General features: G+C 44.9%; 1 protein-coding gene across 1 annotated transcript; it reads right to left on the minus strand.

Moving 5' to 3' along the window:
* Window positions 1–57,713: 57,713 nt before the first annotated feature.
* On the minus strand, window positions 57,714–189,277 carry LOC146866921 (sulfotransferase 1 family member D1-like). The gene is made up of 8 exons (XM_085614678.1): window positions 189,052–189,277; window positions 157,311–157,459; window positions 156,885–157,010; window positions 154,776–154,873; window positions 78,344–78,470; window positions 70,452–70,546; window positions 59,494–59,674; window positions 57,714–57,935 (listed from the first exon to the last, which is right to left on the minus strand). The coding sequence occupies exons 2-8, from the start codon at window positions 157,456–157,458 to the stop codon at window positions 57,823–57,825; spliced, it is 888 nt and encodes a 295-aa protein (XP_085470804.1). The 5' UTR covers window position 157,459; window positions 189,052–189,277; the 3' UTR covers window positions 57,714–57,822.
* Window positions 189,278–288,358: the final 99,081 nt, after the last annotated feature.

The raw sequence follows: 288,358 nt of genomic DNA on the forward strand, positions 1-288,358 counted from the left end.
AAAAATTGGCGCCACCACTGCTTTTTTCCACGATGATGGAATACGTCCTACAATTACTGCTTTGAAAACATTGAGTAACAGTGGGGCCCATATTTGTGGGTTGCTTTTAAATAGGTCCACGGGCACACCATCTGGCCCTGGGGCTTTTAGGGGAATACCCTTTCTCAGTACCTCCTCTACTTCACTTAATGAAAGTGATGTACTAAGCTGTTGTGCGGTTTGTGTATTGACAGTTATTTCCTCCTCACGCTCGCTTAGTGAGACACTCTTTGGGTTGAATATGTTAGTGAAGTGGTTCTCCCAGGCCACCCCAGTTATGTTAGTTTCCATGGCCCTTTTCTCATTTGTGAAGAGTCGGCGATTTAGCACCTCCCAGAAACTCCTAGAGTCCTTCAGGGCACTTGTTCTTTTGAGATCATCCCAAGCCTGTCTTCTCAATTCATCCTTTCTCTGATCAATTACCTTTTTATAGGTCTGCCTGGCTGCCTTTATCATATCCCTATCACGGGGGACTGTATGTAATTCCTTCTTCAGTTTTTTTTGTGCTGCAGAACACTCGGTGTTAAACCATCTTATTTCAGGGAGACTACCTTTTCTCGCTGGTCTAAGGAAACTCTTGGCCACGTCATCAGCAAACTCTTGGCCATGTCATCGTCCTCCCAGGTTAATATCTTCTATTGGCAGTAAATACTCTCTAAAATCCAGTTTGATGGTGCCTAAACATATACTCTACTACCTAATTCATGGCGGGGAGGAGCGAAAAGGCAATTAACAAGTGCCACCGGTATTTGCTTCATTTCCAGCAAAAGTTCATGATAATTAAGGATAGATGACTCTAACAATGGGATGCAGTCCTTATTTAGGTATCCATCTTCCTGTATTACTACAAGTAAAAAGTTGGTTGCTCATGCCTTCTGCCTATTTTCGCAATTCCAGAGGCACAGGGCTTAAGAGGGGATGCCAAATGTGACCAGTTACCTTGCTCTGTATGATTTCGACCATGCTACTGATTACGTTTCCCGGGAACGCAGTCACTGGGAACGCTCTCTGCTTTTCCGCTTTAGGTCAGACACTACGAAATATCTCCTCTGTTTTCCTATAGGGTTTGTGCATAGTCTCGAAACAAAACTATGTCCCTGTGATGATGTATCAGGTCAATCAATGTTTCACTTCACATTTTTTTGTAAATTTTATATAAGATACACCAGACTGTTTTAATTTCTCTTTATAAAAAGTATTGCTAGGATTATCTTAATCAGTGTAGACCTGCTTTTAGATTTTTATTGCTTCTTAACAATGAAGAAACTATTGCTTTTGTTGGGTCGTTTTTAAAATTTGCAGTTCAAGCTTGTAGATCCATGTTAAATTACGTTTTCACAATTGACCTATTAATACTAGGACATGTCTCATTGCCTTTTCACAGATAACTATCTGAGCACTGCATGGTTTCCACTCTGTGTTTGTCTCACAATACGTGATGATCAGCTGGGTTTTCAGCTGTAATTTGCACTTTTATATTTTATTCACTTATGTACTGTATTTTTATACTGATTGCTTGGTATAATGCTTTTATGGTTGCAGCAAAGCTCTCTAATGAAGTTTAATCATTGAATTGAATTGAGTGTGGAAGCAGGAGGTGGAGAATGCATTTACTTGGCCGGTCACAGTGAGTTAGTTGTTGATTACTATTCTGAAGTTCTGTACATGGGTCGCTTTGAGGGGTATATGTCTGAGTTCAGCTGCCCACCAGGTGGAGTCCCAGAGCAAGTTATATTTGCCAAATATTATTACTTCAGTCTTGTCTGTGTTGAGCTTTAGGCAATTGGCTTCACCCATCAGGTGACTTTGGTCATGCAGGCAGAGAAATTGGTCCAAGTGTTTGGCATCTTGTCGGAGAGGGAGAGTATGAGCTGGGTGTCATCAGGGTAGGATATGATGTTGATTCTGTAGGTGCAGATGATGTTGGCAAGTGAGGTCATATAGGTGTTGAACACGGTGGGCCTCAGCAAGGATCCTTGTGAAACTCTGGAGATGGAGCACCTAATGACAAGGTCGGAGATTTATTCCTGACAAGGGCCACCCTCGAAAAAATTGCTGATTTATTTACTCATTTGTATGGCGCAGCGAATCATCCCCAGAGGGATCTCTTGGCACCTGAGAGAGGGACACCACATGGGCAGTAGAGTTTAAAACAGCCAGGTTTTGAGTAGCTTCTTGAACCTATCTTGACCTTTCTGATTCTCTGAGTTCAGAGTAGAGAGCGATTTCTAGATCTTAACTGCCGCGTTGGTCGGTACAATACAAGTTTTTTCTTCAAGTAAGCAGGGCCGAACCCCTGTAGATTATAAAGACCGTACATAACAATTTAAAGATGATTTCCTGATCGGTAGCCAGTGCAGTTGATGTAGGAGAGGAGCAGAGGGCGTATGTGCTGGCTTATTCAGGGCTAGGCGAGCTGCCGTGTTTTGGACCACCTGCAGTTTTGATGCCAGGTCTTCCCTTATTCCCACAAGCAGGGAGTTGCCATAGTCTAGTCGACTGAGCAAAAGCGACTGAATCAGAGACGTCCTGGATGCAAGAGGGATCGACAGGAATATCTTCCTAAGCATCCTCATTGTTCCAAAGCAGGCGCCCGAGAATGATTTAACATGTTCTTCCATCGACAGTTTATTGTCGATTCTGATGCCTAGCTTTACCCCTGAAAAGGGCCAGAGTAAATTCCTTTCCAAAGTTAACATCCCCAAAATTCGTAGGGGTGTTAAAAAAGAAACAAGCTTCAGGTGAAGCTAATATATTTCACCTTTGGGACCTACTAACTGTGCCAGTGCGTTTAGGGGTGCTTTACAACATTGGCAAGATGCTGTGCCGTATGACTAGAAAAAAAACATAATGTCATGACTGCAGTGGTGGCGTCAATTTGTAGAAGCCATTGGATAAGAAGCAGTCAAATGATAGTGACAATAAAAGCAAGCAATGTTAAGCAAATTTTGCATTAACATTTTCCGTATTGTCCCATAAATACAAATATTGTATGACAGTTTGGTGGGTTCAGTTTCCACTCAGAACCCTCTCCACAACTTCAAATACCATCAATCCAGGTTGTAATGTGCATTTTTTAATTAGCCATTATTTATGTCAATGTGTTTAGTTACTGGGAATGAAGTGGGCTTGGGCAGGGGAGAATTCACTTTCATACCAGAAAACCTTTTAAATTAATGCAATAAGTTGATCACACTCTGCCTAGATCAGTGAGAGCACCTTGTTTGTTATATCTGAGTTGGGTAATAGGAAGGTAAAAAGAAACCTGTGATTTACAGTGTTATGAAACATGAATTCAGCTTTGACAAATGCTTTATAAATACGTTAGATGTATAAGAATGACTGAAGGGGCCAAAAATGGCACTTTTCCTAGATGCAAGGTTAGCATTGGACAAAGCATTCAGCACATAAGGAAAAGGCCAAGTTTAAGATAACAAAAATTGGTGAATGCGTGACTTCAGGAACTAGATCACTCTCTAGTTGAGTCCTCCCAAACGTTTTAAAACCAAAATCCATTGTTTTGAACAACTAACTTTCGCACCCACCTCGCTTTGTTAGACAAGAGTCGGTGATTTTTTTTAGTAACTAAAGCATTGTGTGGTAGTGCACTGTCATTTACAGACAGCACGTTTTCCATTGAAATGGACACTAAATTTGCACTAACATACAGTTTTACAAACAAAACTATATGCCAAACAAATGATAATGTGTGGGAATCGGGTTTCTGCCAATATTTATCATATGTGTATCACTAAGAACAGTGTCTTGATTTGTTTTGATCCAATTAAATCTTTGTTTCCATCAGACTTCAGAATTACAAAAAATGTGCTTCATTTTTGTTGTGTACAGTTCATAACTGGACATTTTACCTCTGTATTTGAAGCACAGCAAATGTGACATGATAATATAGGATTTTAAAGGCATCTCTATTGCTTGGACTTTTGCAACTCACCAACAATTGAGTCGCGGAGCACAGTTTGGGAAACAGTGCTCTAGCCCACTTCATATCCCTCTCAAGACTGCTTCCTCCCTCACGTCTCGTCCCATGTCCCACCGGTCGCAGGTTCTTGGTTGCGCCTACCTTGCTTACAGCAGCCCCTGGAGCAGAGGGGCGCCTGCTAACAGGCCTCTGTCACTGTCAGCAGACCAGCCATCTGGGCACACCCTCCATTATGGTCACCCTAAACCAGGGCTGGGACTCCCCCAAGAGTTTGAAGCTAAGCTGATGAGGACGACAAAGGGGGGCAAAAACAGGTTTGAGCTCATTTGCTGTGACAGGGTAGGCCCCCTTTGAAGCTCAGGGAGAGGCTAAGCACAATACCCAGCATCATGCTCAAGGAAGAACATCATCTCTCCACACCCAAGCCTTTTATCCACTGTCTGCAAGCAAGCCACATCTTGCCACAGGGGAGCCATTCACTAGTCATGTGACACTTGACAATGGTAGAAAGTGGCATTTGGCTTAGGCAGGAACATGACAACTTTCTAAAAGTGCAAAAAGAACAGATGATGGACAGAATGCTGAACAAATCAAACATTCACCCACCCCCCCCCTAGTCACAGATCTGGGTTAAATTTATTGGTTTTTTTGCTTGTAAAGCCATTCCAGTTTAGACCCAGCCATGCTTGAATCTGGTGGCATAGCGAGCACGGGACCCACGTCTGGGCATGCCCCTACCACTTAGGGTGACAATTGCAAAAAGAACAGAATATGGATGGAATGCTTCACAAATCAAACATTCACCCCCAGTCACAGATCTGGGTTAAATCCATCATTTTTTTGCTTTCATGGCATAAAACCAGAACTGTGACTGGGGTGAATATTTGATTTGTTCAGCATTCCGTCCATCATCTGTGCTTTTAACTTTCTAAAAGTGTCATTTCCAAAGCAGTAATATAACATGTGACTTTACCATTAAGTTGGATTTTAAATTACTATTAAAATAAGTCCTTGACCAAGAGGCCCCCGGCAGTGTCGGCCTGGAAAGAACACATGGATTGGTGCATGTTCCGAGAGAAAGTGGTGTATGTGGCGCGGGGTAAGCCTGGGGCGTGGCTGAAGGTGTGGGGCCCCTGGAACGCCTACCGCGGGGGTATTTGCGAGCCGCCATTGTTGCCTCCCGCTTCACCAGCTCCGTCCCCCTAGATGACCCCCTCCCCCAATCCCGGGCACAGTGTTTTCCCAGTCCCGGACCTATTTCCCTTCCCCTCCTTCGATTTTAGTGTAGGGTTGGGGTCCCCCCATTTGAGGAGCATATGTTGTCACTCTTGTTCTCGGGTTGCCTTGCGGGTGTGGTTTTATGTTGTTAGTGTTGTATAAAACGAAACCGTATTGTGGGCTCAGAGTCATGTGGCCCACGTTGTTGATACCTCCTGCTAGCGTCTCTGTAACGCCAAGTGCCTTATTGTATATATGTCACTAATTGCTGTCACTTTAGCGGCCGGCCGGAAGGTTGTAGGCCCATGCCTGTATATATTCGAGATTGTAATAAACGGTTTCAAAAAAAAAAAAAAAAAATAAGTCCTTGAATCATTTTTGTAGCTGCTACCAAACCAAAATTCGGCATTATAGTTGTCATAATGTAAACCAGTGTTTTACTACGGAAAGGCTAGCCTTGTCACGTGATACACGACTCAGGACATTTTTCACTGTCACAACATGTAAAACATTAAATATACATGCCCTACTTTCTAAATACCATGCACCATGGCCGAGGGGTTTTAATGGACTCACTTTGTGGTGACTTATACCTAATCTAAAGGAAGGTTTAGGCCTGGCAAGCTGTTTATTTTTCCAGGTCGAAATGGCAGTTTAAAACTGCACACAGAGGCTGCAGGGGAAGGCCTGTACACATGCTTTACCATGCTACTGTTGTGGGTGGCACAACGAGTGCTGCAGCCCATTTGTAGCATGTAATGTACAGGCAGTATGTACATGTATTACCATATATTGAGAACTTAAAAGTTAATATAAATATGTCAAATTAGGTGCATGCCATTTATACTATGTTTAGAAGGAGGATCACAAACACTTTCCCTTTGGTTGTCAGGGGTAACATGCTCAGTCCTAGGATCAGCAAAAACTGATTTAGCAAAAGAAAGGCAAAAATATAGGGTGACCCTGCAGTGAGGGCAAATCTCCAACAGCAACCCTACACTTCTACTAGAGAGAGCCGCAGTAAGTCAAGAGATAAGACTGTTACTTCAGCCGAGGTGTGTTATGATCCCTGGGATTAGGTTTTCCTGCTCAGATATGTGGAATAACATTGAATAACTCAGTTAAAACTAGTATAGAGGCTTTTATGTTTGCAGGTTACCACCAGGATTATTGCGTGTGGTAATTTGTCATGGTTTTGCATAACTCAAAATCTTCAGGGTGGGTTGAAATGGCATGTTACTCTGCCCATGTGCATAAATGGCATATGCCATGGCATAACACCAGTATTCCGGGTGTTACGTTTATGCAGTAAATTACAGTCACATTGAAGAAGCATCTGCCTATGGGAGGGCTGTGTCCCTGTGTGAACAGGCTCTTCCTTGCACCCTGTGAGGCAATGAACAGTGTTTTTAATATGTCCATATTGCTGGGATTTGTTGGCACTCGAATGCGGCCTATGCACTGTAGTAACAATTGTGCAAATACAAACCCTGTTTAGGAGAATGAGCATGTGTGCACATGCAGATCTGCTGTGGAGGCCGGTGTTTTACTGGGAACAGCACGCACATGTGCAAGCACTGCTGTGCTGCAGCTGCACGGCCCCACTGGTGCAGTCGCTGCGCAGGCTGCGGGCCCTGCACGAGAGGCTGCTTTTTGTTTCGGAAACAACCCCATTAGAAGGATGTGTGCTTCTGTTTTTTACTGGCGAGCCCTTTCCCTTCAGATGCGGAGAGATTGGTCCCTGCACCGCAGTCCACTTATCACTTTGTAATGACCTAGGACACCCCCAGCTGCACCCCCCTCCCATGACTTTGTGATGACTTACAACACCCCCAGCTGCACCCCCCTCCCATGACTTACAACACCCCCAGCTGCACCCCCTCCCATGACTTTGTGACAGTGCGTGTGCCTGTGCGAGTGTGCGTGCGGTCGCCTGTGCGTGCGTCAATTTACAAAACCAGATTGACTGCTTTTGAACCTTGGCTGTCAAACTTGATCGTGTAAAAATGAGCAGCCCGCGCTGTCTAGGCTAGCCCTGTAAATTACCGGTCAATAAAACCCGGTGCAACCGGAACAATTGAATCCAAAGTGTGCGTTCGTTACAAGAAAACGGGATTCATTCTGAAAATCTAAATCAGAATGCACGGTAAATGGTTAATAGGATTGTATAAATAAACCTGTAATTTACAGCGCTATGAAGCGTGACTCCGGCGGCGACTAATGCTTTATAAATACGTTACATTTATAAGAATAAAAGGAGGAGCCAAGAATGCCATTGTCGATATGCAAAGCTAGCCATGGACAAAGCATTCAGCACACGAGGAAATGGCCGAGTTTAAGATAACAGAAATAGCTGAATGGGGGACTCCAATAACTCGATCACTCTGTAGCCCAGAGCTGCCCAAACTTTTTGAAACCACATCCCAATTTTTTGAACGGCTAACTTTCGCGACCCTTTAAGACCCACGTACCTTTAATAGACATGAGTTGGGAAATATTTTCACCTAACTAAAGTATCCTGTGGTGGTGCAGTCATTTATAGACAGCACATTTAATTGACATGGCTACTAAATTTGCAAAGACGTACAGTTTAACAGACAAAACTATATTCTGCACAAATTATAATGTCTGGCAATCGGGTTTCTGTGAATATTTATCATTCCTGCATCACCAAGTAAAGTTAAAGTGTCTTGATTTGTTTTGACCCTATTCAAATCTTTGTTTCCATCACATGTGCTTCATTCTTGCTCTCCTAACTGCTGAATGTGCACCGTTCATTTACAGGTAGTTTCATTTTGTTGTGTTGCAAACTGGCCCCTTACATCCACCCCTGTAGGAAGACTTAACTAATAATTGACTTTACTTTTCTTTCTCTGACAGCAAATTGAAAGGCGTTTGTAAACACCAAGCCCCATTTAAAAAAAAAAAAAATGGCAGATGACATAACCTGACATTTGACCTCTGTCTTTGAAGCATTCTGAAAATCTTAAATCACGGAATTGCAGAGGCAGCATTGTACTAAGGAGTATAAAAAATACCCCCAGATGTACATGGATACGACATTGCATCATCATCGTGCGCTTCTCAATGGACATGGAACCCTCTGGGGGCCTGCGATGTTCAGATGGGGGTACTTTATGCTGTATATTTGTGTGACGGCCACGGGTACAGAGAAGAGACAGGCCAGTCCGTGGGGTGTGCGCCAGATAAAGGACCAATAGAGGCATTTTGTAAAATACATTGTGCGGGGGCACAGTAGCACAACATACTTATAGACCCACGAAACAGCAAACTCTGCAACGCAAGCGCTAACTGAACAAGCCAAACATTATTCATTTTAAAATTAGAACTATTGTATTAGGAGTATTTTTACCATAAATACCGGAGAGGCGCATACACATTAAACAGGAAAATCGGCACAACGACGTCTATTTTTTAAAATGTATTATCATGCTTATTAAATAACAAAATAATACAATAACAATAATTATTATAATAATACATTTCAACAATAACAGCAAGATATCTAATCACACAGATTACAATGTTACGATCAATACTAAGATGCTGCTGCTAATACTACTGGTACTACTAACAATAACACTTATTATGCCATCAGTACTAATAATAACACTTATTTTGCCATCAGTACTAACAATAACACTTATTATGCCATCAGTACTAACAATAACACTTATTTTGCCATCAGTACTAACAATAACACTTATTATGCCATCAGTACTAATAATAACACTTATTTTGCCATCAGTACTAACAATAACACTTATTATGCCATCAGTACTAATAATAACACTTATTTTGCCATCAGTACTAACAATAACACTTATTATGCCATCAGTACTAACAATAACACTTATTTTGCCATCAGTACTAACAATAACACTTATTTTGCCATCAGTACTAACAATAACACTTATTATGCCATCAGTACTAACAATAACACTTATTATGCCATCAGTACTAATAATAACACTTATTTTGCCATCAGTACTAACAATAACACTTATTATGCCATCAGTACTAACAATAACACTTATTTTGCCATCAGTACTAACAATAACACTTATTATGCCATCAGTACTAATAATAACACTTATTTTGCCATCAGTACTAACAATAACACTTATTTTGCCATCAGTACTAACAATAACACTTATTTTGCCATCAGTACTAATAATAACACTTATTTTGCCATCAGTATTAATAATAACACTTATTATGCCATCAGTACTAATAATAACACTTATTTTGCCATCAGTACTAATAATAACACGTATTTTGCCATCAGTATTAATAATAACACTTATTATGCCATCAGTACAAATAATAACACTTTTTATGCCATCAGTACTAATAATAACACTTATTTTGCCATCAGTATTAATAATTACACTTATTATGCCATCAGTACTAATAATAACACTTATTTTCCCATCAGTATTAATAATAACACTTATTATGCCATCAGTACTAATAATAACACTTATTATGCCATCAGTACTAATAATAACACTTATTTTGCCATCAGTATTAATAATAACACTTATTATGCCATCAGTACTAATAATAACACTTATTTTGCCATCAGTATTAATAATAACACTTATTATGCCATCAGTACTAATAATAACACTTGTTATGCCATCAGTACTAATAATAACACTTATTTTGCCATCGGTATTAATAGTAACACTTATTATGCCATCAGTACTAATAGTAACACTTTTTATGCCATCAGTACTAATAATAACACTTATTTTGCCATCAGTATTAATAATAACACTTATTTTGCAATCAGTATTAATAATAACACTTATTTTGCCATCAGTACTAATAATAGTGAGTCTAATGTCATTATTAAGGATGATTCTAATAATCCTATAAATAGTATTACAATAATAACATCAACAAGATTAAGTATAAGAAAAGAACAGCAACATCATTATTATTTTTAATATTAATATTGCTGTTGTTACCCTAGTCATTATTATAATTATTATTGTCATTATTATTGTTATTATCATCATTATTATTATTGTTATAATTATTCTGGTTAATAATATTGTTATTATTGTTATCATTATTATTAATATTGCTGTTGTTGTTATCCCAATTATTGTTGTTATTATTATTGCTGTTTCCTTAGCAGCTATTATTGTTATTAGTATTATCATGATTATTATTGCTGTGTTGTTGTTACTATTATTGTTATTAGTATGAATGCTACTAATAATAATACTCAGATGAAGACAGGAAAGAATATAGTGATAAAGACCCGCAGGGCTGTACGAATAGTGGAAGAGCGCTATCCCGCAGGCCTGCTGGCTGTGAGGGTCAGTGAGGAGTAGGGGAGGGTGAGAGCAGCGCCCTGAGTCCGGGGGTCGCCGGTAGCGCCTGGCCGGTGACAGGAGGAAAGGACCGTCGTAGCACACCCAGACTGCAGTTCGGCGCAGGCTGATATAGTTTCATTTGGCATCAGTATAGCGCTGTCCGCTGCCACGAACCCCAAAGCGCTTGTAAAGGCCGCAATCCTGAAGCAGGCCCCTTGTTGTGCGGCAGAGCCTCTCACAGGGCTGGGCCCAGCCACCGAGCTGCCTCCGCCGAGCTCACTGAAGCCCGCAGCGCTGTCCGGGGTCACTTCACCGACGAGAAAGTCTTTCCTGTGCAGCCCGAATCCCGCACCAGGACTCTGACCCGCGCTTAGCACGGGTTTAACAAGGGTCTTCCCGAAACGGCTGGAAGTGTGCTCAAGGGTCGCTGGCACCTATGTGCCCGTCTTCGCCACTTTTGATTACATGGACGGTTCAGCGGCCCAGCGCCGATGGCACCCGATGAGCGAATGCGCCAAAAAATGTTTTTTATTCATCAAGCATTTTAATTGGCAAGAAAGGGCTCTTCTTAAATTGTTAATTGTATCAGCACGTTGAAAAGACCTTTCCGCTTCAATCACTCCCTCTCTTCCTTGATGCGCAGCATTTCAGTTTGCCTGCATTTCTGGCTCAAAAAACAAAAGATGGGTAATTGTTTTTTTTTCTTCGATGAAGAAAAAATATTTTTCTAAATATCTTCTTTCGTCCTAAGAAATTATATGGTTGGTTCTTTTCTTTATTTTGCCGCTCGACACATACTTTATGAAGCCAAGCATATTTAAAATATTTTCGCAAAGCAAGTACAGTAGAAAATAAGTCCGGTGTTTGGTCTCCTTGGTTTCTGAGCTGGGGCATGACTCGCCGAATACCAGAGCGCCGGTGTGCAGATACAATGCCAAGCGGGGTTTGTCCGGGTGTTTGACGCTCATTTAGTGAAGTGTGATCTTCTGAGCCTTAGACAATCTTTGTATAGCGCCGCATAATTCTGTCCCATGGCCTTTGGGCACTTTTGCTTGCCCCTGATATGCAGATTGTAGTCTGCTGGCTCAGGGTGCGGTATAGCCCGAGGATTCTATATGGGTTCCCGTGTTGCGATCTTACACCAAATGTGCTTGAGTGATCAGTGGAATTAATGCTTCACTAATAGTGCACGCACTAATGTTTCTCTATCCTGTGTGCGTGTTTGTTAGTGTTTTAAAAGCGCCAAGTGCTTGTCCCAGGGTCTTCTGTCCAAGCGCTGTGTCTTTCTCTCTGCCACGATGTGTTGTGCCAGTATCTCCTGTGCCAGTGTGTGTGTCGGTGTCACCTGTCCCAGTGCACCGTGTCAGTGCCCCCTGCCCTAGTGTGCATGTCAGTGTCTCCCTGTCTCAGGGCCCATCGATGTCTCTCTTTGCGAGTGTGTCTGTTGGTGTCTCTGTCACTAGTGCAAGGGTCAGTGTCTCTCTGTCGCTGTGATCTCCCCTCCTAGTGTGTTCAGTGTCTCCATCTGTCAGTGCACCATTGTGCGTGTCAGTGTCTCTCTGTCGCTGTGATCTCCCCTCCTAGTGTGTTCAGTGTCTCCATCTGTCAGTGCACCATTGTGCGTGTCAGTGTCTCTCTGTCGCAGTGATCTCCCCGCCTAGTGTGTTCAGTGTCTCCATCTGTCAGTGCACCATTGTGCGTGTCAGTGTCTCTCTGTCGCTGTGATCTCCCCTCCTAGTGTGTTTCAGCGTATCCATCTATCAGTGCACCATTGTGCGTGTCAGTGTCTCTCTGTGGCAGTGATCTCCCCTCCTAGCGTGTTCAGTGTCTCCATCTGTCAGTGCACCATTGTGCGTGTCAGTGTCTCTCTGTCGCTGTGATCTCCCCTCCTAGTGTGTTTCAGCGTATCCATCTATCAGTGCACCATTGTGCGTGTCAGTGTCTCTCTGTGGCAGTGATCTCCCCTCCTAGCGTGTTCAGTGTCTCCATCTGTCAGTGCACCATTGTGCGTGTCAGTGTCTCTCTGTCGCTGTGATCTCCCCTCCTAGTGTGCTCAGTGTCTCCATCTATCAGTGCACCATTGTGCGTGTCAGTGTCTCTCTGTCGCTGTGATCTCCCCTCCTAGTGTGCTCAGTGTCTCCATCTATCAGTGCACCATTGTGCGTGTCAGTGTCTCTCTGTCGCTGTGATCTCCCCTCCTAGTGTGTTTCAGCGTATCCATCTATCAGTGCACCATTGTGCGTGTCAGTCTCTCTCTTTCACTATCTCCTGCGTCAGTGTGTTTGTCAGTGTCTCCTGTCCCAGTGCAGCGCGTCACTGCATTGTGCATGCCAATGTCTCAGGGCCCATTGCGACGTCTCTCTTTCCGAGTGTGGCTGTTGGTGTCTTTGTCACTAGTGCAAGGGACTCTCTCTCCCCAGTGCGCTGCTGTGTGAGTCTCCGTGCACCAGTGAGTGCCACTGTCTCTGCGAGTAGGAGCACGTCAGTGTCTGTCTCACAAGCATGCCAATGTCTCCTGTCCCAGAGTGGGGGAGGGCTTCTCCCTGCCCCATTGTACTTTGTTAGTGTTTCCTGTCCTGTTGCATTGTCAGTGTCATAAACAACCTGAGTTATCAGGTAAAAAGAACCTAGCCTACGAGAGAGAGAGGTGTCAGAAACCTATTAGATTCTGAGATCCACCAAAAAGAGAGAAAGACATTTTTTTTTTCTTTCTTGAGTCCCCTCACTCACCAGGGTTTCCCCACGGTGACATGCTTCATCATTGGGGTCCTCTCAGTCCTCTACGGACTGAGGCGTGCTGCGACTTGCGAATTACGTAGGAGCACTAAAAGTACAAATTATGTGTAGTGCAGGAAAAAGTGTAGTGGAGTGGGGTGTGGTGAATGTTTAAAATAATTAGCTATTGGGCCAAATAATTGTATTCTTGCTCCTAGCTAATAAGATTTAAAACGGGGTAATATGCTAAAGGCCCTAACTATAATGGGGTAGGTGTACCTAGCATACATAATTTGTACTTTTAGTGCTCCTACGTAAATCGCAAGTCGCAGCACGCCTCAGTCCGTAGAGGACTGAGAGGACCCCAATGATGAAGCATGTCACCGTGGGGAAACCCTGGTGAGTGAGGGGACTCAAGAATTTTTTTTTTTTTTCTTTCTCTCTTTTTGGTGGATCTCAGAATCTAATAGGTTTCTGACACCTCTCTCTCTCTTAGGCTAGGTTCTTTTTACCTGATAACTCAGGTTGTTTATGATATATATACTGTTGGAGGGTGAACCTAGTCTTTAACCTCTACTTCCCCCCATTTTTTGATAAGCATTGTCAGTGTCCCCTACTCTGGCGAGCAAGTCAGTGTCTGCTTGTCCCAGTGCACTGCGCCAGTGTCGCGTGTCCTAGTGTGCACGTCAGTGTCTCCTGCGCCGGTCCATGTGTCAGCGTCTCTTTTCCCACTGCAGTGTCCCTGTTTATCAGCGTCACCTGTACCGGTGCCTACGTCTCTGACTCCTGTCCCGGCAGAAACAATAGTATTATTTGCACTTGTATAGCGCTTCAGACCCCATCGTGGGACGCCGAAGCGCATTATCGGACACATCACGCGGGAGTGCTTGGTTGAAAGGGTCTTCGCTGCCCTTGTTGTGCGCCTTTGTGGGAAACGTTTTGGTGCCGTGCGTGAGTGACCGGAGATGCGATTTTTTTTTATTGTGCATCATGTGAGCGCCTCCCGTGCCAGTGCGCAGTGATCCTTGATCCACTGCACCATGTCAGTGTCCACTGGCTCCGTGAACGTCAGTGTCTCTCTGTCCCGGCAAACCCAGGGGTGTAACATCCATTGGTGCAGCAGGTGCAGTGGCACTGCGAACTAGGGGCCTGTAGTTCACAGATCACACGGCAGTCTGGGGCGTCTCTTCCTGCAGTCGGACCCATGACACCGAGGCTGCTCCCCTGGGGCAGCCAGTGTCTCCTCTCACAGGCAGGTACCCTGAGGCTTCACTGTTTTAAGGTACCTCTCAGTTTCTTCCCGTCCTAGTAAGGCGGGGCCGACATCGGACACACCGCATGTATGGCGGTCCTGCCGGCCCCCGATGATCACACAGGGGCGGGCCTGTTGCGCGCATGGGTGACGCGACAGGAGCGTCCCGCCAATCGTTGGTCTCTACGTTGTTGGGGCGTGACCCGGAAGTGATTGTAATCACTTCCGGGGCACGCATCTCAGCATGGCTAGGCCGGTTAGAACCGGCCTGGCGCGAATAGAATTTTGGAATAAAAGGCTGGGGAGCGGCGGAGGCTACCTCTTTGCTCGCCGCTCCCACAGCCTGCCCCTTAAGGACAACAGCCTCGCTAGGGCCCACTGCGCATGCGCACTCCGGTTGGAGGGCGGGCATAAGGGCGTACGGGGGCGACCTGGGGGGGAAGTACCCTCACGGTAAATGGGCCCCCTGTGCATGCGCACTCCGTTTGGAGTGCGGGCATAATTTGATAAGGATCTGGCACTAGTTAATGACCTTGCCGTAGGCTCAAAATAGGGATACGCAGAAAATGAAATGTTATTGTTATGATTATTGATTATGTAATGTTTAGATTCGGATAGGAATATCTTTGTATTAGAGATATGTTAAGGTTTGGAAAATTACACCTGTACCTATCCAAGTAATCAATGTAATGGTTTTCTGCGTATTGTTTAAATATTATAATTAAAATTGTTGATTTAATTTTATGTTAATAAATACGGCCGGGGGTTTACGACTCCCTAATCCAAAAATTAAATCCCTTGTTTGAGGCGTGTTACTGTCTTAGTATTGATAAGGGAGGAGGGGGTCTCGGCTGTACCTGCCCATATGGTTTGTCTCCTGTCCCTGCGCACTCATCAGGTGCTCCTTACCCAGTGTAAAGCAGTGTCTCTGTCGTGACACGCTGTCAGCCTTCCCTGTCGAAGTGTGCAGTCTCCATATCCACTGTAATGTGTCAGAGCTGCTGTTAAATCGTGCTGTGTGTCTCCTGCCTCAGTGTGCGGCGTCGGTGTCTCCTGCCCCAGTGTGCCATGTCAGTGTCTCCTGCCCCAGTGTGCCATGTCAGTGTTTCCTGCCTCAGTGCGCTGTATCAGTGTCTCCTGCCTCAGTGCGCTATATCAGTATCTCCTGCCATAGTGTACCATATCAGTGTCTCCTGCCTCAATGGCTGGGCCAAATTCGTATCCTAGTGTGCTGTCTTTTCTATCCCAGGGGCGCAGGGTCATGACTGATTTACATATGGCTGGGTCCAAACTGGGGTGTCACAGTGAGCAAAAGAAAGATGGGTTAAACCCAGCTCTCTTGACTGGGGGTGAGTGGTTGCAAAGTTTTAGCACTCCGCCCATCATCTTGTTGTGGTTGCTATGGTTGCCCTAAGTGCACCGGGCAGTAGCGGTCCATGGAGGGAGTTTTCCATATTCCGGTGTTTACATTTCCCCACCCTGCCCCTTCCACGCCCCGCCTCTCTGCCCCACCGAACTCCCTCCACGGATCACTACTGGCACCGGGTATGCCCAGGCGTAGGTCCCTTGCTCACTGTGCCACTGGATTCAAGCTAGCCTGGCTGATGAGCGGTGATAACCCCGAAACCGGACCCAGGATGCTTGTTTCTGGTTCAGGGAGGACCAGGCCTAGCAGTTCGGGCTGGACTGTTCCCATGAGGAGCAAGGTCAAGACTGATTTGCATATGGCTGGGTGGGAACTGGGGTGGTATGGAGAGCAAAGGAACTATGGATTTAACCCAGATCTCTTGACTGGGGGAGAGTATTTGAAAAGTTTCAGCACTTCATCCATCATCTAGTTGTGTTTGCCTCTTCCAGTGTTCTGTCAGTGTCTTCTGCTTCAGTGTGCTGTATCAGTGTCTCCTGCCTCAGTGACTGTTTCAGTGTCTCCTGCCTCAGTGCGATGTTGCAGTGTCTCCTGCTTCATTTTGTTGCATCAATGTCTCCTGCCTAAGTGTTTTATATTAGCGTCTCCTGTCAGCGTGTTGCCCCAGTGTTTCCTGCCTCACCCTGTCCTAGTAAGCTTCTGATTGTCTCCATGCTCCAGTGCGCACATGTGTCTCCCTCTTGCAGTGAAATAACACTGAAACCAGGTATTTCTCACCACAGAAGTACATTGATTATTAAAACATGTCCGTTTTTTAGCGGATGGTATCACAGAATGCTTGTGGTAGTTTGTGTGATTGGGTCCTAGTGTGCTTGTCTGCGTCTCTTATCTGTGTATCTCTTTCGTGTGTGCGAGAGCTGAGCATATAGTGTTTCTGTCCATGTATATGGGTGTTTGAGTGTGTGCCTGTTGTGTGTGTGTGGTTGTATGATGGGGTAAAAAAAACGTAAGCAACGATTGTTAAAATGTAATTAAAGACTTCTGAGATTTTCCACTTGTACCGTTACAAATGTTTTCTTTTTTTTTATTTTTGTTGCTTTTTTAAGCATGAAGGGCTCTTTTTCAGCTGTTTTCGAAAGCAGTGCGAATATATGATTCATCAGACTCCGGGGCCGGCGCTGGAAGGAAAAGAGGACGAGTGCCCGGGCAACACGCCCTAAATAGGCCCCATCTACTCCTCCGCGCTCCAGCACCGGCACTGCCCAGAAATGACGTCACAAACCTCTCCCCCGGAAGCAATCCTCGCCGGTCATGGAGGCCAATCTGGCCACCAGGAAGTACGGGGGTGTGGCCGGGATCCCCAGGTTCCGTGCCGTAATGGCGCGCTTCTAAGAGTCCGCGCTCTTCCATTGTGGTTAAAAGGCTCTCTTGAGCCAACAAGCTGACCTGGGATGCACCTGTGTGCCCGCGGAGTGGTACTGTGACCTGTGAAGACTTGGGCAGTATTTCAGCAACCCCAGGTGATGTTTCTCTACTCTCTACTGCTTCTGCTCTCTACTGATGAAGGGCTAAATCCAGAAACACCTGTCTAGAGATAACTGCACTACCTGCAATAAATGTACAGGTGAACTTTGGTGAAAAGCTACAGCAACTTTGAAGTAAGTGTACTGCATTTACCAGAATGCAATGGGGTGAACTGCGCTTGGATGAAAGGCAGTGTGCTCCCTCTCCCTTTGTGTTATAGCAATACAATACGGAAAAATATGAACAATATCCCTCATGTTAGTAATGCTATTAAAATTAGAGCAGTGGTAATAACATTATTGCAATGCAGTAGTAAAATACAAATGATGTTTGCAACATAGTTATGGATATGAACAGTAAGAGGAACATGATCACTAGCAGTAGTCGCGATAAACATACTGATTCATACTAGCAGTAGTCACAATAAACATACATGTGCATACTAGCAGTAGTCGCGATGAACGTACAGGTGCATACTTGCAGTAGTCATGATAAATGTACAGGGGCACACTAGCAGTAGTCGCGATAAATGTACAGGTGCATATTAGCAGTAGTTGCAATAAGCGTACATTTGCATACTAGTAGCAGTCGTGATAAACATACAGGTTCATACTAGCAGTAGTCGCGATAAACATACTGATGCATACTAGCAGTAGTCGTGATAAACGTACAGATGCATACTAGCAGTAGTCATGATAAATGTACAGATGCATACTAGCAGTAGTTGCAATAAATGTACAGGTGCATACTAGCAGTAGTTGCAATAAACATACATGTGCATACTAGCAGTAGTAGCAATGACCATACTGATGCATACTAGCAGTAGTCATGATAAATGTACAGGTGAACACTAACAATAGTTGCGATAAATGTACAGGTGCATACTAGCAGCAGTCGTGATAAACATACTGATGCGTACTAGCAGTAGTCGTGATAAACGTACAGATGCATACTAGCAGTAGTCATGATAAATGTACAGGTGAACACTAGCAGTAGTTGCGATAAATGTACAGGTTCATACTAGCAGCAGTTGTGATAAACATACTGATGCATACTAGCAGTAGTCGTGATAAACGTACATGCACATACTAGCAGTAGTCGCGATAAACATACTGATGGATTCTAGCAGTAGTCGTGATATACGTACAGATGCATACTAGCAGTAGTCATGATAAATGTACAGGTGAACACTAGCAGTAGTTGCGATAAACACAGAGACGTTTTAATGCATGGGCAAAGTGGGCTCTGGCCCCAGCCTTTCAGGAGGCCCCTGATGGAGCCAGCTCTGTTCTTGCCCTATGGACCTTGAATAATTCTTAAACAGTATGTTGTAAATAGCATTTTCTTTTAATTTATTTTTAATGTGGGCGTTGTGTGAGAGTCTATTATCGATATTTTGCAGATAAATCTTGTGTTTATGTTTCATACCACATCCATGATAAAAGTTTCTTTTAGATCAAAACAGCACCTATAATATGAAAAATGGGAGGGGGTCGCAGATATTATTTGCATCAATATTAGTGAGCTGCCGCTGTGTTACAGTATTGTAACACTCGTCACTACCCCTCAGTATTGGATGTAAACACATTAGAATGTGGACGATGGTGCCTGTGCACTGTCAGAGACCTGACCACAGAGGGCATGAAAGAGCTGAAACCGGATCATAAAATGAAAGTGTTCCGAACGTGGGGTCCCAAAATACGTTTGGCTCAGGGCCCCCCAAACCCTTAAAACATCCCAGGATAAACGTACAGATGCATAGTCCTGATAAGCACATCAATAGAAGGAAAGGCGACAATATAAGCAACGCAACCATGGCTGTGTCTACGGGGCTGCAGGAGGGTCAATTTATTTCTCTGTGTTTGTTTTCCTGCTTGTTCGAGTGCCTGCGGGGCAGGGGGCGGGGAGCAGCGGCGGGGAGCGTGTGTAGGTGGACGGGAGAGCGACGGAGGCAGGACTGCTGCGGATCCTTCCTCGCTCTGTGTGTGGCTGCAGCACGAGCCCGTGTGCAGGGTATCAGCCCTCTCGAACTGTGAAAAACACACACGCTCATCCCATATATAATATACCCTGTTTCTCCCTCCAGTCTTTATTCTGGGGGTTCCTGTCAGGAGCTGTTTCCTGTTACGAGTGAGTCCGCCTCTGCCTAGAGCCTAGAGCTCAGGAGTTCCTTCCAGACGAGTAACACACCATGTGCTTCGTTCATCAGGATACATTTTAAAACAAGAGACAAACCGAAAGGCGCTACTCAAAGAGGCCATTTATTCTCGGCCACTGCACAACACAGAACCAGGACAGCTGCGGGGTCAGAATGTGTACTGCACGATAGACACGTCGTGAAGATATAACTGCGTCATTCCAGACACAGACCTACCCATCTCTCTCTCTCTATATATATATCTATCTATCTCTCTCTCTCTCTCTCGCTCTATCTCGCTCTCTATCTATCTGTCTTTCTATCTACCTACCTATCTACACATCTATCTGTCTTTCTATGATTTTTCTGCTTTTTAAAAATAGTTTCTGCACTTTCTATTTTTGGATTCCTCTCTAAGTGCACTGTAAACACTTCGAAATGTAGGGTAATCCCACCTGCACTTCTACCAATAATAACGCAAGTAATACTGCAGATCGCCCTTATGCCTTTTACTGACGTTTTTAATACACCATATATCATAATCATTTATTATAATAAAAATGCTCCCCTATCAATGTACTAAATTATTCACTATTATAGACATCATTTGTTCTATAAGCAGAAAACGGCAGTATTCTCGTAATTACATTGTATATATTTGATTGCATGCCATGGGCTATGTGCTCACCCAGGCGTGTACAGACGCGTAGCTGTACGTTTCTGGATTGTACACATTTAACAAATGTAGGACGTTATACCGAATAAATGCCCGAAGCCTCCTTAGGTCTCCCGGGGTGACCCAAACCCGAAATTCCTTTCTGCCTTTACGGGGAAGGCTTTCCACAGGAGCAGGCTAGAGCGCCTTCGGGGCTTCTCAGCGCACGTTTTGTGAATAGATGCAGCGAGTACAAGGAACAAACTCGCCAGAGCGCCCTTCTCCCGCTCTGCTTTTCGTACTCCGGGTTTATCAGGATGAAAGTCCGACGGCGGAAGCCCGGAGCCGCTTCGGTTCTGTGTAGGGTGCGCGATGAATGTTTCCCGAGTCCGCCTCCATTTAACTCACTCTGACAGGGCAATATTGGATAACACAGCGAGTTAAACACGAACGGTGGCGGACGTCCTGGCTGCCGAAGCATCAGGGTTCCAACCCTCGGAGACGGGGACGGAGTGGCAGAGATCCCCCTCCACACCTCCGAGACAGAGTCTTTCAGGCGCCTGTTTCCTCTCCGCTATACAACCGGAATCTCTTGATATACCTTCTCAGAAGAAACACAACTCTACAAAGGGAATTCGACAAATAACTGATCAATAAAATACAAATGCATTTAAAACACCAACCTTGTATCTTAAAAGGGGACCGAGTCCGAAAGGCTGAGGAAGGTGTCAGAGACGCTCCTTTTTGTCGGTTTAATCCCTGCCTGATGCTGAGGCTGAAGTCCAACAACGCCTGACGCATTTGTTAAACGAACCTTGATTGAATGTGAGTTATATTTAATTTAATTTGCAGTGTATTGGTTTAATTAAAGTGACTGCCGGAAGAGAAGGGCGCGCGCACACACGGCGTGTGCGCCTAAACTGGTCTCTGCCCTCGCGGTCCTGTCATCTCCTTTTAGGATGTTACCTCTGGGTTTTTCTCTACACCGATCGATGCCTCGAGGCGCCTTCTCTACCTTACATTTGGCGCCAGTCCTCACCCTGTTTTACAAATATTACGATTGCTGCAATTTATATCACACTCTACTGTCTTTACTTCAGTACACATTTTAGGAAAATATAATGTGTATGTCTTCTGTAAAGCGCTTTAGAACCTTTGGATAATGTCCACCGCTATATGAAAATGCACACATACATACACTAATAAACAACTCGCGCTATTTAATAATGCCTAAATAAACATACAACATGCCCAGCAAACAGGTACATCACAGAAGAACGGGGCAAAGCAAGGCAAAGCCCGGACTAGCGCCCTGACACCGCTCGGCGTGTATCGTACGCTACAAGTGACTTAAAGACGAACAACCATTCATAAGATGATTGTGCGTGTGACCGTGGATGCTTCGTAACAGCAATCTATGATGTTTGATTTTACGCCCATATTTTTATAGAATACTTTTCTTTATTTAATTATTTCTGACGGAATCTGAATCTACTTGCTGCTATTGGACGAGGCTATTCTTTATAAATTGCATAAAACTGAGCTCTCTATTTCAGTGCGTGCGTTTACTCCACACGTGTATCAGAGGTTCCACTGGGGACGAACTGTGCATATCTGCCAGTCAGACCCCCTCCGTCTGCTTTGTGTGTGTCAGTTTTTGACTTGATTAGTGTATTCTGGGTGTGCATTAAGTGCACTTGTGCATTTTTGCTGGGCCCGAATCTGTACTTGCGCTCCTTATGCGCGCGCGTCTCAGTACACTTTTATTTGTGTGCACGCATCGGAGTGCGCATTGTGTAAGTTATTGATTGAATTAAGGGCAACCCTTCATGAGCGTCACACCAATGACGGCTCCTTTCAAAAAGAGCAGACAATTTTATCGCAGTTCCGCGTATTCTGTTTTTCGTTTGGTTATCGTTTCTGCGTTCGTTAGGGTTTTTAATACCGTATACGTTGTGTGCTAGCTGCAGGGCCCGGATGACGAGTTACAGCAGCGGCAGCCTTCTCTGTAAAGCGCACATTGCAAACTCACACGGCTTTCTGATGCAAAGGCGAAATGAAGTGAATATTAAGAGCGTGTGTGTGTGTTGGGGTGGTGGTGGGGGTGGGGGGGGGGCTAACATTCTTCAGATGTGTATGTAAAATGCCAAGGAAGGGAAGACTGTGGGCTCTGTACCCAGCCAATTATTGGCCGCTCTGCTGCGACATTATTGTTGCTGTTATCATTAAATCGCCTGTTCACAGATGTCTCGAAGTCGACCTGACGGATGAGGGTTTATCGCGGGCTACGGGTACATTAAATAAAGCAACATCTGCAGATCCCTACAGCTGTCGGCGATTCGTGGAAGCAATTAATTGGAGGGAAAAAAAACCCTCTGTTCTCCGAAACTTTCCACCGCTGTCCTCTGGCTGCTACTGGAGGAGAGGCCAGATTTCGAGCCGTCCAAGAGTTCCCAGAAGCGAACATTTCTGCCCTCGTCAAGGTCTGAAGAGCCAGGACATCTTGGGACATTTCAATACAAGATATTTCCAAATACAAACAAAATAACTAATTTATTAGCAGAGCAGTCCGGCTTGGAACTTGGAAGCCCTTTCTTCAGGCGATTCTTCAGAAATAACTAAGGTCTCTCGCTCTTGAGACCCCAGGGCCCTATTCAAAATGGTGCCGTACACCGTAGATTTACATACTCACCTGTAAATCTACTCCTGCACCGAGATGTAACTCTATGGGGCATATTCTCAAGGAGGCATCGCAGAGTTAACGGCATTTTTGCGCAGCCAAAGTTTTAATAAATCCATCGCCCCATTAACAAGCGCGTGCAAACTGCCGATACCACCAGTTTCCCGTGATAGCATGCTCAAAACCCATCGCCACGGATGACCCCGGCAGCTATCGCTAATGAGATGCAGAGTAGGCGTTCCTGAGCAAAAAGTCGCGACAATACCACTCCACGACACTCTCAATGACCTGCCTGACATGCGATAAGAACACAAAACAGGCGATAAGGCGCGTTAGCAGCAGGAAATTAACACCTGCTCTGACCTGGTGCAAAGTTGGAAGACAACCGGCTGCAGCCCAAGGAGCACAGCCCATAGCCAAGCATGAAGAACAACAGATGCCCCCCAAGCAACTGAACATGCAGCCCGGAGCACCAAGAGGGCAACAACACGTACCCCCAGCCCCAGACCCCACCCCCCCCTCCCTCCTGACATGGAGAATGCACATAAACCCCACAAAACCTTGACCCAAACAAATCGCCTGAAGTCGCACAACCACAACACCTAACAGACAGGTGTGGCCACAACAATTGAAACACACATCCACATCATATAACCAAAACAAAACCTTTATTACAGATGAAACAAATAAAAACAACCATGAAGAGGCACTGCATGTCTTCTCCGGCCATTCCGTAAGTCACAGCCTGCAAGACAGAAAGACAGATAAGAAGATGTGTCATGCGCCCATCAAAGAACAGAGAGGGAGAGCGACAGAGAGAGAGAGAGAGAGGGAGAGAAAAAAGAGAGGGAGAGAGAAAGAGAGAGGGAGAGAGAAAAGAGAGGGAGAGAGAGGGAGATAGAAAGAGAGAGGGAGAGAGAAAAGAGAGGAGAGAGAGGGAGAGAGGGAGAGAGAGAGGGAGAGAGGGAGATAAAAAGGGAGAGGGAGAGAGGGAGAGAGGGAGAGGGGGAGATAGAAAGAGAGGGAGATAGATAGAGGGAGATAGAAAGAGAGAGGGAGAGAGGGAGATAGAAAGAAAGAGGGAGAGTGAGAGAGGGAGATAGAAAGAGAGAGGGAGAGAGAAAAGAGAGGGAGAGATAGAGAGAGAGGGAGATAGAACGAGAGAGGAAGAGAGAAAAGAGAGGGAGAGAGAGGGACAGAGGGAGATAGAAACAGAGAATGCCGACACTGCGTAACCAGGCCCCACTGCTCACCTGCAGCCACCGGTGTGTCTCCAACCACGTGCTGGCACACACTGCAGTCCCCCAGGTCACTCATCTGAAACAGTTGCCAGAGACGTGAATGGCAGAGTCCATAAAGTAGCACATGCCATCACCGCTTACCCACCCCTGCGCACAAAGGCTGCTGCACCCCAGCCCCTCCCGCCGCCCAGCGGAGACTGCCTGCCCCTGTGCGACCAGGCCTCACTGCTCACCTTCTGCCACCGGCGTGTCTGCAAGAGGGCCCACCACGTGCCGATTGGATCTCCAAGCCTGTGGGCCGCGACCATGGCACCCTCCACATCATGCAGTACGCACCGCGGCCCACCAGGTCACACACATGATTCTGGGTCTTGATTTCGCAATGGCAGAGAACACATCAGTGCACAGGGCATCATCGCAGGCTGCACACCCGCTCAGCCCAATAGGTGCCACTAACTCTGTGAACTGTAAGGCGACACCATGTGGCGGAAGGCACGCACTGCCCGCTGGCTCAGGCCTACACAGCGGTCCAGCAGGGCTCACACCAATGCCACCATTCCGGAACGCCCGGACGGTGCATCATCGCAGGTTGCATACCTGCTCAGCACTTTAGGTGCCCTAGCTCAGTGCACCGCAAGACACCTGTAGGAGAGTAGGATCTGCACTTATGTTGCCCCCACTTTTTTCTGATGTTTACACTGGTTTCTGGCCATAGTCTGGCTGGGTCCCTGCTAATCAGGGCCCCAGCCTCTCTATTCTCTCTAAACAACTTGGAGTGCATATTAGATGCACTAGTGATTGGATACTGTAGTACCTTATGAGCCCCTATTATATGGTACCTTAGGTACCAAGGGCATAGGTACTCCTCAGGCCTACCAGGGGCTGAAGCATGTATTATGCCACCCCTGGGAAGCAGACTAAATCTGACACCACAGGCCTGCTACTGCAGCCTGGGTGAGGTAGTGTTAGCACTCCTCAATGAGGTATAGGTTCCCTATATCTAACCTTACACACACATATAAACCTATCAGTCACCCCCAAGGCAGGCCCCATCAATCCTGAGGGCAGGGTGCTTGGTTTCCATGTGAGGGGGTGCCTCTGCCTGAACAGGGCCCCTCTGCAGCTCTCAGAGTCCATTCTCTGTAGCTGTTTGTGGATGCGGTTAAACCATATACTCTTAAGTGCATTATAACCTAGTGGTAAATGCTAACTTTGGGATGGCTGCATCAAAATATGTCGTGTTTGGTGTCAAACGCTTTGGAATCATACCCCCACACCAGTAACTGGTGTGGGAGTATGATCCCACCCTTCTAGAGGGATAGACATGTACCCACTGTGGAAACACAGTAGAATCCTGACGAGCCCTGGCATCACAAAATGGATGCCACCAGTCACAGCCACTGGGCTGCCCTCCTGCTGCTGACCGAAACTCGCAGTGGAGGAGGCCCAACAATAGGCATCCTGTCACAGGGAGGTGTGGTCACCTCCCAGACAGGGTTTAGTGTATTGGGGCTGGGTGGGTGCACTCCTAGAGTGCTTTGAAGTCCTGCACTGGGGGAGCAGTAGGCTCCTCTGTGCATATGACAGCTCAAACCGGTTCAGGGGCTACCAGCCCCTGCCCTGGCGTAAAACTGGACAAAGGGAAGTGGGTGTAGCCACTCACTCCCCTGACCCTCCCATAGGAGTGGTCATAGAGCTAGTCCCTCCCTTCCTTGTAGTATAAGTTAGGGAACCCTTGCCATTGCAAACTAGATATCCCTGGATGACGCTCTGGAAGACTGAAGGATCTCCATTGGAGTCAAGGAGTGACTCCCCTGCTTGGCAGGCACCAAAACTTTGCATCAATGGTCGCAAAATTTCCCGCTCCCGCCAGAGTCCGAAGTCCCTATAGCCCCAAAAGTAGATTTCCTGACTTCTCCAAGGCCATCGTGAGTTCCCAGTGAAGCTGAGACAAGTGGACCCCACGAGTGACGAGGAACAGCAATACCCAGGTAACGTGCACTATTGTCAAGTGCAACCCCTTCAAGACGTTCCTCGAACTTGTGCTTTGGACCACATATTGTCCAAGCCTCCAGCAGGATTTTCTCCCGAAGTTCAGAGGCCTACCTTGTCCCGAGTAACCGTGGACTCCTGGTGAGTGAATCCTTCTGAGGCGTCTTTGCGATCCCTTGCCGGTTGGCTTGTGGGTCCCCAGAAGACTTTTCTACAGAACCAAAGGGCCCCCCTGGTTGCTCCAGGCCTGCCCTGACTTAACCTTGCTGGGTGAGTCCCTCAGACCTTGCTGGTTTGCACCGCTGACTTTCTTCACTTTCCACAAGACTTGCTGTTGCCAAGACTTGTTGGCTCCATTCCGGTTGCCGTCACCTCAGTAAGCTGCAAACTTTGTGGGACATGCCAAATCCAGATCCTGGTTGTTGTCGACACCTCCTGGACCTCGTGGCTGAAGAGTCAAGACACCCGTGATCACCTGAAATCACCCGACGACTGTGGGCATCCAGCTTCCTTGCCCCGGGTCACTGCCAAGTGACTTTGAACACTCTCCCTTCTGCTTTCAGGTCTTCTTTCTTCTGAATCCAGCCTTGGATTCCACCGGACACTTCTCCTGTCTTCACAAGCAGCAAGTCTTCTTTGGCTCCCATTGAAAACGACGCCGTGACCCAACACCAAAAGACACCTATGCACCCGGCTTCCCTGGGTGAGGTAACTCCATCACTACGGTGCTCCTGTGGGTGTGGGCTCTAGAACTACTTACTCTGTAAGTGACTTGCTTGTAGACTCTCCCGAAGTATCCTAAAACTTTAAAATTCCAACCGCGACTTGCTCCATTGAAGTCTATTGGGATCCGCGACTGTGTTCTCACACTGCATGCGTCTCCCGTGGGTCCTTTACTTACCTGCCTTGGGTGGATTAGTGAGGCCCCAGCGCTTCTGAAGGCCCTAGGCCTTGTCTCTTCCCAAGTCGATATTCCTAAACCTTTTTTTTAGTATATGATCTGGTACGCCCCTGGGCCCCAGCCATATTTGTGCTTAACTTGTTGTGAAATGTTGATTTGTGCATATGTCCTTGACTTCTAATCTCATAAAGAGATTAGCAGAGAGTTGTTAGTAATAAATACATATATATATATACCTGTGTGGTGTCCTTTCATTTGGTAATTCAAGAGATTATAAGTTAAAACAAGCTGCTTTACATTCCTCTAAAGACTTAGCCTGAAGGCTGCTCTCCACAGCTACCACTAGGATAGCTTTCTTAAAAAGGTTGTCTTAAACTTATGTACCATAAGAGTCGAATTGTACTGGTGCAAGGTGGACACTTTAACTAGTGACCAGCATATACCAGGCCAACTTCTCACAACACCGTCCCGTGGCGGTGTGCCTGCCGCAGTGCATCTGGTGCCACCAAGTCTGTGCACCGCTAGCCATGGACCCTTTATGATGGAGTCCCGTGGTGTGGACGCCATCATGTCACCAGCAGCACTGGGCAATATGACGTGGCAGGGCCCTAGGCCCTCATGCATAAAGGATACTCACACGGAGACACCTATTTGGAGAGTGGAAATGGCATCCAGCACGTGCGCTAGGCACTTTTTATTGGCACAGTCCCATGTCCTGTGATGCCAGTGCCGAATGGGTGTGGTGTGGGTGTGAACCAGCCGTGAGGGAGTGGCTGTGGCATGTGGACAACTAGACCTGTGAGCAGCAGATCCCTACAGGGAAGACCTGGGGCATGGAGCGTTGTCGTCCACCCCGTGAGCGTGAGCGGGGTGGACTGGCCTGGCGTATGCCAGTCCAGCGTAGGTGTGTGAACAATGACCCCGGGGCTGTGTGCGTGCTTCCGTTCTGGCCTGGACAAGGAAGTAACAAATGCGTGTTTCCCTGTTCTAGTGTTGGTGCCACCCGGCACGCAATCGGCAATGCGTCACCCTGTGACCCAAGTCCCACAACATAAGCAACATGGACGTAAGGTGCAATTAATGACCCTACATGCCTTCATGCCTCCACACCTGCAAGATCATAGACATGACACATCATTGTGAAAATGAATGTTTAATGCACATTCAATGGAGTGTTGTATGCGGAGCAGTACAGGGCCATGCAAAGCCCACCTTGCAGCATCAGCCCGTGGCGGGCCGTCCAGAGTCCTTCTGTGAATGACATGTTCCTCAGTAGTGGAGGAGTTCAGTCCGCAGTCTGATATCTGTGTCATGGGTGACCAGACAGAATATGCGGAGCGCCCCATTAGTTTTGAAAATTTCGCGAGGATTCGTCAACCGGCGCCAAAGTTATTCAAAATAGAATTTTCAGATTTCCTATGGAAACTCGGTCCTAACTATAACTATCTACTGGCGACCGCCAGTAGATAATATACATATATACATATATATATTAAAATATTTTCAATAATTCAATTTAATTTAACATTATTTCCTATTATTTTAAGTTCCTACCTCCATTATTTTCTATGGACAGGATTGCACTACCAGGGGTTGGCTATGTGTGGTGATAGGGTTACTACTGTTTTTTATAGTAGTAACCTACATTTGTAAGACAGGCTCTACTCTCTTTTTCATAAGGTGGAGACAAATAAGATACAATTTTCGACAGTGGCGTAGCTAGGGGGGTGGTCTGCCCCGGGTGGCACAAGTTTTGGGGGTGGCAGCCTCACTATGGTCTTACCTGCCGTTTCGGGGCAGCAAAAACACCCCCCTCCTCAATGCATTTGCTGCAGGTCGGCAAACTGAAATATCTCTCGCCAGCACCCCCACCGCTCTTCACTGTGGCCGCGGGGCGGCAAACACAGGGACCACTGATCACTTATAGTAGTCTTTAAAGGAAATGCCACTATAGGGACATATAAGCTTGCACTTACATGTCCACACCTTTGATATAATGGCTCTGCCTCCTGGACTCAGAAGGCATTCCTTAGGGGGGGCTGGCATATATTAAAAATTGTGCATTGACTTTGCCACACATGGTGAGGGCAAAGTAGAGTCCAAGCAGTTTGCATTGTTACTGCAGGGCTGCTGTCAACAGCTTACCTGGGTCACTCAGGCTAGCACAAACAGTGCTCCAGGCCCTGGTGACCCTTTTAACACCCATACCCTGTGTACCATTGATACATATACTGGTGACTAATAAGGAGGTTAAAGTTCTTGCCAATCTGGGTTGTCAATTCACATGTATCAGTTTGAGGGAGAGAGCACTGGCACTGAAGCCTGGGCAGCAGGCTCCAATTCACTTACAGGGTCATAACCATCAGCACTGGAGCGCAAAAAAGTGTGTGTGGGGGGGGTAACCACACAAAAAGGGCACTTTCCTACACAGGGTTCCTGCACCAAGGGATATTGGGGACACATTACATAGGAACTAGCAACAAAAAGTGGAGAACGATTGAGAAGGAAGTGGTGTTGTGTAGTGTGGTGGGCACTTTCCCAGAACCCCCTTTGAGTAATTTTGTTTGCCTCCATGGAAGAGTTCAGATTAATCCACAAACTGTCTACCCTGTGCGGTGCATCAGTCAACTATGCCATTGAGCCAGGATGCGGCTCAATGTGCTGTGCATCCGTGGACCAGGTCTTGCCTAAGCTTTTGTCTTTTGGAACAGGAGCATCCAGGTAACCACAGATACTGAGTCTTTCCTTAGGTTGTTTCCAGTTCATCCAGCAGACATCCATCCTCTAGTTCTTCCTTTTTCTTTGATAGAGGAATGCGGATGTGTTGCTTGTAGTCATGCACGTATTTTGAGCATTTCAGCATATTCCTTAAATGGGTATTCAGGTAAGAAGCAGGGATCTATGGGGTCATTCACTATCTCAGGTACTTCATTTCTAGGGGCTCACATGCTCCCAACCATTACGCCAAGTCCCTCAAAATTGTCACTAGTGTCATGCAGTGAATGGGGCTTTCATTAGCAAAGAAAAGTACAGGTCGCACAAACTTTTTACTGTTATTAGGATTAGAGAGTTACACGGTATAAGGTGTATGTTACATACCACAGGACAAAGCGCTCCAATTTAAATTGGCTGTGAAAAATGCATATGCAAGGAAGGTGACACTGCATGAGTTTTAAGTTTTGATGGAGCAGCATAACCTTGCTGTGTGAGTGATCGATGTCGGTCGCCACTTCTCAAAGTCCATTACTCTAGCGATATCTTGTCTGTGTAGTGTTGCCGGGTCATGGGCCACATCATTGTTAAGATCCGCACTGGGGGAAACGTCAGAGGATCCCATTTGCACATGAGAACGGCACAGGCTAGCGTACGCCATACGTAATAAACAAAGGTCCCGGGACACCGGGCGTGGCCAGTTATGAGACGACCACTACTACGTCTCAGTGTTGGTGCCATCCCTGGTGTGCGTGTTGGGGGCCCGCCTAAAACACTACATTAGTAACGAGGGAGCCACGGTGTCTACATGTGCCCTCCCTCGTTCTCCCTACCTCTTGCAGTCTCTCGCAGAGACCCGACGCACCGCCTCCACTGCGCCGATAGGTCCACCACCGCAAGCCCTCAACCCAGTCTCATGACCTTGGAGAAACTCTGTCTACTGCAGCTGTACACCATCCCTCAGCATCATGGCGTCAGTCCCCCCAGTAGAGCCTTTTACAATCATGGGGCCACCCCCCTCCCTAGCTGCTCGATGGAAAGCGTGGGTTGAATGTCTGGAGACATACTTTGAAGCCATCGAAGTCCCAGCTGACTGCAGACGCCCCATGATTCTTCATTTATGAGGAACCGACACCCACAAAATATCAAAGTCCGTAGTCGAAGCAGGTCCTCCGCGGAACTACGCCACTCTGAGGGATGCCATCACTGCGCACTTTGAGCCCTACGTCAACCCTGATTATGAATGGTTCCTTCTATGCCAAGCCCGACAGCTGCCCGATGAATCAGTAGATGTCCTCCATGCGTGGTTGAGGGAGCTGGCAGTCCAGTCTGGACGGTTCCCATGGGGCACAGGGTCAGGATTGATTTGCATATGGCTGGGTCCAAACTGGGGTGGCGTAGTGGGCAAAAAAACGATGGATTTAACCCAGATCTTTTGACTGGGGGAGAATGTTTGCATTGTCAGCATTCCGTCCATCATTTGTTTGCTGTAACACTTTTCACCCTAAGTGGGATGGGTATGCCCAGACGTGGGCCCCTTGATCACTGTGCCACTGGATTCAAGCTAGCCTGGCTGAAGAAGGGTGACATACCCTGAAACTGGTCCCAGGATGCTTGTTTCCGGTCCAGGGAGGACCCGGACTGGCAGTTCGGTCTGGACTGTTCCCATGGGGCACAGGGTCAGGACTGATTTGCAGATGGCTGGGTCCAAACTGAGGTGGCGTAGTGGGCAGAAGAACGATGGATTTAACCCAGTTATTTTGACTGGGGGAGAATGTTTGCATTGTCAGCATTCCGTCCATCATTTGTTTGGCGTAACAGCACCTACACCCTGATGAAGATGACGAGGTCAGGGCCCAGTTCATTCAAGGGTGTGCCTCCTCAAAGTTGCGAGAGCATATCCTGCAAAAGCCCAACATGTCTATGAGAGACATTCTAACATTAGGACATTCTAAAGAGGTTTCCAAGGTCCGAGCGGCCCACATGGACCCACACTCCCATACTCCCATCAAGGAAGAACCAGTTAGCAACATAGAAAAAAACACGCAGAGGTAAGCCAAAATCCACCAAACTAAATTCAAACACTACCAAACAAGGACCGCAGAGTCGTACGTGCGGATGATGCAGTGGCCCATATCCCCTCACTGGAGTTTGTCCCGCCCATGGTAAAATGTGCAGCACATGTGGCAAGCAAAACCACTTCTCCAAAGTCTTCCGCTCTTCGCAGGGACGACAGCCCAGGGAACCACAGAAGATAGTGCATGAAATAGAACCACACTCAGACGACATGTCAGCGATCGATATGGATGAAGACGACACATGGGTCGTCCACATAGTGAGGACACTAGATACCTACAGAGCCACCTACAAAACCGCCCCATGTGGAGAATCAGAGTGCAGAACCACCCCATCTCTGCTCTCATAGACACAGGCGCCACAATCAGTCTCATGGCCGCGGATGCCTACCACAGCTTACCTAACCCACTGGTACTCCGAAACACCAATGTGCAGGTATACGCCTTTGGGAACCGCTCACTGCTGCGACTTTGCGGCGTGTTTCAGGCAGACCTATCTCATGACTCCACACACTGAAGAGCAAATGTCTACGTATCACAAGAGGGTTTCGGATTTCTACTCAGTTGCCGCATGGCTCAAGACCGTGACCTCATACAATTTGCCTTTGACATGCACACGCATGATCTGTTGCAGGACTTCACGCAGCTGTTCGAGGGAATCGGGTGTTTAAAGGGCCCAGCCACCCAACTGCACATTGACAAATAGGTTGCCCCTCTGGCCTTCAGACATCGAAGGATTGCTTTCCACCTCCGACCCAAAGTAGAAGCTGAACTGAAGCTATTAGAGAAAGCCAGTATCATTGAGCCAGTATGTGGCCCCACCCTATGGGTATCCCCCATTGTGGTGGCGAAGAAACCCAAGCAGCCTGATGCCGTCCGCTTCTGTATCGAAATGAGAGTCTCGAACCAAGTGATCAAGTGGGAATGCCACCTCACACTGACTGTAGACGACATCATCTGTGAACTATCAGGCTCCAAATGGTTCTCTAAAATGTACCTCGGATCCGGCTACCATCAAATACCACTACACCCAGACTCCCATTCCATTACCACTTTCTCGACTCACGCAGGACTCTGGAGATACACAAGGCTAAATTTCGGCATCTCCACCACTGCTGAAGTCTTCCAGAACATCGTAACGGTGTTGGTGTCATCCTTGGTGTGCGTCAGGGGCCCGCCTAAAACACCACAGTCTGCATGAAAATTACCACAAAACCCCATCTGTGTGTACAGACATTGGGGGCATGGAAGCAGTTGCTTGAAGAGTTCAATGACAGTGTTTATGATCCTTTCCTGGGGTATCCTGTAATGGAATGGGACGGTTTAACAATGCAGCTGGCAGTGTTGGCTTTTGGGGCAATTGTAGGGAAAAATGTTATAGACAAGTGTGGTCAGTGGGATGATTTGTCACTGTGATGGTTACTAATGTAACTTTTCTGGAATTATTCCCAATTTTAGTGGCACTGCACTTGTGGGCAGATCAGTTTTTTGATATTTTGGTAAGATAGTATATTGGTGGTGCAGTCTATTAATCTTCATTATGCCAAGTGCATAATAGTACTTCGGTTACTAAAGCAGTTAGTCTTCTTGTATTTGAAGAATAGTGTTCTTTTTTGTAATGACCTTATTAGAATTTCTTGAAGTATAGAATACCAGCACCAGTTCAAAACTAGTTGACATTCAACACATCTTATTGCTGGCATAAGAGTATTTTTAAAGAGAATTTATATATGTGCCACGCACCCTGGTAAGAGTGTCCAAAAAATCTGAGTCACCCAGTCCTAATTTAAGTTTAAACATTCTAGCCAGAGCAAGGCATAGGGGACCTAAGTCAGAACAACTCTTGTACGTCATGGCCTGTGTAAACCCAAAGAATTATACGCAGAAGGAGGAAACAGATGGAGGGTGAAACTAGAGGGAGGATACAGATTGTGGAGATGTATAAGAACAAGATCTTCCAGACTGTCATATAAGGTATGACTATAACACAAGGCTCCCCCAGTATGTGTACAAACATCACCACTTTCAAAACCAGTCATGTGTAAATCCGTATGTATTCATAAAGGCAAACACAGTCACCCCCTGCATTAAACATCATTCAGAACTTCACATCGTTTCTTCTTACCTAGAAGTATTGAACGTAAACCTTAACAATCACAATGTCTTACGCCGGGTGAAAACGCGTAGGACTGCCTCTAATATTGGGGGTGGGTTAATAAACTCCTGAAATACTCATATTCAAACACACAATCTTGAAGGGCCTACAGGCAGAGACCACTAACCACAAACAACCATATTTCAATCACTCCAAAGAGATTCAACTGATGATCTGTGATTAGGCAATGACACAACCATTACTATCAAACCAGCAGACAAAGGAGGCACCATTGTTCTACTACGTATAAAGACTACAGACAAGAGTACCTGAGACCATTAGATATGACATACTACCAGAAGATTCAAAAGGATCCTGCAGAAAGACTGCAGGACTCTATCAAGAGGATGCTGATCACTGCTTTAGACCAGTCAAGGATCACTAAACCTGAAGTTAAATCGCTAACCCCAAAATTCTATACTTCTACATCCTTCCTAAAATACACAAAGCCCAACTTCCGTCTCCTGACAGACCCCCTGTCTACGGCATATGATCCGTTCTAGAATCCTTGTCACGATTTACAGAGTGGTTCCTACAACTATTAGTGATCACGTACCATCTCACTTGAAGGATAAAAAAGTCATACTATGCCTCCTAGACACACTAGAATTGGCCCTATAAGCATTTCCTTATGAGTCTTGATGTAGAATCACTATACACATATATCTATACCACAGGAAGATGCTTTAAGAAATGTAAGAAAGACTGTAAGAAATTGGATTGTAATTTGGGCTGGGTGACTACCCACCACCTCTACGAATAATCACAACCCTTGTCAGGGTGATTCCCCAAAGTCACTAAATTAACCTGTCGCCTGGTGGCTATGGCACAGAGCAGATAGACTCATCTTAGGGCAATATGTAAAGAATGTATGCAGTGCCAAAACAGAAATAAAGTAGAAATGCAAAACAATACTAATGCCAAACTGAATGAGAAAAATATATTTAACATTTGATAAACAAAATAACACCAAAATGAGGAAAAGCCAATAAGGAGAACTGGAGATAGTGTCATGATCCTTCCATCCTGCCATCAGGTGGCAGTAATTGAAGACCTTCTTTGAGCCTCCTTCCATCGTGAACACTATTTTGGGACCTGTGCTGCCCGTCCGTGCTCCTTCACATACTTTACAAATCCGGTTGGAAATCAGAACCACTTCAAACTCCATTACAGGATTTCCTTATCAACTCCTAAGGCATTATAGTACTTGTTTACCATACCCAAGTGTGAGAGCTGGAGAGTGTAGGAGAGTAGGATCTGCTTCTTATGGTTACGCCCACTTTTTGCTGATGTATCATTGTTTTCGACTTAGACTGACTGGGATACTGCTATTCAGGACCTCAGTTTAGCTGCTTTCTCCTCTAAATTGATTGCATGTACTTTAGGTACGCTCCAGATTGGATTCTGGGGTACCCTTATAAGTCCCTGGTATATGGTAAACCATGTACCCAGGGCATAGGTACCCCAGAGGCCTCCCAGGGGCTGCAGCATGTATTATACCACCCCTGAGAGACCATTCAAAATGGCACCACAGGTCTGCTACTGCAGCCTGTGTAAGGCGGTGCATGCACCCCTTACTTAGATATAAGGTTACCTATATCTATTCTTAAGCTCTGCTAATATAAACCTATTAATCACCCCCATGGCAGGCCTTATCAATCCTAAAGGCAGGGTGCTGGGCTTTATGTGAGAGGGTGCCCCTGCATGAGCAGAGCCCCTCTGCAGCCTTCGGAACCTATTTTACGGGGTTGTCTGTGATGCAGCCAACCATATATATTTAAGTGCATTATAACCTCGCGGTAAATGCTAACTTTAAAACAGCTGCTTAGAAACATGTCGTGTTTGGTATCAAACACCTTGGAATCATACCTCCACACCAGTAACTGGTGTGGGAGGTATGATTCTACCCTTCTAGGACCACTACTGTGGGTCACCGGTCTACCCGGTACCAGCTTTCTCGACCTAGGCATCACAAAATGGATGCTGCCAGCCACAGACACGAGTCTGCCCTCTTGCTGCTGAGCTGAGCTCGAGCGGGGAAGGCTTGACAATATGTTTCCTGTCACAGGGAGGTGTGACCACCTCCCAGACAGGATTTAGTGTATTGGGGCTGGGTGGGTGCACTCTGAGAGTGCCTGAAAGTCATCACTGGGGGCACATTTGGTGTCCCTGTGATTTGTCCAGCTCAAATCGGTTGCTTTGGCCATTTGCTACTGCTCTGGTGCGAAACTGGACAAAGGACATGGGTGTAACCACCCCTCTGTTGTGACCCTCCCATAGGTGGGCGCCCAGAGTTTGTCCAACCCCTTCCTTGGGTATAAAGTAGGAACCTTGACTACAGGACTTTAGATTTTACCTGGACTAAACTCTGCAAGCAGAAACCAAGTAGTTCGACGATCTACACTTCACTGGACAACAGAAGAATCCACCTTGGAGTAAAGGAGTTACTCCCCTGCTGAAACAGGCACCTTAACGCATCTGACTGGTTTACATCTCCCGAGCTCCTGAGAACTCCGAAGATTTCTGCAACACAGGAGGTGGGTTCCCGAGTGTCCCTGAGGTTGATCTGACCTCTCAGCAATTCTGAGACCAGTATCCCTCGTGGGGACCGTGCAACCTGAACCCCTGTGCACTGTGTACTTTTGCAGCAGCATATGCTTTTTGGCAATCCCTGAGGCTGTGCTTTGAGCTACTTGTAGTCCTAACCACGAACAGTATTTCCACCAAGGATTTTCGGCCTACACCCCATGAGTGTTCCGTGGGCTGGTATTTAGTGATTCAGCTCAAGGTTCCTTTGCGATGCCTGGTCCGTTGGCCTGTGGGTCCCTGTGAAGGTAACTTTGACTTTCCTTGGGCTTCCCTGGTTGTTCCAGATGTGCCCTGACTCTCCATTGCTTGGAGAGTCCCCAGGACCTTGCTGGTCCTCACCGTAGCCTGCTTCCTCTGCCGCTTGTTTTGCCGTTGCCAAGGCTTGTTGGTGTTCAATCCGGACACTGACCCCCCCCCCAGCACTCGACATTCTTCATGGGACAGCTCACCTCCAGACTTTGGTCATCGTCGATGTCTCCTGGTCCCTGTGGCTGCAGAGTCAAGCATCCAGTCTTCTCACCTGAAGCACCCGACATCGGTGGGCATTCGTCTACCGAGCCCCTGGTCACCCTGAAGTGATCCAGACTCTGTCCCCTCTGCCTTCAGGTTCTTCTCACCTCGGATCCAGGCTTAGATTCCCCGGACACTTTTCATCTTCCCAGCAGCAGCACTTCTTCACATCACGCCATTGAAAACGACGAGGGTTTCCGACACCACTTGACCCCTATGCACCCGGCTCCTCTGGAATAGGTAACACGGGTACCTCAGTACTCACAAGGGTGCTGGCCTTAGAACCTTCAATGTTCCAAAGGATTTGCTTGAAGTCCTCTCTGAAGTGTCCCTAAACTGTAATTTTCCAACCGCGACTTTCCCATAGAGTTGTAATGAGCTCGTGTCTGTGTTCTCACACTGCACCCGTCCTCCGTGGGTCCCCTGTGTAACTACTTGGGTGGTTCCTTTGGGTCCCAGCGATTCTACGTGTTCTAGGCACTGTGTCTAGTGAAGTCGTTGTTGTTATACTATTTTCTTAGTATATGGTTCGGTCTCCCCCTGGAGCCTGCTGTGTATTTTGCTATTTACTATCGTTCTATTGATTCAGTATTGTGTATCTGGTGCTCTAATCTCATAAAGAGGTTAGTAGAGAGTGTTTAGTAATAAATACATATATTTTATATATCTCTTGTGTGGTTCTCCTTTCATTTGGTCATTCAGGAGGTTCTGATCTGGTAAAACAAGCTGCTTTACATTCCTTTGAGACTTAGCCTGAAGGCTGCTCTCCACAGCTACCACTAGGATATCTTTCTATAAAGGTTGTCTTTAACCTAATCATAAGGGTTGTTTGGACTGGTACAAGGAGCCCACTTTAATTAGTGGACAGCCAATACCAGACCAACTTCTTACAGAGAGGTGCCTTTTGGTGAATATGATTATACTTTGAACTTGGTTATCATTTCAAGCATGCCCAAAACAAGACCCAACCCTTGTTCTACTCAAGAGTTTCTTTATTCCCATTGGTTGCTTCCCTGAACTTCAATTCATTCCTTCAGGCAGAGAGCTGCTCTTATCAGCACTGTGCTGCCACTAGCTCACTCCTGTTCTGAGTTCCAAACCCCCGTTGGCTGTGAGCTGGGAGGAGGGATTTAAGCCTGGCTTCTGCATTCAGAATTCATACTTCAGCTGCCTTTACTGGGAGCTCCTGATTTCTTCTCCAGTTACCTGCACTGTTGACTCCTTAAAAACCCGAGAGGAGTCCTAATTCCTGCTACTTTTGCAGTGTTCCGCTTTCCTGTGGCTGGCCAGTGCAGCATTGTGCTTTATGTGCTTTCCTTGCTTCATAGTCTTATCTTTCTTTCTGCCTTTCCTTTCCAGTCTAGAATCCTGTTTTTTGTGTTTTCCCTGTTAGACTTCTGGTCACATATTTGCTGAGTTGGCAGTGGTTCCCTTTGTTTCCTTGTTTTTATTTACTTTTTGACCCTGTTCTGAATTCCTGTGTTTATTCCATTTACCAGCAGGGCATTACTTGTTCCAGTGTTGGGTACATTCTTGAACTACTTGTTCTGAATCCTAGTTCCAGTTTCCCTGTACCAACAGGCAGCAGTCAAAGTACATTAAAGAAATGTAAGGGAACTATGATGCTGTACACAATGGGGTGGGGTCAGAGGCGTGGCAAAAAAACACCAAAATATTCAGTAACTTTTTTCGGTCTTTCACCTTCAGGTATGTACATATAAAATATTACACAGCTTAAATGTAAAATAAATGCAAGTTAAGTTAATCGGGGGAATGCACTATCGTTCTTTATGAACCATCTATTAGTTAATGCACTGCAGAAGTCTGTGTCTATTACCAAAGAGCCACAGAATGGAATCCTAGTTGGAGCAGTGGAGAATGGCAAGGAGCATACCACAGGCCCTTCAAAGCCCCTGCTGTGCAGGAGCCTGTGCTACGACCCTTTAAAAGCACACACCTCACAGCTCAGCTGGTAACTCCTGTCTAAAACCACTCAAAAATAATAACTCTGTATCATTAGAAAGCGTCAAGTGACTCCAATAATTAAGGCTAATACCGGCTTCAGAGCTTCCTTTACATTTGCAGATTGACCCATTGTGCACATTTACATGTCTTTCGGGAAAGCAGGCACTCTGGCAAGAAGACTTGTTTAGCTGTCTACCTGTCTTCAGTTTCACAGCACAGGAGACTCCCTGCCTTACACTTCAGCTGAAGTATTTAAGCTCTTGGAATTAACCATCCCGGGAACTGTTTCCCTCAAATTAATAAAGCGTGGGCACGTGGTGCCCCTCCAATCCCACTCACTTCAATCCCTGCCAACAGGGCATTACTTGTTCCAGTGCCCCTTAGGTACAGTGTGCTCTTTATCACAGAATTCCTGTTCTTGATTTCTAAAGCCCTGTTAATAGTTAATTGTTTTGGTTTTCTCCCTGTTTTATCTGTCTTGTATTCTGGTTATTCTTTCCACTCACTTTTTTTTGTTTCATTCCAAATTTAGTCCACTGTCTGTTGCAGTCCATATCAATTTACAGTGTGATTTCTGGTTTAGTCTCTTTTCTGATCAAGTAAGGGAAAGACTTCTGTTGTTGTGCCCAGCTCCTTAGGAGTCTTACCTGTCTCAGTGTTGTGGTCAGTCTCGGTCCACCTTGCACTGAGTACATCAGACTCTATTACAGCAGGCCCAACCATGACTTTTATGTATGACTGTTGTTAATAGCAATCTGCTGGTGTCAGTTCGGAAGGCATTCCCTAAGCTACTAAAAGACCTCTTGTCATATACCAGTACATTCCTTACTTTGATCCTATCTTGTTCTTGTCTGTCTCTTGTCTCTCTCCTTGGCCCTGCTTATAGCTGTCTCATTTCCTCTGTAATTCTATGTCCATAGTCACACAGAGTAGTCTTGTATTTACCTTGCCCCGTCAGCTTGCTAAGTCTTACCTCAGAAATCACCGTCCCTGCCTTCGCTCCCTGATAGATGTTAATTTTTTAAGTTTTAAGTAGAAAATAGTGCCAAAAAGCACAAAACACCAGTGAAAGTAAATAGTCGTAGTAGATCAGGACATAGGCACAGCTTGAGGCTGGCCATGATGAAGCGTGAGTCAGATATATCAATCAGGTTCATCCTGGTCAAAAATTGTGCCCTCTGACTTAGTCCTTTAAGTCCCAATCTACAACAGGAGTACACTTCTAAAGAACCCAGGGGAGGTGAATAGAAACTCACAGGGTGTCAGGCAGAGGCCAACAGAAGGGTACAGGTTCAGTTGCCACTGGTCAGTTGGGCAGCAGCAGATAAAACCTCTTGTAGCTTGTTGTATCCTTGTAGCTTGAAGAGGAGGTCAGCTTTAAGGCCATTGGTGTATAATTCGTTGTCCTGGGTACAAGAAGGAGCAGATCCAATTCTTCAGGCCCCCTTGCATATATGGCATACAGCAGGGAAGCATAACATGGAGCAATGTGCAAAGTATTTATGCACTACCAAAACAGTAATAAAGTCAAAATGCAAAAACAATAAAAACACCAAACAAAATTAGGACAATGGATCAAAGGTTCAGAAGCAAAGTCACACCAAAATGACAAAAATCCAATAGGGACCTAGGTGCAATTTGAGGCTGACTCTATGGAGCGTGTGTCAGATACACCACCAGGTTTGCCTTGATCAAAGAATTTACCTTCTGACTTAGCCCACTAAGTCAAAATCCACCAGGGAAGTACACTTCTAAAGTCCCTAGGACCTCTAGGGAGATACTTAGAGACTCACAGGTGTTAAGTAGAGGCCAACAGCAGGGTCCACTCCAGTCCAGGTCCAGTTGCCACTGATCATCTGGGCATTAGCAGGAAAGGCCTCTTGTAGCTTGTTGTATCCCTGTAGCTTGGACAAGAGGTCAGCTTCATGACCATTGGAGTCCACTTCTTTGTCCTGGGTACAAGAAGGAGCAGGTCCAGCCCTTCAGGGTTCATCTCAGGTTACAGGCAGCAGGTCCAGTACTCTTCTGATCTTCTGCAGTTCCATAAAATGTCCCAAAGTGGGTGCCTGGACATCCTACACTTGTGCGTGCCACAAGCTGGTTGATGGGAATGACTCCTGAGCACCGTAACTGATGGGCTAAAAGTTCCCGGGGCAAACCCTGCCTAAAGGCAGTTTCAAGATAGCAAAAGTCTCCAGCCACACTAAACGGGATCTGAGGGCTGGGTGTGTGTTTATGGGGATGTGTCCTATAGTAATCCTACATCTAACACCAAAATCCTGTTGGAAGCAGCCACTATATCCCCAACAAAGACACAGGCAGATATCTGATAGGGGGGAAAACAGGGGTTTCCACTTGGCATCCTGTGTCCTTCCTTTCAAGTATGCCGTATGCCCCCAGAACATGTGTAAACCCAGTAGACCTGTCAAGCAGGATTTGACACTACAGCAGGATTTGATATTGTAATGTCAAAAAAGGTAGGCACTACTGAGCTCAAAGGAGTATTCACTACCTATTAAGGTCGATCTGTCAATCACAGTGGCCTATTGTGTAGCTACTGGGAGGAGTTTTACACCTCATTCATACCTATTCAAATGCCAATTTCTGAATGTAAGAAGTTGGAGAGTGAATGCAAATTAGCCTCCAGGAACTTCAGGCAGGGAAAGGGTAACTTTCTAAAAGTTACTTTCCCCTAATATGTATTAAATATGACATGCCATTTTATTGGATTTTTAATACCTATTAGAATAAGGTGTTTAAATATTTTTATAGCTAGTTTCATTCCAGAGTTAGAGTACTAGGATTTTAAACTGTACTTTTTTTCTACATAGGAAAGCTATGCCTGCCACAGTGAAAAATAGCTTTTGGATGTTAATCACTGTAAGGACATGTTAACATTACATTTCTACATTTCCTACTTTTAAACACCATTCACCCTCCTTTGTGGGCTCCAAGGTCTCCATAGAGGTGAATTAGTGAAATTTTGACTTGTCAAAAGGGTTCATTTTGACAGGTTGAGTTGCAGTTTTTACACCGATACAGTCAGGCTACAATGTTAAGCCCAAAGTCATATTTGCACTGCTACTGTAGTAGATGGTACAATAGGTGCTGCAGTCCACCAACGTCCTGGCCCTGGGTACATCTTGTATGATAAACTATGGTCTTACAGGTAAGTTAAATATGCCATTTAGGACTATGCCAATTTGACTTGGTTTCAAGGGGGAGCACAGGCACTTTACTACTGGTTAGTAGGAGTACAATGCACTGAGTTCTAAAACCAGTAAAAATCTAGGGTCCAGCAATAGGCGAAAAATCCGGTTGACTATGCAGAAAAGGTGGATATCCTACAAGGACTATTAAACATCTCCTGAAATCCTCTGCTACAGTGTACATCACTCTGGCCAATTTCATCATTGAATGTGCCAGTCTGGCTTTATCAGATAATTTCTTCAACTTTGAGGGACTTCTATGGGTGGTACTTTTGCCCCAAGAACGGTGAACCTTTATATACACAATTTTGAAGTCACCCACATCTCCTCAAGTGACCCGTTCACAGACAAATTAAATTACGGAAACACTATATTGATGATATCCTCATAATCTGGCAGGGGAATGAGGAAAGCATTTCTACTTTATGATCTGATTGAATGATTTGAATCCACATCATAGATTTACTGGACAATATAGCACCAAGAGCCTCCTTTTTCAAAACACTGTCATCTGACTGTCGGCTGGCCTGCCATGTAGGTTCACAGGAAACCCAAAGGCAGGAACTCCTGACTACAGCATGACAGCTATCACCCTAGAAAGCTAAAAGAGAACCTTTCTGTAGGACAAATTCTACACCTGCATATAAACTGGTAGGATTTACAATTTTTTATGAAACATGCAGACATTCTCACTAACTGTGTACAACAACGTTCCTATGTCGTGCAATTGATACTGCATGCTAGGTAGAGAGCAAAGAAAAATAATTGTCAAGCCCTTCTGTAGACTCATCCCAAACATTCCAAAGAGAGATTAATGTGTCAACAGATATTCAAATTTTTCAGAAACTCTGAAGAATCTAATTTAAAACTCTGCACATTCTTAACATTGGCTCATTTTCTTTGGTTAAACTTTTATTTGCATTCGAACCTAAACCCTGAATGCTGACCGCTTTCAATTTAATGCCCACCCTGTGCCTCCATTAGCGTCTCCTCTATTGCATGGAAGTATTTCGGGCAAGGACACAGGTATCAGAAGTATGTGGCTCCTGGAAAATAAATGTGCAACTCCGATCATGCCGGATAAAGCAATAATTGTAATTTTCGGATGCCCGACTGAACCCTTGACCATCACACAGCATCCACTCTGATAACACCCATGAAAAACCTCATGAGCTCCCCTACAGAAAGGTAGTATCTCACACAAGGATTGTGAAGACTGCTGCCAGGAGGGGCCCGGTAATGAAGCATGCCCATAAGGGTGGATGAGGGCTTTTCATCCTTTATCTACCAGTACATGATTTGGTTTCCCAGAGCTACTATAGTGTTCCTACTATATATGGGAATTGGTTCCATGTCTTGTGTGATGACCACTGAGGTGTGTTTCTCCTGTTATGGGATGCAGAGCTTAGCAGTGTGATAAATGAAGGAGTGTGAGAGAGAGGCGCACAGTTTATAGTTTCCAGTAAGCTAGAGGCTATGAACAGCTCTGCAGGTCCTGTGTTGATATTTTGTGTGATCATAGTCCACTTAGCTGGATACTGCACTGGATTGTCCATTCTGTGAATATTTTGTTTCAAGTTCATGGTTCTGAGCACACATAGGTTGGAGGGGAAAATGGTTGAAGGATCTGCTGGGATGGACCTCCCGTATCTTAATCTCATTACTTAATGTCCAGCAGCATGTGGCAGATCTTTTCAGTTATTCCATGCCTGTTCAAATGATGAAAGGTGATTTATTGCTGCTTACTCGTACTGTCCTAGCTGGTGTGTATGACCCATAGCAGTTTTGTCTTGTGTGACTGTAAGGGTGTCAAGCAGTATAAGGGAATGATTTGCAGCCTGCATGAACTACAACTCAACTGCCTGACCACAGAGTGTTATTGTATTAGTGTGAGTCAGGAGGGTTATGTATTGCATTGTTCTGTAATTGCACTTATATAGCCCCAACTATCTCTTACAAGGTGTTCTGGTGTTTATGCCAGGCAGCAAACTGCTCTGGAACTCAAGGTTGGTGTCTTTTTCTGTGGTTATTTTTAGATATTATGATGTTATTGGCATTAGTCCTGTGCTCTTAAGAAAACCACTCCTAGCATTTACTCCTGTTTCTATGTGGTAGATTAGATGAACACGATTTAGGCATGGTCTTTAGTGGGGGGAGTTGTAAGTGAATTCATGCAAATTGTTGGCACTATCAGTAGATGAGCAACAGGAGATTAAGGGCCTTATTCTAAGTACAGCGGTCCAAGAACCACCATACTCATGGGGGCAGTCCGACCACTGTCAGCAGTGCGGGTCCGCCCACCATATTTCGAGTGTGACGGTTGGACCGCCACAGGTCCTCCGCCGGGATCCTGGATCCTGCGGTGGTGGCACAGCAGAAAAGGGCAGGAATTTGGTGGTGCTGCTGCAGCACCGCTGAGCATAGTGTGAGATGCATTTCCACCAGCCCTTTCTTGGCGGTGAACCTGCCATGAAAAGGGTGGCAGAGATTAAACTAACAAGGCCCCCTGCTGCTTCTGGGCATGGGGTGCTTGCGGGGGGCTGGAATTGCAACCCATTCGTGCATGTTGTGGCATGCATGACATGGTGCATGCAGCACCGTGCAGGAATGTGCTACAGGTGCTGTCACAGCGGTGGTCTGCTGTTAATGCTCTCCTATGAGCCTAACACAGCCGTCGCCGTGAGACCGCCACAGCACTGCCCATCTTCCCTGGATTCAACTCAGAATACTGCGGACAGGTGCACACCGGGCTTTGACAGTCCTCCTACCAGTGCAGCGGTGGCGGTGCTGCAGGAGGATCGCCAAACTCGTAATAAGGCCCTACGTATTGTTGTTTTTCAGGAGAATGACTTTGAAAGGATTGGCTGTGATCTTTGAAAAGAATTGTGGGTCATTTTGTTAATTGGAGTAGGCTGTGCTCAGAAAGAGGAGGCATGCAGAGGATAGAAATAAGGAGAAGTTCATTTGGAAGAAAAAGGAGTGGCATTTATGTCAAGGTCAATTTTCATAGGAATACAAAGGAGGCTTTTTTGAGATTGCATGGAACAATCTGAGGATGCATAACAGGTATCAAAATTACTTACAATGAGAATATCTCAATCTGGATGAAAAGAATGAAGCAAAAGACAAGCAAGCAAGCCACATATATTCTGAAGAATTCAGAAAACGTGTACAGTAAGTTAGCCTTAAATTTGGAGGTTCTTAAGCTGTCCGTGTAAAAAACTTGGTTCTCAAGAACTGCAAAAAAGAATTTTCCATAGGTAAAATATTTTGATGTTAAGACTACTCTGAAAGTCAGAATCAAAACATGAGAAGTAGTCTAGACCAATTTTTACTCTCTAATGTTTCCGACATTTGTTGTGAATACAGTGAACCAGTATGTAGATCTAGAGACAAGAGGAACAACATTCAAACTGCTACTGAATTAAACAGTAGACGATGCTTTGAAGAATATGCCTAGATATGAATGGCCTGGCATAAGACTAAAGAGGGAATCTCAGGAGTAACATTAAACATATTATTTGCACAAACTGTAGTAAGTGAATTAGAATAACATACCAGAGAAATAAAAATGTTAACTGATTCCAGACTGACTGAGAGCACTGGAATCGGGTCATATATTGTGTGGTGGTGCGGTTAGCATGACAGCGTAGCCACTGATCCAGGCAAACGCACAGGAAAACTGAGGTAAGGCATCACATGAAGTGGCATAGCGGTGTCGGGGGGGGGGGGGCGTGGGGAGGGTGGTGAGAAAGCATGGGGGAAGCTGTAAACTCTGCATGCTGGGCATGTCAAACGCAGTAGGCGAAATCAGATGACTGGTCTGAATCAAAGGAGCTGATGGGGAATGAACTGGTCATGTTTCCAAATTGCATGTTATTAATATGAAATTAATAATCAGAAAATAGCTTCTGCCTGCTGCCATAGTATATATCACAAATAATTCTGAGCTTAAAAATGTTATATTAGGTTAAGTGCATTAGAGTTCATGTTTTTCCTTCTGTTTTAATAACCTGCTACTTTCTACAGAAAAACATCAAAACAGTGGCAAGGAGATGTGGCATGTAATAGAAAAATAATTCTGATACAGATAATGGCACACTCCAGAAAAGGTGCAAAAAAATAGTATGCCACAGATTCACAATCAGTACTTCATGCTCTGCGTATTTACACTGTTTGCTTGTTTGTCTGCTATTTAGTTCAAGATAGCTCAGTGTGTTAAAGCACCCAAGAAATAAATATTTAAGAAATATACTGAAAAACGTTTTAAAAGCATAGTACGGTTAGACTTGGACCTCTTCAGCATGCAGGCATTGATAAATTGTATTTTAGGTTCGCCAAGAAACTAGGACAAAAGCTCCCTAAAGAAATGATTATGCACTATAATAGTAAGCGCCTCTCTGCTGGCACATACAAGGCTGGTGTGTGGGGGCAGACGTCTGTGAAGATCCTAGAGTCGGTGGAGAAGACGTTTTTATATAGGTTACTAGGGATTTCAAAATCTACCCCAAGTCTTATATTCTACAGCGACTTGGGCATAGGTTTTCTGGAAGATTTGGTAGGTTTTGGCCCCTATTCTGCTGTGGATCAAAATTTGGTCTACACCTGAATTGTGTTTTAGCAGGAGAATTGTGGAGGACTGTCTGAGTCAAAGTTATAGCTAGTCATCTCATGGATCAAATATGTCAAGAACATCTTTCAAGACATGGGATTGAGCAGCCTCTTTGAAAGCACGGATGATACCAGCTCACGTTTTAAGGAGCTGGGCAAGAAAAGGTGGTTTGCACATAAAAAAAAGGCCAAGTTTATGAAAGCACTTGAGTGGGTCGCGGTTCCATCTTATTTGCCACTCTCAACCACCCATAGCATGGACCCATATGTCATTTGGTTAAAGGCGCCCAAACTCAGAATTTATCTTACGCAGCTAAGAGTTAACATGGTACATTGTCCAGGGGCCTTTCCTGTTACGGGCACCTGGTTTGCTTCACTACCGTGTGCCCATGCAGTGGGGTGTCTTGTCAGTCAGCTAAGCACTGTATGCTATTTTGCACACTGTACTCCTCTTTTAGATTATGGTTCTGATGTAAGTAATGACGTCAGGGACACGATGGTCGTTTACAGGTAAGCAGGTGTGGATTTATTCGGATATCAGCAAAACAGCAACCTCTCTCCAGCTGGCCAGACACATAACTGCCAAGCATGGAATACAGCTTAATAGATAAACACTCTGAGAACACCCTAAAGCTTCTAGAGTGATAGGAGGGGAGAGGACACAAAGGAAGGGCTACCATAACAGACAGATAAGTATTTACAACAGGTTCCTTCTCTACATTCGAAGCGGAGGATCTGTTAAGACACATAAAGGGGGTTTGAAGTCCCTTCAATGCCTTGAGTCCCCAATGACATGTTTTTCAGTCCTGAACTTTAAGACTCACGCTCAGAAACTAAGGAAGAAATATGCATCGTGGACTTAGTACGCGGACTGATTTATCCTGTGTTTGCTGGGGTATAGATGCATGAGGCACTAACTGAATTGCAATGATATTTTGATATCTGAGCAAGACCTGTTTTGCAGGGCTGCTTCCATAACTATTCTCTTGAGAGCTTAACTTATACTGAGCATTATTGCGATTTTATTTTTTATTTGATTTTATTGTATTGTGATTTCTTATATGTGATTTCAATGTGATTTTATGGTCATATATACAACCAAAAAAAGATTATGATGATGAATAACCTGCTACTTTCTACAGAAAAATATCAAAATCGTGGAAGGAGATGTGACGAAATAAAAAATACATTCTGATACAGGTAATGGCACACTCCAGAAATCGTGCAAAAAAATGAACATTATGCCACAGATGTACAATCAGTACTCCATGATCTGCTTTTTTACACTGCTTGTTTTTTGACTGCTACTTAGTTAAAATTGTTCAGTGTTACAGTTTTAGTTACATGCAATGCTTTACTTTATTGTTATATCTTGCTTTGAACTTTTTTCAAATGACATTTATATTGTTTCCAATCCCCCCCCCCTTTTTTCCCCCTTTTCTTTTTATTCTAGGGTACAGTGTTTATTGTAACCTGTATATTTTTTATCCCTTATTATATATAATATGGTTACTTCTGTCCTCTTAATGTATTTTTGATTGCATATTGTAATATCTTTGTGGTTTCAATAAACTCAAACTTAAAAAAAAAAAAAAAAAGTTCAGTGGGTTAAAGCACCCAAGAAATAAATATTTAAGAAATGTACTGAAAACTGTTTTAAAAGCATAGCACAGTTCGACTGGACGTCTTCACTATGCAGGAGTTGATAAATTGTATTGTACTGCAACATGTGTATAATGCTTACTATGCCTATGTTGGGTGCTGAAGCTATTACACACATTTGAAAACCAGCGACACCGCATGGGGAGTGTGGTTGAGAGCCTGTTGCTTTGCTTTTGATCCTATATGAGAAGTATTTTCATGTTAAGCTCGGTGACCACCGTGGTGTGGCTAGCATGGTAAGAGAAGCAGCACCTGGCGGTGCGACGAGTGAGGGTATATGACAGATTGACAAGCAGAAGGGCTAGTCAGCTGACCCACAGGGCCAGTGGAGTGCTGTGTGCCCATACACCAAAAAAAGGCGCAATTCGAGAAGGCCCAGTAATGCATACAGCGACCTGTGCGAGGCAGACAGGCTGCAAAAGGATACCAAAAGGGCAAAAAGGGGAATTAGCGATGAAAGCAGTGGCCATGCATAATTTTATTTTATTTATATATTTTTAAAAGGCAAGGACACTCTATTGCAGGAAAGATAGATCCCATGTAGGAAGGATGTGGAAAAGCATGCAGGGCTGGCACCCTGAGCAGAAACTGCACAAATGTTAAAAGGGCCATATTCCACCTACCGCTACTAGGGGCTACTAGGCTGAAGAAAGGCAACATTTTGAGGAGGGGTTCATGCCCCAATTCCCTCTCAGGCTCTCAAAGGCAGAGGAGCACCAGTTGGGTAAGCTTTGGGTTGTAGCTCAGACCCCAGCTAGCTGGGCACACTGCACATGCGAGGGTGAGTAACAAAGCACTTGGTAGGTTCCTGCCCTGACAGCGCAAGAGTGAGTCAACTTGCCTTGTGTTACCCTGCTGTCCTCACCCCTATATTCGCTTCTCCTTTCTAGTTCACATAACAAGGCATCCTAATGATAGTCTAGAATTTCCTTTCAGTACAACTTCCACTTTCACTAGTAGTGAGAAAAGACATTTCAGGGTAAAAATGTGGTGAAGGGAGACTTTCCCAGCTCCCATTATTTCGGCTTGGACAGCAGCATGGCACCCTTTTGGTTGTTCTCAATTTGTGAATTCTTAGCCCAGTTCATCTCTGAGCTCCACGAATCTCAGGGGGATATTTTCCAAAACGAGTTATTCTTTAAAGCTATATATACCCCATTTGCATTTCTTAAGAAGGGCTGATGCAAGGATTATACAGGAGCACATGCGTGTGATAAAGCTGCTGTTTACCTATTGTACCTGGACACAAAATGGCACCGAGTATCCATCCCCACTATGCGTATTTGGCCCTTGCTTGTTTGCTGATGCGGCCGCTTTAGTGTTTTGTTGCTGGCTGAATGTGTATTATTAGTGACTATAATTTTGTTTTTAGACTACACTGTTCATTCACGGCAGCTCAAGTCGGCGGGCGGATCCTGTTTCCTGCTCTGGATTCAAAGCCTTGCCTTCAATAATGGGTGCAATCAGCACACGGATTGTTGTATTCGAGCCTTGCAATTCTAGGTAATTGGTGACTGTCAGGTGCTCTCACTTCGCTGACTCTCAAACACTCACACACACACACACCCGCCCGCCCGCCCGCACGCACACACACACACGCACGCACGCACACACACGCCCGGCCGCACGCACGCACGCACGCACACCCTGAAAGATTTGAGGATGTGCTGAACCATGGCTTCCATGTAGGTGTACACAAGCACACAGTACCAACGGAGTCGGTCAAATGATTTATAAAAATAGTTGTGGGGTTTGGCAGAACCTTTATTTTTTTTTCAGAAAGGTGCAATATTGTGTCATTTAGAACGGTGTGCAAACTGAATATCGAATCCAAGATATCGAGGCATGCTGCTTCGAGGGTGGGAATAGTCAATCTATAATTCCTTGTATGAATTTAGCTTTCGATATTTTGTTCATCGATATTCTGGCCACTGTATTCTTCAATGTCAATATGTTCTTGGGCTCGATGTTCAGTAATACAACTATTTAGATCACTTAAGTACCAGAACATTGGCAACAACAAATTAATTTTAGTTACATTTGTTTGCACTGTTTGATTGGCAGCAGCATTCCCCCCTAATCACCCTTCTTCTCCTACTCCTTCTGAGCCCAATTCCCTCCCAGGTTCTGGTTCAAGTTGTAGGAAACCAACGGCAATAAGAGGGCCCTGTATACTAAATGGGGGGAGTCGACCAGGGGAACTAGAAACTAACCAACACAAAACACAACTCAGCTTTCCCCGCACTCCTTTTACAAAAGTGCATAGATCTCAAGAATAAATATATCCAACTGCATCCATGTTGACCCAAAAACATCATATGCTGTCCTGTTAATCAGACACAAAAACGTTTTTTTTTATTGATTATCATAAACATATTGTCTTTCAGGTCACTTTTTTTCTTTAAGATATGATTTTTTTATTGTTCTGGACATCATTGTAAAACATTCACCCATTGATCTGAACCCACTCCCTTATTTATTTGCACACAATAAAGGATAACAAGCATTAGCAATAATTCTGGCTTGCATTTTGAGTCCTGACTAATTCATTTTAAAACGCCTGCAGTAAGGAAAAAACACCACAAAACCCAAAATAATTGTTTTCTGTATACAGTGCATCTATGAACTAAACAATGTAATGTGTGATGATTCAGTGTGATTTTGCAGTGAAAATGGTCCCTCATGCATTGCAAAGCAAGAACTCCAACATGATGAGGTAGGAAGGAAATAGTCCTGTGGCTGGAGCCAAAACCTACTCTATGTATGTTTAAAATATTGATTACAGAAGGGGGGGGGCGTGGCTTGATGCCCGCGGAAGATGGCGGACGCGCTGTGAGCTCCGGCAACCGGCACCTCTTCTGCTCGTCGTGTGCCTTCCCTGAGCCGCATTCATCGGAGAAAATGATGTCCCGCTCATCATACTCCACTTGTTCGCGCATGGGGTAAGGCAATTCTGCCCCAGCGCGTATTTTTAGTGATTTCTCGGGACCAATTTGGCCGCCTCAGAAGCGGTTGCCATTTTGTTAAATACTCGTCCCGCATCCTGCTTGCTCCCGCTTCAACCAATTATGCAGTGGTGAGCTTTTTCTCTTCAGTTTTTGGCCTCACATGTTTTTCCTGCGTATGGTATGCCATGGTTAACTGCACGATGTTTACCTCTTCTTTTTTTCCCACCCACTTTTGGCACTAATTCTCTTCAAATGCAGTTTTGTCTCATCCTGGCATCATATACTGCTGATTTCTGGGATATTTGAATCCGGATTGGCGTGTTTGCCTCTCTGCTCCTCATAAATTATTGGCTGGTTGTCTCTGCTCCCCTATTTTTTCCTCTTCTTTTGTCCTCTTGGCTTTTTAACTGTGGTTGGATTACCTTCACCACTCGGATTTTCTGCATACTTATCTTTGACGCAGTACATGGGACGTTTGTGGAAATTCTCCTCTTCATCTGCAGCTCCATCACTTAAATATATTAAAAACTCAAAACTTTTTACTAAACTTGCCTTAATGGAATCTGCCCTATCTGCTTCCAAAAGATCTACTGTTCCTTCTCAACAACAGTTGTTCTCTCCTGCTATTCCTGAAAAAGCTAACACTAAGCATCTTAAAATAAAAGACACTCCCTCCCCAGCAAGGTCACCTTCTCCAGTCTCTATGGACTTCCTTTTGGAGGAGATATGGTCGTTGAAACCGTTTATGGAAGAGACTAACTCCAAACTTCAGTTTCTAACTGACAGATGGTCCCACCTTGATGAATGTCTCGTCGTAGTTGAGCAGAGTGTCTCTTCCTTTCAAGCGATAGATTCCAAGGTACTTAATCTTCAGTCACAGGTGTCATTCTTGCATAAGCAGGTCGAGAATTTAGAAAATAGAAACCGTAGAAATAACTTACGTATTTATGGACTTCCTGAGAACACGGAGGGAACAGACCCTTTCTCCTTCTTCGTCTCTTTTTTGCCTAAGCTGTTGGACATGCCTGCTGAACCAGCTCTGAATATTCAGCGTGCTCATAGACTGGGCCGCCAACCTGCTGTTCCATCTTCCCCTACTTCTACTTGTCCAAGAGGAATCATCTTGTACTTTTTGGAATATACAGACCTTCTCAAAGTTTTAACAGCTTACAAGAAGTTGTCACGTGTTACATGGTTAGGTCACACATTGTTTTTCTCCCAAGACTATGCCAAAAGTACTGCAGATCATCGCAGAGACTTTCTAAAGATGCGTCCAGAATTACGAGATCTTAGAGCTAGATATGGTCTCTTCCACCCTTGCCTGTTCAAGGTTACGTACAACAATAGAGCCACCACCTATGAAGACCCTCTTAAACTGAAGAGTTTTCTCAATTCATGCAAAACTGATCATATGGACACTTCGGCTGCTTCTTCCTCGCATTGTGGCTGATTCTTTTTCAATTGTTTAGTGTTGCTCTTTTCTTGATTTTTTATGTTTGCTGTTAACTTGTTTTCTGTTTCAGCTTAAGATGATTTTGACTTTTTTTTATGCCCTGACTTTTGTACTTAAAATATAGTGTCTTCATTGATTTAATGTGCTTTTGTATTTTAATCACATTTTTTCTTTCTTTTAGGTATCCTCGTTCTTTGTTCAACTATTGTCTTGCACTGTGTATATTCCAGTCCTTTATGTGCCTCCCTCTGTGAGATCCAGTTGTGCCGCCCTTCCATGTGGTTTCAGCCTCCCCTCCCTATCGTATTTGGATCTTTATAGGTATGTGTCCTTCATTTTTTATTCCCTTGTCCTTTTTCCTATATCTTTTTTCTCCCCTGCCCTTGTTTCCTTCTTCCTCTCCCTTTCCAATTTGTTATTATTATTGGTACTTTCTATTTTCCACTGACTCATTACGTTCTCTTGTTATCTTCTTTGTTCTCTTCTCAAGATGTATGTTTTATCTCTCACTTTTCCTCTTCCTATTTCCTTTTCAGGCTACCATTTCATTTTTGAGAATTATTTTCTCCTTTTTCTTTCTGTTCTCTATGCCTTCCCTTCTCCTCTCTTTTTTCACTATTTTTCTATATTCTTCTTCTAATTTCCTATTCCTAACTATATTCTCTTTTTTTCTTACTGATTTTATGTCTACAGTTACTCATTTTACTTCTTTCAGTATTAACTCTTTATTATATTGTATAATTCTTTGTTTAAATAATGTTATAGCATTTTCGCTGTACAAAATTTTATGTTTACTTCTTCAAAAAGTTGATTTTTTACCTGGTAGGTCTGTATTTGTAATTTACATTAGTTTTTAGATGACACTCAATATTATTACCTGGAATATCCGTGGTTTACATTCCCCGTTAAAAGACAGCGTGTCTTATCGCATCTGTCCAAACTGAATGTTGACATCGCCATGATTCAAGAAACCCACCTCAATCAATCGGAGTCCCTCAAGTTAAAAAGAGATTAGGTTGGGGATGTTTTCTTCTCTCCTGGTGATGGCAAACGCAATGGAGTCAATACCTATTTCATAAGTCCTTACATGTTAAACTTGTCTCTCAGGAAATGGACGACGTGGGTAGTTGGTTACTCGCTGATATATTGGTTGGAAAGACTCCTCTTACCCTATTTAACGTCTATGCCCCAACTACTCGTGACTGTTCATTTTGGTCTCACCTTGCGGAAAAACTAATGCAACTTCCCCATGAAAATTTGATTGTAGCAGGTGACGGTAACCAAGTTGTTGATCCTTTCATAGATCGCAATTCTACCTCTACGTTTGCCTCTTCCAAGTCCCACAAATCATTCCTGCATACCCATCAACAACGACGTTTATTGATGCATGGAGGCTCTGTAACCCTACCTTAAGGGAATACACTTTCTTTTCTCCAGTACACCACACACAATCTCGCATCGACCATCTTTTCATAACTCATTCCCTTTCTCAATCTTTACTCTCTTCGGATATTGGTTCTATCCTAATTTCTGACACAAATCCTCCACTCCTAGATGCTGGCGCTTTAATAATTCATTGTAACTGGACACTGTTTTTACCTCCTCTTTCCTTTCTTTCTCACACAAATTCTTCTCTCTTAACAATTCAGAGAATATCCACTTTTGGGTTGTTTGGGATACTTACAAAGCGGCTGCCCATGATTTAATCAATTATGTTTCTAAAAAACGTCATGCCTCTTGGAAATCTGCTACCGACCTTTTTACCAAAATAAAATCCTTGGAACATGAATACTATACTTCCAAGTCACAAGCTTGTCTTAACACTCTTATAGCTGCCAAACTTAAATTTAATAAAGATTCTACCGATAGCACTTCCCTCTACCTTCTCAAATCCAGTGCTAAGTTTTATGGAGGTAATAATAAATCAGGTAAGCTCTTGGCAAATTACCTTAAAGTAAAGACAAACAAATTCAACATAGACTCCATCCTGGATGCTCAACAATCACCTAAATTTAAAGATTCCGAAATTCTTCAGGAGTTTCATTTATTCTATCAGGCACTATATACTCCCGAAACTACACCTTCGGAAGATTCCATTAACAATTATCTCTCCTCCATTATTAAATCCCCTACACCCGGTTTAGATTTTCAGTCCCTGGAACTAGACGTCTCAGTGAAGTAGTTACTTGCTGCTTTATGTTTACTTAAGAAAGATAAGGCTCCGGGTCCTGATGGATTCAAGGTTGAATTTTTCTCGCATCTTTCTCATTTTCTTATTTCCAAGTTGCACAAACTTCTAACTTGCTTCCTAAAAATTGGTTCAGCCTCAGGTTCTTTTTTGGAGGCTCTCATTTGCTTGATTCCTAAAGATAATAAGGATCCCCATTTTTGTAAAAATTATAGGCCAATATCTTTGGTAAACATTGACTATAACATTTTTTCCAAATCTTTGGCGCTGCGTTTAGAATACTTCCTTCCTGATCTTTTAGGTAAAGAACAATCGAGCTTTGTAAAGGGCCGCATCCTTACTGATAATACTCGTCTGTTTTTTGATATTTTGCCGAAATCTTCCCACTCTTCAGATTCCTTGGCAGCAATAGCATTAGATGCGGAAAAGTCATTTCTATATTCAAATCCTAAAGCTGCCGTCTTTGTTAATGGTCTTACCTCCTCTTATTTTAATTTAGGTAGGGGCGTCTGTCAAGGTGGTCTTTTATCCCCCTTTTTATTTAATCTGGCTTTAGAACCGTTCCTCTGTAAACTCCGTCAAAATTCTGATTTTCATGGGTTCAATCATGGTGATTCACAGATCAGATTGGCAGCATACGCTGATGACATTTTATTGTTTATGTCCAATCCTTCCTCTTCTCTTCCCGCATTTTTATCTGAAACTCAAACCTACTCCTGTGTTTCTGGTTACAAGTTGAATAATGATAAGTGTGAAATCCTACCCCTAACAAAATTTGCTTTCAAGGAAGACTTCAAAATTATGAATCTTTCTTGGACTACCACCCATATCAAATATTTAGGTATCTACTTTTCTTCCTCCCTTATTTCCTCAATTTCTATCACTCTAGATAAATGTTGTTCAAATATTTCCTCACTCATTGATAAATGGCACCCCTTTTATCTCTCCTGGTGGAGGAGGTTAGACACTATTAAGATGATGTTATCCCCAATTGTTCTATTTACCATTTCTAATATTCCTGGCAATATACCTCTTAAATATTTTAAAAAGATCAACTCTTTGCTTTCTTCTTTTCTTTGGAAACTGCTAGATCCATTTTCACTAGATACCTCCTCCACTCTCAACTCACTCCTTCAGTCTTCCATTTGGCACAATCGTCGTATTTTGATTAATGGTAAACCCATTTATTGGAAGTTATGGAGGCAAAATAGGTCTTCTGTGGGTTCACCAACTTTATCAAAATAATGCTGTTATGTCTTTTCCCCAAGCTCAACTTAAGTTTAATCTCCCCTCCTCCTTTTCCAATAAATATCTCCTGCTGCAATTAGCTTTGACTTCAGCTGTTCAAGACGCAGTTCCTGAAATAACTACCCCGTTGACTCCTTCCATTAGTTCTCCCACGTTTTTGCGTTCTGGCCCCAAAGCCTCAGCAATTTACAAGCATTTACGTACATTGACTCACATCAGAAATAAAAACAAGATTGAACTAGATTGGGAGCAAGGCCTTCAGACCTCCTGACCTATTCCAGTCTGGAATAATATTTGGCTAAAAATCAAGAAGACATCTAGAGCCGCTAATGCCACACAGACACTTTTTTTCACTTACAATAGACTGCTTCTCTCTACTTCTTTTTTACACAAAATTAATGCTGAATCTCCTGATACCTGCTGGTCCTGTTCTTCTCCAAATGCAGATCTAAAACATCAACTTTTTTCCTGCCCTTTTGTCCAACTTTTTTGGAAGAAGGTTTGGAAACAAATCACTAACATTTTTCATCATCCAACTCCCTTTTCTTTTGCCAATATTATTTTGGGATCCCTCTCTGAAAATTGGCGAGGTTGCCCCCTACCCTTACATATTTTAGATTTACTGTTAGGCACAGCTTTTCAACAAATTACCAAGCATTGAAAGACTCTGTCTGACTTATCCTTTCAGGCTTGGTGGTACGCTCTATGCTATAACCATAGGTTGGATACTGCTTATGTCTTCCCAGTCTCCCTTGCCCCCAAACGCTAATTTTTATGGTCACCAGTTATAGACTTTATTGATTGTAATGCCAAACTTTCTTTTTCACGCAAAGTCTCTGACCAAGAGGTATCGAAAACCCCCCTGATATTCCTATTTGTTCTTATACTTCATATTGTTCATATTGTTATATCCGTTGTATTTCACTCAACTTTATGACATATCACCAGACCTATGCTTATTTACTTGACTTCCGTTTGTATATTGATATTTAATTTTTGGGTATGTTAGTTTAAGATTCCTGGAAATGTATCTTATTTGTACCAATATCCAATTTCCCCTTCCTTTTCCCCTTCCTTTCATTTTTCAATAAACTTTACATTTTTCAAACTAAAAAAAAATTGATTACAGAAAATAAGATAGACATCTGCACTGTCAGGGCAGATGTGAAAAGGAAATTAAAATATTAGTTTGGTAATTTTCTACAGCAGTGAATCGGAGGCCTAGCACCCTTAACTCAAAAATGAAATTTATCTACTAATGTTTTTCTTATGCGAAAAGAAAATCTAATTTGCCATAATGTTGATAAATACCCGGGTAAAGGTGAAGAAATGTATAAGAGGTAAATGGGGGCAACTAGGAGGGAGATTAGACATGTGATCATTTGAGAAATGTTGTATTCTTCTTTCGGATTTAGGCAAAAAATATTACAGGTCCCTGAATCAATATCTAGTCAAAATATGGTTGGGGGAGTGCTGCATGTAGCACTCATATCTCTGTCCGGAATCGCAGCGTGCTCCCTGCCATTTTCCTCTCATAATCTTCATCAAACGTCTCATTCTGGGCAACCGTGAACATGTTCTTCCAGTCTCCGGTAATCCCTGTGTGGAAAGACAGAGTCAATGGACAATACAATGTTACTTTGTAAACCCTGTTCCAAAGGCTTTTGCAGTACTTTTTCATTGCTCTACCGGGTAGGACTGGGACAGAAAATAGGCTCAGGCATCAAAATAAAAGTGTCACCTATTAGGGAATCAGATAGATAAAAGAATGGCCCACATTTACAGGTCAGGGCAGATCAGGACTTATACAGATGGGTTGCATAGGTGTTTTGCTAGTAGGTATGGGAGACTGCATGCACCTGAGCTTGCAGCAGGCAATGTTTGTGGTAATATCAGGGAAATCAACAGTAAATACCAGTCCACCAGACCATAAACCAGGCTCACAAACAGCAAAGAAAAATAAACTGTCCACACACTGACTCGTTAGATCAGCCCTTAAGGCACTGCCGGATCATCTAATAGGCCAGTCGAAGCATCCTCTAAGAGCAACCATAAACTCGCAATAAGTGTTGTGGTGTTGTAGATGCACTCCATAAGCAGGAGCAGCTCTCCACCTAAACATGGGACATACCTAGAGAACATTTTATATTATGAAAGTAAATTCCCACAATCCTTCTGTAACACAGCCCACGCCTACTTTCCGTTTTGGTTTGTATGCACTGCATACATCTAATGCACCAGTACATCACACATATGGTCTTAGTGGTGCATGGATTCCAGTTATGCGTTCAATTAAGTTATTTGACATGGCTTCCTCATATACTTGGTGACAGGAGAGGCAATTAAGTCATACTCATATGTTATTCTAGGACAATGGGGGTTCACTAGAATAACCACTTTTTGGCCATTCTTCTGGGTATGCTACCAGACTATTGCCTGATGTAAATATTGCATAGTAAATATATTTTGCAGAAATATCATCTCATTGAGTTTAGATGTTCTAATATTATCTATCTCCAATGGGGCTATATTTTTGTAAACGATATTTAGGACACAATATTTACAGCATGAAATAATATTGAAATGATATTCTGACATATAACCTCTTTCTGTGTTGTTCAAAGTTCCAGATAGTTAAATTAAAAGGCGTTATGGGCTGAATTGGGAAATACTAGGTTTCAGAGAAACCACAAATCCCATTTTTCCCATAGACTTATCAACTGCTAGAAACAGGTGGAATGGGCAGGAATGAGGAAAAACTGGTGAGAATAAGCTCAGAAACACCTGTTGTTATTCATCATTTCGGTTTGACTACCTCAGAATGGCCCTGTATGCCGACATCCCAGAATTACTGATAACCGTGGGCCAGTGCATCTAGGTGCAAATATACCAATCCCAGGCTGTAGCGAAACTTATATTTGGGCCCTAAAAGATCTCTGCTATTTGGGTAGTAGAGACTTAACTGGCAGGCAATAGAAGCGCTAAATGACTCTTCTCCTGAGGATTCATTTTCCGATAGGTTAGTGGCACCAAGGAAAATGAATCATAGCCACAGAGACTAGAAAGTCGAACGGAAGAAGTCTATTTTGTGTACCATGTGTTTTCCATCTATTTTGTCCTGCTGCTTGAGGTTAGCTTAGGCTTTGAATCCTCTTACCTTTTCTCATGAAAGGAGACACATTTTGGTCCATGAGCACGTCCGGTACTGCTCTATAGTTTGCCATGGGGTTGCTCTTCATCTCTTGGAAGGATGTGTGGTGCAAAATCTTCTCCAGAACTTCATCTGAGACTTCACGCTCCAGGAAGCGCAGCACCTTCAGGACCTCATGTCTTGGATCCTGAGAAGCAGACACGGAAAATTTGTTATTCAGCAAAGCAGGCTAAAATATTACTGGGAGATAAATCACCAGAAACTATCTGGACCATTTTAGGTGTAATATGGGAACAATGCATCCTATTTTGCTTGTTCTGATCCAGCATTTTTCGTATTCAGCTTAATTCGAAAACAAAACGGACTACAGTTTTGATATGACATAAAGACTTTAAATCGAGGTACACTAAAATAATAAACCACGGATTTCTATTTTAACGTGCATACATCATTTGTATGTCTGATTGCTCATTTAAAGTGTTCTAGATGTACATTTTTTGCTAATTATTATATTGCTTGTACAGTATTAAAAAAATTCTTCTCCTAATGAAATCCACTAACGTAGCCAGATGTTTAATCTTAGTGAGATCACGACGACAAACGGTGATATTTACACATGATATGAATGGATTGCGCCAGTCAACATAAGTTTGACACATGGTTCATAACATTTACAAGGGCGATTGGCAGGGATATCTTAAGGATTTTGGGGGCCCGGGCCAAACGTAGTTTGGAGGCCCCTGTTGGAAACATCTTGATTTATGATCCAATTTAATCTCTTTTAAGCCCTCTTTGGCCAGGTCACTGACAGTGGCCAGGCACATTAGTCCAAATTCTAAATGTGTTTACATCTAATATTCAGGGATAGTGACCTGTGTTTTCAATATTGTAACACAACAGCAGCTAATTTATATTACTGCAAATAATCTCTGTGACACCCATTTCTCATATGTGATGTCCTGTTTTAATCTATAAGAACCTTTTTTTATGGATTTTGCATGAAACATAAAGACATTTCTCTGCAAAATGCCTGTAAGAGACTCTCACACATTACCCACATTAAAAATGAATTATAGGAAAGCAGTATTTAAAACACACTGTTTAAAGAATTATTCAAGGTCATTAGGGCATGACTCTGCAGAATAGATGGCTTTGTAAGGGAGCCCTCTTAAAGGGTGGGGCCCTGGGCCAGAGCCCACTTTGCCCATGCCTTAAAACATCTCTGGTGCCGATTGGTGGGGAACAGCTGCAGCGGGCAAGCAGCCTATCTGACGGCCAACTGTACAGTCAGCTGGTAACTGCCACTTCACCCAATGGGAACAAGAAGTCCCACATTAACAAAGTGTAAAGATAGACGATCAAAAGTTTCAATCACAAAAAACACATCCACTAGCCACTAAATCATGTGTTTATATGTAGTCTCTTCTGCCCCTCTCAAACACAGACATATTCGTACAATGGGAGAATACGACTTGAATTATGCACAAAGAGTGAATGGTGTTCCACCAACCATTTAGCTAATCTTTTAGAATTGGAAAACTGTGTCTCCTGTAAAATGAATGTTACCCTCATATAAGGATCTAAGGATTTTCCAAAATCAATATTGGCTGCTCATGAAGCAGTGTTAGGTCATGACAATGCAGATGAACTGCTATTCTGCATAGCTGGCAAGTCACCTTAATGGGTGGAGCTATCAGCTGGCTTATTAGCCAACAGAAACTTTGCATTCTGGGGGATTGTAGTTTATCTGTAGGACCTTGCCTATGAGGAAGTTGGCTAAAAAGCAAGAAATAGATTAAAGTGTCGCTCTTCCTGCTAAATCTTTCCCCTTACCTTAAGAAGAAGTGGGGAAGGAAGCCTTGGAACAACATATTTGCCACTACTTAAAAAATAATTAGCTGGGAAATAATCATTAATTGTAAATTTAGTCCATTCTAGGCTTTGATAACTGCTTCTGACTTTGTGGCAAAATCTGCACCACCAAAAAGACAACGATGTCAATGTGTGGCCAGGCATGCAGCTAGTCTTTTTTAAATATGACACCCTATTTGCATGCAAGCGTACAATGCTGGCATTCATAACCAAATTATTTATTGGTCACAAAATGAGCTGAAAAGGAAGTGCACCACTACTCTAGTTCTGTGGTCTGAGAGAGATTTGGGACTTGGGCAGCAGTCGGCGCACATGGTGTGTAGAACACACACAGCATGCATTTTAGGACATCCTCATTACTCATTCCACATCCCTACTTTTTATCCATCATTTCTTCTTTTCTCCCATCATCCCTACTTTTCATCCCTACTTCTCATCAATACTTCTCACCCATCATCCCTACTTCTCAATCCAATCCAAATCAAATCTTTATTCAACACTTAAAAATCTCATAAAAGTTTACATTGATAAAATACGTGTATATATAGGACAAATCCAATAAAATGTCAAAATATTTTAAAACTACATCTCATTAAAATTTTAAAAAACGAAGCAATAGAAACTGGTGAATAAAGCTGAAAGGATCTGTTTTAAAAGTTTGCTGTTCATTGCGGTTTCTTATTTTCAAGGCACCCTTAATAAAATTCAATATTCCAGTGCATATCTTGAAAGAGGATAGCCTTTGTAAAAATTTCAAAGCGGCCAAATCATTTTTAAAACCAGCTTGGTGCAGTAAAAGTTTTAGGCAAACAGATCCTGGGCTTACATACAGGGGACAAAACAGGATAAAGTGAAATGTGCATTGTTTTGATACATAATTCCAATGACATGGTGGCAAATCGAGGTTCCAGGTGCATTGAATGGGGAAGGCCACTTTAAAATGAATAAGATTAAGTCTAAAAAGGGTTAAACGCAAATTATTAAAAGGGTTTTCAATCCAGCACAGGTATGGTTCAAGGCTTTTAACTGTCACACTGGGGATATAAGCTTTCACAGTCTTCACTTTCAACATCTTACATAATCTTTAGTTGACATAAAATTCTTGAATGCGCAACTTCACTGTGTCTTTTGCATGGCTGTTAATTAATGATTATTCAGTGATCATTTCTTGGAGGCCTAAATTATCAAAGCATGTTTTTATATATGTCAGCCATGGTATCTTGGACATGTTTTGGTGATACAAACAATCAGATAAACACTTTCTTATCAAACCTTCCTCAGTATTTAGCCAACATTTCAACCAAAGCAAAGGTGACACCAATTCTATTTGGTCCTCTAAAAATGACAGGCCCACTTCTTCATGACAGAAATGTGCTTCATTTTGTGGGACCGCCAGCAGCCTGTGTATGAAGCTGTTTTCAATACACCCATATTCCCGTCCCATAAATAACAGCTGAGATGCATTTTGTTTTAAATAAAGTAATCATCTCTAGCAATGGTGTTTGTATCCTTGAAAAATGGAAAATGGATTCTATATTTCTTCCCATTTTTGGGGTTTTCATTTGAATATGTGCCTTCCAGCTTCAGTTAGAACTAAAAGTAATCCCCAGGGAATTAAAAACTTTGGCCTTACTGGGCGTGGTGCCCCCATGCTAAAAAATCTGGATTTCATGTTTGAGGGTCCACATGTCTTTGTATAGGGTTTATTTTAAGACCTTGTCTCTCCATAAACTCGGTAAAATAACCAAGCAGTTTCTAGAAGCTTATGGGTGTGTGGGCAAGCAGAACCGCATCATCAGCGTATAAGAGTATGGGCAGTGAACGGTCACCTATCCTTGGTACATCTACTGTAGATTTTGATAGATGTTCTGCTATACCATTTATGTAAATCAAGAATAAAAAAGGGGCTAAAATGCAGCCTTGTTGTAAACCTCTGAGATTCCGTTAATTGGGTTAGTTCTCAATGGGGGCCAAAGAGCATCCCTACTTCTTACAATCATCCCTACTTCTCTTCAATGATCCCTGCTTCTCATCCCTACTTCTCTGCCATCATACCTAATTCTCAGCTATAATCCCTACCTCTCACACATCATTCTTACTTCCCATCCCTACTTCTTATCCATCACCCCTACTTCTCATCCATAGTCCATACTTCCCATCCATCATACCTCATCCCTACTTCTCATCCAACATCCCTACTTCTCATTTCTACTTCCATTCATCTTCCTTACTTTAAATGCATCATCCGTTATCCCTACGTCTCACCCATCATTCATGATCCCTACTTCTCATTCATCATCCCTACCTATCATACATCTTCCTTACTTCTCATCCATCATCCATACTTTTCATCCATCACTCATCATCCCAATCACTTATCCCTACCTTTCATGGATCATCCATCATCCCTACTTCTCATCCATCATCCCTACGTGTCATCCCTACTTCTCATACATCATTCTCCATCCCTACTTCTCATTCCTCATCCTCATCTGATGGTTTGGAAAAGAAAAGGGGCCTAGCTTTGTCCATATTTCAACACTTGGAGATGGGGGCATACAGGTCATGATAACATTTGTCTGGTTTCAGTTTGATATTGTAACAAAGAAAATGTTTTAAATCAACTCTTGGAGATGGTAATAAAGTTTATCACAAACCCTTTTAGTTTCAGATTTATTTGTAACAAAGGAAATGTTTTCGTTTTAGGCTGTCTTTAGCTCCGAGAGCTGTGTTTTTTCTTTCCTTGCAGTTTGCACATATAATGGGCTGCGTAGGAAACCAGGAAGAGCAAGGCCTGGACGGAGTTGTTACATATGAAACTGTAACCAGAAATCTTTTCCCAATGAACTCTATAGCCCTCTCTCCAAGAGCAGATTTATGGCCCAGGTGGAAGGACCTTTGTCTTCCCCAAACCATTAGAGCTTTCCACGGAGGCCTGTGTAAACAGAAAATCACTTACTTAAGTACAATGAGAAGCTTTACAACTTTGGAGTCACTGGAAGCAAACACCATTTGTGTGTCACATCCTCTGTCCTCAACAGACATGTGCAATGAGAAGGCAGTTTTTTTCCACAGCTAGACCAATAGAATGCAGCCCTCTCTTAAGTCTGATTGGCTGGTACCAACCAATCAGTGTGAAGGTGTGTTTCACAACATTGAAAGTGTGATGGTATGACTGAGCGACGGGGAGCCCGTCATTGCTGTCAGCACTTTGCACTTTTTTGGGGGGACCACACCCCCACCAGGCATTGCGGCAGGCACTGCCCACGTCCTTCCTTCGCACAAGGAGGCGCTCAAAAGTTGCTTGGGGCTCTCACTGCACGGGAACCCGTCATTGATGCCTGCACTTTGCACTTTCTTGGGGGACCACAGCCCCCAACAGGTATTCCGGCAGGCATCGCCCACGTCTTTCCTTTGCGCCAGAAGGCGCTCAAAAGCTTCTCGGGGCTGCCGCGGCATGGGACGTGTGCGGTGTGCCAGGGCAGCGCCCTGACAAATCTGGGCCAAGGGCGGGCCCGTTTGCATCCGTCAGTGACTGGCAGAGGCTGGGCTGGGCCACCCCTCTTTCGTCCATCCTATAACCACACGGGTAAGCATAAACAACCCTGCAGTTCTGATCTGGGAAAATCCAAAGCTAAAATTCCCTGGAATTCTGTGTCTAATATTTCGTACCTAACTGCAGCTGTAGGAGCATTAACACAAGAAATCAAAAACGCGGAGGAACATTTGGAACTGAGGGCTGAACATTTAGTGTTGAGTGTACCACCAGCTGACCCTCCTTTGATCGTAATCCCATGTGAGGCTCCCGGAACCCCACGAACCGGGTTGTCTTGGCACAGGGTTCGCAGGATCCGCTACAGGGGTCCCAGACAGTGGAGCGAGGAAATCTGGACGTGGCTGCTTTACCTCCACTGCATTTGATTGTGACCTCAGTCGACCTCAGGATCCCCACATTTAAAGGGAGAGGCCTGAACTTCATAATTGACTACATCTTCATTTCCCCAGGTCTGCTAACTCAGGTGGTTTCCTATGATGTGCTGTGGTCACACTTTAGTGATCAGAACCCTATCCACCTTATATTGGGTTGGGGTATGGGACTAGTGGGTAAACCTAGAGAAATCTCCATTGGTAAATGTCTAAAGCTAACAGACCAGGGACGTAGGCTGAAATGGAGCAAGGTAGTCCCGGGCCTTTTTCTCCAAGATCTATGGGATATCATTAATGAGGATATTGTGGTTTGTCTTGACTATACCAAGATGGGGGTAGAAACCCACTTAGCCTTTGAAAGGATTTGTGAACAGTAACTAGAGGTCTCATGCACCCTATAAGAAACCGCAAGGAAATAGGCGAGAGGTGGTTCGATTGCAAATGCACCAAAGCCCACCAAAATATTTTTTTGCCTTAAAACAAGTACCTCAAGATAAACACCAAATAGCGGCACTTAGAAAGATATATAAGCATGTCCTAGAAAGCCGCAAAACTGAAATAAAACAAGAAACCTGGAATGATTAACTTTCGGTGGATGTGCTTAAGAACAGCGCTAGGTTCTGGGAGATTGTAAATAAACCATTTTTTAATGGAATTAGTAACTTCCCGTTGGAATGTATTATAACTTAGGATCAATGGTTCACTCATTTTAAACTCACATATGATGACCAGGAAGACGTGGGAACCCCTAGTCCCCCTTCACCAAGTATGGGTACATACATTCTGTTTTTTAATGAAGACGAAATAGGGTTGGCAATCGTGCAGATGTCTAGTAATAAGGCCCCGTGCCGGATGGTGTTCCGGCTGATCTATATAAAATGAATGAGACTCAATGGGCAAAAATTTTAACCAATGTTTTTAATGCTGTAAGTCAGCATGTTTTCTCGAAGTCTTGGTCCCAATCTATTATTATACCGATATTTAAAAAGGGCCAGAGAGATGATCCGCGATGTTACAGGCCCATATCCCTGATTGATTCCGCAGTGAAGGTATTAGGGAGATATATTTTTAGCAAACTAACAGAATTGTTGGAAGAGTGTGGTGTACTGTCAAATTTTCGGTATGGTTTTAGGAAGGGAAGGCGCACAATCAATCAGTGCTTAAACCTGCAGTTGTTAGTTGGGAAATACACAGCCGCCAAGCCCGGGACATTACATCTGGCCTTTATGGACCTGTCCTCGGCATTCGATCGAGTCAATAGATCGAAATTATGGGTTTTACTAATTGACATGGCAATGGGCAGTTGTATAGTTAATTTTTTGGCAGCACTGCATAGGGATCTCTCTGCGAGGGTGAAATTTGTCCAGAGGGGTAACTGTACTGAGCATTTTCGTAATGGAAGAGGTGTAAGACAGGGTTGCATTTTAGCTCCCCTTCTTTTCACTTTATACATAAACATCCTTGACACCTTGCTGTGCTCAGCCAGCCAAGATATCCCTCGAGCGGGGGTTCGGTCAATCCCAGCTCTTTTATACACAGATGATGCAGTTCTACTAGCACGCACAGCAGTGGGGCTCCAGAGTCTTCTGGACTCTTTTGCGGATTTCATGATATCCCTGGATTTAAGTGTTAATATTTCTAAATTGCACACTATGGTCTTGGGCCAGAGACCCAAAAAGTTTAAAATATTCCGCTGCAAAGGAACTGTAATAACAAGGGTGACCTTATTTACATACTTAGGGGTACTGTTTGATGAGAGGGGATCTTGGGTACAGCAAAAGAAAGCAAAAAGCATGCCATGGTAAGATCAAAAGTAGCTCTCCTTGGTTTTGCACAGAGACTTGGGGCTAAGCCAATTGAAGCTATGCTCAATATTTACTGATCTGAGGGCCATATGCATGAACACATTTTCCCATAGACACAGAATGGGGAAAACCCATTGATGCATCTGGCCCTAAATGTATTGCCATCACTAAGTATGCAAAAACAACAGTTGATGGATAGAATGCAGATCAATGTCATACATTCACCCCAGTACAGAGATATGGGCCTAAATCCATCATTTCTTTGCTCACCATGCCATTTCAGTTTGAACCCAGCCATATGCAAATCAGTCTTGACCCTGTGCCTCATGGGAACAGTCCAGCCCGAACTGCCAAGCCAGGTCCTCCCTGAGTATGGGTCTGAAATCTGGTGCTAGAAGGCAGTAGAGGAATTACAAATAGTGGAAAACAAGTTTTTCAGTGACTTACTCTTGGTTCTGCAATCCACTCCCTCATATATTATTCACCAAGAATTAGGCACTGGCTTTGTTTCTGACCTCATAGGACCAATCGTAAGCTGGATAATTATCTGGATTAATCCAGAATTGACGATAATTCAAGAGATTGCCCGAGATTGTCTATCCTTGGATAGAGCCAGTTGCATCCTGTGGTTACAGTATGTAAAGACCGTAACAGAGAAATTAGGGCGTCCCGATCTCTTTGAGTCTCCAAACAATATCAGGGAAGAGGATCTACCCTAGGTTAAAAAACATTTTTTAAACATGATGTACACTGAGAGAGAGGCAAATGAGATAATGAAACCCATGGTACAAGCCTATCTTTTGCTGAAAACATCTCCATTGATAGAACCATATTTGAAAGTTGTAAAAAAGCCATATCACCGCTTTCTATTAACCAGATTCAGATTTCATCTTTTGCTCTATATCTTGGCCGAACCACAGGGTTGGAGAAAAGTGAAAGATTTAGGACCTTGTACATTTGATAACTTCTCCACCCAAGACACCATGCAATTTATCATGTTTTGTGACCACTTTCATGAAATTCGCGGAAAGGTTTTAGTGCCTATTTTAAAGGGATAAGGTTTTATTCAGGTACGGCCTGCATTAGTGTGCCTACAGATGCTGAATAACACATGGGAGAATTTTTATAATGCCAGTTTTTTAGTTGCTGGTGTTAGGGAAAGGAAAAGAAGGCCCATCATGCCAAGTCATGTTGCAGCTCTTTTATAATCATGACGATCTGCGTTTTACAGGAATGCCGCTTTAAATGATGTTTGAATGTTTGATTGTCCCTTATGCCCTACAGAAATCTCAAAGACATCTTGCATAGATAGTTTTATTGATTAAATCTAAAGGCCGAAGTCCGTCTTTAATGAACTCTATGAAGCTGGAGATGAAATGCTTTTATGGTGCCTAAGATTATTTTAATATGTCTTTTATATATGTTTTTATGTTGTTGTATATGAGGGATGTTGTGTACTTTTGTGGGGTTTATTAACCGAATAAAGTGGATTTGACTGACTGAGGGATGATTAATGATAAGAAGGGATGATAGATGAGAAGTAGGGATGAGAAGTAGGGATGATGGATGATAAGTAGGGATGAGAAGGATGTGTCTTAGAAGAGAAGTAGCGCTGAGAACTAAGAATGATGGCTGGGAAGCAAGGATGATGGGTGGGAAGTAGGGATTATGGAAGAAAAGTAGGGATGATGCATGAGAAGTAGGAATGAGAAGCAGGGATTATGGATGAGAATTAGGGATGATGGATGAGAAGTAGGAATGATAAATGAGAAGTTGGAATAAGAAGCAGGGATGAGAAGTAGGGATGATGGATAAGAAGCAGGCATGGTGGATGAGAAGTAGGTGTAAGAAGCAGGGGTGAGGGATGGGAAGTAGGGATGATAAAAGAGAAGTAGGAATGAGAAGCAGGGATTATGGATGAGAATTAGGGATGATGGATGAGAAGTAGGAATGATGAATGAGAAGTTGGAATAAGAAGCAGGGATGAGAAGTAGGAATGATAGATGAGAAGCAGGGATGAGAAGTAGGGATGATGGCTCAGAAGCAGGCATGGTGGATGAGAAGTAGGTGTAAGAAGCAGGGATGATGGATGAGAAGTAGGAATGATGAATGAGAAGTTGGAATAAGAAGCAGGGATGAGAAGTAGGGATGATGGATGAGAAGCAGGGATGAGAAGTAGGGATGATGGCTGAGAAGCAGGCATGGTGGATGAGAAGTAGGTGTAAGAAGCAGGGGTGAGGGATGGGAAGTAGGGATGATAAAAGAGAAGTAGGGATGATGGATAACAAGTAGGCGTGATGGAGGAGAAGTAGGCATGAGAATCAAGGATGAGGGACGAGAATTAGGGATGGTGGAACAGAAGTAGGGATAATTGATGCGGTGTAGGGATAAGAAGTAGGGAAGATGGATGAGAAGTAGAGATGGTGGATGAGAAATACGGATGATGGATGAGAAATAGGGATAAGAAGAAGGGATGAGAAGTGAGGACGTCCTGAAATGGATGCTGTAAGAACAGCAGCCGCCTGCCTTCCCCCTCTTAATCTTCTCAGCCCTTAATCTTCATCTCCAGCCGTTGGATGCAGCACAATGGGATCGGCACCTGAGCGCCACCAGCATCAGGAGAGAGTGTACCATCCAGCAGGGACCAGGGCCTATAACAGGTCCTACTGAGGAAATGATGTAACACATTTCATCAGGTGCTACAGGTAGCACTTTCGCTTGATGCATCCGATTGAGACAGACAGACCGGACTTTAGTGGGAGGAAGTGTTTGTAGGTATAAAGAGAACAGCTACAACAATGCTAATTTACAAGGCAGTTTACAAAGGTATGTTCCATGTGGCAGGCTCACAAGGATGCAAGTGGGCATAAAAATATGTAAAAGATTCTATGAGGGGGAGTAAAAGACTTTATAGCAGATCTCAGTTAGGAGCATCTATGGAACCAAGCTCTGAATTGCCTCCAGAGAGGATGAAAGTTGACTTGGTGGGCATTTATTTTTTCCTACGGGTTGGAATTTAAGGTCATGTCATGCTGGCTCGTATATTCATCATAAGCAGAGTGGGAGTGACTGGATGGACAATTCAGATTGAGTTCCATAAATGACTGGAGCAAGATCTGACAGATGCCAAGCTCGTTCCATTTTTCAGTTGCACAAGGGCTGTTGTTGGGAAATATCACAATTTCTAGTAGATCAGACTTCCACTGTTCATGAGTTTCTTTCATGGCACCAAAACCATGCTCTAATATAGTGAAATAGTCTCCCTTATTTCCTTGAATGAGTCAGAAAACCTCTGCATTAAAATCTCACTGGTGTCATAAGTTGGATTCAAGATGTCAGCTTCTATCCTGCAGCACTCACCTCCTTCATATCCTCATAGAACAGGTAGAGTATAGGGTGGTCGCGGGCCTTCTCCCACCAGCCTTTCACATGGTCGTACCAGGAGCCACATGCCACTAGGTTTTAAGGGGAGGTGACCGTTAGAAAATTAACAACGCAATCAGTAGCACAAACAAAGCATACAATAAGAATACAAGACAGTGACAACAAATCATAATTACATTTGGGGTGAAGATAAAACACAATAAAGAATGTAACAAAGGCAGACCAGGGTTTAGGGAATTTGGCAAAACACCCAACTGGCTAGCACTTCCAACAGCCTTGAAGGACTGAGTGCTCCTTTTATTCATACTAATGTTAGACCGTAAGTGGCATAGTAGAGAATATGATCTAATTCTGCACTTGTAAGTTTAAGGCGGTTGTAAATACACCTTCTAGGCAATGCCCTCTGTAAAGAATCTGAACACACCCCCTACCCATGTAACAGCGGCCCCAGGAGTAACTCGCCATTCAGGATACTGATCATAAGGGGCAGGAAGAGACAAGCTGGAACTATTATGGTAAAGTGGCAGCACAAATCAGGCAAAGCCAAAGAAGAAGCAAGAAGCACGGGAATGTAAGCAGACAAGACATATGCAAATATAACGTAAGGTAGAAGTGCTCTTAAGGGGTAACATTATGATTCCACAGGTCCTTGAATATGACAACAACTAGCCCGACATCTATGATGTTTTTATTGGCCCCGATTCACAGAACTAACTTAAGACCAAATCCTAAACTTACTTCCATTTTGGTATTCACAGAATGCACTTACTACTTCTGGTATTCACAGAATGCACTTACTACTTTTGTCATTCACAGAATGAACTTACTACTTTTGCTATTCACAGAATGGACTTACGACTACTAACTTTACGTCCGCACTCGGGCCGGAATTTCCGCCCCCGAAGCGGAGATTCCGCATCTGGAGCGGGACGTCCGCTCTCGGGACGGAAGCTCCGCTCCTGGGCCGGAAGCTCTGATTCCGGGGCAGAATACACATACTGTGGCCATTGATCATTTGAGCCAAGGGTAAACATCTGTCCAAGTACCTACCATCCCCCACCATGCATCAGCTGACACACTACAGCCAATCCCAGCCAACAGCTCCAGTTTGCCATGATGTTGCAAGTGCCTACCATCCCCCACCACACTCCAGCTGAAGCCAATTAACACTAATTGACCAGCACCAAAAAACATTTAAAAGCAGCACACATTGAAGGAACAGATTTGGCCACAGAGAGTTTGTGTTCACAACGCTGACACTGCCAGAGAATAATTGAGCTATTGAGGAGGAAGAAGAATTTCACTGCAGAGGAGACCAACATGCTTGTGGAGGTTATAGTGAGGCACCACAAACGCCTATATGGACACCCACCCTACTGCACCAGTGGCACACAGAAGGCAGCCCTATGGCAGCAATTAGCCACTGCTGTCAGAGCATTGGGGGAGGAGAGGTGCACAGTCCAGGACATCAAGAAAAAGTGGCAGGATGAAAGGCAGAGGGTGAAGGAGAAGTACTCCCGGATCGAATTAAACAGGATCTTCCCTGCTGCATACTCTGGACCCCGCATCCGTCTCACCCCACTGGAGGAGGATATCCTTACCACAATACACCCCCACTTGGTCCATGGGCTACCTGTTAGTGACGTCCGCTACATGGTACCAGGTAAGCGGGATGAAAAGAAAAAGTGCATGAAAAGATTGTCTGTGTTGCACTGTCATTGTGAGTAAGGAAGTTGTCCAAAGTGTATATAAAAATTATAGTCAGAGACTCATGTGTCACCCTCGGTATGTAGCACCACAAGTCCCACAATCCTTTGCAATGGAAATGGCAAATCCCTCCCCCACTTTTGAAAACATGGGCACTGTACTGTTGCCGTATTACACAACCCTGCTAAGTAGCAATTGACAAACATCAGCAGGGATGCGTCAGTAACAATACGACACGCTATTCAACTCTTGCGCAACCGCGGATGCGTCACATTTACAATGCGGTGCACTGTGGCGCAGAGATAGACAGATGTGTGTTGCATCTGATGGCATTAGGGGTGTGCTTTGCTGGAGTAGTGTCGCAAGTGTGACGCAACTCCAACAATGTCCATGGACCGCCTATACCTAACGTTCTGTGCCACTCTTTACGTGTGCTTTAAGCAGGCCTAAGGTTGCGTAGCAGCAGCCTATGAAAAGTGACTCCAGGAAATCTCGTTGATTACACTTCATCACTTTTACGAGGCATATCCCAAAGAAACGCCCACCCTGCCTACATCACAGCTGACGCAGGTTTAATGTTGCGCAGGGCTTCACAACGTGACGCATCCCCATAGATGCATCCCGTTGTGAATACGTTGAAATGTGTCACCTGTATTACACCACCGCTGTGTCACAGAAGTGACGCAATGGCGGTGTAAATGTTTTCCAAGGGGCTTGTAAACCTGCCACAAATTATCCGAGAAGTAAATCCCCCTGTGCCAGCCTAAATCACAAAGCAGAAGTTGAGAGAATCATCAGATCAAAATAGACATACACCTATTCTGCTGATCATTTCCCACCCTGCCACGCCATTACATCCCCAACGCACCACTGCTCCTACCTGCCCAGTCTGCGGCAGTACTGCACAACACTGTTAGCATGCAGAAGAAATAGGGAAATCCATGAAAAGTTCCACAAGCACATTTCCCATTTGGTTACTTTTCTCTCTTCTCACCCATTGACACATTCAGCCACAGCACAGACAATTGCAGTAGCAGAGGTCCCTGCATCTACTGGGAGGAATCGATATCGTAAAGAGAAAGGCATACCACCCTCACCAACTGGTAAGTTAAACTGGACAGGAGATGGTCAAAATGCATACATTGTCAGGAGTGACAGAGGGACATATAGTGCCCATATTTGAAAGTCAACCAGAGATGACAAAATAGCTGCATTACTATTGGAGTTGTCAATGGATATCCACCTTTAGCAAATGATATTTGTGAACAGCGAAAGACAAAATATAACATGTCTTGGCTCATCATACCTTTGTAATTGTGAAACATGACATGTTTTTCACCAACAGTCCCAGACCTGGGAATCCAATCCTGTAATCGAGTACCACAACTAGTCAAAAGGGTGTCCCCACTATGTTATAATAGTGTCTGTAGACCTAATCAAGAAATCCAATTTGCACAAATATGGTAATGATGAACAAGAAGTGAGATACCAGGGTCAGTAGTATTGACAATGCATCCACTGTCCAACTTCGAATGTTTCCAATATAGATTAAATGCCCAGTCCACACAGCTGGTCATGTACCCCTTACATTGGCTGGCTTTTTTGTTGGCCATCAACAAAACACGATAGTGGACCTCACCTCAGGATTCGTAGACATGTCATTGTGATATAGGTTGCATCTAGGTAGTGGGCCCATTCTAAGTTACATGTGGGATCACTCATGATATTAAATATAACACACTTCTGCAACGCTGGTGCCCACAACTGCTTGTGCTCATCCTTTGTGCCAGAAATTTAGTGCATCACATGTGGCTGCAGAAATGTAAAGTTGTAAAACACACTTATCATTGTAGGTACAACGAGGTCCTCCCAGAATCAAAGATACACACTGACTTCTGCTACAAGGTTGGCTGTGACATCTGTTCAGGGACCACACACTGTTCCGGTGCTGGGCCAAGGGAAGTAAACCCAAGAATAAATCAGGCTGAATGCTCATTCAATGTGCCTTTCAGCTCCACCGTATGTTTTATGTGTTTACAACACTGTTGTCCTGCATCACAATATGCTCACATATGGCATTTGAACCCATGCAAGATCAGACCCTGGTGGCTAATGAAAGAATGACACAAAATGTATACCAAGTGAGTCCAGAATGGACATACAATAGTACAATGTGTCATATGAAGTGACCAAAACACAACAGGCTTGCAATTCAATGATAGGAAAAAATCACTAGCAAAATATATATGGTTAAATCATAATGAAAATAGCATGGCTGAGGCCAACACTGATGCCAGTTGTGTACCTTTGAGATGGATGTAGGGGCTCCTAAGGTGAATCTTCATGCAGTCACACCTGCAAAATAACTTGGCTGAAGAGCAACACGCTAATCCAGTGCAGGCGGAAGGCATCAAAGCTTCTCAGCCTATTCACAATGTGTGAGCATAACCAAATGTTACATTCTGCTTGCCTCCTCTCCTACCGTATTCACATGTATAGGTGAGTATTTGACATAGGAGGTTTGGATGTCTGCTGTACAAGACACCAATCGTTGTCAGCTAAGTAGTACCATGCTGTTGGAAATAGAGTATGCAAAGAGAGGACACTCAAAGGATGGACATAAGAATTCTGTGTTCTCTCATTCAAAAATGAGCTGTGTGACTTCATGCGTAGAGAAGCACAAATGAGCAACATCATGTCCCTGACTATTGCACATCTCACACATGAACCCCTTTCTGACTAGTCAACAGACAACATTACACTCCGGAAAAATGTAAGTCTTAAGGGCAAAGGTGAAATCAGTGTAATGTGAAGGAGTCCGGGTCATTTATCCCCTTCCTTGAAATATCAGTAACCTTCCCATATAAGTTTGTCTGTTGATGTGTCATCTTATTGATGTCAGTGCTGCGTGGAGGTAACGGCTGGCAAATGCTGCATGTGAGCATGTGCCCACATGTAAAGTCCATGAGGTAAACATGCTGCACATTGTCCTGGATTACCCGCAAATGATTATTGAGAATGACATGTTGGCTCAGAGCTACCATCTGTTGTACAAAAATATGGACATGTATGTCTCATCACAGCTGCTGACAGGATGACACCACAACAGCGGACACCATCCCGGGGACTGCATGACATCCTGGCTGCAGCAGTGAAACCCTGGCGCACCTGTCCTTCAGGTAATTCTGGCATGAGGTGTGTCTGTTGATGTGTCATCTTATTGATGTCAGTGCTGTGTGGAGGTAACGGCTGGCAAATGCTGCATGTGAGCATGTGCCCACATGTAAAGTCCATGAGGTAAACATGCTGCACATTGTCCTTGATTACCCACAATTGGTTATTGAGAATGACATGTTGGCTCAGAGCTACAATCTGTTGTACAAAAATATGGACATGTATGTCTCATCACAGCTGCTGATAGGATGACACCACAGCAGCAGACACCATCCCGGGGACTGCATTACATCCTGTCTGCAGCAGTGAAACCCTGGCACACCTGTCCTTCAGGTAATTCTGGCATGAGGTGTTTCACAGGCTTAGATTCCTAAGCCATGACAGAGATCAAGATCCCCCTCTGCATGGAATCAGCAGTTGTTGTTTACAAAGTGAAATACAAATCAGGAGTGTCATGTGCCTGTTTGTCAATTAGTGATGCAGATCATTAAGAATGTTGTCACTTCCCTCTACAGCTGCTGGATCAGGGACAGCTATGTCTACAACAGCTATGAGGAGACAGGTCCAACAGGTGACACAAGGGGGCAATGCGAAGGGACAGAAAGTTGTGGCTGGAGCTGGTGAGTTTACTTGTATCATGCACATCTCTGTGTAACACCTCAGTGCTGTGGTGTGAGCTGTCATTTGTGGTGGTACCCTAAACAGGTCACATGATCCTCATCTGTTGATGCAAAGTGCAGTTAATACAACCCTTGTGTTGCACCACATGTAATCCCAGGTCAACCACTAATACAGTTGCAACCTCTGTGTTCCAGGGGATGCTGAGGATGAGGATGACAGACCTATGACCAGTGCGAGCCGACGGAGAATCAGAAGGGAGAATCCCCTGATCCTCCAAGCAGTTATGTCGGCAGCAAGTATTGCTCAAGAGGAGGAGGATGAATTTCCTGAGGACGTCGACTTAGTGGATGATGAGGACTACATGTCCATCCACTCAGGGGATGACGATACTGATGCCAATGAGAGCTATCGTGCCAGATTGCCAAAATCTGTCAGGGCATCACATCCTCCGCCAAGCAACGTTCGTCAGCCTCCTCCCAAGCAAAGTATTGCCTGTCCCCAGCATTGAGCAAACCAGCCACAGCTCCCATGCATCCCAACACAGACATCACTACCTCACAGCCCTCATGTCCAGGACCGACATAGTGGTTCCCCTACCCGCTCTTCCCTATACATTGTATCCCTGCCATCCTCTCCACCATCTGGGGGAAGTACCAGCCCTGTTGTGGTGCAGGTATCCCCTGGGCACCATTCACCTGCCCACAGGCTCCCACCTGCCACCCCCACCCCTGCTGTTGGACCTGCTCGTCCCATCCATGGCAGACACCTGCAGAGAGGGCCTGGACCTGGCTATGATGGCCAGTGGGAGCAGGACTTCTTCCAACAGCAGACATATGTGAGGCAGGACATTCGTGCCATAGGGGCTACCCTGTCCGACATGTCTGAGTCCCTGCAGGACATGGTCCAATTCCCTCAGGTGGTGGACAGGCTGAGCCAAGTTTTGGATAGGATGGATAGAACTTGGCAGGACATGTCCAGGAATATGAGAGACATGATATCCATCCAAAGGGAAGAGAGTGCCATGCCTTGGACATGAAGATGACGGAGGGCATGCTGAAAGTGATCCATAGTCTCCCTTCACGGTCAACGCAGGGAGGGGAGCCATCATATCTGCCTACAGGACAGCACATCCACACACCTGTACCACCAACTGCACAGCACCACAGCAAAGGTACACATCCACACCGGCAGCCTGATCAGGCACTCCCACCACCAACACCTGCACAGGCACTGCCACCACCTGCACAACCACCACCAATCCCTGTACAGGCACTGCCACCACCTGGCTGCCCCTGGATTTTCATGTTAACCACCAAAGGTTTTCAAAGAGGAAAGTTTTTTTTCAGTTTTTAGGTTCCTTACATAAACAAGGGCATTTAAAAAATAATAAGGTATAAGACTGGCTCGGTAGTAGCCTTCTGAGTCACCCTGGAGCCTACACACTACATTGTCAAAACCTGCCATCTGATCCTAAATACAAGAGTGTGCCTGTCACCTCCAGGAGTCGCTCGTGTTGATGTGGGACATGATGGGACCTTTTCAGGTGAGTTCAGCTGCCTCCATATGCTAAAAGAGGAATATGGAAAATGCAATTGACAGAGCTCTGTAGGGGATTTCAACTCTCACCGTCCATGCCCTGTAGTGAGAGATATGGAAAACAGGAAGGTGATGCTGGATACACCTGCCACATTGGTGATGGTGGCCATCTAATTATTACATCATTAGTCATCTAACAGCATGAGGGAAGCACACTGGCAGCAGCAGAAGAGGTCAGACTATGGCATATGGGCAGTACATAAACAACAGTGGAAAAGGTCACCCTGCAGCACGTGCCCTGTATGAGAACAGTAACGGTAGGGTCAAAAGGCAGAGAGATGCATTGACTAGTATTATATGCTCACTCCAGCAAAACGTGTTAGGTTTTTCCTATGGCATATAGTTATTTCAAGGGTGGCACGGTGGTAGGCAGACGTTTATCACACACGGGCAGTATCTGTGTGTGAATAGAAGGGGTCAGGCTGCTATAGTGTATTGGCATGTAGGCAACAGTGGCGGTGTCAGCTGGTAGCGCATGGGTGGTACATGGGCTGGTGAGGGTAGAGGCAGCCAGAAGCACGATTAGTAAATGGCGGAAGTGATGGGGAAGGTCTGTAATACATAAGCAGTAAAGGAAGGCTTGCATTACATATTCAGTCCTTTCTCATGCGTGGAAAGGGATGTTAGTCTATACCAAGTGTTCAGTTTACGACAACATAGTCAAAATGTGCTTCCTTACTATACTGCTGGTGACAGTAAATGCTAACATCAATAGATTCTATGTGCGTACGCTAAGATCCTTCCACTCAGTCCCCTGCTTAGCTTCTCACCATCTCCAGCTATAAACTTTTCCAGGTACTCTGGCCATGTGCCAGGCTCTGGATTCCGCTTCGCCATCTTGTAGAAATGGAAGTAGGACACAGCTGAATCCTTAGCGTTGCGCGCCACATAGATTATCTACGGCATTTTGAGAGAGGAGAAGAATATAAGGTTAGGAGCACTTTGAAAAATTCTTCAGTACATTAGTAGAAGCCAGAAAATTACAAAACCATACATTTCTTCCTAAATTCTGAAGCTGCCCTATGTCGACATTAAAGACTCCCTCTGACCCACCTCCCCTTCCTTAGTAGTTATCTTTTTTTGGCCCTTATTTACTCCAGGTTGCAGGTCTTCGTGGGTTAATTATATATGGAAAAATTATCAACTGGGCGAGCAGGATCCCTATCCTTTAGATTAATCCATATTTAAAGTAACATTTGTCTAATTTGAATTATCTTCCCTTGCCAGTGTTGTTTTTTTGTCCTCCTCCAAGTGTAATATGTTGCACACTTTTCCCATTGTTTGATAAGGTTACAGGTCACAGGCTTTGATGCATGTTATCATGGTCCTTGCGTGTGCCCTGAATGGATCCCAGTGCAGGACAGAAGTACTAGGGCTACAAAATTCTAGCGCTCAATAATGTGGGATTTTTAGCTTAAATTCTTGGTAACAGAAATTGTATATGCTAAATTATCGCATATTTTTGCTGCTCATGTATCTATAGCTAGAGATGAATTTTACCAATCTCTCCAGCATCCCACAGTACTTAGAGATCTATTTGCAAGTTGACCTTGTGGAAGTTCCATGCTGGTGGCATTAAAAAGATACAATGCAGTAGCGCATGTATGCTTCCTAATCAACTAAAAATAGTATTTTCTTTCATCATACGAAGCAGCAGGAGGGCAGACGTGTGAGGGCTCCCCCTTGCTTAATAGACTCTAGAGCATGAAAATGGAATAAAACATAAAACACCATAAAATTGGTATGGGCAAGCAGGCTGACTGATTGCTGGGGAGAGATACTGAAAACCGGGGATCTGATTTCAGGCCTACGGGATGCAAATATGTAGCTGCAAGCCAGTTAAATGTAATACAATTAGGAATTTTTATTAAAGGTTAGGGATGTGCTATGAACAATGTTTGGAGCGTATTTGCAGTTCACTCGTTGCATTTAGTTGCTGAGGTGCTTACTATTTTAATGATAATTCTTACACATCTACTTTACTTGAGAATAACCCATAACAAATTCTAACTCAATATAAAATGTCTAATATGAGTGCCTACTTATTGTGGCGTTGAGGGCGTGGCTTTGTGACATCACCTTCATATGTAAGAATTTCTCCGACAAGTTTCTCTGACTTTAAAAACCCTAATACACAAGGGCATAACTTGCGGGAAAGGTGAGAGCAGGGCAGTAGTCATACAAATAAAATACCCCCCACTTTGAACCAATGTCTCAAGTATCTCTGAGTGAGAGAGTGAGGCACATGATTTAAACAGTCCTTCAGGGAGGTGCTCCTTCTGACGTAATTCTGAAATTTTAAAATGTCTTTCTTTCCTTCTCCCTAACTTTCTTTCTGTCTTGTTCCATTTTGCTTTAGATCCTTTTTTATTTTTCTATACTTTCCATTCATTAACTCATCCATCAATCTATCTATCCACCCTTTCGTCCTTTTCATCCATGCATCCGTTCTTATCTCCATCTTTGTTGTATCCACCCTTCCTTCTCTCCATCTTTCTGTCTTTTTCCTTCTTCCATTTTTGATCCATCCATCTATTCCATCCATCCATCTGCCCTGCGCAACCTTGAGTCACGTTTCATCCTTCTAGCCATCACCAAATTCCCAGATGGCCTTAACCAGTATGAGGAATTGTATTCCCATTTGTAGATTTCAAATGTTCACACATACCATTACCTAGGTGGCCCACTCATACCCCACATCTTCCTTTCTCTTTTTAGCTTTTAACCACCCTTTTCTCTGTACTGAATCAGCAGACGCAATGTGTTTGGTTAGTGGGAAGTCTCTTCTGATTGAGTATATTAACTTGTATGTATATACAATAAGTATGTTGCTAATGACATTATGTTTCTTTGATTTTTCCAGGCGAGTGTAGCAAAGAATCACCTGTGAACCACACGTTCATGCTAGAAATATGCGCACTGGAGTCATTGGCGGACCCTCCCCTCTTGCTCCAAGTCACTTTTCTGTGCATGCCCTATACTATACCTCCACTTTCACAAGTTACAAAGTGCTGACGAACAGCCTATGTACTTGATGTTAATCTGGTTCCACGGGGACAATCAATCTACTACACATGTTGCTTGTTAATACCCAACAATCTCTATCACTATGGGCACTAGACACAGTACCCCATCATAGAAACACAATGTACCAACACAACATTTGCAACACCGAGCAACACCTCAATGGTGTTGCCTCACTACACCGATTTACCACTGACTTAGCCACCTTTACGAATGTTCACTTTTGCAGAATTGAAGCACTGCACAGTAATTTAAATAACTGCTGTGTCTGCCTTTTCTTTGGTTTTAAAATTATGATTTATGTACCTTAACATTTATTTTCTTTATGTCTATGAATTTAAATGTGCACGTAGCTTTAAAATGACTTGTAATGGGGGCAGAGGTCATGTGACCAAGACCACAGACGTAGTCGAAACGCGTCGTCCTTTTCTGCTATTTGTAAAATAAATCTACCTGCAAATTGATCGTGTGGGCTTGAGCAAATCTTTGACCAGATTTCCATTCCCTTGGAAATATAAATATATATGAGCATCATGAGAAAGAACTGGCATCTAATTCGTGAAGATCCGGTGATTGGTTGCCTTATGCCCTCAAATCCTCCAATCAGCTTCCGTAAGTCCAGAAGCATGGGGAATATGTTAACTGACAATAGCCAAGAGAGTTTTAAAAAACAGACGTGGCTACCTACAAGAAAAAGTTTTTTTAAATGCTCATCCTGCAAGGCCTGCCAGTTTGGTACAAACACTAAAACATACTGCACGGCTTTTTCAGAAATTCCAAGGGAAATTAAGCAACATCTGACGTGCAAATTAGATTTTTGTCTCTATGTGTTACAATGTGATTGTCCCTTAAAAGACATAGGCAGCACCAAACTGGCAGTCCACAAACGAATCTTGCAGCATATTAGAGCTATTGTCAACAAGGACCAGAATTACCCTGTAGCCAGACACTTTGAAAAAGTGCACGAGAGTAACCCCAAATGTCTTAGGTACTTTGCAATTGAATCAGTTCCCCAGAAGCGAAGGGGTGGTAAGAGAGAGGCCACCTTACGTCGCCTGGAAACACAGTATATATTAGAGTTTGATTCCAAATGGCCGGGGGGTCTCAATGCAACAGAAGACCTTTACACTTTTTTATGAGTCTAAACATTGTGTCTGGCAACAATATATTGATACAGGGTGCTTTTCCCTCCCTGGGAATGTCACGTATCCATAACTTTAGGACTCATAAACTGAGAAAAATCCTAATTTTAAGACTTTCGGTATTCACAGAAGGCATTTAGGAGTCCTAAAGTTAGGACTCCTAACTTCTGTGAATACCGAAGTGAGTAAGTGTCTTCTGTGAATACCAAAATGAGTAAGTGCCTTCTGTGAATACGAAAATGGTAGTAAGTTTAGGATTTTGTCTTAAATTAGTTCTGTGAATCGGGCCCCCTGGATTCAAGGGGACTTAATCCCCAACTTAAAAAGTGCCGCGTATTCCTCTTATATCTTCTAAGATGTCTCTAACTTCTATTTCTGTAATATTTGGGGGGTGGTTGTGTTCTTTTACCTCTTATTACCACATTTTCAGTTGTAGTTGCCCTCACATAACATGCATTTGACTAATATTTAGTACATTTCCAGTTCATGGATTCTGTTGATGCACTTTCTTGGCTGTAGGTGAAGCCCATATAATTTAATAATTGTTTCCCTTTCTGTGAAGTTATATATTTAGGCCCTAATTAGGATGTCGGTCGGAAGGCCTCTGACATCCTTAGTTTGAATTCCGACCACCGTATTATGATTATGGTGTTCGGAATTCAAACCAGCCAGTCAATCCGGCTGGTTTCCGACAAGCTCAAGAAGCCCGACAGCCAGTCGCAACCACAACATAATCCCTTACAGGCGTCGTTTCTGCAGTCGGGATTATGATGTCGATTTCCGATAGGCTTTCCATGTCGGGCTTTTCGACTAGGAAATCCTGTCGGAAATCGACTTTGGGAGCCCCTAGCAGGTCCCTCCTGCTTCTGCAGCCTCCGGTTTGAGACCGAGGAGACACCTATGGTGCCCCCTTGTAAATCCCTGCACTTTGTGCCACACAGTGCAGGGATTGACAATGACTCCCATTTCTCAGTGGGAGCTTGTGCTGCGGCCAGTTTCCGACCGCCTCACAAGCTCCCATAGGTAAATGGGAGCCTGCGACCACACCGTGTGCGGTCGAGTTGTAACTGCAGTGTCGGACTGCAGACCCGAGGTCGGTCGGTTACAAAACTGCAGGGATGTTGGTCGGAGGAAACAGGTGTCTACAAATAGTTTCACAGTTTCAGTGGCATTCTAGTTAGTTGGACATTTCACTTGTACAATACCAATGAAATTCCCCTGTTATAGTTTGTTCAGCTAACTATAACTCGCGCCCCCGCAATGCACTGCTGATGACGTCACATATTACATCACTCATGACATGGTTAGTGACATCACTGATGACATCACTGATGACATCTCAAATGACATCACTGATGACATCATCCAGTGACTGTGTGTTTCTGTAAAGTTTAAATATGTTTAATATATATAGGGAAAGGCGTATTGAAGAATGAGTGGGTGTATAAGTGTCTGAATGTATGATTTAGTAGGTGCTTGACTGAGTCTATAAGTGAGTGATTAAACGTATCTTACTGAATGCATGGGTTAGTGACTAAACTGTGTGAATGTCTGTATCTGTCTGTCTGTTGGTGTGTAAGCGGCTGCATGGGTTTGTGAATAGCTACATGAGTGTCTATATGAGTTATTGATTGGTTGTCTGAGTATCTGTATGGGCACCTGAGTGTTTGAGTGAGTGGGGTGTGTGTGACTCTGTGCATAGATGTGTGAGTGGGTGATTCACTGGGTGCATGGTTTCAAGAGTGCATCTGTGATGGACTGTATGGGTGTGTGTTAGTGAGTGTATGTATATCTCAGTGGTACATGTGTGAGTAACTACATATGTGAAAGGCAGTATATATGTGGCTTTCTTAATGGAAGTTCTTGCCTTAGCATAACTGTTTTTACAATGGAGGACTATGTCAGTAATTTCCATTGGTTGCTGGACACTGGGATACTTGTCGACTCTCACGCTACTCTTCGTTTGATTTTTCTCTTTCACTTTAACAGCACTGACCAGTTAGAAACTTGGTTACATAGACTACTCTATGGTATACACCCAAACGGACGCTCGACAGTTACCGGCTTTTTACCTAGTTAGGTGAGTTGAGACTAATACGGCTTCAATTCATGATCCTTTCAAGTTACTGTTTAATTTTTGATGCACTAACTAGTGTGCTGCTTTTATTCTATAGACTAAATTCTGGGTCCAGCCGCTTTCGTCATACTACCCTCTCTTGACGTATGCTTATATATTGTTAAAACTCGGTAAGCGACTTCTCTTTGCTCTTGGTCTATTTTTGAACACATCATTCCCGTATTCCGTGCTTTAGTTTTTCTGATCTGGGATTACACACTTATCCTTTTTCGAATTACGTTCCCTAGACACAATGGTGACTTCTTAGTAAATTGGGCTGTCACTTACGTGCTGTGCCGCTTCATGCTTTTCCTCTGTTTTTCACAGCCCCTTTGGGTCTTTCTGCACTCTTTTTTTGTTCCCCCATCACATGATTTGTGGTTGCACAACCATTCGATGTATACTTATGGTTTTTTACAATGTTTGTATTTGTATGATCTCTTAACAGCCTTGAAAAAGCCCATGTTTGGGCGAAACGCGTTGGCTGCGGATTTGGTCGCACTGAATTTTGGAATAAAACAATACAAGCAAATATTCAACTGCTGTGTGGACTCGACATTTAGTTGTTTATTTTGAAACCAGTTAACACTTTTGTTTTGTGTTGCCTCTCATACTTGTGGATATATGCGTGGTAGAGTATTTAAATGGCTATAAGTGAGAGTGTGTGATTGTGAGAGTGGCTGTATGGATGAGTGTGTGCTTGTATCAGTGATTGTATAAGAGCATACAAATGTGCCAGTATTTGTATGAGTAAGTGAGGTGATGTGTGTATAACTGTATAGGTGAGTAAATGGGAGTGTGATTAATTATTTGCATGACTGACTATGTGTGAGAGTACCTCAATGGATGAGTGGCGGTGTGTGAGTGTCTATTTAGGTGTATGAGTGCATATGATAGTCCTGTACTGAATGACCGTAAGTATGAGTGATTGTACGGGTGAGTGAGTGGATGTGTGTATAGCCGTAAGAATCAGTGAGTGGGTATGTAGTTATTGGTGTTGGAGCGTCTATGGGTTTGAGAATGGCAGTCTGTAATTTAGACTGGGCGTATCAAAAGTTATATTAGGGTGTGAGAAGGTGCATGAAATTATCTCATGGTTGATGTCATCAGTGATGTCATGAGTGATGTGATTTGAGATGCCATCAGTGATATCACTGACCATGTCATGAGTGATGTAATATGTAAAAGGCATCAGCAGTGTATTACGGGTTATAGTTAGCTGAACTAACTATAACGGGGGAATTTCACTGGTTTTGTACGAGTGAAATGTCCAACTAACTATAACGCCCTGAAACCTATGGTTTTTTCAGTAAATTTCTAAGGTTTTTTACATGCTAATTTCTAACTATAACATGCCTGAAACCTATGTTTTTTTCAGTGAATTTCAAAGGTTTTTTAAATGCTAATTTCTAACTTTAACGTACCTGAAACCTATGGTTATTTTAGTGAATTTCTACGGTTTTTTAAATTCTAGTTTCTAACTATGCCTACAGAGGTAGGACATGTGAAGAAAGAAGAAAAAACACACAGAAAGAAGCAAAAGAAATGCAGAAAGAAGCAACAGAAGTCTACAAAGACAAAGAAAAGTGCAGGAAGAAGCAAGACGTGCAGAAAGAACCAACAGAGGAGCAGAAAGAGGACTTGTTGCAAAATCATCCTGTTCCCACAACTTTTTCAGACGGATACTGGTGGTAACTGACTGACTAACCAGGCCTAGAGCCAGTGCTATCCAAAATACACTAAGAATACAGTGAAAACACCTTAATACACTAGGGAACACTATGCATTGGGGTACCCCTGTGATTAGCATGACCTCCTCTGTAAGGCCCTAGAACATAATAGGGCAGGGGAATTAAAACTACCTCTTAAGTCAGAGGAGCAGACATATGTTACTTTAACTAGTAGTCCCGTTTGCCGAGTGGTGGAGAAAGGGTGCTGGGCGTCCAACCAACGCTCAGGAATTCCACTGCGTAGGACTTACAGGAGGTACCAGGTGGGATTCTTGGCCCCCAAACTCCCTCAGGACTAAATTGGACTTCATCACCAATCCTGTAGTTTGCCACGAGGCACATTTGCAGAGTGGTAGAGAAAGGGGGCCATGGCCTCCGAAGACGTCTTAGCAATCCCACTGTGTGGAACTTACTGGAGGTAACAAGAGGGGTAGTTGGCCCCCAAGGACAACCTTGGGGGCCAACTTCCCAAACTATTACCTCCAGTCAGTCCCACACAGCAGCATTGGTAAATACTCGTACCAGGCCACGCCCACTTTGCCTACCACTCTACAAACGCGCTCCCTGGCATGCTCTTGGATGGGGATTGAAGTCCCCTTCACTGCTGGGGGTCCTTTAGGGGCCAATTAGCCTACCCTTTACCTCCAGTAAGCCCCACGCAGTGGGATTGGTGAGAGATAGACAAAGGCCATGCCCCTTTCTCCACCACTCTGCAAGGCAAAATCTTGAAAGTCATACTACCCAAAGTCCTCATGCATGTAACAGGCCAACTACCACCTATCCCCCCCTTAAAGCGCTTAATTGCATGCACTAAAAAAGCCACCAGCAATACCCCACCTGCCTTCAGAACATACCAAGGCATAGATATACCTGGACATTTAAAATTAACACGTAATGTGGTACCATTCTTTTTACATGAGCAATTTAAATAATGAAAAATAATATTCATTTTCTCCGAAGCAAGCAACTTAATGAAACTTACCCAGTGCCAAACCTAGATGATGAATGGGACCTTTAAAATGTGTCCCAAACCATTCATTCAAATATACATCATACATGATGAATATGCTTTACTACCAAACAAAGAAAGCAGCACCTGCTATGAACAACTAAATATCATAAAGGATCATACAAATAACTACTACCCTCATAAAATAATCGACAACTTTGAACAAGCTATTATTTAAACAATTCAAAAAATATATCCCTATACAGTCATACAAGGCTGTTACTACCACTTTAATCAAAGTATATGGAGACACCACCAAAAATGTACACCAAGGGGCCTATTAGAATGTTGGGCGTATCGCCACCGCCCGCTTAGCGGTGGCGATCCGCCCGACATTCTCCTCCGCCCGCATGCCATTTCCCCCCGACCATGTTAGTATGGCGGGCAGACCCCGGCAGACGGAAAGACCGTCTGCCAATTTTCTGCCGGTCACACAGGTGACCGGGCGGAAAAGGGGCCTGATATGGTGGCGGTGTCTGCTAGACACCGCCATCCATATTAGGATGGCAGCGGGAAGCGTTGCCGCCATGGAAAAGCATGCGGTTGCCTCAGTTGGGGGCCTGTTGCGTGTCCCCAGGATGTTGGGGGAGGTGAGGGGGGCACATGGGGGTACCCCCCTGCATGTGCATGGACGTCATGGCAGGCACCGAGCGGTGCCTGCCATGTTGTGCATGCAAATGCGTACATGCCTTTTTTGTATTGCGGCGGGTGCTGCTGACAGCACCGCCTGCCGCAATAAAAAAATGCTGGATGCGTCCGCCAGTGTGGCGGGCGCATCTTAAGTGTTCATGCTGGACCACCGCAAAGGCGGGCAGACTTCATCATAATAGACCCCTAAGGGTATGATTATGACTTTGGAGGTGTGGGAGCGGGCTGCCATGCCACCGCCCACTCCCACTTCACCAAAGCCGACCACAGACCACCCGCCAGACTACAAGTTGTAATCTGGGTAAGTGGTCCTGCAGCGGCAGGCACACAGAGCTGCCTTTCAAAGGCACATAGGAGAGCCTTAGAAAGGCAGTGCTGTGGGCCTGCCACAGCGTGTTCCAGCATGGCATGGACAGTAAAGTCCATGCTGTGCTGGCACTGTGAGTACATACAGACAGGGGGGCAGACCATGTGCCCCCTGCATGCACCCTTAGGCCCTGAGGATTCCTCCCCACCAGCATTGTTCATGGCATGAGAGCCAACATGATGCTGCTGGTGGTGAGGAAACTCGTAATATGCTTGGGAGTGATGCAGCGTCACTGCCAAGCATATTGCGGCCTCAAGACCGCCACACCAGGGATCACGGATCCCTGGCAGCTGCAGCGGTCCCATGGAGGTTCGACCACTGCACTCATAATATGGTGGTTGGGCCCCTGGTGTGGCGGTCCCCGACTGCCATCGCACCTCCACCGCGACTACGGCAGGCCTTATCTGTAGAACACTCGAAAAAAAGTGAATTTGCTTTTGAAATAAAAAAAAAGGATAGCACTAGCCTACCTCCCTGTCCCAGAGGTAGTCCACCACTATAGCTTACTAATAGAAAGTCCTTTGTACCAATAAGATGAAGACAAACTTAGTCCCCTAATGGAATATTTCGAAGATACATGGGCTGGCAGACTGCATCGGTCAAGACACAGTCGCCAAGCCAAGTATCAGATACCATGGTGAAATGTCTATAACAGCACCTTGGCACAGGAAGCCAAAACAAACAACACAGTGGAAGGGTGCCCCAATGCCTACCAATCCACACTAGGCAGAATTAACCCGACATTATAGAAATGTATCAAAGCAAAAAGAACAAAGCTACAGGAATTAAGAATAGAGCAATCCGTTACTGAAATTGTCCCTAAACTAAGCAACAAACTAAAAGAATGTACGACATGCTACAACTTAAAGTCAAACTCTTCATAAATAACAAGGACTACATTACTTAAAACTGATAGCCTAAAGCATATGATAAATTAACACCATATTTCACCACCCACACAAAATAAATAAAAAATAAAAAAATTACAATTTTGTAGCTGCAGACCTTTTTCTAATACCACACAATAAAAAATAGGAATCCACAAAATGATAAAAATCCGAAAGAAAATGCAAACATATGAACAATTCCATCGAAATCCCTCGAAGCAATAAAAAAATTCTAGGTTCCATAAAATTTTTTTAAAAGTATTTTAAAAAGAACCACTCCAGGAAAATTGAAAAAAGGAAATCTGAGTAAAATCCATCGGTTTTCATAAACCAAAACTGAATTCCTTAAAAAAAACTGAAATTCCAAAACTATAGAAATAATTCAGGAACAAAAATCCGTAAAACAACATTAAAAACCCACCCACATAACAGATCACAGTCCCAAATATACTAATACACAACACTTAATCATCAAAATATATATAACATCACATAAGGTAGCATAGCACATTCATACATTTACATCACAATTTCAAAAAATGCAAAACACTATCTAAAACACATCTGAATGTGCAAAACACATTGAATTACACTATACCTAAATATAATGCTAGCAGTAAAAAAAGAGTGACCGTCTAAAAAAAAAAGTATCTCCCCATAGAAATCAATGGGAAATATAGAAACATTTTTTAATAAATGTTAAAAAAGTGTAATACATGTTTTAATATGTTAAACTTGTCAAACAATGTTGTAAAAAGGTTTATAAAATTTGTAAAGTATCAATTAAATAGTATAAAATGTATATAATTATTTAACATGTACTAATTAAAATGTTGCAATATTGTTAAATGTATTTTAAAAAGTTTCTAAATTTATTAAAAAAGTAATACATTTAAAAAAATGTTAAACCTGTAAAAAAAGTTACAAAAATGTTAAATAAACTTCTAAATTGTATATTAAAGAAAAGTATAAAATATATACAAATATTTATTATATATTATTGAAAAAAAGCTACAATAATTTTAAAAATGTAATTAAAATGTTAATAAATAAATAAAAATTGTAAGTAATGAAAAAGAACAATTGCAAACATACATTATACAAATATATTTCAAACGATGTATTTCTAGTTCTTCACAATAAAAAATTAACAATGGGCTTTGGGGGGCAGCCAACTGCAGGGAAGTGTGCCCCCCCCCCGGGGATCAGGGACACGGTGTAGCCCCGGCTACATCGGCTTCTTTTGGACTAATTTTGGGCTCCTTTTGGGCTTTAAACCCATTATAAAACCAGCCATTTTATATGGCTGATCACCATTTTGTAGGTGGCCGTCAGTGCTTAGTTAGTAGCATTTTATTGCGTTTTTCAAGTGCGAGTATGGCGCAAGTAATGAGAAGTGTTATGGAGGCCGCATGGATCTACTCACCTTGGGCACAAGGGTCATGGCGCGCCCGGCGAGGCTTGCACGGGCGGTGTGGTGGCAGCGGTCCTAGCTTGCTAGCCCCCACGTCGTGGCAACAGTGTGCAGGTAAGAGGTTGGGGCCGCTCGGACATGTGGCTCACACACTGGGAAAGGCACAGCACGTCGACCTGCATTGACATTTATGGGTGGGGAGCAAAGCGGTGCCAGGCTCGGCCGGGACAGCATGGGAAGGCCGAGTGCACTGAAAGTGACACGATGCTTCCAAAACCAGAAGCTCTCTCTGCAGGGGAGTGTAGTGAAGGGAGGTGGGGAAGAAGCCCTTTACTGGTGTGAGGGAAGAGGGAGGGGAGCCTGGAGGTGATGAGCTGTCTGCCACATGGCAGCAGCCGAGGGGGAGGTGGGAAAAGTCAGACAGGGATCCAGCAGTTTTTGGGAGCCAGACGGAACAGAGAAGCAGGGGGCTGAAGGAGGAGTGGTAAAATGGCCCCCCAGTGTCACTATCTACAGGGAGGGTGGCTAAAGAGGGCCCCCAGAGCTCTGCAGGGTCTCTGGAGTGAAGAAAAGGGGCGGGGGCAGGGTAAAAAGAAGGAGAATAGTAAGTAGCAGGGAGCGAGTAGGGAACATTTACCAGGGAAGGGGTACAACAACATGTGGGTTCTGCGTCAGCCTTAATAGCAGCAGCCATACAGTGGAGTGATGAGGAGGGCCTGGGGGATGAGGAGGGGTAGGGTCGAATGGTAGAGGGGACGGTGGGGTGAAGTCCCCGGTGAAGTCTTACGCCCGGCACTGTTCAAATGAGGGGGGGCACCAGTGAGGAGGGGCAGCCATTCAGTGGGGGTAGGTGGGGGCAGGTGGCTTGTGGAAATGGGTGGCAGAGACAGGACAAGGAGCAGAGTAGAGAGGCTAGTTGGGACAGGATACAGGGGTGAGTTGGATTTGGGTGGCGGGTCAAGGTGAGAGCAGGCTGGAGAGGGACCATAATAGCAGCACACCGGACCTGCCTTTTCTTTTTCAGGGACAGCGTCAGATCGGACATGCGGACTCGGGAGAGTCTTATGTGGCTCACAGACCCTGAAGAGAAGAGATGGCAGGGTCTACGGTGGCCAGCTGGATAGCGACGTGGGACGACAACAACACTGCCACACAAAGGTCTGGGGTGGCCTCAGTAGTGCAACAGCCGGGACTGGTGACTGAGGCCCCTTGCACAGTGAGCACTGGTGACAAATGGCGTCCGTTGAGGGTCGATACAAGAGGGCTCACCATGGCACCCTGTCCTCCATCAGAGACTGATACATGGAGTGCAACCTAGGGTGAACGACACGTATGACAGGCAGGCCATGGGGCCAGAGGAGCTAGATGAGGAAAATGAACAACTGGATTATGATGAAACAAGCTTAAAGGAAGGGGAGGTAGTGGATTATGCCCAGGAAGTTGATGAAAGGTGGTGGGCAAGAGGTGCTCAGAGGGGCTCACATAATGCACTTGTTCGTTACAGGAGTGTCACGAAGGAAAAGGGACACATCGGCTGGAATCAGCTGGTGGAGCCCCTTTACAACTGGTTGGGCGGCCGGATTCACGGAGGAGGCCGACCATGATGCCAGGTAAGGGTGCTGGTGGAAAAGGGGGCAGCACACTACAACAAAGCAAGGTTCTGTGTGGGTGAATGCTGGGGGTGACGAAGATAGTGGGTACGTCCATTTGCGAAAAGGACGGTACGTAAAGAATGCAGGGGTAGGCAAGGAGGGGCAAGTTGATAATTCCAAAGCGGGGTGGGCAAGGTACCGATGGAGGGTCAGGAACCGAAAATGTCGGACACAACAGCAATGGGAGGGCAGGAAAAGCTGCAGGGGAAAGAGGAGGAACAAAAGAAAGAATATGGAAGGGGGAGTATGTGGAGATGCCGAGGCTCCCCCACAGAGAATTGTAGGTCCAAGGAGGGGTCAAAAGAGGTGGAAGTTGAATTGTCTAGAAGGCCTAGGGTGCCGACGACAATAGAGAACTGGGCGGCGGCCTTTCTCATTTTTGCAAGTGCATATTGGTGCATCCGGTGCGGTGTGTATCCCTCTTTAAATACATTGTAATTTTAATTGTAATTGCACTTATATAAGTTATTTTTTGGCATGTATCACGCTACTCCGGAACCCAGAAAGGAGTAGTGGGGAATTAGTATAGTGAAATATGAAACTAATTTGAGTGGTGGACATGTTAGTCTGTTATTTGGACTGAAACAGGATAGTTGAGAGATAGAAGAGGGAAGAATTTATATAGCGCTTGCAACCCCTGATGAGGTTTTGAAGTGCTTTTCAGCAGGTAGCACACTACTGGGGAACCCAAACAGGATTAGTGGGGAATTAGTATCGGGGAATATAAAATTAATTTAAGCACTGGTCATGTGAATTTGTTATTTGTATTGAAAAAAGATAGTGGAGAAATAGAGTGAAGGGTTTGCATTTATAGATAGTGCTTGCTACCGTGAGGAGATTTTGAAGCGCTTTTCGGTGGGTGAGACCCTACTCTGGAACCCAAACAGGATTAGTGGGGAATTAGTATAGGGAAATATGAAATTAATTTGAGTGGTGGACATTTTAGTGTGTTATTTGGATTGAAAAGGTACAGTGGAGGGATAGAAGAGGTAAGGGTCTAGAATTTTTTTATTTTTGGAGTTCATAGCAGTAGGAGGAGTTTTGGGATGAGTAAATGGGAAATGGAGGGGTACGAGTCAGAGGGAAGGGTTTAGAAAGACTTGTTTGGGGATCGGAATAGTAAAGATGATGCAAGGAGGGGTAGAGGAGGGAAGAGTCTAGAAATGGTTACTTGGGGGATCATAGTGGTGGAATGGGGCTTGGGCTGAGTGAGAGAGTGAAGGTAGAGGATATTTCAAGAGAGGTATAGGTTGAGATTTAGGGTAGTGCATTGGAGAGAGTAGTAAAATGAGGTTTGAGATGAGTCAGAGTGGAGGTAAAAGATATATTAAGAGAAGTATAGGATGAGATATAGGGTAGTGCATTGGAGATGCTAAATTTGAAGCAAAGTAATAAATATAAAGATACATAAGTGCATGGAAGGTATATATGTATAAGGAAGGTAATATATGTAGATGTGAGTTGTATTTAATAAACTCAGAGTGTTGCTGTACTTTAAGTTCATTTTTAGTTTTTTTGTAATTCAATAGTGAAGCAATTGTAGATAAATAGTTATAATAAAAGATTTACTTATTTATGTAGTCGCCTATATGCATGTTAAACATAGGATAATATAACTATAAGCAATACGTATATTTGTTAAGCAGAACTAATGAATATCTATATATTTAAAACATAATTATTATACACGTTTATACAAAGCAATATACATATGTAGGTCCATATATAGTCCAAATAAATGCTTATATACAGAGGGATATGCTGTATATTTATGTTTGGGTATGGTGGTTATGTGGAGAAGAGCCACTCTTGCTGGTGTGGCAGCAGAGGTAGTTAGAAGGATATTCTGGAAGATATGTGGTGGACACGGGTAAGAAGGGCTGTTGGCAGGCCTGCTTGCTTTGAGCAGGTTCATAAATTCCTCATGTGAAATTTGTTGGAAGGAATGGAGAGGCTGGGCTAGCCTACTCTTATATTGCTGTTTTGGAAAAGGCCGGTGCTGGTGTTTTTTCTTTGTTTTAAATAAGAGTCCAACGTGTCCGCTTTGGTCACGTAATGTTTTGCCAGTTTGTCTGTAAAATCTTGAGTAATGGGATGAGCTCCTTCTAGCCAATTTGGTAAAAGAAATTCAGTGAGAATTTTATAGAATTCTTTATTTGCACATTTAGAATTTTGAACTCTGTCTGAATAGTATCTTTTTTTAGCTTTTTTGATAGCTGACTTTTATAAACTGTTAAGTTTCTGTAGGTTTGTCTTGATTGCAGGTTGTTTTGAGCCTGGTGCGTTGTAGCTTTTTAGTTTGCTTTTTCATCTCTTTCTGCTCTGTATTTCTCCAAGGTGCCTGTTTTCTTTTGTTCTGTTGCGTCATTCTTAGTGGTATTAGGATATCAGAAGCTTCCTTTAGCCACTCGTATAGGTTTTGAACAGAATTAATTTTGTCTAGATCTGTACTGGATGTTAGCAGTGTTTCCAAGTGTTCAAAATTGAGTTTGTTCCACAGGTGGATGCATGTAAGGTGGTTTTAGGTGTGTTGCTTTATGTTGGAAAGGAAGCAAATGGTGGTCTGACCTTGTAACTTGAGTCATTGTTTGAAAGGTAACTAGTTCTGTATTTGCAAAAATAACATCTAGGATGTGTCCAGTGATGTGTGTGGGTTTGTGGACGATCTGATGTAGGTTCAGTACATCTAGGTCAGTGATGATTGTTTTTGAATGGGGCATATCGGGTTTGTGAAACCAAATGTTTAGGTCACCCAGAATGCATAGGTTGGAGAGTAGTGTTATAAGGTTTGAAACTGTGTCTAGAAGTGTGTCTGGGAATGTTGCATTGCTAGGTTGAGGTCTGTAAAAGAGCAGGAAGTTACAGGAGGAAGATTGTGTAGGGTTGCATCTGGTGAAGAAGGCCTCACAGCCTTGTATGGAGATGTCGTCAGGTTTACTGATATTTGATGTTCTTAATTATATCCGCAAATAATGGGGCCAGTGACGTTCGGCAAGACGACATACACAGCGAGTAGGATACCATTGGTGAATAGCCCTTTCAGCTGTACCCCACCCAAGGGGGGGGATCCTGGGCCAAGGCACAGGGAGGAACAATGAGGACGTGCTGGGACTTCAATAGAGGCTAGTGTACTAGAGACTACTGCAAGTTCAGGCATGAATGCTCGAAGTGATCGGGATAACATTTGCTGGTCCAGTGTTATGGGGTGGGAGGATACGTACAGGGTACACAGGCAGGACAGTGGAATCAGTACCAAGGGAGCTATAATGGACAGCAGAGTAACCCAGTGGAGGGAAACTGGGAAGGACGGGGCACATGGCAATATGGACAAAGGCTCATATGCCAGTGAAGCGTGACTGGCTTAACGAGTGGGTGAAAGGATATCATGACAGACAGGATGCAAAGTTGTTGAGTGATGGTTTCCGGAAGGGGTTTTGTTTGGGGTACAAGAGCCTCAGAATCATATGATGGGCTGATAATTTGAAATCTATGGCAACATATAAACAAGTTGTAAGGGAGAAGTAGACAAAAGAAGTGCCAGATGGCAGAATGGTGGGACCATTTGACCAATGGCCTCTGCCCAATTTGATTGTGTCACCGATTGGGATAGTGCTGAAAAAAGAACAGGGGCGATTTTGGCTCATACAGCACTTGTCATGACCAAAGAGGAACTCGGTTAATTACTTTATCCCAGATGAGATGATGTTGGTTTCATATTCTTCAGTGGATGGGGCTATGGCATTGGAGCAGGTTGGAAGGGGCACACTCACGGTGAAGTGTAACATTAAGTCAGCCTTCCGACTGTTGCCAGTTCATCAGGAGGATTTTTAGTTGCTAGGCATACAGTTTGAAGGCCAATGGTATGCGGATAAGGCATTACCCATGGGCTGTGTGATATCTGTGCACTGTTTGAGCGGTTCAGCTCCTTCCTACAGTGGGTTTTTACATCACACATGGGAAAGAGGACTATAACGCACTATCTGGATGATTTATTTTTGTGGGGGCTGCCCGGTTCTGCGGCCTGTCAACATTATTTGTCAAGTTTTCAAGAGCTCATGGGCAACATTGGGGTACAGCTGGCTCTGGAATAAACTATGGGGCCAACAACTGTGCTTTCATTTCTGGGTATCAAACTGGATTCTGTTTCTATGGAAGCGCGCCTCCTGGTGGAAAAGAAGATGCGAATGCAACTGTTATTGTGTGTAATGCTGGACAAACCAAAGGTGACAGTCAAGGAGGTGCAGGTCCTGATGGGACATTTGAACTTTGTGTGAAGAGTAGTCAGGACGGGTGTGAGAAGTTGGCCTGGCATATGCTGTCCACTAGTTATAGGGGACACCTGGCACCAGCCCAAATAGACTCTTAAGGTGATAGGTTAAAAGACAACCTTTAAAGAAAGCTATCCTAGTGGTAGCTGTGGAGAGTAGCCTTCAGGCTAAGTCTTGAAGGAGTGTTAAGCTTATTGTTTTACCATGGATAACCTCTTGAATGACCAAATGAAAGAGTAGTCCACACAGGCATATATTCAAAATATATGTATTTATTCTAAGAACAAATCCCACTAGTCTCTTGTGAGGCTGGAGGCAAAGATACAATTCAATAAAGCATTTCTAATAACAATAAATAGCACTGGAATCACAGGGCCCCAGGGGGGACCAAACCATATATTAAAAAAGTGGTATAAGAACCACAACAGTTCTGCAGACAGTGCCTAGGGCACTTAGGATCGCTGGCCCCTTACGAAACCACTCAAGGAATTGAGGAAGGGGACCCACGGGAAGCGTGTGCAGTGTTTAAACCACAGTCGGGATCCCTATTAAACCCTATCGGAAATGTCGCGGTTTGAAATTGCAAGAATCTGGACACTTCTAGCAGGAGTTCAAGTTCAGGAGTTTAGAGTTAAGTTCTTGGAGGGCCCACACCCACGATAGTACCGAGGTACCACTGTTATCTGCCCCAGGGAAGCCGGGTGCATAGGTCATTTTCGGTGTCGGGTCGATGTCTCGTTTTCAATGGAAAAAAGGGGAAGAACTGCTGCTGGCGTGAAGCGTCGTCGATGTCGTGCAGATTGACAATGTAGATCTTGAAGGGAAGGACCTGAAAGCAGAGGGAACAAAGTCTGGGTCACTAGCCAGTGACCAGGGGCCTTAGGAGAAAGAGCCCTTCAATGTCGGGTGTTTTCAGGTTGAAGACAGGTAGCTTGGATCAGCAGCCACGAAGTCCAGGAGGCTTCAAGGAAGGGCCAGCTGCTGGAGAGCAACTGTCCCATAAAGGATGAAGGCTGCTGCGGTGTTAGTGTCCGGATTGGATCCACTAAGCCTTGGCAACCGCAACCCATGCAAGGATCTAGAAACAGCTAAGGTGCAGACCCACGAGTTCTGAGTGAGATCTCCAGTGATGAGACTATAGAGCAGGCCTGGAGCAACCAGGGGAGCTCTTGGAAGTGAAGATTGACCTCCTCTAGGGCCCACCAGTCGAGAGACAAGAGACTGTGGGAGGCAGCAATTTGGAGTGTGTAAAGATGTGCCCATGGGTCGTCGGAGCAGGCTGGAGTATCGTCCTTTGGCACAGGTGATGCTGAGCGGTTGGCTCAATGATGGGCCAAAGCACAACTTCCCTACTCATCGGGTTTGTGTGCTGTGCAAGAGGTGGCCGGTGTCCTGGGGTATTGGGTATCTCGGCACCCAGTGGGTCCACGGTGCTCAGATTTGCTGTGCACACTCACTGGCCTCTGGGACGCTTGGAAACCCACCTCAGGGTAGGCAGAAGTCATCGTTGTCCGTAGGAGCAGCGGAGTTCCAACTGGGTCACTTACAGTGTTTCAGGTGCCAGCCAAGCAGCGGGGTAACTCCTTTACCCCAAGGGAGATTTCTTCATTCAGCTGAGCGGCAGCTCGTTGAAGTTTCAAGTCTTTGAAGCAAAGTTCTCCTCCAAGATTAATCTGAGGCTCTGGGGACCCTGCACCCACCTTTATCCAGGGATTAGGGGAGTGTCTGAATCAGAGCCCACCAATGGGAGTTCAGGCGGGAAAGGGTGGCTACACCCTCTCCCCTTTGTGTGTTTCCCGCCGGGGCAGGGGACAGGATGCCCCTGAACCGGTCTGAGCCGGTGTATGCAGAAGTAGGCACTGGAGAAGCCTACGTGCAAGTTTGAAAGACATCCTAAGGTGCACCCACCCAGTTCCAATCCACATAGTCTGTCTGGGGAGGTGGGGACACCTCCCTGCAACAAGATCCCTATTGTCCAGCTGCCGTGGCTGGAGTTCTGCCCAGCAACAGGCAGCCAGAATCGTGTGGGTGGCGGGTAGCATCCATTTTGTCCTACTTGTGCTCTTTTAAATTGGTGTCTAAAATCTGCCGCTTTTACCATATCACCCCTCTAGCAGGGGGGAATCATGCCTCACTCCCATGGCTGGATTGGGGGTATGATTCCACGATGTTTGACACCAAGCATGACATGGTTCTGTGCAGCCACTCTCAAGTTATCACGCTATCGCGATTACTTATAATGCGGTTAAGAGTATATGGTATGGCTGCACTACAAACAACCTCGCAATAGTTTTAACGAAGGTTGCAGAGGGGCCCTACTCAGGTAGGGGTTCCCCCTCACACATATCTCGGCACCCTGCCTTGTAGGATTAGCAAGGCCTGCCTTAGGGGTGACCTATGAGGATATATGTGTTGTATTTAAGTGGGATACAGGATACCTATATCCCTGTAAGGGGTACAAGCACCACCTTACCCAGACTACAGTAGTGGTCTGGTGGTGTCAGGTTGTATGGCTGTCCCAGGGGTGGCACAATAAGTGCTGCAGCCCCTGGTAGGCCTCTGAGGGACCCATGCCCTGGGTACCTAGGGTACCATCTACAAGGGGCTCACAGGGTGTCATCAGTATCCAATTGTTATGTACCTATAGTACTCACATCAGTTTAGAGAGGAAACAGATAGGCTGGGGATCTGGATAGCACAGCCACAGCCTGGCTAGAGTAAAAAAACAGTCAAAACATCAGCAAAAAATTGGGGGCAACTATGCAGTCGATGCCACTCTCCTACAACGGGTAGCACGTTTTGTAAGTGCCTGGGCATATCTTTGGCAGGACTGTCCTTGCCCCATCATCATATGCGTTATACGCGGGCACAAGAGAGGACCTGCGCATGCGGTGCAGGTTCCTGGACGATTTCAATGGGATACCAATGGTCTAGCCAAACGAATGTCAGTGGGACATGCAGATATACTCAGACGTCTCTTCTGGCAGGGTAGTTGGTGCACAGAAGAGTGGCCGGCACTGTCGAAGAAAGGGGGTAGGAGCATTGCTTTTCTGGAATTCTTCCCATTATTTGTGACAGTGATGCTATGGGGGCAGGAGTTGCACACAAAAAACTTTTATTCAGAGTAGATAATATGTCAGTCGTACATGTAGTGACCAGGCAGTCAGCGAGAGGTGAACAGGTACTTAAGCTACTGAGTGTTTTCTTGATGTGGTGTTTGAAGCATGATGTTGCCTTCAGAGCAAAGCATGTGCCAGGGGTGGACAATGACATTCTGGATGCTTTGTCTTGTTCACAGTGGTAGAGGTTCCATGGGATGGCCACGGGGCAGACAAAGACAGGACGATGATACCAGCAAACATGTGGAGCACAGCAGAGAGAAGAAGCTGCAGTTGGTGGTAGGGTTGCTGTCTGTATCCACCAGAAAAGCAAATGCTCTGGCCCGGAAAGAGTTTCAAGCGAGGGAGGCTAAGTGGAGGTCAGAGCAGTGGGGCAGGGAAGAGGATGTAGTACAGTGCAAAGAAAAGGGGGAATGTTTTTTTTATTCAGCTCTCATGTCCTGGAGGTTTTTCGGGGCCTTTCGGGTTTCAGAACTGCTGGGTAGGAAAGGTATTCCATGGTTGGACTGGGGAGAAGTGGAAAGCCAGGAGGGCAGGCTGGAACTGTGCATTCGACAATCCAAGACGGACCAGAGAGTGCAGGGGAAGAGAATGAGGCTTCAGGTTTTTCCAGCCCAGGATGTGTGTACAGTACAGTGGGGAGCAAAGTGGTGGGAGGTTAGCGGGGCATCAAGGGGGGGAAGACTTTTGTCACGTGGACAGGTCCAGGTTGACTACTCATCAGCTTCTGTGGGTCATGCAAAGAATATTGGAAAGCATGGGGAAAAACCTGGGAGACTTCGGGACACATTCTTTTAGGATTGATGGGGCCACAGAGGCAGCCCAGAGGGGCTAGGGCACGGAAAGGATTATGGCACTGGGCGTTGCTTCTGGCAATATGTAGGTGGGGAAGAGGAGGGGGGTTTGGTTTATGAATGGTGTATACTGCGTATCATGCATTTGTGTTCTTTTCAGGGGCGGTAGCTGGGCTGGAAGCAATTGATTTGTCGATATGGATCATGGGACATTCATTTATTAAATTTGCCAAAAGTGATGAAATCTTGTAGGGTCAAGGCTGTAACCTCGGGCAGGAGGAGCAGCTTTTTACAGTGAAGTGGCATGGAAAAGGTGGTATTAGATGGCGAGAACTTTTACATTGCTTGAATCTGCTCCTGTGGAGGCACATATGTTGTGACATTCTGGTGTTGTATTTAGGTGAAAATGATTTAGTGGTATGTAAAGTCCTTTAAAGGAGGTGGGATGGTAGGCCTTTTCTGAGTGATGGTGGACAGATCAGTTGCCCATTATATAACAGCCCAATTTATAGGGCTAATCACCATTTTCTAGGTGACACGGTGGCCTTCAGTGCTTAGTTAGTAGCATTTTTTCCCACCCACCCTTCCCAAGGAAAGACCAGTTTCTGTGTTAGTTAAAAGGGGGAGGGGTATTTGGAAGAGTTTTAGGCAGTTTTGGTTGAACACAGGTGCGAAAAAAAGGGGATTTAGTACTTGGTTGTCGCTTGGACCAGGTGCAGGCTATGGGCATTTCAGTTGCCATGGTTATACATTAAGATGATGGTTGTGAACATAGGGGAAGCAGGACAGTGGGGGGTTGGTAATAAAGCTAAACCTGGAGGAAGGAAAGGAAAAGTTAAGTGTTAGGATACTTAGATAAAAATTAAGTAGGTTAAAGTGTTTATCGATGTAAAGGTTGATAGCCAATGTCACGGTAGGAGTTACAGTTGCAAGATAAGGATGTCAAGGCGGGTGGACAATTCAGAGGTTGGGGGTAGGGGGAATTAAGTGAAGTACTGTATAGTGAGGTCTAGTTTTGTGAGGCAAAGCCCCAGGGTGAATTTTAGGTGATTTGCACCTGTCTTCAATAAAGCAGCCTTTTTTACATAAGAAGCTAGTATGTGGTCTGGAGTGGCTAAAGGAATGCAGTGTTCAAGGACCTGGGGGCCATATCATGATGGCATCTGTAGGCTCAGTGCAGAGTAGAGTGCCTGTTTTTATGCTTCTGCAGTGCATAAAGTGAATTCATTTAACCCAATATTTCTCAGAGTTAGCGTGCTTTTTTGGACAGCACAGCTCAGAAACAGAAAGAGGCAAGCCCTGCCCAGCAAACGCCTCCTCCACATGTGGATTCAAGAGTTCTTGGTAAACCTGCTCAGTATGTCCTCCGGAGACATTCCCAGCTCTGGCAGAATTAGGCTACTATTCATCTCCTTTGCTATGACGCAGATGGACTGTGTCATCTTCCAAAGTGTGTAGAGTGATGAAGTGGAGGAGGCAGGAAAGTGTGAAATGGCTAAAGGAATACAGTGCAAGGACCTGGGGCCATATCATGATGGTATCTGTTGGCTCAGTGCAGGGTACAGCGCCTGTTTTTATGCTCTTGCAGTGTGTAAAGTTAATTAATTTAACCTGGAATTTCTCTGAGTGGGTGCCACTTTTTAGACAGCAGAGTTCAGAAGCAGAGAGATGCAAGCCCTAACTCGGAGACATATGAGGTTAAAAGAATTAAGTTTCCACACTGCAAGAGTCCGGCTCTGTGCTGAGGCAGCAAAAACTATCATAATAGGCACCTGAAGAAGAGCTAGAATTGGTTTCCCATTTAGCAGTAGTCGGAAGCAGATGTGCATCTGCAAAATTTCTCTGACCCATTACCTGCCACAGATGGAAAAAGTGGAAGGCAGCAAGCAGGCCTGTTGTTACCTAACCACACCACCAAACAGGTAGCTCTTCTTCCTGGACCACATATTTCTGGCTCAGGAAGAGCCACATGAAATGCACAAAGCGATTAAAATCCTTCCATTCCTTCATTTCCCAAGTGGGTATTATTTTCACTATGCATGTAATTGGCAAAAAAAAGTATTTTGCCATTTTGCAATTCACCACTTGTTTGCCCATCTGTAGGCCTGGGCATAGCAGCCCCAGCATCAGCTGCAAACTTTATTTGATACTAAGCAGAAAGACAGAGAAAACACAACCAGACACCTGGGGCATATTTATGAGCCCCTTGTGCCTCTGTAGTATCACTGTTTGTGACGTTCCAGTGATGAAAACCACAAAATCACATTTAAGAGGCCACGCAAAGCCACTTTGCATAGCTTTCAATGGCCTCATAGATATGGAGTAAGGCAAGCCAGAGAAAATTGCTGTGTTGCCTTACTAGGGAGTTGTTCCATGGGTGTTGCGGTGGATGTTCCCATGCAACACCCATGGATTTTGACGCTTCCCCAGATTTATAAGACCATGCAAACCTGGGGAAGTGCCAAAACGTTACGGCTTCCTGGGGAGTTGGAACTAGGAAAAAATAACTTTATATTTTTTTTTATTGATATTTATGCAAAATACATACATAGCATCAATAACTGCATGTACCAATTTAACACTGTAAACAACCAGTGGCCATGTTTTACATCAGTACATACAGTCTCAGATTTCTTGAGCAGAAGGTGCAATGCAAATTTATTTAAAAAATCATTGATATACAATAGCACTATGCATCATAATTGGATCTCGCTCATTTGATCATAGGTTTTGGAGCAGCGGCTCCCAAATGTCTTGTGGTCTGGAAGTAGTGGGAAGCTCTTCCGCATATACTGCTGGGGTGTCGCGACAGTACACATATCTTTTATCCATTGGTCGAGGGAGAGACTCGCCTTACTTTTCCAAGTCAATGCTACCCTTCTCTTGGCTAGTAATAGTGCTTTTTCACCAGTCTACTCACATCTCCCTTCAAGAACGGCACCAGGTGTAGCAGGCACACCTGAGGAGAGCAGTTGAGCTCAGTATGGGTCATTTCCTGTAGTGCAGTAATAACAGTGGACCAGAACGCTGCCACCTTTCCGCATCCCCATGCCAGAAGTCTGCACCTGCGCGGCCACACCTTTTACAGTTGTCACTGTCTCTAAGACCGTATTCAAACAACTTATGTGGTGAGTAATACACCTGGTGCAGGTACCTGAAAAGAATGATACACAAGTTGCCATTGGATGTGAGTGCGTTGGTGATCTGGCAACAATACTCCCAGTCCTTCTGTGTAATCTGCAGATCTAATTTCGTGTTCCACAGTTCCATACGCTTGTTATTAGGTGGTAAGGTTTCTTCTCTGGCATCTCTACATAGCCTAGTTACCGTCTTATGTCTTGCGTGGTTAGTAAGTAAGACATGCAGAGACTGTAGTGTAGGAGGTTCAGCAGAAATGTGGGATAGTGTGCCTGTAGCGCTTTCTTAAATCTATGAATGGTGAAGATAAATAATGGTGTTTGATTTTGCACATAGTTTAAGTCTTCCGTCGTTAGAAATGTGCCATTAATAAATACTTCTTGCCAATACCAGCTTGTTTCAGGGTGCGCATGACTCCCTTTTGGTGTGTTACTGATGTCCCTGCATGATATGCCAGAAGCAGAAGTGGCGAGTAGAGAGGCAGTTTTGCCACCCTACGGTCAAGCGCTTGCCAGGCAGTGATGGTGGTGTCTATTGAATTAATTTCATATTTGGGAGTGCCCCTATGCGTCTGAGTTAGTATGGAGCTCAGGGGGATAGGATGTGCATCACGTGTGGGATGAAGCCATGAGTATTATACCAATAGTGAGCGTATTGAGCTTGAGCTCAGAGGTAATATAAATATATATCAGGTACAGTAAAGCACCCTTTTTTTAAATCAAGAGTGAGGGTCAGCAAACTCACTCGAGCTTGCTTACCACCCCATATCAGTTTCAATAGTAAAGATCTTACATTCTTAAAGAAAACAGTGGGCAGTTGTATAGGGATGTTACTGAAAAGGTAAAGGAGCTTTGGCAGCACAACCATTTTTATGAGGGCCATGCGGTCCACTAGTGACAAGGGCAGACGTATCCATCTGTCCACTTGCTGCTCTAGGTGTGTGCAGGCTGTACCATAATTGTCTCGAATAACTATCTCGGGATCCCTATGAACCCACACCCCAAGGTATTTGACGGGCTCTGCTGACCATATTCATGGAAATTCCAGTTTGTGAGAAGTGGTGGACTCAGTCAACGGTACCACCACTGATTTAGACCAGTTTATGGTGAGGCCTGAAAATCGCCTAAAACGTTTATACTCTCTGAGAATTGACTCCATATATGTCATCTGCATAGAGTGATATACTCAAGAGGCGGTGGGCAAACCATAATGCTACTGCTCTGTGTCGCAGCCTGATGACACAAGCCAGTGGCTCTAGCGTAATCGCAAACAGGAGTGGTGACAGGGGAAAACCCTGTCTGGTCCCTCTACGTATTTGTATGGGGTCAGAGGTAACGCCTTCCACGCGTACTCTAGGTGTGGGGTCTGTATACAACAGTCATATCCAGGTGATGAAGGGTACAGGGAACTCCATCTGATGAAGAATATTAAAGAGGTATCCCCACGCTATGGAGTCAAAGGCTTTGGCTGCATCAAGCATCACAGCTGCTGCCTGTAGATCCGGGTCAAGAATGTGATCCATCAGGAGGAGCCTAGCGCGCATCCAAGATGGTCGCGTGAGCACAGGGCTCCCCGGACCCTCGCTGCTCCTCGGAATCTATCCTGACAATATCCTGATTTGGTTTATGGAATCTGGGAGATGACCACCGGCTGAGCACGTATCTCTTTTCAGAAATTTAATCGGACCCGGGAATCCTGTGTTATCGTTGTTTGAACTTTTGGGACCCACCCGACGGAGGTGCCCGGGGCGAAGGTGAACCGTGGAGCCGTGTCGCAATTGAACAACAACGGCTGCGGCGCGGTGCCAGGGGCCGCTCGGCCACTTTCGGTTTCACTTTCAGACCTCAGGGGGCTGGCCGGTGGAGCGCTTGAGGTGGCGGGGTGTTTCCTTGACCTCTGCACAAGGCTTTGTCTCCACCTGCCACTAGAGTGCCTATCGCCTTGGGTCCCCCCGCACCGCCATATTGTGGCCTCGGGTGAGGCGCTGGTTTCCAGGGCCGGTCTCCCAGCTGCTTTTGATCGGCGGTCCCCCTCGGGGTCCGTGGCCGCATGGGGGGCAAGGGGGGCCCCGAGGGGCGTAAGACTAAGGCCTCCCTCCGTGGAGGATCGGTCCAGACCAACAACATGGACCGCTACACTCAGGGCAGAGGCTCTCCTGGAACGGCCGGTCCCCCCTCAGACGCCGCCGGTGGTGGCACATCCGTCTCTTCGGAACTTTCCCTACAGGACATCATGGGCGCCATTGATGGCATCAGGGAGACCATCGCCACGCAATACGAGGCCCTGGCCCGCAAGATCGATACGGTGGCGATTGATGTCACCTTAATACGGGCGGACCTCTCCAAAACAAACGAGAGGGTTCAAACTCTCGATGCGCGGACCTCCACCCTGGGTGCGCATGTGTCGGACCTGCAGGCCGCGCTTGGCGACATCAAGGTGGTCAATGATCAGATGGCCCGGCGGCTGGAGGACTTCGAGGGACGGGCCCGACGCAACAACATCCGTGTCATCGGCGTACCAGAGTCCTCCGACGACCGCCCGGTTGACCTCCTGGTCGAGGAACTCATCCTCCAACAGCTGACCCCTGCGGGCTTGAGTACATTTTTTGCCGTTGAACGGGCTCATCGAGTTCCGGGCGGGCGGCCACGGCCGGGGGCCCCCCCGAGGCCTATTGTGGCCAAACTGTTTTACTACAGAGACCGGGATGCGATTCTGCAGGCCTCACGGGTCCATGGCCCGGTTCGACATGAGAACTCATCCATTAACTTTTATCCGGACTTTACTCAACTTGTCCAGAAACAGCGGATGGGATTCCAGGGGGTGAAACGTCGTCTTCGTGAGCTGGGCCTAAAGTACTCTATGCTCTACCCTGCCAAACTCCGAGTGGAACATGAGGATCGGACTGCCTTCTTTGACTCTCCTGTGGCCGTGAGTGACTGGTTGGACTCGCTGCCGGACAGAGGTGGCCGTCCCGGGCCCTCTGCAGGTGCCAACGGTGACGGGTCCCCTTTGGAGTGACTCTTGGTCCTTGATTTTGCCAATTTGCACTGCTCAGCTGGGTTGTACTTCTTTGGTTCAGTGTGTTTTGCTAGGACCTGTATGGGGGCGGGCGGGGACGGGTCCCTTTCCTCCTCCGGGGTCTTTTTGTAGACTGGGGTTCGTTGGGCGACAGGCACACTGCAATTTGGGGGGGTTTTTTGGCCCGCAGGGGTGCAGGGTGGGGGGAGTTGGGTGTTGGGGGGGGGTGGGGGGGAAGGAGGGGTTGTTTTGTAGTGTGGTTTTTGTTTGCAGGGCGAGGTATTGATTTTCTTCCACCTTTGGGACTTGTGCTACTTGCGGGGGGACCTTTGATCTATTGGAGGGGATGGGGGGGGACGGGTTGAAGCTGATGTCATGGAACGTCAATGGGTTGGGGGACCGTATCAAACGGGGTGTAGTTCTGCAGTATTTGCGTCGTCTGACTCCTGATGTGGTGTTTATCCAGGAGACGCATCTGGTTGGTAATGTCTGCCATGCAATGAACAGGGGGGGATACCGCCTCGTGGCTCACTCTGGTTTCACAACTGGCTCCAGGGGGGTGGGCATTCTCCTGCGATCCTCACTTCCGTTGGAGATCACGAGGGTAGTCTCAGATGACAGAGGGCGTTATGTTTGTCTGACTGGGAGGTGGGAGGGGCATCCCCTTGCCCTGGTCTCAATTTACGTCCCCCCGGGCCTCCAGAACTCCACCTTCGCGGACTTGGGTCGAATGCTGCTTGAACTTCCGGATGGCCTTTTGCTTATGGGCGGGGATTTTAATTCGGTGGTTTCGGGTGACCTGGATCGTCACCCACCCAGGGCCCTCCCCGCTGCCCAGGCTTGGCTAGGTGGTCTGTTGGAGACCTTCGGCCTGGTGGATAGTTGGCGATTAATGCATCCGACCCAATGTCAATACACCTTTCACTCTGGGGCACATGGGAGTCTTTCTAGGTTAGATTATTTCCTTATGCCCGCGGCGCAGACGGGTCGAATTCGAGAGGTCAGGCACCTGGCGAGGGGTATCTCTGATCATTCCCCGCTGTGGCTTCTCTTTGACACCGAGTCGCGGTCTGCAGGGCGGATCGCTCCCATTAACCCGTGGTACCTGCGAGACCCTACGACTCGCGAGAGTCTGGTTAAGGCTATGGACCAATACTTTCTTGAAAACGAGGGGTCGGTGTTGTCTGCAATGTCCCTGTGGGAAGCCTTTAAAACCGTAATCCGCGGACACGCCCTCTCCCAGATAGTGGTGGCTAAGAAGCTCAAGAGTGAGGCGGTGGTGAAGCTGGAGACTGACATCTCGGGGCTGGAGTCGGCCTTGGAGGTGGGTGTCACTCCGGACGGGCTCCATGCCCTCAGCCTGAAACAGTTTGAATACAGATCTCTTGTCACTGACGCTGCCAAAACTATGTATAGGGAGCAGCAGGGTCGGTTGTATGATGCCGGGGACAAGGCGGGAAAGCTGATTGCGTGGCTGGACAAGAAGGAGAGAGTGAATCGTGTGGTCCCGGAGTTGCGTGTCTCGGATGGAGTGTGTGTGACTGAGCCTGGTGAGATTGTGGAATGTTTTGCCGACCACCTCCGGACCGTGTACTCCCCGGTGACTGATAGGGATGAGGAAGATTCTCGCCTTCTACTGAGGGACATTGCTTTGCCTGGCCTTTCTGCCGAGGACCGTGAGCAGCTGGACGCTCCCTTGTCGGTAGATGAAATCGCGACTGCGATTCGGTCCCTTCGCTCGGGCAAGGCCATGGGTCCCAACGGTCTACCTATCGAATTATATAAGTTGCGCCCGGATAAACTAGCGCCCTTCCTCCGTCGTATGTTTCAGGAGTCCCTTGAGGCCGGTTCCCTTCCGGTCGACCAGCGACTGGCCACGATAGTCGTGATCCCCAAGGAAGGTAAGCAGCGGGACCGCTGTGCCTCTTACAGGCCTATCTCACTGCTAAATGCAGAGCCTAAAATCCTGGCTAAAGTCCTTGCCAATCGTTTGTTGAGCGTCATCTGCGATCTGATTCATCCTGATCAATGCGGCTTCATCCCACATCGCAACACCGCCCTCAACTTGCGGCGTCTCCATGGCGCCCTCGCCAGGGCAGAGTACCTCTCCGAACCGGCCGTGCTGGTTTCTTTAGATGCCACGATGGCCTTTGACACCATCGAGTGGCCATTCCTCTGGGCTGTCTTGACCAAATTCGGCTTTGGGGAGGGATTTCTTGGCTGGGTGAAGCTTCTCTACACGGGACCCATGGCTCAGGTGGTGGTTAATGGGCGGGTCTCTCGGCCCTTCGCTCTCGGTAGGGGTACGAGGCAGGGGTGCCCGTTGTCCCCTCTGCTCTTTGCTCTCGCCCTGGAGCCACTCGCCGCTTGGCTCCGCTGGGAGCCCTCGATCAGGGGGATCCGGTGGGCCCCGGGCTTTGAGGATCGGGTCTCGTTATATGCTGACGATATCCTCCTGTATCTTACCTCGCCGCGGCAGTCGCTTAACGTTCTCTTCGATGTTCTGACTTCCTACGGGAGAAATTCGGGTCTCACGATTAACTGGTCTAAATCCTGTGTCTATCCTATCTCCGGTGGCCCCCCTCTCCTGCCGCCTCGGCTTCCGATTCAAATATCTCTGTCCGGCTTTAAATACCTGGGGATACACATCTCGTTGGACCCGGTGGCTCGCTATGAGCACAATCTCCTGCTTCCACTTCGGCGTTTGAGGGAAGACACGGCTCGGTGGTGTAGGCTGCCCCTGTCCCCACTGGGTCGGGCCGCATTGTTTAAAATGATGTCCCTTCCCAGGTTCCTCTATGCACTTCAGAACTCCTTCGACATCATTCCAGTGGCCTACTTTCGGGAAGTGGAGAGCCTGCAGAGGAGACTGGTGTGGGACGGACGGGCGCGTATCGCCCTGGCCAAACTCACTCTCCCCTGGTACGACGGGGGCATCGCGCTTCCCGACATTCGCAGGTATTATTGGGCCTCACAGCTATCAGCCATTAACCATGCCACGTATGCGCCTGGCTTGAACCCGGCGTATGAGATGGATAAATTCCTGCTTCCCGGCGGTAACTATAACAGGGCGCTTTACTCCCGCTCGGCTGGACGGACCCTGACGGGCCCCACTAAGATCGCGGTACGGATTTGGAAGGCGGCCAATGTAGCCATGGGCTGGAGTGAGCGACTAACATGCGCTACTCCTTTATTTGCCTCCGACCGACTGGGAAGCCTCTGGACAACGAAGGGGTTTGACCGTTGGGACACGATTGGCATCAGTAGAGTGGGAGACTTATGGATGAAGGGCGCGGTTAAGACCTTCGCGGCGCTCCAGAGCGAATACGAACTCACGGAAAAGGAGTTCTTCCGATACGCCCAGGTTCGGCACGTCCTGCTCTCTGTCTTTGGGGAGGGGACCAAGATCCCTGCCTCTTCGCCCCTCGAGGACCGCATACTTGATGGTCATGTCCCCGACAGTACTATCTCCTTAATCTATAAAAAACTTATTAATAATCGGGCTGACCTATTGGTGCGCCTTCGGGAGACGTGGACGGGGGACGGGGTGGAATTAGACGACGAGGACTGGCAGTCCGCACTATCGTCCCCCAAGGAAGTTGCCATTCCAGCCCGTCTCCGCCTGGTCCAGCTAAAGATTCTCCACCGGGTGTATGTGACGGGCCCCCGTTTGGTCTCGATGGGATTCTCGGAAGATGGGCTCTGCAAGCGGGGGTGTGGGCTCAGTGCCACCTTTCTCCATATCCTTTGGGAGTGCCGGGAGGTGGCGGAATACTGGCGTCGGGTTCATGGGGTCATGGGACAAGTCACCGGGGTGGCACTGCTGCCGGAGGTGCGTCGCTGTGTCTTGAATGTGTGGGAGCCCAATGATTATAACGCGGCGCAGACTCGGTGGGCGGCCCTGGGCTACATGATTGCCAAGAGGGATATAGCGCAGCTTTGGGGCTCCCAGCGGCCACCCACCGTGTCAGTATGGAAGGAGAACATGGACTGGTGTATGTTCAGGGAGAAGACTGTATATGTGGCCCGCGGTAAACCCGGGGCATGGGGTAGAATTTGGGGGCAATGGAACGTGTATCGTGGGGGTATCTGTACGCCCCCCCTAGTGGACACCGATATTGCCCTATCCCCCTGACCCTTGATGGTTCCTTGCAACTGATTGTAATAATCGAATATAGATGTTCCTCTCCCGTTACCCCCCCGATCTTTCAGTACTCCCTCCTGTGGATAGCTAATTGAAGGTTTGGAGTAAAGTCCCCCGGATGTAGCCTGACCCACGCTTTTTGCCCTTATGCCTCGCCTTTTGTTTTTTGTTGTTATTTATGTTAAATGTATGTCTCCTGCTTCTTTCGAGCTATCCTGAGCCATTTACGGGGCTGGGCCCCAGGGGTCGCCTACTGCCTTAACTAATGTACGATCCTTTCTGAATCTAGCGGCCGGCCCTGGTGGTTGTAGGCCCATGCTTGTAACTGATTTATTGTTTCAATAAAAATTTAAAAAAAAAAAAAAAAAAAAAAAAAAAAGAATGTGATCCATAGCAAATATCGTTCGCAGATTATGCGAAGTGGATCTTTCAGGAATAAATCTGGATTGATCAGGCAGAACGAGATTGGGCATTAAGGGTTTAAGTCTAGTCGTTACATTTTGGCGAATAGCTTCGCATCAATGTTTATAAGCGACATCGGTCGGTACAAGTCGCAGCTGGAGGATGGTTTACCCTTTTTAAGCAAGGTAATGATTAGCGCCGCCCTAAGAGTTGGCGGTAGCCTGCCCTCCTTGTGTGCTTCCGCATACATTTCGAGTAAATAGGGTGTCAGTTCTTCCACGAATTCCTTATAAAACTCGCAAGTGAGTCGATCTGGACCTGGAGCTTTTTTGTTAGGAAGAGTTTTAAACACTGTCCGGATGTCTTCTGCTGTGATCGGCTGACACAGGTATTCTCGTTGTCATTTGACAACCACGCAAGGGCAATGTCCTACAAATAATCATCTAGCTCTGCAGCAGATGATCCGATCTGTGAAGTGTACATAGCTGCATAGGCCTCTCTGAACTGTGTGACAATATCTCTCGTGGTGTAATGGTGTGATGTGTCTATCTTCTCTGGCTTTTATCTTGTCCGTTAGAGTGTGTCCCGGTCTGCCACCCTCCTCATATGCACGGGCAACATGTCTTCTGGACCGGTACCGCATTTCATCATCCGCCAGGGCATTATATTCTAGTAGTGATTCTTTTATTTGTGCCACAAGTGATGTACTAGGGAAACCCTCATATTCCCTTTCCAGTCGGAGCAAGGTATGTTCAATTGTGGTTACGCGGTCACGGATATCTTTCAGTATCCCCGCTGTCGTGCTAATGCATGTGCCACGAATCGTGGCTTTAAATGCTTCCCATAAGATTGCAGCGCTGTCCACAGACCCTTTACTCTACGTGAAGTATTGGGCTATGGCTTCACGAATAGTGTGTGTGTAGAGCGGGTCCAGCAACGACTCGGAGCAAAACCGTCAGGTAAACTGCTGGCCAACAGTTTGTGGTATGCGTAATGTAAGCCTGACTGAGTTATGATCGGAGTGTTCTCGGCAGCCCCTCTGCGTCTGAGACCCAGGTTGCCGCATTTTGGCTCATGAGCCAGTAGTCCAGTCGTGACCAACTACCATGCACAGTTAAAATATGCGTCTCCTCAAGTGTGTCCGGGTGTCTCAGGCGCCATATGTCTGTCAAATAGAGCTCTTCCATACCTTCTTTAATGGCTTTGGCCGCCCTGGGTGCCTGTCCTCCCATCCCACTTAACTTATCCTTACTGGGGTCCAAATGGTTATTGAGATCACCTCCCCATTTTATCGTAGCTGCTGGCCAGCCCCTCAGTATCGCCAATATCTTTTTGTGACAACCAGGATCTTCTACGTTCGGACCGCAAACGTTCACCAGAGTGACCAATTCTCCCGCTATCTTACCGTGCGTTATGGCATATTGGCCTGCAGTATCCGTGCAACTTTTGATCATAGTAAATGGAAGCGTTTTCTTCATGAGCGTGAGCACCCCCCTAGTGTATGAGGAATATGAGGAAACCTGTCTATAGCAAGCCCATTGGGACCCGATGTGTGCCTCACTATGGCTTGACAGATGTGTTTCTTGGATGAGGGCGATTTTAACCTCATGTCTATCCAAATATACCAAGACCTGACGTATTTTTTTGGGTGAGTTAAGCCCACGTATATTCCAAGTTAAGCAAACAATTTTTTCACTATCTATATGCGACATTTGAGAAGGCCTTACAACATGCACAGTTACATAGCATTGTGTAGTTCTTTCCTGCATAGCGATGGAAATCTGATCAGCTAGTAGCCACATGAACATAACCCTTAAGTCCACACTCCCCCTCTCACCCCCACCCACTTCAGCGACCCCAACATGTTAAAGCCATCCCGAACCCCCCAAAACATTACCCAAAGGTAAAACAGAGCAGCACGCAGCTATGGGGATCTCCCACTGGGGAACGCTGGAGTGCAACTATTTTCCCAGGTTGTACGGGAGGTGGACGGAGAATAAAAATAAAACAACTGTTCCCACACACATGACATCATAGAGAGAAATAAGATAAGCAACAATAGTCATAGAGGGCAGGGTCATAGAGGGCAGGGTAATAGAGGACAGGGTCATAGAGGGCAGGGTCATGGAGGGCAGGGTCATGGAGGGCAGGGTCATGGAGGGCAGGGTCATGGAGGGCAGGGTCATAGATGGCAGGCTCATAGAGTGTTGCAGAGTAGAGTGGTGCAGAGAGCATTTATGTAGAGTACAGTGGTGCAGAGTAGAATAGAGTGGCATAGAGCGCAGTGGCATAGAGTAGATTGTTGTAGATTATAATGGCGTAAAGTGCAGTGCTGCAAAGTAGTTGACGTAGGTGCAGTGATGTAGGGTCCATTGTTTTTTAGTAAAGTGGTGTAGAGTGCATTGGCTTAGAGTGCAGTGGTTTCGAGTGCAGTTACATAGCATTGACTGCAGTGGCGTAGAGTGGAGTAGAGTATAGTGGCATAGATTTCAGTCACACAGATTGTTTCAGAGTACAGTGAAGGAGTGGAGTGGTGTAGGGTAGTGTTGAGTGGTGCAGGGTATAGTGGAGTTTTATAGAGTAGTGGTCTAGAGTGAATTAGCATAGAGTGCAGTTTTGCAATGTGGAGTGGTGCCAGTGGTCGAAGTGGGGACAAAAAAGTAGGGGAACTGTGGGCGGAGCATCAGGAGGTGGGAATAACAGAGGATTTGTTCAGTGGGCGGAGTCAGAGGTGTGGCTAAAAAGAGCAAAACATACCCATTTTTAGTATGTTTGGCATTTCACTGACCAGTTACAGCTTATAATGTTATTTAATACAATCAATGGATACACGTTTATTTGAGGTTTAATATATGAGTTAATGATATTAAAATACATTTACAATGTGGGATACATTTTCCATCACAGAATGTCACAAATACGCTTAGATGTGGAACCAGACACCATTTGTCTACGACCAATGCAGTTTCTTTCATCAGCACTTCTCCATTTCTGAAAATAAAATTTGGGTTTAAATTCTATGACAGGAGGCCCGACGTGTTGGGAAGCACTGTTGATTACATCATTCTGAGCCCCTCGGTCAATGTAAAATTGTAGTCCTACATTTTCTATGTGCTTCACGCAACATGTCATGAACCTAGCATTAGTTGCCTCCTGGTTTCCTGTTATTGTATCTAGAAATAGCACTCAAAAATCAATATATACACCTAAAACAACCCAGACTTGTTGGTTTTGCAGATGCTTTTAGCAATATCAGATGAAAGAGAAACAACTATTATATTAGTAGTTTGTGAAATTACTACACAAGTTAGTTAGCAATGAGACTTGCAAATGTATCAATTCTGTAATTATGAGACTCAAGCAGTTGTAGAGTCAGAAATAGGTAGTGGACCTCAGATTATCTCAATCAGTTATGTTCTCCCCTTCAGACTAATATCCTCTGCAGTCACTATTAGCCAACTTCATCCTTTGTCTCTCCACAAGCACTGTAGGTGTCTAGAAATACCACCCAACAGAGACTACATGAGGAAGTTCAAACATGAATGACAAAATATCCTAGTTTGCAAATGTGTTATATATAATTATAGCTCTGCCATATTTGCCACATAATACATAATCCGTTGCATAATCTGATGGTTTTAACTAAAAAATTGTTTGTAGCTCAAACGGATGAAAACACGTGGCTTGTGTTGCTGTGAAGTAGAAGGCCCTTTAGAAAGGTTGACTGGTCACCATTGTCACTGCTGCACTTGTATGTTAAACTGGTATTAAATAGGCAAAAGCTTTGCAGAGACTGTTAGTATGTGTAAAATAGTCAGAATAATAAAGTATCCAAAAATGTACCACGCATTACGCTGCAGCCTTTCTTTGCTGCATAAGTTAGTCAGCACTGCAACATAATTTTGTACTCCATTGCTGCATAATTGCAGTGGCCCCAAAGCGGGCAGCAAATGTTAAAGGTGCTTGTGCAAGAAGCAGAGAGACCGTGAAGTTTGCGAACTTAGAGGCATATATACGGGAATGGTGGCGCAGGGCAGCACAGCAAGTTTTTTTGCTGTGCTGCCCTGCGTCACAGGGAAAGGGCAGGAAGGCACCGTATTTATCCAATACGGTCCATTTCTGTCTTTTTCCCCTGCACTGGTGCTGTTTCTTAAGCCTAGCGCCAATGCAGGCACCCTGCTGCATGCAGGATTGTTTTTGTGCAGGAAGTGGCACCTTCCTGCACAAAAACAATCCTGAGAGGCTTTTTCCTCTTTCTATGTGTGCTGCACATATAGAAAGAGAAAAAAACAGGGAGAAATAAAGACATTTCTCCTTATTGTGCCTCCCTTGGGGAGGCGTAAGATTTCGATACAGTCCCAGGTTTAGAAGTCCTTGTAAATCTAGGAATGCATCAAAAACCATGGGAGTTGCATGGGAACACCCACCACAACGCGTCCCTTGTGCAGAGGAAGGCAAAGTGGCGATTCGCACTGTGTCGCATTACTCCATATTTATGAAGCCATTCAAAGCCATGAAAAGTGGCTATGAGTGGCTTCATAATTAGGACTTAGAGATATGCGTCGTGCATTTACCACATTTCGTGGTGCAAACATGCTGCAAGGTCCTCGTAAAAATGCCCCTTGGTTCGGTGTGCGTGCAAATCCTGCATTGTCCATCCCTGGTGAGATTCACTACTACTGCTAGAACAAAGCCAATGGAGGCACCACTGGGTGAGGCGGACTGGCCTCAAGGGTCCTTTGACCTCAGTGACAAAGTCTCTGTTTATCTAGGATGTGCTGCTTTATAGGTCTGTCTGCAAGACTGGAGGTGAACTTCAGTATGGATTGTGGTGGACAGGGCTTCAAATTTAACCCACACTGGCCACTGGATGGGTCCACCTGCTGGTGCTAAGAGACTAGGGCTTCTAAGGCCTAGCGAGGCCTTCTATGGTCTAGTAGGGGAATGTGCTATCTCAGGAGAGTGATCTGGTCATGAAGCCTGATCCTGGTTCCCCAGTTTCAAATTCGGTAGCTCTGGCCATAGTGCCACATCTCTCCCTCCCCTCGAACACCTTTCTGTTCCACTGAGATAAACTTGCACTGCCTTCAGCTACAACCCAATTGTGCCCAGTTGTAAACACCCGGATGTGACTCACTTTTTGAGAGTGAGAAGTGAGTCATTGTGCTGGACAGTCCTGCTGGTTTTGTTACTGAGGGCCGGTTGTGCAGCCCACAGTAACAAAACCAGTCTCTCACCCCTCCTGCCTCCTGCCTCCTGCCTCCCACCAGATGCCAGCCAGTCCTGCCTTGGTGCCTGGGCCTATTTGTTTTCACCATCCCACCCTGGATGCTCGGGTGTCACAGAACTAGACACCTAGGACTGTATTTCATATCCTTAAAAAAGGTAAACAGTATTTTTAAAAAGACCACATCCCTGAACACAGACAGAGCAGCATAGCACATTTTATAAAAATAAAATAAGGAAAACAGCAGATAAGACATTAAGGGCCAGATGTATCAAAGGGTTTTGCCCATTCTGTGTCTATGGGGAAATGTGTTGATACATATGGCCCTATATGTTTTCTACAGTTATGTTTCGGTTTTCTTTGAGACATGCTGTATTGAGGTATAGATTTGAAGCTGCATCCACTCTCCCCCCCTATTTTGTATTGGCTTTTTTGACTGTCCTTTTTAAATGTTGGGCTTTGATGTGTTAATAGACTTATTAGTCACTCCTTAGTACCTCCCTGTTTCCTGTTGTTATCTCCCATCAGGACTGCCCTTCTTACATGTGTCCCTGCACTCTACCTTTCATTAAGAGGTTGGATGCATTATTTACTTAATTCCCGTCTTGCTGAAGCAGGCACGTCAGAGAGCATAGAAATGGCACCCTTCTTGTTTGTATTTGCAGCAGCGCGCCATGCACGATTTCGCTTTAATAATGCCTGCTGCATACTTTAAATACACTTGTGGGACGCCAGCTTCGAAGCCAGTGGTTGTTTTGCGCTCCCCCAGCCGGCTTTGGCAATGGCGGGCGCATGTTTATTCTTGTATCATGCTTTCACTTTATTTAGTTTTAAAGCTAAGGATAGTAATTTGCATAGCTGCCAGTAGTAAAAAATAAATTGTTTTGAGGTGTTGCAGCATTCCGGCATTGCACGTCCATGTATACGAATAATGATAACGCACTTACTGTTATATATACTATATATACATACTTACATTTAAGGACTGGGCTAGTGGTGGGAGGTTGAAAGTCGAGTTAGGCCTCGCTTGAGTGAGGTGAGTTATTTATTCATTTGAATTGTGTAAGGAAGAGCGTGCCCCTGATGTGATTTGGAAGACATATATTTCCATGGAAGAGTTCCGAGTAGTCAAAAGAGTTAGAACTTTGAGGGAGCACATTGGAGGGCAAGACAGGGCTTCTTGCGGTGAGAGGATGATGGTTAGCTGAACTCATGGAACAAATGGGGGTGTTCAAAGCTACTACCCGTTGGGCGAGGTAGAAGGGAATGACTTTGAATGGCTTCGTAGGCTAGGCTTGAAAGACTCTTGTAATTCACCCTATGTGTGGTTGATGGCTCACTACTTTGTGTGGGTTTCCTGGGGCAGGGGAAGTCAGACCTTGTGTGCTGTATGCCATGCCAGAGTGGTCACCACAGTAAACAAATACTTTATTATTTCATAGAGTAGTTCTGTGAATTGTCAGAACGTGTTTAGAAACAACCTTTGTTAAGCTTTAAATTGTTAGTTTGTGATCAGGTGGCTGGCTGTGGTGAAAATTGTACTTGAACAATTATAAATGTTTATACTTGAACAGTTATGAAGTGGTTGAAACTGGATCCATTTGCATCCTATCAGTTGTTTATTATGTATTATTGTACATATGATAAATACAAAGGGCCTCATTTATGAAAAGTGACGCATCGCTGCGTGAAAACAGCGATAAATCACTTTTCACTGCGCCCTCACTGCGACACCAATGATGCGTCATATTTACAGTATGGCGCATCATGTCGCAAGGAGTTACAGAAACGTCAGTATTTCTGACGTATCTGTAGGCGCAAAAGTAACACATTGCTGGAGTGTGTCACAAAAGTGAAGCAACTCCAGCAATGGGTCCTTTCATATGGGCAAGTCCTATGTTGATAGTGCCTGCGTCAGTCTTACGCCTGCTATGAGGCAGGCGTAAGATATTGACGCATTAGCGTCCAAGAAATGGCGCAGTGAAATCTTATAGATATCACTGCGTCACTTCTACGACCCTTTCTTGCGCCAAAATGCCCCCTTGCATACATTATACCTGGCGCAGGTATAATATGGCGCAGGGGTTTACAAAGTGACGCATCTACCTAGATGCGTCACTTTGTAAATATGATGCAACAAGGCACATTTTTTACGCCACTGGTGCATCACAAAAAGTGACGCACCGGCGGCGCAAACTGACGCAAGGGCTCATAAATAAGCCCCAAAATGTATAAAATAAAGAATGTATGTAATTAAGAAGGGAATTTGTACTGGTTAAACACAAATACTAGTTTAAATCAATTTAGACTAATAGATCCCAATTCTAAGATATCGTTGCAGTGAACTTAGATGTTCTCCATTTTGTTTCCAGCCTATTCCAAAAACCAGCTGGAGAACGTTCATTCCTCTTGGGTTTTTGTTTTTGTCACCTTTTAAACCTTTTTCTTGTAACCGGGTCCAGTGAAACTATTTGTAATTAATAGAAGTGCAGTGAAGCAGTTCAGTTCAATAACTGCTGATCATGTGTCTGTGATTGTTTTTTCAGGGCATAATAATTTGTATGGGAACACCTCGTGTTCTCTGTACATTGTAAGTTCTTGCTTTGTTTGCTGTTTTTACTTGTATACTGTGATTTTCTTTGTATGTACTTTTTTAACAGCGAATTTACTAAACAGCGCTCGGTATACAAGATTGTCAAAGTTTGCTCTTCACAAACATAAACAAGCATTTAAAGTGGAAAAGCTATTGGCATTGTAAATGACAAACCTTTTATCTGTGTTGGTTTGAAAACACATAAATAAAAGGCATTGGCATTTACAATGCCAATAGGTTAAAAGTTTGCAAATGTGAGACCCATTACGTTGCAAACGCTTATTTTTAAAATCGCCAATGTTTGGGCACAGTGTGCAAGGAATTCTGGACTGGAGTGCTCTTCCTTTCCTTGCGGCGTTGTCAGGCTGGGTGAGCCCCAAAATGAAGGGCAGATGAGGTCAAGGGTGGGGCTGCCTATGCATCCTGATGTGACCATTGTATTGGTCACAGTGGGGGCAGGCAGGGGGCCTAGTCACAAAATGAGGTGTAAATCACACTGTAGCAGCAGGGGCACCAAAGGATGCCGTTTTCGCTGCTGAGTGATTGTTCCTACAGTGAAAAACTTCTCCTATAGTGTTGTTGGGCAGGCTCCTGGCCTCAGACACAGAGGGGAAGGGGAAGGGGGAGGAGGTCGTGGCGACTTGAGAGGCCTTCCTCAATGTGCATCACACAGGGCTAGACGATCACGCAATACTTTTTACATTCGGACCATTCCTGCCGTCCTGGGACGCATTTTTTAAATAAAGAAGTAGGGGAACGGACTGGGTTCAATTTAAAAAGTAGGGGCACGCTGTGCCCTTCTGAGCCCGCCTACTTCTACCACTGAGTGGTGCAGAGTGAAGTGTCCTAGACAGGCGTGGTGTAGAGTGCAGTGTCATAGAGCATAGTAGATTAGAGTGGCATGGAGTGCATTGGCATAGAGTGCAGTAGAGTGGCCTAGAGTGGTGCAGAGTAGAGTTAAATGGCTCAGAGTAGAGTGGCATAGACTAGAGTGGCATAGAGTTCAGTGGCAAAGAGTGCAGTGCTGTAGAGTGTCGTAGAGTGCAGTAGTGTACAGTAGAGTGGCACAGAATGCATCGGTGTAGAGTTCAGTGGGGTAGAGCGGTGCAGAGTAATGTGACAGAATGAAATGGTGTAAAGTGGCATAGAGTGCAGTGTCATAGAGTATAGTGGCATACAGTGTAGTGAGTAGATTGGTATAGAGTGCAGTGGTGTAGAGTATACTGGTTTTAAGTAAAGTGCTGTAGTGTAGAGTGCAGTGGTATAGAGTGCAGCGGTATAAAATTGAGGGGTGCAGTGGAGAGTGGCGTACATGGGATTGGCGCAGAGTGGAATAGAGTGGCGTAGAGTGCAGTGGTCCAGAGTAGATTAGAGTGGCTTAGAGTGAACTGGCGTACAGTGTAGTAGAGTGGAGAGCTGCAGAGTAGAGTGGCATAGAGTTCAGTGGCGATGAGAGCAGTTTTGCAGAGTAGAGTGACATTGAGTGAAATGGCATAGAGTGGAGTGGTGCAAAGAATAGTGGAGTGGTGCAGGGTTGAGTGAAGTGGCATGGAGTGCAGTGGTGCAGAGTGGAATGGTGCAAGGTACAGTGAGAGTGCAGTAGCATAAGAGTGGAATGATGCAGAGTAGAGTGCTGTAGAGTGCATTGGCATAGAGTAGAGTGGTTCAGTGGCATAGAGTGCAGTGGTGTAGAGCGCAGTCATGCAGAGGAGAGCCTCACAGAGTGTAGTGTCATAGAGTGGTGCAGAGCAGAGTGGTGCAGAGAGCAGTGACAGAGTACAGTCATGCAGAGTAGAATTGAGTGATGTAACATGCAGTGACATATAGTGCAGTGCCATAGAGTAGCATGTTGTAGGGTATAGTGGTGTAAAGTGGAGTGGTGCAAAGTAGTTGGCACAGGTACAGTGGCCCAGGGTGCATTGTTTTTGAGTAAAGTGTAGAGTGAATTGGCGTAGAGTGCAGTGGTTTAGAGTAGAGTGGCTTAGCGTAGAGTGCACTGTCATAGAGTGGCACAGCATAGAGTTTAGTGGTGTAGAGTGCAGTGCAGTAGAGTGGAGTGGTGCAGGGTGGCATGAACTGCAGAGGAATAGAATGCAGTGGTGTAGAGTAGATTCTTTCAGAGTAGAGTGAAGTGGAGTGGTGCAGGGTAGAATATAGTGGTAGAGGGTAGAGTGCAGGAGCATATAGTAGTAACATAGAGCACAGTGGCATATAGTACAGTAGCATCGAAAAGAGGGGCATCGAGTAGAGTGGTACAGGGTTGATTTCAGGGGCGTAGAATGGAGTGGCACAGAGTGGCATAAAGTGCAGTGACAGGGAGTGCAGTGGCATAGAGTAGATTGTTCCAGAGTAGAGTGAAGTGGCATAGAGTGTGGTGGAGTGGTATAGAGTAGAGGCATAGAGTGCATTGGTGTAGAATGCAGTGTTGCAAAGTGGAGTTGCGTGAAGTAGTGTTGAGTGCAGTGGCGAAGAGTGCAGTGGTGCATAGTAGAGTGGTGTGGTGTGGAGTGCACAGGCATAGAGAAGAGAGGTGCAGAGTAGAGTAGAGAAGCATAGAGTGAAGTGGCGTAGAGTGAAGTGGTGGATAGTAGATTAGAGTGGCATAGAGTGCATTTGCATATAGTGGTGCAGAGCAGAGTTACTTACTATTAATCCTGTTAAGTGGGACCATTAATAAATAAGTATACAGGTACCCACGTAGGCACTTTTAATAAAAAATACTTTCTGCATTAAAGATCCTTAATTTGGAGCACTCTCTACTTTTTTTCTTTTGTCTTCTTTTAAAAAAAAAAAACAAGTGTGGTCTGCTCCAGGGCGTTTTCAGCTGCCCTATAATGAAGCATGCTACTATATAGTGGGTGAGGGCATTCTCAAGAAACCCCGTTTGCTCGTACAACTCTATGTGCAAGTTGCGGTTGGATGTTTAAAGATTAAGGGCCCTTCCCAGTGGACCCTGAAGAAATCCCATGGAAGACAGAAGGTTGGGGAGCCACCCCACCCGTGGATACCCTAGTACCCACGTTACCTACACCGTGGAAGCTGGGTGCATACCTTGTGAAGTGATGTCGGAAACCTCTGTCGAACCCAATGGAGGACTTCAGGAAAGTGCCGCTGGTGAAGAAGGAGAAAGTGTGTGGTGGAACCCAAGGATGGATTCTTGATGAGAGGTAGCTGCAAGCAGAGGGGACAGAGTCTATGTCACTCAGGGTGACCAGGAGACTTGGAAGATGAATGCTCTCCGATGTCGGGTGTTGCAGGATGAATGACGATGACCTTGACTCTGCAGCTGTGAGAACCAGGTGATGCTGAGGCAGACCAGGAGCCAGGCACGAGCTGTCCCATGAAGGATGTCGAATGCTGAGGGGTCAGTGTCCGGTGGGAGCCCCAACAAGCCTTGGCAAAGACAAGCCATGCAGGAATCAAAGAAGGAGCAACGTCTAGACCAACAAGGTCCAGGGGACTCACCAAAGGCAGGGTAGTCAGGGCAGGCCACAGGCAATCAGGGGAGTCCAAAAGAAATAAAGGTGATCCTCAAATGGACCCACAGGCCGGAGACATTGGAGTCTCGAGAGGACCTCAAGCAGATCACCAAAAGATGCAAGGCACTATGCACACGATGCGGTGTGGCTGAAGATTCTGGTCACTGGATGTGCACATGGTTGGGGCTATTTGGAGCCTGAAGATCTTCTTGCAAAGAAGCCAACAAGCCTTTGCAACTGCAAGTTGGATGCAGTGCACAGGCGTTCGGTTATTGCAACCCCCACAATGGATACTGGCCTCAAACTTGGTGAGAAGGAAGGGCAGGCCTCAGGAGATGTGGAAAACCACCACCTGTGTTGCAGAGCCCATGGAGTCCGGAGGAGCTGAGGATCTGCAGACCGGTCGACTGAGTTGCGGTGCCTGCAAATGCAGGGGAGTGACTTCTTCACTCCAAGGGAGATTTCTTCAGGTGTCTTTGATGCTTCACAGGCCTTGGAAGGTTCCTCTATGATGCACAGGCAAAGACGATGCAGCAGACTGGAAGGGAGACATAGTCAGGCCCAAACGAAGTCCAGTGAAGTCCAGAGTGCCCAGATGGTAGAAGTGCAGCGGGGTCTGATCTGAATCTTATCCCACGACGAATCTAGGGACCTACACCCAAGTAAGCCCTTAATTACCCTAGGAAAAGACTTGGGAAGATTCAGGGGACCCTCCCAGGGGAGGGTCTGGACAGGGGGGAGGTTATTCCTATGTCCAGTTTCACGCCAGAGCGGGAGCCAACGGCTTTGAACTGGACTATGCACAGGGACACCAAGTTTGCCCGTCATGTAGACTTTCTGGCGCTGGCAAGCGCACCCACCCGGTCCCAATACACTAAATCCTGTCTGGGAGGTGGTCACACCTCCCTGTGACAGGATGCCTTTTATTCCACCTTCCTCTGTTCGGGCTTGGCCCAGCAGCAGGAGGGCAAAAATGTGTCTCTGGTTGGCAATGACCATTTTGTGCTGTCCGGATCTAGAAGGTTTGCACCGGGAACACTGACAGCCTAACGGAGAGCTCTTCCAGTGCTTAGAATCATATCTCCTACACATTTTACAGTGTGGGGGTATGATTCCAACATGTTTGATACCAAACATGATAGGATTTGTTGCAGCCATTTTCTAGATAGTCATCGTGTAATTATGCGGTGCCCCTCTATATAGTATATGGCTGCTTCACTGACAACCTGGGAGAATGGGCTCCGTAGGCTACAGGGGTGTCCTGCTCATGCAGGGGCACCCTCTCACTTAGAACCAAGCACCCTGCCTTCAGGATTGCAAAGGCCTGCATGTGTGGTGTAGTAGTTAACAGCTGAAAGGGAAATAATAGAGATAAAACCACTGAAGCTTTATAAATCTTGAACACTTCTTCTCTCTTAATAAATCACCAAACTTAACTTACTAAAATGTTATCTTGAAAACTCCTGCGCACTGTCCCTATTAATTGGAGAAAAGAAATAAACAAAGGACAACATCCAACTAGTGGTTCTGAATGATTTCAGATTCTAAAATAATTCTGGCTTAATAGACATTACACATTCAAATGTATTCAAATCTTGATTAAAACATCTACATTCATTTCTTAGTTCAATGTTCCAAAATGAGGAGTTTTTATTAAAAGTCCTTAATAGCTGACAAGTCCGAGTATTTCTTCTTAAAAAACAGAAGTTCCAAAAATTAGTCTTTCAATTAACCTTTTCTTGCGTAGGGCGCCAAATTACTTATCTTCCTTCTTCCTTTTCTTTTCATTGCAGATCCTGCAGTCGCTGAAGCAAGAAGATTTCCAAGCCGAGATCCGAAGTCTTTAAAGTTTGCTGCGCAGCAAATCAGGTAAGTCGAAGAGCTTCTACACGCGACTCCTGCTTTGGAGACGAGCAGAAGGCATGCGCCTTCTGGAAGATGGGTGTGGCTTTTATAGAAGAGCCACACCCAAGTAAGACACACCCTAAACGACTATCACGTATCGTCGCGTTCCAGCGTGATGGTGCGTGAATAGGCGCTTCCTTAATCAAAAGCAGAGTACCGCTAAGATCGGTAGCGGTAAAACTTTTCTGTGAAAGTCACAATGCCCTTGCAACATTAAATGCTACAAAATCCAATTCCGAGGTCAGAACAGTTTTCATTTACAAGATGTGAGTTTTCAAAGAGCATTACAAGTCACTACCACCCAAGCTTGAATTAGCATATGTTGAACTCCAATCAGTGCACAATTTCACCAAACACAATGGAAATAAAACAATACATATAATATATGGAGTGCTGGTGCACGGGAAAGGGGTGGGTTTTTTCCTGTAACTATAAATGCTAAATCCTCTACCTCACATACACGCACTAGATCGTGCTGTGCATGCGGGATCGTTATTTATGACAGTACTCCCCTCTCAAAATCCCCCCTAAAACCTTTGGAATGGGCTTAGGCTTTGTTGGGTATTGGGCATGAAAGGCTTTCACTAATCGTGGCGCATTTTTTAGATGAGCTACAGGTTCTCAGGATCGTTCTTCTGGGCCATAGCCTTTCCAATCTATCAAATAAAAAAGTTTTCCACAAATTTTCTTTGCATCCAAAATTGTTTTCACTTCGAATTCAGGAACTCCTTCAATTTCAATAGGAGGAGGGGCTTTGATTAGCCGAGTTTTAGGATTGTAAGGTTTCAATAATGACACGTGGAAAACTGGGTGGATTCGATAGCGGGAAAGTTCATTTTATACTGACAGGATTTATTACTTTTTTTTTTACAGAAAATGGTCCTATAAAGCGAGGGTTGAATTTCTTATTTCCTTTTAATCGTACATTTTTAGTGGCTAACCAGACTTTCTCCCCTATAGCATAAGAGGGTTGAGTAGAACGGTGTTTATCTGCTGTGATTTTTTGAGTTTCTTTTGCTTGGGCCAAATTAAAGTGAGCATCACAATGAATAGATGTCAACTTAGAGACATAATTGTGTATTGATGGAACCAAATTGGTTGAAACCAAATGATCAGGAATATGTTTTGGATGATACCCATAATTACAAAAAAACAGAGACATTTTGGTAGAAGAATGTTCTACATTATTATATGCGAACTCCAATGCCCACAAAATATCTGACCATTCCTCATCAAGGTTCTGTAACATGCAACATAAATATTGTTCTATGGTTTGGTTGGTACGTTCTGTTAAACCATCAGTTTTTGGGTGATAACTTGATGACAATCACTCTTCCATATTCAATAATTTACTTAAATTTTGCCAGACGTGTGAGATAAATTGGGAACCCCTATCAGAAATGACAATAGAGGGAATTCCATGTAAACGTATAATGCTTGTCATTAGGATCTGTGCTAATTCCATAGCGGTTGGAAGTTGCTTTATTGGAATGCAATGGGCCATAAGTGAAAACTGACCTACTATAGTTAGAGTGGTAGTGAAACCATTTTTTGTTGGTGGAAAGTCGACAATGAAATCTAGAGAGATTGCATGCCAAGGTTGAGGTGGGATGGGCAAGAGTTGTAACAGACCACTAGAAGCTTGGTGTGATTATATATTTTGGATATTTATACTACAAGTCTCAACAAAATGTTTAATATCATTGAACATGGAAGGCCACCAAAATTTCCTCTTGATTATTTGATACATTTTTTGAATTCCTGGATGAGCTGACAAAAGAGTATCATGATATAGTTGCATGATTGACTTTTGAATCTCTGGTGAAGGTACTATGATTTGATCTTTTAAAAATAAAAGATTTTCTCTTTCTTGTAAGAATGGATATTTCTTTTTACAATCACTAATGTCTTTTGTTTTGATTTCTTTTTGAATGTCCGTAATTACATCACAGATTGTAAGACTAGCTTGAAAACAAGTGGTAGGTGCATTTGTATTGCTTTCATTTTCTTTTTCACCAACACGTGATAATGCATCTGCCTTATGGTTCTCTTTTCCTGGGCGGAAAGTGATGACAAAATTATAATCATTGAAAAATAGTGACCATCGGAGTTGTCTAGAGGATAAAGCTTTGACTGATCGTAGAGATTGTAAATTTCTATGGTCAGTATAGATGGTGATTGGGTGGCGTGCCCCTAACAAGTAATATATACAAAACAATAGGGCAACCCAATTAACCCCAAGGATTTGGGTACAATACGATTCAACAAAAATAAACCTTGAGGATTTATTTAGCTTATATTTCTTAGTCAAGCAGTCACCGTAGTGAACTTCATTTCAAAGAACTTAGAAAAAAAAAAAAACAATTATCACAGTTCATTTTTTATATTCATTTTTTATATTCTTTTTTTAGAAATTTCAACACAGCCAATCTTTTTTATATATACAGAGAAAAAATATATTTTCGTTTATACACTGGCAACACAAGACTACTGTCAATTTAACACATATAAACAGTAGTTATTGACACTTTTCATACATCGATGAACCATCCATAGTTGGTCATATATCAAGAAAAATCTTGTTTCGATATTTACGATATCAGAACACATCAGATGAACACTGTTTATGCCAAAGAAGTGTCACAGCGTCGACGTTTCAGTCTCCTATCTGATAATATTAATCAACGAGACCATCTTCAGGACCAGAGTTGCACCATGTATCTATTATAAACAAATTTATTCCATTACTAAACAGATTATTTACACATATCCACATCTAAGTTCTACCTATTTGTATTGCCTATACATTGAAGGAAAACAGGTGTATCCAAAGGGTAATCACCCGATTTAGTGAGTAAGTTCCCACATACCATAAACTATATACCATCTAAATGACATCTAATGTGAGAAAAGAATTAAGAAATTCCGTGTACAAAGTCAGTATGGGACACCCCAGACATCACTCTCATATCCACACCCAAAGAGCGCCCAAACGGCTGCGTGACCACCACCACTTAGTGAACTTATCTAACAAGGGGGGGGTGTGGTGGGAAGTATGCACTTACTTCTACGAGACCATAAGCAGTTCCTAGTCTCTTGAATTCATTCTTAACCGGTCTTCAACTGTAGAAGTACTTTGTTCTAAAATCAACACGACGCAAAACAAAAATTATCCATAACGTTTTAAAATCTACCAATAGTTCGCTTTTTAAGTAAACAGAGCACAATACGCAAGCCTCCAAGCCATTACTTACAGGGAACGCCAGCTGGCGTCGGCGCTTCGTGAGTCCGTACTCTGAAACCAAACAAACAGACACACACCTAATCACTCAACGGTTCCACCATATCGCTTGTTTCTCACGGATAAATCACCAGTCCATCATCCGCTATACTGCTTACCAATAACGGATATCTTCACCGGCTATACTCCAATTTCAACGGCTATACTTCAGTTTCACGTCTCGTCAATTAGTCCGAGCGTGAGTCCTGGGACGACGCGATCCTTATTTAAACAATGGCGTGATGTAAAACGTCATGTGCAGGCGGCAAACAAGTCGGCCATCTTAACATGTAGTCATTTTAACTACAAATTGGGCGTATCATGCTCAAACTCAACTTATACCTTATACCGCTAGTAATGGGTGAAAACCAAATCATAACAAAACATATGTTCTGATCCAATAAGTTAAACTTTGTTGATGGTGTACATGTAAGTTAAGGGAACTATACAGACGCATACCAATGCAGATGACTATGACAAAAAAGTGGGACACAGTAAATCCGATATTTCAGTTACCGGAATATTGTTGATATCCCCATGGCTTACATAATGTCTTATATCAATAAAGCTAAATCAACATCCGAGTCTCGAACAAACCATAAACCGGAGTAGACAGCTATGTCAATTCACAGAATTAATCTACATAGGAGAGCCCCAAAACAACTAGACACTGCTCAGTGTGGGCAACCCCTAACACGACCAAAACTGAAAAAACTGTATAATGCAGTCAGACAACAAATGGTCATATAGTTTACAATGTCGCCAAAGTTTGCCATTCGATAAAGGAATTTTATCCCACCTCCACCGTTTTAACTGACCAAATCCACCTGTTTTCCTTCAGGGTCAGCAGGCGTTCAACATTCTGTCGTCTTTTTGTATTTTTAACAGTCTCTAGTACAAACCATTTCATATCAGTGGGGGTGTGTTCATTCTCCACATAATGTTCTACCATAGGTGCAGTGGTAATTCTATATCTAATGCGCGATTGATGTTGTATGATACGTTTTTTGATTTCTTGTGTTGTTTTGCCTATATAATATAGACCGCAAGGGCATTCTATACAGTAAATGACATTTTTTGTCAGGCAATTTGTATGTTGACGCATTGTCCACTTAATTCCATTAAGGACACAAGATTTAACCACCGAAGTCGTTGGACAGGCTATGCAATGCCCACATGGGTAGTGGCCAATTATGGGTGGCAACCCCCACAGATTTGTTAGTGAGGTGGGGACTGGTTCTTTGTATGCTTTTACAAGTGAGTCCCTTAAATTCTTTGCTCTTTTAAAAGCGAAGCGAGGTCTGGTGAACTGTGGTTCAACTTTCTGAATCAAGTGCCAATTTTTTGACACAATCTTTTTGATAGAATTAGATTTGGTGCCAAATGTCATGACACAGGTGATAGTTTCCTGTGTGGGAGCACGTTGTTCCTTATTCTGTAGAAGTGCCTCCCGATCATAATACCAGGCCCTTTTAAGGGAGCGTTTCACAAGTCTATATGGGTAGCCTCTCATCCCCAATTTAATCTGCAAGATTTTGGCCTCTCTGAAAACATCCTCCCGTCTGGTACAGTTCCGTTTAATACGAAGGAACTGTCCAAACGGAAGGTTATCCCGTAGGTTCCGTGGGTGGTGGCTGGTGTATTTGAGCAATGTATTTCTTGCAGTCGATTTAGTAAATAGGCTAGTAGACAATATCCCCTCATCATTCCAAATTCTCAGATCTAAGAAATTGATGGACTGTTCATCAAAGTCCATGGTGAATTTAAGATGATCACTCTGTTGGTTGAGCCATATATGGAAGTCATGTAATTTTGAGACAGGACCCTCCCATATCAAGAATACATCGTCGATGTATCGGAGATATTTTTTAATTTCATTTTTGAAGGGGTTTTTGTTATAGATTACCTCTTCCTCAAAGGCAACCACATACAAGTTCGCTATATCAGGAGCAAAAATTGCTCCCATAGCGACTCCTTTCACTTGGCCATAGAAGTCGCCATTGAACAAAAAGTAGTTCTGTTCAAGTGCAATTTTTGCGCATTCAGTAATAAAGTCAGATGGTACCTGATGGGGACGTGGCCTTCTTTCTAATGTCGTGTTGATTACATCTAGGGCCTCTCTTTGAGGTATGCTTGTATACAAGCTTTCTATGTCCATCGTAACTAAGATGTTTTGCTGTTTGTTATATGGTTGTCCTTCTACCGCCGTGATCACATGTGTGCTGTCTCTAGTGTAAGATTGAGTTAACACTACAAAAGGTTTAATAAAGAAATCTACGTATTCAGCTAATGGTTGTAAGATAGACTGGCATCCCGCCACAATTGGTCTTCCGGGGTTTTTTTTATCGTCCTTATGTATTTTAGGTAGCGTATAAAACGCAGGTATAGAGAAGTCATTCTTGTTTAGATAGTCAAATTCTTTTTGGCTCAACCATAAGTTATCACGTCCATTCTTCGTTAAATTAAGGATCTCTGATCTGATCCCATCTGTAGGGTCTCGCGTCAGTTTGATGTAATGGATGGTGTTATTCAATTGTCTTAGCGCCTCAAGATCATAGTCAGATTTATCTTGTATAATGATGCTCCCACCCTTGTCGGCCGGTTTGAAAATAATATCATCTCTGCCGGCAAGCGTTTTCAAAGTGCGATGTTCATCTTTAGTGAAATTATATTTCACATAATGTTTATTTTTGAACATTTGTTCGATTTCCATGAGTACCACACTTTCAAAGGTCACTATCTCCTTCGGGATCAGATTGGTGGAGGGATAAAAGGTAGAGGAGCAACGTAGAACTGTGACATTATTTTGTGTGACAAAGGGAGTCTTATTGAACATATATTTAAGCCGGATCGTCCTAAAAAACTTATATAGTTCAATTTGTGTTGTGAAAATGTCATTTCTGTTGGTAGGTACATAGGATAGGCCATGGCTCAGTAACTCAATCTCTTTAGTACATAATTCATGTTTTGAAAGATTAAAAATGGGGACTACCTCCAAATTTTCTCGATTATACTTAATCAATGCACTCGAGTTCTCACTTGAGACTGATTCTACCATTCGTAGTATGTGTTCCTGGTTTGTCTGAATCCCGGAGTATATTGATTTCTGAACCATCCTCTCCTGTTGCTGTGAGTTCTGCCTCTCTGTGTATGTGGGCCTCTCCCTAAAAAAGTAGTAGTAGAGGGAGTGGGCTGATTCTGACCTCTCCCGTATCTATAACTGGGAGTACCTCTGTGGCTGTTATTCTCTTCAGAGCTTGAAGAAGCCGTGTCCGAAAACTTAGTATGTTTTGGTACCCAATTCGATTGACTTGGGTTCTGTTGGAAAAAATCTTTTTTCAAGTATGGATAAGTTCGTTCTCTGGAATAGTTTTTAATGTCTTTTTGTAACTTATCTGTTTTTTTCAGTATGTTATTTCTCTGAAAATCAGAGATGATATTCTCTAATTTTTTCAGAAATTCACGGGAGTCTGTTACTGAGGTATCCTCCAGGATTTGTTTTTCTAAATCCGCTATTTCTGCTTTCAGTTTATCTATATGTTTTAGAGCTGTTTCTATACTGAGAACCATCCAGCTTCGTGAGCATTTATTAGATACAAAACTGAAGCCCACCTTAAAGTCCTCGTCGTCTATAAAGATCACTGGTATATTGCGTACCTGTAATCCTACCGGGATTATGTTATTATTCAGGCAATCTGTAAGAAATTTTGCGTGTAATTCAGTTCTTATAAGTTTCTTGTGCAACCTCTCTAAGTTGTTACGTAGTGAGGTTTGTTGGATATTCTGAGTGGTACCCCCACTTGTGGGGCCAAGTGATGATGGTCCCCCTGCTATCCTAGCGATGTATTCATCTGTGTATGTCAGGGTTTCCTGTTCTGACATTAGCAGGCTAATCAAAGAGTAACTAAAAATAAACAAAAATTATATATATAGTGAATGTTTTAAAAAAAAAATCTTACTGTATAGAAAACCTTAAATGTGACGACAATACATATAGTAAAAAAATGACAAACCACTTTTCAAAGAAGGGCCCTTGCAGAAAATTCTGCGCAAACAGATATACAAAACAATAGGGCAACCCAATTAACCCCAAGGATTTGGGTACAATACGATTCAACAAAAATAAACCTTGAGGATTTATTTAGCTTATATTTCTTAGTCAAGCAGTCACCGTAGTGAACTTCATTTCAAAGAACTTAGAAAAAAACAATTATCACAGTTCATTTTTTATATTCATTTTTTATATTCTTTTTTAGAAATTTCAACACAGCCAATCTTTTTTATATATACAGAGAAAAATATATTTTCGTTTATACACTGGCAACACAAGACTACTGTCAATTTAACACATATAAACAGTAGTTATTGACACTTTTCATACATCGATGAACCATCCATAGTTGGTCATATATCAAGAAAAATCTTGTTTCGATATTTACGATATCAGAACACATCAGATGAACACTGTTTATGCCAAAGAAGTGTCACAGCGTCGACGTTTCGGTCTCCTATCTGATAATATTAATCAACAAGACCATCTTCAGGACCAGAGTTGCACCATGTATCTATTATAAACAAATTTATTCCATTACTAAACAGATTATTTACACATATCCACATCTAAGTTCTACCTATTTGTATTGCCTATACATTGAAGGAAAACAGGTGTATCCAAAGGGTAATCACCCGATTTAGTGAGTAAGTTCCCACATACCATAAACTATATACCATCTAAATGACATCTAATGCGAGAAAAGAATTAAGAAATTCCGTGTACAAAGTCAGTATGGGACACCCCAGACATCACTCTCATATCCAAACCCAAAGAGCGCCCAAACGGCTGCGTGACCACCACCACTTAGTGAACTTATCTAACAAGGGGGGTGTGTGGTGGGAAGTATGCACTTACTTCTACGAGACCATAAGCAGTTCCTAATCTCTTGAATTCATTCTTAACCGGTCTTCAACTGTAGAAGTACTTAGTTCTAAAATCAACACGACGCAAAACAAAAATTATCCATAACATTTTAAAATCTACCAATAGTTCGCTTTTTAAGTAAACAGAGCACAATACGCAAGCCTCCAAGCCATTACTTACAGGAAACGCCAGCTGGCGTCGGCGCTTCGTGAGTCCGTACTCTGAAACCAAACAAACAGACACACACCTAATCACTCAACGGTTCCACCATATCGCTTGTTTCTCACGGATAAATCACCAGTCCATCATCCGCTATACTGCTTACCAATAACGGATATCTTCACCGGCTATACTCCAATTTCAACGGCTATACTTCAGTTTCACGTCTCGTCAATTAGTCCGAGCGTGAGTCCTGGGACGACGCAATCCTTATTTAAACAATGGCGTGATGTAAAACGTCATGTGCAGGCGGCAAACAAGTCGGCCATCTTAACATGTAGTTATTTTAACTACAAATTGGGCGTATCATACTCAAACTCAACTTATACCTTATACCGCTAGTAATGGGTGAAAACCAAATCATAACAAAACATATGTTCTGATACAATAAGTTAAACTTTGTTGATGGTGTACATGTAAGTTAAGGGAACTATACAGACGCATACCAATGCAGATGACTATGACAAAAAAGTGGGACACAGTAAATCCGATATTTCAGTTACCGGAATATTGTTGATATCCCCATGGCTTACATAATGTCTTATATCAATAAAGCTAAATCAACATCCGAGTCTCGAACAAACCATAAACCGGAGTAGACAGCTATGTCAATTCACAGAATTAATCTACATAGGAGAGCCCCAAAACAACTAGACACTGCTCAGTGTGGGCAACCCCTAACACGACCAACACTGAAAAAACTGTATAATGCAGTCAGACAAAAAATGGTCATATAGTTTACAGTGTCGCCAAAGTTTGCCATTCGATAAAGGAATTTAATCCCACCTCCACCGTTTTAACTGACCAAATCCACCTGTTTTCCTTCACGGTCAGCAGGCGTTCAACATTCTGTCGTCTTTTTGTATTTTTAACAGTCTCTAGTACAAACCATTTCATATCAGTGGGGGTGTGTTCATTCTCCACATAATGTTCTACCATAGGTGCAGTGGTAATTCTACATCTAATGCGCGATTGATGTTGTATGATACGTTTTTTGATTTCTTGTGTTGTTTTGCCTATATAATATAGACCGCAAGGGCATTCTATACAGTAAATGACATTTTTTGTAAGGCAATTTGTATGTTGACGCATTGTCCACTTAATTCCATTAAGGACACAAGATTTAACCACTGAAGTCGTTGGACAGGCTATGCAATGCCCACATGGGTAGTGGCCAATTATGGGTGGCAACCCCCATAGATTTGTTAGTGAGGTGGGGACTGGTTCTTTGTATGCTTTTACAAGTGAGCCCTTAAATTCTTTGCTCTTTTAAAAGCGAAGCGAGGTCTGGTGAACTGTGGTTCAACTTTCTGAATCAAGTGCCAATTTTTTGACACAATCTTTTTGATAGAATTAGATTCGGTGCCAAATGTCATGACACAGGTGATAGTTTCCTGTCTGGGAGCACGTTGTTCCTTATTCTGTAGAAGTGCCTCCCGATCATAATACCAGGCCCTTTTAAGGGAGCGTTTCACAAGTCTATATGGGTAGCCTCTCATCCCCAATTTAATCTGCAAGATTTTGGTCTCTCTGAAAGAATCCTCCCGTCTGGTACAGTTCCGTTTAATACGAAGGAACTGTCCAAACGGAAGGTTATCCCGTAGGTTCCGTGGGTGGTGGCTGGTGTATTTGAGCAATGTATTTCTTGCAGTCGATTTAGTAAATAGGCTAGTAGACAATATCCCCTCATCATTCCAAATTCTCAGATCTAAGAAATTGATGGACTGTTCATCAAAGTCCATGGTGAATTTAAGATGATCACTCTGTTGGTTGAGCCATATATGGAAGTCATGTAATTTTGAGACAGGACCCTCCCATATCAAGAATACATCGTCGATGTATCGGAGATATTTTTTAATTTCATTTTTGAAGGGGTTATTGTTATAGATTACCTCTTCCTCAAAGGCAGCCACATACAAGTTCGCTATATCAGGAGCAAAAATTGCTCCCATAGCGACTCCTTTCACTTGGCCATAGAAGTCGCCATTGAACAAAAAGTAGTTCTGTTCAAGTGCAATTTTTGCGCATTCAGTAATAAAGTCAGATGGTACCTGATGGGGACGTGGCCTTCTTTCTAATGTTGTGTTGATTACATCTAGGGCCTCTCTTTGAGGTATGCTTGTATACAAGCTTTCTATGTCCATCGTAACTAAGATGTTTTGCTGTTTGTTATATGGTTGTCCTTCTACCGCCGTGATCACATGTGTGCTGTCTCTAGTGTAAGATTGAGTTAACACTACAAAAGGTTTCATAAAGAAATCTACGTATTCAGCTAATGGTTGTAAGATAGACTGGCATCCCGCCACAATTGGTCTTCCGGGGGGTTTTTTATCGTCCTTATGTATTTTACGTGTACTTCCCACCACACACCCCCCTTGTTAGATAAGTTCACTAAGTGGTGGTGGTCACGCAGCCGTTTGGGCGCTCTTTGGGTTTGGATATGAGAGTGATGTCTGGGGTGTCCCATACTGACTTTGTACACGGAATTTCTTAATTCTTTTCTCGCATTAGATGTCATTTAGATGGTATATAGTTTATGGTATGTGGGAACTTACTCACTAAATCGGGTGATTACCCTTTGGATACACCTGTTTTCCTTCAATGTATAGGCAATACAAATAGGTAGAACTTAGATGTGGATATGTGTAAATAATCTGTTTAGTAATGGAATAAATTTGTTTATAATAGATACATGGTGCAACTCTGGTCCTGAAGATGGTCTCGTTGATTAATATTATCAGATAGGAGACCGAAACGTCGACGCTGTGACACTTCTTTGGCATAAACAGTGTTCATCTGATGTGTTCTGATATCGTAAATATCGAAACAAGATTTTTCTTGATATATGACCAACTATGGATAGTTCATCGATGTATGAAAAGTGTCAATAACTACTGTTTATATGTGTTAAATTGACAGAAGTCTTGTGTTGCCAGTGTATAAACGAAAATATATTTTTCTCTGTATATATAAAAAAGATTGGCTGTGTTGAAATTTCTAAAAAAGAACCTAACAAGTAATGGCGCCATTCTTCAAAAACTGCTTTAATTGCCAACAATTCTTTATCTGGAATAGCATAATTTTGTTCAGCTGCAGATAATTTCCTTGAGTAGTAGGCGATGGGATGCATTTGTCCAGTGTCTCTGTTTCTTTGTGCCAAAATGCCCCCCAAGGCGAACTGAGCAGCATCAGCTTTCACAATAAATGGTTGTGTAGAATCAGGATGACTTAAAATAGGTGCTGTGGTAAATCTTTCCTTTAGATCTTGAAAAGCCTTTTCAGCCATCTCTGTCTATTCAAATTCTACCCCTTTTCGGAGGAGCTTAGTCATGGGAGTTATTGTTTAGGAGAAGTTCTGAATAAAGTGCCGATAAACGTTTGCAAAGCATAAAAAGCTCTGTACTTGTTTTATGGATGAGGGACTGGGCCAAGTACTTACTGCTTCTATTTTCTTTGGATCCATCTCTATTCCAGAAGGACTAATGACATATTCTAAAAAGTACACTTTTGAAATATGAAACAGGCTTTTCTTTAATTTGACATAAAGAGAATTTTGAAGCAATTTTTGAAGGATGGCACGTACTTGTTTTACATGTTCTTGTACCGAATTAGAATATATGAGAATATCATCCATATAGACAACACAATAAACATCAATGAACTCATGCAAAAATTCATTTATAAAAAATTGGAAAGCAGCAGGAGCATTACAGAGCCCGAAGGGCATTACTTGATATTCAAAGAGGCCGAATTTGGTGCGAAATGCTGTTTTCCATTTGTCGCCCTCTCGAACTCTTACAGGATGGTATGCTCCGCGCAAGTCCAATTTTGTATAAATGGTTGCTTGTTTAATTTGGTCCAATAATGCAGGAATGAGTGGCAAAAGGTATCTATTTTTTATTGTCATGTTGTTTGAGGCTCTGTAGTCTATGCACCAGCGTAGCTCACCCCCCTTCTTTGGTATAAAAAATAAAGGGGATGAGACTGGGGATTTTGAGTGTCGAATAAACCCATTCGCATGATATTCATCCAAATACGTTCGTAAATGTTCGTTTTCTTGTTCTGTAAGTGCATATATTCTGCTGCACGGTAAAGTTGCGCCGTGAACTAGATCAATTTTCCAATCGAAGTCCCTATGAGGGGGAAGAGTATTTGCCTTTTTTTTGTCAAAAACGTCTGTTAGGTCAGAATATTCTATAGGAACACCTTCGAAAAGTAAAATGCTCTGTAGTTCCTTTGGAAAGTCAAGTCCTTGAACTATGTTTTCATGTATTTTTTCTTGAAAACATTGAGTGCCACACTGAGAAGAATTAAACGTTATAGTTTTTGTTTTCCAATCAATACTAGGATTGTGATGTATTGACCACGGAATTCCCAAAATAAGCCTAAATTGAGGTGCATCTATGATGTCAAATGTAATGCATTCCCTATGAATGGAAGACCATTCCATTGCTAATGGTTCGGTTTGCTTCTATATGGGCCCAGACATAAGTTCTTTCCCGTCGACTGCACGTACTATTTATGGATAATTTTTGGTCTCGTTGTTTAAACCTAATTTAATTAAAAATTGTGTGTCAATAAAATTGCCGGTGGCTCCGGAATCAATTAATGCGTCCACAATCCAGGAGCGCGTGGGGTTAACCACAGCTGTGAGTTTTACCTGAATACATAAGTACCGACACACTATGGTTTGGACTGTAGAGGCCACACTAAAACTGGCACTCGACAAACTGACCTCATCTTTTATCAAGTGTTCTAGTTTTCAGATTGCACTTGCACCATGGCTACTTCTGAAGCTTTTGGTTTATTATTGGATGCGTTGGGCATTCTTTAACAAAGTGTCCCGCCTTGCCACAATAAAGACATTGATTTAGCTTTCGTCTTTTCTTTTTCTCTTCTTTAGAAAGAGGTCCTCGGATAGTACCAATTTGCATTGGTTCTACTGGATCTAGTTTAGTTACTACCTCTTTGTGGCTTGAATTTTTATCTTTAAAAAATAAAAGTTTGTGATCCGATTTACCTTGTTCTCCCTTTTGTTCTGACAACCTGTGATTTAGCTTTACTAATAAATCTATAAACTCTCTAATATCCTCAGGAGGTTCTAATATTTGTATCACCAATAACCCTGGGCGTAGTTCGCGTAGTAGAGCTACGCGTAGCTACGCAAAGTGCACTTTGCACTACGCGAGATATGCGTAGCACTACGCGAACTGCCTAGTACGCTGTTCGCGATGATTGCACAGTGCTGTATGCTTGTCTGCACTGTGCAAGCTGTCGTTTTCTGCCGCTCGAGTAGATTTTTACTCGAGCGGCAGCTTTCTCAACGCGCACTGGTAGTTTCTCATCGCGAGCGGTCGCAAGCATACGCGACCACTTGCAATGAGAAACCTGACCTCCCCGCATTGAGAATCTCGCCAGGAGGTTTATTTTCCATGCTCGCGATTGGCAACTTGATGTTGCTGATCGCGAACAAGGAAAAAGTCTCGCCGGGATGTCATTTTGCTCGCTCGCGGTCGCCAACTTGACTTTGAGGAACGCGAGTGAGCAAAAAATGCCAACTACGCTACGAGGTTTTGCACTGTGCTACGTGCAATGCGCGTAGCGCCAAGTAGCACAAACTACGCAAACTTCGCGAACGTAGCGTAGTTATCCGCCCAGGGTTAATCACCAAGTCCTTTAGTTCTTCTCGCAATCCTCTATAAAAGAGTGAGACTCTTTTTTCATAAGGCCAGTTGGCTTCTAAAACTAAACGATTAAGGACTGAAATGTAATGAAGTAAATCTGAGGACCCTTGTTTTAGATTGAGTAATTTGTTATCTGCTGACTGTACAAAAATGTGTTTAGCGAACAATTTTTTCATAGAATGTTCAAACTGCCTGAAATTATACAATATAGGATCGTCCTTTTCCACTAAAGGGACCGACCAAAGTGCTGCGTCCCCTCCTAAATATGATACAATAAATGCCACCTTAGAGGAGTCAACGGGGAAGGCTGTGTGTTTTGCTAAAAAATGTAAGTGACATTGGTTCATTAAAATGGTGAACTTGTTACTATCACCATAGAACCGCTCTGGTTGAGCAAGAGGGACAGGCACTGGGGTGATTACTTGGATTTGAGCCGGATTACTTGTCGTGGAAGAGGAAGACGAACCTGGAAAAGTAGGTTGAAAACTTGCTGGTTTGAGTACAGGTTTTTGTATCGCTCCCTGTAGAGTCGATATATCTCTATGTAAAGCACCATTTTCTGTTTTAATGTTGTTTAACGTTGTGGCAATGTCTTGTGGAGATATTCGCGAAGTTGAATCCATTGCGTCCGGGCAAAACGATATTCGTGGGCTTAGCCTTCTGTCAGACAACTACGCAGTCTCCTACCATATATTGCTTGTGCTGGCGTAGTAAAGGTTTCGCAGAGACGCAAGGGACCAACTTCCAACTTACTAAATAATAACTTGTGATTTTACTCACAGTCAAGTTAAAAGTTAGAAATATAGGGAGGTGGGCCAGATACTGGACGTAGTTTGTGAATTCTTGCTGTCGACCTGCGAGGCAACAGGAGGATCTTTTAATCATTTGCTTCAGGGTAGTGTTTTAGAGTTTCTACATTTCTTCTTTGGCTTAATTTTAAGAGTTCTCTATATTAGGAATAAAGCCTACCTGCGAGCAGTAATTTTCTGGCCTACATCTTAGTATTTCTTGTTCCGTGGTTTTGTTCAGTGGAACTTGAGGAACATGCAAAGTCTTGTGTGGTGCAGTAGTTAACAGCTGAAAGGGAAATAATAGAGATAAAACCACTGAAGCTTTATAAATCTTGAACACTTCTTCTCTCTTAATAAATCACCAAACTTAACTTACTAAAATGTTATCTTGAAAACTCCTGCGCACTGTCCCTATTAATTGGAGAAAAGAAATAAACAAAGGACAACATCCAACTAGTGGTTCTGAATGTTTTCAGATTCTAAAATAATTCTGGCTTAATAGACATTATGCATTCAAATGTCTTCAAATCTTGATTAAAACATCTTCAATCATTTCTTAGTTCCATGTTCCAAAGTGGGGAGTTATTATTAAAAGTCCTAAATAGCTAACAAGTCAGAGTATTTCTTCTTAAAAAACAGAAGTTCCAAAAATTAGTCTTTCAATTAACCTTTCTTGCGTAGGGTGCCAAAGATTTCAAATTACTTATCTTCTTCCTTTTCTTTTCATTGCGGACATTCAGTCGCATGAGACCGGAGCAAAGTCGAATGTTATGGCCGACCGCAATGGAGCGCAATTCAAATACACAAAGTGGACTGGACTTGGTCTCCATTTTCTTTTAGACTTAATAGAATTTTTCAATAAAAATGTCTGAGAAGGTAAAGTTCAGTGGGTCAAGACAGCTGCCGGTGTCCGAGGAGGAGGGATCGTCGTGTGGGAGCTGCAGGAAGACACTGCAGTGAAGAATTCTAGGTTTAGACTTAGGGGCATATTTATGAGTGGGGTTGTGTTGTGCTTGCACCACACAACGTGGGGCATGCACAACGCAAGCTCAAAATGCGATATATGAAACCATGCAAGGCCAACTTGCATGGCCCTGAGTGGCTTTGTGAATCCAGAGTGATGCAACGCAGCGCAAATCACTGCATTGCATTACTCTGTGCCAGGGAGGCACTCCATTTGTGCTGCGAGGGTGTTCCCACACAACATCCATGGATTTTGACACATTTACAGACTTACCAAAAGTGGTAGACTAGGGAATGTGCCAAAACACTACACCTTCTCAGGTGAGGCGTAACGAGGAGAATAATCTTTATTTCTGCTCGTTACTTCCTCTGTGTGCTGCATTCTGGAGAATGCCTCAGGGGATTGTTTCTGTGCAGGAAGGTGCCTCTTCCTGCACAAAAACAATCCTCCTTACAACGCAGGCACCCTTGCACTGCTTTGCAAGGGTGCCAGCGTTGGCGCTATGCAGCCTAAATGGTGCTAGAGCAAGGACAAAGGCAGGAATGCGAAGTATTCTTTTAAATATGGCACATTCCTGCCCTTTCACTGTCATTCAGTGCAGCACAGCAAGGTGACTTGCTACACTGCATGACTTGCTTATAAAGGCCCCTAAATCTTGCTTGTTTTTTTAAAAATGGAAGTCGAAAATCTCCAATAGGACACAACTACAGGATGTGGACAATGAGGGCTCCAAGAGGCCATATACCCGTTCTGTCAGGAACCGCTGAACTGAATTTGCTGCTGTGCAGAAGAACATATTGGGAGCTACCACAATGTCATGCCAACCAGCAAAGCACCTTGGGTGGATTGGCAAACAGGTAGGGTCCCTGTTTCCACTCGGTTCTCATAGCACTTTTTGGCTGATCATTTTCTAAATCTCAAGTTTTGGATTTAGGTGATCTGGGCACAGTTAGCACCACTTCCAAGGATCCAGGACTGAAGGGGACGTCTTGGTCCATTGCAGGTTCAAGACGTTTTGATCCTTTTCTGTCCCTGAGGCTCTGATCAGGAAGCTAGCCAACTACCCGATAGAGTCACTCTAGAGTCTTGGGTTTAAGCAGGAAAACAGGTTTCAAGCATCAGGTCATGCCTCTGAGGGCACAGGGCAGGCTTCAGCCACAGGGCAGTTCTCTTGGTGCAGCAGGGCAACAAGCCACAGGCAGGAGGGCAGTCCCCTGAGAGGTCTTCCAAAGGTTCAGAAGTGAACTGAAGATTGGGTCAGAGGGTCCTAATTTTATACCTGATGCGAGTGATTAAGTGAAAGAAACTTCAGTAGTTTTTACCCCACAGAAGTGTGTGGAATTTCCTGCCTCCCTGCCCTGGTCACCGACTGTCTACAGTCACAATAGGCTAATGTTAAGTTCTTTGTGTATGAGCTTAGGCAGTGTCTTTGAAGCGGGCTGTGCACAGCTCCACCCCCTCATTCTGCTTGGATGGTCCATCCTGCCTACACCTAGTCCATTTATTGTGTAACTGTCTCGGAGGCATACCCAAAGGCCAATTGCTTCTACAAATAGTTATGTGCCCCAGGAAACAGACTGCAGGCACTAAATGGTTAGGACAAGAAATTGTCAACTCTCTAAAAGTAGCATTTTCAGAATTGTGACTTAAACTCTGACTTTATCATTAAAGAGGATTTAAAATAACAATTCCATGGACACCAAACATGATATTTCCACCTGCTCCCAAACAAAAGTTATCACTTTTTAAATGTAATAAGATAACCCAATGTTATCCTATACGAGATGTAGGCCTCACAGCAGTAAAACACAAATTTGAGAATTTTTCACTAACACTTAAAAGTAAATGTTAATTTGTTTTTAAATAGCATGCACCCTGTCCTATGGGCTGTTTAGGGTCTAAACTAAGGGTGACTTAATTTTATTAAAAAGAGAGTTTTCAGCTTGGCAAAAGGGTTATTTTGCTGTGTCTAATTTGCAGATTAAAATTACAGACAGGCTGCAGTGCGGGGGCCTGAGACATGTTTAAACTTAAGTGGGTGTCACAATAAATGCTGCAGGCCCACGACTAGCATTTCATTTTCAGGCCCAGGGTACATGTAGTACCACTTTACTAGGGGCTTCTAAGTAAATAAATTGTGCCCATTGGTTGTAAGCCAATTTTACCCTTTTTAAACGAGAGAGCACAAGCACTTTAGCACTGGTGTGGTAAATTTTAATTACCTAGACCTAATTTATGCGGTAAAATTCAATAAGAATAACTCAGTAAAAATAAGAGGCAGAATCCGTGGTATTTGAGGTTATAAAAGGGAATTTATTCCTTACAAAGGAATTATGGTTCGAACCAGGCAATCGGGTTCCGTCACCACGAAGGTTCAGGAAGGGATCGGCAATACATTATTGACAGGTTATAATATATATAGTAAATGCATTACAGTAAAGACAGATGCAGGAGGCGTAACAGCTGATAGGAAAGATAAGAATACACATACGTAATAAAAAAGGCGTTACAATAGGCGTGCATAAAGGCGTATACTAGAAACGTCATTATGAGGATGTCACAGGTGGGTGGATCCATAGAAGAATCCTGCAATGTCAGCAGAAATACATGGCAGAGATGCGCGCGCAGCCGCATGACGTGTGATTGACGTGTAACTAGAGGGTGAAGGGGGCTTGACATTTAGCCCTACATGAGGAGACAGAAGTCTGGGATGTCAGAACAACCTAATCCCAAATCGTATCTAATATCTTGTGTTTAAGGAACTATATTATCTGGAAGGAAAGGTCTCTCGAACAGAGTCTATTCTCTACTGACTGCTAGTGCGTGTACAAGCGTCTAAGTGTCTACATGAGATGCGAGGGGGCATGGGCCTACCATGGCAACAGAAGTCATGAATTACTTGCACGGAGACAGTAAGGCCGGGCCCTTTGCTCTGTAGCTGGAAGGATGTTTACCTAAACTACTAGACAGGAATGTATTGGATGAGGAGCGGAGCAGATAACTTGAAGGCTGAATACAGTCTTTGGCAGGCAACAGGCCGGGCCAGGCACCGTTAGCCGCGCAGGAAGTAAGACAAAGGTCATGGATACAGATACAGGTCCAGGCTGGAGCATTCAGAGGCAGAAGGCAGGAAAAGCTCGATGGCAGAATTCAGGGCCTACTCGCCTGAGCTGTAAAACGTGAAAAGTATACCATATAAAGACGGTGGCAAGGCATACTTAGGAACGGAATATTCGACCCATTCAGGACGGATCTGAAAGAGGTCATGTTAACGTTGGACACAATTGTATTTGCGTCTTCATAACTTGAAGTGGAGGGAACATACATGTACTTGTAGCATGTACATGGAGCCGTTGGGGTCTAAGATAGGGGACACAATTGACCATAAAAATTCATATTTCCTCATTCCCTCCTTGTCCCCTATGGACCCTTCATGAAATATCGATCCTCAGGAATCCATCAATCTGTTCATGTAACATCATTTGCTCTTCTTTCTTCTTCCGGGATTTTGAATGAAGACTTGAACGTGGAATACATGATGTGGCACACAGGCCGCAAATCGCTGGTCCACATTGTAGACACAGGCAACAACTGAATATTATGAGAAGGCCAATACCTAGGAAGGATAGGATTTTCCATCCCCAGGCTGACAACACGCTCCAGAGCCAACCGGACCAAGTCCAGGTGCCTGGATTCTGGTGTATCTGGCTTACAATCTTATGAAGACGAGTTATGGCTTTATATACTGATGGCGCGTTTTCTGGAATGAAAATACAGCAACTCGATCCGATGACCCTACAGGCCCCGCCCCTATCGGCTAGGATGACGTCAAGGACAAGACGATTTTGAAGAACAACAATCCGCATCGCAGACTGTTCCTCTGTTAAGTTGCCTAGGGCAGAGGTAGTTTCATTCACTACTGCTTCAAGGGTTCTTGTTAATCTACGTATCAGTTTACTATTAGTGACAACACCTATGTAGGGAAAGAAACCTTTATTGAAATCTGTGTATTGCTCCCATGCCGTTTCAGTGTAGTCGACAATCGGGAGATCTCTCTGGGGTCTATTGTGTACTAAATGGGTATTCCTATGATAATCAGGAGGGGCTAGGAAAACAGGTGGCAGAAGGAATGCAATGTAACAGGTACCATCCCAATCTAGAGGTAAACGTATATATGCGGTATGACCACATATGAAGTAGGAATGACGAGAAGCTCTAAATGTAGATTTGCCTTGATCACGGAATTCGATCACAGTGGTACATTTACTATGACCCACGTGTACTGAACCATTCTTTCTTACACATAATTCACCTTTAACTGGAAATACTGACATAGCGGGCAAGACTGGTGCAGCTTCGGATTCAATATTCAGAATCATGAGGTTAAGTGTAAAGTTACCTAATCCATATACTTCATTTTCTAGATCAGTTCCTGTTCTTTTGGGAAGTCCCTCCTTGTTAGGGTAGCAGACTTTAAGCAAAACTAAGTTCAGGTTTCCCCATACCCAGTTGCTCTGGAAAACTACAGTGTTTGAATCTAAAGAATTAATCAAACTAAACCATTTTCCACAGGAACCATTGTGTGTGAATGGATACGGAAAGAGAGGCAGAACTCCCTTGTATTTCTGATAGGGAGGGAGTCGGCCACATATCCAACAATTTGTAGCATTGCTTGTCTGATGAGAATGATGTAACATACTAATGAATGTGTTGTTGCGCAGCGCAAATCTGTAGGACAACTCATGTGAAGGTAATTCACTAAAAGAATGTTCGGCAGTAACATTGTAAGCAGAATGAGCACGCTTGAAAATAGGATAGTACATGTGCAACAGTATACTTGCAGCAATAATCAAAAGACTTAGAAAAAACATAATTAATAATGTCACTACACAGTGACTACGAAGTGATTTACAGTATGCATGTTTCTTGAGCTGTTTCTGTCTATTTCTCTCTCTAATTCGGTCTAGAGGATACATGTCAGAGACTAATTCAACCGATTCACCTAGGAGAGGACTTAAACAATCGAATTGTCTGACTTGCTAGACCTTAGTTTCAGTTTATAGTTTTGAGATTCGGTTTTCTCAACCAGGGGGAGTTTTGAGTCAGTCTCTGGAAGGGGGCAGGGCTGAGAGTTCAGATCAGACGGTAGTCCATGAAATTTCTTGATATGGCTCGAGTGTAGCCAACCCTTGCGACCCTCGACCTTCACTGCTGTCCTCGTGGTCAGAAGTACCAGTTTTGGCGTTTGCCAGCGAGGCTCCAGCGGGCTCCTCCTGTCGAAATTTCTTATGAAGACAACGTCTCCAGGAACCACTTCATGGGGCTTCACCTCGGTGTTGTCGGGAAAGGCTGCAGCTACCTGTGAACGGCAAGATTGTAGTGCAGACATCAAGGAAGCAAGGTAATCTGTCAGCATATTACAATCAACATCAGTGATTTTACGAGGTGTAGGCGTCCCCCACATATTTGGTGGCCTACCGAAGACCACCTCTTACGGGGATAGCCCTGTTCGAGAATGTGCTACCATTCTCATGTAAAAGAGTGCAACTGGTAAGGCTACTATCCAGTCGACGCCTTTCTCTCTGCAGATTTTAGAAAGTCGAATTTTCAGAGTCTGATTATGACGCTCCACGAGACCTGCTGCCTCGGGATGTCGGACACAGTGGAATTTCCATTGATAGCCTAACAAGAGTGAAATGTGTTTCATTAGCTCGGATGAGAACGGTTGGCCGTTATCTGAGTACACGATACGGGGCAAACCATACCGTGGGAAGAATTCACGAACTAACTGTTTGGCAGTAGTCGGGGCAGTGTAATCTGAGACGGGATATGCTTCTGTCCAACGGGAAAGAGCACATACAACTACGAGGACATATTTGAATCCTCGACAACGTTCCATCTGGATATAATCCATCTGGAGGACTTCAAAAGGGTGATCGGGAGGTTGAAATCCACCTTGCTCTACAGGAATGCTTTTACCGGGGTTGAACTGACAACAAATCATACAAGTTCGGACTTTCTGTTTGGCTGCAGCTCGTAAGTGTTTGTTGAACCAAATGTGTTGAATACTATCTAGCATAGCTTTTTCTCCCAGGTGCGCTGGACTATGTATTGTGTTAATGATAACTTGAACCATGGAATCGGGGAGAAACCATATAGATTTTCCCTTCGTCATCCATCCCTGATCTGTTTGGATCCCTCCTAATTCAGTCCATTTCTTTATTTCCTCTGGTGTAGCATGTGTCTGTATGTCAATTACATCAAGGGCGGGATCCTTAACTGTCATGCAGTGTGTCGATGTCGGAACTATTGTCTTTGTCACGTTCGTTGCGTGATTCCGATTCTGAGCTGTCTGTTTAGCTGTTCGGTCTGCTAGATCGTTACCCTGGGAAATAATATCGGTGACTTTTGTATGGGCCTTACACTTCATGATAGATATCGCAGTAGGTAGATGTATTGCATCTAATAGAGCTTGAATGAGGGGACCGTGTTGAATGTTGGCACCATGAGAAGTCAAATAACCTCTCTCTCGCCAAAGGACTCCGAAGTCATGGACAACTCCGAATGCATAACGTGAATCTGTGTATATGTTAACTTTCCTATTTTTGGCTTGAATACAGGCTTGTGTCAGAGCGATGAGCTCTGCTGCTTGAGCTGACAAAGTGTTAATACGATTCGTTTCAATGACTTCAGTGTCTGTTGTGACTGCATAAGCGGCCACTAATTCTCCTGTACTTGTTCTCATGCATGAACCATCTACATAAAATGTCAGATCTGGATCTGATAATGGAATGTCTGTCAAGTCTTGTCTGGGTTTCGTCGTAATAGTAATGACTTCAATACAATCATGTGCCAGTGGGTCTGTTCCACTTAATGGCAAAAGTGTGGCAGGATTTAATGTACTACAACGTCTGATTTCTATGTGTGGCTGGAACAATGTTAGTTCATAACCCGTCAGTCGTGCTATAGTCAAGTGTTGTGTTTGTGTCCGGTTCAAGAGAACCTCTACTGCGTGTGGTACTTGTACTGTCAATTGATGTCCTAATACTATGGAATCGCTTTGTCTGATCGCTAAAGCTGTCGCTGCAACTGATTTCAGGCACGCAGGAAGAGCCTGAGCTACGGGATCTAATGTGCTAGAAAAGTAAGCACATGGCTTGTGTGAACCTGCTTGTTCCTGAGTGAGTACTGACAAGGCAGTACCTTCACGTTCTGTAACAAAAAGTGTAAAAGGCTTACTGTAACATGGTGTCGCTAAAACAGGTGCTTGGCATAAGGCTTTCTTTAAGTCTTCAAAAGCTTGTGTATGTTCTGGAGTCCAAGGGAGGACAGTCGATGTCGCTGCCTCCTGGGTTGTCAACTGAATGAGTGGTTTTGCTAGAAATGCGTATTGGGGGATCCACTGCCTACAGTACGAAGTGAGGCCTATGAAGGCCCGTACCTCCTTTTGTGTCTTGGGTGGTGGCATGTTTACAATTAACTGGATGCGGTCAGGTGTGAGCTGTCTCCCCCCCTTGGACAGCAAGTGCCCAAGGTACACAACTTGCTGGGCACAGAATTGTAGCTTCGAAGGGGACACCTTGTGCCCCTTGTCGGCCAGAAAATGTAAAACCGTCAGTGATGCTTTTTCACATTCGGGTTCGCTTCGGGCGGTGATCAGCAGATCATCGACATACTGAAGCAGTGCAGTGTTAACAGGCATGTGGATACTGTCAAGTTGTCTTTTCAGTGCTTGGCTGTAGATGCTAGGACTTTCTGTAAATCCTTGAGGTGCGCGTGCGAATTTAAAGCTTCGTCCATTTAAACAGAATCCGAACAAATATTGGCTTTCCGGATCGATTGGGACGCTAAAGAAGGCGTTCTTGAGGTCAATTACAGTGAAGAACATTGCTTCTGAATCAATAGCTGTCAGTAATGAAGAGATATCTGGGACCACGGGATATTGTGGTACAATGCATTTATTCAATTCGCGCAGATCAATAACTAATCGATATACTGGAGGTGCTTTTGGATCAGTTCGTTTAAGAATCGGAATGATCGGAGAATTACATACATTGGAGTCGGTTTCCACAACCACTCCTTGTGCAATGAGCTCGTCAATGATTTGCAGTAAAGCCACTACAGCATCTGGAGGTAACTTGTATTGTCGCATTCGTGGTAATACCACTCCTGCTTTGAGTGTGACTCGATATGGTGTAATGTGCATACAACCTACATCAGTGGGGCCTTGTGCCCATAAATGTGCAGGTAGATTCTGTAACCGGTGATCCATGTCTCTTGACACGTAGTGACCTTTAAAGTCACGCAAGAATAGTCGTACTCCGTCCGAAGAACAACATATTATAGCTCCTAGAGCTTTCAATGTCTTTATACCTAACAAGTTTTCTGGACATGATTTAGTAAGCAATAAATCTGTAGTCCGTGTCAATGGACCAACTGTAAGTGGAAGCGGTTGCGATACTTCGTTAATAGTAGGCTTTCCTGAAAAACCAAGGGAAATATTCTGTGAGCCTGAGAGGGGTGCCCCTGGAACCTCGTCGTGACTTATAGTTGTTCTGCTTGCCCCTGTATCAATTAAAAACTTTCTGTCTTTCCCTAATACTTGACTCTGTACATAAGGACCCTCTTGATCTACGGGAACCTCAATAAGGGGTAAGCCAACTTCCCTCTCTAGGCTATTTCATGTGTATCGCTGATAATCTGGATAGTCATTTTGTGCATACTGGTACATCTGTTGTGTCGTGTTTTGTGTTGCGGCAATAGGCTGTGACTGTGGTACCGCTACGGTCTGTTGTGCAGCTTGCATAGGCTGTATATTCTGAGGTGCTTGTTGTTGGATCTGATCCTGTCTAGGCGGACGTGGTCTCTCCTTGGTTTTACCCGTAGAGATATTATGTTTCAGAACTGCACAATCGTTTATATAATGACCTGGCTGTTTACAATAGTTGCATGTCCCTTTTACAGGAACCGCTGAGTTACTGGACTGTGTCGCACCCTTTTTATGACCGTCAGCTGGAACTGACTGAGCAACAAGCATTTTCATTTTTGTGTCTTTCATACGTCTTTGTTCGTGTTCTTGTTCTTCTCTAATTCTATTCTGGTGATACTGTAACATTTGTAACATTTGTGAAGGAGTGTTAGCTTGCCAAGTGCTCTCAACTTTCAATACTCTGTTTTTAACCTGGGGCAGGGAATTCTCGACTAGTTTTGTTACAAAGAGATGTGGATATGACTCGCTATTTGCTTTTAGGCCGCTATTAATGCCAAAACACTTTTCAAATCGGGAGTAGAAATCACTAGTGTCTTCCTCGGGTTTCTGTTTACAGGCTGAGATTGCACCCCAGTCTTCCTTTTTCGTAGTTAATAAACGTGGCAATACTTGTACTAATAATCCTGGTAATGCTTTAATTTTTTCCCCAAGCCCTCGGCCTGCTGTTCGGGCTTTTTCTTCGTTTTCTAATGCGGTCCAATCAATCTTTTGGTCTCCCACCTCCCATTCCTTTTCTTTGAGTTTCTCGTAAATACCGGCAGGCAATAATACTTTTAATATTTTCATAATGTCAGGATAGGTATAATCACCCATGAGTAACATGTCCTTTAGTTCACGGTGAAAACCTGCTGGATCTTTGTCATGACTGGGCACTAATTTTTTCATTTCCAATAGTTCTATTTTAGTTATGGGCGTGTACACAAACACGCGCGAAAAAGAATCATCCACATTTTTAACTGGGTGCACTTCGCGTAAGGGATTCTGTCTGTCTATGTAATACATTTTTCTTTCCATGGAGGGAGCTGAATCATGCTCTGGACATAGGAAGGCACTGTATCGATGCCGATGTTCTAGAATTTCTTTAATTAGATCGGTACCCATACCTCTCCATTTATTCGTGAGTAATTCTATCAGTATATCAGGTAGGGGACCAGGATCGGAGTGTTCGTTTTTATACAATATAAGGAGGTGTTGTATCATGTATATACCAGCTAAACGCTGTTCGTCTGGTGTGAGATTCAGAAACGTGTGTGCTAGCGCATCATCACTGTATTTTTCAGAACTGTCAGCCCATTGTACTGCTGACCTGGCTAATTCTTGTTCATCCATAGAATCGAGCACATGGTACCCCCTTCGTTCTCGAAGTAATTTATCAGTAGCCTGGAATAAGTGTTCAGGGGTCCTTGGATTTGATATAGTTGCTTGAAAAATTCTGTTACATTCTGGACGTATCGGACGCATTGCATTATTAAAAGATCTTCCTTTTCCTACATAAGCTATCGTTTCTCTAGCTGGTAATTCTAATTGTCCTGTGCTCATTTCTGACTGTTCCTCCTCCTCTCCCTCTGATTCAGTTTTATCTGCCTCTAATCTTCTTTCATGTATTCGTTCTACTTCTTTTCTGATCTTTCGGTGCATAACTTCTATACTCTTCTGTTTATCATGTTTTCCGTCTGCTATATTCTGACCCCATCTGGTAAGTACTTGCATTTCCTCCGGATCTACCTCAGGCCTATCTCTGTTTCTGATCAAGCAGTTTATGAAGAAGCGTAACAATAATTTTTGCATGTCCACTTTCTGGTATTCCATGGCCTCGCCAATACTTTCAGGACCTTCCCCTGTTTGGATAAAGTGATATATTTTGTCTAGGTGACCAATCATTCCTGGTAGCGTCATTAGATAGGTCGAAACTCGTCGTAAACGTACTGATGATAGCAACATTCTGTCATGTTTACCGGGCACTGGATCATATCTACAATCTGTAAGAGGCTCATTAAATATATTGTGATTGGCTGTTTGGGGTGTACGTTGGTGTGCTAAATCCCTATAAGTCAACCTAGGTGCTGGCGGCGGCGTGGAAAAACCTCCTGTCGCACCTCCTGTCGCACCTCCTGAGGTGCCAAGTCCAAAAGGATTTGTTGGATGTAGGGTAGAGAGTGTAGATGCAGGAAGGACTGTAGAAACTGGTGGAACGTTTAGAACGTGAGGAGGAGTTTGTTGCTGCGGAGGTGGGGGCAGATGATCTTGGGATTGAGCGTCGTCAACAGGTGATGCGCGTGGCTGCGCACCATTAGTATATTCGGGGGCGGCATCATCTAAATAGGAAGAAAGGAAAATGTCCTTTGCGGTCTTGGGATGTACTTTAATCGGGAGTAATGGAGGTGGCAGATCTTTTGGTACCTCCAGGGTGGCCTTAGGCAAACCCTCGGCCGAAGAGGATACATACCATTCATAAGAGTGTTTCGTTGTCTGTCTACTTGTTCTGTTTTTACTCGGATACCTTCGTCAATTAATATGTTTTCTCGGGTTTTGTCTGAATTCTCTCTACTTTTCTCTTCTTTTCTGAACGCTTTCTCTGCGCGTCTATGCGATTCTTTACGCCATAATTCAATGGCATCTTTCTGTGACTGTCTGGCTTTCTTTTTCCATAATACTTCTTCTACTCTCATGATGCAATCTGCATCCCATGTCCCAGCAACGGGCCATCTCTGACTCTTGGCTAAATCCTTGGTGTAGTCCACCCATAAATCAAGATATAATACGGCATCTAGGCCATGTTTATGGTACATAAAGTACCCTGGAGTGTCCCTAGGTGGAATGGGAACGGCTTCTTCGAGTATCCCTTTTCTAGTTTTTATCTGTCTTAATTTCGAGAATAACGGCATCTTAAACCTTGCTACTTGATTCTTACTCGGACTTGAACACAATTAATACAATAAACACAGTAATGATGATCGAACAATCACTCATACCACGACATTTAAAACATATCAAAACATTTTAGAACGAACAATAATAATTAGAATAAAACTAGTTAACTGCATAATACTAGATATACTGGATGTACTGCTAAACAGTACAGATACACTGCTGAAACAGTGCAGACCGGATCTGTGTACCCAAACCCGTCTTGACCGGCACAAACCAATGTGCACGTCCAGATGCGTCCCCAGCAACGGTACTCACCGGGAAGCACGGAACGGAAGGCCTCGGAAACTGGACTGGACTGGATCGGACTGGACTGGACTCGTGACTCGTGACATAGATACTTCGGAACTTCGGAATCTGGTGGGCCTCTGTATACCTCGGATCTTGCTCTCTCAGCTAGGCTCTGTTCGGGATTCTCCGCACTCCTCACCGCCTCGTCTGGGTGTTGATCGCAGCCTCAGTCGCCCCCATTGGCCTGAGGGAGATACAGGAAATCCTGCGGGTACGCGTAGTTGTCCGTCCGGCTGTGGCAGGAGACCGGGTCTGCAACGCACCTCCGGCGCGTGGGGTGTGAGAGGTGTCCCTGTTCGGGCGCCAATTATGTGGTAAATTTTAATTACCTAGACTTAATTTATGCGGTAAAATTCAATAAGAATAACTCAGTAAAAATAAGAGGCAGAATCCGTGGTATTTGAGGTTATAAAAGGGAATTTATTCCTTACAAAGGAATTATGGTTCGAACCAGGCAATCGGGTTCCGTCACCACGAAGGTTCAGGAAGGGATCGGCAATACATTATTGACAGGTTATAATATATATAGTAAATGCATTACAGTAAAGACAGATGCAGGAGGCGTAACAGCTGATAGGAAAGATAAGAATACACATACGTAATAAAAAAGGCGTTACAATAGGCGTGCATAAAGGCGTATACTAGAAACGTCATTATGAGGATGTCACAGGTGGGTGGATCCATAGAAGAATCCTGCAATGTCAGCAGAAATACATGGCAGAGATGCGCGCGCAGCCGCATGACGTGTGATTGACGTGTAACTAGAGGGTGAAGGGGGCTTGACATTTAGCCCTACATGAGGAGACAGAAGTCTGGGATGTCAGAACAACCTAATCCCAAATCGTATCTAATATCTTGTGTTTAAGGAACTATATTATCTGGAAGGAAAGGTCTCTCGAACAGAGTCTATTCTCTACTGACTGCTAGTGCGTGTACAAGCGTCTAAGTGTCTACATGAGATGCGAGGGGGCATGGGCCTACCATGGCAACAGAAGTCATGAATTACTTGCACGGAGACAGTAAGGCCGGGCCCTTTGCTCTGTAGCTGGAAGGATGTTTACCTAAACTACTAGACAGGAATGTATTGGATGAGGAGCGGAGCAGATAACTTGAAGGCTGAATACAGTCTTTGGCAGGCAACAGGCCGGGCCAGGCACCGTTAGCCGCGCAGGAAGTAAGACAAAGGTCATGGATACAGATACAGGTCCAGGCTGGAGCATTCAGAGGCAGAAGGCAGGAAAAGCTCGATGGCAGAATTCAGGGCCTACTCGCCTGAGCTGTAAAACGTGAAAAGTATACCATATAAAGACGGTGGCAAGGCATACTTAGGAACGGAATATTCGACCCATTCAGGACGGATCTGAAAGAGGTCATGTTAACGTTGGACACAATTGTATTTGCGTCTTCATAACTTGAAGTGGAGGGAACATACATGTACTTGTAGCATGTACATGGAGCCGTTGGGGTCTAAGATAGGGGACACAATTGACCATAAAAATTCATATTTCCTCACTGGTTAGCAGTGTTTAAGTGCACAAGGATCTAATGGCAACAAAAACAAATTCAGCAAAACAGGAGAGTTAAAAAGGCAAAAGGTCTGGGGTGACCCTTCAGAGAAGGCCAACTCCAACAATGTTGATTCGAATACTGTGAAGCACTGTGAGGCAACGGCAGTTAGCAAAATGAAGTTCATTCAAACATGCATGTAGTGTGAGGCACAAGCTTTAAGCAAAATGAAGTTGATTTAAATACGCCCACAATGCTAGGCACAAGTTGTGGGCAAACTGTTAATTTAGATACACATGTCCCTTTTCTGCACTTGCTCCACAGAGCTGCTGGGTACACAAGCATTGGCAAACCCAATAGCTTTGACGTTTGCACTGTGTGCATATACCTTACAAATACCAAACCCATTAGCTTTGCTAATATTTTATTTGTTTTTAACTGCAAGAGATAATGAACATACTCTCGAGGGAAAGAACTTTCATGTTAGTTTAGCCTTTTGTCTGCTAATCTCTTTATCAGAGCTGATTGTGCGGTGTGCATTTCAGCCTCAGCTCTACCGCAGGTGTGTGAAATAAGGCAAAGTCCCCTGCAATTAGCGCTTAGAGGCGAGCTGATGGTCAGCAGATTCTGTGAGATACCTTGACAGGTTAATGGACTCTCAGACCAGAGAGGCTCATGGCCCGCTGGGTGACTGATAGCATCAGTGCCAAAATTTAGACACTTTGAGACAAAAATTGGGGAACTTTATTCAAGCTCATGATTTAGCTGTACTGACTGTTTTTTGTAAACTGCATTTATACAAACCCCCTGTGCGGCCCAGATTCAGGATATCTGGTTACCTCCAGCCTGCGGGGAAGGGTTACTTGTGGTCAGGCTGGCAGCTCACTGCATAGAGATAATCTCTTTTTGATCAAGGAGCACGTGGAGCAGAAGCCGGTACGCAGCCAGCTGCTGAAACACAGCTTCAGCTGCCACGCCTGCAGCTCCTTAAATTAATATTTTTCATATTTTATGTACAACCATCACTACAGCTACCTTAAACTTTTCATACTGATGTGTGGATTTAATTTTCATGTTCATAAATAACATTTTGCTCGTTTGCAAAATTACTAGACTAATCAGGTCTCCCAATTTCCATCAATAACACATTCCAGCCCCCTACTCATTCTCCTTTAGTAGATGAGAGGGGCAAGATCAGCTTGTACATAACTACCATCTCATGGCATGTGACCAAACTCTACATATAGAAAATGATATGCCAAATACTTTGTTTATTTCTTACAAATATTAGGCGCCACAAGGCACTTGCACCCTGCCCATTTACCAATGAGAAGGAAAAGAATTAATTCAGTCACCCATGAAAAAGCCGTTAAATCTGTCCATTATCTAGGAGATAAAATATCCAGGACCATTCATTCTGCCCAATTATTTGCACATAAGGCAACAAGACCGCAACTCTGTCTGTCCATCTTTTTTTAATTTATTTTTTTACAAATAGCCAGTCTGCACAGTTTTGTACAGATAAGAACACTTGACATATCACACCCGCCTATTTTACTACACATAAAATATCACCTAGGTCCAACTAGCCAGGCCATACCCATCTCCAACACACTAAATGCCGCCTTGTTTTCCCGCTTTATTGCTGCTCTTTTACTATAGGTGATGCTAATAGCTAAGTCGCTGCCCACCCATGTTGCCCTCTTGACCAGCAGTGACCCCATCTTTTTGCCTGTTACTCCATCACTCTACTGTTGACCCCTGACATGGGTTACCTTGCTCTTTTTGTCCCAGAAGGACTTGGGCAGGAGCTGAGCTGGAAGGTGAGTCTTCCCCAGACGTGGGGGTTTCATAACATTCAATTGTTGCACCCCTAAAATAAAAATGTGGTCAGGTAAGAAAACGTCAGTGCCGAAATTCTTAAATTTAAACAGTATCATGGATTCACTGGCAATGTCCCTAATCCTGTCATTAACCCCTACGTCAGGTCTCGCCTAGGCAGCGCGCATGCTCTGCTCTAGAAGGGCATTTAGCCATCGGTCTTCACTTTGCAAGCACTGCACTCGTGCTTGTGGCAGCATCCACCTTGCCGGAGCGAGCAGCGGTGCGCCCACGTTAATTACAAACATATGGCCGCTGCTCGCTCCCGCAAGGTGGATGCTGCCACAAGCACGAGTGCAGTGCTTGAAAAGTAAAGACCGCTGTACTGCTTTTGAGTCAACTGTGACTGACGGATCAAAGACCCGCAGAGGTTTTATTGACAGCTCCCGGAGGAACTTAACTGATGGAAATAAAAAGAACTCCAGTGTAGGGGCCTGTCTTTGATCCTTAGCATAACGCAGCACTTACAATCTGCACTTCTATAACGAGATGGAAAGGCGCATGCGCACTCGCCTCTTCTACAGCGTGGCGGAAGACATTTGCACTTACCCCGGTTTGAAGTGCAGCAGATGTCTTTTACAAAGAATATTTTAATGGCAAAAGTATCCTCTTATCACGAGTTGTTTCACATAGAGCGGTATAACGGGTTTGTGGGACCAGACGTAGACCTCATTAGACACCCCAGGACATGACGGAGGGCACATAACATGGGAAGCGCTAGACGTCCAGCTATTACATTCGTTTATTGAGTATACAGGCACAGCAAACAAGTGTTTGTTTGCTATGCCTTATAAAGGTCCGTCAACGCAGCACAGCATTGTCTTGTCCCGTGTGAGAGCAGGCGTAATTGGTAGCAAATAACCTCTGGTTTTTATATTTCACATCTTTTGAAGGCTTCTTTCACACATTTACCTTACAATATTTTAGAACCTGATTCACATGAAGGTATGAAATGAGCAGTATCACACAATGTTTCCTCAATGACGATGCTGAGATTAGAACCCTTGTCTCTGAGTTCCAAAGACAGCTGATTCTTTGACACCAATATTCTATCATCATGCATCCTTTCATGCAGTCCATGAGAGGATTATTAACATGCAGGCTACGACTCCTCCCCAATAAGTTAAACATTGTAGGTGAGGGCTCTCTATTGATGGAGCCTCCCATTCATGAGGTTGGATCAGAGAATCCTATTAGACAATTCTTGGTGTGGTATTCCCACAAACGTTTTACCTTCACTCCTTGATTTTTGTTGAACTCTGTATGACCTTGACTTCGTGTTACCGGTCAATAGGGCCCCTTGTTTCTTATTTACTTTTAAAACGAGCATTGGCAAAACCAATTGTTCTGCCTCAACCACCACGCAATTACATACAACAAGCATTGGCATGGCCAATAGGTCTCGCCTTTGGGACCTTATAAGTGTTTAGTTATCCAGCACAATATCCTTGGTGCAAAAACATCAACTGTTGCATAGCTAAACACTTATAAGGTCCCAAAGGCGAGACCTATTGGCTATGTCAATGCTTGTTTTTTGAAGAGTCTGGAAATGCAAAGGCAAGGATGGTATCCCAGGGCTGTACCAAGTTTAATTTTATGTATGCCTGCCATTGTCAGTCATGTGCGTATGCACTCCTAATTGCAATGCACACTGACCATCTGATGCTCCACAGTTTATCTCCGCCCCAAACCCAGCTTCGGTATGCTCCTTTTAAAAGATGTGGCGAAGTCACATCCAGATGCACAAGTAAACCCCTGACTAACAGCTAGAATAAGCGAGGCCTGCTGTATAGAAACAGATGATGGGGCATAATAAATTGTAAAACGCTGTCAATTGGTTCGACCCACTCCCCTTTAAGTAATGTAAAACCAGTGCTTCTACACAGCTTGTTATCTGGTACACTCCCACACCTCATCTATTGCCCTCTCTTTGAGGCTGTGGGTCTTCCGAGATCCCCAGCCATCTTCCTTCTGCCAGCTAATCTGTACGTGTGCAACCTCACCTGTTGGGAGTCCCGGAAAGGTAGCTTCAATAAATGCCACACGGACATGGATAGAGTCACGTTTGCATTTTTCAGTATCACCGTTGTTGTAGATCATGTCCACAATTTCACTGATCCAGGTAGTCCCTTAGGAATAAAAAAAAATACCTTCATCAGGACTCACTTCTAATGGGTTGTGTTTCAGATCAGTAAGGGCTAGGAATGGCCCATGGGATAGCTAACCGATACCCCTGTAGCCCAGAGTTAGTGCTTTTGGAATGGATCTGGTGTGTCCTGCTTTGGGAGCTAGAATTATGTTTTCTGACTCACTGCGGCATTTAGTGCATAACTGTGTGAACTTTAAAGGCACAAGTGAATCTTGCATTCTATGAAATAGGCGATCAACTCTGCCCTCCTCTCAGGCTTTGAGACCCAAGAGAAACTCACCTGCCTTGGGGTAGGTGGCGATGATCAGGTCATCAGGCCTGGCTTGGGTTGCTTCTATCTCAGGCAAGTTGTCTGCTATACATTTAAGCATAGGCACCCCCTGCACTGGCACCAGCTTCAGGCGCAATAAGTGGGCGATGCTCTCCATACTGCAAATCAAGATGCAAACACTTGTCAACCAAGAACACAAAATGAACATTGAATAAACCATGTCAATAGTGTATTCCATCACCTCACAGGTCTCTCAAAATCCTAGAAAAATAGTATACTGAGATCACCTTGAAAATGTGCTATCAGTGGAACCCAGTGGCGCCTGGTGACATTTGAAAGTGGTGCAGTGGAATCCAGTGGTGCCTGGTAACATATGAAAGTGGTGAGGTGTAAAATTATTGTCGTACTGCACTGCGGCGAGCGAGCATAGCGAGCGAGCCTGAACAACCTACAGGGGGATTCGGGGGGGTTCCCTCCCGAGAAAATTTTGAAAAAAGAGTGGACAAATGGTGCATTTTCTAGCAAGTTTGAGAAAGCAGGAAGGTTTATAAAGCAATCAAAACAAAGTGATGAGAGGCAATACAGAAGAGTGTATAAATGGAGTCAACAAAACAAAAATTCTCAAATCCTCTTTGTTTGTGTGTTGCAATTATTTTTATTCTCTGTATTCCTCGTCCCAAACGCCACAAAATCCAAAGACCAGTTGCAAGTTGCTTGCAAACGTATCGCTCAAATTCCAATGGAGATTTAAATTGTGCCTTATGTTTCTTCTTGGATGCCGAAAAATTGCAAGTGGTTCGTACTTGGTTGAGGGAAGAAAGAGTTAATTATTAAACTTGCCACGGCCTTTACACAAAGTGAATGAATTGGATTGTGCTTACGTTTTCTGATCGCCCTGAGAAAGCCCCCTTGAGGCTGAAACGCGTTGGCTGTACAATTTGGTACAAGGAATACAGAGAATAAAAAGAATTGCAATGCACAAACGAAGAGGATTTGAGAATGTTCGTTTTGTTGACTCCATTTATACACTCTTCTGTATTGCCTCTCATGACTTTGGGGCCCATTAGGACCGCCCGCCATCCTCGCGGTGCTAGGACCAGCCGCCAGGCATGCGGCGGTCCCGCACCGCTGATTAGGATGCAACCGCCACCCAGGCGGTCGCATTCCGAATATTTGACATTGCAGCAGGTGCTGCTTACAGCAGCACCCGCCGCAATGCCATATGGACATGTTGTGCATTCCCATGCCCAACGTGGCAGGCACCGCATGGTGCCTGCCTCCTTGTGCATGGGAATGCAGGGTGGTACCATGGATAACCCCCAAGTGCACCCCCCACCCCCCTTGGGGGCCCATAACAGGCCCCTAAAGCACATCCCCGCCAGCTTTTCCATGGCGGAATCACCGCCATGGAAAGGCCAGTTACCGCACCCATCCTAATATGGATGGCGGTAACTATTAGTAACCAAGTCTGCCCGGCCAGCAATCGTAACAATTGCCGATGGCGGAAATGCGGCGGACGACTTTGCATCCGCCGCGATACCCCCGCCATAATTATATGGCAGGGAAAATCAAGTTGGGACGGCGGGCGGATCGCCACCGCAGTGGCGATCTGATCGCCATCCTAATGATCCCCCTTGTTTTGATTGTATTATATTTATGATCATGTGGCAGCTGGTCATTTGAGGTGGGCAATACGTGCTTGGATATGTATTAGTGAATAGTCTAGGTGGTGCAGTGTGTATCAGCCTTGCTGCCTCTCTTTGCTTTAACCCCTTGAGTGCCCGCCCCTTTCCCCGCCCTGTGCCGGGCTTTTCATTAGCGGGCGGGGTTTATGACGAGCTGGTCTCGTCATGGGCACAGCGCAACCGCGGCCCATGACGAGACCAGCTCGTCATGGGCACTCAAGAGGTTAAAAAAAAAAAAGGTTAATAAAGCAATATGATTGAATTATTTATCATTTAAGAAATTGCCAATTTTTATGATCTGTAGAGGACAATCTTTGCGTATGCTGATGTTATCATTTGCCCATATTAACTTTTGAACACACTGATACACTTGTAATGGTTTTAACTATTCAATAAATACATTCATTGACTGTGCAGTGCTGTACATCAATATGATGACACTATTTCCTTAAATTCGTTTTCTGTTTTCATGCAAGAAACACCATTTACATAAAAAGTGCAGAAAATATGTATACATTTCAAGTAGTACTCTGTGTAAAAAATGCCTGCATGTAACAGCAAAGGCTTCCCATGTTATCGTTTCTACTGGTGGAGTTGCCACACACCGAAACAACACACGTCCTCATGCAGTCACTGCACCCTAATAAACTTTACATCTACAGACCTCCCACTAAACTTGGGCATTGCTGCCACATTCACCAGTTAGCACAAACTGACCACTCGCACACCAGCCACTCTTCTAGCCACACACCCACCACGTACATAGCGCACTGAAGACGCTGCAGGTGAGGGAGAACATGTCAGTGCACTCAGCGCCATGTTCGGCAAGAAAGCGCTGCTAGGCACGGATATTCAGATTTATTTAAGGGAGTTTTGGCCTGGGGTGTAATCGGACTCAAATCAATAACCACTGTAGTGTAGTTTATATTTCCCTAATAGGCTCTGCGCATTGGAATAATATACCCTATAGATTTGGCATAGGACTGAGGTCAGTATGCCCCTATCGAGTATATTAAACTTAATTAATTTGTACCAGCTAACTCAGAGGCCACTAGAAACTCCTTGTAAACAAGAAGGGATTAGTTTCTGGCAACCGCATAAACATGACAACTTTGTTTCCCTTTAGAATCGGTACACTCTCCGAATCATGGAAACAACAGATAACAGTTTCACTCAGCTAATCATGATTAGTTTCTTCAGAGTTACACAGAAAGAATAGACAGGCATTTCAATAAAAGGATTTATTGAACAGTCTTGTTTCTCGTGTAAGAGATATGAGCTGTTACAATCACAAGACAGTTTGCAAGATAGATTATGTACAGCGTAAGCAGTAGAAATAAATAATACTGCGCTAGCATTATCTTTTATCTATGACACATATATTCATATACATAAATAACATAAGCTAAAAATGCGAGTACTCATAAGATGCTTCTCTAACTAGTTCTACCCCAGTGTACCTAACCTAAGTGTAGTACAGGGTAAGAAGTAGGTGATGTATTCTATAGTATGGTAGGCTATAGTTTGGTATGCTAAGTTTTAGTATGCTAAGAGTCCCTCTAGGTTCTAGTCAACTCCATACCTTGAAAATGAGAGAGATGGGAATCTCTTTCCGGTTCACGAACTCTAACACCCCGCGAAGGGAGTCAGAACACTGGAAGCTGGATTCTCTGCGAGCAGGGATGACAGCGTCTCTTGTCAGTGCGTCAGGCCGGGACACGGGCCCCTCTAAAGTTGAGGTCTCCTCCTACTTGTTTGGGCAAGGAAAGGTATATTTATACCCAGTAGGTGCCTTGGAATGTTAGCATTGAATGAACCCTTAAGGAATAGCGGTTCATGCATAATAAATGAGTTCTTGGAGAAATCAATAATCCTGTGCTAGGGGAACTCCCAAGAGCTTAAGGGTCTGGTTTCTAAGAACTCGTGGTGACGTTGGGGTGGACGGATGTAGGTGACCATGCCTGTTTTTGGATAGCATGGCTAATGCCTAAATAAGGACTGGGATCTTATGCCTATATAGGGGCAATGCGAATTGTGCCTATATAAGGACATGTATCATGAAAACCTATATACGGACACCTAAAGCAGAATACAACACCCACTCCACTTTCGAATGAACGATAATACTAAATGCTAAACATAAAAATGCTAAACATTAAACTGAGTATCACATGTTTCTAAAAACATTTGTAAAAGCATACTAAAAGAAGTAAAAAAATCTGTTGCTAAACATGTAATGCAAAGGTACTGTACATTTTAAAGCAGTTTTTCATTCTAAGCATATATCGGAAATAAATGCAATAGGAATTAATAGAAATATAGCACCATTGGTAGCGAACATCTATATGTCACAATTTGAATTGAAATTCATTGACAACGAAATAGCCCCTTTTTTTGAATCAACATTGGTCGCGTTACATTGTTAACATTTTCTTCATATGGGTAGACATCGAAGAAAATCTTGAGGAATTTTTAAAATGGCTCAATGTAACAGATGCCAATCTAAAATTTACAGCACACACTAGCAGACAACAAGTAGAATTCCTTGCTATTGTGATCAAGCAACAAACAGGACACCTAGAAGTGGATTTATTCACCAAGCCCACCAACAGAAATACTTTGTTGCAGTTTGAGAGTTACCTTCCCAGATCACAGAAACAAAGTATTCCCTTCAGGCAGTTTCTGCAACTGCGACGTAATTGTACTAACCTTACTGATTATGACTCCAAAGCAGCAACAATGAAAGCTAAATTCCTAGCTAGAGGCTATCCACCCCGACTTATACGAGAAGCTCTGAAACAAGCCAGATTCTACGATAGGCATTATATGCTAAAATCCAAAAGCCACCAAAAAATGCGACCAATTGGTATGTATTACAAAACATTCCACAATGAACGATCAAGTAAAGCAAATAATCAATGCCAACTGGCATATATTGAACAGTGACCCTGACGAACCCCTGAAACTTAAGAAACCCCTATTTGTGCATAGACACAATAAAAAAATAAAGAACATAATAGTCAGATGGCGTTTTAACCTCAATTCACCATTCATACAAAAACCATTGATGCCTGTATCACCAGTCAGAGGAACTTTTAAAAGCCTTACCTCAAACTGTAAAGCTTGTGCGAGAGCAATAGAAGGACATACTATTACACATAATGGTTATGCCATCAATTCTAAATCAATGAGTAACTGCAAAACCAACGATGTCATTTATTTACTTGTCTGTCCATGCAATCTAGGTTATGTTGGTGAGACATCAAGACCCGTTGCAACACGACTTAGTGAACATCGCTCTGCGATTCGCACCAATAAGTTGCACGCACCAATTGTAAAACATTTCCATGAATACAAACATTCTGCCAACAATTTTAAATGTCACATTTTGGAGAAAGTAAACAACTCGAGTGAGAACCGCAATGAGGAAATAAGAAAAAAACTAGAAGTTTATTAGATGGTCACCCTTACTACATACAGAAAAGGATTAAACAGTGACTTGCCATGGGAAAACGATGTATTGTTTAATAATTTCTGATTATTCTACACAACTTAACTGTTAGGAGGAATAGATTTTCAGTCTTAATATGCACTACATGAGTTAAGTATACAAGTATTCTCAATTTGTTTCCATCGCTCATCTCATACTCAGTTGCGTAGTCTGCTTTTTAGCTCTATTGTCGTAGCTACACGTAATTCAAGCTCACTTGAAAAATTAGTTGCTTTTATAAACTCACGTGAGAATCATTCAAGTTTAGTATGGCTGACTGAGAACTGACCTGTCTGGAGTAGCGTGAAGTAAGTTTATACAGCAAACTTTCACTCTTTTTCCGTTATGACTTATTACTCTTTGAGAACTCGTAAACTTTATTATTTTCTTCAGTTTTTACAAAATATGCATCCCTTGCGATATCGATTCTATGACGGTGCGCGTAATTTGCATATTAAATGACAAACCTGTCTCATTGAATAGTACTGCCTAATGGAACAGAGTTCCACTTATTTATGTAACGTACCCCATGTAACTAAACTTGCAGTATATTTGCCCAATTAGTTGATAATTACTAGCCTAACTGGCATGTAATCTTGACTAATAGCACATCAATGTTAATATTTATTCTGTTTACCTCTTTTGAGCAGATCACGCCTAGACTCGTATACCCTCACGTGAGTCTGCGCTTGTAAAATTCAGAGATACATATGGATTAAATTGCGGTTCCAAGTCGTTTCCTATCCCATCCAACAACTATATGAGCGGATGTTCAGGTAACTGTGCTATTCTATAACTGGGCTCACACCCATAGATTTTTCAATCCCAGCGACCTCAATGTAGAGATATTATTTATTTCTTAATAATATCCTTTTATTCTTATTTTTGCAGAGTTACGTATAATTAACGAGCTATTTGCACACGTGAATATTCATCAATAGTTCACATCCATGCCCGTATTCTTAAATTGATAGTGGGATACCATAGAGAATCGACCTTGAGAACGAGTTTCGACATAGGGATCTGATCCATACAGTCACAGAACCCATAGTGAGCATTTAATTAATATATTTATGTTCACAATATATATGCTCACCAACTCTAAACGTTATCTAATTAATGTGTACTGGCCTGTCTTTCTATCCATCGTACAGGTTTTAGGTTTCCATATCTTACATCTACTTCATGATCTGAATCAATCGCCTGTCACATACAGAAAATAAGCTATCTGTGGTTTGTTTTATCTGCTTCTCTTCTCTTCTTTTTTCTTTTCTTTCTTTTTCTATTTACAGTCTGTTCCTTTTCTCTTGTTCCCCTTTTTTCTTTTTCCTTTTCTCTTTTCTCAGTCTGTTTCCTTTTCTTTCCCGTTTTTTTCTTTTTTCTTTCTCTTCTGGAACCATCACAAGCTATTGAGCACTGATATCAACATGACTTATGTCTTTCAACTCTTTCACGTTGGGTGAAGGCATAGATCAGTTTCCAGTTACCTATCTTTAGATTTTCTTTGTGGTAACACGTGGCAATGTAATGCACTATTAGATTATGGAACTAATTATATTTTGAGAATTGTATCGTTATATGGTTTTTATTTTGTAGGATAAAGTCGTGGCACTCCTGAAGAAGGCGCTTTTAGTACCGAAATGCGCGTTAAGAATACCTACCTTATAGCCACTTTTTCATTATGTATATATGTATGAATTGATGTTGTACCTCACCCTTCACAAACCATCTGTGTTGTGTTTTCTGTGATTTTTGTGATTTCTGTCACGTTGCAAATATGTTGTATTGTATTTGTCAAACTTTTTTTTAAAATAAGTTAAATAAAATGTAGATATGTTTTAATATAGCTATACTGTATTTGCACTGAGTTCCTAATATATGATGCTGTTTGCACGATGAGTTATTAAACTAATTGAACCGCATGACTGCCTAGGTTTTTTGCTTACAATTATGAATAGAAATATATACATATGACGAAATGGTTGACAATTATTCAAAAAATCAAAGCCATTTCATAACATGGTACTAAATGAAATTGCAGTAAATAAGGTGACAATGTGTCCCTGGAAGTATTAAAAAAAAGTACGTATTTTCAAATTTAGAAAAAAGTCAATTTTAGGAAGAGTTCCAAATCCTGTTCTGTTATGAAAATAGTACTCATAAGATGCTTCTCTAACTAGTTCTACCCCAGTGTACCTAACCTAAGTGTAGTACAGGGTAAGAAGTAGGTGATGTATTCTATAGTATGGTAGGCTATAGTATGTATGCTAAGTTTTAGTATGCCAAGAGCCCCTCTAGGTTTTAGTCAACTCCATACCTTGAGAATGCAACTCCATACCTTGAGAATGAGAGAGGTGGGAATCTCTTTCCGGGTCTCGAACTCTAACACCCCGCAAAGGGAGTCAGAACACTTGAAGCTGGATTCTCTGCAAGCAGGGATGACAGCGTCTCTTGTCAGTACATCAGGCCTGGTCAGAGGAACTTTTAAATGCCTTACCTCAAACTGTAAAGCTTGTGAGAGAGCAATAGAAGGACATACTCTTACACATAATGGTTATACCATCAATTCTAAATCAATGAGTAACTGCAAAACCAACAATGTAATTTATTTACTTGTCTGTCCATTCAATCTAGGTTATGTCGGTGAGACATCAAGACCCGTTACAATTGAACATTGACCCTGACGAACCCCTGAAACTTAAGAAACCCCTATTTGCGCATAGCCGCAATAAAAATATAAAGAACATAATAGTCAGATGGCGTTTTAACCTCAGTTCACCATTCATACAAAAAACCATTGATGCGTGTATCACCAGTCAGAGGAACTTTTAAACGCCTTACCTCAAACTGTAAAGCATGTGAGGGAGCAATAGAAGGACATACTCTTACACATAATGGTTATACCATCAATTCTAAATCAATGAGTAACTGCAAAACCAACAATGTCATTTATTTACTTGTCTGTCCATTCAATCTAGGTTATGTCGGTGAGACATCAAGACCCGCTGCAACACGACTTAATGAACATCGCTCTGCAATTCGCACCAATGGTAAAATATTTCCAGGAATACAAATATTCTGCCAACAATTTTAAATGTCACATTTTGGAGAGAGTAAACAACTCGAGTGAGAACCGCAATGAGGAAATAAGAAAAAAACTAGAAGTTTATTAGATATTCACCCTTAATACATACAGAAAAGGATTAAACAGTGACTTGCCATGGGAAAACGCTGTATTGTTTAATAATTTCTGATTATTCTACACAACTTAACTGTTAGGAGGAATAGATTTTCAGTCTTAATATGCACTACATGAGTTAAGAATACAAGTTTTCTCATTTTGTTTCCATCGCTCATCTCATACTCAGTTGCGTAGTCTGCTTTTTAGCTCTATTGCCGTATCTACACGTAATTCAAGCTCATGTGAAAAACTAGTTGCTTTTATAAACTCACGCGAGAATCACTCAAGTTTAGTATGGCTGACTGAGAACTGACCTGTCCGGAGTAGCGTGAAGTAAGTTTATACAGCAAACTTTCACTGTTTTTCCGTTATGACTTAACACTCTTTGAGAACTTGTAAACTTTATTATTTTCTTCCGTTTTTACAAAATATGCATCACTTGTGACATCGATTCTATGATGGTGCGCATAATTTGCATATTAAATGACAAACCTGTCTCGTTGAATAGTACTGCCTAATGGAACAGAGTTCCACTTATTTATGTAACGTACCCCATGTAACTAAACTTGCAGTATATTTGCCCAGTTAGTTGATAATTACCAGCCTAACTGGCATGTAATCTTGACTAATAGCACATCAATTTTGATATTTATTGTATTTACCTCTTTTGAGCAGATCACGCCTAGACTCGTATATCCTCACGTGAGTCTGCGCTTGTAAAATTCAGAGATACATATGGATTAAATTGCGGTTCCAAGTCGTTTCCTATCCCATCCAACACCTATCTGAGCAAATGTTCAGGTAACTGTGCTATTCTAAAACTGGGCTCACACCCATAGATTTTTCAATCCCAGCGACCTCAATGTAGAGATATTATTTATTTCTTAATAATATCCTTTTATTCTTATTTTTGCAGATTACGTATAATTAACGAGCTATTTGCACACGTGAATATTCATCAATAGTTCACATCCATGCCCGTGTTCTTAAATTGATAGTGGGATACCATAGAGAATCGACCTTGAGAAGTAGTTTCGACATAGGGATCTGATCCATACAGACACAGAACCCATAGTGAGCATTTAATTAATATATTTATGTTGCTCACCAACTCTAAACGTTATCTAATTACTGTGTACTGGCCTGTCTTCCTATTCATCGTACAGGTTTTAGGTTTCCATACCTTACATCTACTTCATGATCTGAATCAATCGCCTGTCATTTACAGAAAGTAAGCTATCTGTGGTTTGTTTTATCTGCTTCTCTTCTTTTTTCTTTTCTTTCTTTTTCTATTTACAGTCTGTTCCTTTTCTCTTGTTCCCCTTTTTTCTTTTTCCTTTTCTCTTTTCTCAGTCTGTTTCCTCTTCTTTCCTGTTTTTTTTCTTTTTTCTTTCTCTTCTGGAACCATCACAAGCTATTGAGCACTGATATCAACATGACTTATGTCTTTCAACTCTTTCACGTTGGGTGAAGGCATAGATCAGTTTCCAGTTACCTATCTTTAGGTTTTCTTTGTGGTAACACGTGGCAATGTAAAGCCCTATTAGATTATGCAACTAATTATATTTTGAGAATTGTATCGTTATATGGTTTTTATTTTGTAGGATAAAGTCGTGGTACTCCTGAAGAATGCGCTTTTAGTACCGAAATGCGCGTTGAGAAGACCTACCTTATAGCCACTTTATCATTATGTATATATGCATGAATTGATGTTGTACCTCACCCTTCACAAACCATCTGTGTTGTATGTTTTCTGTGATTTTTGTGATTTCTGTCACGTTGCAAATATGTTGTATTGTATTTGTCAAACTTTTAAAAAAAATAAGTTAAATAAAATGTAGATATGTTTTAATATAGCTATACTGTATTTGCACTGAGTTCCTAATATATGATGCTGTTTGCACGATGAGTTATTAAACTAATTGAACCGCATGACTGCCTAGGGTTTTTGCTTACAATTATGAATAGAAATATATACATATGACGAAATGGTTGACAATTATTCAAAAAATCAAAGCCATTTCATAACATGGTACTAAATGAAATTGTGGTAAATAAGGTGACAATGTGTCCCTGGAAGTATTCAAAAAAGTCCCTTCTATATGAATAGTTCTACTGTAAGCAGATTGAATTGCCATGTAATTTCAAATTTAGAAAAAAGTCAATTTTAGGAAGAATTCCAAGTCATGTTCTGTTATGAAAATATGGAGGCCAAATTCATTGCTTCCCTGGTACACTGTTAGCCGAATCAAAGTCAGTGTATGGGTCTGGAGAAAACATGAAATCATCAACTCTTGTAGAAAAAAGATTGTCTACCAATGTCGGTGACAGTTGGAACACATCGTTTAGAAGGTTAACTGCACAGAGATGTGAAGCATCTCCTTCAGCATGGGATGCCGCAGCAATGTTCGCGTCCGTTGTTACCTGTGTGCCTGTTGATCCATCTCGTACCTCAGCAGCAGCAAGAAGCGTCTGTGAGATCTCAACGAATGCCGTCATCAGGATTGGTAGCCTCTGGTGACAACACAGAGCATGGGCCGTTATCGGGTCCAGCAGAGTGTCGATATCCGTTGGCATGACTGATGGGAGTGTTAGACATATGTCTAGCACGCATTCTTCACCGCAAAGCAGGCAGTGTAGAACAGGTAAGATGCAATCTTGCCAGATTGGTCTAAATGACAGAAACCATGTTGTATTAAGTTCCCGTAGACGAGGTATGACCAAAAGTTGCACAAAGCTCTCACAGCACTTCCGTTCTAGGAGAGCTTTCTCCAAGTTGCTGGGAGTGATGCCGGTGGATAGGCTTGCCATAGCGTAGCAGTAGGAATAGAAACAGGATTCCTCCAATGAGCGCTAGAACTAATGGCAGACCACCAAACACCGAATGCACGAAGTTTGGAATGATTCCGAGGACTGCCTGAAAAGGTGTTAACAGTCCTGAACATATGGTCTTAAATACATGTACAATCCCGCTCGTATCAGACATGTTTAAGATACGTCCCATCATTTCAACGAAATGTATAGGGCAGTTTGTACGAATTAGAGCCTGTATCTCAGCCGATGTCCTTGCAATTTGTAGATCAAAGGTTTCTTTGGCCGAGGTCAAAGGCACGGTCTGTTGCAAAAGCTTGGCTTTCATTCTGCTTAAAGTATCAAAACGTATAAAAGAAACATTCAATGAAGGCCATGGAGGCGACTCCCTGACTGTGTCTCTTTGGGGGAAATATACTTGCATACAACAAGTAACCCTGGAGCTATCCGTTACCAGATATGGGATTCCTGGGAACATGCCACAGCAACTTTTATCATTCAACATGAGGTAACTCCCGTTAGAAAGTTGGCCAAACATTGGATTAATCATAGCAGCTGGTGTACCCTGCAGGTGGCAGGACAGGTTTGCCACAGAACCATTACAAGCCCTGTGTAAAGAAATGTCCTGACATATTAGAGATCCGCTCTGTGCATTTTCACAGTGTGTACCGCTTAGAAACACTTCAGGACCCCCACTGCAACATCTGTATTCGTAAGGTAAATCCCAGGATGTCTTAATGTATTCTTTACCCAACCTTTCATATTTGTCTGCTTGCATTTGTTTGAGGCAATACTGAAAATGAAAAGTAGTGACAGGCAGAGTTATTTTGCCATGGATAAGCCATTCTGTAGCTGGTTTTTCTGCTACCGAAAATGGTAATTTTTCCAATTTTTCAATGCTCAGCACTGTATACTTTGCTCCCCTTTGTGCCAGTTTGATCTGTTTATCCGTGAGATTGTATTCTGAAAACAGAGATGACGTGTTGATAAAATGCCAAGGCACATAGCCTGCACGCAAGGATTGCAGGGTCCAGCCTAATAACATAATAGAACATAACTGACATTTGCCTTGTTGTAACATGGCTAAATCCTGTTCCAGTATGTCAATAGCAGAGGATACAATGTTCTCCAGTGAATATATTCTGGATGACAAAGTTGTTAACCCATTGTCGACCACAGAGAGAGATTTCTCTAAGTTAATACGATCAAGCTCACGTTTTCTTTCTACGGCCTCTGCCTGTGAAACATTCCATATTTCATTATAAGCAGCATAAATTCCGGCATATATGAAACATTTTTGATGCGGTTTTCTTGATCCTAGCAAGAAATCCCTAAGGTCTGCGTCTTCTTTAAGTAAAGATAAGTGTTGTTTCACATCCTCGAGTGTAGATTTTTGTAACCAGTCGAGGCACAATTTTCCTTCACTGTATGTTGTTACGACCCCCGGATGCTGTCATTGAACATAACGTGGGTCTGGCCTATGGATAGTAAAGCCCTGTATTCTATTCAGGAATCTTTCTTGACAGATGTTTGTGTCTGTGGGCCAGAGCAACCATCAGGATCTGATCTGTTGTTTTGTAGTATTGTGTCTACTGTGACTGCTCCCTGTGTGTGCTATTACTTGCAGGTGTTGGCACAGAAGGTGTGTTCATGCCTTTGATCTTGGCTAATCCAAGGCAAAACGTTTGTTGCACAGTGTCATTCAAAAACATTATTTGCTGAGGGATGATACAGGCTCTAAACAAAGCTTCTATCCCCTGCACTTGCAAATCTTTAGAACCCAAGACAGACTGTGTGTCGATTATGTCTTTCCAAAGGTCAAATCCTTGTCTAGACAGTCGGGCAAAAAAGGCTGCAGAATAAATCTGTTTTGTAGTAGTTAACATATTTTTCTGTCCTGTTGTGTTCACATTTCTAAGGAAAAACAATTCTGGATCAGATGTATTGTACCCTGAAAAATATGGAAACGTATTTGCAAACGTTTTTGAACTACCCCTTGGTGGTGTAGGACAATGTTCCCATTGGTTAAACATAAATACATTTCTAGATGTTGCAGATCTATGTAAGAAACGATGACCATAGTGGGTGTAACAATGAAGCTGTTCGTATTCTGATGAACCCTCTAAGTTTTCATTTTTAGAGAACGCAGCAGACCTTTCTAGATCAGACATCATGTTATTAACAGTCTCAAAGTCCCAATCATCAGAATAGGTACTGGAGGTAATAAAGTCACTTAATGAAATTTTAAATAAATGTGGAATCTTCAAAAGTTCAGTCGGGCCGAATATGTCAAAATCGGTTTTGTCCCAAACTATACCATCCTGTATAGGAACGGCGGTGATGTTCACTGCTGACAAATCTCTTGCTTCACGATGGGAAGATTGGTGTGGTTTTAAAAGTAAGTACACATTTTTACTTGCGGTGTCCAAACGAATGTATCTGCCATTCATAAGCACGCAAAGAGTCATTACCAAAGCTAGCCAAAGCAGAAATAAAAATATTCCAGAAATAATCCATAGTTCAATCCATGGTGAAACCAGATAAGTGTCTTTCAGAAAACGAAAAAATTATTGTACTTGTTGTTTGAAAGTTTTTAGGGCTGGCGTCGTTTCAGGCTCACTTGGATCCTCGAAAACGTATCAAAGTTAATGAAGTAGCCAGAAGCAGTTTGGTCAATTGTTAGAATTGCATCAGGATTCGTTCAAAATCGCTGGAACAAGATGATCACGTGTTACGTTTGTGTAGACAGGTGTATCTGGACGAACTGTTGCTTGAGTTTCAAGAGGGATGAGTTCCATAGCATTCTTACTTAGTCCTTCATCTCTTACTGCTGAATTCTCGATGGTTATGAGTCTTTCAGTCTGAACCTATTGGATAGTAGCGAGAGGAGGGCGTTTGCTACTAGTTCGGAGTCCACGAGGCCTAATATTTAGTATCAGCCACATAGTGTGGTTTGATAAGGTCGATTGACACAAATCTTTTCTCCTTTTTTCCAGCAAGGGGGGGCAGAAGTGCTGTTCTTGTTCTGTGGACGGCTAGGACAGGTACTGGTTGTCTGTAAGAAGGTCCAAATTCCTTATTTTCCGCAATCTTCTCTCTGGCTAGATCCCCAACATCTGGGATCCAGACAGGCCTTGCTGGGACTGCCAGTTTTTCCCCAGTGGTGGTTGGCTTCAGGAACACGTTGCTTTGTTTCGATCTTAGTTCATTTAGATCCTATAAAACAGCCAAACGATCTTTGATATCAAAGGGTTTATTTTCCACCACTGTGCCTTTACAGTCGAGATTAGGAACCCACATTCTTGTCCCAAATAGGACCTCATATAGAGTGTCCCCCCCCAGAGAACTTCTTGGCAAATTATTTAATGAGCGTTGGACCCCATAAAGATGTTTGACCCACCCATCACCCGAACCTAATACTCTGGCTGTTATAGACTGCTTTATGTCCCGGTTTTTCCTTTCCACAACAGAATTTCCCTCAGGATGAAACGGAGAGGAGTACCGCAATGCTACGCCCAAACTGGCCATGGCTTCTTTGTAAGCCTGAGAGCTAAACGCAGGGCCCTGGTCAGAATGTAGTGTGCCAATTGCGTATGTGCCAATAAAGACTCGCAAATCTTTTTATAACAGTTTGAGCGTCAGCCGAGCACTGAGGCCACATCCATAGGAACCTTGAGTTAGTGTTTGTGGGATTGCATTTGTCATAAAGGACGCCTGCGCGTAGATAGTCTAATGCTGTCTAACAATGGTGTCTGTACTGGGCCGGCTACTTCGTACTCTGGTGTCTGATGGCGTTCTGCACTACGCTGTCTATTGCAGTCTCTGCAGTCATCGATGAAGATGTGAATCAGTGTATTCGTTCCAGGCCACCAGTACATCTCTTTTAATGTTAATATAGTTTTAGAGATCCCCTGATGTGACAGGCCCTCCCCAAGATGTGCTTCATAAGTCAAAGCTGCTCTACGTTCCATGTTTGGAATTACCCTATCCCCCACTCCAGGGATTCGAGCAAACGGAACGTTGTTCGCATCAATTACATATGAGTACTTGAGTGGAAATTTCTTTGGTAACGCTGCACCACTGCCTTTGCTTGAAGCATTGAAAGCCAACAATACCTCACGCTCTATTCTCGTTTTTGAACGAGTGATCGCAGCTACGGAAGCCGTCTGAACAGCCCCCTCTGCGGCTTCATCAGCCAATAAATTCCCTGCAACATGAGCGCCATCACATTGATGACTCAGCGTGTGTATCACGTGAGCTTTTGGTAGTTCATTTCTCAACTGAACTACTTGTTCCCTAAGCGTTTTATGCTTTATTGTGCCACCTTTTGCATCTTTGAATCCGTTTTGAAGCCAATTCTGTAAATATTCATTATATGACGGGACACAGTAAAAGGAATCGCACACTATAAGTGTGGGGAATTCGGGATCTGTATTCCCAAGTGCCAGTTTGAATGTATGTAGTTCAGCTCGCTGAGCTGTACAATCTCAAAGAGACTGAGTTTTAGTGACCATTGGTCAGAAATTACCATAGCCCATGCGACGTTTTACGATTGCGGACGCTGCACTGTAAGCTTGCTTACTCCCTGTATCAGGTTGTGCTGATTCGTCAGTATAAATTATAAATTTGTACTGATCGAGAGGCAGAATTTCAGTGGGCAGAGGACATTCATGTTCATATTGCAGGAACACTTGTGTATTTAAATCAGGATCAAAAACATATTCAACATCTGTTGCAGCAAGAGAATTAACCCATTGTATCCATCTAGGATGTAAATCTTTTGCATTTGGAATGCTTTCTTTTGTAACCGCCTCTAAGGCTGGTACTGGAGTCACAACAATAATGTGTTTCCCCTGGGCTAGAGCTCTTTCTTTTGCTACAGCGGTTTGAACTGCTGTCAGTATCTTTTCTGTTGAATTGAAGCACATTTCTGCTTGTGTATAAAAATGTGATTTGTATGCTATTGGTACTTTTTCTCCCTCATTAAATGTTAAATAGGTGAATCTGCATTGACCCGAAATTATTCAGATCACTAAATTGCGTTTATTTACGCATGTTTGTAAGTGATTTGTTGCTAACATGTTAGCTTGGAGTGAACGCAGGATGTCTGTGTGTTCCTGTGTCCAATGTTTTGTTGAAAAATCAGGTTTGATTAATTCGTAGAGAGGTTTAACCCTTTCTGCGTAATTTAGAATGTAAGTTTTTCCAAAATTTAAGAAACCCAAGACGGATTGAAGTTTTTCAGCGTTTTTGGAGGTTGGAGCAGCGCACACTTTTCTGAAAAGTTAGCTGCTAGGCTTTTGCCTTCACTTTAAAGCTCATATCCTAGGAAAAGGACATTGACATGAGCAATTCTCGATTTTTTTAAAGTTGAATTTATAGCCCTCAGAGGCGAAGCCCAGTATAATGGTATTTCTATTTACCCTGTTCAAGTGCCTATCTAGGTCATCGTCTGTCAGATAGATGTCATCGACATATGACAATGCCTTGCTATCATACATTTGTAGTAACTCTGTTACCCTTGCTGAGAATAACCCCAGGCTGTTTTCGAACCCTTGTGGGAGTCTACAAAATTGACGTTGAGTCCCCATTATTGAGAAAGCTGTTAAGTACCTGCTTTCAGGTGCTATGTTTTGACAAAAGAAACCATTCAAAATATCCAATGTGGTTTTATATTTTTTACGCACAATGTTATTGATTAATGCTGTACTATGTGCATTTTGCACTGCAAGTGTTTTGGAACAAGTGTTCAAGTGTCTGTAATCCAAAACTAGACGATATGTATTTTCTGGTTTGGATACAGGAAACAAAGGATTGTTCATTGAGGAGGGGCATGATTCAATCACCCCTTGGTATTCAAGTTGATCTAAGATCTCCCTGACCTGTTTTTTAGCTTCTTGCTTTATTGGGTACTCCCTTTGTGCAGTAGGTTGATTTTGTAGCTGTATTTTGTGGTGAGGTGAGTCCTCATCCCATCCTACATGATTTTTGTATAGTGCTGTGTATAGTGCTGGGGCCTGGGCCACTGCCCATTTCCTGGCATAAGTATATGTTAGGTGAATTGGAATATGGTTGGAGAAGGCTGGCATTATGATGTCCTCGCCATGTGGGCACTCCCTGACAAATTTTGGTGGCCAGTCCTGTTCTGCTAGAAGCATATCATAACCCCTTGAAAGCTTCTCCCAAAAGAGTGCTTTCACTTTTCCTGGTAAGTCTCCCTCCATCCGGAGTGTTATTTCATATAACTTTTGTAGAATACTGACCCTGGTGTCTACAGTCTCTACTGTGATGTACTCATTCAAGTCCACTATCTCCAGAAGTTCCTTCAGGTTCTGGCAAGCTATTGTTACTTCTGCTGCACTGTCCAGCATTGTCTAAGCCCATTCTCTGTTCTTGAGCTGTGTTCTCAGTATTCTCGGCATGTCTGATCTTCAGACCTTCTACCTTCTTTTTGGTGAATTGAGGTTTTGATTTATTTTTCTGAACGTGTTGATATACTTTTGACTTCACTTGTTTGTGATCTGACCGTCCTCTTCTTTCTGATTCTGTGACGATATCTGAAAGGTACGAGAGGATCGTGTATCAGTATCTTGATACCTGTCAGGTTTTCTTAAATTATCCCTATTCCTGAGGTTATACCTCCTTTCAGAGGGCTTCTTTTGAGGAGACCTACCTCAGAATTGAGAACGTGTCTCTTTTGGATTTTGTTTATTAGTTTCCCACTTCTTTTTAGAAGATGTAGGATTTTGAATATTAGAGTCCTTCTCAGGACCTTCAGACAGTTTTGGCTTCAAAGGATTTCCACCCAAACTGTCTCTGCCTAATTCAGCATAAGATTTTTCTATTATTCTGGCTAGTTCATGTTGATGTTCTGTTACATCAAATTCCCTTAAGCGTTGACGGATCGCCACTGATGCTGCCTCCCCATCAATATTAGATAATATTATTGTTGAGACCTGGTCGAAGTTTTTCAGTAATTTCATATCTAAATTCAGAGCAGGCTCTGCCCCCGTATTCGTTTTGAATTTGTTTCAGGACATCTGGTATTACTGCAATAGACCGAACACCATTTGCTTTAGTATAGATGGCAGCAAAGACTGTGCCCCAAGTGGTGCAGTCTTCCAGTTGTGGTGTGATCCCCATTGGTAAACAGATTGTTAGGATTCTGTGTTTCTCATAAGGGCTAGTATTTGGAAATACTGCTTCGATTTGAGTAATTTTTTTAGCTATCCAGAATGGAATGTGTTCACGTTTTGTTGGCATTTTACCCATGACTGCGTGTAAAGTCTGAGGAGTAATTTTTAGTGTATACCCTTGTTGAGTGGTTTGATTTGGAATGGTTATTGGTGGTTGGACTGTGAAAGTTCGCATGACATATTGGACTAATTGTCTGTAAATTTTTATTAATTCTTGTAGTTGAGTAAGTAATTCTTCGTGTGACATTTCGTCGATGTCAAGATGAGGTGTGTAGACTACTAGAATCGGCCATGTTGCTCCTGGTCTACCTAGTGGATCGAGCCTGGTAATGTTTTTGTGATGTTTTAGGGCGCCTTTAAACCAGAGATTATGCTCCTGGTATGTGAGTGGAATTTCAATATCCTCGAAAGGAATATATTCCTCAGGTGGTTAATCTTCTTTTAGGAAGTGAAATACTTTTGTTGCTGGATTTGATTCTGGGAATACAATCCATGAATAGAATACCTCTGAAAGGATTCGTGTGCCTCAATCACGAAAACTGCTCTACCACCTCTTGGTGTTAGGCAGTGTTTTATAAGTTTTAGAGTGATGGCTCTCCTTAAGTTTGGAGGGCTGTTTATAACACCGTCATCGGTTTCATTTAAACCGGTGAAGTTAAAAGCTGTTAGGACTGGATCAGCCGCGGTTACTCCGTGCTTGGTTTTAGTATCCCCAATCAGGGACATTGTTTTTGAAAAATGTAGAACAAGTTTCAAGGAAACAAAGATAAGGTGCACAATATTTTGGAACACTGTATCCTTCAACGTTGAACAAACCAGACAGCTAATATATAGGATTTTTGTCCTATTCAGCTTTGGCTGATACTTAACCCTACCCACTCCAGACGTCTTATGGAGTATGTGAGTAAGGATATCCGAGAAAAGCATGACTGAGTTACTCAGTATCTTGCGTTAAATTAGTGCCTTACTGTAGGAGAGTGGGATCTGCTTCACATGGGTACCCCCACTTTTTGCTGGTGTTTCACTGTTGTTCGACCTTAGTCTGGCCGTGGCCCTGCTAATCAGGACCCCAGCCTAGCTGCTTCCTCTCTAAAATGGTTTCCATGTACATTAGGTACATCTCTAATTGGATTCTGGAGTGGCTTATCAGTCCCTAGTGTATGGTATACTATGTTCCCAGGGCATAGGTACCTCAGAAGCCTACCAGGGGCTGTAGCATGTATTATGCCACCCCTGGGAAGCACTCCAAAATGACAACACAGGTCTACTCCTGCAGCCTGGGTAAGGTGGTGCACGCACCCCTTACTGTGGTATAGGCTACCTATATCACTACCATTGCACACACGTATAAAACCTATAAGTCACTCCTATGGCAGGCCTTAACAATCCTGAAGGCATAGTGCTTGGTTTTTATGTGAGAGGGTGCCCCTGCATGAGCAGAGCCCCTCTGCAGCGTTCGGAGTACCTCCTCTGATGCTGTTTATGGTGCAGCATGACCATATACTCTTAAGTGCATTATAACCTCGCGGTAAATGCTAACTTTGGACTGGCTGCACGGAAACATGTCATGTTTGGTGTCAAACACTCTGGAATACTACCCCCCCCCACCATTTCCGGCGGCGGGGGTAGCATTCCACCCTTCTAGAGGGAGAGACATGTATCCACTGGTCTAACCGGTAAAGACTTTCTAGAGCCCTGGCATCACAAAATGGATGCCACGGGCATGGGTCTGGCCTCCTGCTGCTGACCGCAACTCCAGCAGGGGAGGCCTGGACAATAGGTTTCCTATCACAGGGAGGTGTAACCACCTCCACAGACAGGCAGATGTGTATTGGGGCTGGGCAGGAGCACTCTCTGGTACTTTGAAGTCCTGCACTGGGGGCACACTTGGTGTCCCTGTGCATTGTCCAGTTCAAAATGATTGCAGGGGCTACCTGCCCCTGCTCTGGCATGAAACTGGACAAAGGAAATGGGTGTAACGACCCCTCTTTCCAAACCCTCCCATAGGTGGGTCCACAGAGTATGTCCAACCCCCTATCTTAGTATAAGTATAGGAACTCAGTCCTTTAGACTTTAGATTACCCTGGACGAAACTCTGCAACATATATCCTGGACCTTCAACTTTCTATTTCGGCTAGAAGACTGAAGAAATCTCCCGTGGGGTCAAGGAGTGACCCCCCTGCTTGGCAGGCACCAGCAACTGTCCGGTCTGCAACTCTGAAGCTCCCGCCGGACGCCGAAGTCTTTGCAGCACCAGAGGTAGATTTCCAGACTTTCCCGAGGCTACCCTGAGTCCACAGCAAAGCTGAGGCCCGTGGCTATCGTGGGTGATGTGGAACCATGACCTCTGGACACCGTGAACTTTTGCTGGTACATCATCTTCCTGGTCTTCCTCGAAGTTGTGCTTTGGGCTCCAAGCAGCCCCAACCTGGAGCACCAACTGCACCGGCTCCTTCACGATCACTAGCCCGTTGCCTAGTGGGTCCCCACAAAGGCAACTCCTTTTCTGCTTGGGCTTTCCTGATTGCTCCAGACGTGCCCTGACTTACCCTTGCTGGGTGAGTCCCCCAGATCTTGCTGGTCTGCACCGACGTCCTTCTTCTATTTCCACTTGACTTGCCGTTGCCGTTATCCCTCCTGGATACAATACGGGCATAATTTCAAGAGGATTTATTCATTTTTGGCCCCATGAGATTGTTATTACTTTAATCTGCCTTGGAGGCCAGTTGCTGAATTGAACTTAGAGCAACACAGAACCCGCTTGATATATATACTGTTCATTTGGGATGCTCAGTTAAATTTTATGTCCTGAAGATGACCGTGGACTAATGCCAAAGGTCGAAACGCCGTCGACGCAATTGTGGCCGCAATTATTGGAGGACACATTGTTTTGTTTGTCGGAGTTTTATTTAAAGCTTTGAAACTCTGCCTTTTATGTCTTTTTCTCCCTGTCTGCCACCTGTCTGGTTATGTATATGGTTGTAATATGTTATATGTACCAGCTTACAATACTGAGCCCTGGTGATATCTTTCACTGAATACATTTTGCATTAGTTTTTCATTAGGGTCTTCTTTTTATTCTTCTTCTTTCTGTATTTCAATGTGTGCATTGTTATACATGTAATTTTAGTTCATTAATTGCTCTTTCATATTTACTGTGAATCACTTACATTCCTTCAAGACTTAGCCTGCAGGCTGCTCTCCATAGCTACCACTAGGATAGCTTTCAAATAAGGTTGTCTTTAACGTATCACCATAAGGAGTTGTTTGAACTGGTACAGGGTGCCCACTTTAATTAGTGGACAGCATATACCAGGCCAACTTTTCACATTGGTGTGCAGCGTGTGGGATTCCAGCTTGAAATTGTTTTACCAGATAATCTCAATTGAATTGATCAACTGAAAACCACTAAAGGTACCTTAGGTACATATAATATCAAGCTTAGTATACAGTAAGTTCTACTGAACTTAGAGTTGTGTGTCAAGGGCTTAGCACACCCTTTCTACAACTCAAGAGACTTTAGTAGGCCACACTAGTGTAGGTAGTGCAGTACACCACACCACACTAGTAATGTCTAATCAGCCAGGAACCATTGGGTCCCTGCCAGAAGTCAGTGGGCTTCTCCCCTATAAGTATGAGCATTTCACCTTTGCTCAGCTTAGGGCCTTATGTTATATTAGGAAGCTGAAGACAGCCAAAAGCCCAACCACCCAGCATCTCTTGGAGATACTCAGGCTGGATGATCTCTCAGGGCCTAGTGGGCCTGAAGGGGTAGGCAGAGTGGGTGGGGCAGCAGTTGAGGGTGGACCAGACTGAAGACAATGATCAGGATCTGGACAACCCAGCTCCACTTGATGAGGATGATGAGGAAGAGCACAATGCTCCCCTATATGTCCCTCCAGGAAGAGTTGAAGGTAGGGTTAGAAGGGATAGATCTCTCTCAAGGAAGTCTGTCCAGTCTACCTCATCTGTAGGGACCTCTATTTCTTCTCACAGAGGGAGGGAAACCTCCCAGGAGAGGAGAGAGAGACTGCTGAAGTATGAGCAAGCTCAGCTTCACCTCAGAAAACAGCAGATGGCCCTACATAAGGAAGCCCTAGAGCTCTACAGAGCTAGAGAAAAGGAGGGTCTAGAGTCCCTTGGTGGCAGCAACTTCCCTAGAGATAGGGAGAGGTCTTATGACCATAGAAACCTAAGTAAAATTGTCCCTCCCTACCAGAGTTGGGATGACATCCACAAATGGATAACTGCCTTGGAGAGGGCCTGTAAAGTATAGAGGGTCCCCCAAGGGCAGTGGGCAGCAATATTATGGTTCTCCTTTGCAGACAAAGGTAGAGACATGCCCCTCACTGTAAGAGAAGAGGATGCTGATGATTACCAGGTCTTAAAAAGTGCACTGATAGATGGGTTTGGTCTAACCACTGAACAATACAGGTTAAAGTTCAGGGATTCCCAAAAGGCACAACATCAAGACTGGGTGGACTTTGTTGACTGTTCTGCTAAGGCTCTGGAAGGTTAGTTGTTGGGCAGTAAGGTGTGTGACTTCACAGGATTGTACAATCTGATAATGAGGGAGCAGATTCTTAATAACTGTCAAACTCAGCTGTTGCACCAGTACCTGGTAGACTCTGATCTGACCTCTCCCCAAGAATTTGGAAAGAAGGCAGACAAATACATCAGAACCAGGGTGAGGCAGAAGGTACAGAACCAAGGTGGTGACTCTAAGAAGCAACATTCTAAGAACTCTGACAAGGGTGGGGAGAAGGGTAAAGACCAGAAGTCTTTACAAGGGCCCCAAAAATCTTCTTCAGGTGGGGGTTCACAGTCTAACAAAGGGAAAGGCCAAAAGAAACCTTGGTGCAAAGTCTGTAAGCAAAAGACACACTGGACCAGTGATTGACCAAGTCCAAAGAGAATATTCCAGCCCCCACCAATGTCCATAAGGCACCTGCTCCCCCTAGTGCAGTTACAATTGGTGGTGGGAGTACACAAGCCAAGGGTTTAGTAGGGTTGACACTGGGTACTGAGTTGGGCTCTGGCCTAGTCAGAGAAACCACTCAGGCTGTTCTTGTCTGTGATGTGAGTCCCAGTAACTTGGGCAAGTACAGGCAACAGCCTTTAATCAATGGATTACAGGCTTTGACATTTAGGGAAACAGGAGCAAGTGTCACTATGGTGACAAACGAGCTTGTGGATCCTGGGCAGATTATACATGGTGAAATGTACCAAGTGACCAATGCTAGCAACGTCAGAACAGACCATTCTCTGGCAGTTGTTAACTTCTCCTTGGGAGGGGTAACTGGCCTTAAGAAGGTTGTGGTGAGTGCAGACCTACCAGTCGAATACTTGCTTGGCAATGATCTAGAGACTTCAGCTTGGGCAGAAGTAGAGCTCAGGACTCATGCAGAAATGCTGGGCATCCCTGCAGATGTGTTTGCTGTGACCAGGTCACAGGCCAAAATGTCTGAAACTGAACAGGCCTTGGATTCTGGAACAATGGACCAAGTGACATCCAAGAGGAGGAGCAGAAGGGTTAAGGCAGAGCCTTCCCCCCGACTCAGATGGAGGATCAGTCTCTTGAGGTAGATGATCACAGTCCTGAAGAAGGAACTGTCCCAGAGAAGCTTGAGCCTGATCAGGTTGAGTTATTGGGGACAGGGGGCCCTTCCAGGGCAGATCTGAGCCAGGAGCAGCCGAGCTGCCCCTCTCTTGAACCCCTCAGACAGCAAGCTGCTGCTGAGGCTGCTGGGAATGCTAGTGGTCCCCATAAGGTGTATTGGGATGATGGCCTCCTGTATTCAGAGTGTAGAGACCCCAAGCCTGGTGCCATCAGGAGGTCCGTTATACCTCTGAAGTTCAGGGGCTTCCTATTGACACTAGCCCATGATATCCCTTTAGCAGGTCACCTGGGCCAGAACAAGACTTGGGACAGACTTGTCCCTCACTTTCACTGGCTCCACATGTCTGAAGACACAAAGGAGTTTTGTCGTTCCTGTGTGACCTGCCAAGCCAGTGGCAAAGCAGGTGGCACTACAAAGGTCCCCCTGATACCACTACCTGTGGTGGGGGTGCCCTTTGAAAGGGTGGGGATTGACATTGTTGGTCCCATGGATCCCCAAACAGCATCTGGGCAGAGATTTATCCTGGTGGTAGTGGATCATGCTACCAGGTACCCAGAAGCTATTCCCATTAGGACCACTACAGCACCGGTGGTGGCAAGAGCCCTGTTGGAAATGTTCTCAAGAGTGGGTTTTCCTAAGGAGGTAGTATCTGACAGAGATACCAACTTTATGTCTGGTTACTTAAGAGCAATGTGGAAGGAGTGTGGAGTGACTTACAAGTTCACCACACCCTTTCACCCACAATGCAATGGTTTGGTTGAAAGGTTCAACAAAACCTTAAAGGGCATGATTAAAGGGCTCCCAGAAAATCTCAGGCGAAGATGGGACATTCTCTTGCTCTGCCTTTTGTTTGCATACAGGGAGGTGCCACAAAAGGGGGTTGGCTACAGCCCCTTTGAACTTTTGTTTGGTCACCCTGTCAGGGGTCCATTGTGTTTGGTGAAGGAAGGATGGGAGTTACCTCTCAAACCCCCAAAGCAAGACATAGTGGACTACGTTCTTGGTCTCAGCTGCAGGATGGCTGAGTACATGAAAAAGGTAACTGAAAACCTTGAGGCTAGCCAGGACCTGCAAAAAGCCTGGCATGACCAAAAGGCTGTACTGACTATTTACCAGCCAGGTCAGAAAGTGTGGGTGTTGGAGCCTGTGGCCCCAGCAGCTCTCCAAGACAAGTGGAGTGGGTCCCACACTATTGTTGAACAGAAGGGTGAGGTTACTTACTTAGTAGACCTAGGAACTCCCAGGAGTCCCCACAGGGTTCTCCATGTCAACAGGCTAAAGCCATATGTAGACAGGGCTGACATGGGCTTTCTCATGGCTACTGATGAGGGACAGGAGGAAGAGATTGACCCACTCCCTGACCTCCTCTCACAGAACCCTGATGATGGGTCAGTTGATGGTGTGGCCTTGGCAGGCAGCCTCACTGCCCAGCAGCAAACTGATTGCAGACAGGTGCTCAATCAGTTCAGAAACATGTTTTCTCTGACTCCAAGTCAGACTACCTGGTGCACTCATGAAGTGGACATTGGGGACAGTCTGCCTATTAAAAATAAGATGTATAGGCAACCTGACCATGTCAGGGACTGTATCAGGACAGACATCCCGAAAATGTTGGATTTGGGAGTGATTGAACCCTCAGATAGCACTTGGGCTAGTCCAGTGGTCTTTGTGCCAAAACCTCACACCAGTGGTGGGAAAGAGTGGTGAGGTTTTGAGGGGTCTCAATGCAGTCACTAGGACTGATGCCCATCCAATTCCAGGCGCAGATGAACTTATAGATACTTTGGCCAAAGCCAAGTACCTTAGCACATTTGACTTGACAGCTGGCTACTGGCATCAGACTAGCTGATGATGCAAAGCCAAAAACAGCATTTTCGACCCCAAGTGGGCATTACCAATTTGTGGTGATACCCTTTGGTTTAAAGAATGTACCTGCCACTTTCCAAAGGTTGGTGAATACAGTTCTCACAGGTCTGGAAGCCTACAGTTCAGCTTATCTAGATGATATTGCTGTCTTTAGCTCCACCTGGAAGGATCACCTGGTCCACCTAAGGAATGTTTTGGAGGCCCTGCAAAAGGCAGGCATCACTATCAAGGCCACCAAGTGCCAGATAGGGCAGAGTCAGGTTGTGTACCTGGGCCACCTTGTAGGTGGAGGCCAGGTTCAACCACTGCAGAGCAAAATCCGGACCATCATGGACTGGGTTGCTCCAACCACCCAGACTCAGGTAAACGCCTTCTTAGGCCTGACTGGGTACTATAGGAGATTTGTCAAGGGGTATGAATCAATAGTGACACCCCTGAATGACTTAACTTCTAAGAAAATGCCCAAAAAGGTTCAGTGGACAGCTAGCTGTCAAAAGGCATTTGAAGACCTGAAGAAGGCTATGTGCACTGCTCCCATTCTACAGAGTCCTGATTACTCCAAGAATTTCATTGTCCAAACAGATGCATCTAAATTGGGGGTAGGGGCTGTACTGTCACAATTGAATGATGAAGGTCCGGATCAGCCAGTAGCTTTCATAAGCAGAAGGCTGACCCCTAGAGAGAAACGTTGGTCAGCGATTGAGAGGGAGGCCTTTACTGTGGTTTGGGCTCTGAAGAAGTTGAGTTCATACTTGTTTGGCACTCACTTCCTTGTTCAGACAGACCATAAGCCCCTCTTATGGCTAAAACAAATGAAGGGTGAAAACCCCAAACTGCTTAGGTGGTCCATTTCCCTACAGGGGATGGACTTTACAGTGGAACATAGACCTGGGAGTAACCATGCCAATGCAGATGTACTCTCTATGTATTTCCTCTTAGAACATTAAGAGTCAACTGGTCAAGGTTAGTTTAATGTCCCTGCGTTTGGGAGGGGGGGGGGGTTGTATAGGAGAGTAGGATCTGCTTCACGTGGGTACCCCCACTTTTTGCTGGTGTTTCACAGTTTTTCTACCATAGGCTGGCTGTGGCCCTGCTAATCAGGACCCCAGCCTAGCTGCTTCCTCTCTAAAATGGTTTCCATGTACATTAGGTACATCTCTAATTGGATTCTGGAGTACCTTATCAGTCCCTAGTATATGGTATACTATGTACCCAGGGCATAGGTACCTCAGAGGCCTACCAGGGGCTGAAGCATGTATTATGCCACCCCTGGGAAGCACTCCAAAATGACACCACAGGTCTGCTACTGCAGCCTGGGTAAGGTGGTGCATGCACCCCTTACTGTGGTATAGGCTACCTATATCACTACCATTGCACACACATATAAAACCTATAAGTCACTCCTATGGTAGGCCTTAACAATCCTGAAGGCAGAGTGCTTGGTTTTTATGTGAGAGGGTGCACCTGCATTAGCAGAGCCCCTCTGCAGTGTTCGGAGTACCTCCTCTGATGCTGTTTGTGGAGCAGCCTGACCATATACTCTTAAGTGCATTATAACCTCGCGTTAAATGCTAACTTTGGACTGGCTGCATGGAAACATGTCGTGTTTGGTGTCAAACACTTTGGAATACTACCCCCCGCCAGTTCTGGCGGCGGGGGTAGCATTCCACCCTTCTAGAGGGAGAGGCATGTACCCACTGGTCTAACCAGTAAAGACTTTCTAGAGCCCTGGCATCACAAAATGGATGCCACAGACACGGGTCTGGCCTCCGGCTGCTGTCCGAAATGCTGGCAAGGGAGGCCTGGACAATAGGTTTCCTGTCACAGGGAGGTGTAACTACCTCCCCAGACAGGCAGATGTGTATTGGGGCTGGGCGGGAGCACTCTCTGGTGCTTTGAAGTCCTGCACTGGGGGCACACTTGGTGTCCCTGTGCATAATTCAGTTCAAACCGGTTGCAGGGGCTACCTGCCCCTGCTCTGGCGTGAATCTGGACAAAGGAAATGGGTGTAACCACCCCTCTATCCAAACCCTCCCATAAGAGGGTCCACAGAGTATGTCCAACCCCTATCTTAGTATAAGTATAGGAACCCAGTCCTTGAGACTTTAGATACCCCTGGATGAAACTCTGCAACATATATCCTGGACCTTTGACTTTCTATTTCGGCTAGAAGACTGAATAAATCTCCCTTGGGGTCAAGGAGTAACTCCCCTGCTTGGCAGGCACCAAAGAAGCAACTGTCCGGTCTGCAACTCTGAAGCTCCAGCTGGACGCCGAAGTCTTTGCATAACCAGAGGTGGATTTCCAGACTTCCCCGAGGCTACCCTGAGTCCGCAGCAAAGCTGAGGCACGTGGCTATCGTGGGTGACGTGGAACCGTGACCCCTGGACACCGTGAACTTGTGCCGGTACATCATCTTCCTGGTCTTCCTCGAAGATGTGCTTTGGGCTCCGAGTAGCTAAAGCCGTGAGCACCGACTGCACCGAAGATCTCTGGCCTCCACTCCACGAGTGACCCGTGGGCCAGTTTCCAGTGCGATTGCTCAAGGTTCCTTCGCGATCGCTAGCCCGTAGGCTAGTGGGTCCCCACGAAGGCAACTCCTTTGCTGCTTGGGCTTTCCTGGTTGCTCCAGATATGCCCTGACTTACCCTTGCTAGGTGAGTCCCCCAGACCTTGCTGGTCGGCACCAACGTCCTTCTATTTCCACTTGACTTGCCGTTGCCAAGGCTTGTTGGGCCCATTCTGGTCGCCACCACCGCAGCACTCGACAAAATTCGTGGGACAGCTCGAATCCAGCTCCTGGTCATCGGCGACACCTCCTGGACCTCGTGGCTGAAGAGTCGAGACACCCGTCAACTCACCTGACGCACCTGACATCTGTGGGCATTGGACTATCGTGCCCCTGGTCACTGGTAAGTGACCCAGACTCTGTCCCCTCTGCTTTCAGGTTCCTTCCATCCTCGATCCAGGCTTGGATCTCTTCGGACACTTCTCCTCTTCCCGGCAGCAGCACTTCTTTGCCAGCTTCCATTGAAAACGACACCGCGACCTGACACCAAAAGACACCTATGCACCCGGCTTCCCTGGGTGAGGTAACACAAGTACTCCGGTGCTCCCGTGGGTGTTGGCCCTAGACACCTCTAAGGCCAGAAGGGTTTGCTTGTAGTCGTCCTCTAAGTGTCCTTAACTTGTAATTTCCCAACCGCGACTATCCCCATAGAAGTTAACGGCGATTTGCGCCTGTGTTCTAACACTGCACGTGTCCCCCGTGGGTCCCCTACGTTACTACCTTGGGTGGTTCCTTGGGGCCCAAGCACTTCTAAAGGCTCTAGGCCTTGTGTCTAGTTCAGTCGTGGTTCTTATACCACTTTATTGGTATATGGTTTGGTACGCCCCTAATGCCCAAACGTGTATTTGTGCTTTTACCGTTGAATACTGACTTGTAACTTAAGTACTTCGAACTCCAGCCTCATAAAGAGACTAGAGGGGTGTGTTTTATCTTAAATACATATATTTTGAATATATACCTGGTGTGGTTGTCCTTTCATTTGGTCATTCAAGAGATTATAGACTGGTAAAACAAGCTGCTTTACATTCCTTCAAGACTTAGCCTGAAGGCTGCTCTCCATAGCTTCCACTAGGAAAGCTTTCAAATAAGTTTGTCTTTAACCTATCACCATAAGGGGTTGTTTGGACTGGTACAGGGTGCCCACTTTAATTAGTGGACAGCATATACCAGGCCGACTTCTCACACTTTCCAAACGTTGGGCGCCATGTAGTGTAGTTCCTATTTCCCTAATAGGCTCTGTGCATTGGAATAATATACCCTATATATTTGGCATAGGACTGAGGCCAATATGCCCCTATCGAGTATATTAAGCTTAATTAATTTGTACCAGCTAACTCAGAGGCCACTAGGAACTCCTTGTAAACAAGAAGGGGTTAGTTTCTGGCAACCGCATAAACATGACAACTTTGTTTCCCTTTAGAATCGGAACACTCTCATAATCGTGAAAACAACAGATAACAGTTTCACTCAGCTAATCTTGCATGCTTAGTTTCTTCAGAGTTACACAGAAAGAATAGACGGGTGTTTCAATAAAAGGATTTATTGAACAGTCTTGTTTCTCGTGTAAGAGATATGAGCTGTTAAAATCACAAGACAGTATGCGAGATAGATTATGTACAGCGTAAGTAGTAGAAAGAAATAATACTGCGCTAGCATTATCTTTTATCTATGACACATATATTCATATACATAAATAACATAAGCTAAAAATGCGAGTACTCATAAGATGCTTTGCTAACTAGTTCTACCCCAGTGTACCTAACCTAAGTGTAGTACAAGGTAAGAAGTAGGTGATGTATTCTATAGTATGGTAGTCTATAGGATGGTATGCTAAGTTTTAGTATGCCAAGAGTCCCTCTAGGTTCTAGTCACCTCCATACCTTGAGAATGAGAGAGGTGGGAATCTCTTTCCGGGTCTCGAACTCTAACACCCACGAAGGGAGTCAGAACACTGGAAGCTGGATTCTCTGCGAGCAGGGATGACAGCGTCTCTTGTCAATGCGTCAGGCCGGGACACGGGCTCCTCTAAATTGAGGTCTCCTCCTTCTTGTTTGGGCAAGGGAAGTTATATATATATACCCAGTAGGTGCCTTGGAATGTTAGCATTGACGTAAAGTTGGGCAGAGGAAGACGTCAGGAATGAACCCTTAAGGAATAGCGGTTCATGCATAATAAATGAGTTCTTGGAGAAATCAATAATCCTCTGCTAGGGGAACACCCAAGAGCTTAAGGGTATGGTTTCTAGGAACTCGTTGTGACGTTGGGGTGGACGGATGTAGGTGACCATGCCTGTTTTTGGATAGCATGGCTAATGCCTAAATAAGGACTGGGATCTTTTGCCTATATAAGGGCAATGCGAATTGTGCCTATATAAGGACATGTATCATGAAAACCTATATACGGACACCTAAAGCGGAATACAACACCACCAGCAGTGACGCACCCAAACAGCATGTTCCTGCCAAGGTATATAAATTGTACAGCATACAAGGCACGTGTGAACATTGTGAACCGAAACCCCGCTCCGGCTAACTGCCAAAAATCACTTGGTTTCCCCTGCCTGGCTTTATTTAACTGTCAAACCAGGCTGACACTCGCCTAGGTCCCTCCCTTGTAACAAGCAATGCTTACATCCGGGCACTGACATTTCGTGTACCGAGGGCTCTCAAAGGGAACTGAGCCATTGGTGATAAATGTACGACCTTGTCATGTGAGGCAGGACGCTTTCGTGCCCAGACGTGGGTCCCTTGCTAACTTTGCCACTGGATTCAAGATAGCCTGGCTGATGAGGGTTATGAACCCGAAACCGGTCCCAGGATGCTTGTTTCCGGTCCAGGGAAGACATGGCTTGGCAGTTCGGGCTGGACTATTCGCATGAGGCACAGGGTCATACGGATTTGCATATGGTCATGTCTGAACTGGGGTGGTGGAGTGAGCTAAAGAATGATGATGGATTAAACCCAGATCAGTTGACTGGGGGTGAGCGTTTGATTAGCTCAAACGCTCCGTCCATCATTCCCTTTGGTATCCCTAAAACATGTCAACAAACTTTTAAACATTAACAATACGACCGTCGATAATGCAGCAGGTGTGTTGTCTTTAGGCACAAAGTGAGCTGGGTAAGAGAGGGTGACAGCACTTTCCCAGCTTGTGCCGCCATTTATTTCCCAGGGCATATGCACTGGAACCATCATGAGGTCCACACAGCGTGACAGCAGTAGCCCACCACAAAAAGATGGACAAGTCAAATAAGGAAAGAAAGGAATACATACTGTCTCGAGGTGATTACTTCAGCAAGCAGCAACTATGGTACAGGGAAAAAAACACCTACCTCTGAAGTGTGTGCTTCACCACGGTTTGCCCTCCAAGTGTTATGCCAAAGGCTAAGTTGGTGGTCAGCCACCGAACACCAAGCTACTTGCCCCTTCACAACGATGGAGTCTGAATCACTGGAGCTAGAACGAAGGCCAGCGACTTGCGCGGTGCGGTGTCTGTACCTTGTTCAGGCTTGTTGAAGCAGAGAACTTTGGATGCGATCCCTTCTTGCACCTGTCCAGCTGTAACAACGAACAACGGTCAGAGCTATATCAGCAAGCAATGCCCAACACTGGCAGACAAATCCCACCAAGAAAAATACATTTCCTTTATAGCAGCAGCTCAGCCAGAACATTCTTTTAAAATCTTCTACCTTGTAAGCATGCAAGGTCACACAACTAATTCTCCGTCTCTGTTTTTCATGTGTCATACAGAAACAGTATCACATTGCAGGGATAAATAACACATACAGAAATAGATGCAGTCAACGCTTTCACAAACGCCATGTGTTTTTCAAGAAGTGAAAGCGAATCTGAGGGGAGACAAATCCACTGCCGGGCGGGCACTGCAGAACAAAACCTGTAGCTAAACCTAACAAAACAACTTCCTCTCGACTACACGGAGGAGTTCTGTGCACCCAAGGTCAGATTTGCACTTTTGTGCTTTTGGTCGCTAATTAATTTTAAAGGGATATTTGCAAGCATGTGCACATTCCACATGTTATGGCCTTATATTTCATGTCCACTTGGGTAAACGTCTGTGGGGAGACGGGGTTTAAATGCAAAAATGACACCCATCTGCTCCTATGGTCCATTTTATTTTTTAAAGTGTAATCACCTTTATTAAAGTCAAATATTCATGATAATAAAAAATAGATCTAACAAGAAAAATATAAGACAAATAAAATATGCATATTTACAAACATGAAATACAGAAAAGCTGTTTATACTTTTATATAATCTAAAGGAAATAGGGAAAGGTACAAAAAGGAGGGAACGGAGCAATGCCAATATACAATTGAAGATTGAAAAGTAGCATGTATTGAAATATGAAAAAATACATAATAAATGGGAAAAATACAACTAGTAACGTAATACATATACGGTATATTGCAAAAAGCAGAGAAAATTAAAATTTACGGAGGTTTAAAATTTTCAGAACGAGTAAGAGTTGCATGTTTATTAGCAAGAAAACTCAAATAATTAGTAAGTGACATCCAATATAAGTTCCTATTGACATGCGTCTACACAAAGAAGAAAAAGAAACGTCTAACCTATGATAATGACAAACATTATTCTACCATGATATGCTCTATTTTCTAAAAGAGGTTCTAGATTGAACTTGAAGATATGAATCAGGCAACAATTTAAGGCAGAAGAGGGTATGGACCCGAGCATAACTTGAGCAGGGGTTTTTCCAGGGCTCATCCTTGAGCCTATTGGAGAGAGCCATGATTCATTGAAGTGTGTGCAGTCATTATTGCCCTGTACAGGGACCAGACATTCATACATTTTACTAGAAAGGAACACTGCTTTATTTAAAAAACAAAAAAAACAATTTAGACTACTACCCAGTCAAACTAGTAGTGTCACCAGTAGTACTCAAGCCCTCTCCTAGATCCTGCCACACCATGACGCATAAATAGCAGCTGGCTCATCTGCAAAAGGCTGATTTGAGCCATGGTAGGCCAGCCTAGCACAATTTTTCCAGTGCGCCTCCCGCTCACCATTCAGCAATATGGGACGGGCAGGCATCTGTGGAAAAGGCTTATCCAGAGTTACAAGTATGAGTTGTTAAGTTGACTCACGCAGGTCAGGCAAGTTTTTGATCCAGCCGTGTTTTTTAATTTAATTCTGGTACTTATAGTTTGTTTTGTATTATATATTCTGGATCACAAAAAATACCAGAATACAAAATAAAGAGTGATCTCGACAAAATTGCTCACATCACACTTGGAACAACTCTCTCGCTTAAAGACAGTAAAGTGGTCTTCAGCCACAATTGAATTACTGGTGCAAAGAGCCGAATACCACCTACAAAACACCTGGAGCAACAGATATTCTGAAAGGGAAAACTGGGAAGCATTAACAGACTATTTTCCCAACCAACATGTCTTAAGAGTCAACCCAAAAGGGCCCTTTCTGCAGATCACCCATTGAAAGGACGAAAATAGCTCAAGAGAGGGGCAATGAAACTATCGAAATAGGAAGTCAATAAGGCCTTGCGAGTAGTCCGTCACTCTCCACCCAATGAAATCCTGATAGCGGAACTGAGGCACACAAAACAGGAGATAAAATGGGCATCCTGGAGTACAAAGAGGCGAAACACAGAGGCCTTTGGGACCAAATTAATCGGGGACATCAACCAACATAACTCCAACACATTCTAGTGAACAGTGAATTCCTTAAGAAATCCCTTACAGCCTCGCCTGGAATCCAGCCTCTCTGAGGAAGCCTGGGCCACTTTCCAGAATGCCCATTTCAACTTATACCCCAACACAGCGGTAACATCAGAAGTTGAAGGGGATGCTTCGTCTGAGGGAAATGGCAAGCCAAGCGAACAGCACAAAAAGATGCAGATAGTGAGCCAATCATTGACGTAAACGCCATACATTCAGGGAAACAGGCAGACGCTTCGAGGGCGAGCGGACAAGTACTCTTGGTGAATGTTTGACTACAGAGTCCGTCCTCCCCTGGCCACCCTATGATGTCTGTTGAGAAAACAAGTTATTTCTGATCATGCAGGGAAAAGGTCCTACAAATATGGTCTATATGGTTAAGTGCATGCTAATTATAATTTAATTGCACAGCAAATAGCTAAAAAATTGCCCAAAAAAGGGTGACTACGAGGTCCTGAGGAAAGCCGATTGACTCTTCACGGGCTACACAAAGGCTGAAACATGTCGACCTAACAGATGCCTGGGGACAATAATTCCTAAAAGCATCACACATTTTTTTTTAACCTAGCCCTAAATCTGCAACATAGGATTCAGGGGCTTTCTTAACTCACTCACTCACTCACTCAACCCTTCCTTCACTTACTTCTACCATCCAAAGAGCTCCGCTTACAAACGCGTTGAGCACACTTGTTTGCACTGAATAAATCACTCGTGGATCAAAGTGGTGAGCCTGATGAGTACAGGCCCCAGCTAGGCCCGCAAAATACAAGGGTTTGCTCTCCTGTAACGAAAACTAGAAGGAAGTTGGCACGGAAACTGCAAATACAAAGACAGAGTTTATTAACCCTTAAGGGTGGTCCTACAACCTACACAACACTCTTCAGTATTGTATAGAGTAGCACAAAGAACTTGCGTAGATGGTCCCTGTTAGACCTGTCAGCCCTTTGGCAGTTTCCTCCTCATTTTTATTATTTTTGTCCCTTTTCCCCTTCTCATTTTTTCTGTCTACCAAACTTTTTGGGGTTCTGATGTAGAGGCTCTGGGCGCTTCACCCTCACTTCCTGAGGGAGAGGCGCAAGGTGCTCCACTGAGGTAAATAGGGGAGATTCGCAAAATGGTGGCTCCAACTGTCACCTCAGCACCTGGGCCATGACTGCCATGAGAGGTTCCGGAACCTTCTGGGCCCTTCTGGCAAGTCAGGCCCAAGGTGATAAATAGAGGTGGCAGGAGGGCAGCCATTTTAAGATTGGTGGGGACTGCGGAAGGTTCAGGAGTAAGGCGCCTGTGTGAGGAGGTGGTTGTACTTAGAGGGGAACAGACAGGTCCCAGGGTCTGCTCAGAGTCCTAAACCTAGTAACGTCACCCCTCACCCTGTGACCGGTCCCTGAGTGCCGCCCGTGACTTTTGAGGTCCTTGTACCTGAGGAAGTCTCCAGGTAGTTTGAACCCCTGACCCCCTGGACCTTGGAGTGGGCCAGCGCCTGGGCCAACCTCTCCCCAAATCTGTTGTCATCTGGGAGTTTTGGACTGATCCAGTGTGTCACCCTCTCTGACGAAGAAGAGAGGTGGTTGTGCCCCAGCCCCGGGAGTCTGATTGCCTCAGTCCCTGTGTGGAAGCCGGCGTCTTGTGATTCACCCTGCCCCTCCACGAGACCCATTTTCGGAGCCCTGGCTGTTTCTACTTCTTTTCCCCCCACCTGAAGTTGAGAGGTTACCTAGGGTCCCTTGGCAGGAGACGCTGCCATTGTGAGGCCGAAGGCGGGGAATTGGCTCCGGGTGTGTGTCCGCTGTGAGGGAGCAGCGCGACCGCCCGTCGGAGATTCTCCTCAATAAGGAAGTGAGGCAGTGAAGCTGCGGCCCTGGTCACATGAGAGGAGCCGGAGCGCCGCCCTCTTGTTGTGGAAAGGAGGCGGAGGCCGCGCCCACACAGGACGCACGATCCCAGATATCGGCCGCAGGAGGGAGCGTCTGCTGTCAACGAAGTTTCCTGGTAAAGTGCCCCGTGTGGTGATATTCTGCCTCAGGGAAGCGGAGAGGCGTCTGTCACCACTAGAGAACGTACACCCGGGGGAATCCCTTGGGGGAGGTGGCCTGTAAGTGCATGCGGTTTCGTTCCCCTTCTTACGGGAGGACTCCCTCGCTGTTTGCCCCCCCCTGAGCTCCGCGCCAGAGGTGAGAGACCCAGCACCGAGAACTGTCCTGGATGAGGACTTCGCTTGCAGACAGTAAGCTGGGAACACAGCGCGGGGCATGGGAGAGAACTGGGGCCTGATTGTTCGTTTATCAAGAATTGAGGGGGAAGGCCAAGTAAGGTCGTGGTAGTTACTGGCAGGCTCACGTCTGGTGAGGAAAGTAATAGGTTGAACCCAAGCCTCAGAAAGCGCCTAGATGGATGGCGTAACGGGGACAGAGTAGAGTCAGGGTTATGGAATTCGACCAATAAACTAACTGAAGGTAGCCCTTGTCTGTCAACCGTACCCCTGGAGCCCCACTAATGCTTATAGACCTAGAGATTGAGGGGTGACCCGGTATTGTGGAAACGGAGGGGGTTCTTCAGAGTGCAGACAGCCGGGTGGGACCACTTAGTGGGTATAAAGACATGCTGTGTTAGAATTATCTTGAAATGTTCTTGGGAAACGTACTGAAATGGTTTAACTTGAAATGTTCTTGGGAAACGTACTGAAATGGCTTAACTTGAAACGTTCTTGGGAAACGTACTGAAATGGTCTAACTTGAAATGTGGTGAACTGCTCTTCCTGAAACGTATGAAATGTCAATCTTTGGACTGTGATGAAAAAGTATTCTGAGTTGTTATGCCATGTGTTATTCCTAAGTAAAGGGAGCTGTTCATCCTGTAATGTAATGAACCACTACACTCCAAAGTGAGAAACCGGATAGCCAAGTTTGTTAGGAAAAGATAAAGACTTTGAGTATTCCTTAAATTTAATCGGTGTAGTGTCCTCTTTGGGTGAAGTAACGTTGAGATTGTGAGCTGGGTGTGATGCAAGCACGTGACGCTGTGTTGGGAGGAAAGCCTGTGAGCCTGAGCCAAGCTACCAAAGGACGCTAGGTCCAACAGTCCCCTTTTATACACAACAGAGGGGCTCATAAGTGGGTGGATACAACATAGAGCAAAATTCATTACCATTTATGGACATTTTCGATACAGGATCAATATATGGGCGGAGTTAACAATTCCCTGAGCCCGCGAAAACATGGTCAAACAAGGACTAACTGATAACAGATGTGGTCAAGTCTGGGCATGCGCCAGACGGACAACGGAGCTATTTATAGACTGTTACTAGGCAGATTACAAGAGCAACTAGCGAAAAGGTAGGACTCTTCTCGTGCAAAGCACGTGGAGACATGACAATACAAAATGGAGTACGGACATTAGTCAACATAAGACAAGAAACTCATTTTAACTAAAGAGAATTCATGTCTTCAGTGAATGCTTAATCAAATCGCTGTTTTAGTTTTCAACAGACGACCCTTTCAGCATTTACTGAAGACATCCGGCTTATTAGGATAATCATCATATATGTCAATTTTCATAATCTCTTCCACCTCTTTGTTTAAATGTTTCTGATAGGTGACATTGGCAATAGCTTTCTTATCAGGAATACAAAATGACACACATAAAGAACAGAGTAAAGGACCACACTGAACACAAATGCAGCAGGAAAACAGAACTGCTACAATAATACAGAGACCAGTTAAAACTTTCCATCCCCAAGTAGTGATCAATGCCCAAAACCATCCAGAAAAGGTCCAAGTGCCATTTTCTGTATGAATCTCAGCTGCGATTTTATGCAATTTATTAATAGCGTTATAGACTGATGGCGTGTGGTCAGGAATAAATACACAACAACTACTTCCGATAATTCTACATGCTCCACCTCTGTCTGCTAACATAACATCTAATACCATACGATTCTGTAACACAACAATTCTAGTGATTTGTAATTGTTCCGTAAGATTCCCAAGAGCAGCAGCAGCTTGATTTGTTACAGCCTCTACAACTCTCGTTAATAGTCGAACCTTCCTACTATTTAGAGCAACTCCAACAAAGAAAAACAATCCTAAGTTAAAAGCAACATACTGCTGTAAGCTAGTGTCAGTTTGGTCAACATCATCAATAGATAGAGTACGTTTATATCTATTTACAGTTACATTGTTCAATAACTTCAAATCTTTATGATAGGATGCAGGCGCTAAGAATACAGGGGGTAATAAGAACGCTACATAACATACTCCGGACCAGCTGGCTGGTAAGCGATAATAACCCTTATTCCCACATACGAAGTACGTATTATGGGAAGCTAAGAAAGTACTATTATTTAATCCATCTATATTCAAAACAATAATACAGTCACTAACACCAACAGGAATATGACCCACACTCTGGACACACAGGTCCGCTTGAGCTTGTGCCACTTGAATTACAAATTGTTCATTTCCAGCAGTGTCTCTGGTGTTTGTGAAGATGTAGGGGATCGATTCATTATCTGGTCGATATTCTTCCTACTCCCATATTGTCCCATTCGCTTGTGGATAGCCTTCTTTATCTTGATGACATTCCCTATTAAGTCTAAAAAGTAGTCGTCCCACTGTAGGTTTCCGTGTGGCAAAAAGCAAAGTGTACCATGCTCTACAAGAGCCATTATGAAAGAAAGGAAGAGGTATGAACGGCGTTCCTCCTTTCTTCTGATGAGCTGGCATCATACCACATATCCAACAGTTCGTAGCATTTGTAGCAACATGGGTATGATGCAACATCTGGATAAAAGTATTATTCAAATAAGACTGCCGATGCTTCAATTCTTGATACGGAAGGGTGTAAAAGTAGTGCTCCTCAGGCACTGGAGTAGTCAAAACAAGTAACTCACGGGCAGGAGTCACATCCTCACAAACCACGTGGTTATACCAACAATAGCTACAATGATAATGAAACTTGTCACACAAAGAATATTCTTCTTCTCCATTTTGTAGTAAAAGTCAATATCTTCCTGAAACTAAAAGGTTGTCAGAACTCTTCCCCTTAAGCAGCCGTTGATTTCTTCACCAGCGGGCCAAGACGGGTGTCACTACACTAATGCAGGGCTGATCCCCCCCCCCTTGCCTCATTGGCTCTCCGTTTCACTAACCTAAGGGCCGTTCTGACAACGTGTCCTGATACAGAAAGAAATCACTTCCTCGGTCTGAGATAATATCTTCTTCCTCCAGGAATCGCTTGGTCCGGAAAGAGCTCCTCAGTGTCGTTCGGTTCCACAGCACGGCTTGTCTCTGCAGTCAGGATTTCTCGATGGTCGGTCAATACAGCAGGCTCCACTAATCCAGGCGGCACTTTACGACAGTGCAAGGAGTGGATCCAGTTCTTCCGATTGGAGACTCGCACAGCTGTCCTCGTTGCGAGCAAGACTTGCTCAGGACCAACCCATCTCGGCTCCAGACTGTTCGTCCTTTCAAACACCTTGATCATAACATAGTCTCCAGGCCGGAGGTTATGTCCTTCACCTGTGGACCGATCAGGGAGCGCTTCTCAAACCTGTTGATGAATAGAAACCAAATTATCCGTTAACTGTGCCAGATAATCATTCATCATTACACAAGATACATCATACACTGACTTTGGTTTCGGTGGACCCCAAATATTCATTGGGTGTCCAAACACGATCTCATAGGGTGTGAGACCGGTCCGAGAGTGCGGTATCGATCTAATTGACAATAATGCCAGCGGTAAAGCATCTGGCCAAGTCAAAGAAGTCGAAGCTTGGATCTTAGCGATCTTAAGCTTCAAACCGTTATATTTCTCAACCAATCCCGCAGATTGAGGGTGAAACACTGCATGGAATTTCTGGGTAATTCCCAGTCCTTTCAGGACATACTTGATAACGTCTGCTATAAAATGAGGGCCGTTATCACTCCACAACAATCTACAAACACCATATCGAGGGAAGAACTCCTTCAATAGCATCTTGGCTGTAGTCATTGCAGTATTGTCTTTCGTAGGGTATGCCTCAACCCATTTGCTGAAGGCACAAACCACTACTAGAACATACTTCAGATTATTACAGCGCTCAAGCTGGATGTAATCCATCTGCAAAACCTCAAAGGGTGCAGTAGGTGTTGCAAATCCTCCTGCTGGAGTCCGCGTACCCTTTCCTGGGTTATACCTCAGGCAAATCATGCAAGTCTGCACTACCCTCTTTGCCGTACTAGCGATCTCCGGATGCACCCAAACTCGTGTGAGTAATTTTACAATTGCGGAAGCTCCGACATGCGCTAGTCCATGTGCCATCTGAACCATAGGATGTACGAAAGCTGTGGGTAACTTCCATTTATCCATCTGGTTATTTCTCCAACACCCTTCATCATCTAATTCTCCATCATTGGACCATTGCTCCCGTTCCTTATCGGAAGCGGTCCTCTGTATCTCCAGCACTTCTCTCCTAGCATCGTGCCATCTTTCTGCCTGTGACTTCACAACATACATTGCAGTAGAGCCAGGCTGCATCGCAGTCTCTCGTGCCACCCGGTCTGCCAAAGCATTCCCTTCTCCAACTTTATCAACCACCTTTTTATGGGCACTACATTTAACTATAGCGATCTTCTTTGGATATGTTAATGCAGTCAAAAGGTTATGAACTAACTCTCCATACATTATCTGTGCTCCATGTGACGTTAGGAAACCTCTCTCCTTCCAGAGTAGGCCAAAATCGTGCGCTACTCCGAAGGCATAGCGGCTATCTGTATAAACATTCACACACAATCCTGCACTGAGCTCACATGCTCGTGTTAATGCTATCAGTTCCGCTGCTTGAGCTGATTTCTGCGGTATGCGTGCTGTCTCCACTATTGTTTGTAACGTGGTAATTGCATACGCTGCTGAAGTCGTACCATCTGGTAGCTTCAGGCATGATCCGTCCACCCATAGTTCTCCATCTACATCTGTAAAGGGCGTATCCTGGAGATCAATACGACCCTTTGTCTGTTCCTCAGTCACAAGAATACAGTCATGTGCTTCTCGTGCTTCAGACTGAGTTTCCGGGAACGGCAACAATGTGGCTGGATTTAACGTTGCACACCTCTTTTACGTAATATGAGGAGCCAAAAGCGTCAACTCATATCCCGTTAAATGAGCACTGGTCAAATGCTGCATCTTTGTCTGAATAAGCAGGGCATCAACAGCATGGGGAACTAATACCAACAACTTATGAGATAACACGATTCCCTCGCTTTGGCGTATTGACACAGCTGTCGCCGCAACCGAGCGAAAACAACCAGGCAATGCTCGGGCAACAGGATCAAGTACAGCCGAAAAATATGCACAGGGGCGCTGCTTGTCGCCGTGCATCTGTACTAAAACTGATAATGCGCATCCATCTCTCTCATGTACATACAATGTGAAGAGCTTCATATAATCAGGGGTACCTAACACTGGTGCTGAACAAAGGGCTTGTCGCAATTGCTGAAAGGCAATTTCACACTCATTTGACCAGGGAAGAGGAATTGGGGTATCTTTTGTCAACAGTGCTACTAATGGCTTAACTATGTGTGAAAACCCCAATATCCATTGCCTACAAAAAGAAGCAAGACCCAAAAATGCACGCACGTCCTTCTGTGTGGAAGGTACTGGCGTGTCCAAAATTGCTTGAATACGATCTGGTGTGAGTGCACGCCCCTCCTTAGACAAAAGGTGACCCAAATAAGTCACCTTTGGTCTACAAAATTGCAATTTCTTCCTCGACACTTTGTGATTGTGAGATGCCAAAAAGGAAAGCAAGGATAACGTGCACTTCTCACATAGCTCAGGAGTGTCGGCTGCCAACAAGATGTCGTTGACATATTGTATAAGGGCTACACCATTAGGCAGAACAAAGGAATCCAATTGTCTTTTCAATGCTTGACTGTAAATACTAGGACTCTCTGTATAACCCTGAGGGACTCTACAAAATCTGTAGGACCGATTATTCAAAGTGAAGCCGAAAAGGTACCGGCTATCAGGATGAATAGGAATCGAAAAGAAAGCATTTTTCAAATCGATAACCGAAAATGTGGTCGCCGTTGGCGGGACCAGAGTAAGCAGCGTCGTGATATCAGAAACCACTGGATACTGAGGTATCACTATCTTATTCACCTCCCTTAAGTCAATAATAAAACGATAAACCCTATTCTTCAAAATAGGTAGAATAGGACTGTTGCAGACATTGTATGGAACTTCCTCCACTACTCCCACCTTTATCAAATCCTGCACAATCTGTATGAGTGCCTCCTCCCCCTCCTGGGAAATACGACATTGAGGGAGGCGTGGTAACACAGCACCCTCCTGGACACTAATGTGGACAGGCGGAATCACCATCTGTCCCACATCAGTATCCAAAGTGGCCCACAAAGTAAGAGGGAGAGAAGCTAATACAGTATCCTCTGCAACCACACACATCCGTTCTGTCATAGGGTGGTTATCGTTTAATATCACACGTACTCCAGTAGGGGAGCAGCAGATCGTAGCTCTGAAGTGCTTAAGCATATCAAGACCCATAATGTTGTCAGGCGTGTTCGGAGCAAGCAAAAACGGACAGGGTGCAGAAAATTGGTCAACATGAAATGCAAGGGGTTGGGATAGAGGGCTTCGAGAGAGTGTACCATCAAACCCTACCGATGTAACCATTAAGCCAGATGGGGGAGCCCTCGGAACCAATTGTTTGGACAGCGCACTGCGAGTAGCTCCTGTATCAACTAGGAACCGATCAGGAGAACCCAGAACATTTGCTGTAACATAAGGACCCTTCTGATCAACTGGCACTTCAACTGATTCCAACCCCCACCCAACGCAATCCTATGCATGCTGCGAATCATGGTACCCAGGGCAGTCATTCCCAGACATTTGATACTGATTTTGCCGATCAAACACATTAGGTCTATCTCGTTGCTGCACGTTAGGTTCAAATCGAGCACGATCATTAGAATTCCCTCTAAAATTCGAAAAGCCCCCTCTGCCTCTCGGCGGTCCCTGACCACGTCCCTGACGAGGTGCGTATAATACCGGACAATCCCTGGCCCAATGACCCAACTGTTTGCAATACGCACATTGATTTCTATTAACATCCGTCCGACCCGAAGGGGGAACCATAAAATCCTCCTCTACCTCTCTCAACACCCCGACGAGGCGGACCATACACTTGCGCTAACATCACCTTGGTTTTCAAATCTTTCGATTTCTTCTCCTCATGCCCCTTCGCTTCTTGTTCCTGACGCTCATAATACTGAGCCATAGTCAGGAGGGATGCCAGAGACGAGGTGGACCAAGAACTTTCACTCGCTTTTAATCGAGCTGCTATTCCCGGTAATAAATTCGCCACATATTTATCAACAAAAAGATGTCGACCCGTATCGTCCGTAAGTGACTGACCACTGAAATCATGAAATGTTTCCTCAAAGCGCGTAACGAAGTCTGAAACTGATTCATAAACCTTCTGTTTACACGAGGCTAACATATTCCAGTTAATCTTTTTAGGGGGAATAATCGTTTTCAACGTAGTCAAGATAGCAGCAGGGAGATCTAAAATAAGCTGGGGCGGTTTTTGCGCGGGCTTTCTCTCCCTATCCTCATCCTCAATCTCAGACCATTTAGCCTTAAAAACGGCTTGATCATCCACCTTCCACACAGATCGCCACATATCCGATGGTAAAATAAGCCCAAAGAACAAATCTATATCTGCTAAAGTCATAGTACAAGAATTCAAGGCCCCTTCGACCTCTTCATAAAAGGCCGCTGGATTCTTGCGGGGGTCAGGCAATGCATTCTTCAATGCCATAACGTCAGTCCTATGCCAGGGAGTATAAACCCAATTATACACAAAATATCCCCTAGCATCGGGGGAAGACATGTCTGAACTAGTACCCGCTCCTTTAGGAGGAACATACAAAGGTGCCGCCTCTCGCATCGGTTTAGCATGCACTAGTTCGCTTTTATCTGAATGGGAGGTAGACGATTGTTTCCCGCCGACGTGTGAATCCGATTGCTCCTTCTCCCCTGTCTTTTGGCGCGCTTTCTCTTTGAGTTCAAACGCCGCGTCCCGTAATGCAAACAGCCGTCGGACCGCATCGGGTACCTTAGAGGGAGAAAAGACACCGTTACGTAATGCTTTAGAATCTAATACTATATCATCAGGCTCAAAAACATCAGAATATTTCCGAAAGGCAGTAACCACTTCATCAGAAAAAGTTTTAACAAAATATAACTTTTCTCTATCCTGCCAACTATCCAAAAATGCCAATAATTCAGTAAGAGATAGCTTGCCCTTAAGCGCACGAAAATAAATTTTCCGAAGCTCACCCATACGATCAGTTGATAACATGGACCGCGTGTCTACCTTATCCGAAACCGATCCAGAATCCTGTGACCTCGGGGCAGACGCGCCAACATAAGGGGGCGGAGAGCGATCTAATAAATGAAAATCGGAGGAGCCTAGCGCTTGACCAAGATGGCCGCGTGAGCTTTGAGCTCCCGAGACCCACGCGCCCTCCGTCGACTATCCTGTCTTTAATCCTGTTTTATATGCACGGCATCTTGCAGATGACTCGTTATGGAGGCGATTGATGCTGCCCGATTTCGGATCGCCCACCGGGAACCGGAGTTATGCACGGCGGAAGATTGAGGCCTATCTCCGAGGGATGCCAGGGGCTGGCGTTGGCAGGATGCCCGACCTCTAATTGAACAACAGCGGCCAGGCGAGGTGTGAACTGTCGGACGGAGGTCCCCGTCCTTTCACTTTCACTTTCTCGCCCTTTGTCTGCCTTGGCCCGGGAGTGCTTTCGGCTGCTTTATTATCCTCTGGACGCTCTGCGCCCTACTCTGCCGGGCTATTGCAGAACTGATTTCTCCTGATCCCTCTTACTGAGAGAGGGCCGTCTTTTTGCACCGGCCTGCTTGGTGCCAGACATGTCGGGTAAAGCGGAGGTGGATCGGCTGAAATCCAAGGCTACTAGGCGGGGAGCCTATACTCAAGCCAATAATATGGACCGCTATGCCCAGCAGAAGGGGTCGCCTGGTGGATCGAGCCAGTCGCCGGATGTACAGAAGACTGCCTCACTCTCGGCCTCGGAGCCCTCGTTGCAGGATGTCATGGGCGCGCTCGAAGGGATGCAGGCTTCGATTGGGAGACAGTTTGATGCCCTGGCGCACAAAGTGGATACCATCTTGGTGGACGTTAACCTGATCCGCGTGGATTTGGGCAAAACTAATGAACGGGTTAAAACTCTTGATCTCAAGACCACGGGCCTCGCTGATGATGTCTCGGAACTTCAGACTGAGGTTCGTAAGCTGCGGGCCGAGAGTGACCTCTCCGCCCGTAGGCTCGAGGACTTTGAGAGCCGGGCCAGGCGCAACAACGTGCGCATTATCGGGGTCCCGGAGTCCTCGGACGAGATTTCTGTAGACCTGATCGTGGAGGACTTGGTACTTAACCATCTGAAGCCTAAGGGTCTTGGGAAGTTTTTCGCAGTTGAGCGAGCTCACAGAGTGCCGGGTGGGAGGCCCAAGGTGGGAGCTCCACCGAGACCGATTGTCGCCCGGCTCTTTCACTTCCGAGATCGGGACGCTATCCTGCAAGCATCGCGGGTGATGGGCCCGGTCCCTTTTCAGAACGCGTCGGTGAGTTTCTATCCTGACTTCACCCAGCTGGTGCAAAAGCACAGGCAGGGTTTCCTGGGGGTGAAGAGACGGCTTCGGGAGAGGGACCTGAAGTATGCCATGCTTTTCCCTGCCAGATTACGTGTGGTGTACGAAGACCGGACTTTCTTCTTTGAGTCACCTGCTATGGCCGATGAATGGCTGGACGCTTTGCCCCGACGACGGACTGAAGAGGACGCTGCTGCAGACCGGGACAGTGGCCGGGATGGGCAAGGTTGATGCCTTTGGAGCCGGACTGACTTGATTTGGTTCTAGATAATGACTTGAACTGATTGCAGTAAATGCGGAGGGTTGCGGGAGGACGATGGGAGCTCTTTCCTCCCTCAGGGTGCTTTTTGTAGATTTTGGTTTTGGTAGGGCGACAGGCACACTGCAAGTTGGGGGGGCTTTGTAAGCTGCAGCAGGGGTGCAGGGTGGGGGGGATAGTTGGGATTTTGGGTTTGTTGTTGGGGGGTTTGTTTCTGCAAGGCGTAGTCATCATTGTCAGGATTGTTCCATGGTGGCTCTTCGGGTGTGGGGTGGGCCTCTCTGTGTGTGGGGATGGGGGGTAGGGGTTTAAGTGTTCTTAGCTGGAATGTTAATGGTTTGGGGGATCGCATTAAGCGGGGGATAGTCTTGCAGTTCTTGAAACGGTCTTTGCCGGATGTGGCCCTACTGCAGGAGACACACCTTATAGGTAATACTTGCTATGCTCTTAATAGGAAAGGTTACAAATTCATAGCTCACTCGGGATTCTCCTCCGGCTCCAGGGGTGTGGGCATCCTAGTTAGAGCTTCACTACCGTTCGAGGTGAACTCCACCATTGTTGATGATAGGGGGAGGTTTGTTACGGTGGCGGGGAGGTGGGAAGGAAGAACTTTGGTTTTAGTCTCGGTCTATGTCCCTCCTGCCCTGCAGGCCTCCACGTTTACAGATCTGGGTAGGGCCTTGTTGGACCTCCCGGAGGGTATGCTAGTGGTGGGGGGTGACTTCAATGCTGTCGGCTCTGGGCTGCTGGATAGGTACCCGCCCAGAGACACTGGGGGGGCTCAGAAGTGGCTTCCAGACTTTCTAGACACACTCGGCCTGGTAGACTGCTGGAGGCTCCGGCACCCCACACAGAGCCAATACACCTTCCACTCCGGGGCGCATGGTAGCCTCTCTAGGATTGATTACCTGCTCACTCTGGCTGCTCACGCCTCATTGGTATCTGAGGCCAGGCATATGGCGCGGGGCATATCGGATCATTCGCCAGTGTGGGTCCGGCTGGACGTCGGCCGCGAGGGAGGGGGCAGGGTTGCTCCTATTAACCCCTGGTACTTTCGTGACCCCAAGATGCGCAGTGCGCTGTTGAAGACAGTTGATAACTTTTTTAAGGATAACCAGGGGTCCGTTGACTCGGCCGTGTCGTTGTGGGAAGCATTTAAGACCGTGCTTAGAGGAGAGGCCCTCTCCTTGGTAGTGGCAGCCAAGCGGCGGAGAGATGGCGAGGTTATGCAGGTTGAGGAGGAGATCGCGGCTTTAGAGGGGGCGCTAGAAGGGGAGGTTACAGAGGCCTCACTGCATGAACTGAGCTTGAAGCAAGCCGAATATAAGGACCTGGTGACGAATGCCGCCAAGACTCTCAGTAGGGAACAGCAGGGCCGCTTGTATGATGTCGGTGACAAGGCCGGGAAGCTCCTAGCTTGGCTGGACAAAAAAGAACGGGTTAATAGAGTGGTGCCGGAGCTGACGAGAGAGGGGGGAGAGGTGGTTGTAGACCCTGAGAGGATAGTACAGTGTTTTTCGGATTATTTCCGTATGGTTTATGCCTCAGTTTCGGATAGGCCGACCGAGGATTCGCTTGACCTCCTGCGTGATATCGCTTTGCCCTGCCTTTCTGACGTAGATAGAGATGATCTCGATGGAGATATAACGGTTGATGAGGTGGCGGGTGCTATCCGAGCGCTGAACTCGGGCAAGGCCTCGGGCCCTAATGGCTTGCCAATTGACCTGTATAAGCTGTTTCCGGATAGGGTTGCCCCTCACCTGCGCGCCATGTTTGTGGAGGCGCGGGGGAGTGGGACCCTCCCGTTGGATCAGCGACTGGCGACGATTGTTGTGATACACAAGGATGGTAAACCCCGAGATAAGTGTGCCTCCTATCGGCCTATATCACTCCTTAATGCTGAGCCGAAGATTCTGGCTAAAATTCTGACGTCTTTTGGTAGGAACTCGGGTCTCGTCATCAATTGGAGTAAATCGTATCTATATGTTCTGAGTGGCGATGTTCCACCTGTCCCGCGAACTTGCTCGATCCAGATCGCTCAGCAGGGCTTCGTGTACCTGGGGATTTTTATCTCCACGGATTCCACTTTGCGATATGAGAGGAACCTGCTCCCCCCCCTGGCGCGTTTGCGGCGGGATGTTGAGGGCTGGCGGAGGCTGCCGCTCTCCCTCGTTGGGCGAGCCGCCTTGTTCAAAATGATGTCTCTTCCCCGGTTCCTCTACGCCTTGCAGAATACTCTCGATTGGGTACCGGCCAGTTACTTTCGGGAGGTCGAAAGCCTCCAACGATCGTTGTTGTGGGATGGGCGGCCGCGAATAGCGATTGCTAAGTTGACGCTTCCATGGTACGACGGGGGTATTGCGCTTCCAGACATTCGACGCTATTATTGGGCCACCCAGTTGAGCGCGATTAATCATGGTTTCTATGGCCCGGCCCTCAGCCCCGGTTACGCCATGGACAGATGGTTGCTGCGCGGCGGTAATTATCATAGAGCGTTGCACTCGCGGTCCTTGGACTCGTCCCTCACGGGGCCCACTGGGGTGGCGGTGCGTGTGTGGAAGTTGGCGACTGACTCGCTGGGCTGGAAGGATAGGCTCACCCTTGCTACCCCGTTGTTTGAATCTGAAAAATTGGGTAGGCTTTGGCATACGAAAGGTTTTGATAAATGGGACTTGATCGGTATTTCCAGGGTTGGAGATGTGCTGATTAAGGGGAGGGTGAAGTCCTTTGAAGAGTTGCAGAAGGAGTATGAGTTGGGGACATCCGAGTTCTTTCGCTACGTTCAGGTGCGTCATGCCCTGCGGTCAGTCCTCGTAGAAGGTGAGAAGGTGCCTGAGTCCTCTCCTTTGGAGGACCGGATCCTCGATGGCCAGATGCCAGAGAGCACGATCTCTCTCATCTATAAGAAATTGATAAATGTTCGGGCGGATACGCTGTTGGGGCTGCGGGACCAGTGGACTAGGGACGGACTTGAGCTGGATGACGAGTATTGGCAGTCTGCTGTTTCCTCTCCTAAGGAGGTCGCGATCCCATCACGTCTGAGGCTGGTGCAGCTCAAAATACTCCATAGAATTTATGTGACGGGGCCAAGGCTGGTTCATATGGGATTCTTTGAGGACGGCTTATGTAGGAGGGGCTGTGGTATGGTGGGTACTTTCCTGCATATCATTTGGGAATGTGGTGTCATCATGGAATTTTGCAGGAGAGTCCATGCAGTGATGGGGGAGGTGACGGGCATTGCTATGCAGCCGGAGGCGCGGTGTTGTCTCCTGAATGTTTGGGGGCCCACTGATCACGATGAGGCACAGACCCAGTGGGTGACTCTGGGTAACATGGTGGCTAAGAGAGACATCGCGCGCCTGTGGGGCTCCGTGGGGCCCTCCACATTGACTGCGTGGAAGGAAAATATGGACTGGAGTATGCTCAGGGAAAAGACAGTATATTGCGCTAGAGGGCGCCCTCGGAAGTGGCATGCCATCTGGGGGCGGTGGAACCAATACAGAGGGGGCATATGTCTTGCCCCTGATCTGGATCCCCCCGAGGAACAGCTTTCTTCTTAATATTCTTTCCAGCTCTGTATATAGATTTGATTGTTAGTTGACTGCTTGGGCCTCTGCTTTTCCCCCCTTTTCCTCTTATCATAGTACTGTGACTGTTAGACAAAGGGGGTCCGGTCTCCCCTGAGGGGCAATCACCATTGGTATTCAGTGTTTTCGCCTTGCTGGGGTTTGTTGTGTGTTTGTGTTTATTTAAAAATGAAACCTTTTCGCTGCTCCTTTACTGCACTGTGGACGCTTCTTTGTTCTGCTCTCCTAAAGCTGCCGAACCTCCGGGTTGTCGGCTGAATAGATGTGTCCATGCTTTTGAAGAATAAAGGTTTTTAAATAAAAAAAATAAAAAAAATAAAAATAAATGAAAATCATCTTCAAGATTAGTAAGGACAGGATAAAGTGGCTGGCGGACAGCATATTGACCCGAGACTTGCAACCTACGCTCTTTCTCTTGTCTCTCCGCTAGTTCTCTTTCCTCCCGATGCTTCGCTTCCTGTGCTCTCACATGATCATTCTTCCGTTGCTCTTTATCAATCAGCGCTTTCTCACGTTTCTCTCGCTCACGCACTTCCTTCACCCATAACCGTACACATTCAAACATGTCTTGCCGAGCACGCCGTTTACACATACACTGTTCCACATACTCAATCTTACGCATATCAAACGATCCATACAAAGGCCATCGTAACTCAGGATCCTTTTTGGTGTATTTCCTCCACACTGTGCTGTACATTATAGAGGAAAGACCATGCTTCACATACATATCCCTATTAGGAGTCCCCTCTGGGGGGGCTGGAGCGGATTCCTCAAGATTTAACCGGTTTCCAAAACAGCAGCACCACTTACGGAGTGCGCTAAAAGCAGGCATGCTCAAAAATAATGCAAAATATGCAGTATTATCAAAAAAATGGCACTTAAACGTTGCGCCGTTCAAATTCAAACAACTCCGGAGAAATATCTCCACATTACCTGCCTATATGTGTTGCAACGCATATATTCCCCAGTAATCAATACAAAATATGACCGGTCATCACAAATCAAACTCAAATAGCCAACCCAGGCTTCAAAACTCGGAGCAAGTACCGTACAACGGTCCTTACCAATCAAGAGTGTCCAGATTCCAACTGCCAAGTTCCATTTCGCCCAAACGGCTATCACGCGGCAAACCGACAGAAGAGGTCTCAGTCGAGGACCGGCGCCACCCAGATGGTCAGCTCGGAAGGGAAGGAAGAAACCTCGGGATGCCAGGACTAAAAGACGCCGCTGGCAGTGATCACATCCCCGGCCAAATTCCTCACCTTCGTCACGACCAGTCCTTCGAGCATCCGAGTCGCCGATGAGCCCCACGTGACGGGCGCCAATTGATGAGTACAGGCCCCAGCTAGGCCCGCAAAATACAAGGGTTCGCTCTTCTGTAACGAAAACTAGAAGGAAGTTGGCACGGAAACTGCAAATACAAAGACAGAGTTTATTAACCCTTAAGGGTGGTCCTACAACCTACACAACACTCTTCAGTATTGTATAGAGTAGCACAAAGAACTTGCGTAGATGGTCCCCTTTTATACACAACAGAGGGGCTCATAAGTGGGTGGATACAACATAGAGCAAAATTCATTACCATTTATGGACATTTTCGATACAGGATCAATATATGGGCGGAGTTAACAATTTCCTGAGCCCGCGAAAACATGGTCAAACAAGGACTAACTGATAACAGATGTGGTCAAGTCTGGGCATGCGCCAGACGGACAAAGGAGCTATTTATAGACTGTTACTAGGCAGATTACAAGAGCAACTAGCGAAAAGGTAGGACTCTTCTCGTGCAAAGCACGTGGAGACATGACAATACAAAATGGAGTCCGGACATTAGTCAACATAAGACAAGAAACACATTTTAACTAAAGAGAATTCATGTCTTCAGTGAATGCTTAATCATATCGCTGTTTTAGTTTTCAACAAGCCGCTTACTTCCATTCACGTTTAGATATATATATATATTACCTACTGGCAGTCGCCAGTAGGTAGTTATAGTTAGGACCTATTTTCCATAGGAAATCCGCAACATTCTATTTGGAATAACGTTGGCGCCGATTGACGAATCTTCGCGAAATTTTCCAAACTTTTGGCCAGTACCAGTCCGCTCCTATCCTGACAATTTTTTTTTTTTTTTTTAAACCGTTTATTACAAAGTTCAAAGAATATACAAAGATGAGCCTACAACCTTCAGGCCGGCCGCTAGCAAACAAGAGGAGCATATCATACACACAGTCGAACGCATGCTGCGGCAAAGGGAAACGTACAGGAGTTAGCAGCGTTGATGGCCACACCATCCGGACCCCACATAACGGTTTCTTTTTAACATAAATAACAACAAAAAATCAAACCACAAGGCAACCCACAATCGAAAACAGCAGCATGTGCTCCCCTAGAAGGGGGACCCTACCAATCCATAGGAGTAGCGAGGGGGGGAGAAGGTCAGGGCAGGGACTGGGTGGACTCAGTGCCCGGTACCGGAGAGCTAAACCGGCTAAGGGAACGGGGCAGGCGATGGATCGGGCAATAACGGTGGGGCACAGATTCCCCCGCGGTAGGCGATCCAGGGGCCCCATACTTTCACCCATGTCCCAGGCTTACCTCTCGCTACATACACCACCTTTTCCCGAAACATGCACCAGTCCATATTTTCCTTCCAGGCCGAAACAGTCGGGGACCTCTGGGAACCCCACAGTTGAGCAATATCGCGCTTGGCCACCATATATCCCAGAGTCACCCACCACGTCTGTGGCGCCGAGTAGTCGGTTGGTTCCCACACGTTCAACAGGCATCTCCTCGCTTCGGGCAGTAGCGACACACGCGTAACCACCCGCAGGACCTCATGCACACCACGCCAGAATCGCTCCACTTCTGGGCATTCCCACAAAATATAAAGAAAGGTCCCCAAAGAACCACACCCACGCTTACACAACCCGTCCACAGCATAGCCCATACGCAATAGCCTTGGCCCCGTTATGTAGACCCTATGGAGTATCTTGAGCTGGACGAAGCGAAGGCGGGCCGGTATGGCCACCTCTTTCGGGGAGGCCACCGCCGAGACCCAGTCCTCGTCGTCCAGCTCCAATCCATCGGCAACCCAAGCCTCACGAAGATTAGCCAGCAATCCCGAGCGGTCATTAATCAGTTTTTTTATAGATTAATGAGATCGTGCTTTCCGGTACATGTCCATCCAGCACTCTATCCTCCAGAGGGGAGTACTCCGGGATGGAGGCGACGTCAGGGAAGGCGGAGCATAGTGCATGACGGATCTGCATATACCGAAAGTACTCCCTGTCCTGCAACTGGAATTCCGTCTGAAGCATCTCGAACGTTTTGTATCCCCCCCTCGTCCAGAGATCCCCCACCCTGCTGATGCCTATCATGTCCCAATTCTCGAAGCCCTTCGAGGTCCACAGGGAGCCCAACTGCTCAGATGCGTATAGTGGTGACGCCCGGGTCAAACGATCCTTCCACCCCATCGCTACATTAGCCGCGTGCCACACTTGTACCATGACACGCGTGGGGCCCGTCAGACGTGCGTCGAGCGAGCTGGAGTAGAGCGCTCGATTATAGTCACCACCCGGCAGTAGCATCTTATCCATTTCAAAGGCCGGGTTTAGGGCGGGCCCGTATAGGCCGTGATTAATCGCAGCCAGCTGGGAGGCCCAGTAATACCGTTTAATATCTGGGAGGGCGATCCCCCCGTCATACCACGGGAGCGTCAGCTTCGCCAGGGCGATACGCGGTCTCCCGTCCCAGAACAGGCGGCGTTGCAAACTCTCCACCTCGCGGAAGTAGCGCGCCGGGACGAGGTCCATTGTATTCTGCAGAGCGTACAGGAAACGCGGCAGCGACATCATCTTAAACAATGCCGCCCGGCCGAGCGGCGAGAGCGGCAAACGCCGCCAACGCGCGACATCCTCCTTCAGGCGCTGGAGGGGGGGAAGCAAGTTCCGATCATACCGGGCCTCCGCGTCCAGGGTAATGAAGACACCCAGGTACCTAAATCCCTGCGGGGCGATCTGGATAGGACAGCCCCGCGGAAGGATAGGAGCCTCCCCAGAGAGGACATACACGCACGATTTAGCCCAGTTGATGACAAGGCCGGAGTTACGACCAAATGAATGCAATACATTAACCAGTACTATCAGTGATTTACGTGGGGAAGCCAGGTACAGTAGAATATCGTCAGCGTATAGAGATACGCGGTCCTCATACTCGGGGGTCCAGCGGAGACCACGAATAGAAGGTTCCCACCGCAGCCACTCCGCCAGGGGCTCCAAGGCAAGCGCAAAAAGGAGCGGTGATAACGGGCAGCCCTGCCGCGTGCCCCTGCCCAACTCAAACGGAGCCGACACTCTACCGTTCACAACCACCTGCGCCAGTGAGCCAGAGTACAACAATTTAACCCAGCTGATAAACCCTGGGCCAAACCCAAATTTCGCGAGCGTCGCCCAAATATGTGGCCATTCAAGTGTGTCAAACGCCATAGTGGCGTCCAAGGACGCCAAGATGGCCGGCTCCCGTATGAACGGGACACGTGCGAGCACCCCATGCAAACGCCGCAGGTTAAGCGCTGTGTTGCGATGGGGAATAAAGCCGGACTGGTCCTGGTGGACCAAGTCACACACTACGCCGACCAGCCGATTGGCCAACACCTTGGCGAGAATTTTGGGCTCCGCATTCAATAACGAAATGGGTCGATAGGATGTGACCCGGTCCCGTGGCCTCCCCTCCTTGTGGATAACCACGATGGTAGCCAGACGCTGGTCTAGCGGGAGGGAACCCACCGAGTGGGCCGCAAGGAACATAGCACGGAGATGCGGCGCCAGCGTATCCGGTCGTAGTTTATACAACTCGATGGGAAGACCATTAGGACCCATGGCCTTGCCGGAAGCGACCGAGCGTATGGCGAGGGCAATTTCTTTGGAGGTTGGAGCGGCGTCCAACGACACTCTGTCCTCCTCCGAAAGGGAAGGCAGCGCGATATCTCTGAGCAGGGCATGGGAATCCTCTTCAGAGCGGGAAGACACCGGGGAATACACCCCACGGAAATAGTCCGCGAAGCAGGAGACAATTTCCTCCGGTTCAGTGACACACACACCATTAGTTTTCTCAATCAACGGGACAACTCGACTCGCTCTCTCTTTTTCGTCCAGCCACGCAATCAATTTACCAGCCTTATCACCCACATCATACAGTCTCCCCTGTTGCTCTCTACTGAGGCCCCTGGCCGCCTCCGAGACGAGGGCCTTATAGGCCGCTTGCTTGAGTTGGAGAACATGTAATTTGTCATCCATCACCCCACATTCTAGATCACCCTCCAACTCAGTTATCTCAGCTTCAACACGGGTCACCTCCTCCCGCTCGCGCCTCCGGGAGTGGGAAATAAGGGACAGGGCCTCTCCTCGGAGTACTGTCTTGAACGCCTCCCACAGTGAGACCGCCGATGACACAGACCCCACATTCTCGTCAAAATAGCGCTTAAGGGATTTAATCAGCTCTGCGCGAATGGTGGGGTCACGCAGGTACCAGGGATGGATCGGGACCACCCTACCCTCTCCTCTCGGCAAAATATCAAAGTGCAACAAGAGCGGGGAGTGGTCCGAAATACCCCGTGCCAAATGGCGCACCTCTCCCACCCTCCCCACATACGCCGCTGGGACCAGGACATAATCTAGCCGTGAGAGACTACCATGAGCCCCTGAATGGAAGGTGTACTGTAGCTGCGTGGGATGTTTTAAACGCCAACAATCCACCAGCCCCAGGGTATCCAAGAGGCCAGATAACCACGCTTGGGCCCGGGGGAGATCCCTAGGGGGGTGACGATCCACAGTTCCGGAAACTACAGCATTAAAATCCCCCCCACCACTAGAATCCCCTCCGGAAGGCCAAGGAGGAGGCGCCCCAGGTCCGCAAAGGTGGTCGTCTGCAGCCCCGGCGGGACATATACTGACACAAGAACGACCACTCTGCCCTCCATTCTGCCCACCAAAACCGTGTAACGTCCCCTATCGTCATGGCGCACCTCATCAATCTCCAACGGGAGCGAGTTTTTAACCATAATGCCCACACCCCTTGAACCAGACGTGAAGCCCGAATGGGCCACAAGGCGGTAGCCCCGTCGATTCATAGCGCAAAAGGAGTTGCCAATGAGGTGAGTGTCCTGCAGAAAAACTATATCGGGCGAAATTCGCTTCAAGAACTGCAGGACCACACCTCGTTTTATCCTGTCCCCCAGTCCATTAACATTCCAGGACAACAAACTCAGTCCCCTACCCCCCATCATAAACAGAAGTCATCACTCGTCCCCCAGAGAGCACTGTAGAGATAACACAATGATACGTTTGCCTTGTGGTGTAAACGAACAACACCCCACCCCAACCCACCCACTCCAACAAAACTCCCCCCTCCCTGCACCCCTGCATGAGCCCGGACAGCCCCCCCAACTTGCCGTGTGCCTTTCGCCCCTATAGAATGAAACTAGCTAGACCCCCTAGAGGAGGAAAGAGTACCCCTTCTAGACCCCACACAACCTCCATGGGAGGGGAATGTACAAAGACAGACGCTTGATCGAAAGTAGCATCGTATTCGTCCAGAGTGAGGCCCAATATTGACCCCTCAGTCCCGATCCAGTGGGCCGTCTCCTCCCGCCGCCCACCCCCCCGCCATCTCGATCACGATCCCCAGACAGAGTATCCAGCCAGTCCCCGGCCGCTTCGGGACGAACAAAAAAGTGCGTGCGACCATCCACCTCCACTCGCAGCTTGGCCGGGAAGAGCATGGCGTATTTTAAGTTCAGGACCCGAAGTCGGCGTTTGACGCCCAGGAAGCTCAGTCTCTGCTTCTGGACCGCTTGGGTGAAATCAGGGTAAAAGTTCACCTCAATATTTTCCAGCTTAACCGGCCCCTGTAGTCTGGAGGCTTGCAGGATCGCGTCTCTGTCCCGAAAGTTAAAAATCCGGGCAATGAGAGGTCGCGGAGGGGCTCCGACCTTCGGCCTTCCCCCGGGAACTCTGTGGGCCCTCTCCACGGCAAAAAATGTACTCAGTCCCCGAGGCTGGAGATGGGTAGCGATCAGGTCCTCCACAAATAGATCCGCCGCCGCTTCCTCCCGTCCCTCGGGTACTCCGATGATGCGGATGTTATTCCTCCGGGCCCGACTCTCGGAATCCTCAAGGCGCCGATCCATAAGTGCACTCGCCTGACTAAGCCGGCGCACCTCCATTTGTAGTGCCGCCACCTCAGTCGTAAGGCCCGATGCGGTTTGGGCCAAAGAATCAACTCGGTCGTTGGTCTTGGAAAGATCGGCCCTCACCAGGCCAACATCCACAAGGACCGCGTCGATCTTCTGTGCCAGGGTGTCGAACCGCTGGCCCACCGAGGCCTTCATCTCGGAAATGGCGCCCATGACGTCGTGGAGAGTCAGATCCGTGGGCAAGTCCGGGGCATCAGAAGGGCCCTCAGGGGACTTGTGCGGTCCGCCGGAAGATCCCCTCTGGAGGGTATAGCGGTCCATGCTGTTGGCCTGATGGACGGTGCCACGCCGGGTCGACTTGGTCTTTGACCGATCTCCATCTTGTTTCGTGGCCATCGCCGCTGGTCCCACAATCGCACCAGCAACGCCGTAGAGGGCAGGCAATCAGGGCCACGAGCTCCGGGGGGGCCACCCCAGATCGGCGGGGTGGGTCACAGCCGGCAGGCAGGCAGGGTCCCCCAGCGAGGCCACACCAGCTCAAAAAGCTCCGCGATCTCACTTGCAGAGACGGTGCGAAAGCGAAAGTGCGGGGTACGTGACTCGCCAGGCCCGGCCCGCCGTTGTTGTTCACTTTGCCACTGGGTCACCCCCCAACGCAAATCCGGGGTCCGGCGAGAAGAAGGCCGCGAACTTCAATCGGTGCTCACTCCGGCACCCGAGGTCCGATTTGAGAACGGAAAACGGGTACCACCTCAGCTCAGGCTCACCAACACAGTCCCCTCAACCGAGGCAGGATGAATTCAGGATAGACGTAGGAGGTTGCGGAGGTCCTCGGGAGCCTCGCACCTACGCGGCCATCTTGGTTGCGCGCTAGGCTCCTCCCCTATCCTGACAATTTCACTGTGATTCGTCAAGCAGAGGCCGAGAAAAAAGGGGGGTCCCAAAATTTTTCCCATAGGACCTGTTGACGCAGCTACAGCCCGAACTGCTGAACGGAATTACACCAAATTTGGCAAAGAGGAGGTCCTCAGTTCAGACTCGTGCCTTTTGCTTAAATGGTATAAATCCGTTCAGTAGTTCCTGAGAAAATTAGAGTTAAAAAGATAGATATAACTGGGCGGAGCCTAACCACACATCTCACCATGAGGCTGTCAGAACTTCATCCAAGAAGTGTTGGCAGCCATCTTGGGACCAATATACATGATAGCACCTCATTAAAAAGCATTGCAGTTAATAGAAGGTTTTAAGACTTTAGTTACATTATAAATCATTTGGTGATGGTACCATACTCATTTTAGGAATTATGGTGTGTTCTAAGGTGATTTTACCATGTGAAAAAGGCTTCTGTTGTGATATCATGAATCATGTTTGAGCGAAAACTATTTTCTTATGCTTTTCCCACAGAGGTTTGGAAGGTGATCTATAAGCTAAACTGAGAGCATATTTTCTGTAAATTCACATTATCTTTCTCAGTCATGTGAGAATGAAGTCTGACATTCTCAGTAAAACATGTACATCCAACAAGGGCAGAGACTCTCAGTTGATTCCTTTGTGTTCTACTGCAGCTTTCCAGAGTGTTCTTAAGAACAACTAGAGCGCTAACAGTCCTACTTCGGGCAAACATATGGCACACCTGAAGCCATCTTGATTGGAATAAAGTGGTAACTCTTAAAACATTTAATTTAAAAAGGAACAAAATGAGGGGGTTCATTTTGCCATAGAAAGTGTGATTAGTGTTGCAGAAAGAAAAATTAGGGCACATTTTGACTTCTCAAATCCTCTTCTATTTCATAAAAAAATTCTGACATGCAGACTGAAACATGCACTTTGAATACCAGCAGCAAACTTCCCTGGTGAGCAGTAGCTTTACTACAGTGATCTAATGAGCAACTAGAGTGCTAACATTCAGAATTTATGGCAAATGTGTGACACATCTGAATGCCTTCTTCATGGAACCAAAGTAAAAAACTGAAAGTATTTCCTACTGAGCAGACTGCAGTAAATGAGGAAATTAGGAAACTTCATAACAAATAAATCTCCCACGATGGCCATCAGAGACAAAAGAGCCCAAATGTAGCCCAAATATCACCCAGATGTAGCCCAAGTATAACCCAATGACAGAATGTCCCAGAGTGTTCTAACGAACAACTAGAGCTCTAACAGTCTTACTTATGACAAAAGTATGGCACACCTGAAGCCATCTTGATTGGAATAAAGTGGTAACACTTAAAACATTTAATTTACAAAGGAACAAAATGAGGGGGTTCCTTTTGCCATAGAAATGATGATTAGTGCTGCAGAAAGAAAAATTAGGGCACATTTTGACTTCTCAAATCCTCTTCTATTTCATAAAAAAATTCTGACATGCAGACTGAAACATGCACTTTGAATACCAGCAGCAGACTTCCCTGGTGAGCAGTAGCTTTACTACAGTGATCTAATGAGCAACTAGAGTGCTAACATTCAGAATTTATGGCAAATGTGTGACACATCTGAATGCCTTCTTGGTGGAACCAAAGTAAAAAACTGAAAGTATTTGCTACTGAGGAGACTGCAGTAAATGAGGAAATTAGGAAACTTCATAACAAATAAATCTCCCAAGATGGCCACCAGAGACAAAAGAGCCCAAATGTAGCCCAAATATCACCCAGATAGCCCAATGACAGAATGTCCCAGAGTGTTCTTAAGAACAACTAGAGCGCTTACTGGCTTACTTATGACAAAAGTATGGCACACCTGAAGCCATCTTGATTGGAATAAACTGGTAACACTTAAAACATTTAATTCAAAAAGGAACACAATGAGGGGGTTCATTTTGCCATAGAAATTATAATTAGTGCTGAAGAAAGAAAAATTAGGGCACATTTTGAGTGACTTCTCAAATCCTCTTCTATTTTATTAAAAAATTCTGATATGCAGACTGAAACATGCACTTTTAATACCAGCAGCAGACTTCCGTGGTGAGCAGTAGCTTTACTACAGTGATCTAATGAGCAACTAGAGTGCTAACATTCAGAATTTATGGCAAATGTGTGACATATCTGAATACCTTCTTGATGGAATCAAAGTAAAAAACTGAAAGAATTTCCTACTGAGGAGACTGCAGTAAATGAGGAAATTAGGAAACTTCATAACAAATAAATCTCCCAAGATGGCCACCAGAGACAAAAGAGCCCAAATCAGCACAAATATCACCCAGATGTAGCCCACATGTAGCCCAATGACAGAAGTGAGCAAAACACTTATTTTTTGTGTATTTGCAGTTTTATATAGTGCAGACTTGTCAGGTATTGGAGTGCTTTACATGAGCATTGGTTACATCACACAAGATCAAATTCATTTTGGTTGTAGACATGGGGAGATTAAGTGATTTGACGAGAATCACAGAATGTTGAGCTGAAGCAGAGACTCCAACCTGGTTCCCCAGTTGCAAAATCTGCAGCTCTGGAAGTAACACCACATCCTCTCCCCTAGGTGCAACATTTAACCAAGTGGTCAACTGGATAAAAAAACATAAAGATTACAAATAATTTAAAAGTTCTTTGTCGCTATTTGAAAACTCAGAAAATATGTCCTCATTTTAGTTTTTTAGAGCACTAACCATACTTTTGATGCAAATAAGACCCTCTCATATATGTAATTTCTAAAGGAAATGTTCTAGGTATTACAGTTTTGATTACATCAAGATGACGTCAGGCGTTCCACACTTTTGTAATAAATATAGAATGTTAGTAATCTAGTTGTTCATTGGGATACTGTTGAGAGGCAGAGGCCAGGGGCACGGACTCTGAAAATTGAAGGCAGGTAGGAGAGTGCAGAGGCAACAATTTGACCACACTGGGCAGGCAGGAAGGGCAGTGGCAGCACAACAGACTATGGAGGGCAGTGGAAAGGGGGGCAGGGGCAACAAACCAACAATACAGGACTGGCAAGAGAGGCTGTGGCAATATAATAGACCATTATGGGCAGAAGGAAGAGGCAGTGGTAGTTCATACATGCCAACAGACCTGTTTCAGCCAGGAAACATCCAATGTTATTAAGCTCAAATGGGCTCTATTTGATCTGTCTCCTGTCTACAATCTCCTCTTTTTCAATGTAACTCAAAGGGGAAAATCAATACCCCAGTTTTTTCCAAAATCTCCCTCCTACCAAGTTCAAAATGTTCACAGGTATGGTACATTGGATCATGGTAGGCAGGAGGAATTGGGGTAGGGACATGGACTCGGATAACAGAGGACAGGAGGGACATGGAGAGGCGCACCAAACTGACCCTACAGGGCAGGCATCAGGGTTTGCAGCAGCACAATACACCACACAGGGCATGCAGGACGGGAGTGCAGCACAACAATCCATAGAAAGCAATAGGGAGGGGACAGGACCATGCACATGGACAACAGAGAACAGAGGGGAAAGAGGCAATGGTAGCTAGCTGACCATAATGGACAGACAGGAGAGAAAGCTGCAGCATAACAGACCATAAGGGGCAGGAGGGACGGATCGGGGGCATTACACTGGAACAGACAAGCCAGGAGGGAGGGAATAGGGGTCTGCACATGGAAACAGAGGGCTGGTGGCAAGGGGGCAGGGCAGGAGTAGCAAGATGACCATGGAGGTCAGGCAGGATGGGCACTAGAAACAAGACACACCATGGAGAGCAACAGTGAGACTATGATGGCATACACACAGACCATGGAGGGAAGGTGGGAGGGGGTCAGGGGCAGTTAGCTGACCACACAGGGAAGGTGGGAGGGGCCATGGCAGCACAGAAGACCATGCATGGCAAGCGGGAAGGTTAGTGGCAGCACAATGGCTATGATGGGCAAGAAGGAGGGTGCAGGGGCATGCACAAAGGACCATGGAGGATAGAAGGGAGGGTCAGGACCTGGGCACAGACAAGAGAGTTCAGGGGAAGGGGCCTTACAACAGACCGCGCGGGGCAGGCAGGAGGAGCAGTTGCAGCACAACAGACCAGGGAGGGCAGAAGGGTGTGGCAGTAAAATGGACCATGGAGGACAGGAGGAAGGGGATAGGGGCATGGCATGTGGACAGGCAGGGTGGAGGTGGCAGGGACAGGTTACAGTCATCTGACAATGCTAGGCAGGTGGGAGGGGAGTGGCAGCTCAACAGAACACTCAGAGTAGATAGGAGTGGCAGGTCCATGGAACATGGTGGGCAAAAAGGATGGAGCAGGAGCATGCACAAAGACATCGGAGGGCAGGGGGAAGGAGAATAGGAGCAGCAAGCTAAGCACAGAGGCTAAGCAGGAGGTCAATGATGGGCCATAGAATTGGGCAATGGAGGGCAGGAGGAGTGGACTGGTATATCATGCTAAATGGAGGGCAGTGGCAGCACATCAGACCATGCATGGCAGGAGGGAGGAGGCTAGTCCATGGATTCAGACAACAGAGAATAGGGAGGAGGTGGATGGGACAGCAAGCTAACTGTTCAGAGAAGGTGGGTATTAGGAACTTTATTGTTTTTAAAATGTGTGTCTGTGCGAACTACTTAAAATATAAACAAGTATGCAACATAATCTCACTTTGATTCAGGAAGAAGAGGACGTTTGTGACTGTGACTCCGGGCCCACTTGGCAGAAACACCCCCTGACCCTCCACCCCCCATCGCAAAATGTAATTCCCGTGAAAAGGGTAGGTGGACGCAGATTTATATAGAACATAGTCCTGAGAGCACGATTGAAAATGAAAACTAGATATAGTATATGGTATAAACTATGCACCAAAAAGTGTGATATAAGATGAACCGGGGCGTGAAATATAATATGCAATACATTGTGCGCAATGACAGATTCATTGGAGAGCGCGAGATAGCACAGGCACTAGCGCGTGCTATGCGATATGCGCCTTTCGAGTGTAATATGCACAGGGCAGTGTTGTATAACCTAACTAGTCTCTAAAGTTGTAATATAAAATATGTGCTGGGGAGTGTAACGTTGCATATGCACTGTGACAAAGATATGGATCCCAGATTGTAATATGTATGGCATAGCACTGTGCGTTATAACATAGGCATCGAGGAAGGCACGTTAGATGGTGCAATATAACCCGTGCGAATGCAAGTGTGGCATGACATATTCACGGGTGGTGTTACAGTGCACACGGGCTAGATTGTGTCATAGCATACGCACTAGCTGGTGGAATACAACACCAATGTGTGTGGCACTCGGCGGGCACTGGTGGGTGTAACACAGCATTGGGCTCAGCCAGGAGCACGCTGTGACTCTCAAGTGAGGTTTGTCTCCTTTCCAGACAGTAAAATAAAAAGTATTACACATCCGGCGGTGGATTATTATTATTATTTATAGAACTTATAATGCGCAACAGCTACCCGCAGTGGGTTTCCCGGCGCCAGGGATAGACTAGAGAAGAAAAAAAGAGAACACAATTACCATGTCAACACCAATTAAAACAGCAGGAGGACAGTTAAAAAAGCAAAGTCTTTAATTTTTTCCGGAAATCCAGTAAGTTGGCTTCCAACTTAAGGGCAGTAGGCAATGTGTTCCAGAATTTGGGTCCTAAATAAGAAAAGGTCCGCCCACCCATTCTGACAAGTTTAAATCTTGGAACAACAAAGTCACCATTTGCCGAAGATCTTAACAAGCGGGTAGGTTTGTACGCTTGAACAAGACATTTTAGGTATTTAGGGGCCACACCATTTTTAATCTTGAAAAGATAACACAGGGCTTTGAATTTTATGCGACTAGGGATTCTCAACCAATGCAGGTCGCAAAGGGCCTGCGTCGCCGAGGATCTCCGTGGTAAATTACATAAAAGTCGGGCAGCTGAGTTTTGTACCACCTGGAGTTTATTTAAGGTAGAAACATCAGCGCCAAGATAGAGAACATTGCCGTAATCAAGACGAGATGTAACTAACGCTTGTACGACAGTTCTCCGAGTGGAGTGGGGGAGCATCCACAGAATTTTCTGCAGCCACCTTAAGATGGCAAAGCAGGTGGAGGCAACTTTGGTAACTTGCTGTCTCATAGATAACTTGTCATCTATAAGAAAACCAAGATTGCGGACCACAGAGACCGGTTGTGGAAGGGGTCCCATATTACTTGGCCAATGCTGAGGGCCCCATAACTCTTTGTTCTTACCTAAAATAACGACCTCCGTCTTGTCGCCATTCAACTTTAGGAGATGCATTTGCATCCATTCGGCGACGCGGGAAAGTCCATTTTTTAGAACAGAGTCACAGTTGCCTTCACTACTGGAAAGGGAGAAGACAATCTGTGTATCGTCGGCATATGAAAAGATTGTCAGCCCAGCGTCCTCAGCGATGGTAGCCAGGGGTCTAACATAGATGTTGAATAGTAGGGGACTAAGTATAGACCCCTGGGGGACGCCATGTGCCGATGAACAAATAGCTGAGGAGGCTTTCGCCGAAAAGACCTGAAAAGTGCGCTCACTCAAGAAAGAGGCAATCCAGGCGAGTGCAGGGCCATCCACTCCAAGGGACCGGAGGGAATTTAAGAGAATGGTATGGGACACGGTATCAAAGGCCGCACTCAAATCCAATAGGATGAGTGCAGATGTTTCCCCTCGATCAATACCGTGTCGCAACCTCTCCGTAACCCCTAGGAGAGCAGTCTCAGTGGAATAGTGAGTGGTTTATTAACCGTGAGGGGGGTTTCTTGCATAGTTTGGTCGAATTTTTGTCGAATCCCCTTTGAATGGCTTGGTGTGTGTGTGTATTAAAGGTGCCCTTCAATAGCTACCCATGTTTGTATAAATTAACGACAAGGGTGTCTACTTGGAGAGCACCCACCGGCGGGGGCGCCGGGATTAGGCACGGAAGGGTGTCAGACACGTCAGAGCTTCACTAGCGGTGTAAATTCATTCCACGTGGATTCATTGTATGCATAGTGGCCTTTTAATGAATATCACGCAAATCGTCATGGTGATAGGTACATACGGTTTGTCCAGCATGTCATAGGTGTTTCTATAAATATATATTTTTTTAAAGATAATAAAAAACAAAGGCCGGCACCGGGGGATGGGGTCCCCAGGGCCATAAGTGGCCTGAGGAGGGGGGCAACGCAGCCCCCCTCCTAAAGAATTTTTTTTTTAAAAAGGCCATGACCCGGGGGTTGGGGTCCCCGGGGCCGATTAAGGCCTTGGGAGGCCCAAATTAATTTTTTCAACAAAAATAATTAGGGTGCAGGCTCTGGGGATGGGGTCCCCAGGGCCAATAAATTAGAAAAAGAAGGGGGGCCACACAGCCCTCCTTCTTAAAAAAATAAAATAAATAAAAGACCGGCATCGCACCGGAGGCCACGCCCCCTCCTTGCAGCACTCTGCAAACGCGCCCCCTGGCCAGTTGGAAGTTGGGGAATTAATTCCCCTTCAATACTGAGGGTCTCTGAGGGCCAACTAGCCCAACAGGTATCTCCAGTATGCGCCAGGGAGCTGCGTTGCAGACAGGTGTTCTGAGGCCACGCCCATTTTTACACCTCTATGCAACGCAGCTCTGTGGTGCTTACTGGAGGTACCTAGTGGGCTAGTTTGACCCTAGGGACCCTTAGGATTCATGGAGACTTAATCTCTCAACTTAGAACGGCCACAGGGCGCGTTTACACAGTGGTGAAGGGAGGGGACGGGGCCTGAGGTGACGTGGGCAAACACACCCTGTGGCACGTTTTAAGTTGGGGAAATAATTCCCTCTCAATCCTGAGGGACCCTGGGGGCCATCTAGCCCACCAGGTGCTTCCAGTAAGCGCCACTGCTCTGCGTTGCAGAGAGGTGGTGCAGGCCGTGCCCCTTTTTACACCTCTCTGCAATGGCGCTTACTGGACGTACCTAGTGGGCTATTTTGCCCCTAGGGACCCTCAGGATTCAAGGGGACTTAATCTCCCAACTTAAAAAACGGCCACAGGGCGTGTTTACACAGTGGGGAAGGGAGGGGACGGGGCCTGAGTTAACATGTGCAAATACGCCCTGTGGTGCGTTTTAAGTTGGGGAAATAATTCCCCTTCAATCCTGAGGGACCCTGGCGGCCAACTAGCCCACCAGGTGCTCCCAGTAAGCGCCCCTGCGCTGCGTTGCAGAGAGGTGGTCTAGGCCGTGCCCCTTTTTACATCTCCCTGCAACGCCGCTCTGTGGCGCTTACTGGAGGTACCTAGTGGTCTAGTTGGATCCTAGGGACCCTCAGGATTCAAGGGGACTTAATCTCCCAACTTAAAACGGCCACAGGGCGTGTTTACACAGTGGGGAAGGGAGGGGACGGGGCCTGAGGTGACGTGTGCAAACATGCCCTGTGGCACTTTTTAAGAGGTAGTTTTAATCCCCTGCCCTATTATATACTAGGGGCTTACAGAGGAGGTCACGCTAATCACAGGGGGACCCCAACGCATAGTGTTCCCTAGTGTATGTAGGTGTTTTCACTGTATTCTGAGTGTCTTTTAACATAGCACTGGCTCTAGGACTGGTTAGTCAGACTCAGTTACCACCAGTATCCGTCTGAAAAAGTTGAGGGTACAGGATGATTTTGCAACAAGACTTCTTTCTGCTCTTCTGCTTGTTCTTTCTGCACGTTATCCTTCTTCCTGCACTTTTCTTTGTCTTTGAGGACTTCTGTTGCTTCTTTCTGCATTTCTTTTTTTTCTTTCTGTTAGTTTTTTCTTCTTTCTTCACATGTCCTATCTCTGTAGGCATAGTTAGAAATAAGCATTTAAAAAACCTTTGAAATTCACTGAAAAAACCATAGGTTTCAGGCACGTTATAGTTAGGAATTAGCATTTAAAAACCTTAGAAATTCACTGAAAAAACCATAGGTTTCAGGGGCGTTATAGTTAGCTGGACTTTTCACTCGTAGAAAACCATTGAAATTCCCCGTTATAGTTAGTTCAGCTAACCATAACTCATGTGCCCGCAATGCACTGCTGATGACGTCACATATTACATCACTCATGACATGGTCGATGGCATCACTCATGACATCACTGATGACATCTCAAATGACATCACTGATGACAAATATTGAAATGGAGGGTCGGACCACCACCAACTCCCCGGGGCTTAGAAAATGAAGGGAGGGGGGCTGCCCGGCCCCCCTCCTGGAGCCCTCGATGGCCCAGGGCTGGCTCCTGCAATGTCCCTGGGTGCCCACCCCCGGGACATTGCTGTTTGCTATGGCAGGGCAGGAGCCATGCGGCTCCCGCCCTGTCATAGCAAACTCCGCTTTGAAACCTGCTCTCGCCTCAATGAAGCAAAGCAGAATTGCTTTAGAGCAAAGGGAGCTGCTCGGGGGATGAAGTCCACTTGTGTTTTGAGGTCCTCAGGACACAAGAGGACCTCATCGCCCCACCAGCAGTGCGCCAGAAGCCGTGTTTGCAGAGTGGTGTAAAAAGGGGGCGTGGCATTGGACCACCTCTCTGCAATCCTGCTCTGTGGTGCATATTGGAGGTACCTGGTGGGCTAGTTGGCCCCCAGGAACCTTCAGTATTCAAGGGGAATTAATTCCCCAACTAACAACGCACCAGGGGGCGCGTTTGCAGAGTGGTAGAGAAAGGGGGCGTGTCCTTTGTCTACCTTCCAGCAATCTCACTGCGTGGGGATTACTGGAGGTAAGTGGTAGGCTAGTTGGCCCCTAAAGGGCCCCCAGCAGCGAAGGGGACTTCAATTCCCATCCAAGAGCACACCAGGGAGCGTGTTTGTAGAGTGGGGGGCAAAGGAGGAGTGGCCTGGTACGAGTACTTACCAATGCTGATGTGTGGGACTTACTGGAGGTAATAGGAGGGGAAGTTGGCCCCCAAGGACATCCACACAGTGGGATTGCTAAGACGTATTCGGAGGCCATGCCCCCCTTTCTCCACCACTCTGCAAACTCGCCTACCTGGCAGACTACAGGATGGAGAATGAAGTCCAATTTAGTCCTGAGGGAGTTTGGGGGCCAAGAAGCCCTACTGGTACCTCCTGTAAGTCCTACGCAGTGGAATTCCTGAGCGCTGGTCAGAGGCCCAGCAACCTTTCTCCACCACTCTGCAAACGTGACTAATACTTAAAGAAGCATCTTTCTGCCCCTCTGACTTACAGGTAGTTTTAATCCCCCTGCCCTATTATGTACTAGGGCCTTACAGAGGAGGGCATGCTAATCACAGGGCTACCCCAACGCATAGTGTTCCCTAGTGTATGTAGGTGTTTTCGCTGTATTCTAAGTGTCTTTTAGCATAGCACTGGCTCCAGGCCTGGATAGTCAGTCAGTTACGATCAGTACCCGTCAACAAAAATTTGGGGGCACAGGAGGACTTTCTGCTCCTCTGTTCGTTCTTTCTGCACATCTCTTGCTTCTGCCTGCATTTTTCTTTGTCTTTTTTCTGGACTTCTGTTGCCTCTTTCTGCATTTGTCTTGCTTCTTTCTGTGCCTTTCTTCCTCTTTCTGCACATGTCCTACCTCTGTAGGCATAGTTAGAAATTAGCATTTAAAAAACCTTTGAAATTGACTGACAAAACCATAGGTTTCAGGGATCTTATAGTTAGAAATTAACATTTAAAAAACCTTAGAAATTCACTGAAAAAAACCATAGGTTTCAGGGACGTTATAGTTAGTTGGACTTTTCACTTGTACAAAACCAGTGAAATTCAGTTGTTATAGTTAGTTCAGCTAACTATAACTCGCGCCCCCGCAATGCACTGCTGATGACGTCACATATTACATCATTCATGACATGATCAGTGACATCACTGATGACATCTCAAATGACATCACTGATGACATCATCCACGTGATAATCTGATGTACCTACTCACACCCTAATATAACCTTTGATATACCCACTCTAAAATACAGAGTACCATTTTTGAAACAATAGACACACTAACACCTGTTACCACATACTCCCTCACAGATTCCTAGGTCTACACACACATCCACTCATTCACCCATACAGTCACTCATACATGCAGTCACTCATCAATACAGCACTATCATATGCACTCATACACCTAAACAGACACTCACACACCACCACTCAGCCATACAGTTACTTACACGCCTAGTCAGTCAATCACACTCCCATTTACTCACCTATACAGGTATACACACACCATTTCACCTATTCATACAGATACTAACACATACTTACTCTCTTATACAATCACTGACACAAGCACACACTCATCCATACAGTCACACTCACTATCACTCACTCTCACATATAGTCATTTATATACTCCAACACTCACATATACTGTCTTTCACATATGTAGTTACTCACACATATACCACTGAGATATCCATTCACTCACCAACACAGCCATACACACGCTCTTCACAGACAAATTCTTGAACCCATACACCCAGTAACTCACCCGCTCACACATCTATGCACAAAGTCACACCCCCCACCCACCCACACAAACACTTAGGCACCCATACAGATACTCAGGCAACCAATCAATAACCCATATAGACACTCTTGTACCTACTCACCAACCCATGCAGCAACTTACACAACAACAGACACACTGATATAGACATTCACACAGCTTAGTCACTAACCCATGCATTCAGTAAGAAACATTTAATCACTCACTTATACAGTCACGCACCTACTAAATCCTCCATCCAGACACTTATACACCCACTCATTCTTCAATACACCTTGGAATATATATAAAACATATTTAAACTTTATAGAAACACAGTCACTGGATGACGTCATCAGTGATGTCATCAGTGATGTCATTTGAGATGTCATCAGTGATGTCACTGACCATGTCATGAATGATGTAATATGTGACGTCATCAGCAGTGCATTGCGGGGGCATGAGTTATAGTTAGCTGAACTAACTATAGTGGCCAAATTTCACTGGTTTTGTACGAGTGAAAAGTCCAACTAACTATAACGTCCCTGAAACCTCTGGTTTTTTCAGTGAATTTCTAAGGTTTTTTAAATGCTAATTTCTAACAATAACGTGCCTGAAACCTATGTTTTTTTCTGTGAATATATATATATATATATATATATTCACTGAAAAAAACAAAGGTTTCAGGAACATTACAGTTAGGCTGACATTTCACTTGTACAAAACCAGAGATGTCATCAGTGATGTCATTTGAGATGTCATCAGTGATGTCACTGACCATGTCATGAGTGATGTATTATGGGATGTCATTAGCAGTGCATTGCAGGGGCGCAAGTTATACTTAGGTCAACTAACTATAACGGCTGAATTTCTCTGGTTTTGTACGAGTGAAATCTCCAACTAACTATAACGTCCCTGAAACCTGTGTTTTTTTCAGTGAATCTCTATGTTTTTTTATTGCTAATTTCTAACTATAATGTCCCTGAAACCTATCTTTTTTCAGTGAATTTCAAAGGTTTTTTAAATGAGAATTTTAAACTATAACGCCCCTGAAACCTATGGTTTTTTCAGTAAAGGTCAAAGGTTTTTAAATGCTAACCCTATCGCTTCATGCCTTTACAAACACCCACTCTGGTGGATGCCCGGCTTGCAATTGCAAGGAAGAGACGGAGCTACATGCTCTATTCTTCTGCCCCGCCTATACATTACATCGGCAGCGCTGGCTTATCCAACTGTGTAGGAACCTAGGTTTTGTGCATTGCGCTGAGGCACTAAAAGTCTTGAAGTATGACACTCATGCCCCCATTGTCTTCGCTGTATCTCGTTTTTTAAATTCAATGTGGCATGTACGTCAGACTTTCTTCAGCTAATAACTATGATTGTCGTATTTTAATTCCCTCGGTTTCCTTTTAAGTTTACAATTATGACTGCAGCATTTTAAATCCAATTTTCCTATTTTATTCTGGTTTTAACAATTCAATTTTAATCGTATATTGCCCCACTTCTTTGATCATGTTCTAGTAATAGACGAATTTCGTGTACTTCAATTCCAGACCAGGACTAGGCCCGAGAAGAACCAACAATGCACTTTAGTATGCTTAATAGGTTTTTAAATGTACAGTTTTGCTATAATTGACAGATTAATTAATTGTAAAGTTTTGTATTATCCTGTATTCAACTGTACATATTTCTGATGTTTTTATAACTGAGCACCTTTATGGTTCGTGAAACCGAAATAAAGTTATTGAAAGGAAAAGAAATGCTAATTTCTAACTATAACGTCCCTGAAACCTATGGTTTTTTCAGTTAATTTCTAAGGTTTTTTAAATGCTAATTTCGAACTATGCCTACAGAGGTAGGACATGTGCAGAAAGAGGAAGAAAGGCTCAGAAAGAAGCAAGAAAAATACAGAAAGAGGCAACAGAAATCCAGAAAGAGGAAGAAAGGTGCAGAAAGACGTTAGACATATGCAGAAAGAACCAACAGAGGTGCAGAAAGAGGCCCTGGTGCAAAGTCATTCTGTGCCCCCAACTTTTTTTGACTGGTACTGGTGGTAACTGACTCTGACTAACCAGGCCCAGAGCCGGTGCTATGCTGAAAAACACTTAGAAAACAGTGAAAACACCTACAAACACTAGGGTACACTATGGGTTGGGGTATCCTTGTGATTGTCATGACCTCCCCTGTAAGGCCCTAGTACATAATAGGGCAGGGGGATTAAAACTACCTCTAACTCGGAGGTGCAGAAAGAGGCAAGAGAAGTGCAGAAAGAAGCAACAGAGGTGCAGAAAGAGGCAAGAGAGGTGCAGAAAGAAGCAAGTAAAGTACAGAAAGAGGCAAGAGAGGTGCAGAAAGAGGCAAGAGAAGTACAGAAAGAGGCAAGAGGGATGCAAAAAAGGGAAGAAGTGTGTGGAAACAAGGAAGAGAAGTGCAGAAAGAGGCAAGAGGATTGCTAAAAGAAGCAACAGAGGTGTAGAAAGAAGCAATAAAAGTACAGAAAGAGGCAAGTAAGGTGCAGAAAGAGGCAAGAGAGGTACAGAAAATGGCAAGAGAACTGCAGAAATAGGCAAGAGGGATGCAAAAAAGGGAAGAAGGGTGCATAAAGAAGCAAGAAAGGTACAGAAAGAAGCAAAAGAAGTACAGAAATAGGCAAGACAGGTGCAGAAACAGGCAGGAAAGGTGCAGAAAGAGGGAACAGGGGTAGAAAAAGAAGCAAGAGCAGTGTAGAGAGAACCAACAGAGGTGCAGAAAGAGGCAAGAGGGGTGCAGAAAGAAGCAACAAAAGTGTAGAAAGAAGCAAGAGAAGTGCAGAAAGAGGCAAGTGAGGTGCACTAAGAGACAAGGGGGTGTAGAAAGAGGCACCAGAGGTGCAGAAATATGCAAGAGAGGTGCAGAAACAAGCAAAAGAAGTACAGAAATAGGTAAGAGAATTGCTAAAAGAAGCAACAGAGGTGTAGAAAGAAGCAAGAGAAGTGCAGAAAGAGGCAAGTGAGGTGCAGGAAGAGGCAAGAGAGGTACAGAAAATGGCAAGAGGGATGCAAAAAAGGGAAGAAGTGTATGGAAACAAGGAAGAGAAGTGCAGAAAGAGGCAAGAGGATTGCTAAAAGAAGCAACAGAGGTGTAGAAAGAAGCAATAAAAGTGCAGAAAGAGGCAAGTAAGGTGCAGAAAGAGGCAAGAGAGGTACAGAAAATGGCAAGAGAACTTCAGAAATAGGCAAGAGGGTTGCAAAAAAGGGAAGAAGGGTGCATAAAGAAGCAAGAGAGGTACAGAAAGAAGCAAAAGAAGTACAGAAATAAGCAAGACAGGTGCAGAAACAGGCAGGAAAGGTGCAGAAAGAGGGAACAGGGGTAGAAAAAGAAGCAAGAGCAGTGTAGAGAGAACCAACAGAGGTGCAGAAAGAGACAAGGGGGTGCAGAAAGAGGCACCAGAGGTGCAGACAGATGCAAGAGAGGTACAGAAACAAGCAAAAGAAGTACAGAAAGAGGTAGGAGAATTGCTAAAAGAAGCAACAGAGGTGTAGAAAGAAGCAAGAGAAGTGCAGAAAGAGGCAAGTGAGGTGCCGGAAGAGGCAAGAGAGGTACAGAAAATGGCAAGAGAACTCCAGAAATAGGCAAGAGGGATGCAGAAAAGGGAAGAAGGGTGCATAAAGAAGCAAGCGAGGTGCAGAAAGAAGCAAGAGAAGTGCAGAAATAAGCAAGAGAGGTGCAGAAAGAGGGAAGACAAGTGCAGAAAGAGACAACAAGGGTGCAGAAAGAAGCAAGAGAGTTGTAGAAAGAAGCAAAAGAAGTGCAGAAAGAAGCAACAGATGTACAGAAAGAGGCAAAAGAGGTGCAGAAAGAGGGAGGAGGGGTGCAAAAAGAGATAATATGGGTGCAGAAAGAAGCAAGAGAGTTACAGAAAGAAGCAACAGAAGTGCAGAAAGAAGCAACAGGGGGGCAGAAAGAGGCTAGAGGGGTGCAGAAAGAGGCAAGACAAGTGAAGAAAGAAGCAACAGAGGTGCAGAAGGAGGCAAAAGAACTGCAGAAAGAGGCAAGAGAGTTGCAGGAACAGGCAAAAGGGGTGCAGAAAGAGGGAACAGGTGTGCAGACAGAGGCAAGAGAGGTACAGAAAGACGGAAGAGGGGTGCTGAAAGAGGCAAGAGGGATGCATACATTTGCAACAGAGGTGCAGAAAGAAGCAAAAGCAGTGCATAATGAACCAACAGAGGTGCAGAAAGAGGCAAGAGTGGTACTGAAAGAGGCAAGAGAAGTGCAGAAAGAAGCAAAAGAGGTGCAGAAAGGGGCAAGAGGACAGCAGAAAAAAGAAAGAGAGGTGCAGAAAGAGGCAGGAGAGGTGCACAAAGAGGCAAGAGGGGTACAGAAAGAGGCAAGAGGGGTGCACAAAGAAGCAAGAGAAGTGCAGAAATAAGCAACAGAGGTGCTGAAAGGCACGAAGGGTGCAGAAAGAGGCAAGAGAAGTGTACAAAGAAGCAACAAAGGTACAGAAGGTGCTGAAAGAAGCAACAGGGGTGCTCAAAGAGTCAAGAGAGATGCAGAAATGGGCAGGAAAGGTGCAGAAAGAAGGGACAGCGGTGCAGAAAGAGACAAGAGGGATACAGAAATTTGCAAAAGAGGTACAGAAAGAACCAACAGAGGTACAGAGAGAGGCAAGAGAAGTGCATAAAGAAACAAAAGAGGTGCAGAAAGTGGCAAAGAACTACAGAAAAGGGCAAGAGAGGTGCAGAAAGAGGAAGGAGAGGTGCACAAAGAGGCATGAGGGGTACAGAAAGAGGCAAGAGGGGTGCACAAAGAAGCAAGAGAAGTGCAGAAATAAGCAACAGAGGTGCTGAAAGGCACGAAGGGTGCAGAAAGAGGCAAGAGAAGTGTACAAAGAAGCAACAAAGGTACAGAAAAAGGCAAGAGTGGTGCAGAAAGAGGGAAGAGAGGTGTAGAAAGAGGCAAAAGAGTTGCACAAAGAGGGAAGAGGGGTTCAGAAAGAAGCAAGTGAGGTGCAGAAAGAGGCAAGAGTGGTGCAGAAAGAGGCAAGAGAGGTACAGAAACAGGCAAGAGAAGTGCATGAGGAGGCAAGAGAATTGCAGAAAGAAGCAACAGAGGTGTAGAAAAAAGCAACAGAAGTGCAGAAAGAGGCAAGTGAGATGCAGAAAGAGGCAAGAAAGGTACAGAAAGAGGGAAGGCAAGTACAGAAAGAGACAACAGGGGTGCAGACAGAAGCAAGACGTGCAGAAAGAAGCATGGGAAGTGAAGAATTAAGCAACAGGGGAGCAGAAAGAGACAAGAGAAGATCAGAAAGAAGCAACAGAGGTGCAGAAGGAGGCAAGAGAACTGCAGAAAGGTGCAAGAAAAATGCAGAAAGAGGTAACAGAAGTACAGAAAGAGGAAGAAAGGTGCAGAAAGAAGTTAAGTTGGAGCTATGCAGAAAGAACCAACAGAGGCGCAGAAAGAGGCCCTGTTGCAAAGTCATTCTGTGCCCCCAACTTTTTGCTGACAGGTACTGGTGGTAACTGACTCTGACTAACCAGGCCTGGAGCCGGTGCTATGCTGAAAGACTCTTAGAATACAGTAAAAACACCTACAAACACTAGGGTACACTATGGGTTGGGTATCCCTGTGATTGGCATGACCTCCCCTGTAAGGCCCTAGTACATAATAGGGCAGGTGGATTAAAAAACTACCTCTAACTCAGAGGTGCAGAAAGAGGCAAGAGAGGTGCAGAAAGAAGCAACAGAGGTGGCGAAAGAGGCAAGAGAGGTGCAGAAAGAGGCAAGTGAAGTACAGAAAGAGGCAGGAGGGATGCAAAAAAGGGAAGAAGGTTGCGGGAAGAAGCAAGAGAAGTGCAGAAAGAAGCAAGAGAAGTACAGAAAGAGGCAAGACAGGTGCAGAAACAGGCAGGAAAGGTGCAGAAAGAGGGAACGGGGTGCAGAAAGAAGCAAGAGCAGTGCAGAAAGAACCAACAGAGGTGCAGAAAGAGGCAAGAGGGGTGCAGAAAGAAGCAACAAAAGTGTAGAAAGAAGCAAGAGTGAAAAGAAGAGCCTTCACAGGTTTCTTTAAGGTTTTCTTGTAGATTTATTAATGGTACAGCATCCCAGCAGAGAGCAACTTCTCATACATCCAATGGCTCTCTTCAACTGTCCCCATTTAGAATCTTCCCCATGTCATTCTACAAGTAACTAGGTAACAGTCCATGACATCTCCTGGCTGGAGATCTCTACATATCTCCCTTTTATACAACAACAAATACAGTGTAAACACTATTATGGAAATACAGAAGGATCAATAAATTCAACATATTTGTTTCTCTAATAATACATTATATAAATGCAAAATCAAAATTAACATTTTTACTTTCTAATTATATTACCAGAAAACATCTTATAACCTTTGTACATTGCAAACATAAATAAAAATGCTATTTCCAATTTATGGCATTAGGAAACATAAATCAATATTCTTATTTCCCAACTTATGTTTCCAGGAAACATCCTATGGTCTTTGTACTTTGCAAACGTTCCCTAAACTCCACATCGTATCATCTTCCAATATCACGATATTGGACTTCACGCCTTTGATTTTTAAAGGTCCCAAATATTTACTTTCACCCTTACGGACCCATTCATTCTTCCGCACCACAACCCAATCACCAACATGCAATGTCATATGCTTAACTCCCTTTCTAAAATTATAAGTGTCTTTCATCTTCCGTTGACCCACTTCCACTTTCTTCAACACTTCCTCACGATCAATCCATATCTTATCCTTCTTATATAACCAAACAGGACATTCCTTTTTCCCTGGTTCTCTACCTTTAAGGGACACAAAAGGGGCTATTCCAGTACTAGAATGAGGGGTAATCCTATGAGCCCACATCATTTTTTGCAACTCCTCCCTCCATGACAAACCATTTGCAAGGGATAACTGAATGTTTTCCATTATTATTCGGTTAACCCTTTCCACCAAACCGTTAGCTTGAGGTCTAAAGAGAGCTACCTTTTCATGAACAATGCCCATTGTTGCAAGATACTCTTGCATCTCCCTTGAAACAAATTGCACACCATTGTCGGTCACTATACTGCCTGGTATACCTTCCTCCAGAAAGATTCCCTCAAGGAATTTTATTACGTTACCAGTATTGATTTCACCCATTGTCCCTATCGGGAACCATTTAGAGTGATAATCTACTAAGACTAAAATGAACTTATCTCTTAACCCCAACTTGTTCACTGGCCCTATAAAGTCCATGGCTAACTTCTCCCACGGTCTTGATGGAAATTTTGTACACTCCAATGGGGGTTGACGTACCACTTTAGACTTGTCACTGTTTAAACAAATTTGACAATTTTTTACTAAAGCTTCAACTTCTGAATCTACACCAGGCCACCAAAAAGATTCCCTCACTCTTCGTTTTGACATTCCTTGCCCAGGATGACCTTCATGAATTATGTTAAGAATATGTTTCCTCACATCTTTAGGAGGTACAACTTGCCATCTTCTCATAACATTTCCGTTACTCAGGCTTAACTCTTCTCTAATTTTGAAAAATTCCACAAGTTCCAAATCCTTGCAGTCTTCAGAATTCCAACCATTAATGATCTTACCTCCTACCTTCCTTAATACAGGGTCATTTTCCATAGCTTTGCTCCATTCTTCAGGCAATAAAGCAACAACATCAATCTTACTAATAAAGTCAGTATTTGTGTTCACACAAATCTCATCAGACTTCACATCAAGAGGCATCCTTGATAAGTAATCAGCGACTACATTCTTTACTCCTTTAACATATTCGATCTCATAATTAAATTCTAAGACAGACAATAGCCATCTAGAAATTCTTGGGGTTATACTCCCTTCTAACCCTCTTCCACCCTTGAAGATGTACAACAATGGCTTGTGATCAGTTCGTACTTTGAAAGGGAGACCCCATAGGTAAAACTTAAAATGGCACATCGCCCAACAACATGCCAAGGCTTCTCTTTCAATTACTGAATATGACTTTTCAGCACCTTGTAATCTCCTTGAAGCAAAACCAATGATCCGCTCCTCCCCACCGATAATTTGAGATAACACTGCTCCAACACCAACTCCACTCGCATCTGTAGTTAAAAAGGTTTTAGCACTCACATCAAAACGTCCTAAAGTAGGTGCTTCAGATATTTTCCTTTTTATAAGATCAAAACTTTCTTTACAACTTTTTGACCATTCAAAGAGAATATTTTTTTTCGTAATTTCTCTTAATGGTTCAACATTCTCAGTAAAGCTATTTACGTATTTTGAACAATGCTCCGCTAATCCCAAAAAGGATCTAAGCTCATCCTTATTAGTTGGTTCAGGAGCCATTGTAATAGCATCAACAATACTTTTCTTAGGTCGTATTCCCTCTGAACTCACCTCATGCCCCAGATATTCAACCTTTTCCTTTCTCAATTGACATTTTTCCCGTTTGATCGTCAGATTATATTTTTCTAACCTTTTCATCACTTCCTCAAACAACTTATCATGATCTAATAAATCATTCCCAGCAATCAAGATGTCGTCTTGGAAACACCAAATCTTCTGCATATCACCAAAAATGTTCTTCATTGCCCTTTGAAAGACGGCTGAAGCCGACGCCAAACCAAAAGGCATCCTCTTGTACCTGTACGCACCAAGAGGTGTAGCAAAAGAGGTCAAATGCCTGGATGATTCATGTAGCTTAATCTGATGGTAAGCGGCAGACATATCAAGGACACTAAAAATCTTGCCCTCACCCATTGTTGACAACATCTCCGATATATTAGGCAAGGGTTCTCTGTCTACCCAAATGTTTTTGTTAAGATCTCGTAAGTCTATGCAAAGACGAATTTTGTTTCCATCCTTAGGGGCAATCACAATCGGAGCCAACCAATCAGAAGCCTCAATTGGTTCTATGATGCCTTGCTTCAACAAATTATCTATTTCCTGACGTAAAGGTTCTAGCATGAGGTTAGGGACATTTCTCACCTTATGGACAACAGATTTGGCATTTTCTTTTAAAATAATTTTATGTGCAAATCCCTTCAATAATCCTAACCTAGAACTAAAAACATTAGGATATTTTTCAAAAATTTTTACATCATCATTTACATTATGGACATTACATTTTCCAATACCATAACCGGTTCTTTGGCATTAGGATTGATGATGATATTTAGATCCTTCTGATGGCGCCATCCTAGAAGATCTGATCCATAATCTGTGATATATATTCTGCCCCTAACTGCCTCACCCTTAAATTTTAAAGTCATCCAAGCCATACTTAGAATTTCAATCCTTTTCCCCGCATAACCTACTGCACGTATATCAGGGTTTTGCATGACAAGACCACTGCCCCCAGGCCAATTATTTTCAAAGGACTTATTTGATATTAGAGTATATAAACTCCCCGAATCAGCCAACACTCTTATCTCTTTTTCGTTGATCAAAATATTACAATGTGGCTTTTCTAGCTTATCAGTACTTTCCAGTTTTTTAGTGTTGTTACATTGACAGTCTGTTTTATTTGGACCATAGAGAGGTACTTGTTGAAGAGAAATTCAGGTATGGTGCTTTGTTTTAAAAGAAGCTGATGATTCCCAGTTATTTAAATAGTTTATTTCACACGCGCGTTATCCTTAGTCAAGAAGATGTAATTTATTATTTTCCCAGTGTGTGAGCAAAAAGCGGCATTGTTTCATTGTTCAAGCATGAAGGGACGATACAGCTGCTTTATTTACTTTGGCTCGAGCACTCAAGCGTGAAGAGCAGACAGGGCGGCATTGTTTAATTAGCTCGAGCATTCGAGCGTGAAGGCAGCATGGAGCGTGATGAAGCTAGAAATGTTCATAACTAAACAGCTTATGTCGTTGGAAACGCGCTTGTGTTTATTTTTAGAAATTGCTTGTCTTGGACTGCGATGAGATTAGAAATGTTCAAAATAAAGGTTTCCTTTGTCTGCGCGCTTGTGTTTACTTTAGAAGTTGATCGTCTTGGTTGAGTGCTTGAAAGTAAACACTCTAAGTAATAGCTTTCTACAACGCTGTTATCTATTTTTAAAGGGTGATCCTTTTAAGTATGCATTTCACGATGTGGCATACACGGATATGTTCAGTTGTAATCACTTAGCAAGAATATATGCTTTAATGTTCTTTTAAGCAACGCTAAACATCCTTTTAAATATGCATTTCACATCTAGCATATGCGAATATATTTACTTGGAAACACTCAGTCTTCAGATGTATTATAGATAAAATTTATACTAGTAAACAAGAACAAATGGTGTTCATCTGGTTTCTTTAAGTAGTATGTCCCAAAGTGAACAATGTTTAAGGCTATGCACAGTTAAGAATATATGCGTGGATAGTTATTGATAACTTGCTCCAGAAAAATTACTTCATTCAGAGAATAGTCTTGTTTATATTATGTATTTAAGTAATTTTCAGTTCCAGAGAGTAAGTAGTTTCAATTTGTTTTGATCTTGCCTTAATCTTTTGTTGTAAATCCAAGGATGGGATGCTGAATTCTGCTCCTTGCGCAGCTGGTCAACTCGTCGCCATGAAAAGAAGAGCCTTCACAGGTTTCTTTAAGGTTTTCTTGTAGATTTATTAATGGTACAGCATCCCAGCAGAGAGCAACTTCTCATACATCCAATGGCTCTCTTCAACTGTCCCCACTTAGAATCTTCCCCCTGTCATTCTACAAGTAACTAGGTAACAGTCCATGACATCTCCTGGCTGGAGATCTCTACAAAGAGAAGTGCAGAAAGAGGCAAGTGAGGTGCAGAAAGAGACAAGAGGGGTGCAGAAAGAGGCACCAGGGGTGCAGAAAGATGCAAGAGAGGTGCAGAAACAAGCAAAAGAAGTACAGAAAGAGGTAAGAGAATTGCTAAAAGAAGCAACAGAGGTGTAGAAAGAAGCAAGAGAAGTGCAGAAAGAGGCAAGTGAGGTGCAGGAAGAGACAAGAGAGGTACAGAAAATGGCAAGAGAACTCCAGAAATAGGCAAGAGGGATGCAGAAAAGGGAAGAAGGGTGCATAAAGAAGCAAGCGAGGTGCAGAAAGAAGCAAGAGAAGTGCAGAAATAAGCAAGAGAGGTGCAGAAAGAGGGAAGGCAAATGCAGAAAGAGACAACAAGGGTACAGAAAGAAGCAAGAGAGTTGTAGAAAGAGGCAAAAGAAGTGCAGAAAGAAGCAACAGATGTACAGAAAGAGGCGAAAGAGGTGCAGAAAGAGGGAGGAGGGGTGCAAAAAGAAGCAAGATGGGTACAGAAAGAAGGAAGAGAGGTACAGAAAGAAGAAACAGAAGTGCAGAAAAAGGCAACAGGGGTGGAGAAAGAGGAAAGACAAGTGCAGAAAGATGGAAGAAGGGTACTGAAAGAGGCAAGAGGGATGCATACATTTGCAACAGAGGTGCAGAAAGAAGCAAGAGCAGTGCAGAATAAACCAACAGAAGTGCAGAAAAAAGCAAAAGAGTTGCAGAAAAAGGCAAGAGAACAGCAGAAAAAAGAAAGAGGTGCAGAAAGAGGAAAGAGAGGTAAAAAAAGGCAAGAGGGATAGAGAAAGAGGCAAGAGGGGTGCGGAAAGAAGCAAGAGAAGTGCTGATAGAGGAAATAGAGGTACAGAAACGGGCAGGAAAGGTACAGAAGGGACAGCGGTGCAGAAAGAGGCAAGAGGGATACAGAAATGTGCAAATTGCTGGTGTTTCGCTGTTTTTCGACTTTAGTCTGGCTGGGACCCTGCTAATCAGGGCCCCAGCCTAGCTGCTTCCTCTCTAAAATGATTCCATGTATTTTAGGTACAGTTCAGATTGGATCTGAGGTGCCCTTTAAAGTCCCTAGTATATGGTATACTATGTACTCAGGGCATAGGTACCCCAGAGGCCTACCAGGGGCTGAAGCATGTATTATGCCACCCCTGGAATGCCACCCGAAATGACACACAGGTCTGCTACTGCAGTCTAGCTAACGTGGTGCATGCACCCCTTACTGTGATATAGGTTACCTATATCACTATATATATACACACATATAAACCTATTAGTCACTCCTATGGCAGGCCATATCAATCCTGAAGGCAGAGTGCTTGGTTCTTATGTGAGAGGGTGCCCCTGCATGAGCAGAGCCCCTCTGCAGCGTTCAGAGACCCTTCTCTGAAGCTGTTTGTAGTGCAGCCTGACCATATACTCTAAAGTGCATTATAACCAAATCGTAAATGCTAACTTTGGGCTGGCTGCACGTAAACATGTTGTGTTTCATGTCAAACACCTTGGAGTCATACCCCCACACCAGTAACTGATGTGGAAGTATGATCCCACCCTTCTAGAGGGAGAGACATGACAGCACTGGTATACCCGGTAGAAACTTAATAGAGCCCTGGCATCACAAAATGGATGCTGCAGCCACAGACACGGGTCTGGCCTCCTGCTGCTGACCGAAACTCCAGCAGGAGAGGCCTGGACAATAGGTTTCCTGTCACAGGGAGGTGTAACCACCTCCCAGACAGACTTATGTGTATTGGGGCTGGGTGGGAGCACTCTCTGAGTGCTCTGAAGTTCTGCACTGGGGGTACATTTGGTGTCCCTGTGCATAGTCCAGATCAAACCAGTTCAGGGGCTTCCAGCCCCTGCTCTGGCATGAAACTGGACAAAGGAAATGGGTGTAGCCACCCCTCTTTCCAAGCCCTCCCATAGGTGGGTCCCCAGAGTATGTGTAACCCCCTACCTTAGTATCAGTATGGGACCCCTGTCCTTAGGACTTTAGATTACCCTGGACGAAACTCTGAAGCTGAATCCTGGACCTTCAACGCTCTGCTCAAGATCAAAGGACTGAAGAAATCTCCCTTGGGGTCAAGGAGTAACTCCCCTAGTTAGCAGGCACAAACAAAGCAATTTGCCGGTCTGCATTATCGAAGCTCCCGCCGGACACCGAAGTATTTGCAGCCCAGGAAGAGGATTTCCAAACATCTCAGAGGCCGACCTGAGTCCCCAGCAAAGCTGAGACCCACAGCCCTCGTGAGTAGCGTGGAACTGGAACTCCTGGTCACCGTGCACTTTTGCAAGTGCATTAACTTCGACGTCTCCTGAAGTCGTGCTTGGGCTAACTTGTAGGCCCCACCTCGAGCACTGAATCCATCAAAGATTGTTGGCCTGGTCATTCTGAGTGACCCGTGGGCTACCATTTTGTGCTTCATCTTGAGGTCCCTTCGCGATCTCTGGTCCGTTGACTGGTGGGTCCCTGAGGGGGTATCTTTGCATTTCTTTGGGCTTTCCTGGTTGCTCCAGATGTGCCCTGACTCCCAACCAAGTGGTGAGTCCCACAGACCTTGCTGGTCTGCACCGATGCATCTTTCTTGTTTCTGGGTGGGTTGCGGTTGCCAAGGCTTGTTGTGTCCAAACCGGACACCGACACTGCAGCACTCGACATCCTTCAAAGGACAGCTCGAATCCAGCTCCTAGTTGTCCTCGATGCCTCCTGGTCCTCGTAGCTGAAGAGTCAAGCTTCACCTCTTTCACCTGAAATCACCCGACATCGGTGGGCATCTGCTCATCGCCTTCCTGGTCACTGACAAGTGACCAAGACTCTGTCCTCTCTGCTTTCAGGTTCTTCTCATCTTCAATCCAGGCTTGGATCTCTTCGAACACTTCGCATCTTCACGGCAGCAGCACTTCTTCGCCAGCTCCCATTGAAATCGACGACGCGACCCGACACCAAAAGACACCTATGCACCCGGCTTCCCTGGGTGAGGTAACACGAGTAGTACGGTGCTCTCGTGGGTGCTAGCCCTATAACTTCCTAAGTCCAAAAGCGTTTGGTCCTGACTCATTTCTAAGTGTCCCTAATCTTTAAAAATCTAACCGCGACTTTCCCCATAGAAGCTAACTGGAGCTTGAAGTTGTGTTTACACACTGCACACAGCCCCCGTGGGTCCCCTGTGTCACTACCTTGGGTGGTTCCTTGGGGTCCCAGCGATTCTACAGGCTCTAGGCATTGTGTCTAGTTAAGTTGTGGTTCTTATACCACTATTTTAGTATATGGTAGGGCCTGACTTGTATTTGTGCTATTTTTCTGTGATTATTGAAGTGTAACTTATGTGTTTTGACCTCTAGTCTCATAAAGAGACTAGGAGGGTGTGTTTATTAATAAATACCTATATTTTATATATATACCTGGTGTGGATATCTTTCATTTGTTGACTCAAGAGATTATAGACTGGTAAAACAAGCTGCTTTACATTCCTTCAAGACTTAGCCTGAAGGCTGCTCTCCATAGCTACCACTAGCATAGCTTTCAATAAAGGTTGTCTTTAACCTATAACCAATAACGGGTTGTTTGGACTGATACAGGGTGCCCACTATAACTAGTGATACCAAAGGGGATGATGGACGGAGTGTTTGAGCTAATCAAACACTCACCCCCAGTCAACTGATCTGGGTTTAATCCATCATCATTCTTTAGCTCACTCCACCACCCCAGTTCAGACATGGCCATATGCATATCAGTCTGACCCTGTGCCTCATGGGAACAGTCCAGCCCGAACTGCCAAGCCATGTCTTCCTTGGACCGGAAACAAGCATCCTGGGACCGGTTTCGGGTTCATAACCCTCATCAGCCAGGCTATCTTGAATCCAGTGGCAAAGTGAGCAAGGGACCCACGTCTGGGCATACCCTGCCAACTTAGGGCGAACAAAGCGATACCAAAGGGGATGATGGACGGAGCGTTTGAGCTAATCCAACACTCACCCCCAGTCAACTGATCTGGGTATAATCCGTCATCATTCTTTAGCTCACTCCACCACCCCAGTTCAGACATGACCATATGCAAATCAGTCTGACCCTGTGCCTCATGGGAACAGTCCAGCCCGAACTGCCAAGCCATGTCTTCCCTGGACCGGAAACAAGCATCCTGGGACCGGTTTCGGGTTCATAACCTTCATCAGCCAGGCTATCTTGAAGCCAGTGGCAAAGTGAGCAAGGGACCTACGTCTGGGCATACCCTGCCAATTTAGGGGCTAACAAAGCGATACCAAAGGGGATGATGGACGGAGCGCTTGAGCTAATCAAACATTCACCCCCAGTCAACTGATCTGGGTTTGATCCATCATCATTCTTTAGCTCACTCCACCATCCCAGTTCAGACATGGCCATATGCAAATCAGTCTGACCCTGTGCCTCATGGGAACAGTCCAGCCCAAACTGCCAAGCCATGTCTTCCCTGGACCGGAAACGTCTTTCCTGGCATTCCCCATGTGTCCCTCTGATTCCTTCCAAATGAAGAGATCGTATTTTTATATATATGATTTTAAAATATGTTTATTTTAGTTAGACACATAATGGCTATAGAGTTAGGAGATTGGCGGCATTATTTTCAAGCACAGCATTTTCCTTAACATACTGCAGTTTCACGTTTACATTCATAGATTTCTTGCCTGCTTTGCTCATATTTTTACACTGCAAATGCGACGTTTGAGGTTGGTAGGCTATACATTTAGTCATGTTTTGTATTTACCTATTAAGGAGAAACACTACCAGAATAATAATGATATTACATTATGTCATCTTTTTACGTTATCAGCCTCATGTCTTAGTAACTTATGTAATGAGCATTGTTACATCGTACAGGTTTTATACCATCATATTACATCATAGTCTGTCTTCTGTGCTTATGCATGCTTCAGTAGGAAGGGTTATATATACAATCAAATTTTGGCGCCAGTCGGAATGAGAAGGGCTTCTGCGAAGCCAAAACGCGTCTCTCTTGTGTTTCATGGTCGAGGCAGACCCACATAATTAAATTGCCGTATCCTAGCAGATCTGAGTACGTGCCTTCTTCGTTGCTGGAGATGGATTTGGTGTATATATATATATATATATATATATATATATATATATATATATATATATATATCACCAAGCACTCTTCCATTCCGCGCTTCTTCCACCAGCCACGGCAAAAAGAGCACGGACCATGATTCTTCAAATACCGATAAGTTTTATTGTCCTGTCGGTTACATCGACAACACAGCAGCCAACAAAACTCCACACATCCACACGGCAAGTGTTCCACAGCACCACGGAGCAAGAATCTATATATCTCAAGACACAAAGCTCCCAGCTTTTTTTCCGACCACTTCCACAAGGCGGGGTTGGTGCAGACAGGCAGGTGCTGGACCCGCTATAGTATCAAGAAATCCTTACGCCACTAGTACATAAGGTAAAGTCGCACTCCAGATCGGGGAAACAAAAAGGTTTATTGACTGACACGTTTCAACCTAACAGTCCTGGTCAAAGTCACTCCGTAAACCCGTTCAGAAGTTGGGAGCTGGGAGCGGGAGGCCCCGACAGGCGCTTGCACAATGAAAGTGGGGGATGGAGGTAAGGGTGGGGAGGATACAGTGCGTGGCAAAAAATGGGGCTCAGCATCTTCTGTGGTGGCAGCAATGTTGGAATGGATCGAAGGGGAGGACCAGGAAGAAGGGAAGAAGGAAGCACAAGATGGGGACAGTATGCCCCCGTCCAAAGTACATACGCGCCAGAGGGCAGAGATAGGCGGGGGGACACTCGATGGGGGGGTCACTCTGTGGGGGCTGGGAGGCTGGGGTCCCCCTTTAACACAACAGTAGGGCAACAGGTAAGGGAGTGGGGAGGAAGGGATGTCCTAGGAGAGGAGCCGGGCAGTGGAGGCTGCTGGCAATGGATTCCGGCGGAAGAGAGGGGATTGTCAGGCAGGGATATTAACCCCAGCTTGTCGGTCCTTACTTTTGCTTTTCAGGAGCAGCAGGCTCCTGGACCTGTGGACTCGGGTGAGTCACATGCAGCTCACAGACCCTGAGAGGAAGTGATGGCAGGGTCTAGGGTGGCCAGCCAGATGGCGACAAAGGTCAGTCACGACGCTGCCACATGAATCAAGGGTGGCCTCAGCAGTGCACCAACCCGGTTGGGTCAATGCAGCCTCCGGGTCACCAGGAAGGACGTCAGGGCAGCATAAGCGAAGGGCTGGTCCAGACAGGCGTAATGTGGCCCGCTAGAATCCGGCTGGAAGTATTGAGGAGGTAATTCATCAGCGGCGGGATAGTGTTGAGGCATGAGTGGAGATACATGCAGAGCAGTGGCACACAGAAGAGGACATAACGTAGGTGGAATTTCATGAAAGGAGCGTGGAAGAAAGCAAAATTGTTAAGGAGGAAAAATGGGGAGCGATTGGTGCACACGGGGTGGGCCCAGTAACACATTTGTGGCTAGTCTGTTGCAGGAGGACGGAGGAAGGAAGCATACCCTGCACAGGCCGACGTCATTCGAGCCCCTTTAAGACTGGTTAGGCGGCTGGATCCAGTGCGGAAGCCAGATAAGGGCAGTGGGGATTGAAGATCTCATGTTCGTGCGAGTGAAAGGGTGTCAGTAGGGGTCAATGCGGGGGGCTAAGAGAATAACAAGGAGATACCACTTAGGAAAGGCTTGTAAGTGAAGGATAACGGAGTGGGTACAGAGACACGGAGGTTCAGGGGGACAAGGGAGACTAGACGCAACCACGCAAGGAGAATTATAAAGTGGAGGAGATGGACAAAGCAGGGGTACATGGTGAAGGGCAAAAGAGAGTAACAAAATAAAAATCAAGAAATGACCTTATATGGGAGTGACCAAGCTACTGGGAGCTCTTCTTATGTTAGCGACCAAAGAGAAAATATGAAAGGGGGAGTACGTGGAGATGCTGAAATAACTCCACAGGGAATTAAGGGAGAAGAAAACTTCAAAGGAGGAAGAACTTGAGTTATCAAAATGGACTAAAGTGCAGTTGACAATAGAAAATTGAACGGCAGCCTTCCAGATTTTCACAAGTGTATGTTGCGAAAAATACCCAGATAGATGTGTGTCGTTTTTCAAGAACATGGACGTGATCAGCAGGACACATTTAACATACATTATGATTAGGAATTTAGGGCAAGGTTAGCCTGGGACCCTGAGGCCAAATGGGGAGGGATCGACACAGATCTTTACCAGAAGACTATATATTCAGTCAAGTTTGGGTAAACACAGTGGCGGCTCCTCCGCTAAGGTGGAGGAGCGTCGCCTCACTGCTTTTTTGCGGTGAAACAAAGGGAAAATAAAATGAAAATAACTTGTGTTATTATAATTTTATTTTCTCCTATTTCTCTAGTTTTGCATGAGGGGGTGGGGGCAGAGGAGGAATGGTAGGCAGCACCCTCCTAAGTGCACAATCACTGCTTGGCCAGCCCTCCCGGCTCACCCAAAACAGTCTTGTGCACTTTGCATGTTCTCCATGCAGGCTGCATTACAGCCTATGTGGAGAACATGCCCAGGCCCCCAGTCAGCGTCTGAGCGCCAAAACACGGCGCTCAGACCAATCGCAAAGCTGCTAAGGCAGTGTTGTGATTGGCTGACTGGGAGCCTGGGTGTGCTTCCTTTTGAGGCCTAGCGAGGGAGGACTATGGAGGAGAGACGCAGTGAGGAAGCGGCAAGAAGGTACGTTTTTAAAAAATGTATCTTTTTATAACCGCTTCCCCTGTATCCTCCCCCTCCCGCCCCCGCCGACCTACCTCCGATCCGTACCGGCAACCGCTGGGAAAACAGCTTATATGGCTAGCGGTCTACCTTTAGTGAACAGCCCCTTTCAATCCTGCCCCACCGACGGGGGGTGTGGTCTGGACCAAAAAAAACAAGGAGGAATACAGGGATCCTATTGGGATTTTAACAAAGGATTCTGCGCAAGGGAGTATAGCAGATTCCGACATGAGTGTTCGAAATGTGAGATAGCGGGCAAGGACAACAGGCTGGAAATGGAATTAGCACAAAAGCATGTACAATGGACAGAAGGGTCACCAGCCATCAGGGGGCAGGGTAGGGCGTGGAACACCAGGAAGCATGGGCAAAGGCTCATACGCCAATTAAACAAGACTGTTTAGAAGCATGGTTAGCACACTGCCCTGTTTTAGCTCATTCTTGCAGTGGGTGTTCACATGGCAACCCGGCAAGGATACGATGACGCCTTACCTTGATGACTTCTTCATGGTGGGCCAACCCGGTTCAACAGACTGTCAACAACAGTTTTGAAGAGCTCATTGAGGTATTGTGAGTGCCACTGGCACCGGAGAAGACACAAGGCCCATGTGCGGTGTTGCCATTCAGGGGATCGAACTGGATTTCTGTAACAATGGAGGCGTGCGTACCGACAGACAAAAAACTGCACATGCATATACTGCTGAGACATGTTGGCTAAATAAAAGGTGACAGCCAGGTAAGTACAACTCCTGTTAGGACATCTGAATTTTGTGTGTAGAGTAGTAAAGACTTGTAGGAGATTCTGTAGGAGACTGAGCATGTAATTAGCAGGGCTTTCACTATCACACCACCACGTGCGTTTGTAAGCAGGGACCAAAGAAGACACGAATGTGGCGCAGGTTTTTGGAAGAATTCAATGGCATCCCCATGACGGCGCCCAAAGAATGGGAATGGGATGTACACATATACTCTCAAGGGAGGTAGGCAAGGGAAGAAGGGAACAGGTAAAGGGTCAGGAGGCCAGTGTCGAGGGGACTGTTGTCAAGTATGTTAGGAGTATGTTAGGAGTGTTGCTGTAGATATGCAGAGTGAGTAGACAGCGTTGTTTTCAAACCTTGATGTCTTGGAAATACTTTGGAGCATTTAGGGTGTCGGAGCTCCTGGGAAAATAAGGAGTGCCAGGATTGGACTGGAAGGAAGTGGGAGGTGGGAGTAGGGATCTAGGGAGTGTAGCGGTGAGACTGACCCACTCTAAAACAGACCAGCGAGGTAAAGGTAAAATAGTGCTGCTGAAGGCTTGCTCAGAGCTGGCTTTGTGCCCTCTCCAGTGGGTCCTTAAGATGAAGAAAATGAATGGCCCCAACTTTGGGGCAGTTTTTTTGCAGAGACACTGGAGAAATGGTGACCTTGCCCAATTGCTGTGGGTGATGCGTAAGGCCCTGGTCCTGGTAAAGCTGAGGGAACCCCCAACTGAATTTGGCACTCACTCTTTCAGGATCGGGTTGGCCATGGACGCGGCACAACAGGGTTGGGATATGGACAGGATAAAGCAGTTGGGGCGATGGACTTTGGATTGGTTTCGCCAATATGTCCGGGTGGGGTATCAAGGGTATTGAAAAATGTAATTTATGTTAGTACTTGCATGTGTGTCTTTTCAGGTGCAGTAGCGGTGCCAAATGCGGCGGAATTGTCAGACTGGATAATAGGACGCTTGCTCATGAAATGGGCTGAAAGGCACGAATGGCAGAAAGGAAAAGGTCTGAATCTTGGGCTCCATGACTCATTGTGTGAAGTGTCTTGGCATGGGAAGGATGGTATGCTTTGGCGAGAAGTGATGCAATGTTTGAACAATTTGATGAGGTGCCACATTTGCCCAGATGTGTTAATCCTACATTTAGGGGGAAATGATTTGGTGGTGTGTAAATTCTGTCCACATGGATTCTTCATCATGCGGACGGAATGTATTCCGTGGAGACAGTGGAGATGGGCAGATAGACCCACAGCAATTGACAAAGCAAGGAGGAAAACACAGGGCCATGAGAGTATTTTGTAGGGAGGAAGGTTTTGGTAGGGTAGAGCACCCAGAGTTGAAGTTTAGGACGGTTGATTTCTTTAGAGGAGATAGGGTCCATTTGTCCTGCTTTGGTATGAAGCTGTTTTTGATTCAGATAAAGGAAGCATTGGACAAGACACTGGACATAACAAGGTACCCTAGCTCTTCCTAGTGGGGGAGGGTCAGAAAAGTTGGGGAAGGGGTAGGACTTTTCTGAGTGGCGGTTGGCAGCTACTTTTTACATGGTTACAAGTTAAGTTTATGGTTGTGAACAAGTTACACAGGGAGGAAGCAATAAATGAGAGGTTAAGATACAGATAGATAGGTAGATGTTTAGAGAAGAAGGTAAGAGGATACAGGAGTTAAAGTTCAACAGTTACTGACAGAGTAGGGGTTTTAACAGTTGCAAGGAAAGGATATAAGGGGGAACGTTAGGAGTGGGGTAGGAGGGGAAAGTAGGTGAATAGTGGATAGTGAGGTTTAGTTTTATAAGGCAAAGGCCAAGGTTTACTGTTGTGATGTGCACCTGTCTTCAAGAAAGCTGACCTTTGCACACATAAAGAGCGTTTTTGTGGTCTGTGCTGCTCTTTCTTCTTGGCCCAAGAATGAGTTGAAGCTTGTATCCTTAAGTATAGTGAACTTGGCACCCATGTGTGGGCAAACCAACCGTACGGAGGGCTTTACAATGAAAAAATATGAGTGTAATACTTGAATTAATCTCAGCATCTGGTAATTGATGGCTGCCAACTATGAAGGGTGGTGAAGCGGGCAAATGGGTGGTCAATGCATGGACGTGCAAAATTAAATGAACTAACTTGCCAACATGCATTACATTATCATTTTTAAGTTTAAATGTTTAACTTTTAACATGTTACCGTATTGCATGTCAGCAATTTAGTGCGACTAAAAAAAGAAAATAGTTGAAAGGGAAAAGGGTCCAAAAAGTTATGCAACGCTATCACAAACCACTCAACCACCCTGAGGAACAGTCCAACTTCATCCTACAAAAAGGAGTCGATTCATTCACATAGAGACTGCCTTGCTGAGGGTCATTCTTGTCAGAAACTAATATATACCACAATTCCCTCTGCTGGAGATATAATTTGTTTGTTTTGGCTTTCTTGTTTATCTGTTCTCGAGTTACCTCATTTGACTGCATTTAGTATCTCTCCATGTCAAATGGGCATAATTCCCTGGCTGCACTTTCAGACTCTGCCCTGACCTACCGCCCAACTCGATCAAACCACACCCACTCTTTGTAATGGGATTTGGATTGTTATACCTTGATCATGGTAAACAGTATTATATTAACCCCTTCAGTGCCCATGACGAGCTGGACTCGTTATGGGCTGCGGTGGCGCTGTGCCCATGACGAGTCCAGCTCGTCATGAACTCCGCCCGCTAATGCAAGGCGCGGCACTGGGCGGGGAAAGGGGCGGGCATCCAAGGGGTTAAAGAGTATTATTGTGATTATGATTAAATAATAATAATGACGTTTATTAAGATACACACACCTCAGTGGTGCTCGGCTTATCTACCTCAGAAGGAGGAAGGTATCTTCAGCCTGGCACCGGCCGACTGCCCAAAACTCCTGAAGCAAACACAGACTGAGCTATCCATATGCACAAAATGCACTCTGCAGCGGCTTGAAGCCCTAACAGAATAATCAAATGTTAGCAAAAGCAACGCATGGGACTCTTGTTATTTAAGTGGCAGGACACAGTTCTCTTTACATTTTGAGTCATACATTGTAAAAATGTGCAGTATGATAATGCACATATCACTCAGATGTCCTGCATGTGTTTGGGTTCTTTGAACGGCCATGTTATTTTTTAGTCAATTGGATGGTGGTGTTCCTGTTCTGCTGTTGGTTTGAGTTCCGTCCATGGTCCTATTTCGATAATATAATTCAGTGCAGAGCAGGGGCGCAACTAGACCCAAACTTCGGGATGGGGGCTAGTACTAAACAGTGCTGGTGGGGCTACCATTTCACACACTGGGTGCCGAGACAGCAATAGAGTACATGTTTGCAAGGTTAAAAGATCCAGGTTTAATTCCCTAACACATGACAAAGGCATATGTCTATGCCTCTTCTCCAGTAGCACATTAAAATCAGATCTTTTATCTTTGCAAATGCATTTCCCTGAGACACAGAGCACTGCTGGAGCTCAGAGAGTGTCCAACAGACCTGTGAGCATTGAATGTCATCAGGATGATTGGTAACAAGCGAGTCCTGTGCATGTCAGAAATGAAAGCGCTGAAGACTTACTGGAAAAATGTGTTTTCTGAATAAAAGTAGCATGAACCTCATAATGATAACATGCTTCCATGGAACAAAAAGATGTGTGTGTTGGAATCTCCAAATAGGCACCATAAAGTGCTCCCAGAGACATTGAGAAGTAGACTTGAGGTGTAAAGAATAAACTGAGATAAAGAAAATCGTGGGAGCTTCTATCTAACTCTCACAAAATGAGGTGGGCTTACCAACAGCTCAAAAGGAAAGGGTATCCACAGAGAATGATAAGCTGGGTACCTGTTCACAATGTAAAAGCATGCACATGCTGGTATTTGTATAGCATGGACCTAAACCGAGAGCAACAGAGCATTGCCCATTATGGACAGTGATGGAAAATTATGCAAGATTGTATTAATCAAGTGGGGGCTTATATCTTTTTGCTACACGCACACTTACACTAGTATCTCACACATTTAAATTTTAGGCACATTATGATTAAGTGATTTCACAGGACTGCACGATTTCTAGTCAATGCCAAGCTGGATTTAAATCAAGGTCCTCAGATCGACAGCTCAGCCTCTAGACCACATCTCCTTCCTTAGTTGATAAATAGAACTTTCGAAAAAGCTTCAAACATTCAATTTCACCATTCTTTGTGAACACTCATGTTCTGTTGATGTTTCAACATTGCCATTAGTCGGCATTCCTCATACCGTCTAGTGAGTAGGCCAAATGCAAATTATTTTGGTATTTATGTTATATACATGGATAGCACCTAAATGAGTTGTCTCTTGTCCAAGGCTGAGGTTTATCTATTAGCATATACCCAATGGTTTAAAATTAAGTACATATAGAGCATGCATAATTGGTTACTGTGTAATCTGGTCCAATATTGCCATTGAGGGGTTCCGGTCTTGTAGCTTGTAAATGTTACATTTATCGGTTTAGATCCTTTGAGATGTGAATGTATCTTGGATTTGGAGTAGGCACCGTTATCCCTTTGGAGTTAGGTTTTCCAACCACCAACTGCCACTTGCAGAGACGGTAAGGATGATCAAGATGTAGAACACATGAGGGCAGAAGAATCTGGGAAAAACCATGCTGCTGTGGCAGACATCTTTGGTGGTAGAAGAGACAGATGCTTTCTATCCGCAGTATCATTTTGATCTGCCTCTTTAGTCTATTATACGTCTGTCGACCAAACAAACAGGCATTTGCAATGCAATCGTTCTTGCATTTGCAAGAGTTTGAGCTATTGGCACTGTAAATGACAATTCCTTTTATTTATGTGTTTTGAAAAACTGCAAGAGGTACGTAAACACGCACTTTGTACTTATAGTTGCTGCTTATGAGAAGCAAGGCTGGCAGTAACTACGCCTCGTTTACTGCCAGCCTTGGTTCTTGTAAGCAAGGACTATAAGTACAAAGTGCATGTTTACGCACCACTTGCAGGTTTTCAAAACATATAAATAGAAGGCATCATCATTTATAATGCCAATAGCTCAAACTCTCGCAAGTGCGAGACCTATTGCATTGCAAATGCTTGTTTTCTTAGTTAACATGCACACTTCTACGAACAGGTCCCATGTCCTGTGGCCTCTTACTCCTGCCCTGAGTTTTGTCCAGCAACACTATGTGTAGGTGAAGTTCTCGGCTAGATAACAGTTCACAATTAAAAAAGTTGTCAGCTATGATTGACGCTGCAATGCGGACATGGTCTGAGCAGAGCTTGTTCGTGACACTGCTTACTTTCTCTTTATAATCTGTGTTTTTAAACTTGCACTTTCGCCGCTTTTTAAAAACTTGAAACTTGCTCACTCACTGTAATTGAATTGAATTATTGTGTTACCGGGTCAGTGACTAAGCCACTCCCCGCACTGTTCCTTAACCAACAGGAGGGTTAGACTTCAGCTGGGAGGGGGGGTGGAGCCCTTGATGCCGGTACAGGCTATAAATCCATGCCTGAGGCGCGAGAGCGCGTCTGAGCAGAGCTTGTTCGTGACACTGCTTACTTTCTCTTTATATTCTGTGTTTTTAAACTTGCACTTTCGCCGCTTTTTAAAAACTTGAAACTTGCTCACTCACTGTAATTGAATTGAATTATTGTGTTACCGGGTCAGTGACTAGGTCACTCCCCGCACCGTTCCTTAGCCAACAGGAGGGTTAGACTTCAGCTGGGAGGGGGGGTGGAGCGCTTGACGCCGGCATAGGCTATAAACCCATGCCTGCAGCGTGAGCGCGCAGCGGATGCGCCGCTGGCATGCCAAAAGCTCGCCTAATGCAAGCCCGTCTGCGCCGTCCGCGCCAGGCCGGGGCACGGGGCATGTTTTTCTTCCATAAAAGCATGGCACCCATAAAAGTGCAATTGCTAGAAAATCATCTGGTACAAAAATTGCAAAAAGCTGGAGCTTCTAAATCCTAACCCCAGACCTTACACCGACACTACAAATATAGGTGAACAGTTCACAAGCCCGGTAGCTTTGCCTGTAATTGTTACAAACGCAGGTGTGAACAAACGGCTAGTTAAAGACCTCAATGTGATGTACTTAAACAGGCGCTCTATGGTCAAACATCAACTAGAAATTTATAACACATTGATTACTGATTCACCAGACATGCTCCTATTGACTGAAACTTGGCTCACAGAGGAATCCTCCCCTGAGATTTTAGCAGCCCTTCCTGACAATTATTCATTTTACATACTGACAGACGTCTAGGAAAAAGAGGGGGTGGAGTGGCTGCTGTTATTAAAAAGAACTGTCCGCTACTACCATGCCACACTTTGAAATGCCATCAATTGATTCCTTAGTAGTTAAATTGGATCTATACAACAGTACTTTACTATGTGCAGTATTGTATAGACCCCCCAAATCGATGCTTGATTTTCCCAAAGCTCTAGCAAATAATATTGTGTCTTTGACTACAGATTACGATAAAGTTTTGTTCGTAGGTGATCTGAACTACTGGGCTAATGAAGTAGATGAGGGAACTTTGTCTAAGGAACTCATGGAGTCCCTCACCAGCCTCAACCTCACCCAACACATTCATTCTCCCACGCACATTAGGGGCCATACTCTTGACCAAGTGTGGTCTGCTAATGTTACTCTACATAACTTGGTAACTCAACCATGTGCATGGTCAGATCATTACATCATTAGTTTTAATTTGAATAATTTGTCATTATTGAAACAATTATCCCACTCAAGAAGCACCTTTAGAAATTGGAATCGAGTTGACTTGAAAGCACTCCTGGATACTCTTTCCTGTGAGCAGGTTGCCCCTGAAGGAGATTTAGACAACAGGGAAAGAGAGAGCACTGATTGGCAAAGGAAGGCATTTAACATCTATGCCCCCCTTCAGAAAAAAAACTCTCGCCTTAGGCAAAACGAAGCATCTAAATGGTTCACAAAGGAGTTGAAAACTTTAAAACTTCATGTACGCCAAGCCGAACGGAAATGGCGGAAACTGTACTCCTCGACCTGTCTGCGGCATTTGACACCATGAACCACAACATTTTGTTGGACCGTATTGCCGCAGCGGGTCTTGGGGGCTCGGCACTGGACTGGTTTGGGTCCTTTTTAGAGGACCGCAAACAATCGGTGTGGCTCTCGCCCTACAAATCCAACACTGTTGAAATGAGCTGTGGTGTCCCACAGGGTTATCTCCTTTCGCTGATCCTTTTTAATGTTTACATACGTCCCCTAATCTCTAGTCTTTGGCAGATGGGGGAAAAGATCTTTAACTATGCTGACGACATGCAGCTGATTTTCACTCTGGAGAATTCCACCGAGTGCAAAGATTTTGTTAGGAGCTCTATGATGTATGTAAAAACCTCGATGGATAAGAACCAACTAAAACTCAACTCTGAAAAAACTGAGATAATCATTCCGAGCAATAAACTTACTCATTGGACACTCCCCTACTGAGTTAGGTGCGGCCCCAATTCCCAAACCAGCAATAAAGAGTTTGGGTCTTCACATCGACTCTGACCTCTATATGAGTGCAAAAAGTGGCGCAGTTACTTCTGCCTGCTTTGTCCAACTCTGTAAACTGTGTAAGATCAGAAGTTTCTTTAGTAAAGAGGCCAGTATTCAAATTGTGATTGCCCTTATCCTATCAAAAATTGATTATGGAAATTCCCTCTATCTTGACATTCCATTATATCTGAGACACAATCTTCAGATGATTCAGAATCAAGCAGCTAGAATCATCTATCTTAAGGACAGAAGATGTCACATCACCCCACTACTTAAAGATCTCCACTGGCTTCCAGTGGAGCAGCGTGTGATGTTTAAAATTGGCTGTATTCTCTTTAAAGCCATTCAAGAAACTGGCCCAAGTTTCATTTTCTCGTGCATCAGTAAGCACCTGCCTCAGCGTAATCTGAGATCGAAGCATCTGAATCTTTTGACGGTGCCTAGATTCAGACGGAAACGTATTGGAGGGACTCGGGCCCGAAGCTTTGGAACTCATTGCCTACTTCTATTAGGCTTGAGGCTGACTACATGCAGGATACTACTAAAAACCTGGCTGTTCACCCTGGCCTACAACTAGCTGATCCTTTACCTGTTTTTCTCTGTTCTTTTTCTGCTCAGACTCCTCAGCGCCAAGAGACCTGTATGTGAACGTGCGCTTATATAAATTCCCATGTAACATAACATACCATAACATGGTGCCACATGAAAGATCCCCTTATACAAGGCACAGTTGTCATGAGTGCAGTTTGGCCAGTGCCACTTGTGCTTCCCCATACCTAGTCTGTATTCCACTTCATGGTTCTCTGAATTTAAAGTGAGTCAAACATATAGGATCAAAATGACAATGAAACGAATTGCAGACGGGACTAACTGTTCACTCAAATTTAGTATTTTTTTTGTGTTTAGCATTTCCTAGTATTTAAATGCAGTCAAAATATGGTGTCTTTTAGATTGATAAAGGCAGGTACCCTGCCGAAACGCGTCTCTCTTCTTTGCTGAGTCGTGGGAGGCCCATGACAATAAAGATATGTTTCAGATTTTACTCACCTCGTGTGCGCTCTCTTCTTGTTGTGAGGAAGTAGGATGTGATGTGGAATATATATATCTATATATATATATATATATATATATATATATATATATATATATATATATATATATATATATATATATATAAATACACTGAAAAAACCATAGGTTTCACACACGTTATAGTTAGGAATTAGCATTTAAAAAACCTTGCAAATTCACTTAAAAACCATAGGTTTCACACATGTTATAGTTAGCTGGGCATTTTCCTCGTGAAAAACCAATGAAATTCCCCCGTTATAGTTAGTGCAGGCAACTATAACTCACGCGACCGTAATCCGCTGCTGATGACGTCAGATATTACATCACTGTATTTACACATTTATATACCCATGTCTTCTTCCTTTTTGTTTAGCTATACATATATATATTTTTTTTTTTTCAGAAAGACACATATGTCATCAGTGATGTAATATCTGACGTCATCAGCAGCGGATTACGGTCGCTTGAGTTATAGTTGCCTGCACTAACTATAACGGGGGAATTTCATTGGTTTTTCACGAGGAAAATGCCCAGCTAACTATAACATGTGTGAAACCTATGGTTTTTTAAGTGAATTTGCAAGGTTTTTTAAATGCTAATTCCTAACTATAACGTGTGTGAAACCTATGGTTTTTTCAGTGAATTTGTACGGTTTTTTAAATGCTAAGTTACTTTACGCCGTTCGTGCCGTGCGCGCACGGAGCGCTTCGCGCACAGTGCGCGCACAGTGGGCACGCGGTGTGGTTTGCGCACCGCGCGCCCACTTCACGCAGTTCGTTCCGTGCGCGCACGGTGAGCACGCGGTGCGCTTTGCGCACCACGCGCCCACTTTACGCAGTTAGTGCCATGCACGCACGGTGCACTTTGCGCACCGTGCACGCACAGTGGGCACGCAGTGCGCTACACGCACCGCACGCCCACGTTACGCTTAATGGGCCATGTACGCACGGTGCGCTTCGCGCACCGTCCGCACAAGGAGGACACATGATACGCATTGTTGTTAAGGGTTTTGGCATAAACTGTTATTATTTTATAAGCCATGGACACGCGTACTGCGCGACGCGCAGCGTGCGCACACGGGGGGACTGACATTGCTATTTTATTTTTAAGCATTTACACCGTGCGCGCACGCTGCGTGAACATCGCGGAATTTTTTTCATTTCTAGAGTGCGCGCACGCTTCGCGCACTCGGCGAATTACCGAAAAAAATTAAATTTTTTTAATTGCCCTTGGGGGACCTCTTGTGACTCCTTGACCACTGCTAGGGGGTCAGGAACTGTCCAGCGCGCCCCCTTTACATGTTTTTCTCCTTTGTGTTTCACCCCCGTCTCAGTGCGAGAGACAAAATGGCGGCCGACACTTCCTGGTTTCAACCGATTCGAATGTTTACTAAGATGTAACAACCAATCAGAAGTGCGCTCGCGGACGGCCGAGTGCGCGCACCCTGCGCGCGTATAGATATATATATTGATTTAAATGCTATTTTCTCAGAAAATACTGAACAGATTTACACCAAACCTGCAAAAGGCACCAAACGGACGTTAGGCCTACCTCTCTGCCAAATTTCACGTAATTCTGTTCAGCCGTTCGGGCTGTAGCTGCGACTAAAGTCCCTATGGAAAAATCCATGGGGAAAACGTGTTTTGGGACCTCCCCTTTTTCTCGGCCCCCGCTTGACGAATCACCCCGAGACTTTCAGGGTAGGAGCGGAGCGGAGCGCCCCATTAGTTTTGAAAATTTCGCGAAGATTCGTCAGTAGTTCCTGAGAAAATCAAAAGTAAAATCACATATATATCTGGGCGGAGCCTAACTACACATCTCATCGTGAGATCTGATTGGCTGTCAGCACTTCATCCAAGAAGTGTTGGCAGCCATCTTGGGACCAATATACATGATAGCACCTCATTAAAAAGCATTGCAGTTAATAGAAGGTTTTAAGACTTTAGTTATATTATAAATCATTTGTTGATGGTACCATACTCAATTTAGGTATTGTGGTGTGTTCTAAGGTGATTTTACCATGTGAAAAAGCCTTCTGCTGTGATATCATGAATCATGTTTGAGAGAAAACTATTTTCTCATGCTTTTCCCACAGAGGTTTGGAAGGTGATCTATAAGCTAAACTGAGAGCATATTTTCTGTAAATTCACATTATCTTTCTCAGTCACGTGAGAATGAAGTCTGACATTCTCAATAAAACATGTACATCCAACAAGGGCAGAGACTGTCAGTTGAATCCTTTGTGTTCTACTGCAGCTTCCCAGAGTGTTCTAAAGAACAACTAGAGCGCTAACAGTCCTACTTATGACAAACGTATGGCACAACTAAAGCCATCTTGGTTGGAATAAAGTGGTAACTCTTAAAACAGGGGGTTCGTTTTGCCATAGAAATTATGATTAATGCTGAAGAAAGAAAATGAGGGCACATTTTGAGTGACTTCTCAAATCCTCTTCTATTTCATTAAAGAATTCTGACATGCAGACTGAAACATGCACTTTCAATACCAGCAGCAGACTTCCCTGGTGAGCAGTAGCTTTACTACAGTGATCTAATAAGCAACTAGTGTGCTAACATTCTGAATTTATGGCAAATGTGTGACACATCTGAATGCCTTCTTAATGGAATCAAAGTAAAAAACTGAAAGCTTTTCCTACTGAGGAGACTGTAGTAAATGAGGAAATTAGGAAACATCATAACAAATAAGTCTCCCAAAATGGCCACCAGAGACAAAAGAGCCCAAATGTAGCATAAATATCACCAAGATGTAGCCCAAGTATAGCCCAATGACAGAATATCCCAGAGTGTTCTAACAAACAACTAGAGCGCTAACAGTCTTACTTATGACAAAAGTATGGCACACCTGAAGCCATCTTGATTGTAATAAAGTGGTAACACTTAAAACATTTAACTTACAAAGGAACAAAATGAGGGGGTTCATTTTGCCATAGAACTTATGATTAGTGCTGCAGAAAGAAAAATTAGGGCACATTTTGACTTCTCAAATCCTCTTCTATTTCATAAACAAATTCTGATATGCAGACTGACACATGCACTTTGAATACCAGCAGCAGACTTCCCTGGTGAGCAGTAGCTTTACTACAGTGATCTAATGAGCAACTAGAGTGCTAACATTCAGAATTTATGGCAAATGTGTGACACATCTGAATGCCTTCTTGATGGAACCAAAATAAAAAACTGAAAGTATTCCCACTGAGGAGACTGCAGTAAATGAGGAAATTATGAAACTTCATAACAAATAAATCTCCCAAGATGGCCACCAGAGACAAAAGAACCCAAATGTAGCCCAAATATCACCCAGATGTAGCCCAAGTATAGCCCGATGACAGAATGTCCCAGAGTGTTCTTAAGAACAACTAGAGCGCTTACTGTCTTACTTATGACAAAAGTATGGCGCACCTGAAGCCATCTTGATTGGAATAAACTGGTAACACTTAAAACTTCATAACAAATAAATCTCCCAAGATGGCCACCAGAGGCAAACGAGCCCAAATGCAGCACAAATATTACCCAGATGTAGCCCACATGTAGCCCAATGACAGAAGTGTGCAAAACACTTATTTTTTGTGTATTTGCAGTTTTATATAGTGCAGACTTGTCAGGTATTGGAGTGCTTTACATGAGCATTGGTTACATCACACAAGATCAAATTCATTTTGGTTGTAGACATGGGGAGATTAAGTGATTTGACGAGAATCACAGAATGTTGAGCTGAAGCAGAGACTCCAACCTGGTTCCCCAGTTGCAAAATCTGCAGCTCTGGAAGTAACACCACATCCTCTCCCCTAGGTGCAACATTTAACCAAGTGGTCAACTGGATAAAAAAACATAAAGATTACAAATAATTTAAAAGTTCTTTGTCGCTATTTGAAAACTCAGAAAATATGTCCTCATTTTAGTTTTTTAGAGCACTAACCATACTTTTGATGCAAATAAGACCCTCTCATATATGTAATTTCTAAAGGAAATGTTCTAGGTATTACAGTTTTGATTACATCAAGATGACGTCAGGCGTTCCACACTTTTGTAATAAATATAGAATGTTAGTAATCTAGTTGTTCATTGGGATACTGTTGAGAGGCAGAGGCCAGGGGCACGGACTCTGAAAATTGAAGGCAGGTAGGAGAGTGCAGAGGCAACAATTTGACCACACTGGGCAGGCAGGAAGGGCAGTGGCAGCACAACAGACTATGGAGGGCAGTGGAAAGGGGGGCAGGGGCAACAAACCAACAATAAAGGACTGGCAAGAGAGGCTGTGGCAATATAATAGACCATTATGGGCAGAAGGAAGAGGCAGTGGTAGTTCATACATGCCAACAGACCTGTTTCAGCCAGGAAACATCCAATGTTATTAAGCTCAAATGGGCTCTATTTGATCTGTCTCCTGTCTACAATCTCCTCTTTTTCAATGTAACTCAAAGGGGAAAATCAATACCCCAGTTTTTTTCAAAATCTCCCTCTTACCAAGTTCAAAATGTTCGCAAGTATGGTACATTGGATCATGGTAGGCAGGAGGAGTTGGGGTAGGGGCATGGACTCGGATAACAGAGGACAGGAGGGACATGGAGAGGTGCACCAAACTGACCCTACAGGGCAGGCATCAGGGTTTGCTGCAGCACAATACACCACATAGCGCATGCGGGACGGGAGTGCAGCACAACAATCCATAAAAAGCAATAGGGAGGGGACAGGACCATGCACATGGACAACAGAGAACAGATGGGAAAGAGGCAATGGTAGCTAGCTGACCATAATGGACAGACAGGAGAGAAAGCTGCAGCATAACAGACCATAAATGGCGGAGGGACGGATCAGGGGCATTACAATGGAACAGACAAGCCAGGAGGGAGGGAATAGGGGTCTGCACATGGAAACAGAGGGCTGGGGGCAAGGGGGCAGGGCAGGAGCAGCAAGATGACCATGGAGGTCAGGCAGGATGGGCACTAGAAACAAGACACACCATGGAGAGCAACAATGAGACTATGATGGCATACACACATACCATGGAGGGAAGGTGGGAGGGGGTCAGGGGCAGCTAGCTGACCACACAGGGAAGGTGGGAGGGGCCATGGCAGCACAGAAGACCATGCATGGCAAGCAGGAGGGTTAGTGGCAGCACAATGGCTATCATGGGCAGGAAGGAGGGTGCAGGGGCATGCACAAAGGACCATGGAGGATAGAAGGGAGGGTCAGGACCTGGCACAGACAAGAGAGTTCAGGGGAAGGGGCTTCTCAACAGACCGCGCGGGGCAGGCAGGAGGAGCAGTTGCAGCAAAACAGACCAGGGAGGGCAGAAGGGTGTGGCAGTAAAATGGACCTTGGAGGACAGGAGGAAGGGGATAGGGGCATGGCATGTGGACAGGCAGGGTGGCGGTGGCAGGGACAAGTTACAGTCATCTGACAATGCTAGGCAGGTGGGAGGGGAGTGGCAGCTCAACAGAACACTCAGAGTAGATAGGAGTGGCAGGTCCATGGTACATGGTGGGCAAAAAGGATGGAGCAGGGGCATGCACAAAGACATCGGAGGGCAGGGGGAAGGAGAATAGGGGCAGCAAGCTAAGCACAGAGGCTAAGCAGGAGGTCAATGATGGGCCATAGAATTGGGCAATGGAGGACAGGTGGAGTGGAATGGTACATCATGCTAAATGGAGGGCAGTGGCAGCACATCAGACCATGCATGGCAGGAGGGAGGAGGCTAGTCCATGGATTCAGACAACAGAGGATAGGGAGGAGGTGGATGGGGCAGCAATCTAACTGTTCAGAGAAGGTGGGTATTAGGAACTTTATTGTTTTTAAAATGTGTGTCTGTGCGAACTACTTAAAATATGAACAGGTATGCAGCATAATCTCACTTTTATTCAGGAAGAAGAGGACGTTTGTGACTGTGACTCTGGGCTCACTTGGCAGAAACAGCCCCTGACCCTCCACCCCCCCATCGCAAAATTTAATGCCCGTGAAAATGGTCGGTGGACGCAGTGTTATATAGAACATAGTCCTGAGAGCACGATTGAAAATGAAAACTAGATATAGTATATGGTATAAACTATGCACCAAAAAGTGTGATATAAAATGAACCGGGGCGTGAAATATAATATGCCAGTTAGGTTACACAACACTGCCCTGTGCATATTACACTCCAAGGCGCATATCGCATAGCATGCGCTAGTGCCTGTGCTATCTCGCGCTCTCCAATGAATCTGTCATTGCGCACAATGTATTGCATATTATATTTCACGCCCTGTTCATCTTATATCACACTTTTTGGTGCATAGTTTATACCATACACTATATCTAGTTTTCATTTTCAATCGTGCTCTCAGGACTATGTTCTATATAACACTCTGTTCACCTACCCTTTTCACGGGCATTACATTTTGCGATAGGGGGTGGAGGGTCAGGGGGTGTTTCTGCCAAGTGAGCCCGGAGTCACACTCACAAACGTCCTCTTCTTCCTGAATAAAAGTGAGATTATGCTGCATACTTGTTCATATTTTAAGTAGTTCGCACAGACACACGTTTTAAAAACAATAAAGTTCCTAATACCCGCCTTCTCTGAACAGTTAGCTTGCTGCCCCATCCCCCTCCTCCCTATCCTCTGTTGTGTGAATCCATGGACTAGCCTCCTCCCTCCTGCCATGCATGGTCTGATGTGCTGCCACTGCCCTCAATTTAGTATGATGTACCAGTCCACTCCTCCTGCCCTCCATTGCCCAATTCTATGCCCCATCATTGACCTCCTGCTTAAGCTCTGTGCTTAGCTTGCTGCCCCTATTCTCCTTCCCCCTGCCCTCTGATGTCTTTATGTATGCCCCTGCTCCATCCTTTTTGCCCACCATGTTCCATGGACCTGCCACTCCTATCTACTCTGAGTGTTCTGTTGAGCTGTCACTCCCCTCCCACCTGCCTAGCATTGTCAGATGACTGTAACCTGTCCCTGCCACCTCCACCCTGCCTGTCCACATGCCATGCCCCTATCCTCTTCCTCCTGTCCTACATGGTCCATTGTACTGCCACACCCTTCTGCCCTCCCTGGTCTGTTGTGCTGCAACTGCTCCTCCTGCCTGCCCCGTGCAGTCTGTTGTGAGGCCCCTTCTCCTGAACTTTCTTGTCTGTGCACAGGTCCTGACCCTCCCTTCTATCCTCCATCGTCCTTTGTGCATGCCCCTGCACCCTCCTTCTTGCCCATCATAGCCATTTTGCTACCACTAACCCTCCCACTTGCCATGCATGGTCTTCTGTGCTGCCATGGCCCCTCCCACCCTCCCTGTGTGGTCAGTTAGCTCCCCCTGAACCCCTCCCACCTTCCCTCCATGGTCTGTGTGTATGCCATCACAGTCTCACTGTTGCTCTTCATGGTGTGTCTTGCTTCTAGTGCCCATCCTGCCAGACCTCCATGGCTATCTTGCTGCTCCTGCCCTGCCCCCTTGCCCCCAGCCCTCTGTTTACATGTGCAGACCCCTACTCCCTCCCTCCTGGCTTGTCTGTTCCATTGTAATGCCCCTGATCCATCCCTCCTGCCCTTTATGGTCTGTTATGCTGCAGCTTTCTCTCCTGTCTGTCCATTATGGTCCTGCCTCTTGCCCCTCTGTTCTCTGTTGTCCATGTGCATGGTCCTGTCCCCTCCCTCTTGCTTTCTATGGATTGTTGTGCTGCACTCCCGTCCCGCATGCCCTGTGTGGTGTATTGTGCTGCTGCAAACCCTGATGCCTGCCCTGCAGGGTCAGTTTGGTGTACCTCTCCATGTCCCTCCTGTCCTCTGTTATCCAAGTCCAGGTCCCTACCCCATTTCCTTCCATGATCCAATGTACCATACTTGCGAACATTTTGAACTTGGTAAGAGGGAGATTTTGAAAAAAAACTGGGGTATTGATTTTCCCCTTTGAGTTACATTGAAAAAGAGGAGATTGTAGACAGGAGACAGATAAAATAAAGCCCATTTGAGCTTAAAAACATTGGACGTTTCCTGGCTGAATCGGGTCTGTTGGCATGTATGGTTGTATTACCATTGCCTCTTCCTTCTGCCCACAATGGTCTATTACATTGCCACAGCCTCTCTTGCAAGTCCTGTATTGTTGGTTTGTTGCCCCTGCCCCCCTTTCCACTGCCCTCCATAGCCTGTTGTGCTGCCACGGCCCTTCCTGCCTGCTCAGTGTGGTTAAATTGTTGCCTTTGCACCCTCCTACCTGCCTTCAATTTTCAGAGTCCGTGCCCCTGGCCTCTGCCTCTCAACAGTATCCTAATGAACAACTAGATTGCTAACATTCTATATTTATTACAAAAGTGTGGAACGCCTGACGTCATCTTGATGTAATCAAAACTGTAATACCTAGAGCATTTCCTTTAGAAATTACATATATGAGAGGGTCTTATTGGCATCAAAATGATGGTTAGTGCTCTAAAAGACTAAAATAAGGACATATTTTCTGAGTTTTCAAATAGCGAGAAAGCACTTTTAAATTATTTGTTACCTTTATGTTTTTTTATCCAGTTGACCACTTGAATAAATGTTGCACTTAGGGGAGAGGATGTGGTGTCACTTCCAGAACTGCAGACTTTGCAACTGGGGAACCAGGTTGGAGTTTCTGCTTCAGCTAGACATTCTGTGATTCTGGTCAAATCACTAAGTCTCCCCATGTCTACAACCAAAATGAATTTGTTCTTGTGTGATGTAACCAATGCTCATGTAAAGCACTCCAATACCTGACAAGTCTGCACTATATAACACTGCAAAAACACAAAATAATACGTGTTTAGCACACTTCTGTCATTGGGCTATATTTGGGCTACATCTGGGTGATTTTGGGCTACATTTGGGCTCTTTTGTCTCCTGTGGCCATCTTGGGAGATTTATTTGTTATGAAGTTTCCTAATTTCCTCATGTACTGCAGTCTCCTCATTAGGAAATGCTTTCAGTTTTTTACTTTGATTCCATCATGAAGGTATTCAGATATGTCACACATTTGCCATAAATTCTGAATGTTAGCACTCTAGTTGCTCATTAGATCACTGTAGTAAAACTACTGTTCACCATGGAAGTCTGCTCCTGGTATTAAAAGTGCATGTTTCAGTCTGCATGTCAGAATTTTGTAATTAAATAGAAGAGGATTTGAGAAGTCACTCAAAATGTGCCCTCATTTTCTTTCTTCAGCATTAATCATAATTTCTATGGCAAAATGAACCCCCTCATTGTGTTCCTTTTTAAATTAAATATTTTAAGTGTTACCAGTTTATTCCAATCAAGATGGCTCCAGGTGTGCCATACTTTTGTCATAATGAAGACAGTACGCGCTCTAGTTGTTTTTAAGAACACTCTGGGACATTCTGTCATTGGGCTATACTTGGGCTACATCTGGGTGATATTTGGGCTACATTTGGGCTCTTTTGTCTCTGGTGGCCATCTTGGCAGACCTATTTGTTATGAAGTGTCCTAATTTCCTCATTTACTGCAGTCTCCTCAGTAGGAAATACTTTCAGTTTTTTACTTTGATTCCAAAAGCATTCAGATGTGTCACACATTTGCCATAAATTCAGAATGTTAGCACTCTTTTTGCTCATTAGATCACTGTAGTAAAGCTACTGCTCACCAGGGAAAACTGCTGCTGGTATTGAAAGTGCATGTTTCAGTCTGCATGTCAGAATTCTTTAATGAAATAGAGGAGGATTTGAGAAGTCACTCAAAATGTGCCCTCATTTTTCTTTCTGCAGCACTAATCATACTTTTTATGGAAAAATGAACCCCCTCATTTTGTTCCTTTTTAAATTAAATGTTTTAAGAGTTACCACTTTAATCCAAGCAAGATGGCTTCAGGTGTGCCATACGTTTATCATAATTAGGACTGTTAGCGCTCTAGTTGTTCTTTGGAACACTCTGGGAAGCTGCAGTAGAACACAAAGGAATCAACTGACAGTCTCTGCCCTTGTTGGATGTACATGTTTTACTGAGAATGTCAGACTTCATTCTCACATGACTGAGAAAGATAATGCGAATTTACAGAAAATAAGCTCTCAGTTTAGCTTATAGATCACCTTCCAAACCTCTGTGGGAAAAGCATGAGAAAATATTTTTCTCTCAATCATGATATCCCAGCAGAAGGCTTTTTCACATGGTGAAATCACCTTAGAACATACCACAATTCCTAAAATGAGTATGGTACCATCAACAAATGATTTATAATGTAACTAAAGTCTTAAAACCTTCTATTAATTGCAATGCTTTTTAATGAGGTGCTATCATGTATATTGATCCCAAGATGGCTGCCAACACTTCTTGGATGAAGTGCTGACAGCCAATCAGATCTCAGGATGAGATGTGTGGTTAGGCTCCGCCCACATATATATATGATTTTACTTTTGATTTTCTCAGGAACTACTGAACAGATTGACACCAGACCTGCAAAAGGCACATCCCTGACCTGAGGACTACCTCTCTGCCAAATTTCAAGTAATTCTGTTCAGCCGTTCGGGCTGTACCTTGGACTAAAGGTCCCTATGGAAAATTGCATGGGGAAAACGCGTTTTGAGACCCCCCTTTTTTCTCAGCCCCCGCTTGACGAATCCCCCCGAGACTTTCAGGGTAAGAGCGGAGCGGAGCGCCGCTCCTATTTTGAAAAATTCGCGAGGATTCGTCAACCGGCGCCAAAGTTATTCGAAATAGAATGTTGCGGATTTCCTATGGAAACACGGTCCTAACTATAACTATCTACTGGCGACCGCCAGTAGATAATATATATATATATATATATATATATATATACATATATATATATATATATATATATATATATATATATATATATATATATATATATATATATATATATATATATATATGGCAGAGGCCGCCATCAAAGGTTCCAGGACTTGGGCTCAAGTCAAAACGTTGACAATCCGGGAGGATTTTCGGCGGCAGGCCCCCCAGCAAGCAAGCAACGAACAACCTGCAACCACGGCAAAGGTAGGCCAACGTGAGTCGAAGGACCCGCAGGGCGCAATTACCTGGTGGGAGTGTAGGATTAACTGCTAAATAGCTGGGTACGGAGGTGTGTAAAGAGCACAAAGGAAACAGGGAAATTGTTCACACGGCATGTCCGACATTTCTTTTTGCATCAGCTATATTCACAACAAAGCCCGCTAGTAACACGATGTCAGCGGACACGCTAAGAGAAAGAGAGGAAGCGGCGGCAGATATGTTTAATGACAATAGAACGCCGGCACAGGACTCCAATAACCACAATGTGCCACCAAATTTGCGCAACACCAGCCTCCGAGATAAAGTAAGGCATATAGAGAGGCTGATGAGGAGTGAACAAAGCAAATGGTGGGAGGGGGATTCCCTCCAGCGGTATCTTGATGTGAGGAGGGTCTCACGAGGACTACGCATTCTACTGGCCCCTAGTTATGAAAAACCTGATAAACTAATGATGAAAGAATGGGCAGAAACAAATTTAGAATCTTCCAGGAAACTGATGGTTATTCTTGTCAAATATGCAGAAACGGACCGTGCCAAAATCCAAACCGAAATAGATGATCTTAATGCAGAATTAAACACAATGGGGCAGCAAGACGAACTCAAAAAATTAAAAGAAGAAATGATGAAACGTCTAAAAAAAGATGAAGAAAAAATAAGGGAAAGGAAGGCATATAAATTTCACCGTGACCGCATGGATTGCGGTCGAATTTACATTTGCCAAAAAGTACGACAAATTGAAAATATCAAAGTATGGCGGTACATCACAGGGGCCCTCAACCGTTCAAGTAGAACCTGAAAGATTAACAGAGGCAGTATCCATTTCAGACATTAGCTCGGGTCGGGAAAGTGACACTAAGTTGGAGGCCGGATCGCAGGCAATGATGCAAGTACCTGCTAATATCTCTCTGGCAGATGAGGTAGATTTTTTTATGCCTCGAGCGCAGGGACACCCTGCGCCCAAGAAACAGAAACAGACAAGCAGGAACTCAACTATCAAACGAAGGGAGAGAAGGCAAGCCAAACAGTGACGCACAGCAGCAAAAACAGCCAGAAAAGAGACAACCAAGGCGCAATTGGAGACGGTAAATAAAACACAAATATCGAATAGCCAAACCATCATTAATTTGTCTGATGTTACCCTCAATGAGGCAGAGAAACAACTTCTAGCTCTTGGCCTATCATATTACCCTGAGAGGTCTTTTAACTACGTGATTACGAGGATGGATCTATTCAAAAGCATCCGCAAGTTAAAACTCCAAAACATTTTCTTCAGATGGAGCAGAACACCAGTAAAAAACAAGCTTCAGATACACAACCAACATGTTCCCCATCTTCAGACCTAACATCAACAGATATGTCAACGGTGCAAACATTGCACGATCTAGCTAATGAAAGTGATACCCTGTCACAAGACAATATTGAATCTGTACACAAGAAAAATCGAACTCCATTCAGACCTCGCTCAACATTTAATCCAATTACCCTTAGAGACTCGATTGACATCTTTAATGAGCAGTATTAAAAAATTGAACTATGCTGTAAACAACAGAACAAAAGCGAAGGTTGATAAAAGCACATTACAATATCACCAATTGATGAGCAAACTAAACAAAAATAAAGACATCATTATTCGGAATTCCGATAAAGGGGGCAATATTGTACTATGGAATAGAAAGGACTATATTGAGGAGTCTATGTCACAATTAAGGGACAGAGAGTGCTATTTAGGTTGTGATCATCAAACTCTTAAAAACATGTACAACAACTACGGAATGAAGCTTATAGCCTGGAAAAACACGGGACTTCTAACTCAGGATGAGTATAAATATATGCGGAATGACAATCCTGTGACCCCCATAATGTACTTCATACCCAAAGTGCACAAGAATCCCCTGAAGCCCCCAGGCAGGCCAATCATATCAGCCCGCAATAGTCTGTTAGAGAAGACTTCACGGTATGTGGATTTTTTTCTTCAAAGTCATGTGCAAGAACTGCCTTCATATATTCGAGATACAGGGGACTTTCTCTCTAAAATTCAAGACATTATTTGGCAGAGTGACTACCTGCTAATTACGCTAGACGTAACATCCCTGTACACCTCCATCAAACATCAGGATGGACTAAGGGTTCTAAGACACTACTTAGCACGCAGGGGACCAGATTTTGAACAGCACAGTGCCATGCTGGTCAATATGGTTGAATTTTGCTTAAACAACAATGTCTTACTATTTGAAAACTCTCTGTATCAACAACAACGTGGGGTTGCAATGGGGGCCAGCTTCTCCCCCAGCTATGCTTGCATGCGTATGGGTTGGTGGGAGGAGCTGGTCCTCAACAAAGAACACAATATGCAAATGACCACTAATGTTATAAAATGGGTCAGGTATATAGATGACTTATTTGTGGTCTGGAGAGGGGCCAAAAATTAGGCTGAATCATTTATACAGAAATTGAACAACAATAATCTAAATCTTCATTTCACAGTAGACATCAGTTCAACATCAGTGAATTTTTTGGATGTACAGGTATAAATAAAGGAAGGGCAGGTCCACACTACATTACATAGGAAACCTACCGCTGGCAATTCGGTACTGCACGCCAGCAGCGCTCATCCAAACCACCTTATTCAAAGTATACCTTTTGGGGAGATGCTGCGGCTGAAACGCATATGCAGTAACCAAGATGATTTGAAACAAGCGCAAATAGCCAGTAGAAATAGATTCTTGGCACGGGGCTATTCACCAAACTGCATTGACATTGCGATTAGAAAAAGCAGGGAAACCCTTTTTAATATCAAAGTGAGACCAAAATGATCTGAAGAGGATGATACATTCAGATTCATTTTTGGGTTCAGCAAACAGGGGAGAATAATCAAAAACCTGATCAACAGAAATTGGCCAATTGTACTGAGAGATCCGGTAATTGGTCATCTCCTCCCCCAAAAAGCTGCCATTACATTCAGCAGGGCGCCCTCTATGAGGGATACTCTGGTGAGAAATGACTTAGAGACTTCAACCAAAGGTACATGGCTTAGTCAATGTAAGGGATTCTACAAATGCAAGTCTTGTACGGCATGCCAACATGGCATCAACACTACCACTTTCAAGACACCTTTTAACCCAATAGAAATCCCTATCACTAAGTCCCTGTCATGCAAAACGGATCATGCCATTTATATGCTGGAGTGCCCCTGCGGACTCAGATATGTGGGCAGTACTATACTACAGGGACACAAGAGGGTACTCCAGCACATAAGAGCAATCAAGAACATGACCAGGCATATCAGACTCCACCCTACTGAAGTACTTTATAATTGACAGCATTCCGATCAAAAAGAGGGGAGGAGACCGAGTCAAAGATGTTAGACAACTGGAAACTAAATACATCCTGAATCTTGATAAAAAGCATCCGGGTGGCTTGAACCAAACAGAAGATTTATATACCTGTCTCTAGAATTAAACTAGACAGTTCATTAATAGTAGAATGCCAAGATAAGCCTAATTCAGGACTATACTATCATTATTAGAAAAGAAAGAAAACAACACACTAATGAACATAATGTTCCAGAATTTTTTATTGCTGCTTTTATTCCATATTTCCTATTTTATATGCACATATAGTTTTAGGTACCGGTTTTTAGGGTTACACATTAGAAGTACTTTTAGCACTGAGCACTTTATACATTTTGTATTTTGCACTGACACTACATAACCAGTTGAATTGTTTACATAATAGACCAATACATTTTCTTAGTACTGTGGAAGCACTAGCACTTTGTTCCCTTGTGGAGACCAAGTAGGCCAAAGGTATTCAAACCTGGACTCTGTCAAATAATCAGTAATAATCATTGTCTTAATCTTATTTATTATGATGAGATTTTAAACAAAACTGATTTTTAAAAAACTGATTTTACAAATTGCTTGCTTACAGTACTATTTTTTCGTTTCTATTTTTAAATTGCCTGATTTTTATATTAATTTAATGGATGTATGATATTTATTCTGACATGTATCCTATTATGGGATGTTGACAACCATTAAGTAATATGGCAATCTTTTGTTAAGTATTTTTTCTACGTCTTTGTAAACAAAACTGGGTGTATGGCACTTTAAGAAATTTTAAAAAAATAGCATTTAATGGTACCTCCTTTTGTGCAAGCGCGTCATGTGATCAAGATCCCTTGCGGATCGAAACGTGTCATGCTGTTGGAGTTATGTGCGGAGCTGAATAAAATCTAAGCTGCACCAATTTGGTGGTCCGCGCTTCTTATCTGGGCAGTAGCAAAAGAGGCTGCGTGAGGAGAAAAGCGCTATATATATATATATTCACTTAAAAAACCATAGGTTTCACACATGTTATAGTTAGGTGGGTATTTCATAAAAAACCAATGAAATTCCCCCGTTATAGTTAGTTCAGATAACTATAACTCGCGCGCCCGCAATCCACTGCTGATCACGTCACATATTACATCACTCATGACATGGTCAGTGACATCACTCATGACATCAGTGATGACATCATCCTTGTGATAGAGTGGCGGTCGCGCGAGTTATAGTTATCTGAACTAACTATAACGGGGGAATTTCATTGTTTTTTTATGAAATATCCACCTAACTATAACATGTGTAAAACCTATGGTTTTTTAAGTGAATTTGCAAGGTTTTTTAAATGCTAATTCCTAACTATAACATGTGTGAAACCTATGGGTTTTTCAGTGAATTTGTATGGTTTTTTAAATGCTAAGTTATGTATGTATTATTTTTTTTTAATATATTTATTTTACAATAAACTACGTATTAAAAAAGAATGTTACATTTTTTTTGGGGGGGGGGTTTCACCGTGCTCGCACGGTGCGCGCACCCCCATGATTTAAAAAAATAAATAAATTAAAATGTTTTTTTCTGCCTTCAGGGTCCTTCAGGGACCCCCTGACAAAGCCTAGGGGGTCAAGAACTCTCTACCCTGCCCCTTTTCACGTTCGCCACCTCTCTTTTTCACTCTCACACCAACAACAAACAAAATGGCGGCTGACACTTCCTGATTTCGACCGATTGGAATGTTGACTGTCATGAATCCACCAATCAGAATTATGCTCGCACTCGTTAGGGTGCGCGCACCGTGCGCGCCTATAGATATATATGTGCTTTTAACTGCAATTTTCTCAGGAACTACTGAACAGATTGACTCCATATATGCAAAAGGCACATCCCTGAGCTGAGGACCACCTCTCTGCCAAATTTCAAGTAATTCTGTTCAGCCGTTCGGGCTGTACCTTGGACTAAAGGTCCCTATGGAAAAATGCATGGGGAAAACGCGTTTTGGGACCCCCCTTTTTTCTCGGCCCCCGCTTGACGAATCTCCCCGAGAATTTTAGGGTACAAGCGGAGCGGAGCGCCCCACCTATTTTGAAAATTTCACGAGGATTCGTCAACCGGCGCCAAAGTTGTTCAAAATAGAATTTTCAGATTTCCTATGGAAACAAGGTCCTAACTATAACTATCTAGTGGCGACCGCCAGTAGATAATATATATATCTATATATCTATATATATATATATATTACCTACTGGCGGTCGCCAGTGTAGGAGAGTAGGATCTGCTTCACATGGGTACCCCCACTTTTTGCTGGTGTTTCACTGCTTTTCGACCTTAGTCTGGTTGTGGCCCTGCTAATCAGGCCCACAACCTAGCTTCTTCCTCTCTAAAATGGTTTGCATGTACATTAGGTACATATCTAATTGGATTCTGGAGTGCCTTATAAGCCCCTAGTATATGGTATACTATGTACCTAGGGCACAGGTACCTCAGAGGCCTAACAGGGGCTGAAGCATGTATTATGCCACCCCTGGGAAGCACTCCAAACTGGCACCACAGGTCTGCTACTGCAGCCTGGGTAAGGGTGTGCTTGGACCCCTTACAGTGGTATATTCTACCTATATCCATATATATATATACAGACACATATAAACCTATAAGCCACTCCTATGGCAGGCCTTGACAATCCTGAAGGCAGAGTGCTTGGTTTTATGTGAGAGGGTGCCCAAGCATGAGCTGAGCCCCTCTGCAGCTTTCTGAAATACTTCCTTATAGCTGTTCTGAGATACAGCCATACTATATACTCTTAAGTGCATTATAACTAGGGCTCCCAGTTTTCCGTATTTACGGATTTATACATATAAATACAGACAGAAATCGATATTTCCTTTGTCTGTATTTATATTTATAAACGGTAAAATACGAGTAAATGTTGCCGAAAATGCCGTGCAGTTTCTTCGCCACGCCCCCTGCTTCCAGGAAATGCCTTCCAATCCCTTCCGATCTTCCAATCAGGGTCTTTTTGGTGCCCTCGTGTGGGCCTATGGGCTCAGGATCTTGCAGTGATGACCGGCCTCTTCAGCCAATCCTGGTCTGATGTAAGCGTCATTGTGTGGGCGTGCCAACACCTCCAGTCCCTCCCTCATAACTTTTATCCTTTATTTGGGGGCTCACCTACGTATTTATCCTGTTTGCCTGCACACCGGACCACTGTTTGCCTTCACAATGGACCACCAGGCGCCTTCCTGTTGCCACCATCAGCATTTGCTCTGCGCCAGCCCGCCGCCATTCCTACTCGCCAGGTAAGTGTATTGCGACGACGATGACAGAATTGTTTTTTTGCGGGTAATGATGTTTTTTTAGACTGCTGATTACACTCGGTAATCTTTGCTTGGCGATTGATTGTAGCTGTGGCCCCGTGCGCACTCGCCCCGCCCCCTGTGCACTCCAACGGGGGTTGTGTGTGTGCTTGGGGGGGTGCCGTGTAGGGGTAAGGTGGGCATAGAGGAGGCAAAGTGAGGACAGTGAGTTGTGGTGTTCTCATCTGTGCTCTCTCTGTTGTAATCTGTTACAGTGCAGGGGTGCAATGACGTTTTTTAGACTGCTGATTACACTCGATAATCTTTGCTTGGCGATTGATTTTAGCGGTGGCCACGCGCGCACTCGCCCCCCGCCCCCTGTGCACTCCGACAGGGGTTGTGTGTGTGCTGGGGGGGGCCATGTAGGTGTAAGGTGGGCATAGAGGAGGCGAAGTGAGGACAGTGAGTTGTGGCGTTCTCAGCTGTGCTCTCCCTGTTGTAATCTGTTACAGTGCTGGGGTGCAATGACGTTTTTTAGACTGGTGATTACACTTGGTAATCTTTGCTTGGCGATTGATTTTAGCTGTGACCCCGTGCGCACTCGGCCCCCGCCCCCTGCGCACTCCTATGGGGGTTGTGTGTGTGCTGGGGGGGTGCCATGTAGGGGTAAGGTGGGCATAGAGGAGGCGAAGTGAGGACAGTGAGTTGTGGCGTTCTCAGCTGTGCTCTCCCTGTTGTAATCTGTTACAGTGCTGGGGTGCAATGACGTTTTTTAGACTGCTGATTACACTCGGTAATCTTTGCTTGGCGATTGATTTTAGCTGTGGCCCCGTGCGCACTCACCCCCGCCCCTTGTGCACTCTGACGGGGGTTGTGTGTGTGCTGGTGGGGTGCTGTGTAGGGGTAAGGTGGGCATAGAGGAGGCGAAGTGAGCACAGTGAGTTGTGGCGTTCTCAGCTGTGCTCTCCCTGTTGTAATCTGTTACAGTGCTGGGGTGCAATGATGCGTACCAAAAATGTGGCTACTTCGGTCACTGAATGGAGGCGCATCTCTGGCAAACTGGTAGCTAAAGTGTACAACTGGGGAGCATAATATTACTTTGCAAAGACACCCTAAAGTAGACAGTGCAGAAAATATTAACGTTATTGAAAGTGATAGTTTTTAAACATGAACCATTACTGTGAGCTAAGAGGCTAGACATTTGTTGTGTACCCTGCACATGGTCCCGATTATTATAGAGCACTATTCCTGATGGTAAGGCTTTGTTTTTCTTTTTGTGCACCTTTCAGTAGGTTTTATATAGCGCAAACTCGACCGAAGGTATTGAAGCGCTTTGCATAAGCATCCGTTACATTACACAAGGTCATCATTCATTGTTTATAGGGACGGGGAAATGAAGGTATTTGCCCAGAATTACAGAACATTAAGACGACGCCGAGACTCCAACCTTGTTCACCACGTCCAAAGTCTACAGCTCTGGCCCTAACGCCAAACCCAGGGTATTGGGGGGGAGGGGTCAGGCAGAATACACATGAAAGCTCAGGTTGATGTTGGCTCGAGGTTCCAACAGGACTATGTTAGAGTCGCTTCTATTTTCTGGGGTTGCTGAACAGTAAATGTGCCTCATCTTGGTTTCTTCCTTTTAACACCTGATACTCTCTGTATTTCACGCTGTCAGATTCTTGTTCATTCTTCCTTTCTTTGCCTATCCCTGTTTTCCTCTCTTTCTGCCCACCCTTCTTTCCCCCAGTGCTGCCACTTTGTAAAGCTACCATTAAAAACAGTGTGTTGTGTTGACATTTTTAATTTGTTGTTCCTTCTGACTATATTGGCATTCTTCTACAAGCAAAATACTCATTTTGTTATCTATGTGTGCCAGTTTATATAACTCGTACGACTTTCTCTACCCCTTCCCTTGTTTGAGCAGCAGCGAATCTTGAAGCTGGCCTTAGGACATCTGAGCAAAAAGAAGCATGCCAATATAAAATGTTAGTGCTATGTCATTGTGTTGAAAAGTTTACATTTAGCAAAGTAGTGTGTGTGGAGGACAGAGCACTATGCTGCAACTTCTACTGGTGTAACATGTGACGTCTGGTGTTTGTAGGAGGTAATTCTGCACTATATGTGAGAGGTCTGTGTTCACTTTGTGTTTCTGGCTTTCAGTGAGTTGCACTCTCCTGACTCGCCTGCTGCTGCAAGGTCCTGACGTCACTTGCAGTTTAGCACTTATTAAGGTAAGCCTGTTAAGTTTAGGGTTCAATACTTCCTGAGGTGCCCCATTTACCTCTGCACTTCCATGTAATTAGTAGCACACCATGTAAAAGAGGTTGTCAATTTGAAATTGGTGGGCCTACTCGGCCTTTCATCCTTATCAGGTGGATAAAACACAGAGTTTTACATCACCATTTACCTTTGAGGAAATCCAGAACAACAAGGCAACCACTGCTGTGGGTCTTTGTGCCCTACGGGGCCCATTTCGAAAGTTATTCTTTTTCATAGTTTGTCCATGATGTCCTTTTTCATCATTTACTTTTGTGATATGACAGATAGATTACCAATAGCAAAAAAGATTGCAGAGGTCAGAATACACGTCACCATCGCCCCCATCTCGCTCGCCCACACCCCCGCATCAGCAGACGCATGAGCGGAGGATACTTCTTCTCCTACCTCACAGCGAAGACATGGAACAACCTCTCCCTCCAGCTCCAGACTGCCCAATTGTAGGAGAGTAGGATCTGCACTTATGTTGCCCCTAGTTTTTTTCTGATGTATACACTGGTTTCTGGCTATAGCCTGTCTGGAACCCTGCTAATCAGGGCCCCAGTCTCTCTGAACGACTTGGTGTGCATATTAGATGCACTAGTGATTGGATACTGTGGTACCTTATGAGCCCCTAATATATGGTACCTTAGGTACCTAGGGCATAGGCACTTCACAGGCCTACCAGGGGCTGCAGCATGTATTATGCCACCCCTGGGAAGCATTCTCAATCTGACACCACAGGCCTGCTACAGCAGCCTGTGTAAGGTAGTGTTAGCACTCCTCACAGAGATATAGGTTTCTATATCTCACCATACACACACATATAAACCTATCAGCCACCCCTATGGCAGGCCCTATCAATCCTGAGGGCAGGGTGCGTGGTTTACAATGTGAGGGGGTGCCTCTGCCTGAGCAGGGCCCCTCTGCAGCTATTAGAGTCTATTCTCTATGGCTGTTTGTGGATGCGGTTAAACCATATACTCTTAAGTGCATTAAATTGCTAACTTTGGAATGACTGCATCAAAACATGTCGTGTTTGGTGTCAAACAACTTGGAATCATACCCCCACATCAGTCCATGATGTGGGAGCATGATCCCTCCCTTCTAGAGGGGGACGACATGTAAAACGACAGAAATCCTATAGAGCCCTGGCAGCACAAAATGGATGCCACCAGCACAGACACTGGGCTGCCCTCCTGCTGCTGACTGAAACTCGCAGTGGAGGAAGCCCAACAAAAGGCATCCTGTCACAGGGAGGTGTCACCACCTTCCAGACAGGATTTAGTGTATTGGGGCTGGGTGGGTGCACTCCTAGAGTGCTTTGAAGTCCTGCACTGGGGAAGCAGTAGGCTCCTCTGTGGATATGCCAGCTCAAACCGGTTCAGGGGCTACCTGTCCCTGCTCTGATGCGAAACTGGACAAAGGGAAGTGGGTGTAACCACCCCCTACCCTGACCCTCCCAGAGGAGTAGTCATAGAGCTAGTCCCTCCCCTATCTTCACTATAAGATAGCAAACTTTGCCATTGCAAATCAGAAAACCCTGGACGTCGCTCTACAAAGAAGAATCCTGGCCCTTCGACGTTCCACTACCTTTGGAAGACAGAAGAATCTCCCTTGGAGTCAAGGAGTGACTCCCCTGCTTGGCAGGCACCAAAAACCTTAATCAACAGTTGCAAACTTTCCCACTCCCGCCGGAGTTCGAAGTCTCTGCAGCCCCGGAAGTAGATTTCCTGACTTCTTGATGGCCATTGTGAGTCCCAAGCAGAGCTGTGGCAAGTGGACCCCACGAGTGATGAGGAACAAGAACACCCAGGGACCGTGCACTATTGTCAAGTGCAACCCCTTCACGACGTTCAACTAACTTGTGCATTAGACCATTTGTGGCCCAAGCCTCCAGCAGGTCTTGCAGCGAAAATCAGCAGCCTACCCTGTCCCAAGTGACCGTGGGCTCCTGTGAAGCATTTCCTGAAGGGGCGTCTTTGTGATTCCTTGCCCATAGGCTTGCGGTTCCTCTGAAGACTTTATTATCAACTCAAATAGCTCCTCTGGTTGCTCCAGGCCTGCCCTCACTTGCCCTCACTGGGTGAGTCCCTCAGACCTTGCTGGTCTGCACCATCGACTTTCTTCACTCTACACAAGACTTGCAGTTGCCAAGGCTTGTTGGCTCCAATCCGGTTGCCGACACCATCATCAGCTGCAAACGTTATGGGACACTCTGAATCCAGCTGCTGATCATTGTCGAGCCTTCCTGGACCTCGTGAGTGAAGAGTCAAAACACCATCGATGACCTGAAATCACCCAACATCTGTGGTCATCCATCTTCCTGGCCACCGGTCACTGGCAAGTGACTTTGAACACTGTCCCTTCAATTTTCAGGTCTTCAGCATCTTGAATCCACCCTTGGATTCCACCGGACACTTCTTCAGTCGACGCAAGTAGCAAGTCTTCTTTGGTCCCCATAGAAAACAGCGACGCGACCCGACACCAAAATCAAACCGCGACTTGCACCATAATAATCAATAGGGAACCCGCGGCTGTGTTCACACACTGCACGCCTCTCCCGTGGGCCTGTTACTTACCTGCTAACACTGCAGTAGTGAATCCCCAGTGATTCCCCAGGCCCTAGGCCTTGTCATTTTGCAAGTCGACATTCTTATACCATTTTTTTAGTATATGGTCTGGTACGCCCCTAGAGCTCCAGCCATATTTGTGCTTAACTTATTGAGAAACGTTGAATTTTGAATGTGTATCTGGCTTCTAATCTCATAAAGAGATTAGTAGAGTGTGTCTAGAAATAAATACATATATATTTGATATATATACCTGTGTGGTGTCCTTTCATTTGGTAATTCAAGAGATTATAAGGTCAAACAAGCTGCTTTACATTCCTCTGAGACCTAGCCTGAAGACTGCTCTCCACAGCTACCACTAGGATAGCTTTCTTTAAAAAGGTTGTCTTAAACCTATCTACCATAAGAGTCGAATTGGACTGGTGCAAGGTGGCTACTCTAACTAGTGACCAGCATATGCCAGGCCAACTTCTCACATTGGTGGGCAGCGTGTGGGATTCCAGCTTGCCATCGTTTTACCAGAAAATCTCTATTTGAATTACTAACTGAAAACCACTAAAGGTACTCAAGGTACATATAAAGTCAAGCTTAGTATCAAGAAGTTCTACTGAACTTAGAGCTGTTTGTGAAGGGATAACACACCCTTGCTACAGCTCAAGCTAGGTTCAGTAGGCCACAAACTAGTGTAGGTAGTGCAACACTGCATAACACTAGAATGTCCTCAAGGGATGGAGCCAGTGGGTCCACCCAGCCTCACTACAAGGACATGACCTACTTTGACTTGAAGGCCATGTGTGTTGAAAGACACCTGAAGCAAGGACAAAGTCCCTCCACACAACACCTGATAAATCTACTAGTAGCAGATGATCTCAGACTGGCTCTAGAAGCTGGTGGATCTGAATCAGGGGGTGGGTAAATTACAGTGTCTGGGTCTGATTATGAAAATCAAGATGACCAGGACTCTGTGATTCAAGGGCCAGACCCAGAAAGGTCTGAACAGGACAGAGGAATCCTCCTTAAGAGGACTGATAGAGTGGAAGAGAGGCCAAGGTCCCCTTCAAGGGAATCTGACTATTCATATCACTCTAACAGAGAATCTGTCCATCAGAGGAACTCATACTTACATAGAGAGACCTCCTCTGAAAGAAGGTACAAGATGCTACAGTATGATGAAGCTAGGCTTGCCCTCAGAACCAAGCAATTGGCCTTAGATAGAGAAGCCTTTGAGCTCCAGAGAGCTTCTAGAAAAGAGGGGTTAGATACCCCTGGTGGCAGCAACAGTGTCCCTAGAGGCAGATATTACATTCCAGACCATAGGAACATGTCCAAGGTTGCTCCTCCCTACCAGAGTGGGGATGATATCCACAAATGGATAACTGCTATGGAGAGGACCTGTGAAGTTCAACAGGTCCCCCAGAAACAGTGGGCAGCAATCTTGTGGCTCTCCTTTTCTGATAAAGGTAGATACAAGCTCCTCACTGTCAGAGAAGAGGATGTTAATGACTATGATACCCTGAAGAGTGCATTAATAGATGGGTTTGGCTTAACCACTGAACAGTACAGGTTGAAGTTCAGAGATACCCAGAAAGCACAGACTCAGGATTGGACTGACTTTGTTGATTGTGCAACCAAGGCTCTAGAAGGTTGGCTGGTTGGTAGTAGAGTTACTGATTTTAAGGGATTGTATAATCTTATCATGAGAGAACAGATCCTTAATAATTGCCAAAAACAGAAGTTGCATCAATACCTGGTGGACTCTGATCTGACATCTCCCCAAGAATTGGGAAAGAAGGCAGACAAATGGGTCAGAATCAGGGTGAGGCAGAAAACCCAGAACCAAGGGGATGACACTAAGAAGCAGGATCCTAAAGGCACTGACAAAGGTGGGGATAAGGCAAACGATCACAAGGGCCCCAAAAATCTGCATCTGGTGGGGATTCACAGTCTACAAAGGGAAAAGGCCCAAAGAAGCCCTGGTGCAAATTCTGTAAACAGAAAGGGCACTGGACTTCTGATTGTACCAAGTCCAAAGACCAAACCACCACCACTCCAGCCCCTAATGCAGCTGTGCTCCCTAGTGCAGTCATTGGTGGAGGTGGTAATCAGAATAAGGGTGTAGTAGGGTTGACCCTGGGTTCTGATGTGGACTCTGGTCTAGTCAGAGTACCAACACAGGCATTGCTAGTTTGTGAGGGAGACCTTGATATGTCCTTCCTAGTGGGCCCCAGCAATCTGGGCAAGTACAAACAGCAGCCTATCATAAATGGCAAACAGGCTTTGGCATTCAGGGACACAGGTGCCAGTGTCACCATGGTGACAGAGGATCTAGTGGACCCTGCACAGATCATCCTGGGTGAAATGTACCAGGTTACCAATGCAAGCAATGTCAGGACCAACCATAGTCTGGCAGTTGTGAATTTCTCCTGGGGAGGGGTAACTGGCCTCAAAAAGGTAGTAGTCAGTGCAGACCTCCCTGTCGAATGTTTGTTGGGCAATGATCTGGAGACTTCAGCCTGGTCTGAAGTAGAATTATGGACTCATGCTGAGATGTTGGGCATACCTGCAGAGGTGTTTGCTGTGACCAGGTCACAGGCCAAAATGCATAAAGCTGAACCAGCTCTGGATCCTGAAACTATGGACCAGATGCTACCCAAGAGAAGGAGCAGTAGGGTTATGGCTGGGCCTTCCCCTCTGTCTCAGATCTCAGATTCCCCTCCTGAGGGAGGAGAAGCAGAGCCTGAAGAAGGAACTGCCCCAGAGGAACTTGAGCCTGGTCAGGTTGAGTTCTTGGGGGCAGGGGGACCTTCCAGGGAGGATCTGAGTAAGGGGCAACAGTGCTGCCCCTCTCTTGAACCCCTCAGACAGCAAGCTGCTGCTGTGGCTGCTGGGAGTGCTAGTGGGCCCCATAAAGTTTATTGGGATGAGGAGCTCCTATATTCTGAGGCTAGAGATCCTACCCCTGGAGCCACCAGGAGGTTGGTAATACCTCAGAAGTTTAGGGGGTTCCCCTTGACCCTAGCACATGCCATCCCATTGGCAGGACACTTGGGCCAAAACAAGACCTGGGACAGGCTTGTCCCTCATATTCATTGGCCACACATGTCTGAGGACACCAAGAAGTTTTGTCGCTCCTGTGTCACTTGCCAAGCCAGTGGCAAGTCAGGTGGCACAGCAAAGGCCCCCCTGATACCACTACCTGTGGTGGGGGTTCCCTTTGAAAGGGTAGGGATTTACATTGTTGGTCCCCTTGACCCTCCAACTGCATCTGGGCACAGATTTATACTGGTGGTAGAGGATCATGCCACCAGGTAACCAGAAGCTATACCCCTAAGGACTACCACAGCCCCTGTGGTAGCAAGAGCCCTCATTGGAGTTTTCTCCAGAGTGGGTTTCCCTAAGGAGTTCATATCTGACAGAGTAACAACCTTTATGTCAGGATATTCATAAGCAATGTGAAAGGAGTGTGGTGTCAACTACAAGTTCACTACTCCATATCACCCACAATGCAATGGGTTAGTTGAGAGATTCAACAAAAACCTAAAGGGAATGATTAAAGTACCAGAAAAGCTTAGGCGAAAATGGGACCTTTTACTTCCCTGCCTTCTGTTTGCATACAGGGAGGTTCCACAGAAGGGGGTTGGCTACAGCCCTTTTGAATTTCTGTCTGGGCACCCTGTAAGAGGACCCTTATGTCTGGTGAAGGAGGGGTGGGAGTTACCTCTCAAACCTCCCAAACAGGATGTGATGGACTATGTACTTGGTCTCCGCTCCCGGATGGCAGAGTACATGAAGAAGGCAACTAAAAACCTTGAGGCTAGCCAAGAATGACAAAAAGCTTGGCATGACCAAAAGGCTGTCCTGACTGTCTATCAGCCAGGCCAGAAAGTGTGGGTGTTGGAGCCTGTAGCCCCAGAAGCTCTCCAGAACAAATGGAGTGGCCCCCATACAATTGTTGAGAAAAAGGGAGAAGTCACCTACTTGGTGGATCTTGGAACTCCCAGGAGGCCCCTTAGGGTGCTCCATGTTAACAGACTTAAGCCATATGTGGACAGGGCTGACATGGGCTTGCTCATGGCTACTGATAAGGACCAGGAGGAGGAGAGTCACCCTCTCCCTGACCTGCTCTCACAGAACCCTGATGATGGGTCAGTTGATGGTGTTGCTTTGGCAAGCAGCCTCACTGATCATCAGCAAACTGAATGCAGACAAGTTCTGCAACAGTTTAGACACATGTTTAGCCTGACCCCAAGTCAGACTTCCTGGTGCACCCATGAGGTGGACACTGGAGACAGTCTGCCTGTAAAGAGTAAAATCTACAGGCAATCTGACCATGTCAGGGACTGTATCAGGACTGAAGTCCAGAAAATGTTGGAACTAGGTGTTATTGAGCCTTCAGATAGCCCTTGGGCTAGCCCAGTAGTCCTTGTACCTAAACCTCATACCCAGGGTGGTAAGGGTAAGAAAGAAATAAGGTTTTGTGTTGACTACAGAGGCCTCAACGCAGTCACCAGGACTGATGCCTACCCAACACCAAGGGCAGATGAACTTATAGACACTTTGGCCTCAGCCAAGTATCTTAGTACATTTGACCTAACAGCTGGCTACTGGCAAATCAAGTTAGCTGATGATGCCAAGGCCAAAACAGCATTTTCAACCCCTGGTGGGCACTATCACTTTGTGGTAATGCCCTTTGGTTTGAAGAATGCACCTGCCACTTTTCAGAGGTTGGTGAATAAAGTTCTGACTGGTATGGAAACTTGTTGCTCAGCTTATCTTGATGATATTGCTGTCTTTAGTTCCACCTGGCAGGATCACCTGGTCCACCTCAGGAATGTTTTGGAGGCCCTGCAAAAAGCAGGCCTCACTATCAAGGCCACCAAGTGCCAGATGGGGCAGAGTCAGGTTGTGTACCTGGGCCACCTTGTAGGTGGAGGCCAGGTTCAACCATTGCAGAGCAAAATCCAAACCATAATGGAATGGGTAGCTCCAACAACCCAGACACAGGTTAGAGCCTTTTTAGGCCTGACTGGGTATTATAGGAGGTTTGTTACGTGATATTGATCTATAGTGACCTCGTTAAATGATATGACCTCTAAGAAAATCCCAAAAAAGGTTCATTGAACAGCTAGCTGTCAAAAGGCATTTGATGACCTCAAGTAGGCAATGTGCACTGCCCCCATCTTGTAGAGTCCAAATTACAAAAAGAAGTTCATTGTTCAAACAGATGCTTCAGAGCTGGGTGTGGGAGCTGTACTGTCTCAACTTAATGATGAAGGTCAAGACCAGCCAGTAGCTTTCATAAGCAGAAGGCTGACCCCTAGAGAGAAACGTTGATCAGCTATAGAGAGGGAGGCCTTTGCTGTGGTGTGGGCCCTGAAGAAGCTGAGGCCATACTTGTTTGGCACTCACTTCATAGTTCAGACTGACCACAAGCCCCTCCTATGGCTCAAACAGATGAAAGGTGAAAATCCTAAACTGCTCAGGTGGTCCATTTCCCTACAGGGGATGGACTATACTGTGGAACATAGACCTGGGACCCAACATGCCAATGCAGATGGACTCTCAAGGTATTTCCACTTAGAACATGAAGACTCAACTGGTCAAGGTTAGTTTAATGTCCCTGCGTTTGGAGGGGGTGTGTGTGGGAGAGTAGGATCTGCACTTATGTTGCCCCCACTTTTTTCTGATGTATACACTGGTTTCTGGCTATAGTCTGGCTGGGTCCCTGCTAATCAGGGCCCCAGTCTCTCTGTTCTCTCTAAACGACTTGGTGTGCATATTAGATGCACTAGTGATTGGATACTGTGGTACCTTATGAGCCCCTAGTATATGGTACCTTAGGTACCTAGGGCATAGGCACTTCACAGGCCTACCAGGGGCTGCAGCATGTATTATGCCACCCCTGGGAAGCATTCTCAATCTGACACCACAGGCCTGCTACTGCAGCCTGTGTGAGGTAGTGTTAGCACTCCTCACAGAGATATAGGTTTCTATATCTCACCATACACACACATATAAACCTATCAGCCACCCCTATGGCAGACCCTCTCAATCATGAGGGCAGGGTGCGTGGTTTACAATGTGAGGGGGTGCCTCTGCCTGAGCAGGGCCCCTCTGCAGCTACCAGAATCTATTCTCTATGGCTGTTTGTGGATGCGGTTAAACCATATACTCTTAAGTGCATTAAAATGCTAACTTTGGAATGACTGCATCAAAACATGTCGTGTTTGGTGTCAAACAACTTGGAATCATACCCCCACTTCAGTCCATGATGTGGGAGCATGATCTCACCCTTCTAGAGGGGGACGACATGTAAAACGACAGAAATCCTATAGAGCCCTGGCATCACAAAATGGATGCCACCAGCACAGACACTGGGCTGCCCTCCTGCTGCTGACTGAAACTCGCAGTGGAGGAAGCCCAACAAAAGGCATCCTGTCACAGGGAGGTGTCACCACCTTCCAGACAGGATTTAGTGTATTGGGGCTGGGTGGGTGCACTCCTAGAGTGCTTTGAAGTCCTGCACTGGGGGAGCAGTAGGTTCCTCTGTGCATATGCCAGCTCAAACCGGTTCAGGGGCTACCTGTTCCTGCTCTGGCACGAAACTGGACAAAGGGAAGTGGGTGTAACCACCCCCCTACCCTGACCCTCCCAGAGGAGTGGTCATAGAGCTAGTCCCTCCCCTATCTTTACTATAAGATAGCAAACTTTGCCATTGCAAATCAGATAACCCTGGACGACGCTCTACAAAGAAGAATCCTGGCCCTTTGACGTTCCACTACCTTTGGAAGACAGAAGAATCTCCCTTGGAGACAAGGAGTAACTCCCCTGCTTGGCAGGCACCAAAAACCTTAATCAACGGTTTCAAACTTTCCTGCTCCTGCCGGAGTTCGAAGTCCCTGCAGCCCGAAAGTAGGTTTCCTGACTTCTCGACGGCCATTGTGAGTCTCCAGCAGAGCTGTAGTGAGTGGAGCCCACGACTGACGAGGAACAGCAATACCTGGGGACTGTGCACTATTGTCAAGTGCAACCCCCTTCACGACGTTCAACGAACTTGTGCATTGGATCATTTGTGGCCCAAGCCTCTAGCAGGTCTTGCAGTGAAAATCAGCAGCCTACCCCATCCCGAGTGACCGTGGGCTCCTGTGAAGCATTTCCTGAAGTGGCATCTTTGCAATCCCTTTTCTGTTGGCTTGCGGGTCCCCCGAAGACTTTCTTATCAACTCAAAGGGCTCTCCTGCTTGCTCCAGGCCTGCCCTCACTAACCCTTGCTGGGTGAGTCCCTCAGACCTTGTTGGTCTGCACCATCAACTTTCTTCACTCTACACAAAACTTGCAGTTGCCAAGGCTTGTTGGCTCCAATCTGGTTGCTGACACCGCCATCAGCTGCAGACCTTATGGGACACTCTGAATCCAGCTGCTGGTCATTGTTGAGCCTTCCTGGACCACGTGAGCGAAGAGTCAAAACACCATCGATGACCTGAAATCACCCAACATCTGTGGTCATCCATCTTGCTGGCCACCGGTCACTGGCAAGTGACTTTGAACACTGTCCCTTCAATTTTCAGGTCTTCAGCATCTTGAATCCACCCTTGGGTTCCACCGGGCACTTCTTCAGTCGACGCAAGCAGCAAGTCTTCTTTGGTCCCCATAGAAAACAGCGACGCGACGCGACCCGACACCAAAAGACACCTATGCACCCGGCTTCCCTGGGTGAGGTAACTCATGCACTCCGGTGCCCTAGTGTGTGTTGGCCCTCAACTTACTTACCTTGTAAGTGGCTTGCTTGTAGGCTTCCTAGAAGTACCCTAAAACTTTAAAAATCAAACCGCGACTTGCACCATTATAATCAATAGGAAACCCGCGGCTGTGTTCACACACTGCATGCGTCTCCCGTGGGCCAGTTACTTACCTGCTAACACTGCAGTAGTGAGCCCCCAGAGATTCCCCAGGCCCTAGGCCTTGTCATTTTGCAAGTCGGCATTCTTATACCATTTTTTTAGTATATGGTCTGGTACACCCCTAGGGCTCCAGCCATATTTGTGCTTAGCTTATTGAGAAACGTTGAATTTTGAATGTGTATCTGGCTTCTAATCTCATAAAGAGATTAGTAGAGTGTGTATAGAAATAAATACATATATATTTGATATATATACCTGTGTGGTGTCCTTTCATTTGGTAATTCAAGAGATTATAAGGTAAAACAAGCTGCTTTACATTCCTCTGAGACTTAGCCTGAAGGCTGCTCTCCACAGCTACCACTAGGATAGCTTTCTTTAAAAAGGTTTTCTTAAACCTATCTACCATAAGAGTCGAATTGGACTGGTGCAAGGTGGCCACTATAACTAGTGACCAGCATATGCCAGGCCAACTTCTCACACCCATCTATTCTGGGATTTCAAAATGATCTTAAGACCTGCCTATTCAAATGAGTCTCTCGGACCCTGCAAGTGCCTGGACACCCTCTTGGGTGATTCGCTGAGCTCTATTAAATCACCTAATTGAGTGAGTGTGTGAATATATCAATGAAGAAACAATTGGTATATGTGAACAGATTTGGATAAAGAAGAAACTAATTGCAACTAAAAATGTACAAGCTAAGATCAACGGGAAACATTGATGGATTTGTATGTCTTTGGGGTAAAATTCCTACGTACCCAATTCCGCAGTGCAGATAATGGCTAAGTGTTTTGTCATGGTCACATACAGTATTTCAAACATCAAACCAATGGCTGCTTAATTGTTGAATCCTTACATTTATAGAGATGAGCCGCAAACGCAAGGACATTGACGATTACGTATAGGAGTATGCTGAATTTGAAACCGTGTCCCTTAAAGGGATGAAAATGTTCACCTGCAAGTCATGCCGAACAACTGTCGACATTGAAAACAGGGCAGCGGATATTATCAAAGCCCACCTGAGCAGCAAAACCCACGAGAGACTTTCTTCTCCGGTCGTAAAGAAGGCCCGCATGGAGCAAATGACCATGGAGCAATGCACAACTCGTGCATGCCAAAATATTGAAGAGGCTGTGGATATCCCGCACAAGTTTGTGAAAGCTCTGTGTGAAGGTGGTGTTCCACTTCACCAGACAGATGGTCCAATTGGAGAGCTGATTAGGCAGCTGTGCCCTACAGCAAGGACAATGTGCAAATCCAGCCAAATGTACGAAAAATATCTCCACGAAGTGTTTGAAGCACAGCTTGGAAACATTCGTCAATCTGTAGCAAATGTCCCTATCTCTTTAACAATTGATGAAACCAAAGAGGTGCATGGTGACCCAGCCATTGGAACATTTGTCACATATTACTGTGATGAAGAAAAGGGTCGCCGCTCAGCCTTAGTTGACATCACTGTATCTGATGAGTGTAATTCTGCTAAAATTACCTTAATTGTATACAGTGTGCTTCAAAAGTTGGGTAAATCATGGCATGATCTTGTTGAAATATGTTCTGATTCTGCATCCTATATGACAAAGGCAGTAACTGATTTGCGCGCTGCTCAGATGATCAATACCATCCATGTAAAAGATCCATGTCACCTTATACATACTGCTGTTTCCTATGCTCTGCCTCAGCCTGAGAACCGGGACATGTATGATTTTGTTATAAAGCCTGGAGCAGTATTTAAGTATGCACGAAACTTAAAACGTATTTATTGTCAAGGAAATGTAGACGGGAAAATTAGATATCCAAGGGCGGTTGTTGTGATCCGATGGTTCAGCTGGTATGAGGGAGCAGTAAGACTTTTGGAAATATGGCACTACTTCCTAGCTTTTGTAAACAATGAAGAAGCCACTGGATCCAAAATTGATCACCTACGTAAACTACTCGGCCCCAACAGTGCAAACCACCAATCTTTCTATGTGAAGATGCATTTCATTGTTAAAACTCTCACTGGTATCATCAACATTCAGAAGAAGCTCGAGTCAGAAGAAACACATGCCCACCAAATATATTCAGCCATAGAGGTTGACATGGCTGTGGCATTGGAGCAAGACTATACACAAGACCCAATGATCGCCAGTCTATTGCAAATGTTACCACCCAAAAAAGCAAATGCCCTAACAAAAGAGATGATTACTTTTAAAGATGCACTGAAAAACAAGTGGGATGCTGTAATAGCTCGTAACATAACTTTGCAAATGAGTTACAGCACTTTTTGGAAACGGGTTACAATCCTGGACCCATTCAAGAAAGTTCAGTCAGGATTTAAAGGATTACAAAGATTTATTCATGTTGGTTGGAGCTTCTGATGATGTAATGAATGTTGTAGAAGAAGAGTTCAAGAAATATGTAATGCACCCTATCCCACAAAAAGACATCAGTGCAATCACATACTGGCGTTCTCAGAAGCAAGAATGGCCAACACTGTGTAATCTTTCTTTGAATCTTTTGGCCATTCCAGTATCATCAGCAAATATTGAACGGGTTTTCAGTGGTCTTCACTTCATTAACAAACCAGAAAGAGCCTCAATGTCCTCAAAGTCTCTTGAAATGCACATGTGCTTGTACTACAATGGCAAAGTTTTCAGGTGAATGTATTGTGTTGACCAATAACAACCGGGCGCAGGTGTGCCTTGTCAATTTAAATAAATGTGGAAAAATACTAGCTGTAGCGTCGCCTTTTGCTTGTGGCAAAAATAAATATGGATAAATACAGAAAAAAAGCCCAAAAAATAAATATGGACAAATACAGACGGAAATGGCCAAAAAATAAATACCATAAAATCGGGAGCCCTAATTATAACCTCGTGGTAAATGCTAACTTTGGGATGGCTGCATCAAAACATGTCGTGTTTGGTGTCAAACGCTTTGGAATACTACCCCGCTCGCCAGTTCTGGTGGCGGGGGTAGCATTCCACCCTTTTAGAGCGAGAGACATGTTCACACTGGTCTAACCCGCTAGGACTTTCCTGAGCCCTGGCATCACAAAATGGATGCCTCTGCAACAGACACGGGTCTGGCCTCCTGCTGCTGACCGAAACTCCGGCAGGGGAGGCCTGGACAATAGGTTTCCTGTCGAAGGGAGGTGTAACCACCTTCCCAGACAGGCAGATGTGTATTGGGGCTGGGCGGGAGCACTCTCTGGTGCTTTGAAGTCCTGCACTGGGGGCACACTTGGTGTCCCTGTGCATAGTCCAGTTCAAACCGGTTGTAACCACCCCTCTTTCCAAACCCTCCCATAGGTGGGTCCATAGAGTTAGTCCAACCCCTAAACTTAGTATAAGTATAGAAACCCAGTCCTTAGGACTTTAGATTACCCTGGATGAAACTCTGCAACATATATCCTGGATCTTCGATGTCCTATCCTGACTAGAAGACTGAAGAAATCTCCCTTGGGGTCAAGGAGTGACTCTCCTGCTTGGCAGGCACCAAAGAAGCAACTGACCGGTCTGCATCACTGAAGCTCCCGCCAGACGCCGAAGTCTTTGCATCACCAGAGGTGGATTTCCAGACTTCCCCTAGGCTACCCTGAGTCCAAAGAAAAGCTGAGGCCCGTGGCTATCGTGGGTGACATGGAACTGTGACCCCTGGACACTGTGAACTTTTGCAGCAACACTATCTTCCTGGTCCTCCTCGAAGTTGTGCTTTGGGCTCCTAGTAGCCCCAG

This window comes from Triturus cristatus, chromosome 1_2 (assembly GCF_964204655.1).
Source record: "Triturus cristatus chromosome 1_2, aTriCri1.1, whole genome shotgun sequence".
Lineage (NCBI taxonomy): Eukaryota > Metazoa > Chordata > Amphibia > Caudata > Salamandridae > Triturus > Triturus cristatus.

What these genes read in the sequence shown, in the direction of transcription:
- LOC146866921 (XM_085614678.1), bottom strand. Translation starts at nt 157,458, where the DNA reads ATGGAGAGCATCGCCCACTTATTGCGCCTGAAGCTGGTGCCAGTGCAG. An exon ending in CGCCACCTACCCCAAGGCAG is followed by an intron (nt 157,011 to 157,310) that starts GTGAGTTTCTCT and finishes TTTATTCCTAAG; the next exon opens with GGACTACCTGGATCAGTGAA. An exon ending in GTCTCCTTTCATGAGAAAAG is followed by an intron (nt 57,936 to 59,493) that starts GTAAGAGGATTC and finishes CTTTCCACACAG; the next exon opens with GGATTACCGGAGACTGGAAG.